Here is a 288358-nt window from a genome sequence, read left to right on the forward strand (position 1 = left end):
CAAAATTTACATTTGTTTTACCACATCAGCTTGTTGGTTAAGTCTACTGTCTCAGTTTAAGTTTTGTACTCCCTGTACATAGAGCATTTTATTAGATGAAATATGGCACAGAAAACTCTTGTGGGATTTGGGCTGAGGTTGATGGGGTTGCATGTGCTTTCACAGATGGGGAACTGAGATGATAGGCTCAGAGAATGGTTGTGACAGAGGGAAGGAACATACAGAGTGAGAAAGAACTATGGAGCCCAGTGGGTGGACTGTAACGTAATAGTTCACAGTTTAATGTGCACTAGGATCATCCATGCTTTAAAAACACTACTCAAAATGCTATAAATAAACTCAAGTCATGATGAAGTGATTTTGAATACAAACACTTACCAAAGAGGACATACTGTGCGTTATGTATATGTTCTTCAAGTAGCATATTTTAAACCTGCGGTCTTGTGAGAGTGATGGATCTCATCTCAGAGCTGCAGTTTTTCATGGTGAGGCCAGTGATTGATGCAGTATTACGGCAGCGGCACCTCTCTGGCGATTGTCTATTCAAGCTCCGAGGTATGTGGTTAAAAAAACATGCAGGTACCCTGCAGTGCAGTGAGTGTGCTTGCCGTCTCTTTGTCTCTCCCCCCCCCCCTTCAGATGTATGTAGGTGTTAGGACTACAGTCCGTGTGTCAAGATAACCAAGCCTGACAGGTGCTTCTCCTCATTATTCAAATAGATTCTCACCAGTGTGCGAGGGAGCGATAGAAGAAGTGGCTTTGTGTGTTATGCTTTATAAGTTGCTGTGTCTACATTATACATCCTTATATAGTGTGTAGGCATAGTCCCCCACCCTGGGCATTGATGGTTACATTACACTGACATTTACAATGAAATATCACCTTCTTATCATCAGTATACCATCACATTTTTCCCCATAAGCTGGACCTATTGATCTAAATATCACATCCATCCTGCTTAGCACCAAAGCTGCGGACCTCACACGCAACAGCTCCCAAACAACAGGAGATAAATGAATGTCCATTAAGGAGGTTAGCTGGGCCTGTTTGAGGACCCAACCTGGCCAAATTGGATTCTAATAGATGTCCTTGATAGTGTAATCACTTTGACCCGCTAATGACCTCTTTAGTGACCAGCCGGCCAGACAGGCAGGCGTTCAGGCAGCTGGGATTTGAGGTAAAATAGGTAGAATTAGGATCAATCAGCATCATAGTGCGTATGTGTGAGTTTCTGTGTGTGTGAGAGAGAAAACACATGTGACCTTCAGTGTGGAGGTGGTAAACCATGATACAGCATTATTAGGACCCTCATGGATTATTGATAACACCATAGCAGGTGGTGCCCGCTGGCAGCCGGCTTGTTGAAATGTATTGTTCGCGCTTACAGTAGGGGAAATGATACACATCTACACATATTAATCAGGTAATGTTAGCATTCACACCTTTAGGGGGGGCTGTTAGCATACTCATAGTCATAAAAGTGTGTGTCAAGATTTTTGTTACAAATGAGAATTACAGGAATTATTTGAAGTTTTGGGAAATACTTTTTTTCTGTCTTGCCAAGACTAAGATGAGAAGATCAACAGCACTCTCAAATCTGTCCGAAAATATGATGCTACAACCAGGATATGCTTAGCTTAGCGTGAAAACTGAAAGCAGGAGGAAACAGCTAACCTGGCTCTCTCCAGAGCAAAACAAACCTAACCTAGTGCACAACTTGTCATTTTGACACTATAGTATGAATATAATTAAATATAGGTTATATTATGTGTTAATTAGCTTTGGAAGGCAGATTATGTTACCTTCAGACAGAGCCAGGCTAACTGTTTCCCCCTGCTTAGAGTCTTTTGCTAAAGCTAAGCTAACTGTCTCCTGGCTGTAACTTCATTTCTTGAAGTAGCAACATAATTTTAAATAATAACTTTCTAGACTTTGTACATCTTTATGATTTATAAGCAGCACACTGTCCCATTCACATCACAGTACACTCTGTGATTCGTCATCATTTGCCCATAGAGATGGTATGATAGGTGTTTTTGCATTTACAAAGCCATATTGGTCAATCTCCATTTAGCATTGATAGTATTATCTCTCTCATTTGACTTGATGGCTGGTTTTATGGGTACCGGGGATTTGCTTGGAATATCACCAACAACCAAAAAACAGCCTTTTTCTTATTTTGCACCCTGATCATGGAAAAATCTTTAGAACAATCTGAAGCTTTCTGAGCTTCCCTTTGAGAGCAGGTTCAAAGACTGTAACTGAAAAGCACAATTGCTTCCCGTGTGCTGTGTTTTGCAGTGTGTGCCTGCTGTGCCTTACGCCTCTTCTTTGACATGCTTTATTTTACAGCTTTTGTAATGACCAGGTCTTCCCCAATAAAATATATCTGTGCATACACTGCACCTCTCAGAGATATGTGATAGTTTGTAAAAGCAGTGCCACTGCGATTAACTGAGTGATAATACAAAGGGAACAATCAGAGCAGATAATGAATATTTGCAGTGTGCATAGAGTGAGCACACACACATTTGGACAATGGTGGCAGAGTGTCATATATCTGTGGTTTAAGTATAAGCCTTGTTCAAACTGAAGGCTAATAGGTTAGTAGCTCAGCTACATCTGTAGTAAGTGGGGGCTTAGCACACTCCTTTGTACAGGACTGCAGTTTGTAACATGCAGAGAGATGTCAGCGGAGGACCAAACTCCACTCCAAACTCCCACTATCAGAGCAGATAGTGGAGCCACGAGGCCACTGATTTAGAGAGAGTGCTGGACAGTAAAAGCCCTGAAGGTGTCCCTGGTTTCTTTAGAAGTGAGTGTGTGTTGGGAAAGAGGGCCCTTTTTTGTAAAGGATATCAAATAAACCAGGTTGATAATAGAGATAGAGAAGTTTGATTACAGAAACATGGAAGGACCCTTCCCTAACATTTCAAACTGGGTTGTTTTAAAATAAGAATCTTGTAAAAGGGTCACAAACTTCTCAAAATCCAATACAGAGCAGAACAGAGCCGCTACCTTTAAGTTAGATTTTGACAGTGTCCATGAATGGCGTGCACACAGTGAGAATCAGTGGATGTATTAGTGAACATTTTCTTTCTTTATTTATTTATTTCAATTTTTTGATGTTGTTTAATGTAACATGTAACCCTACATATTAATGTAATTAGTTGATAACAACTCTTGGCCATGGAATTAATGCTAGGTTACTGTGACATCAAGCTAGTTAGCCAGGCATGCTTTGCAGACTATGTTAGAGCACATAAACAATTTTTTGTGCTTGTCTTTGGAAAGGCCAAAAAGAAAAAAAGCAACCACTACACACCACTTCAGTAGGTGGAGAAAGCCAAGCTTGACAGGCCTGCAATAAAATCATACAGAACAGGTTGAATAAACTAAAAGAAGAAGCCACTGAGGGATAAAGCCAATATGTAAAGGTGACATGTCGCTAGACATGACTAAGCATGGTCATTCTACATGCTGTAGGAAAATGTTGCACCCATGGTTGATGCATTATTTGCATCACGGCATATATAATACATTGTAAATAATACAACAGTTGTTGTGGCAGCTGGAAATTCATTTCGTGATTACAGCACAAGTAGCTGGGATTTATTAAAGTAAACCAGAAGTGCGTGCTAAATTCAGTTTGAAGACATTATCAAAGGGTTATAATTCATTTATTATGCCTTTTAGTACAGACGAAAGGAGGGCAGAAAACGTTGTGTGAGAAACTAAGTGTGCTTGAGGCATTATTGTCTTTGAATTTAGTGATATATTTGTGGAGGAAATTCTTTTGTTTGTCTTCGCGTTTGCATACATCTTTGTCTGGGTTGTGAGGGTCAGGCAAAGCAGAGTTTAGCAGCTCATGAATGCTTGTGTGCATGTCTTGTAACACATTTTCATTTTTATCTCTGGGGATGGAGCTCTCTTCCTCTCTGCTGTCTCTCTCTCTCTGCTGTTGCTCATTAGAGGGAGCTCTCATCACCATTCCGTTTTCATTAGCCCCTAAGACCTAGTTAATATGTCACTGGATCAGCTTTAATATCAAAGGATGGTCCAGGTGATGCATTGACAATCTGAAATAGTCAGCTGATGTGTGATGTACATTCAAACAAAGAAAAATACATTGTTTTATGTTGTAACAGGTGTGTTGAAAAAAAGATGTGATCAACATTCTGCAGACTATAGAAAAGTCCTTAAAATTAGATTATATTCTGCAATGTCTGCAAAGAATCATTAGTATTCAGTTTCTAAGTTGACTCATCAGCAGTCACCACTTAGCCCTACAGAATCCTGACTGAGTGTGTTTGCATTTATTAATATCATCAGTATTATAATTTTAATGTTTTTTGTATTTATTTTTGTGAGTATTCATTTGTTTCGCCTTTTAATGTATTGGCGTAAATTGTCTCCTTAGCAGCATTAATGTTAGGATTTAATAAAGCTGAATTTAATAAAGTCAATCTGTCAGGACTAATGATACTGATCTCAGTAGAGAGAATGTGACTGTAACAATTATGTATTACAAAATAGATATTTTTGAGAAATTACAGTGATTTATTAAAGTTAAACAATAGCATGGAGACATGAATCTATCATTCCTGGAACCATTAGTCCAGTGATCCTTTCATTTCTTCTGCATTTTATCCAGGTCAGGGCTGCAGTGGCAACAGGGCAACCAGAGCAGCACAGATGTTGTTTTAGCCTTGCAGCCCTATTCAAAGTAACAAATGGCCTCAATTTTACAGCAGATGCAGAAGATTGTTTCATTTGAGTCCTATTAGACCTTAGTGCCTCATTTAACATGGTTCATCATGCTGCTTGTAATTCAGCTCCTGTAGCAGTGGGTTAATATCGCTGGATTTTCACTGTCTTGGCTCAGAATCTTTGTCTACAATAGAAATATATTTTGTTACTACAACCAACCAATCATCTGTGAGATCACCATGGCCACATTTTAGGCCCAATTAGCCCAGTTTGGATGACCTAAGGAAAAGATCTGCATAGGATTAATTCTAAATACATATAATGAAGATAATGATAAGAGTCCAAGACTAGCCCTAATAGATGCATTAAAGTTAAGGTGTAGTCATTTGTCCTGAAAATACTGTCTCATCAGTTAAAATACCTGAAAATACATTTGCCAGTACAGAGCCTTTTGGAATTGCCTTGCATAAAGGGGGTGGGGTGGGGGATCTGTATTACCTCCAGGAATCTCCAGTTCTTGATGATCTGTCTAAGTTCTTTTATTCTTCACAGAACAAGAGAAGGTTGTTGATGCTTTTCTTCTCATCTCCTTCTAGTCCTGCCTCAGTCAAAAGTCACTCTCATGCCTCAAGCTATTTCTCAAAGCATCAGCCAGGATTTGGACTGGTGCCAAAGAAGAAGAATCCGTGTGTCAGATTTAGCATTCTGCCATTGGTTGCAAGTACTTACCATGTTTGGTCTTGGCCTGATGCCCTGATATATGAAGACCTCTTTGGTTTTTTTTAAGTCAGGTCTAGACAGTCAGGCAGGACCTTGCTGACTGATCCAGTCTGGAAAGCCGTTCATTACACCTTCAAGACCCTGCATATGGAATTTAGATATGCTAAATAAGTATAATCTTGTGCATGGGTTTTGCTTTGATGCAGTTGTTTTTCCAACTCTATGCTGTTTTCATCCTGTCAAATATGTGCTTGTGTATTACAAATCCATTTATTACTATGATTATTTTTTCTTGTCACTTTAATCTTCTCATTGTGCATTTTCTTCTTTCTTCTTTCTTCTTCCTGTAGCACTTTGTAAACTCTGTTTTTAGATTAGTTTTATGTAAAAGCAAGAACAGTCATCATCACAGCAGAAAGCTACCTGTAGAAAAAGTGGTAGGATAAAAATAATGCTATAATTCTATGCAGTAATACACTTTTACTCCCTTACATTTTATTGCAAAATATTAATTGTCAACTTAAACATGGGTGGCATGGTGGTGCAGTGGTTAACACTGTTGCTTCACAGCAAGAAGGTTCCGGGTTTGAGCCTCAGTTCACCTGGGAATTTTCTCTCTGTGTACTATGCCTTCCTCCCACAGTCCAAACACATACAGGTTAGGTTAGCTGGTGACTCTAAATTGGAGTTGTGTTGTGTGTCTATAAGTGTTGGCCCTGGACTGGCGATCTGCCTCTGTACCTGCCTCACGCCCAATGTCAGTTGGGATTGCCCCCCCCCCCCAATATGTTAGCCTTCTGTGCACTAACATAAACCTCCTTCATTTGTATGGTATATGCAGAAAACAAGCAGACTGTTATATGATATGCACTAGAATACAACATGTTCAAGTGCTGTGGTATTTTATGTAGGGACTGAACCATTCTCTGCACCTTTCCTCTCTCTGTGCATAATCCTCCTGGTTGTCCTTTGTTGTCTGACGGGAGTTCAGAACCTTGGACAGCTCCCTGGCACTGGAACCACTCGGACATTTAAAAACCCAGGGTGCTGTCCAAGGTACTGAACCCAGGACTGAGTTGGAATTAAGCCTGTTGCCCCAGCAGTACTAACGCCAGGAGTGCTGTCCAAGGTGCTGGAACCCCCGATGCAGCCTCGATGCTAACATATTCCACACTAAAACAAATCACATTTTCACTCTACTGTCGTTTTGCACTCTTATTTTCTAATTTTCTTTGCACTAAAATTCCAGGTTTAACCAGAGGTAGCATTACGGTAATCAAAGCCTTATAACCTTCAGATTCCCAGATTGTCAGTGGTTACCTTTAAAACCTGTCAGCCACTCAGCAAAACAGACAGAGGAGACAGCCCATCTAAAATTATAAGACACCAGGCACGTGTATGGTAAAAATAAAAATTCACTGCCATACTGTGGCCACTCAGTGTGCATGCGGTCTGCACGTCCTGTGCTTCTTGTCCTGTTATTAATTCCAGCGCGCAAATAGCACAATTTTACCGCAAACAGCATACAAAAGCCTGTCTACGAATGAGGAATAAAGAGTTTTTATTATTGGTATTTTGTCCTGAGGGGCTATTTTCCCCATTTTCTCTACAAATGGAATGATTGCCCCCCCTCCCCCCCACTGTTGAGAGTGCTGTGTAGAAGGCGGGTCAGAGCGTCAGTGTGGGAGAAATCCAGGGGCCCATCATCAGTTGCGCTGAGTGAGCCGAGCTGAGAGATGCGCGTTCACTGAGCCGGGGGAAGGAGGACCGCTGCCTTTCCCTCCACCGCTCCTCACTTATAATAACCTCCTCATCATCACCAGCATCAGCATCTCACCGCCCCGGGCAGACTGTAATTAAAAATACAACGGTTTCTGGATGGAATTTTGCTTTGGATTATTATAATTTGATATAGCCTACTTATAAATAGGCTTTATCCGTCGGAACAGTCTGCAAGAAAAGGTAGGAGCAGATTAAAACTGGGCTATTCGTCTTCTTCTTTTTTTTTTATACCCGTGCCCTCATGCAGTAGGTGTTCTGTGAAGGTATTTATGTTGTAGGATCCTGAAGTTTTTCTGCAAGGATCTTCCTTTTCTGTGTATTTGATGTGGAATTGAAGTGGTGAGTTTGGGCTGAGATGGGGATTTAAGCGCAATAGGATGGTTTGGATGATTAGTTTAAAAGCACTCACCCGCAGTTTATCCACAGAGGAGGGGGTGATTTGTAGGCGAACCGCACCTCAAGAGACCGGGCTGACTTGTTAAAAACTGAATTTGTGACAAAAATATCTGTGGTGAATGAGTGATGCGCGTTGAGACGGAAAGTTTCAGCTCAGTGATTCGCGTCTCTCGGTGGGGACAGCTCCGTATACTACACCTTAAACGCTTAAGCAGGAGCTGCCAGAACCTGCTCACGATTTACAGATGATTTCTTACAAATATAATCCCGACCTCCTGTTCAAATTTCGCTTGGTAATTTTTTTTTTCTTAAGGAAGGGCTTATAAAACCCTTGAGCAACAGTCAGACTGCCACCGTGCGAGAAGCGGAGGGAGCGCTGGAGCGCTGCTGAAAGAAAAAAAAAAAAAAAAATGGTGTCCGCTGTTTTATTCAGTGGTGCAGGGCTGCGGGTCGGGTTTCTAATCAGTTTGAAGCGTTTTACTTTCAGCAGAAGACTTCAAATATTCCATTAACGCATCAAAATTACTCATCTGATCTCTATGAACGCCGGTTATTGCACTTATTATGTGGAAGCATGTCTGTGTGGAGTTGACAAACCCAACGGGGCTTGCAGTAGTAACATTACTATGATTTAATATTCCTGCAGGAACTTATGTCTCTGTGCTTACAGTCACCTCATGACCACACTTTCCTCTGTTCTCAATATTAAATGTAGGCAGTATAGAATTATATCATGTTGATGTTATACTGTGAGCTATTTTCTCACCTAAAGCATGTGGTTAAATACGATACTATCTTTTAATACTAACATCTGGAGTTTTGCACAGATGTTCACTGGGTGACAGAAGGAGCCGTCCTGTCATGTCTACTCATTCTATGGCAGCAGTGGCCAGTTTGTGCAGTTAAACCTACATTTACTGGACAGAGCATTCTTGTCTGAAACAAGTCTTTATTTGTCCCGAGGAACCACCTGGGTTGGATCTGTGTGGTAAAATGGTGTAGAGATACAGTTACACGTGATCGATACAGAAATCGTGCATCATTTCCTCATTTTCTAGTGAATGAATACGCTGAAATTCTCACCATTTTTTGCTTGTGACCGCTCAGTGCCCCCCCCCCCCCCAAAAAAAAAAGCCCACCGTGGTGGTTCTTGTACCCCACTTTGTCTAACCAGTGGACTGGCAGGTCCGCACACACTTTCCTAATGCAGGATACCCTTGTCTGCTGTGACTGATGTCAGATTAAATCGTTCCTCCAGGCTGAGGCTTGTGATAGACAGGGAGCACAGCAGGGGATCGAGGGGTCTTCAGTGCGTGATGGGGGCTAGGCTATATTACAAAACATGTCAATAAATCTGCGGCACTGGAGCTGGATGCATCAATGCATCATTTATGGCCAGTCAGTGACGGTATCCCGTGCAGGTCATCTCATATCCTGCACTCTTTAATAATTCAACGTGTATATATCCCGGAAAATATGTGTTTATTCTAGCATACCAATAACTCTATCAAGAACAGGAGCTAGCTAACAATACTGCTCAGGGTCAAGGTAGCCATCTCTTTACATTTTGACATGTGAGATGTGGCCTTACTGTTTTCATTTTACAGACAAAAAAAATTCTATTCATGCTAATTAGTAGTAGCTACATAGTCTTAAGTAACCAAAAATAGCTTCTTAATTTGCGTTTTTTGCCCTCCAAAGTGAGGCCTACAAAGTATGCTGTCAGGCGTGAGGTTAGCTGAAGGCCGTCTTTCATAACAAGCCTGTGAGGTAAAGTGTCAGTAAAATCTTCTGTGTGAAATTTGACTTGTCACCACATTAGCTTCATTTAGCTTAGCCTTCGGGCTAGCTAGCAGGAGGACAGTTTAGACACAAAATTAGATATTAGAGGTTATGGACATGTGATAGGGCATTCAGTTTGTCAAATGTCAAAAAACTGATCATGAACTGGCGTCATAGTCTCATTTATAATGCTGTATTTAGGGGTTAAATGTCAGTGACGTTGTTTTAAAAAGGCATTTCCTACACTGGAGGAAAGAAAAATCTCTATTAGCACTTTAGTTAACGGAAAGGGAACATGTTAGCATTGTTAGCATCTACGGTCACATCTATGGCTCAAAGGGACACCTGATGCCTCAGTTAGGCAATACACACAATAAGTCATGTTAACTGAATAGAGGCCAAGGCCAATTTTCAAAGAGACTGGCATCTCAGGTTTCATGGGCACATCAAGCTTTGCTTATTGAAGGAACACACGCAGCACATAGGACATCACTGTTGCTCGTGGGGTAAGATTGACACAGCTGTATTCAGGTTTTCTTTCGCCACACAGAACCTTTAAACCTCTCTGCTGTCTCATGAAGTCACCTTTAAGACAAAGACAACGACTGAACCAGGCAACACAGTGTTGTCAGAAACACACACACACGCTCACTCGTGCACAGGGACACACATGCGTGCACACAGTGCATTAGCATAGGTATCAGTTACTAGAATTCAATAGCTCGCCTGCTGCAGCAAGATTAACTATTCAGGGCAGGTGGTTAAAGGGCCTATTGTGTTGCAAGGTTCTGTGCTACTGTCATGATTGGACAATGCGTTTGTCTGGTGGGCTGCCCACTGCCAAAACAATTGCAAAGGCAAAGGGCTGGAAGAGTACACACACATATAAGGTTTCGCCATGTGAATCATTTCTAGCTCTGCAGAGCAAATTTAAACAGAGCTGAGTAAGTACAGGTGTAGCAGGCAAGGACTAGTCAGTTAGTTAATATTCCACACAAGCATCATCTGGGTTTCGGTGATGGAAATAATTTGAATGTACATTCACCAAGAGAAAATTAAAAAAATGTTAATAGTGGTGGGATTCAAATATGATGTGGTACCACCATAACATCTCTCTGAATAGCTGTTTATGATTGTAATCCCCCAAAGACATGCAAATGAGAGAAAGAGTGGCGGTGGATAATTAGTCATATTTATCAGGATCCCAGCAGGCCCTTACAGATAGCAGGCTAACGTTTGAGGCTAAACACATGTTCTGGCTCACCTCAATGGATTTCCACTCATCACAGAATCAGCAACAACAGTCTTCTTGATGTTACTTTTTTCCTCACAAAATTTCTGTGTTGCGCTACCACTGTTTGGGAACTTAACTCTCAATTTAAGGCTGTAAAACACTGAACGATTATTTGAGTTGATCTTCAAATAAAATGGGTAATTGGTAGAAATGGAACCCTGCATAAAATGCTCGTAAACCTTTAATGGATGTTATTAGTGGTTATTTAGTGGTATTTAATGGCCACATGGAGAGTCAAATCCGCATTGAATGGTGCTCTTAATATTCTCTTTCAGTTTGATCTGAACTCATAGGCATGATTTTGTTTATATGCAAGTCGTTTCTGTATATTTTACTTAACTTGTTGACACAAAAGCTGGTGGTGCTTCTTCCATTCTGCTTCTTCTGAATAACATTTTGAACTGGACCCAATATAATGTAACAACACTACAAAATGCAGCTTAAAAATTACCTTGCAGTTGAACTTCTCATGTAGTGTTAATTAAAATGCAACATTTAAACTTTAACAAATAATAAATTTTTTGCAGAGCAAAGTACTGGACAGTATTTGATTACATGTATTGTATTCATCTTTAGTAACTTATAAGTTTATAGTGAACCACCACAATCTATTATATTTGCAGGTGGTTCCTTTGTCGTGTTTACATTAAAAACCACAATTTTTTGCTTGAAGTGATGTTTCTTTTTTTTCATATTTTTTCTGTAGTTCTGTAAAGGTGTGTCCGAAGCTGGAGATCAAACCATGGGGCACGGAACTGGACCGGCGATGAAGGTCATATGCTTCAATCCAGGAAGTCGCCTCAAAGAGAAATCGCAAGATGCAGCTCTGAATCACTGACACAACACATCAAGGATCACCTTCATCCTAGCACTTTCACCTGTCCACTTTGTGTGGAAATTTGATATTTTGCCCATATATCTCTGCATAGACTTGGCTGAGAGATTAGATTCTGTCCATTATCAACATTAGATCTGCCTCAAAAAAAGAATATTTCATTCTCTGCTTGACTGTAAAATTGTCTATGTGGAATATAACATTCAGCAGATAAATCCTGGAACACAGCCATAATCAGATGTTATTATCACTTTGAGGATCTATCCCCAGTTCCAACCCTCTACTGGTGCACCGTGTTATTCTCTACAATGAATCCCAACAGCCTACCTGGGCATGTCCTCTTGCTGCTAAGTACTGTGCTGGGCCTGAGTGTAGGCTTGGAGTTTACTGGCTCTGATGGTCAGTGGGCTCGCTACCTGCGCTGGGACGCCAGCACCAGAAGTGACCTGACATTTCAATTCAAGACTTCAGAATCGGAAGGCCTGCTGCTCTACTTCGACGACGGAGGATACTGCGACTTTCTGCTTCTCACAGTCTCTGAGGGTAAGCTGCAGCTTCGTGTCAGCATCGACTGCGCTGAAACCACCATAACCTCTGATAAAATGGTCAACGACAGCCGCTGGCACTTTGCTGCCATCAACAGGCACAACTTGCGGACTGGCTTGGCCGTAGATGGCCAGACCAAGACAGAGGAGGTGCGGCCCCAGCGTCAGTTCATGAAGATTGTTAGCGACCTCTTCCTTGGGGGGCTCCCGGGGGACATCCGTACATCTGCCATAACCCTGCCCTCTGTCCGTGAGCTACCACCATTCAAGGGAATTATTACAGGACTTCAGTTATGGGAGTAAGCTGCCCACACTCATCAATAGTCAGAAGGTACGCTTGGAGATGATGGGCCTTTGCACAGAGAACCCCTGTGAGAATGGTGGGATCTGCTCCCTGGCAGATGGAGAAACCTACTGTGACTGCTCCAAAACTGGATATGTAGGTCGATACTGCACTGAAGGTAAGAGGGCTGGCTCCAGAGCTTTCTGTGTCAAGCGCTGAATATTGATTAAAATCTTTGTAAAAAATTCAGAGGGATTCCTTACAAATTTAGAACTGACCTAACAGTAGGTTTTCTGTCTGCCTCCAGGTATACAGTAAAAAAATGTTATATTAACGTCTCACATTTGGTTTTTGCATCAGATATACGGTATATTTCTTAAAGTGGTCTTGTGTGTGGCTTAAAACTCTGTGTATGTATTTTGCTACACAATAAATCTCACTACAGACTGCTGAAATTAGATTCAATTTCCATAACTGCGTTGCTATTCCCGCTACACCTAATGTGATTTGTGCCACCCCAAACTTCATTTATGAAAATGCCTTGAAAAATGTGCATTGATTGCAATGTAGCATTTACACAACAGTGTAATTTATACGAAGCACAGGCAGGTATACTCCCATGTGTTCGAAAGATTTAACACAATTCACACAGGACTTAGAATCAGAATATTTCTTTGTAGGTTGTTGGTCTTGCAGCTTCTTTTACAAAGTCGTCATATTTCATGTGGGAGTTAAATTGGAGGTGATGTGCTCAGCATTTCCTCTCCCTTCACAGTTATTACTTTTGATGAGGAAGCGGTGGATACGGTATTAGCTGATATGACTAAAATTACAACACTCAGTTCTCTTTTCTCCGTTAAATGTATTCAGCTCTTGCAAGGTGGCGCAGGGACCTGAAGGTACACACAAGTGTTTGGATGAGAAACAACTTCATCTATTTTTTCTCTGCTTCTGTGCCAAGGCCATCTCTTTTTTGGGGAGTGTAATGAGATGCAGCACTTTGACAATATTCTACCCTATTCTATCTCCACACCTTCATAGATATAGGCATACGAAGCTCTTTTTTCAGCTAATACTTATGTATGCTCTCAAATGCCCCAGTGACAGTGGTATAATGCATGGTTCTTCCCTTTCACTCCAGGAAATGCTAGGAAAAAATAATTTTTCCTTGTACTGTACACTGAACTACTTTCAATTTTTTATTGCCCTGCTTGTGCTGGTTCAGGGCTGCTTAATGTTAAACCTACATCTTTCAAAACACACCACTGCTTGTAGCCTTGATATCAATGCCAGCCGATGCCAATAATAATTTGCTTCATTTCCTCTTTTTTGGGACTGCATCTCTCACATAATAAAAATATTCTACCTTTCATATTTAGATCAGTAATCCAGAGAATAAACAATTTCACTATAATTTTACACGCTTAACACTTTTCTTCATGTGTATGGATTGTGAAGGATAACTTTGTGTGAAAAGACCCATGTCAAATTTCCTCCACTGCTGACCCACTTCCTGCCTGCCCATATCAGACTGACATGGCTGAGGGATGACTCCATTTTGCCAAAAATCAGGGGAATGCTCACTGAATACTATGGCACTGATTGCAAGTTAATGTGTCTAATAAAGTTAAGATGTTATTATTTGTCACCATTATAGCATGCATTTAAAATATGCATTTTCAGATTTCTGTGGCTGCACTTGGTTTCATAATATGTCCGATCATTTGCTGCTCAAACAAAGCTGTTTGGAGCTTAAATCCCAAGCGCTAGCCTGTGGCATTGTTCAGGACAGCACGCGATGTGCTGGTTGCAGAGCAGTCAAGCGGACGGGCTGGACTTGCCCCGTTTTCACTTCATCCCATTTGCTCATTGCCTGTGTTGAGCAGTCGATGGAGGAGAAGGAGGAGGAGGAGAAGGAGGTGGTCCATTTGTTTGAGAGCTTCCTGAGAGCTGACAGGGGAACTATGACATCCTCGTGTTAAAACAACCAAGGCTCTAAGAGGGCGCTTGCGACTCAGCCAGACAGTTTGGACAGGAAAAGAGATGGTCATATCTCAGCCGCAGGGCAGAGCAAGTATGACGAGTGAATTCACCACGGGCCTGTTGTACCCCAATTTGTCCCAGGAGGTCAGCTGTTGGACATGAACTACCCCCCCCTCCTTCACACACATACACACACACACACACACATCTATTCACACACCTATTCTCCGTTTTCTTCCATTTGAAGGCAATAAAAGAGCGAGGCAGGGAGGGTAGTCATGTTAACTTCCCAGCTGATCTGACTGCTGCTCTTTTCTGCCTTCCCATTAACTGATGTGGCTGATTGTTGATTATGCCACAGAGACTGGGAACTATAATTAGGAGGATAATGAGAACAGAGATGGCTAATTTGCCCGGAAAATGCTTGCACAAACACCACTGTCAGTTCAAAATGTCTGTCGGCAAACTAGCACAGGATTTTTTTTTTATTGTTAAGCCCCCGTGTCCACAGGTGGCAAAATACTTGTTGTTCCAGCAGCCCTGGGGCACAGGACATTTTTGGGAATGGATACTCAGTGTGATCAAAGCATCACCATTTGGTTGCAGTAAGATGTGAGCAACTGCTTAGCACACCTGTCTTTGTTGGCATACTGTTGATAATGCCGTACATTAATGAGCAATGAAAGCAATCTGTCAAACTTGTGAATATTTATATGTTACATTATCAGGCTGCATGACCAGGGTCTTGCACGCATGCACTCAGACACATTTGCATTTACAGTCGAGCACACAAACACACACATACATGCGGAGCAATGAGGCCCCGGAGCTACTCGTTAAAGCAGGCAGATGGTTGACTGACTGAGTGGACTGGGCCTTTGAATCATTTTGCCAGCCGTATTCCTAATGGTAGCCTGCTAGCCCACTGGCCTAGAAGGGAAATAGGAGAAGTGGGCAGAATTAACATGTGAGATAAGAAATGACAAAATGGCATGGGAAAATGGAGTAGAGCCTGTTTGTGCCACTTTTGTGCTGAAAAACATGCATTCCCACGCTGTTTGCCCATTTTTGGGTGTGCATTTCTTGCACATCATGGGGTGGCTGGGTTACCCTGCTGCTGCTGAAGCATTATTATTTCACCGCAGTGATAATCACGAGACGGTTCTGTCTCCATGTGAGCTTCTGCAGCTCTTCCCAAACTGTCCAGCTCGGGTAGCAGCTTAGCACCATAAACAGTTGGCCATAAAACACATGTTCAGTCTCTGTTCCCATGTGGATCAGGATGTATCAGTGTGACTAACTGCGTCAGGGCAATGAGCTGAAATTAGACACCACTCACCACTCGCTCTCCACACGTGTTGACTTTGGCAGGCAAATCCGCTGCTGTAGTGTCGGACTTTTGTCTTGTGCCGTGTTGATAACTCTTAAACCGTTTATTTCTGCAGAGTCATCTTTAATATGAACTTGATTCTGCTCCCGTTATTAGCTGTGCAAATATCAGTACCTTTTATGGAAATGATCTGCATATTGTCCCTCATTCTGTTCAATTAAATTAATGGGGGTGACATTATGAAGTCTCTTGAATACCTTGGGGTTTTTTCAGTCACAATGAGATATGCATAAGGTCAAGGTTATTAAGAGCTACACTGGATTGTTTAATGAATATGTAAAATGATCCCTTATTTCCTCTGTTGGAATCCAACGTCCTGCATTTGTAATGAACAGTTTAAGGCCCCTTTTGCTAAAAAAAATATTCACTGGCTTGATGGAAGGCTAGTAATTGAAGGCTAGGGCAAGCAAACTGTTAAGCAAGTGCTGAAATGGTGCCTTCAGGCTTAGCTTTGGGGATTAATAAACAGACATGGAAAAAATGACAGTTACAATAATCTTACTATAAAAAGTAGGTCATGGGGAAAAAAAAGAAAAAAATGGTGCAGGGACTTGCCTGATTCCAGTGCAGAGGGCATTTGTGTCTAGTGCCCAAGCTGAAAATTATGTTAGGATTTGAGTGGTGAAGCTGCTGGTAAAATAGAGCAGGGGATTATGCTCGGACCACATGTCCTCCACAGCACATTGGCTTGTTCTGGATGTTGTCGCATCAAGAGAAAGGGTTTTATCTACATGGGAAAGTGAGCGTTTAACACACAGACACGCACACACAGTATAGGCGCACTTACTAAGCGCAAGCATCTGCACATTCACGAAAAAACGTTTGTACATTCTGGGGTCCTAAGTCTCCCAGTTCTGCAGAGCTGGTGCTGCACTGCTGTCCGTCAGCTGGCCACTATCTCCCTTCCCCCCACTTCCATGCTTCGTCCTTCCTTTTCCTCTGCCAATGTCATCCCTTCTCATGTGGGAGGAGAAGTAGCAGCCATTTTGGACTCCCTAAAGGAGAAAGGAGAAAATCTCACGGGTGGCTTCAACAGAATTTTGTCTCCCTGCACCTCCCCTCAAATGATATTTCTGTCTTGTGTCAAGTTTCTTAAACTGAACATTTAATGCAGTCAGAGAGAAGAAAATAAAGCATGAAAATCATGAAAATTATATCTGGTGGTGGGAAACAGATCAGGCCTCTGTGCAGCCTGGGCAGAGATCAAGACAGTCAAATTAACATTTGAAATTGTGGAGACACTTAATTAATATTTGTTTAATTTCCTCGTGTCAGTACTTGATGCACTTTAGAGGCTCTCATTACAGAAATTTCCAAAAATCACACCTAAAAGCACCAAGTTTGAGACTAATAAAGTGGAATCATTTATCACAGTGTAACATATAACCACATATACAACTGAAACTGACTTCACTCAGTGATCTCTCATGTGCCCTAATTTAGACTGGCATGTTTGATACCCACAAGGTGTCATCCATGGGTGAGATCCTGGTGAGGATGTTTGCCCCAAGTGTCAAAGCTTAATGTGTGCCTTCTAGCTTTTTTTTTTGCCTTGCCATACTGTGAACTACAGGGTTCCCACAGTGAGCATTCCCCAGGGAAACCACAAGGGGGGTGTTGAATTTGGGTCAGCAGTGAAGATAACACTTGGTGGGTGGGTTAAAGGGGCAAAAAGGGGAAGTGGAGGAGAAAGATATGGGTCTGAGAAGGAGCGTCCTGAGATCCACAAACCTCACAACACCATAAATCCTCAGGGGGTGTGGATTTATGTCTCTTTTTATGTGTGTGAGGCACTCTGTGTGATACAAGATGCTGAATATATGTTACTGTAACAATATTCAAATTGTAAGAGTTGATTGCCAAAGGTGTCATGTCAATCTGGTTCCCTGAGAGGATGGGACAGATGAAACTTTATGTGTTTTTTCTCCACAGGGATTTAATACTGAAGTAGTTATTTTAATCAGGCATGTCAAGGGGCAGCTCTTTGCTCCTTACATGGCAGAGCACAGCTTTAGAGGTGTGGTATGTTTTGCATGTTAGAACCACATGCAAAAGTGGCTGTAGTGTGTCACTAATGCAGGACTTCTCTTTGCTTTCTCTCCTTACTTCTGACACCTCCACAGCAGTCCAGAGAAAACCAGGTGAGTCTCAAGATGGACAACTCACAGTTTCAGTTAAAATGTAGCAACAGTTTATTTTATATGAAGTTATGTCATCTATTTGAGAATTATTTAGGCATTCAGTTTCAAGCAGCAAACAAAAATGTACCCTAATCCTATTTATAACTGACATTTATTCAGTAAACAACCAGCAGAGCTACTTTATATTCACATACTGTGTTGCTCTCTTTATTAGTCATTTGTCTGTTTCAACAGAAAGCTTTCAAATGCACTTGGGAAAGCTTTGCTTTTAGCGTGATAGCCATGGTTTGCCATCATGCAAAGCATGCATAATGACAATACAAGTGTAGTATTGGTGTGCTGTTGTTCCTCAAATTTTCTCTCTGTTCCTGTCTGTCTGATTTTTCTCTTCAAGGCCTCGCACACCTGAAGGCAGAGCAAGGTACTCTCTTCTTTTTCTGCGTAGATCTCTATTGTTTTTTTTTGTTTTTTTTTTTTCACTCACCGCCTGGCTTGGTTTTGGGGCGTAATTTTGTGCTGTGTGCCTCGGCTACCTGTCCATGTGCATTTGTGTGTTGCAGTGCTCCCATTGTTGCTACAGAGAAGTGGAAGGGTTTCTCTGTGTGTGTGTGTGTGTGTGTTGGTGGGGAAGGGTGCATGGCGGCATGTTCCCCATCTCATCTCTCTCTCTCTTTCTTCTATGCTTCTGTGTCTCTTCACCCTCGTTTCACCCAGGTTTCTGTGTATTACATAATTGTGGACTGTTCTCAGTTCCACAGCTAACATGCAGTGACACACTCCACTGTTCCTGCTCGACCTCTGCAGTGACCGGGTAGTGGAGGGAGGGGGGAGGATTAAAGGCAGGGTGGATAAGGAAATCACTACAATTTGGGGAGACAGCTTAGAGGAAGAAGACAGGAGATAAAAAGTGGAAAGGAGAAAAATAAGGAACATAAACTGTCATGGTTAGATAATGTACAACTGTGTTAGCTGCCTAACCTTGACTGCACTTTAAACTTAGTTTATTTGCCCTTACCACAATCTTGGTCTGACCTAAACCATAACATGGTTATGCAGTCATAAGAATAATCTAAGTTGATTTATGTCCATGGAAACAGCAGTAGTGAAAATCAACTCATTTTGAACTACTTTTCAATCATAGCACAACAGAGTTTGCTCAGTTAGGTTTTTCAGGGCATTTCAGGGACTTCTTGTTCATGTTGACATTAAAAGTTGAAATCAGCGGTTCATTCTCGACCTTGGAACAACAGTTGACAGAACAGCCTTAACTTAAAGTTTATTCATCAGTTCTGTATGTTCCTAAGCTTTCAGTCATATCACATGATTCCAATAACATCAGCATTAGTTAAAATGCTAAACATCTGTGGATGTGATTTGAAATTTTGTAGAATCAAGTGGTTTATTCAGGCAATATGGTTCAGAAGAGAAGAAGATCAGCAAGGATCACAGGCAAGGTGTGTGTTAGGTTTCTGTCACACCAGCATTTAGAACAATGAAATTTAATACAGAAATATTTTTTCACTTCCTTGGAGCCAAGATCTTTGGATTTCTCTTTTTGCTTTTGCATACAGTTCAACTCTGAACTTGCCAACCAATTACAAACCGTCTTGACATAGCTGACCTTTAAGGTTATGGAGATAACTGAGAAAGCGATTTTATTAGCTGTCCTGTAAACCTTTTCCTCATAGCCTCCTTTTTCCTCCCTTGAATAACAAGTGAGGTCAATAGAGTGTTCCTCCACAGCAAATGATAGCCACTGCATGACCCTCAAGTCAGAGACCTTGCAGTACCGCTTATTTTCTGAGGGACGTGCAGATAAATTGTGATCTGCCTCTTTCTGGTGTGACCTTAGCGTAGACATGCAATTTACCAGAAGATGAAGGAAAAAGGAAACAGAGTGCTAAAATTATAAAGTGTCAGTTGTCTGCTGCCCACGTCCGCTTCTCTCATTTGCTTTCTCCACCATTTGCATGATTGTCAACATTTTGCATGAAAAGTGTCAGTTGGCAGTGCACAGGCTTACAGTAGACTAACAATAGCTTATCCCCACTTTCTGCTGTCTTTCTCTGGTGCTCTGCGCGGGATGACACTCTTCCCTCTTTTATCTCTACGGATCCTTTCTCCTCTCCAAAAACTGTAGGTAGAAACAAAGGTACAGCAATCCCTTTTTCCTTACTTTACACTTATCTGCACTGTAAGAACTGTGTGTGTGTGTTGAATTTGCGCTTGTGCTGTCACTGGTTAATCATTCATTACGTGTGTTCATTAAATGTGTGCATATGCTCATCTGTGGGTTTGAGAGAGAAAGCGAAAAGCAGGGGACTCAGTGCTTTCAGGCTAACGAGCACTTGTATTTACTGTTGCATGACGGACGAGTGATTGAGTGGAGAGATGAGCAGAGATGGAGAGAAATATGGCGTCAGAACTGGAGACTGGAGATTTCCACCTGATTATCACCCTTACATTTAAAGTGATGATAGTTGCCGTTTTCTCTACGATGGATTATTCAGTGTCTTTGCAAACAGTTAATATTAATGATGGACTATCAGTGTGAAAATGAGGCATGCATGTATTTGTGTGCGTTATGTGTAAGCACTTAATTGGATGTGACAGCCCTGTGTCTGTTGAAAAGGAGCTGATTGGTGAATTTGACCTAACCTTTGGCTTCATCTGACTGAGGTCGTGGCAGTGGCCTTTGTGTATTGCAATCGTGCAGAGAATATCCTCATTATTCATTTATCAAAGCCATGCGATACTCTGTGTAGTTGTGTGTGGTCATGCGTGTTGTATGTGTGTCTGTGCCTCCTTTCGCTAGATAAAGGAAAACAGTGAATTATGATCCTGATTGATATCAGTTTAAGGAAAACGTGGCTACAGTGAGACTGACTACAGTGGTATGTGTGAGTCACCTGTGTTCACTATCCTGAACTACTGAATGTGCTCTAACCCTGTCCCTCTTAGTTACTGTTGCTATGTCTATCAGGTTTATTGTTTGCAGTGGGGTAGCTTTGTCACTCAAAATTGTTAGTCAGGTTTGCAACAATGGGTCCATAATTTTAAGAAAGAGGTAGACAAAAACCGGTTTCTCATTTTTAGCTGGCAGTTGTTGATTTTACTGGCTAGTCCCTGGCAGATTTTATCACCTTTAGCTAGTTAATTAAGCTGCTGTTGACTGTTTGCATTGGTTGAAAAGTTCTCTCAACTCATATTTTGCCATTAAAACAAGAATATTATAAAAGGGTCTTATGTGCATACACATTTGATGGCTACATACAGTACATGCTATCTTGCTAAATGATTAAGGCTAAAACTGGGGCTAGTCATGGTCCTAATCCATTGATGATATATGTGAAAAGACATGGAAATACATAACTTTTGAAGTTACTAGAGAACAGGCTGGTAGGATGAGAACTAACTAAATATGTTTTGCAACTGTAATGCTGTCTTGGGAAATGTCACTGGATTTGCCAGAGTGTAAACTTCCCCAAATCTAATAAAGACGAAGTCACAGCCACTAACCGTAACTCTGATAGCATTCAGAATCTGCTCCCACATAGTGAGGAAATACTACACAATTTATACAGTTTACTACTCTAGGTGGTGTGTTACCTATAGTCAGACATGCTAACATTTGCAGCTTTTGTTAGAGCAGGAAAACAGACTATTTAATCCATTCTTTACTCTTGTCCTTTGTGTTTTTGATGTAAATGCTAAAAAAGATTGCACCCACCCAACCCTTTGGTTGCTGAATATAAATTTTACTACAGGCCTCATGCACCCTGTGTCTTCATGTGAAATCCAGAGCTTGACAGGCTTGTCATGCCTAGTTACATTTGCTTAGCTATTGGACAGTTGCTGTTTTGGGGAAGGATTAAGACAGTGGTTACTGTATGATCATCCATCTCAATTGATCTCAGGTAAAGGAAAGCTCTGTATTTTCTGACTTTTGACTCACGTGTGATTATAATGAAACTTAAATGTGTAATAGTTGCCTGTGTTCACTATTCTAAACAGTTGCCACTGTATCAGGCCCTGCACTGTTTTCTCCCTGTTGATGGGGTAAACCAAAAACAGAATTCCCTTACTATTGTGTCACATCAGTACACTAGGTAGCAGTGGGCTGATCAGTGTGCAGTGAGAGGTCCCACAGTGGTTCAGTTGTTAGCGCCATTGCGTAACGGAACAAGAAGGACCCAGGTTTGATGCATAGCTCTGACCCTTTCTATGTGGAATCTGTGGGGGTTTCCTCTGGGTGTTCCAGTTTCCTCCAACATGCAAATCAGATGGACTGGGGACTTTAAATTACCCATAGGTGTAAGTGTGAATGATTGTCTCTATATCTGTTTTAACCCTGCAGTGATCCCTGGGTAGGCTTCAGACATGTGTGGAAAGGAATAACTAGCTTAACAAAATGAATTAATAATGGTGTTAAAATTGTGGCTACTTAGCAAAAGAGTCGCTTAACTATCATTAGAGATATAAATGGAGATAATTCTAAAGCATGCAGACAAGGCAATGTTCACTTTATGTAACTTATTACATGACTTTTTATTGTGAAATACTGAGATCACGATGTGTAAAATGAGGATGTGCCTTACAGCAGGTCCCTGTGCTATTAGATTCATGTCTCTGCAGTTGTTTGTGTGTACTGTAAATGGCACAGTGGTCAGAGGGCACAGTAAGTGGGAGGCTGGGGAGAACAGACTAGAGAACAAGAGGAGAGAGGAGAGACTGGAGTGGGGGAAGGGGCTGAAGGCGAAAGACGGAGAGAAAGAAAGAAGGATAGAGTGCTGCAGATGAAGGGACCTGGGGAGCATATCAGTGTTGCAAGGCCACATATTTCTAATGAAAAATATGGAGCACCTTGTCATCCCTGTACTCAAATCTGGGGCTGATGCCGCATGAAACCCGAGGCATCTATCCAGAAAGTTTTAGTCCCTTGCAGTCAGAGAAGCCCCGATTGTTCCTGGCTCAGAGATGCAACTTTTTTGATGCATGGCTTTGACGACGTAGCAAACTTTTTAGAGGCAATGGCAGTGGACCAGGGACTGTGCTCCAGTTAGCAGCATTGCTCTAGTTAGCAACATACTGCACTTCAACCCGCAGATATACTATGTGAAGGTTTAATGGACTGCACAGTATCTCTATTTTCAGATTTTAGTGGTTTAAATGTCCTGTTTTTTAAACATTATATTTCTAAAATGTTTTTCAGATCAGTGTTGTTTATTTGGTTGCAAATTAAATGATTTAATTAGCTGAATTCTATCTGTTCTGTCCTTAGTGGAAGAATAATACAGGTGCTGAAAGGACAGGAAACAATGCTCTATTCTTCCTGAAAAAAATTAAAAGCTCTTTTTTATGCATACCTACAGGCTTTTGGTTTACAATAGATTTTTAAAAAGAAACTGTGGAGAGTGCTTAATTCTTGTTTATTCTGCAAAGATCTTCTAAAATGGCCTGGACAAAATTATTGCTACCCCTCAGGAAGTGGTGATAAATAATAAAGAGTGAAAAGGTGTACTTTTCTCTTCAATTAGTATCACGTTTTTTTTAAAATCCTGTAATCAATCAGTAAGTCTATTTAAGTGAAGGAAAGTGCTCATTGTTCTTTTTGGTATCATTGTGTGTACCACACTGAATATAGACGAGAGATATATTAATAATATAAGTTTAAGCTCTAAAGGGTCATAGCCAATTTCCTTGGATGTGGCCGCAAGAGGAAAATTGTCCCCAGATTGAAAAGAAGGATATAGTATGGATATAGTAGAAAGAACTAAAGACAACTTCAAAACAGATACAAACTGACTCTCAAGAGCGTCCAGTTGCACCATACATTGTTTCTGAGTGAAAGTGGCTCCGTGTAGAAGCCTGATTAGAGCTTGCTAAATTCATGTTTACACGCTACAGTCTTTTGGACAGATGAAGAAATTAGAGCTTTTGGGTTAGTCACATCAGCTCTACATTTTATGTAAAACATGGAGGAAGCTCAATTATGGGGTTGTCCTGCTGCATCTGTCACAAAGTGCTGGGAATCTGTGCATGGCTCAGTTAAGTCAGCAGATTATCAAGACAAATATTCTGGAGCAAAATATACGGCACAGTGTTAGAGAGCTCTGTCTCAATCACAGGCCATGGCTCCTCCAGCTGGATAATGACCCAAAACATACATCTAAAGACACCCAAGAACAGATAAGAAGAAAATATTGGATCATTCTGAAGTGGCCTGCTGTGAATCCTGATCTTAATCCAATTGAAGATCTATGAAAAGAGCTGAAACTCGCAGTTGGGAGAGGGCACCCATCAAAGCTGAGAGAACTGGAGCAGTTTGCTCCAGAAGAGTATAGCCAAACCACCAGCTGAGAGATGCAGAAGTCTCATTAAGAGCTAAAAAGAGCTTGATTCCAGTGATTGCCTCAAAGGGATGTGCTACAAAATATTAAGTTGTGAGTCCCAGTATTTTCGTCCATGCCATTTTAATTAGCTTTATTATTTAAAATAATATATTACATTGAAACTAAAATGCGACTTGCATGTTCTCTTAGATATGGGAAAAATAACAGTGGATAAAAATTTGTCAGTTGTGTTTTTTTCGTTTTTAAGTGGAGGGGTACCAATAATTTAGGCCACATGTGTACTCATTAGTTTGATTATATTTTGATCGGAAAGCTGTGGTTTAATTAGCACATTCAAAATTACTTCCTACCGACAACCTTCCCACATCCAACTTAAATCTACCATTAGGACCTGCTTGCAAGGCACCAATCAAAGGTACTTCTTTAGCATTTTTTGAGATAGCGTAGAACAAACAGAAAAGGTGACACACATTTGGATCCTGTGCATGAAGACCTATTTTGCAAATGCTTGTCAATGATGTGCTTTCACTGGATGCCTGGATGGAGCTCATCGGGATTTGATAGTGTAGCCTAAGGTCAGAGATGAAGCTCCAAGCCACAGCCTGCAGGTCTTGCTGCCAGCATTACCTAATGGCTTTCCTCTCAGCACGCACACACTCACACACACACACACACACACACACACACACACACACACACAAAATCTGTACACTGTAAAATGTTTCCATTTTATAACTTAGTGTTCTTTCCAACAGCTATGATAATAAACCCTCTGAAAATTTCACTTGAATGCACACACAGAATGAGACTCAGAATATATGTTACATTTTGAAATAATGCATTCCAAAGTTAATTTAAAACCTGCTTGACATCGTCTCATCCAAATATTAGTATCATGATTATATATAAAGTACACGATAATAATATATTGCACATTACTGCAGGGTAATGCTGAGAATTGTTTTTTATAACTGTACTTGCTCCCTAAGCTGTCAGTGATACAGAAATGGTGAATATCTCATTCTGTAATGAAACTGTTTGGTCTCCAGGGGTGGACAGAGAAGGAGCACTGCTGTAGTTGCTTTGGACATAACTTGGCAATGGGGGCGAGTCCACTTTAGGGAGCAGTGAGAGTGCTGGGGGGGAGGGTGGGAGAGGAGGAGGAGTGAGTGAGTTCAGCCTGAGTCTAATCCCCCGGCATGAAGGCTTAGGACTGAGAACTTATTCTCCACTTCTGGAGTCACTCTCCCTAATTATCGCCTCAAAGTCCTGGCGCAAAGTTCACACAGACAAGATTTTTGCTTTCTGCCTCTGTCACACACACTGTTTCTTTTTCTCTCCCTCCCTCCCTCTCTCTGTATATATATATTCTCTCCCTGCCTGTCACCTCTCCTCTGACTCTGACTCCATCTCTCTCACTCTCCCTCTCCCTCTCTTGCCTTTGTCCTACCCTACTTATCTCTGTCGGTCTCAGTATTCTAGTTAGCCTTTCTCACTTTCTCTCTCCTCCTCCCTCCTTTTTTGTGTTTCTCCAGTTCAAAGTACTGTGGACATTCATGAGCCTCACATCACAGTCAGGCTCAAGATAGGAGTACTATGCTGGTGCTTACTGCTTGTCCACAGATGCTACCAGGCTTCAGTGGGATTTATGTACAGACCTGTCCATTCCCTTCAGAGTTTTTTTGTTTAGTGCACTGGACTTTGCTTCTACTAAACCAGCAGTTTGTACGGTGTGTACAGTGTTACACAGTAGTTCAGGCAATAATCTACCAATATACTGCCCCCCTTAGATATACTGATCATATATAATGAACAACCAACAGAAAAGTTAGGTTTTGGTGCAGGAAAGATACTGCAATGCATTTAATTTGTTCTGTTGCAAGTGTATCTGTTAAGTGCATCACACACATCACATACTTTAGTGTTACATTATTTGATATTCTGTTCTGCGGAGCAAATATAACTAAACTGCTGCTTTTTGTGTTGATGCTTGGAAATCTGCCTGTGGCGTATAATGACGCATTGACGCCTGTCAGCCAGTAATGACGTGTCACAATGCTGTCAGTTTGTGAGCTTACACATGAAATAATAGGTGCTGTTGTATTGAAGCAAGCCACGTGCTGCCAGTGTGCATAGCACTCAAGTGACTCATTCACTAACCTGAGATCTTTTGACTGAACGGAACAGAGTGCTTTATTGTTGTACACAGTGCCACAGATTGGACAAAAATTACATTACAGGTTACAGATATTGATTTTGGTCATTCATTGTGTACAGTGGTACATGTGCAGTGCCCCTTTTGTTGTTTTGTTGATAGAGGAGCTGTGCAGTATTTACACATTCAAGTCTTTTAAGAACTGTTACTGTATAAAAGAGCTGTACAAAACCCTTTGTGGCACCAGAGGAAGCTGCTCAAAGTCTGATAAACTGACTCAAGTGATGTCATTTGAGTCAGTTTCTCATGTGATGTCACTTGAGTCAGTATCAGTTGGGGTTAAGGGAAATGAGGAAAAACTGGAGTGTGGAACCTCTGTAACTGTTCCTCATCTCTGCTTGCTTCTGGCAGCTTGAGGCTACATTAGCCACTACTAGGATAACACACCCAAACCTTTGATCAAGTTGCCCAGTCTGCAAGTTGCAGTGTAGGTACTGTAGGTGCTAGGTTTTGACAAGGAAGAGGAATGCGTGGCATATAAAAGACTGGAAATATCTGATTCAGCTGCATCAATTTTAATCTTTTCTAAACAGACTAAATAGGTGCAGTACTCTGAAAAGTACACTGTAGTTTTCTTGCAGACAAAGAAAGTTATCTTTACATTCATTTTTTCTTTAAAAAAAATATAAAACCATAGCAAAGTAGATTTTTAAAATATTATAAATCCTATATTTTATGTCTGTCTTACGGTCGTCTGCTTCCTATCGTGTTGTTGCAACTCATGGGTGTGTGTTCATCCTCATCTCATGTACAACATACAAACAAAACTGCTGCCATCACATTAAACCATTGCTACCTCATGCACAGGGTACCTTTAATTCACCAATTCTGTTTTGCTATCTTGTTGAGTTCATTTAGATGACAGCAAGTGAAGAATCAGTTAAGATAGCTGAAGTGCTGACAGCTGGGAAGGATATTACTGCACACATCAGAACTTGTTGGGAAAACCCTCCTGAGAGCTAGTAGACAACTTTAAGGGTAGCCAAAATGCTTTGTTCCCACAGAGGCCCATTGTTGCTGAATTGATTCACTGCTGTTGTGCTGCCCAAAAGAATAAAACAAGGTAGAAAATTTGCTCAGCAACTCTGTCCTCCAAACATGGTCTTTGACCTACTGACACATGATGGAAAAATGAGGCATTTTTCCCCTTCCATGTCCTTTGTATTGCATCAGATAGAGACAGGCAGCCTGTGTCATCAGAGGTTTGGTCTGTTTGCATCCACGCAGTGTCACAGAGGCAACGAAACTGGGTTTTCCTGTTATGCTTCAGACGTTGGGATTCAGAGCACCAGCTGGCGCTTATTGGCCTTGGCACATGTTGGCTGTACTGTTGATAAACGGCTATTAATGGCCAGACGCTCACCCTGAAATTGAGTTTAACTTTGCCTCTCCTCATTACTCAGTCCAAAACTACACCACAATCCTCGAGGTGGATTTCAAAGTTGCTAAAAAATTGAGGGCATCGGTCAAATTGATTTCAGCAATGACCGGCTGCTACTCAAATAGTCAGAAAATATGAGCTGTAAATACAGACCTCCCCCTCTACACCCACGGGTTTCCTCATGCAGTCCCCCTTTTCTGTTCAGAGAAGCCAAAACCTACATTGTTCGGAATTGTGCCTGGAAGGTAGAGGCAACAAGCTGTTTGTGTTTCAGAGCTTTATTATCAAGGAACAGAGATTTTGCACTGGTTTCATTACTTTTGTCACCAGAATCTCAGAGAGGTATCGATTGTCTCTTGTAATTTCCTTTACATGTTTCCCCCCCATTTCTCTGCTACTGTCTATGTTTTGTTTCTTTGCTGTATCATTTCCTATGCTTGTGCTTTTTCCACCCTCTTGTTCCTTTCTGTTATTTAGCTTTTTGTTTTCCATTTGTTCTGTTCTCCATCTTACATTATATTCTGTCATGTTATGTTCTGCTCTGTTTTATCCCCTTTGTCTGAGCCATTTCCTGCATCTCCGGTTGCCGAGACAAGGGGCAGAGGTTCACAAAACATTGTCAGCTACATTGCACAATTCTTACCTAGGCACCAACTCTCTGATGCCAGCCTGACAATTGGTTGTCTCTCCTTCCTTCACTTTCTTACGCACTCTCTTTTGGCCTTGTGCTCTCTTTACTCCTCTCCCTCTGTTCTCTCTCTCTCTTTCTGTCTCTCTCTCTCTCTTTCTCTGCTGCTGACCTCTGGGATCAACCGAGCAAAACTGATTCCCACTTTTTCACGGATCACGAGTGCGTCAGTGGTTACGCAACAGTGAGAGAGAAATGGAGAGAAAGAGAAAGAGAGAGAGAAAGCCTTGTGAATATGTAACTGACATATTTGTCCATTTTTATTTGCATTTCTGCTTATCACCAAAAAAAATACCGCTCTTAGTTAAGCCACATTCTCAACAAAATATTTAATATGTTTGCATGAAATATTTGAACTATCATTATCGGCTTTGCTGCTGGGCAAACATAGAATGTGCACTGTTCACTCACAGCAACAAACAGAAAATCTGTTGACACATTACATAAATGTACATCTGCATTGTCACAGATATGGATACAAGTTGTAGTGGTCTTACTCTGTCTCCAGAGTCTGTTAATTTTTAATGACCACACAGTGTTGCAATTAAAAAAATGTTCTCATGACTCACTAGTCAGGAGACCGAAGCATATATGTGCCAAATACACCCTCATTTCAAGTGAAAAATGAGTAAAATACAGCCGAAAGAGACAACAAGGTTTTCTTGCGGGAGTAGTAGTACATTGAGTGAACACACTTGGCTGAAAACTCAGGAATGCTGTGTATTGTTTGTGAAGTGCCTGAGACCTTATGAGTAGGATTTATGCAAAGAACTAGGTTAAGATGTGGCTTGAAGGGCTGTATTGTGAGAGTCTAAGTATGAGCGCAGAAAGGCTTAGGAATATCTGGAAGTGTGTGTGTGTTTGTGCTGAGTGTGTGTGTGATTGTGCAGAGGGGTGACATGTGTAGATGTGATGGCTGCAGCCATGCATAGATGTTCACACCAGGGAGAAAGTAAACAAACATGGCAGCAGAATGGTATGAAATGCAGAAACCACTGTTAGACCGCACTGCCTGTTTCTCTCTTCCTCCTCTCTGTGTATCTTGTTTATTTAATTCAGCCTCTTTGCCTCTGTTTGTTACCACTGCCAAGGACGTTATGTTTTCAGTCCATTTGTCTCTCTATTTTTTGTCTGTTAGTTAGCCTGATACCTTAGAAACTACTTAAAAGATACCAGTAATATTTGCCAGAACATTTTTCTTTGCAATTGACAAAAAAGATGTGAAAAGGGCCATTATGTTGCCATTTACAAAATAACATTTTTCTGTCAACTCTTCAATTGTAAAGCACAGAAACAAATTTCTTCATTTGATTTGTTAGTTTTGATTCCTTGGTCCAACAGCTGTTTTGACTTTGCATATGATTTTCCTGTAACTGTTTAGCAAAGTGTGGCCTATTTGACATTTAAATTGGTGTGACACTTTGATTGTGCAACCAAATTAAGGTTTTGTGCACATGTTAACTCTGAGCAATCTTACAAAGTGTGATGACATTTGATATAGCAACATTAAATATTTAAATGGCCTTAACTCAGTGATCAGGAGACTGACTGACTTTACATTCATGTGATCTGGACCTCTGTTCTCCCAAAACCTGCATGATCATCATGAATACTTTTGGTGGAGGGTTACACCTGAGTGCTTCTCTACCTCTCTGTTTTTTCTGTTAATACTTACAGAGTTTCTTGTGCTTCAAGGTTTTGTAGTGATGGGAATGGTGGAACAAAATATGCTGAGCTCCAACATGGTGAGGGCCCTCAGAAACCTGGAAAATAAAAGTTTTATCTACAGTAGTGCTTCTACATAAAAACTATTGCTGTTCAAGTCAAGTCAAAATTTATTTATATAGCACCAATTCACAACAGAACTTATCTCGAGGCACTGTACATATAGAGCTGTTGACTGAATTGATAGTTTGAGAGACAGTTTCTTAAAAGTAAAAGTATATAACCAGTTCTGTGTACAGGTGTGATAATGGATGTAATAAAAATGTGTGTGTGTGTGTGTGTGGGGGGGGGGGGACTGCATACACTGTGGCCCAGACATATGTGTGATGCCACTGCTGTGCTTGATAAGCGTTTGTTTTATGGTTTTATCTTCCTCTACCTTTTTATGCTTCTCTTTCTTTCCCATCAATGACATAGCAACCTTCTAAGCTTTTATATCTGTGGAGTATAACATTGCGTGGCAGCGCTCTTGACTGACAGGATGGCTTTTTTTTTTCTGATTTTGAAGTTATTCCTACACTTGTCTACATGAGCGCTTATGTCTGTTGAAGTGTCGTGCTCACGCAGCATGTCTGGTATTCCAACATTCTGACACTGAGGAGTACAATAAGGTGCTGTTTTCATTTTAAAAAAAAAAAAAAAAAAAAAAAAAGATTTCATCTAAGTTGTTGAAATTTTGACCTGTGAGCCATGATGAAGGCAGAAAGTACTTATAAAATGAAAAAGTGATATGAAATGTTAAAAGAGGTGAAAAGAAAGAGCCATTCTTTAAACAGAGACCAAGGGCAGACTTTTGTGAGGTGAGGAATTGAAACCTTTCATGGTCCATCATTTGAAAGGAATAAATATTCTAAGAGCCTTGATAATATTGCATGGCTTTTGTCCTTAGAAGAACTGAAGAGAAAAATATGAGAGGGGTGACGACTTGGCAGTCTTTTGTGTGATCAGACTAGTATGACAGAATTTATATTGGTCATTTCATAAAAAGGTCATAAAGGCTTTTAGATTATTATTATTATTACTTATGTTATTTATATAAGCTATTTATTTAACTAAACATTTCCCAGGTCATGTGCAAAAGAGAAGTGTTCAGAATGCTAAAATAGAAATATTCATGCAATTAATATTCACTGAACAAACATCCATGCCCACGTGTTCGTACTTTAATTTGCAGCAGAAAGGCTTATAATTGGATATATCAGCGAGGAAACTCCAGCAATTGTGCACAATATAGAGAAATTATCTTCAGTTGAATATTTTCTCCTTTTTTTTTTTTTTTTTTTTTTTTTTTTTTTTTTTTTTTACTGCGCCCTCAATTAACTGGTCAGTTGAGATGTTTAAGGCAGGCATGACTTCAGAGAGGCCTAGCTTTTGGTTAGTTATAATCAAAATTAAAGAGACTCTCTAACCCTAACCCCCCCTCTTTAGAATGAGACATGGTAGATACCACGTAGCAGGCAAATGCCCTTGCTCTGGCAGAGCCATTATGCAGATGATATGCTAATGAAGTCATCCGATTTGGTTCTGCTTAGGGTGCGTTGCATTGAGGGGAGATAATCAAGCACTGATCAGCTCCCAACGCTGCACTTGCTGTGTGCTTGTATGTATGTGTGTGTATTGAACGTGTAGCCTTGTGCTGCTTTTCTTTGGAGGGAGAAAATACAGTATGTTTGAGTTCATGTGTACCGTATGTTTGGGTCTGTAATTATTTTTGGTTGTTTTTTGCACTTCTAAACACACCATCTTACTTTTCTCACTAGTAACACAGATGTAGCTGCTGCAAAGATTCTGATTTCCTTCAATGAGGTGCACAGGGCAATAGCTAGGATTTTAGAAATACTGCACCCCTCAAGGCGCTCCCCAGTTCCCATTTTTTAAATTCTGAAAGTAACTCTTGAATTATATTTTCTACAAATTTTGTTTAAAGTTGTTTCAAAGCCTTCTTTAAACTTCTTTAAGACTGGGGTTTGAACCTTGAGCCTTTTGTGTGCAGATCAAAATGCATCTGTGGCATAACTGTAGGAAATGTGTCAAGAGTCAAAGGTAAGCATTGTTCGGCCTGTAAGCATAACTAGAAACTGCAGTGTTCATTTAGAAATAGTGTAACCATTACAGTACCATTCTTTTTTTTCCCACCTGATCCATAAGTCAATTTTTAATCTATTATTTATGCTGAGCTAGTATAATAACAAGCTAGCAGTTAGCCCAGCTCAGGACCTAGAGTCAGATAGCCCTGGTGCATGAACCGGAGTTGTTAGTTTGTTCAAATGGCGCCCTGAAGTTGCTGGTTTCCTGCTCACAGTGAATAAATCCACATGTTCAATGTAAAGTCTTACTTTCTGCCAACTGGCAACAGCTAACTGTTGTTGTCCAAATGTCTGAAAGCTTCAAGTCACAGCAACTACATAAATACTTGTGGCCCAAAATAGGCCATGTGCTTCAGAATAAAAACACCACTGGTTCTGCTTTGATTCATTTTATTATAACATTACTTTATTTAACAAGTACACTTCTATATTGGCCTATGGTCTACTGACCTCTTAAGTGGTTTTAATGACAGATTTTTTTTTTTTGTTTTTTTTGCTAACATGGCTTTGAGAAAGAGCCTGTTGAAATAAAACTGACTGACGTGATGTGCATTGTTTTTGCAAATAGAACTCATGATTTACATAGTCTATAGAAGTGTATAATTCAACTTTTTCCCATGGTACACTGTTAAAAGAATAAACAAAAATCATAATAAACCTTAAAAAAAAAAAGTACAGAAGACATGACCTCAACGTCCTCATTGTTAGCCATGTCCCTGGTGCTGTCACAACAAATGTACCAGGACTTTGCTACAAGACCCTGGTATTTATTAATTTTTTAGACTTCAGTTGTTGGAGATGCTTTAGCTACTCCTATCTCTTATGTTCTCACCTTGTACTGACTGGCTTTCCCTTGATTACTTTTGTACTTGTTGTTGCTATCTCTCCAGATTTTGCTCCTCCTCTCCGCCCTGTGCTCCCCAAACTCACTCCTTCTATCTCAGCCTCTCTGTCCTCCTTTTCATCCCTCTGTCCTTTTTCTCCCTTTCATTCTGCTGCCACTCTGTCCCCCTTACCCATTAGTCACACACCCACCTCCCCCATTCGTCTTATTGGCTATCAGTCATCAGTTCATTTTTCTTTGTCTCCTCCCCATCTCTCTTTCAACCCCCTCTTTCACTTTATTTGCTGCCTTGTAAAACGTGAAAATAGTACTTCTGCTCTCATGATTAAATCATCTGTCCCGCCTTTTTCATCTCTTTCTTGATCTTACTCTCACTTCCATTTTTCTCCAGTTCAGTTGAAGTTCAGTGCCGTTTTGTAATACTCCCCTTCCCCACCCTACACCCGTCCCTTGGTCCTCTCTTCCAGTGCACTACCTGTTCCCAATCCACTTTAGTCCCAGCCCTGACTCTCCCTGAAGCCTTAAGTAAACAAAACATCATTTCACTCTTTTATCTCCCCCTTTTTTTTCTCCTTTTTTGAAAATATCACTGTGGCTGAGAAGATAATGATTCAACTTGCGTGTTCTTGTAGGCGAATCTCAAAGCATTGCAGCACACCCATTAACCCCCATTGCCTCAGCGCCTGACTGGGGGTCCTCTGAGAGACTCACAAAGGCATTTGATAGCGTTTGATCATCTTTTTCCCTTTCAGCGGTGTGCACGCGTGTATGTGTGTGTTGTTCGGATTAACACATCCCATTGATCTCCGCTAGCCTGCGCCTGCACTGTCTGACAGATCTGCAAGTGGCAATAATTAGTCTGGTAATTGGCTGATCAGCTGCACAGAAATATGCTGACTTAACACACTCTGCTGCTGGAACGTTTGGACCCTACTGTAGATTTTGACAGGTGTGAGTCTCTATGAGTGTCTTCTCCTAATGTATCATGTTTCATGACACACTGGGAATTCTTTGTGGCTATAATAATAATGTCTGATAACGCACTATTAGATTCATTAACGCTCAGTGAGAGGGAGTCATTAATTTAAATCTTTATTTGTGCACTTTGAAGGACATTACATGTTTCACATACAGTCATAATATGTCATTTTCTTTCTCTTTCTGAATTAGTGATGCCATGTATTTACTGATTTTGGTATTTACTGACTATTTTTTGCTAGTGGATAAAAAGATATGGTAATGTAATTTTATCTCCTAGATATCACTTTTCATGCAACTATAGGGTTAAATGCTTTGCTCAAGGGAATGTTGACTGCAACTGTTGAGAGCACACACATGCGTGACATGTTTCTTCATTTCGACCAACTTGGCAAAATGTACTTTATTTTTGTTGCTATATACCCAACATTTATGTAAGTAATAACAATGTACTCACCTACTTGGAAGATGGTTGAATATTTACAACAAAAGACATGTGAAACCAAAGGCAGGTACACCCAGAATGTGTGAAATAGTTCCTCAACGCAGTGTGTGAGGGTAACTATGGCAACTAGGTCCAGGTTTAACAATGAACATTTTAAACGCAATAATTTTACTATTTGCCTCAGTTTTGTCATCCAAATAAGTTTGGCTTGTGAGTTGGTTCGTTTACAACCTGTCTGATTGTCTGAGTGCTCGTGTTTGTTGCCCTATTGGATCTAATTTTAGCAGTGTTGGCCATTTTGAAACATTTCAGCAATTAACGTGGTGAGTACAGTACTTTTGTTACTGATCCAAATGATGGCTAAGAACTGCATAGATAAGATTCAAGGTGTAATAAATCTTAATAAACTTCTAACAACACTCCGATAACAGCAACAAAGAAGAAGTGCCTCCATACTAGTCACTTTTCAAATGCACCACTTTATTCTTCTGGATGCTTCTATGTCCATACATTTGATGATACCTGTGTAGGAAACTGAGTTTATGAGTGAGTGTGTAAAGCAGAGCCACTGAAAGCTCGCACTTGCAAGTAATCAATATTCCTTTCAAGCATGACACCATCACTATGCGCACAAGCATCAAGTGAGGCAGTGGAGAGGTATAATGGGGGTCGTGGGGCGTGTACTTTGTTAAGGGGTAAGATCTGTCTCTGTGTGTGTGTGTCTGTGTGTCTGTGTGTGTGTGTGTGTGTGACCAGAGAGAGATGAGAGGCTAAAAGTAGGTGGTGGACTCGTGAGGGGAATACTTCCCCTCTCTCAGAACCTAACACACCCACTGGGTGAGAGATTGGAGAACAGCTCTGACCTTCTGCTGACCTGTGCCGTGAAATGCTCCCACCAGCCAGCCAATGACGAGTCCGTGTGCACAGACGTGTTAAGTCGTCAATGCATGATCATCTGTGCCCTTGAACAGGTTTGGCAGGGAGATGTATGTGTGCCTCTGTGTGTGTGTATGACTGAGTGAGTGCCTCACTGAATTATAGAGTATGTTTGCTTTTTAACAGATCAGCAGAAGAGGTGATGCCACAGTCAATGTCACAGCCTTCATGCATAATTGCTCCACTTTGTCATTGCCACGGGCTGGGCAGAGCCACATCTGATTGCTTCCCCCCTTTCTCCTTCCCTCTCTATCTTTTTCCTCTCTCCCCTTTCAGTCTTTATTCTCATTAGACTCATTAACTTATCCTGCAGAGACAGATAGAGCAAGATAGACAAAGAGTGAGCATACTGTGAATACTGAAGGCAAATGGAGTGGTCTAAAGAAGATTTGTGTTAAAGGTTTCTATCTCCACAGTACAGTTGATGAGCTACAGATAGAGATACATCACAGTGTAAACCAAGAATAGCTTCTTCTTAAGCTAAGTGAGGCTTCCCGTAAAGGGTAATGTATGACACCATGTCTGGTTACAACAGACCTGACGCGTGTCTTTGTGTGTAGAGTGTGTGTTTGAGAGAGCACAAGCTTACCTGTTGGCGTGTGTGTGTGTGTGTGAGAGTCGTGGTAAGAAGACACTGAGCCGTAGAAAGCTTACCCTATCTGTGGTGCTGAGAGGTCACTCTGTTAGCCGCTGACTCACTGTCCAACACTGGTTAAAAATTAATTGGAAAATACAGTTTAGAGAGTTCTGGTCTGACATCTTTTGGCAAGTGTGTCTATATATAGTATAATTTCATGAAGAATAATGTGCCCTGCTTTCCCTTTCTTGGTAGGTTACTGTTGATGTTGCTGATATTTTTGTGTTTTGTAAAAACATAAATGCTCTGGGTATCGTAGTTTAGACGCTTGGTACCAGTCAAAAATAGCTGCTTATTTCTCTGTTGTATTTTTAAGTGATGAATTGCATTAACAACATTCAAAGTAAGTCTCTCTCTCCTTGCACTAATTTTAACTTTCATGTCTATTTTGATGCTGAGAGTGTCTGTATGATTTTTAGGTGTGCGTGCATGTGTATTTGTGTGTTGGCGTGACCCAGTGCTGAAAGGCCGGCAGTGAGTGAAGTTGGAGTGTCTCATGGTTAAATGATGGGCCCCTTTCGGGCACTCAGAGGGCTTTGAAACACTAAGTAATTGGTTTTCCTGGCAGAATGGGGCCATGGCTATAGCTTAGGGCCAATGTGAACTCCACTGTAGCTCAGGTCTTGTCAGGGACACTAGCTTGCTAAACCTGGGGTAGAGGCTCACTGAACTAGGCATGGAAAATGTTAGAAAATATACAAAATGTTCAGCACACAGATTTCAGGTCACTGAGTATAGAGAGACTCAAGAGATTCAAGCATCGATTTATTTATCAAAGTTGAGGCATAATGGCCTCCGCTAACTCAAATTGGTATTTTAAATCTGCAGTTTTCAGTCTGAGATCTACAACTTTTCTGATTCTGATAGAACTAATACTCCCTCCTCAAGGTCAAACAGAAAAACCAAATTAAAGCTCCAGAATCAAGGTGACAATATGAGTCATGCCTCTGTCACTTTCCAAAATCTTGTTTGTTTGTTTTTTTCACTTGTCCAGTTTCAGTTTGATTTACTCACATTAAAAATCTCTTTAAACAGTTCAATTAAGGTCATGTATTTATTTAACATTCTCAAAAAATGGTCTTTGTTGTACAGATGAAAATAGTCTTATCATAGAGTCGCAGGTCACTGTCAAGAAAACAGTGCATCCTTGGCCTAGCATTTCAAAATATTTTCTTTATCTACCATTATTATGAGATTATTATTATCATGAAAACATTCATTTTTTTCCTGATTTTTTTTTTTTTTTTTTTGAAAAACGCTTGACTACATCTTGTCCCCCTCCTTATACTCAGCCTTACCTTTGATGTCAACATGTGGATGATGAGTGGCGTCCAGTGTCTTGTGTGCCTCACCACTGCACAAGAATTAGACTGTAACATGATAAATGTGTTTGTACAGCATGAATGAATGTCAAGAATATCATTCAGACTTTCATGCATGTGCACACACACACACACACACACACACACACACATGCACGCACATAAGTTTAGTCTGCTCAATCACTCATGCGTTTGTCCCTGAGAAGTCTTGGTCCAGCAGTCCTCTCTATCTTTCACTGTGATAAACACAGGCATGTACTGTACTTACATCTTGATGGCTTCCAGCTGGTAAATATCCCACTGTATGTGTGTGTGTGTGTGTGTGTGTGTGTGTGTGTGTGTGTGTGTGTGTGCGTGTGCGTGTGTGTGTAAATACAGTATATGTACATATCCGTGCATTCGCATGCAGCCACAGAGGAACTGGCTGGTTGCTGCGAACACTTGGCCGGCCCCAGGCACTGGAAAAGCTTTATATATATTTTGGCCTACATGCTGCCTCTGACTCTTCTGGGAGCCTGTCAGGAGCTAATTTTTGAGAGTGATAGAGCTGTGGAGAAAGGCTGTAGCTGTGACTGGGCAATGCACCATATGCACTTCTCTCTTTTTTTTAATGTAATCATCTTTATTGTTTTCTTTTCCATATGCCTCTTCTCCTCCCACATCTGTGCATTTCTATTTCACTGTAATGAATCCTTTATCTTTTATTCAGTCATATTGAATAGTCTTATTCAGCATCAGGCCTTGATTATTCCCCACGTGTTGCAAAAGGCGCCGCTATGGATTCTCTATCAAAGGTTGAACAAAGTTGCAACAAAAAAGCTGAAATATCTTTTCCTAGTGCAACTCCCTTTTTCATTCTTTGTACCATCTGGTGCCCATAAAAAGATAAAATGTGACTTTTTGTTCCCGAGCAGCTCCTTCCAGCACAGTGCTGCTGTGCAATACAGGTGCAACACCTCCACACTGGCAAGATCAGTATGAAGAAGTTAAATGATTTGAATTGGTAACACTCAGGGGTCTGTTATTAAGGATGAGTAGCCTACAGGTACAGGTACACATCCGCTGTATACGTAATGCTAAGAATAACCAGACAATGAATGTACTATTCTAAAGGTATATTACAATCATTTTAATACATTAGCATATAAAAATTAATTATAATGTCCTTGGAAAATAAATGGCAGGATTAATAATATTCTAATAGTCCTGACCTTACAATAAGTTATTTATCTTATTAAATTTAACTCATTTAATTTAATTATCTTAATTTGGTATAATGTGGCACTGGAGACTCTACCAGAGAAAATGTGTTAAACCCCTCTTGATGAAGCAGACTATTCATTGTGGTTGACATTAATTTGCATCCTATACATTAATTCAACACAAATCCTCCAAATACTCTTTCAACAAAGCAGTGAATATGGCCAGATTTTGTTTAGTTTCTCAGCCCGTTGCTGCAAGTCACTGTCAGATCTTTGACGGCACAGTGAGCTGTGAGGAGTGACCTGACTGACCACAGGCACTGGGAAAGCTGGATGTGCCTACTTTCTCAACCAAGTATTGGGTGGTCTTCTCTCTGAAGGGCTCCACTACCTTTAAAAAAGTTCTGTCAGGCCTCTTGTGCTGATGGGAGCTCTGTCAACATCTCGCTTTGAAGCATTCTTTCAGGACGTTAGAGGTCTTTTCAGAGTGCAGCAGCCTTTTGCATCAGTGGAGGCTGTTGTTTGATCCACAGCATCGCAGACCACAGGTGTGAAGTTTCCTAGTGAAGTTTGTTATTTAATCTGCAACATCTGTTTCCTCCACTTCTCCTGCTTCACTTTCAGTACCATTCAATAGAGGTAAAAAGGTGAATGTCCATCTGAGAGTCCATGATGGGACCTGATTGAAAGAGAATTTGTTATATAAAGTGATCCAAGGACATTTAGAGCTTTATATACTGTATATAAGTAGCAGTGCAGCCTATGCTAGAACTGACTCCTCTTTATATATCTGGTAGGCTATCTAGCAGCAGATTTCGGAATCAGCTGAGACTTCTCAATAGAGTGTTTTGGAAGGCTTGTGAATAATGCATTACAATAGTCTAGTCTAGTCTATTTGAAATTGGTGTTTAGTTTTTCTGCATCATTCCAGGTCAAAAAGGTCGAACTTTGGCAATGTCTCTCAAATGGAAATGAAACTCAAGGCTTTCCTTATAAGCTCAATGTACTCAGCTGTATCTTCCCCCTTTAAAGTGCAACCTAACACACTTTCAAGCAAATATTTACAGTATGTGTGTCCTGCAAAGTCAAACACTGATGTCATGAATCTATTTGACCGCCAGACAGATATTACAGGCACTTCCATTCTGACTCCTCAGGTTGTTATTATCATTTTGTTTTATTTTTTGAGCTCCTGGCTCAGGGCGTGTTCTGGTGGGAATGTTTAAACTGTGTCATGCCAGGCTCTGAATTTTGTGAAAAAAACCTTGCTTTCCACTGTGGATAGAAACAGGAGGCCACTGGCAATGTATGGCACAATGCTGTCACTTCAGCTTGACACATGTCAGATGTCACCCATTTAGAGCTTGAGGAAAAGGAGGTGGAGTTCCTACAACAAGCTTGGTATTAAAACAGCAATGGTAGTGGAGAATACCATTTGTAACAATTTAGTGAATTGTCACAACCAGTATGTGCAGGGACGTCTTTACAAATTATTGATAAAGTATTGAATTCAAACATATGGTACAAAGGATAACAAGGTCTTTAACATACCTATTTATTATCTCCCAAATTACAGCTAGGACACCAAACATGGCTTTCAAGAGTCCAAGGTCATATACATCTTGCATGAATTGAAATTAAAGTCAGACTACATTACCTACTGACATCATGCCTCTGCCAAACACTTTGTTTTTTGTCTGTGTTCCTTTCAAAGGACGTTTTATGGTCAAACAAATTGATTGTGGGAAGTGTTATTTTTCCCGTTGCAGCAAAATTAATTGTCTATCAAAATATGTCATTTAATTTTACCCTCCTTAAACAGACAGTGCACTTTTTTTCCCCAAAAAATTATTGTTTGAATTCAGGTGAGGAGTTGAGCTGGAATTTATGAGGTGTTTACAATTAAATCCTGAGCTGAGCACAATCCAGGAATTTGGTTTATAGATTTTTCTCAGCAGTGCAGCACAGCATGTGTATAATCAAATGTGGGAGCTTAACAAATGCTCCATCTTTATTTTTCGTTATTTTCCCTCTTTCTCTCTGTCTGTATCCCTCTATCTTTGCCCCCTTTTCCCAGTCCACCGCTGTGTGCCTGGTTGTAATTGAGTCATTTTCTCCTCGTTCGAGCACTGTCTCCGGCAGGCAGCTGTATCAAGGTGACCTCCCGCTATTGTTTGGGCCTCTGTGTTTTTGTCTCGCTAGCTCGCCAACATAATCACTGCCTTTCAAGCAATGTAATGGGTCAGCTGTGGCAGTGAGACATAATTTCTGACCCTGGATACCTTGCTTCACAGTTGGAAATGTCAGCGAAGAGGCAAGGAGGCACGGCAATGAATGTAGTGATGTAATACTGCAGTCCCTTTCTTATGTGTCGCTCTCCCTCAGTGCGCTCTCTCTGTCTGATTCTAGACTGTTTTTACTCAGCGTTTCCCTGTTGAAAACAGCCAAAGGGGAAACTGGGATCTGTTGGGAGTTGGATCTTCTCCTCTCCTCTCCTCTCCTCTCCTAGGAGTGTAGTTACTCAGATGAATAATCTTTCTGTCTGTTTAAAGCACTAATCGATCTGTCAATCCTAGTCTATTAATTGTAGCATTAGTGTCTTATAGGCAAGCTGGACAGGCAGGGTAATTACATTGATTTTTCCTGCTATTAAATGTTTATTTAGCCACATGACACATGACAACAAAGTTTCAAGGAGTTTTGATGCCTTAAAAACCTTAACCTGCACTAGATGGTACTTGGCATGTTTCTAGGACAGGGACAGAGATGTAAGCAGTAGTGACTAAGTAAGTCTACGTCCCCCCGTCCTCAATGTCAAACCAGTATCTCTGGGAATCAATAACATCAGAAGACTAAAGAGGAACCTATAGACTGCTGTAAGTTTGAAGATTAGGAGCGGGTTGTGAGGAGGGCAGATCTTTACCCTTAAATCCTCTGAGATCTTCTTGATACAGTGTCGATCAGCATGATCTTAAGGAGCTTTGAGATCAAGCTGTGAAAACAGCTGACATGTCAATCCAAAGCAGAAGGTAGAGAGGACATTTTGTTACCATTATATCACAGACTTCTATTACTCTAAAATGTTAATATACAAATTTACACTTACAACATGTAAATTAACATTTACACATAACATGTAAAATGTTATGTAATGTTCTCTTTTGGATCTGTATGTTGACATGGCTCAAATGGCAATCCCAAGCAATAAGCAATTTTAAATAAAGTATAGCTACAGAGCTGCTCATCTTCTTCTGCTGTATTTCTGACAGCTACTTGAGTGACTTCAGTGCCCCTGTTGGTCAAAAAAACCTGACATTTCAAATGGAATTCTTGGACTTGTATTAATATGATGTTCTTAGCATTACCACCAGTGATAATATGTGCTGCAGTCAGTCAGAACAAAGGGTAATGTAAAGATTATAACTTGAATTTTAAACTTTTTGTGAGCTTGAGATGTTTCAGTGCTAAACCTTTTCTATCACTACATTATACAAAATGTAAGTTTTACAGGCAGTTTAATAAGGCTGCTCTCTGTATTTTTACTCAAAAAGTCACACTAAATTGAACCAATTTTTGCTTAAGTGCTAGATGCCTCTGAATATTGAGAGTAATCATTTTACACAACTGTAGCTTGTTTGAAGCTTGGTCTTCCTGATTAACTGGTTGGTGCATCATTTGTATGCACAAAATTGCACTTTGTGCTGAATTTGCACATCAGTGGAAGAGTCTCAGCAGACCTGACCTGCAGTCGGGGTTGTGCTCTGATCAGAAATGAAACAGCCTCCATTTTACTGACTGTAAGCTGTCAGCTACATCAAATTAGCTTCAGTAAAACAATGTGGTTTGGACCACAGAGAGACCACACTGCCCCTGGCTATATAAACTCGGTTCTGACCTGGAAAGTCATTCATGGCTTCTGGCTTTGAAAAGGGTTGCCAGGTAAAGAGTCACAGTTACTGTTGTTGAACTGGAGATGGTGATTTAATGGCAGTGGTGAGGATGTAGGAATGTATGGATCTTTGTGGTAAAATGTCCACTGACACTGTCACTCACATGGTGGAGCTGAGATATCTGATGTTTAGGATGCAAGCAGAGGCAGCTTTGATATGTTTCTGATATGGTGGTATAAAAACAGCTAGTTTGTTAATAATACTTCTATACTAAACTATACCAAAACTCATCAGTTAATGAGGTGATGAAGGGGGAAAATAGAATGAGAGAGGAATAAACAGTAGTTTTTAGTCACATTGAAGTGTTGTCTTTAAATAGCTTGAGAAGAGACAGAGATAACTCATTACCTGGAAAACAAAAGTCAGAGGTTGAGAGCGTGATTCGTGGGTGGAAAAGAGAAAACTATTCCACTGTTTGAAATCATCTACACTGAAGTATCATCAATCAGATTCAGCTTCACAGTGATATCTGATCGCCAGGTTGAGTACAAGTAAGCTGGTGGTTGAAAGAGTGTGAGGGATGCCTTGTGAGCGAAGCTGAGCCGCGGGTGGCTGTCAGAGCTGCATTTACAGGCATTAAGGATGAGAGGCACTTGTCTCATTCCCTCACTCCTTCATCCCCCCCCCCCCCCCCTCTCTCTTTTTCTGGCTCGTGACTGATTTGGCTCATTAAGATCGAGAGAAGGAGAATTACTTATTGTCATTAAATGAAGCATGCTGCTCCCCCTCTCTCGAGCACTCCAGCGGCAGGGCAGTGAAGTGTGGACAGTAGGGAATGAGAAAGACAATGGAAAGAGAGTGTGTGTGTGTGTGTGTGTGTGTGTGTGTGTGTGTGTGTGTGTGTGTGTGTGTGTGTGTGTGTGTTGGGTGGGTGGGGAGTCGGGGGCGCACAAAGAATTTAAGCCAAATAAAAAGGAGAGGATGAAGATAGATGGAAGCCTTGTGGATAAAGAGAAGGCAGCAGAAATGGAGAATGACCACAAAGCAGACATGAGATTCACAGAGTGTAAGATGGAGGGCTGAGGCCACGCGGAGGAAGAGGAGAGGAAGAGGGGCAGACACAGAGAGGAGGGGCCTGAACAGGATTTCTGTTTTTTGGCTGGGCTGCATGCTAATACACCAGAGCGTATTGTTCAGCCAGGGAGCTGAAAAAAAAAAAAAAAGTATAATCCAGGTCAGAGGGATGGGAGAGGAGGGAGGGAGAGGGAGGGAGGGAAAGTGCTGGAGAAAGGGATGAGGGCAGAGCACACACACAAAAAAAGAGAGGAGGTCAGAGATTGAAGCATTAAGAGCCAAGAATGCAGGGACCAGAGAGGAAAAGCATGAGAGAGAACATTAGCACTTCCATAAAGATTAAATCACCATGGCTACGGTTTCTACTTTGCTCTGTATACATTAAAATATTCAATGAAGACAAAAGGACCAAAAAACAGGAGAGAAGATTTAGTTTGTGCTGGTTCTTGCTTGTCACCTGCACAAAAATGCATACAGATTTTTACACATGTAGCCTGCAGTGGCTAGTGCACTGCCTGCATTTGTGTTTGTTTGTGTGTGTGTGTTTGGTGTGTGTGGTAGAGCTAATATTATCGACTCTTGAGGAGGAAGCTTGAATGCACAAGGCCCGGGGGCAAAGCCACTCAAGAACATCCCCTGCAATTCAAGTGACCTGCTTTCCTAACGCCGGCTCTTTCCCATTACCCAGAGTGGCATTTCATTTAGCTTCCGTCATTCATCTTTCCTTTTCCAGATGGGTTACGAACTCTTATGTTGCTGACACCTCGGTCTGCTGTCTTTTTTATATTTTTTTTTTTTTTATTTTGCTGTCACTGTTGTTTTTTTTCTTTGCTTCTTGTTGCTGCTTCATCTTTGTGTTGCGTTACCTTTGTTCATCCATGTCTTTTGGTCTTTCTCTCTCCCTTGTTTTTTTTTTTTTTTTTTTAATTAAGAGCTTTACTTATTGCTACAAGTTCCTGTGCATGCAAGTTGTTCCTCCAAAAAAGTAGGAACATATTGCTTTGGGCACACATATGTGGTCAAATTCGTTCTGCCACGGACTGTGCACCTTGGAGGGAGTGATATTTGAGGTCATGTTCTATTGAATGACTCAGCTGACAAATATCCCTGAGCCATAAGCTGTGCTGCCCTTAAAAGTGTTTGTGCTTCAAGACCAACTGATGTTGACAACCATACATTCAGACAGTTTATTTGGTTGAAACACTTGCTGCGACAGAATGTTTGGAGCTTATTTTGTGTTTACTCAGTCTGAGCCAGACACAGGTGAGTTAATAAATTAACTTGTTTAAATTTAATACCACAGCAGGGTTGAGAACGTGATTGCTGTGAGCTTAGCTGACATCCAAACGGATGATGAGATCACAAGGACGTACTGTAAGGTGTCAGTGATTGCTGATGTCATTGATGCAACTAAACCTGGCACAGCCAGTGTCATTTAGTTGCATGGCTGCCGTGCCAGCAGTTTCAGGTTTGCAATTCATGTTCAGCAATGTGCCACCTACAGGCAAGGAAAGTAATAGCTCCTGCAGTTTTGACACTAGTGGCACCTGCAGGCAGGAGGTGTTACATGGTTTTGTTTATTTGTTCAGTGATTAGCTCTGCTCTGCTCTGTATGGTCTATGTTAGTAATTAATAGTAAAGGTCCCTTGTTTGATGGCCTAGCGCCTTATACAGTTTATTGTTATTACTGAGTCAAATATAATCTTCAGATGGTAGCATTTAGTATTTTAGCTGCTGAATTATATTTTTGTTGTAGTTAGCATGAAACAGTAATGTTTCTGTTTTAGCCAAGCTAGCAACATATGTTGCCCAGTCAGCTGATGAGGTTTTAAGTGAAATGTCTCACCAATGACTGGATTGGTTGCCATGAAATTTAGTACAGACACTTATATATTATATAGATATATAGTATATTTATCAAATGTTAGCATGCTGACACACTAGACTGAGATAGTGAACATGGTAAACATAACATTTGCAAACAGTAATGTGTTAGCATTGCTGTTATGAGCATTTTATCATGCTGATGTTAGCATTTGGTACTACTTTAAAATATGAAACCTTAAAACACAAACAAAAAAATGGCAGCGAGTAAAAAAAAAAAGTGGAAAAGTCAGGGGGAAAAATTACTGCAATCATTATAGCAGGTATTATTTTCTTTGCCTGTAGGTGGAAATATTAACAAGTTTACACACGTAAGTCATAAACCACTACTACTTTCCTTTCCTATAGATGGCACAGGTTATATGTAGAACTGTTCTGACAATGATCTAACACCTCCCCCAACAGGGTAGCTGTGGTTAATCTGAATGAGTGAATTTTTCATAATTTAGTGTGTTACAAGCCAGTTAGGTGCTTCACATTTGAAATTAAACCAAAATTAACAACTGTATTAGTTTTAAATGTGGCACACTAGGGTTAATCAGGGGACGCTCAAATAATATTTTGAAGCTTCTTAAAGGGTTTCCACAGTGGATCTGCATTAAAACTTCTTAATATGTTCAGTTTCCCTCTATTGGTATTGGTGTTAACCTGCGCTGGGAATACTCCACTCAATACTACATGATCTATCATGCAGACTACAGTCTTCATACAAGGAAATACTTTTTGTGTTTTGAGATATTCACAGGTCTTTTAACCAGTGCTGCAATACAAGTTGTAGTTCTTCTGCATAAAGCAAACCACGTTCATAGACTAGAAACTGAAAAACTTTCAAGTTAAGGACTTCTGAGGGATGTAACTTCGCATGCTGTTTGTTCAGTGTTTGTTTTAAGCTGTATAGATTTTTTGACAACTGGATATATTGTGGAGAGTTTGACTGAGGTTTTTCTTTTTACTATTTAACATACTAGTTGACCAGAGTGGAGACGGGATGTAGAGCTATGAAGGTACATGAATACACCAGCAGCTGCAAAAATATTATCTAATTCTATATATACCTACAGCAGTTCAAAATCATCACTGTGCAGAAGAAATATCAACAGTTTCCAGACCATTACACAGCAATAAATGGCAAACCATTAACATCTTATTTTCTGGAAACAGCAAGCCATTAACATTTTACATTTTGTGTATTCATCTGAAATATTACATACTCACACACTGAAGCAGAAGTCCATCTACTTTTTCCTCATCCCTCATTTATAGTCCTCTCAGCCATTATTCTCTGCAGTCAATATCCATCAGCATCTAAGCTTTCAGGCAAAACTTCCTTCAAACTTCAAACATTGACTCAGCATTGAACAGTCAAAGTCGATATTTTTTTTCTCACCTTCAGACTCCCCTTCCCCTCCTCTCCCATCTGTCTTTCAGTCACTCTTCTCACTCTTTAGTTATTCAGAAAGACAGCAGTTTTACTGTGTGGCTTTACTTTTTTATCTTCTATATCTTATAAGAGTGCAGTTGTGCACACAGTCACCACAGGTGTCTGTTTGACCAGCATAAAGCAGAGATAGATATGTAGAGGAAGAAAGTGAGAGAGAGAGAGAAATAAAACAAGAGAGATGGAAAGAAACTGTGAGATGGGAAGAGCATAATTGAGAGGAGCAACCAGAGGAAAAAAATAATAATGGGAGGCAGGAGAGGAGGGGAGCAAAAGCAAACAGTGAGAGTAAAGATCAAGAGAGAAGAGAGATGGCGGGGAACTAGAGAGAAGATATGAGTTGCATTTTAGCAGCTCCAGGGCTTTGTTTGCTATGTAGATGCTCATATACTGTATGCCGAAGGTGCGCTCAAAGTCATGCTAATAGGTGGAGAGTATACGAGGATGAAGCTGTGAGAGAACAAACACTCATAGCTTTAGATCGTTCTGTGCCAACATCTGGGAGAGAGATGAAGACTTGGATATGAATGCAAATTATTGCTGCTGTCCTCCCCTGCAGTCTCTCTGTGCAGAGGAAGCTGATATATAGAGTTGGACTGTCTGAGGTGTCTCAGGATTCTCTTTATTTTCTGGGCACAGCCTCTATGGTAGAGTTGTGTATTTCTGAGTGTTGAGGCCAAACAAGAACATAGTAGAATTAATTAAATGCACCAGAGAAAGGACACGCGCTCGTACATTTTCTGCCAGCCACTCCTTGAAACATGTTTCATATTACTGCACACATTCTACCGGTCTCACCCACCGTCCTCCACATATACATGAACACATAAAATTACTGTTTCCCCACACACACACACACAGTCGCACGCAGAGACACACACTCACACTCCGGGGTGGAACTTAATGGAGTGTGATCTGGTCTGACGTCTCGGCGTCGGGGCCCTCATCTGCATGCAGGCAGTATTCAACAGCATTCCACAGCCCATAATAATAATAAATCCAGACTGAGGAATTGGCACACCTAATCTGACAGGCCTTTATGGATACCCTCATTCATGTAAGACCGGCGCCACACTGTATTATATTCCCTAACTCTCTTATATACCCTGCACGTCACTGATTGTTAAAAACCAAAGATTAATGATTTGAAGGAACATTATTTCTCTCAGAGATTTTATAAATCATCTTTGACACATATAGATCACACTGAGAGATCAGGGGCAGGAGAGGGGAAAAATGGAGTCGATAGAGAACAAATGGGACTGAGGGACCAAATGAAACTGAAGATTTGATGAGAACACACCTCAGTAGATCAAACAAAATCCTTAGAAAACATGGCATTGTATTTGACTTATCAGAATTAACACAGAGGGAATTTGCACTCTGACGAAAGTCTGTCTGGACTGAAACATGTGACTAATATTCTGAATTTAATAAATGTCTTAATTTAATAAATGTCTGCCCTTACATTTATAAATGTAAGAGCAGGGTGCAGAAATCTCTATTTTTTAAGATACTGACCTGCTCACTGTTAACTGGATTTATTCATAATAATTTTCATAATAAATGTTTTTAAATGATAACTATTATTATTATTATTAAAAAAACAGTAAAAACACCTCAGTTTTTTAAGTGGTTTGTGGAAGTTAAAAGCTAAACAAAAAAGTTAGATCATGAATTATATTTATTTGTAGGCATCCAGATTCACAGGCTTATCCAGCTTGTTTTACAATAACAGCATCTGAATATACATGAATTATCAGATTAAAGGGCCACCCTTATGATTTAGTATTGTCCTTCCATATGGTCGGGGGGGCTTGCAAGAGACAGATTTTAAAACGAATGGTCAAAGTCAGTACAGCAGAGGTTGTGATGTCCTGACTCTTAGTCCTTAATGTAGAACGTTATCCCCTTCATTTCCCATAATGCAACTCAGAATCATCTTTTAGTCTGGTAAATACCCGCATGGCACCTATTTTTATTTTTATTTTTTTGGTAACAGTCTTGACTGTTAAAAATTGTGCTGTCCCCAAGTCCAAATAGTTTTTACCCTGATGACATCACCATAACATCATCAGGGGACTTTAGTGGTGAATTGATGATTGATTGTGGTATTTATACACTACATTGTTGTGCTAAATGCATTTTGCAGAAAATATTATGGTCTGCTGCTAAATATTTTCCAGTGACGGATGTTTTTGTACCACAAGCATGTCGTCATGCATTTAAGTTTAGGCAACACTTTGGTTAAAAAAAAGTCAGTGCTTTGTGCTCAAAGTCACTGTTAACTTGTTCTACAACTGACCATGACCACGACCTTTCTCTGACCCAAAACTTAAACTTTGCCATAAAAACATTAATCATGCTTTAGTTGGTGTAAGCGAATATTGTAGTGCAAGCGAAACTGTTGTCAGAACAACAGATTAACATTGTTATCAGAAAATGTTTCGGGTGAAACCTTTGTGACTTGGCTCATTAACACTGTGTAGACTCAAATACCAGTGGTGTGACAGGCTACAATTTGTTGTGAACAGCGCAGATTCAGATACAAATCCTGATCCCAGAGCCTGCAATTCAAGACTCAAAAGTCAGCCAGTGAGGCAACATGAATAAGTGGAGGAAAGTTCAGCTTTATTTCCTGTAAAGATGTGGGAGTGACAACTTGGAGTCGAGCCAATTGAGCTTGTTTTTATTCCCTTGAGAAACCGAGGTACAGCTATTTTCTAATCCAACACATCTATGTAAAAACACCTCAAACAAATTCTGAAAAGCAGATGGTTGCGGTCGATGGCTCCCCCAATTTGGTCGAACTTTAATGGGCTAAAAGTACTTGAAAGCAGTGTGTGCAAAAGCATAGCTTGGCAAACCAGCTACTTTTTTGTGTGCCAGTATAATGGTAAAGAAGGAGCCTGAAATGTTGAATCTGAAAGTGTGAACAGGCCATAAGTGCTGTTATTTTGAGGGGGAAAAAAAGTAATTCAGTTGGGATTATGTTTCTCTTTTATGTGTTTGCTCCTGCAAATTAGTGATACAGAAATGTCATTTCTAGGAGTCAGGGCTGTTCTCAAAGACACAGACTTATTCTCACTCTTTGGCTGTCACTTACACTGTATGAGACAAATACAGAGAGATTCAATTTCGCACCTGGGTGGTGTGTTAAGTAATAGTGTGTGTGGGTAATGAGATATGAAACATCTCTCTATATGTGCGCCATTTTTGTCACTGGCCATTGACTCAGTATGTTCGTGCCTGTGTTCTGTTACAATGGGAAATACACGGCATAGAGCAGGAAAAGGATATAAATATCTGTGCATCATCTATCATCGTTGTCACCATCAGCTTCGTCATTATCATCTCCATTTCCCTTGTTAAAGTCGCTGACCCCTGGGATGAGCTGTGACCTTGGAGCGACAGCCTCAGCCGTCTCCGTTCGCTCCGGGTCTGGTTTGTAACGAAGTCCCTCCACAACAGACCCGCTGCTTAATGAACTTCACCCAGATGCTAAGGGGAGCCACAGCCTCCCAGTAGCCCACAGTCCCTCTCCAATCTCAACTTCACCTCCCAGTCCTGCCTTTTCGAGCTGTCTTCCAGCGTTTCTCTCCCTCACTCTCTCTCTCTCCCTGTCTCGACTGGAGTTCGTTGTCATTTTGATTATAAATGAGTTCCATTACTCGTTTCCCTCTCTCCCTTTTGCACAATTTTCCCATGAACAGTCCTCTTTCCTCTTGGCAAGCGTAGGGAGGTGATGTGAAGAAATAATCAAAGCTTTTTTTTTTTCTACATCCATCCATATGTGCACTGTCATGGCATACATGCTGTAATGAAAGCTGCCCCCCCCATGTTTGTATTTTAGGGGGGGAAAGGTAAATATTAAACAGGTTTTGTACTGCCGCGAGTCTGTAAAGAACAAAGCGATTTATCTTTTCACATCTTCCCCATCTCCACCAGCAGCCAAACATCGAGCGAGTTTGCGTTTCCACTTGCCTCGCCTCACCTCGCCTCATCTCCCCCGCAGCAAAAATAGCTGAGCCTCCTCTTAGCTCCCATGAAGAGGGAATGGGGGGTGGGGGTCTGGGGTTGGGGGTACTGTGAAACGTTTGTTGTTGAAATTTTTCCCACACACTAAAGCACAAAATGGATTCATATCCTTTTAGCACAGGGGAGAAAAAAGAAAAAAAAACAGAGAAGCAAATAAACAAACAGACACAGCAGAGTAGGCCAACTAAGAATAAAAAAAAAAAAGGATGATGACAAATGGCTCCTCTGAAAGCTGCATAATTCTCCCATTCCTCTTTGCCTGGAAGTGTTAAAGCTATTATGTCACTCATATAAAACATCTTCCAGCACCTTGACCCTTGTGCATAATGGACTCTAAATGCCTATGGTGACATAAATAATGGAGAGATGGTGATAGCCCAGAGTACAAGAGAAGGTGTAAGTACATTACCTCGGCATGTATTACCTGCTTTTCTCTCTGAGCTGACATACATGATAGTCATTAACTCATTTGTCAGAGGCAAAATGTGCATCTCTGAGGACAACATATTTGCCTCGAGGTCATACAATTGTGACTCAAAGCAGCTGAGTGAGTCACAATCGCAAAACCCATAATGGCATTTGCAGAGGAACTCTTTGACATATTAACTGCGGCATGTACCCGAGCACTTCTTGTGTTCTTTTTCTGCTCTGGTGAAGCGATTTGACTTTTCTGAGGCTGTGCAACGTGTTTATTTTCACTGACCCGATGACAACTCATCAAACACTGGGCAAATCTGTACCTCTTTAAACGGACGTGAAGGATCTCGCGCTGTGCTAATTAATAACCTCCTGCTCTCTTGCTGTTTTGGATATGCTGCAGAGTGTGTCTGCTGAGTAGGAGTGCCAGCGACATGAAGTGTTGGTTTATTGAAAAAGGGAGTCCAAGCCTCTTTGCTATCAATAGGGGTTGGCGCGGCATGTGTTCCTCCCTTCCTCTCTCTGGTGTTCTCTTTGTGTTCTGGTGTGTGTGTGTGTGTGTGTGTGTGTCACAGCTTATTTGTGACTTTTTTGTTTGTGTGCATACATACAGTACATGCAAGTATACAGGCATGTCCACGCTCCTCCCCTGTGTACATATCTGTATGTACAGGCACAGATGGACCTGGAATGCACCATCCATTCCATTCCAGGGTGTTAGCATGGCACCCGCCCACCACAGATGGCGTTAATCATCAGCCATTTTGAGCGTGACGTAGCACTGAGAGCGTAGGTACGTGGGAAATCAGTGAGCGAATGGAGGGTGGATACATGGGACAGCACCAGTGATGGGAACTGCATCAATGCACGTGTCGCAACTTAAGGCGATCGTAAGAAAACCAATTAATCCTTCCTCAGCACCCCCTCTTGGAGATGTCATTTTCTTTCAAGGGCAGCTGGTGGGTTGGGCAGTAGGATGGGATGAGAGCGTTTACATAACTGACCAGAGAGCCTTCCTTGTTGGCAGGCCTTCAAAGAGGAGATGAGACTGTCTCTCTGGGGGAACCCAGTCTGCCAGCCCTCACCTCTTACAGCCACACTGGCTGCCAGGAAAAACGTTTGTCTATACTGTACAACCTGCATATGACATATACACAGATACAGTACATGTGGTTGTGTTTCCAGGCTTTTGTGCTTGGTCTTCACACTTTTTATTTATAGGCTTAGGTGAGCATGCCATATATTTTTCAGAATAAATGGGGCTACATAATTTTCAGGTGAGATTTACTATACATGTTTTAGGTCAGTTTTTATGAAAAAATGTAAGCCCATAGCAATTTAAATATGATTAACGTGTTTATAGTTATGTTTAGACACTCATAGTTCTTTGATAAGGCTGGGAACTGACTGTGGCTGTGGTCTAATATTAGAAAAGTTGGTGACTTGAAGCATGACATAGAACAATCCTCAGAATCAGAATCCTTTATTCATCCCTCACGGGACATTGTTGAAAGTTCTGTCACTAAGCCTCCCTAGCAGTGAGGCACTTTAAGTGGGTCCAATACTTTGATTCAAACTGAAATATCTTAACAACTATTTGTTGGCTGGTCATAAAATCTTCTATAGACATTCATGGTCCCCAGATGTCTTGACAAATATTAAATGGACTGTCCTAAAAGTTGGACATTCATGTTTCCCTCAGGATAAGTTGTAATAACTTTAATGTAGCACCATCATCAGATGACATTTTATTTTTTCTTCCAGTACTTTGGTTTATGACCAAATATCTAAAAAGATTCCCATCAGCCTAAGCTGCACTTTGCATTTAGTGCCAATTAGCATGCTAACACCATAAACTAAAATAATGGACATTATACACATTTTGCCTTCTCTCACTAGAAAGATATTGCAAGACAGAAAACATAACTGGCAAAGCAAATTAGCTGTGTGTAAATGTAATTTCTAGGAGACAGGTTTACAGATGAACAAAAGAACGAGTGTTAGCAGGCTGCTTCTGCCAGTCATCAAATGAATCAACTAATTTTTTACGTAAAATGTGAGAAAATCCAAATTTTGGACTCATTTTTCATTTCATCGTGAATTTAATTCAAGGTTGTTGCAACCGCAGTGGATCCTGTACAGTCCAGCTGGTGCAGGCTGAGCGTGGCCTTATCCATGGTGCTGAAATGTTCACTAGTTCTCAGTTATTCCAGACAGTGGTCACCTCTGGCGCTGACCGTGGTGCTGAAATGACACATTCAGCACTCTGCAAGATATCTTAACAATAGACGCAACAAGAGACTGCAGTCCAGGGCCAAATATCTGGCAATATATGTCTGGGCTGCTTTAGGTTTACTTGAAGAAAAAATGAACAATTTAAAGAAAACAGTAATAAAGTCCCAAGTTTGTAAATTCCTGCAAAACAAACTATAAGACGTTTCATCAACAAAAGACAAACCTGCACAGCAGGAGGCTCGTATCAATATTCTTCAATAGTGTATGTTTATTGAATAACACATGCAACTGTGAGAACAAATTTTGCCAGAGGCTTTTTCTGGTTCACCAAGCAGAGAAGATCTGTCAGCAGCCTTCTGCAAACATTATGTGTCGTCCATGTTCCTTATGGACCCTTTGTAGAAAACATTGTTGGTGCTGAGAGCGTGTTGAAATGTTGATTTAAGGTGAGCAATTTCACATCATTTACTGTTCAAAGCGGCTCGGTGGATGTGTTAGCTTAATGTGTCTACTGCAGTGAAGCTAACCCAAGAAAATTTACTGTTGGAAAAGTTGTCAGATTCTGTCACAAGCAACGAGCAGCAATGCAGAAGGTACAAATTATGTAAACAGTGAGGCAGCTTTGACGCTTTTAGATTTTAATGTAAAGTCACGCACACTAGTCATCACTTTGCTGGGGGCTAATAATCATGCTGTAGTTCTCAGTGAAAATCAAATGTCAGGTATGGGCTGAAAGCACTCTCTAGGTCTCTGCTCTAACATTTCCATCACATGCAGCCTTTCCCTCCTCCACACACAAGCATGAACAGATAGTACATTTCAGCCTTTTGCAACTTAGTAATACATACACAGCCTTTGCCCTATTGCCTAGAAATCCCCTCACAGCTTTCCTGCACAATCACCCTTTACAATTTATCTTGACGTACTCTCAATCGCCCTTTCTTGTAGAATCCCCTGCGCTTAATTTAAACTGTCTCCTCTGTCCATTCCCTCTCAGCAGTAGTTTACTATCTAGAGTGAGAGAGAGAGAGAGGAGAGAGAGAAAGAGAAAGAGAGAGGAAGATTGTGGACCTTAAATTATCCCAGCTCTACATTGGCTCTGAAGCCTCTGAAGCAGTGTGGGTGGACTGATTTTATGAGTGCGATGATGGTTTGACGTGGCGTAATCCTCTTTTGCTGATCTCCCCTCGTCCATCTGCTCTATCTCCATCCCTCTCTCCTCTCCTCCCCTCTCTCACCCCTCCATCCACACACACACACACACACACGCATGTGGACACACTTACAAAAATATAAGCACATAGATACACACGTACTGTACATATGCGCAGCATTCATCAGATTAGGTTTAGATGTTCTCGGCTGTCCTGTGGTGTCTCTGCAAAGTAATCGCAGGTCAGCAGACCAGATTTCCACCCCTCTCTCTTTGTCCCTCCATCAGCACCCCTGTATCTTCTGATGTCTCCCCTCCATCTCTCCTACTGCAGTATAATGGACTAAACAATACAAAGAGCTGGTATGAGAACATAGACTTGATTTGTCATTACAGTAGTGTGCTGCATTTTTTAACATCTGCACAGAGATTGTATCACTTTGCCTTTTTTGGAGGGGATAATCCTATCCACCGCTGAACAACACAAGCAGTCTCAGAAGAAGACCAGTATGGCGAGAACATGTAATTTGTTTGACAAGTGGAACACTTGGTTTTCTGGTTATATTTCTGGTGGTGTGGCGGGGACTCTTTTCTTTCCAAAAGACAGCCGAGCATATCCTCTTTCACCCCTGCTTAAATTGGACCTCAGACTGTGTTGTAATTTGACTTGTTCTGTTGAAATGAATATAAACTGAGGGCCACATTTTCCAGAATGCCATGTTTTAAAATTTTAGCTGAGAGTCAGTTTTATAGATGTGATTTTCTTTTGAAGTTATAATTTTGCAGTCGCTCAGGAGATTCATTTCCCCTTGAACAGACATATGTACATTAATGATGAATTAATATTTCATGCATCGCCTCTGTTTGCTCTGATTTTCTTCTGACCTGGATAGGATTTGAAATGACAAAAATATGTATGTGCTGGCAGAAGCTTCTTCTTCTTTTTTTTCTTTTTTTTTTAACATGCCAGTGTTGCCTCTCTCAATTTAACACTGCCTCCACTTTCTCACCTTTGATTAGTTCCTTTGGCAATCTTTCCCTTTGTCTCTCATCTCTTTCCTTCTCTTAATCTTTCCTCCTAGCTTTTATCTTTCCTCTGTTTCTCTTCATCTTTCTTTCTCTTAGCCTCCCGTCTCACCATTTTCAGTCCACACTCCCCCTCCTCTCCTCTCTTTCTCCCTCCCTCCTTCTCTCTCTCCTTGCCATAGCAGTGGGTGTACTAAGCAGGGATTAGGCGTGATTGAAGTGCTGACGTGAGAGTTCTTCCGCCGGGGCCTCTTATCCTCTGCAGTCCCCCAGAGAGACCTCTCATTGCTGGGCTTCACTGGCAGGTTGGGCCGGGCCTCTCCAAGGACTCCCCATGGAAATAGCCTCTCTTCATGCCTCCATGCCTTATCCCCAATAGCCTTAGTGCCTTTCCCTGATAGATGTGTGGCTTGGCCCTGATAGAGCTCTCTGCCTGCCAGACTCAAGCCTGGCTATTTTAAATTTATTTTTTTTATTTTTTATATAAAAAAGAGAGTGAGGTCCTTCCTGCTACTGTATATCAAAGCCTGAGCTCTTTTTGAGAGGACGTGCCTTGGTCTTTCCCCCCTCTGCCCCCCCATCTTCCTCCTCTCTCCTAAGTGACACTTCATAGGCACCACAGGCTTTAGTATCTGCTTTGCTTTATGATTTAGATTGGGGCCACATCCATGAGGGCTAATGAACTTACTCAGCCTGCTTAGCTATCCCCCTCAGATGTTTAAAAGAATCACCAGTTGAGTTTTCGGGGAGGCGCCCAGTTCACCGCCGTCGTCACATTTTATGATCGAGCCTGAAAGGTCAGAATGTTTTCCTTTCATGTGGCATATGCCCGCGACACTCAGCAACAGTAACAGATGTGAATACAATTATGAAGCGAGCAGATGTCAAGGAGTCTTGTTGGGGTGGGGGTCGAGATGGGCTGTGCTAGTCACTTCCCACAACCTAAATCTTCATTACATTCTCGTTCATCTTCCATCCTCTGCTGCACCGGTGGTGATTAACACATAAAAGAGGAAGAGATGTGAGATATGGCGTGCACTCGGCATATTGTGTGCTTTATTTCCAACACCACCTGACTTGGATTCTGCAAGAGAGTTAGTCTTTGAAGTCAAGCCGTAGAAAAGAAAAGAGGGTAGCAGGAGAAAAAGACTACTATATGCAGAATGTAGTGTTGCCCTCAGGACATTTGGGAATATTCATGGCACCGCTTGTTTCAAGTTTGTTGATTTAGCCACTATTTGATTTTTCCTCTTTGCTTTTCTTTTCTCGGCAGTGTTTTTACACTGCTTGTGTTTGCTCAAGAAAATGCTGTGATTACCTCTTTAGCCCCAAATACGACCCTCTTCTTCATCTCCACACCGCGCTAGAATCTGTGCAAATTACAACACAGGGTTTTTGACATTTTCAGCAGCAGCCATTTTACTTCTGAACCTTGCTGTTGCCAGGTAATCATTCTCTGGGAACAGATGTTAAGTATTTGGCAGTGACAGGTTTTTGAGAGAAAGGGCAGTAACGCTGTGGCTGTCTCATCATGCAGTGACATATTTGCATCACATGATGACAAGAAAAGGCACTGATGCACTCAACACTAGTATGTGTGCACACACACACACATATGTTTGCATACATCCTTAAACATACATACACTAATCCTCTCTCCAGATTGCATGTTTACGCTCCATATGCATGTGAATGCTGGCAATATCCTCCCTCAATGTACTGTATTTTCATATTTGAATTATTCCACTGTAACAAAGGGATGAGCAAAAGGCAGATGTACTGTAAATATTAATGCACTCAAGGATTTCAACTTGGTGTACATCTATTACATGTTCACAGATCTCACATCTATTACATCCACTGAAACTCTTGGAGAATAAAGAATCGTAAGAAATGCATTTTTTTCCCTATTCTGCTCTGGGATCCAGGTTCAAGTTAAATTTGACACAGACAGTCTTCTTTTGGCTCAGCCACTTATCTCAACACACTGACTGTTGCATGCATGTGCCCAGCCAGTTTTGATAACCCTATACAAACCTGTAAAAGACTGTTAACCCATTGCTCTTAAGCAGCTCTGCCTTTCTTAGTACGTCAACCTTTTGAACCTGCTTGATGCAGTCTGCATCAGAAATTCTTCTCAGAGTAATAACTTGATTCTGAACACATAGACATGCTGTTAGAATCACTGTGACATACTCTTTACATGCATATCAGTATGTCCAAGATGCTCCTTGTTACTCTAGAGTTTGCCTCATAATCATTCAATCAACTTTTCTTCAATATCCGCTAGAGTTCAATGACATTTCATGATACTTCCATGGCTGCACTGCAAACAGGAGTTAATCCAGCAAGACTTTTCACAGTGCAAATTTGCCAAAATAATTATTGGCAAAAAAAAAAAAAAACTACTGCTCACTAACTCCATGGCAACATTATACTCCCTGCTTGCATCCTCCAGAGCATTATGGGAGGGGTACTTCTGAAAATAAAGACACAATTATTCCAAGTACAAGTCAGTAAGAGATTTACCACAGGACTAGCAAAATCCAATACTATGATTTGGTTGACACTATCAGTACACTATGGCATACCTGGCTGTGACATGCAGTGACTCGTATACCACTGATACATTCATAGTTAATAGAGTATTGCAATTTTTGCAAAACATTTTTTGCATCGCACAACACAATGCAGCTGACCAGGCTGCTGTTTCTGCATCAGACTCTTCGTGTTCACAGGGAAAAAACTGAAAAAAGAAATAACAACAAAAGAATGGTCAAACAGCTACCTGCTTTGTGCAAGTGTTCCACATAAAAGAGACTTTTAAGGAGCAGATCAGGCAGTATTCTTTCAGGCATTTTGCCTCAACAGACAGGGTGTTGAGAGCAATAAGGCTGCTGAAAAGCCTCTCTGGTTGGTGCAAGGGGGTTGACTACAGGCCCATCCTGGAGGACAGCTTCTCAATTAGCCTCATTGATGAGCAGGGAGGAGGTGAAGGGCAGGGACACTGCAGGAATAGTTATGTCTGGGATCTTAGAGATAGGGTTACTAACAAGCAACCCTGCTGCTCCATGAGTCAATGAAGACTCAGTGGATTAGGAGATGGTTGTTGCTCCTACCTTTTTTGTAAAAAAAAACAAACAAACAAAAAAAAAAACAAACTGACCCCCAGGATTTAAATGACTTCATTCTGATTGGGCTAACACATTCTTACACATTCTTACTTACCATGAATCCTGCATCATGTGACTGCTGGATGAACCTCCTTGGCTCTATGCTTATGTGGGCGTCCGTTAAATGCCACATCATGGACTAGAACTGAACTAATCGTCACATTGTGTAGCTGTGTGGCCGACTTCTAAATGCCCTTTCCCTTCTCCTTCTTACTCCTCTCGCTGTTGATTCTCAGGGCAGGGGGGGAACGTATGGCACTTATTACAAGTTAATGGATCATAAATTGAAACTGAAAGTTCTATAAAGGAGCTCCAATCATATGCACACACACTTGCAAACACACACACACACACACACCGCTCGTACAGAGATTTCTTTGGAAAGCCTCCGACCTCGGTATTCCTCATTCGTTATGCCTCGCCATTGCCTGGTTTGAGGTCATCTTTTATGAATTACTGGTCTAAATTTACGGTCTAATAAGTTTTTGAGCGTTTATGTGGTGTTCTGCCCTGCATGTCCTCCACTGTGAAGTGCAAAAAATAGGAGTCACCCTCTAGAGTTTTTACTTAATGGACTACTGCTATCTACCAGTTATACTCTGCTGGTGAGGTCATCCTCGCTGTGGTTTGTGAGAGTGTTCAAGTATGTTTTTGTGTGTGCATGAATGACATATTTCGTCTGTTTGTATCCAAACCTCTAGAGATAGTTGAAAGCATGGAGTCTGAACACACACTGCTTGGCTCATTTTTATATATATTTATATACATCTATATTTTTTGCTATCGTTGGGATTTGATTATTTCATCATGGCACAGGCTAAAAGATTTGATATACAGTACAATATTTCAGCCTTGTGAGTTTGCAGATTGTTTATCTCAGTCAAGTTCAGGGTAAAATTAAAAGCTGAAGGAGAGATAGCCAGCCTTACTTGGGTAACTGTAGCTTCCATTGTGGAGCTGCAGCCTCCTGATTCCTCAACCACATCAGATTAAATGTGTCACCATGAATAATTACAAATCAAGCGTGTTCATCATGGCAATTCAGCAAATTTCCCTCTTCTCATCTCACCACTGCTCATTAATGTTTCAGATGTAGCACACAGTGGACAAAGTGTTTGACTAAATACCAAGGAACACACAGATACACAAATGTGCAATAAACATGCGTCACTAAGCTCAGCGCTCCTCTAATGGCAACTTCATGAGCTGACTGTAGTACTCTAAATGGCCCCTTCTGAGGTTTAGCAATGGCACTTGATTGTTTTGCCTCTTTTTGCCTCCTTTTTGTGTTTCATCTTTGTCCTCCTCTTTGGCCGGTATCCTTGGTGTAAATTAGCTCCTCTTCACTGGCTCCCTCACCCAGTTCCACAGAGACACTTAAACAAACCATCATGATCACCATCACCATCATCATCATCTCCATCGTTATCCACTCATCCAGATAATGAAACGATGTATGTGTGTGTGTGGTTATTTACTCAGCGTTCTCCCACCGCATGGCCTTTACGGCACAAGAGCCAATTAAAAATTAGTGGCGGGAGGGAGAAGGTCAGGAATAATGCAGCAGAGGTAGCTCATATCCTTACTAAACGATGACCATTTTTAAAGTTCGGATTTAATACAGTCTTTATTTCTTGTTCTGCCGTAATGCGCACACACACACATGCACACCCCCCCCCTTGTGCTCAAACCCCACCTGGGCTCCAGCCCCTTGTCCATCTGGAGCAGCCTCTGGTGTAGTAGCGCAACAGTCACACTCCTCACCAGCTCTGACTGGTCAAACACATATGCACAGACACACGCACACACACTGACACAAGCTCCAGAAATAGACATTTGGAGTGATACCCTGCAGGTTGGAGCTGACCACTCTACCATACAGCCAGCTGTCCCACAGGAATTGGCATTTACTTAGATTGGTCCTCACACACACACACACACACACACACACACACACACACACACACACACACACACACGCATATGACTATTGCACAAGTTTAACTTTTTCATCTCACAGATGTGTTTCCTCCTTCTTTATTTGAGTTTGGGAAGTGAGATGACCAAAAAGACATTTTGTGAGAGGAAATATAAAAGGTAATGACACTGCAGCTATTGTGCATAGTTTTCTAAAAGAGGATAAAGCATCTTTTTGGATATATTATGTGTGGGAATAGCAAGTTTTCTTCAGTCCTCTCGTTGGCCACTGACTTTAGCACATTGTAGTCCTGTACAGCCTACTCCAGCCAGCCCATATCATTTCTTTACCAACCATTTGACATTTAATATGTCTTGCAAGCAAGGCTAACTAGCTTCTACTTGGAATGTGGAAGCTTACTTTTGTTTTATTTCAACACCTGCTCAGTCAGTCAACAGCTTCTGCACATTCATTGCTGTATTTTTCCTGCATTACTAAAAACCAGGAGACTCTGGTTGGGTAAAGATAAGATAAGTCAGTCCATAGCCTGTTTCAGTTGAAAAGTACTTTGCCCATACAGTGCTGTAGATAATGATGGGTTTCATTAGTACTGGTACTGTAGCAGATGGGAGTTCTCTACTGCTGGAGACATAAGCTACAGCACAAAGGAGAACTTTTTTTCTCTCTTTTTTTTCTCTTGTCTTCCAGAACACACAGATCAACTTCTGCTCACAAAAGATATTGAGACAGTGAACAGTGGACGTTAAAGTACACTTTTGTTTAATTATTCTCATACACACAGAACACTGAAAATATGCAGCTTTCTGTTTTACAAATCAGGTTAACTGCATTCACTCTCAAACGTGTTACAAACTGTTTTATTTACTTTTTGCAGTTTGTAAGTCTAACCAAGACCAGTTTGCTTAACTTCCAGTTATATCCCATCTTCACAATAAAATGACTCATCACTTGCTTAAATTTCTGGAACCAGCCTGAATTTGTTGATGCAATGTCCTTAGCACGATGAAAATAGGGCACACAAGTCCATGAGGTGTTCACTTGTGTTTTTATCCAACCAGCAGTAAGCCTCCTGGCGTTTGTTCCTCTCTCCTTGTATTTTGAAGGGTCCCGTGGGAGAGAGAGCAGGGTGAAATGGAGAGGGGAGTTGGTGGCAGCGGTGGGGGGGGGTGAGGAGTGTAGGAGGGGAGACAAAGGGGATGCTTTTAGAGTACCAGACTTAATAAAGCACCTTTTCTCTATTTGATAAAGCTAAAGGGAGGGAGATGGAGAGTGAATGTGACAGGGGGGAAGAAAAGGGAGGGGGAGAGAGAGAAAAAGAGAGAGACTCAGGGGTACGGCGCTCAGAAAGAGGCAGATTTGCGAAGCTGAACATCAGTCCTTGCATTTGGAAAGACCTGTCCTCAAATCATCTGTACTTTACAAAAAAATAACAAGTCATACCACCCTGACTTAATTGTCTCTACATCTGACTGTGTGCTGGAGAGTATTTGTCTTTCCTCCTCTCCCTTTGTGATTCTTATTCTCATTCCTATTCTCTCGCACTTCTGCGCACATACTCATCCTTTCAGAGTGGTGATTTATCCCTTCATCTCCAGAGTGTCATTGAAGAGAGCCGTTTGGCTCTCCAGACTAATAACCGTCGCAGAGATGGAGAGGGGATAATGTTATTGACTTCCAAGCTAGGCAGTGGTTTGCCTGTGTGTGTGTGTGTGTTAATGTGTATTATTTCACATGAATGTACAGTCATTCTTGGCTGCATATACCTGTGCAACTTTTTGATTTTCAGCATGCATTTTCTTATTTTTTGTGCATGCGTCTCACACATCTTTAATGTCTGCATCCACACATACTTTCACCTTTAGAACATTCCTCTGACAATTAGAAAGGTCAAAGGTTCTTTGCTGAAGACACCCTTGCTAAGTGGATGCTCACAGTGTCATGATATTTATCCTGAGCATCAACCTACATCTTGTGTGTAGGTGCATGCTGCAAGGAAAAACCCTTGCATTCCCATTCACCAGACAACCAAACAGTCGGTGGTGCTGCTCTAACAGGCTTGGATTAGCATAGTTATAGAAGGTGTGGGCAGACCTTGCTCCACAAATTGTAAATACCACTTTCCTCAATGACAGTAATTCTGTATTTACCTCAGCATGTCAGGATCAGTGGATTTGATTGCAGAAAAAAGGATTTAGGAAGCAGCTGGCATTTGTTTTTCATAAAACACACACCCACACAAATTCAGTTATTTTGAACGTGCACATGCATGATCCCGGCATGCACATAGCGGCTCAGTGTATGCAGGGGGATGGGGGGTAAAACCTTACACAGATGACATATGCGCTACAAATCGAACTTCATGCGGGGGAAGCGTGATGTTTCTGATGATTCCATGAGACTGCAGACATGTCAGTCAGGCCCAGCTTTCTCTCTGGAGAGGCAGCGGATCCTCTCTGCTAATTTTAGAAAGCTGTGAGGAGGCTGGGGAATGCTACCGAGTTTGGTTTAACCAAACCGAGCTTGGGGAGCGAGGCGGCATAACCCCTCCCCCCGTCGCCTGAGGCTCGGTGAACACTTTTCAAGTAAACATATGTGGTGTAGGAACAGAAGAGGAAAGGCACAGGATGAAAGAGAGAGGTGGAGAGAGTGGAAAAAGTAGAGAAAAAAATGCACCCAGGTACATGGTGGCCTGGCCTGAGGAATCAGTGTTTCTGCCACGTGAAGGAGGATGTGCATGTGTGCTTGTTTGAATTGTGTGATTAGTGTGGCTGTTTGTCGCCAGCATATGCCAAGATTACCATTCACCCACTGACGTTTGTGTTTATGTGAATCCTCTTATTTATGTGTTTGTGTGCTGAGGCATATACTGTGTGTATAGCCTTTTATGATCAGCGCATCATACCTGGTTTATTTGCATGTGTAAAGTTTGCAATCAGCCCTGCAGTTAAAGGTTAAAAGGAGAAAGCGAGAGAAAGGTGAGAGTAATCCATCGTTACCCTTATCTTCTGAAGGAGCACATCGTTGCAAATGCCTGCACACACTCTAACACACGCGTGTGCACACTCTTACACGCACAGAGTGAGAGTCACATATTGTTTTGGCTACAGGCTACAACTGGTTCTAGCTGGATTTAAAGCTACAGCAGTGTTTTTTTTTTCTCCTTCATTTTGCTAAGCTCAGTGTTGAATATGTTTCCCTGAGTCGTCTGCTGCTTTATCCCCGACTCTTGCTTGCTATCCAAGAAATAATTATTGCTCACAGTTCCTACATACATTTGAATTAGAGAGGGGACACTCTCTCTTCTTTTTGTCATCTTTCATCCCTGTACCATAAACTGATTTACACAGAATCAAAGTCAATGATAATGTAGCCAAACTGCCATTCACCTCCATCTTAAAACAGCACTCGATGCGAATTGGCTATTGAGATGAGGTCACAGTTCAAGCCTGAGGGGGGTGCTTGTCGTTAACAGCCTTTGGCACTCGGCTCTTCCCCCTCCGCCATCTAGATTATATTGGCTTTAAGGGCTCTTTCACCGTGAGTCATGTTTATTTCATTGTCCCTTTTATGGCACCGCTGTTCCCCTTTTAACCCCTCGCCTCCCTGCACGCAGCTAAATGTTCTGCCAGTACACAGGAGAGTAAGTTATAGAGGTAATAAATATTAGATGGCCTCAGCTTCAACTAGGAATGTGTGCTAATCTGTTTCAAGTGCAGGAGAGGGACTTTGACTCTTTCAAGCTGTCATTAGTTTATGATTTCTGTTTATTGTAAACAAAGTTCAAAAAAGGCATAATGATGTTATTTTATTTTAAAAATGTTTTTTTTTTTTTTTTTTTTTTTTTTTTTTAAAGAGAGAGAAAAATGTCCTCTGGTAGCTCAGAGGCTAAAACCCACAACATGTAACTGTTCTAGACACAGATCTTTGAAGCATGTCATTTTTACGATAAAGGTCAAAATTAAAAAAAGAAAGCTCAGTGTGTATTTTCCACAAATATATTGAGAAACATGTTAAATTATTTTGGGGCAGTGATAGCTTTTCCCATCATATATCTACTCATACATACATATACACTTCCACAGTATTGAAGTATAGAAAAATAAAAAAGCTAGTATTATTTTCCTAATTTTTTAATATATAATATATTTGTTATATTAACAGGCATTTAACATGTCATTTTTATCTTGGCTGCACATGTTAACTTCAATACTGGATATTCTGTATGTGGGAAATGATGAAAAACCTCCACATCAACCTCACAGTGGTAATTACAAATGTGAATTTTATATTGGCTCTCATATCTCTCATGTGGCATTACAAATTTAGAAACCATGTCAGCATAAGCAGTAAACAAACCAGGGAATCCATGAAATCCATGACATTAAATGTGCAATTAATCTCTTACACAGTCAATCTTACATAACAGAATAAAAAAAACATGCTTGATGTGATTTTAATTTGAAATTTGCATAGAAGTTTGGGAGTGGTCATTCTCTCAAATAGAAACATGTCTTTATATGTGGAGAAGACTCACTGAGCAAATGTGAATGGGCAGATGATAAAAATGTATGCTTACAGTATATAATGAAAGTGTGATATGTGTTACTGCAGTGAGATTTGACTTAAAAGGATGTGTTAATTGCTTTTTTGCAGTTGTTCCTTCTCCATGTGTGGGTGGAGAGCAGGAACATAACACACTGCAGCTACATCAAGCTCAGCAGTTGAGTAGGTGATAAATTACTGGACACATCAATTGTGAAAAATAAGCCAGAACTTGAAATAACTTGAAACATCCTTCAGCGTAATTAAGCAAATTAAAGTTTTTTTTATCAGCTGTAGTTGCAAAATAAGAGGTGACGTTTGTTGATGGACTCGTGGGACGAAAAACAGCATGTCACTATAAAGTAATGATAACAGTAGCATGCAGCTTCATCCTCCATGTCTCTATCCACAGGCAGTGTGGGAACTGACAGAGACTGATGTGGTGGGGTAGAGGCACGGCTGGGCTTCTGACAGGAGAGATAATAGCCAATAAGGCAACGCCACTTTGGATGACTGACAGGCTCCAGGGAAGGCCTCGCCTGCCTGTAACCCTGTTCCATGAAGCAAGCCTCCACTCAAATACAAATACCGTAGCAAACTTGCACACGTGCATAAACAAATGCACAAAGATGCTTGTTTAAACATGCACGCTTGCACACACATACAAGCCATTCAGACTATTGACAGGTTGTTTACTGTTCAGTGAATACTCACAGCAAATTACGTAGGCAGTCCAATACAGTACATAAACACTTCCATTCTCTTTAGCTTCAAGTAATTAGATGATTTGGATCGCAAACAGAGAAGCAAATTTTATGGTCAAACATATAATGTGTCAGACAGACAGATGAAAACAAATAACTCTCAATCCCACACAGATGCTGAGTGATGCAAGTCTGTCAAGACACCGTTCTGCAGAAAGGATTTGAAACCGATACAATGCTTACTGCCGTCACTTCCCATTTTGGCTCAGGATGGCAGCTGTCAGGTTGATGCAATAGCCAGCGTTCAGGAGACACACTGTCAAAGATCGTTTGATTGCTGATGGAAATAATATAGACTGTGGGTGACTCCATAATATTGTAATCCATAGTTACATTTACATCCATTTAAAAAAGGGAAACCACTCAAGGATTTGTGTATGCTGTGCCTGCAGTGTATAGTAACTGAGTCAATATGTGATAGTATAAACTCACAAGCTAAAAACCAGACAACTACAGAACCAGTATCATCAAAATGTAAAATCTGGAGCTAGGTCAGGATGCTTCCTCAAACTGGGCAACATTTTTATTTTAAATGCATATTTCACATTTGCCCATGGACATGTCTCAGATCTTTCTTCTTCTTGCAGCACTGATGGATTCTGCCTTTTGGCTTCCCATAAGCAGCTATGAGACAAGTATTTCAGTGTTTTAAATTTTAATCATTACACTTGGCCATTTACCCCCTGTTGCCAAGCAAACTAAACGATCTGCATGAAAAATATGAACTTGATCATTTCCTCATTACTCCTCGTACATCACAGATAGGGCTTTCTAAAGCCGACATTAAGCCAGCCAAATAATGAGAGCAGATATAACTGAATGTTCTGCTGGTTTTACACAACTTCTCACAATTGGTAAGGGTCAAGGGGATTAATACATGTCTTCCAACCACTACAGTTATGTGAATGTTGGTGTTTGTCCATGGAGACAAACACATGGTAATTTTAATTCTTTAGTCAGGTTCCATGAAAGCCATTGCAGAAAAAGAAGGCACGACAACATGATGTAACTGAAAAAGTCAAACCTCAAAAGGTGAAAAACGATGAAGAAAACATGATGCCAGCACAGTATGGCATTTATGTTAACATTTTTTATTTGAGGAATGTTACAGTGTCGTCATCGCTCCACACAGATCTGATGTTTTTGTCTGGTGCTAGTTTTCATCTTTTTGTGAAGAGAAAGCTTCAGTGGATGTTTAAGTCACAAGCTTCATGTTCATCGTGATTTTCTTTAAGTCTCGTTTCCCATTGCAGCCGTAGTAGTCACATTTTGCTTTCATCCACACAACAACTTTTCAGTTTCAGCCAAGCATAAAAACATTTTTGCAATATTTAGAATGTGTGTCTCCATTTGGGGGCTATCCCTAATAAATGCCTGTCCCAAATAAAGAAATTATTCTCTTTGCCACTGAGGTATATAAAGGCTATAGCCACTATTTGAGACTTAATGGTGTGTAATTTCTGTATCATTTCTGTAGATGTTATTTTACTCCTACTGCATTAGTTTTAAATTATATATTTACTGAATGGATTGGCTTCATACGTTATGAATGGACAAAAAAATCATTTTTTCCAGTATTTCTTTACATCTATATTCTACACTTTATATGCTAAAACTTAATTATACTTATTTAATACTATATTACATACTTTTCTAAATCTTAAATTTGTGTACATTTTCTTTTCTGCTTCTCATTTTACAGTTATTTTCTTTAGTATTCTTTATTGCACTCCTAGCATTTTAGCGCAGCGTCCAGAGCATGCCACCCTGCATTTCACTGCACATAGTGGATCAGCATGTGACAAGCAAACCAGCGAATCTTCAAATCTAATGAATCTTTTAATTGCAGCTTCACTATGAGTTTTGAAGGGTCTTGAGCATTTCTTTTTCAACATCGCTGTTTTTTCAGTTCTTCTCTTGGCTTGGTGATCTTTCGCGATTCCCATCACTGAACCTTTTGAGCTTTCCTTCACTCAGAATGCATGTAGACAGCAGTCCCAGTCGCTGATTGCATAATTGGCTGCTGCTTTTGGAAATCAGATGATAATTACATGCAGATTACGGGAGCAAACAGAAAGGTTTCATGGAGAAATTTGGTCTTATGGATTGCATACTGTATGCTCCCCTTACTTTACTTTGCACGTAATGCATTGAGAGGATCAGTAAAAGACCAGTCTTAGATGTCCTGCGTCAGTCCCTCTCTCTCCTCTGTGCTTTCAAACATCACTTCCACTTAATTGTCCAGTATTAGTAATAGGAGTGCAGCCACCACATCTCTGTCTTACTCCATCTCCCTCCTTTGCAAACTCATCCTCAACCCCCACCTCCTCGCTCCAGTATTCGCTCCGCACAATTGCCTCAGTTGATGGGATTGGACCTCAGGCGCCTGCCCCCATTCTTCAGACACCCTCCATCCCTCCATCGTTCACTCCCGCCAATCCCCCCCAACCCCCCCCGTCACTCCAAACCTCATCACTCACTCCATGGACACTCCACCATCAGCAGCCAATAAGGGATTTCAGTGACACACATACACACACGTACAAACATGCTGAAAAACACACTGAAGGTGACAGTGACTAGCTTGTCACAGCCAGTAGCCAGAGGGGAGCCTCAGGCAATGTCCACATTAATGCAGATAAATTTGAAAATTACACTTACCTGTCCATTTACCTGTTTTTTTGAAGGTTCAATGTCCAATTAAAATTATAATGCAGGGCTGGCATTTCCAACTGACCATATACAAACATGACATATTATTATCATATAAAGTTGTTACAGCCTACATGTTAGCAGACAGTTACCTAAGAATAAATCCAGCAGGCACAAAACAAATTTGGCATTCTTATCAAGTTGTGTTTCTACCATGAATGTCCAGTCCAAAAGTTCCAATTTTCCATTTATAGATGTGGTGTAATTTCCATCAACTTCTTCAGGCAAATATCTGTCTCTTTAGCTACTGAATGCTCCATCAGCTAGTCACTGGTCACTTTGTGTGTCTCTTTGTGTTTGGTGCTGGTGAGATCGAGCCAAAACAGTAAAGCTGCACACTGTAAAACCAAAACAATGAACTGAAAGATGCTGACATGTTCCACAGAACTGAAGGAAACTAAAAACATGAGCTAAACATGTTTTGGTGTGGAGGTGCTGCTAAAGGATTTGTGACTAAAGGACCCCGTTATCCAAAAGGCATTGTCAGTCCACCCTGTATATTATAGATACCTTGTGTAAAATGTTGACAGTCTGATTAGGGTACTGTTAAAGGAAAGGTCAGGTGATCTCTGAAGATTACGAATATGCAAAGTAAATTTTATGCCAATCCAGTGATTATTTTTACATGATCTAATCAAGAAGTGTCTGACAGAAACTGTGATCTCATATTGACAAATAGGTGGCACGAAGGGAAAAAAAAGGCATGACTGGAGCTCATCCTCTGGAGATCTTGAAAATCTAAAAACTTTTAAGACTATCTATCATATGTAGTAATTTTTCAGATATTTTACCCAGGATAGCATTGCCATCCCTAGAGCCAAACAAGTGAGTGGCTAAAAACATAGACATAGACTTAATTCTTCCCTCCAACAAGGTCACAGGGTTTAGCCCATGCACATCACCAGCCAATAAGAAGGCTCATCAACTCCTTGACCTGCTGTCTGTGCAGGTCTATGAATAAAATTACTGATCCATTGAGGATAATCAAAATGAAGACTAATTATCTCATATATTGCAGAAGCTGACCACCCTGCTTCCCATCCATTTACAGTACAAGCCCATCTACTGTAATGAGTCATACTCTGTTGCAGTCAAGATGCTGCATTCTTCTAAGTCTGCCTCATTTCTCCCTGCAGCAGTTTGTACAGCTTGAAAAGTTTTGAAGTTGAGAAGGGTTTACTTTATTTATGTACTTTGTAAATATTGCAAGAAAATGAGCCAGGATTTTATGGAATATGAACATCTCAATGCAATGCGTATTTCAGCATGGGGTCTTTTAAGAATCTTTGAAATCATGATTCTTAGATACTAAATTAAAAAGTCTTTCACTGGGGATTTTACATCTGCAGAAATGATCCTGAGTGTGAAAATACTATGAGAGAGTGTTGGATTTGCAATGGTATGTGTGTGCTTTTAGGGAGAAACCGAGAACACGATTTGGTGAGTGTGTTATCAGGTGCAGTAATAAGGTTTATTAATGCCACGAGCCACAGGGACTGCTCCTCACTGCTTGTCTTAACACACAGTGTCACTTTGTTTCTCTGGAGAGCCATTGGAAGTGCCTCTGTCTCTCTTTCCCTCCATCTGCCACTCTCACTCTCCTGCTCTGGCTCTTGCCACCTCTCTGTCACCCCCCCCCTTTTTTTTGTCTCTCTTTTTCCCTCTCTGTCTCTGCCTCCATCTCTTGCTTCCTTTTGTTCTAGACTCTTTTGCTTCCTCCGTGTCACTTCTGTTTATGTTCACCTCTCTCTTTGTCTCTGTCTTTGTCGCTCTTCCCTCCTCTGTCTGTGTGTGTGTGCAGACATCTAAGGCAGCCTCAGACAGGTTGTCCGCCACGGCTTCCCAAGGTTACGTGAAACACGAGATGAGAAAAGTGTCAGGGGTGACAATTCTCTTCAACCTTTTAGATATGTCATGCGACATCTTGAAAGTTGTCATGAAGAGGACAAATTCAGCTCTGTTTGTATACATATTTTTGACAGGAAAATAAATTCCTGAGAGACCCTGCGTACACAACTTTCTCACTGCTAATGTTTGTACTTTTGTATCCTGGGGTGAATTTAATTGCTGCAACAGTACACTGGTAGTAACTGGCCAGTTAAATATTGCCATGCAACGCATTCTACCAAATCTCCCTCCAACACAAGCCTGTCTGACAGTGCGGCCTGCCTTTGAAGAGAGACATCACCCACGATGCTCCAGATTCATTTGACGCGTGATGGCAGCACCATTGAGCTTTAAGCCGCACAGTAGCATGGTTAGCATTAGCCTCATGTCGGGAAACAGTGGGGCACATTGTTCATGTTTAGCTGTGTCAGGCTGACTGTGCTGCTTTAACTGTTACCAGCAAACGATGCTGATTTCTCACTTTGGGGGAAAGAGGAAAAGAGAGAATGGAAAAGACATAAAGTGAGTGAAGGGAGGGTGTGATGGAGCATGGATTTTGTTAAATGCATTGTGTTGGGTGACACCACAACCTTGAATGACTTTGGTTCCCGAGGGTGTCCACACAGACAACAATAGCTAAAAGCACAACTTAGCTTTCTATGTTTAGGTCTGGGAACTTCAGGCTTGTTTATCTGTAAAAGTAGTGCAAACATGCACTTGATGTGTTGGATGTCAGCACAGATTGAGTTCACTTCACCAGAGAAAAGTCTCCCTGGGACTAGCACCAGTGCTAGTTGCCCAGCTAGCCTCTGTGTGCAGTGAGGCTTATGGGCTTGGCAGCCTTAACAGCTGTAGCATCTCCAATTAAAGTCAGTATTTTTGCCATGATAATCACAATGCCTCCTGCCTCTTATCCAATCATTAAACTCATCTGATTTCCTTTTTGTGTTTTAAGTCTTTTACCACCCGAGGTGATTAGGGACAGTTTGATGTTTGCCGTGATCTTAAGGAGGTTGAGGGTTATGGACCGGAGCTCTGTAAGGTGACAACACTCCCTGCTTGAGGGCCTCATGGGGTCAGACCGAGGAGTGAGCTCTGGCGGCACGGGTGTGTGTGAGTAGCAGGGTGGGGGTGTGGGGGGCGGCGGAAGAGAATGGGAGATGGTAATGAAGGAGCTAATTGCTTCCAGTGGATTTTGAAATCGAACCCTAGCCCCCAGTGTATGGACCAGGCAGCACGCAGATGGAATATTGATGACTATGGCGAAAATAAGGGAAAATGACCCTGCTATATGATCGATATGAAAGCCACAGATCTGTGCAGAACATGTCTCAACAGGCAATACATTTCCCCTGGTTTTTATGGATCCGTATACACTTACCACAGCCTTAATATTGCTGAGGTGCACAAATATTCCATTATATCAATTTGCTTTCTCTATTATTCATAGGGACAGTGTTATATTGATAGTCTTTACAGCTCCACAGCAACTTTACATCATTATAATTAATACACATATGAAGAGCCAAACATGCCATACCTTTTATGGGTAAAAGATAATATAGGATACATCATTCAACATAAAAATTGGACATTTCAAGTTATGTAGGAAAGAGGGATTTTATTTAAAAAGGTTTATTGATCTTCAATAAGATCAAGCGTTTTTTTTTAGCTATAAAAGGTGAAATCCCTCAATTAATAAAAATGTTAAAAGTCAGAATTATTCATCCTCTGGGAACCATTAATGTCTATACAGAATTTTAATGGTAATCCATTCATGAGCTGAGATTAACGAAGACCACAGAGGTAGACTGACCGACATTACCATCCCTATAGCTGCAGTGCTAGCGTGGCTAAAAAATAAACTATGAACGTTTTACATGCCTATCACACTGGTCAACAAGTCACTGCTCTTTAATTCTTACTTAATTACTTCACACATCATCCAGCACTAGTAAACAGCACCTAATGATTACATTTGCTCTCTGCACCTTTGATAATAATGTGATCAGGAACCCTTTTGAATTCAGTAATCTTGTCTTGCAATTTGAGCAGCAATCCTCAGATAGACAACCTAATTAGAGTATGTTGGTTAGATGAGGGGAGTTGCCATGACAATAACCTCTCTACCATGGGACGGGTGAGAGCAGACATGATCAGGTGTCTGGAGCAGATCTGGAGGATTACTATTCTGCATGCCCACACATAGACAAAGAGTTCTTTTGTGGTGTTTTTTTTTTTTTTTTTTTTTTTTTTTTTTTTAGCATTTTAAATCAGTAGTCTGTTTTTTAACTCATGCAGGTATGTTTAAGAAGCAGGTTTAAATTATTTGTTGGCACTTGGATCCGTGCTTGGAAAAGAAATTGATTTTTTAAGCAAGAATGATTCTTGCAAAGACAGTCGGCCTTATAGCCTGTCATTTGCCATCAGGCATATGCATTGGGCTTCTGGGCAAAATGTGACAGAGGGCCCACCGGTGTCTGTATAGCATCTACAGTTTCTACAGAACATGGTTCACTGCCAACTGTTTAAAGGATTCTCTCTGGCTTGAGGACCCCAGAGGGCTTTTGCCCATACTAGTCCAGATGCACAATAAAGCCAACTGGAGCAAGGAGCTAGAAACACATTTCATTATAAACACTTATGAAAATGTAATCACACTGTGAATATACAAATCAATATGTTATTAATCATCTGAAATAGTTTTTCTTTGGAAAAATGATGCTGGTAGAATTGATGGATCTGCCATTCAATTTTCTTCAGTACTTACAGAGCTATCATTTTACTTTTGATGTCTGAGGCAATTGTTGTTCAAGAACAATATTATATGGATATACAATCTACAGGCTTCTCTACGCAGTGAATGCCTGTGTAATTTCTTAGATTAGATGCATGAAATCAGTCGAGATGGAGAGAGGGCTTTTTGATACTCCAGTGTATATTCTGCTGCCTCTCTGTGTTGCTCTGTCTCAGTGGTAATAATGGGTTTCTATTTATTCCCCTGGCACATGGATGAGGGCTTTCACAGGGCCTTTGTTGCCTTCCGTACTATTTCCTCATGTCTCTGTGTTGCGCAAAGACATGAGTTCGACGCCGAGGGGAGAATTTCTCTATGACCGGAATCAGCACCCCATCATTCCGCAACTCCACTTTCTTTTTCTTTCTCTTTCAGTATTCTCATTTTTTCCCCTCCTCCTGCAGCTTTCTGCCAGCTCCACAACACTGCTCCCTCATGTTTACATATAGCCTGATCCAAAACAACAATCTGAAGCTTTACAGCCTGCAGCCCTAATGTGTTTTCTCTTTCTCTTTCTCATCTCTCTCTTCTGTCTTTCCGCTTGTGCTTTTTCTCCTTTCACTTCGTGGCCCTCATGACTTCTCTGGGGGTACAGAGAAGAAAATGCAGGACGCAGAGAAAATGAAATGACACATTGAAAATGGTATTGTTGGCAGGTAATGACATAGCTGCTGTTACCAAGTGCCACAGCAGTTTGTTGGTTTGGTATGTTCGTAGTGCGTTTTTCTGAAGGTTGTGATTTCTGTAAGGTTCTGCCTTGAACACTGTGCTCTTGGAGGCTGAATGTTCGAGTCGTACAGCCTTGAGTCAGTTTTGCTATGGCCAACTTGACACATAACTGAAAGCAAGTCTGACCTTGTGTCTAATAGATTCACCCACACCTGATCAGACCGGATTGTGTCAAACCACACACACACACACACACACACACACACACAGAGCAGGGAAAGTGTCAATTATTTCATCGCGGATCATAGGGAAACACAACTCCTCTGATCCACTCCTTTCTTATGGAGTCTTCACTTTCTCTCAGCCCAGCAAATTTTATTTTTACTTTCCATTCATCCTTGAGCACCACCACCCCTACCCCACCCCTCACTTTCTGTCTGGAGCTGTCTCACCTTACTCTCCGTGTTTATCTAAAAAATGGGCCCAGGAAGTCACTTTGCAACAGCGGAGTGATATAAAACTGTAAAATCAGGCTAAGTTTGATTTATGCGCACCATTAGCGGGGAATAGTGTTCCATCATAAGTAGTCTGTCTGTCTAGAGGCTGTATGTGAAACCTAAACCCACGGTCGTAGAGATAGGATTTTATGATCTGAACTGAATGATGGGATTATCATTGCTGTAATTATGGTGAGCAGTGCATTGTGTGTGTGTGTGTGTGTGTGTGTGTGTGAGTGTTTGCTTGATGTAACCTTCTCTGCAGCATACAGCAGTTCTCATATTTACTGAGGCTGGTTTGTGATTGATGCACGCACCAATATGGATGCTGTGCTTGTTTTGTGTATAAAACATTCCACAATGAAAATGTAAGAATAACTGTTATCATGATGCACAAAGTTCTATATTTCGAGAGACATATTGTGAATCATTAGTGTAGCGCTGCAACAGCAAGCTTACTTGATAAATATAAATGTTGAAAACATATCTCCTAACATACAGTACTTATCAGACCTTTTATACTAACAGTCTGGGTTCTTCTCTCTTGTCATTTCAGCGAGAGAGGAGAACGTGGCAACCTTCCGTGGCTCGGAGTACTTCTGCTACGACCTGTCGCAGAACCCCATCCAGAGCAGCAGCGACGAGATCACGCTGTCCTTCAAGACCTGGCAACGCAACGGCCTCCTCCTCCACACAGGGAAATCTGCAGACTATGTCAACCTGGCGCTGAAAGACGGGGCAGTATCGCTCGTCATCAATCTGGGTTCCGGGGCCTTTGAGGCCATCGTGGAGCCAGTCAATGGAAAATTCAATGACAACGCCTGGCACGACATCAAAGTGACACGCAACCTGAGACAGGTAATCGGGGGTAGCAGTGATGGACGGAGTTTGGAGACAGCTGGATTTTTTTTCTCTTCTTTTTTTTTTTTTTTTTTTTGCTTTAGATTAGCTGCTTCCAAGAGCTTTTGAGAGAGAGCTGGCGTTAAGAATGTCACCTTGTTCTGATCGGTTGTCATTCCATCGCCACAGTTCAGAAACATTATTGAAATAGTTGTCATTGATTTTTCAGTTGTCTTTATACTTACATGGAATTCTTTTTCATTTAATGTCATTGTTTAATTTTTCTCTGCTAAATGAACAGGTTAAAAAAACAGGCCAAAGCCAGTTCTTAAGCATGTGATTAATAGCTTAGTAAAGGTATTACTATGCTAGGTATTTTCTTCTCTCCTGCTTATCAGCATATTGAACTTGAGTTCCCTGTGTCCTCAAATTAAAGTTATCTGATAATCCTGTTTTGCTTCACACTCGCCTAAGCTGACACTTCTATCAGGCGCTGTTGCTATCTCCTTGCTTTCATAAACTGTTTTTATGCTTGTGTAGAATATAGACTTTCACTTTAAAGCCAGGCAGAGAGTATTTGCCTTTGAGCCGTCCATTAATGCAGTATTTATAGCTCGGATGATCATGATGCTTTTTAAAGACAGAGATACATTTCCATCAAAGATGTGCATTGGTTGCAGAATTTGTTATTTGACAGATACAGTTTACCATTTTCTTAATGTAATTTAAAATTAGCTTGCATTGCCATCAGGTGGAGCTAGTATGAATTAGAGGCTGTACAAAAAAGGCTGACAAAAACAATGAACCCAGTGCTGATGAGGAAGTAGTGCTAGCTGCAAAATGTGGAGTTGTTCATTGTCTTGGTCGACCTTTAGTTTGTCTGCAAGGTGAGACAGCACTTAGTGTTGCTTTCAGAGCAGCACAACAAGTAAGTGCCGATTTCCTGACCCTCCCTGACAGTAAGCTTTTGCCCCACAGGTTAGTAAACAGTTGTAGCTGGAAATCCCAACAGGATAACACACAGTTTAGGGGGTTAGAAGCTAAGAGGCAAGGGCTTGCCTGGTTTCTCCTTTCTTTCTTTCCTTCAACAGATCTGTCTTTCTTTCACTATCATTTTCTTTCCTCTTCGAAAGGCACACTTTGTTAGACTGAGGGTGAAAAAAACACTACAAGTTTTGTTGGGTTTTAAAGCCATCCTACACAAATTTTTATCTGAAAGTCCCACATCTTACAGTACTTGTCTTTCTTTTTTTTTCTTGCAGGGCTCTGATGTAGAAAATTTGGCTAGGATGGCACCAAGGCTCATATTTACCGCAGCGAATCTCTGACAAATCATGTAGTGTTTATTCACCGCAACACTAACTCATCCATGACAAAAGTCATTTTTTACTACTAACCAATATCTAACCAACTAATGTACTAACTAACATCCTAATTCTTCATCGTTGCTTTTGGTTTTTGTTTTCTGTCCATCCTTATTAACAACCTTTTTTGTTCACTATTCTTTTGATTTCCTTTCTTCCCCTTTTTCTGGAAAGCAATCAGGCATTGGACACGCTATGGTAAACAAACTACATTGTCTGGTAGATATCATTCTTATTGTCTTTTTTTTGGGTTTGCCGTGTGTCCCCTCCCCCTCTCTTCTTTTATTCGTTCTCTTTGAGTTCCATCCTAGACACTCTTATCAAAAAATGAGGAGATGGGTTTGTATTACCAGGCAATTCTTTCTTCGCTTCTTCTCAATTTCCTCCCTGACCTGCCAACAACCTCCTTCTTTACCCCACAATCCCCCATCCTGTTTTTTTCACTTTGGCTTTTACTTTTTTCTCTTTGTTTCTTCCACCTTACTGCAGATTTCCAACAAGTAAAAAAAAAAAATTGACTTCTTTGCCTTTGTCAGGGCAACTTACTTTTTCTTTTCTTTTTTCGCACAAAAAGTCCCCATTTTTTGTGAGGACTGTCGTCCAGAACTGACAGAAGCTTACCACAATCCCAAAGATGGTGACCTCGACACCGAGCCCTAAAAGAGAAACTACCAATAAATGGCAACCCTTAAGTTTCATTGCGGGAGCTCTGACAGTTGTTTCCAACTCACTATGGCGCATGGCATGCCCACACATCATTGACCTCTCACCTCCCAAACTCATATAACCTCAACCTCTGTCACCCAAAATAACCACTAACACTCTAATTCACTCACTCACCTTCCAACTATCACTGTATCACTCACTCTGCCCTCCCTGTGTGTGTTTTTGTAGCATGCTGGTGAAAGTGGTGTTTGTGTGTTTTGGCTAACCTCGATCACCCTTACACCTGGGCCCATATGCATAACATGTCTAAGAATAAGCGCACTGATCTAGGATTATCGGTCTGGTCCAGTGACATTGAAAATATAACCATGACACCTGAGCTAAACCTGATCAGAGATCAGCATCAGCTATTCTGAGAATGTATTTGAATATGGGCTCTGGTCTTGATTGTGCATGAGCCTCTGCACCCTTGTGTGGCCTGCTCCAGCTTTGTATGCTACCATTGATCCACTTACTCCCTTACATGTTCAATTAAGTGTGTTTAATTTGCCTTCTAACAGTGATGACCTTGGTTTGCACATTGATGTGGTGTGAAAAGCCTCCCTTTGTTTTGCATGCATGTGGATATATAGATGTAGATGTGTGCAAGAGAGGAGAGAATGTGAGACTGATGTTGCGAGAACGAATGTGTGTGCGAGTGTAAGGCGTGCGTGCGCACGTCTGCGTGCTTGTGTGTATTCACATACGTGTGTACTGTATATGTGTGTGTCTGCAGTTACCAGATAAATCCCGAAACCTAAGACAAGTGCAATCAATTTGTCCTTGGTTTGAACATTGTACTAACCCTCCCCCAACCTGAAGTTTCAAAACCAAACCTAGGATCCATTCTCTTACCCCCATCAAAGATAAAGAAAATATGCCTGTGCCATATTTTCTTTACCTGTCCTGTGAATCCTATGGCAAAAATTCCATTAACAAAATCCAAACGCTGTCTGGTCCAAAACAATCGCTTCAAGGTACCAAATGATTCTGTAAAAAAAGGTTAAATGAGAAACCAACCTACAGTGTGGAACCTAAATAAAAGTTCAAATAGCTCATTTCGAATGCAGACCAAGGAAGGAGGTGTGTTTTAAACACAGCACGGGATCAAATACCAGAATGTAATGGCTCGGCTTTGGCTATGTGTTACCCCTCAACAGGTCACAATCTCCGTTGATGGGATCCTCACCACCACTGGCTACACCCAGGAAGACTACACCATGCTGGGTTCTGATGATTTCTTCTACGTGGGCGGGAGCCCCAGCACTGCCGACCTGCCCGGATCTCCAGTTAGCAACAATTTCATGGGCTGCCTCAGAGAGGTAGGAGGAACTCAAATGAGTGCAGACAGAGAGCAGGTGCATGACTAAGTGGGCTGTTCACTCCTAGTATTATATCTGCATTTGCATCAAATTTCGATGTTTTACGACTGTTGTTGTCATACATGCAACTGTTTTCTTGGTATTTATTCAGCCCGAGCAGCTGTTTTTAGATATGGACACAAAAAATAATCAGTGCACTTTCCCTGGAAGGCAGGGGGAGAGGAAGAAAATAAAATTGCATTATCAATTAAAGCTGCTGAGTTGGCAGAGGAGGTATCAGACTTTCAATATTCCCTTGCTTAATCTAATTCATAACACTTACTGCAGTTTGTGTGTGAGAAAATCTCCCAAAATTGCTTCTGTCACATGTAATTTGCAGCATCAGCTTGAGAGTGCCGCTAAAACACCTCCCAATGGGCAGCAATCTGAAAGAAATATTTGCCTATGATGAAATACGAAAAAGCGTTGTTGTTTCGGGACATTTATAATGCAGTTGCTGGCTCTTTGAGCTTGTGTGCAGAGCCAAAAAAATATATTAAGTGCCCTGTTATTTACATTTTGCTCAGCATTACTTATTCTGCAGCAAGTAATGATAATAAAGGGAGGAGTAGTGACTCTTCAGAGCTGTAAAAAGAAGTCTGCATTGATTTTTTCAGTTTAACAGCTGTCTCAGAAATAGCATTATGTTTTTCCTTTTCACTGGGTCTGAATTTGTGTCGTTGTGCAGGGACTACACTATGGAACGCAGCTTTAATTTGAAACTACATGTTGTCATTATCAGTGATTTTATCTGAGCATACACACGGTCTTCTGTGCCTTGTGGCCAATATACCTTAACTTAGAAGTCTGTTTTCACATCGTGTTTCTTGCATGGTAACATTAAAAGCTGTGGTCTTGGACTGTGTTAAAAGGAAGGCCTGTTCTTGTGAAATTACATGACTAATGTACCTCAGATAATTGCAGTGCTGCCACACACATGCTGCTTGATTTTTCTGTTGTGGCAGATAGAATTATATTTTGTGAAATGGCAAAGCTGCTCCTCTGCTCTAACAGAAAGTCATCTCATATTGGGCAGGGAGAAACAGCCTTGGCAACCTTGGCCAGCAGACACAGGCACACAGCCCCAGCAGTGGCTGATTGCAGCTTTGCAGAATGAAAATATGAATTGTAGCAGTAGCAATGACATGTAGTTGCAACAGTTATATCAGCAAGATGTAAGGATGACATAAGGTGAAAACTTATATCTTGATACTGCTGTCCATGTGGCTCCTTGCTTCAGCTTTTCTTAGTACTCAACAGTCAGATCGTATGAAATGAGAACATTTGACACTGTGACGATTAATTGATCCACCATGTGAAGAAACTGGTGGAAGTTTCTAGCTGGGATCAGATGTCAACCAAAGAAACGCCTTCTGTTTCATCTGTCAGTACTTGTACAGACACGTAAGCACAGAGCCGACTGTAGCTCTATTTTCATCACCCCCCTCTCACCAACCAGCCACAAAAGTTTGATGGCATTTCGACTAAAATCAATGACAAGTACACTGTGACTTCTGCCACAGGCTAGTAGCAAAATGTGTCTTAGTTTTCATCTTAGTTCACATTTTAATTTGTCATCTCAAACAGTGGTGTAAAGTCTGTGACACAAGGTCACAGGGATGAATCACTTACCAACAGAAGCATATATAAGTATTACAGTTCATTCTTGACCTTTGAAACAACAGTTGATAAAACAAACTTGTAATACACAGTTTGCTACTTCCTCATTTCAGAAAAGTGACAAATGGAAAAGAACAGTTTAAGCCACTACACTACCACTAAATACTGTCTCATGGTTTGCCTGAGGCATGCACTAAACCTGCACCAATATTTTGTTTACCTTAGTACACAATCAAAACAATATTGTACTTTCAGAGAGTTTACTTTAACCCAGGAAATGGAAACATGGCCACAAAAATTAAGATTTTATTATTGTGGCATTTTGAAAGCCTTCATAATGTTAAGTTTACTATAGGGACTTTAATATGCCCCCTCGTCTCAGGCTGGCCGTACTCCACCCTCTCATCCTGGTTGTTATTTTTTTACTTTCATCACAGTCCTCTCAATTTTGCCAAGAGCCAGTAAAGTCTAGTGATATGCTGCCAGCCTCAGTCTAGCACCCTCCAACTTTCATTTAGCCAAGCTAGCTTCCAACAAACCACAATACGCTCTTACTTCATCCTGTTCTGAGGGTGTGCACATACGCACACGCGCGCGCACACACACACACACACACAGAAGCACATTTGGGTGTTAGCTTAGACAAAGTCACCTTGTCCGCATTGTTTTATGTTTCGACTGAGTGGCTCAGGCTCTTGTTCCTCCAGTCATTACCACATTGGCTAATGCATCCCCTCATCCATCCTCAAACTGCCATGACACTTTGTCTTTTTCTCTCTCACACACTCACAGACACATACTGTATATACAGACATACATTTTTTAACACTGACCCAGCCATTCCTGTACTTTTACCTGAGGCTTCATAAATAGTTAACGTTATCCTGAGCTTTGACTTCTCTCAAATGTACAGGTGATTGTTATTAACACTCAGCCTTGGCTTCATTTAATTGTTTGCTTTCAGTCTGTGGTTGCCAGTGTACAATTTAGCACAATAAGTGCCAAAAATGATACACAATAGAAAGGAGAAAAAATGGATAAGAACTGCCTCATGCTCCTTGTTTGTATCATCAAAGTATTATAGCTGATACACTGATGGTCCACCCGGCGTGTAGCAAAAAGGAATAATCACATTCACCACATCATATGCGCTGTGATGGAAATACTCCTATTGCTTGTGTTGTATATCATGCCATTTGTGTATTTATGATTGTGCTTTTGCAACATGGGAGGATTTGTTGATTTGTAGTTCTTGACAGCAGTGGTAGTCAGTCCAGCACAAAGCATGAAACATAAATGAGCAGCTGGGCCAGTACTGCAGGCAGGCCTGCCAGATGTATATACAGTAGCTTTATATGTACTATAAATACTGCTTACACATCTATAGCATCAAAGTAATGTGAGGTTCTTACCATTCTTACTTCACATGATTTCTAGTTGTCAGGGAAACATTCCTTTGTTCAACATGTTTAAGTGAGGTGGAATCATTTTTCTTGCTGAAAGATTTTTCCCAAAGCTGGTAGTTTCCCAATGTGTTGTAGTTGATGTTGTATATGTTGATACACATGGTGATGCACTAAATGCCCACACACAGGCTAAACAAAGCCTGAGCCTCCTCACTCATCCTCCAGTGTAGGCAAATGTGATGCACCCTATGTGGTTTTAAGGAGAATGAATCTAATAGACAGCTTTTGTTTCCCAGCCAGGTTAGCTATAAGTATAACATAATATGAAAGCTGTTAGTGACTGCACACACTTCACATTTACTAGACTAACTCTTTTAACTTAAACTTAACCTCCATGCTCCATTTGCACAGTACTAAGAAGAATGGAGAAGAATGGTCAACAATATTTAAAGAATTATTTCAATTGGCATCATGTTCATATTTGCACATTTTAAATGTGATGGCCTTGTGAAATGGTCCTGAAGTATCACATTGTAGCTTAAGGACTGAAGGTCACAGAGTTTTTTTTTATTATGGTATCTACACGTTCTTTCAAACATCTTTAATATATCAGCACATATGAGTAACACTATATACTATACTGTTGGGGACAGACTCCATAGGAAACTGAAAATCACATATTACATTAAAGGATGTATTTTGACGTATAATAGCATTTTGAAGTTATGATGTTAGACAGTCAGACAGACAGTCTCCTTTTCACACACCCAGCCAACATGGAGCAATATTAGCATTTAATTGGAGTCAGGTTTCTCGTGACCAAATGAATGAAAGTGTAATATTCCCTCTCCTTCAGACTGATTCAGAACAGTAAGTTCACTGGCCCTAAAACTATCAGCTGAAAGCTACTAACAGGCTCTGTAGAACTGACGGGAAAAGCAGTGTCGGGTTGTAATTCTATTTTAGTTTGTCACTAGGAGCTACCCTGTCTACTTTCCCATATTACTTGATTCACTGTTCTTATGAAATATTGATAACTACAGCTTTAAAGAGGCAAATGCATTAATGTAAAGCCATATTTTAGCATGGACGGTGATGCCGAGGCAATTGTATCCTCCATGTGTTTCCAATATTATCCAAATGAGTGTGACTCAGCATGAGTGGCCTTTGAGAGAGAGAGTTGGGTGGACAGAATCATGGAGGTGATTCAGCATGTGGTTTGGGTAGTGGTAGTATTGTCTGATCCTCAACTGTTCATCATACTTTGCTCCATTAGGCAGGCATGATGCCATCTGCTACACACGACCATGGAAACAACTGGCCGTGTGATCTCCTTTCATTCACAATATCTCTTTGATCTTTCCATTAAGCCCAGGTTGTGTATTGTCTGTGGACAGTGTGTGTATTTGCATGCACACTCTCACCCACATGTACTCTCTATGCATCATCTCTTTATCTCTCTGCCTCTCTCTTGCTCTCATACACCATATTTATTCCTTCCTGCCCCCTCCACCTCTTTCTTTGGATTCAATATCCCCAGGTAATGACGGAGATGATTCAGTAGAGTTTGGCCCATTGCTTGGATCAGAGTGCGTCAGTGTTTTTGTTCGACTGTGTGTGTATGTAATGTCTGGCTAGAGCACTTCAAATGTTAGGGAAGCACGAACGTTGGTGCATGTTGGTCTCTGTTCACTATGAGATTAAAAAAAAGCAAAAGTGCATCACTTTAAGCTGATGAATAAGATGATGGAGGCATGCGTTGCCTCTGTGAGAGAGTACCTCCCATTCTCTTCTGTCCGACAACAAAAGAGATGCTGCGTGCTGCCATTCCAGCCCTTCTCTCATTCAGCCTTCACTGCACTCATCTGCCACCTTAGGCTACATGGGATGTCATCCATACACAACACACACCATACACACACACATGTCCCGCCCACTCTCGTGTTGTGCCATGTGGTCTGCAGTGTGTTACAAAACCGAGTGGCCATTGGGCAGCCGCCCGTCTGACTCTCCGGTCAGCCTGATGTTTGCGGGGGCCATGCAGTCAGTGCCTTCTGCTATGCAGTCAGTCCCCCACCCCCAACGCCCCCACCCTCTCCTCCCATCATCAGCTCTCACGCCACGCAGCCCCTCCTTCTGGGCATCACAGGGCACCCGTGGCGGCACTGGAGCTGTGTAGTGGCAACTCGTATCAGGCTGCGGGGGCGGCGGGGGCATGTGCTGTCATCTCTGCTGAGAGAGGGGAGGAGCTACACGCAGGAGGTAGAAGGATGTGAAGGTGGTGATGAGTAACTAGCAGGGAAGCAAGTACGAGAGGATAGAAGGTGTGAACGTTGAAACAAAAAATGGGGGGGTGAGGTGCAGGTGAGGTGAAGGTCAGTGGGTGAGTGACAGAAGCAGAAAAACACTGATATGGACGGAGATCAAGAGACTGATGAGTAAGTGAGAAGAAGCGGAGAGAGGGCAAGAGACCAATATTTGGCATTTGAGAGGAACATTGTCGTCATCAGTTTTGTGTTAGTCACCGCAGTATTTTCAGGCAATGCTTGTTTTCCCCTCCAAAACAAATGCAAATGTCACCCTGTCCTTTTAATTATTTTACTGTTTTTTTTAATGTCCCTTTAGAAGGCCAAACAGTGATGGATGACTTTAAACCTCAGACTTTAATGGAATGCCTTCACCTTTCACCCCCACCCCCCTGTAGGCTAAGCTGTGACACTGATAAACATGGTTGTTTACAGGAGTTCGCTCTAGGTGACACTTAATGCACAAGTTTGTACCCCGAATTCTGGGTAACTGTAAACCGAGCATTATGTAATAGTACGAAAATAAATTTGCTGAAAGATATTTTTAAATTGTGGAGTTACTGTCCCAGGGAGCACAATTACACCTATGATAACTGATAGCACATGAAAAGAATGTTTTTTTTTACTGTTGACAAAATTAGAACATTTTTGTAAATCATGCTGTTTTGGGAGAGCGCAGCTAAAAAGAAAGACCATAACTCATTGTCTTGCATTTATTTAGGCCGTTTTTGAAACCATTACCCCTATTTGCTTCCGACTTTCAGTAAATGCTACCTCTGTGCCATCAGCACTCTACTTAAGAGATGATCTCACTCTAACTTTCCACAGGAAATTAAATGCATATTGTGCTACAGCTAATTTCCCATCACATACTGATGATCTAATCATACAATCTAATGTTTTGCTAGAAAATCAGGACACATTATTCCTGTAACAGTGTTGGCTTGCATTCTAAGTGTGTTAAGTTTAAAGGAATAGTTTGACCTTTTGGAAATACATTGTTCTTTCTTTCTGAGAATTGCATGAGAAGATTGATACCATTAATCCTAACTTAGCAACTGGAACTGGAAACAGTGAGAAACAGCTAGTCTGGCTCTGTCCAAAGGTTTTTATTTTGTTGTTGAAATATGCCCCCCCCTCCGCCAAAACAAAAAAAAAAAAAGGAAAAAACATATCTTAATGCAGAGTGATGCTGCCAAAGACTTCTGTGACCCAGACTCATTGAACAACCTTGCAGCAGTACTGAAATATTCCCCTCTTTTTGAAGTTTTTTAGCGAGCCTCACCCTGCTAACCGATCAGCAAAGGCCAAAGTCAGGGGTTGGAGCTCACACCTGTCAATCAATATGTGAGTGTGCTTCTGGTCTACTATTCCTCTCATGCTTCAAGCTAGTATTTACTGCTGGAAGACATCACTGCGGCTGTTTCCCAGCAGGGGCGAGGCATAACGAAACACAGATTGATTTGCAGAACTTGTATATTTATAGCTTAAACTGTACCAAAAACTGTAAAATAGGGAATTAGCGGTTTTGAGAAAACACTGATTTCATATAAAACTCGTATTCTTTCTTCTTTTTTGGGGGTTGTGGTTGAGGGTGTATCACAGTGATTTTATCATTTACCATTTTACAGCCATCTCTTTAAAATCAAATGCCAGGTGTAAGAATTAAGCAATATTAACTGAGAGGGTGTGCTTTAACGTCATTTGAGCACAACAGTCGGTCAGGACCGAGGTGCTTGTCCCAATTGAGTGAACGCGGAGCTGACGTTAATGCTTTATCAAGGTCTCGGAATTTACTGAACTAAATCAATAGCCTACTGCACAAATAAATGCTTACTTTTATCAACCACGTTATAACAAAGATGCTGCATTTTTTTACTCACACAGACGTAGCTTCTGCAACCGCAAACTTTTACATGAATTTTAAATTCACCGTCACAGCTGATGGTCTGCAAGCATCACTGAAGTGCTCAAATGACACTAAAGCACACCCTCAAGTTTAATATTGTGATTATACAACTATTACCAACAATCTAAAATGTATATGTGGAGTGATATTTTTAGTGATGAGTAAGGCGTGCTATCATGCTGATTTCAGCCCATTCTAAATGTCTTGTTGACCAATCAGATTGCTTGGTCAGAACTACTTGTTGTATAATCATAATTTTTCTATTATATAGTTTCAGTTCATACATAAGGAGTAACTGAAGTACATCATTCATTATCTATACTGCTTATCCGTTAAGGGTCACAGGGAGGTTGGAGCCAATTCCAGCTGATACTGGGCGAGAGGGAGAGACGCCTACGGGCAATTTAGAGTCACCAGTTAACCTAGCCTGCATGTGTTTGGACTGTGGGAGGAAGCTGGAAGTACCTGGAGAGAACCCACTTAGGCACAGGCAGAACATGCAAACTCCACACAGAAAAGCCCTAGGCGAACTGTGGCTCGAACCCGTAACCTTCTTGCACTGCTAACCACTGCACCACCATGCCACCAACTGAAGTGCTTAAGAACCTAAAAGCAAAACTATAAAGAAAAGATACAAATCTAAAAGTCTCCAAGGCATTTTAACACCTGAGGAAAATTCCTACTCTGCAATATGTCACAAGATTTTCTTTCAAACAGCTGAGGTCTGAGATCAAAGAAACACATTGTTTCTTTTCTCATGCTTTCATCATTTGAAAGATGAAAGACTATATAACCGAATTACAGCTGCATGATGGAATTCAGGCTAATGCTACCAGCACCAATTGCACATCGAGCAAATAGTACTAGTCACTTATGAATGCAGTAGAGGTGATGATCAGATGTCAATAGAATGTCAACAGAAAACCTTGCTACAATTTCATGTGCACTTAGCAAAACCTCTGAATCTCAGCCAGGACCAATGTGAGATTAAAATTAATTCCCAGTTTTGATGCAAACCTTGGCACCAGGTGTAACGTTTTGGATCTTGTATTTGAGCAGTAGTTCAGGAGAGTTGTCCTGTCCATTGCTGAGAAGGTCAAGGTCCAGAATGATAGACATGGAGGAGAGAAGAAGGAGTGCTGTGGTGTACTCAAGGTTAGAAAGAGGTAGTAGCACGTAACAGCACATGTAGATGCATGAGTATATGACAGGGATGTGTGCTTTAGTATCTCAAAAAAGGGGGGAAATTAACTAATTGGTTTCAGAATAAACATATCTCTAGTCTTGATTAGTATTGATTGAACTAAAGCACCTGCTGATGAGCACTGAATCTAAGTGCAACAGTTAATCTTATAGCTGCTGTGCATATACTGCCACGTCTGACTGCTCTATTTCAGCCTGACAACTTATGAGACAGATTTATTGAGAAGAAAAACATGAGAGCAGAGAGCAGGAAGTGACAGCCGTGGAAACCTAGAACTAGATGCTACATGTATGCTGTGGTAGAGGTGGAGGTGGGACTGTAACTGTAGAGGTAGAGGCAATGAATAGTGTATCATGACACACAGATGACATTGCCTGCCTGAACACGTTTTGTTGCATTCCCTCTGTTTTGCCATATTAAAATCATTTCACCTATATCGAAAGAAGAAAAGTCTCCCACTTGCCTCTCTAGTGGTATCTAGTGATATAGGGTGTTTTGATTTTATGTGCCAGGATAGGCTGGGCTTTAAAACATCCTGTACTGAAACTGCAATGTAATACAGTGGAAGTGGGTGGAATTGAATTCCTTGCGCTTACAATACTGTAATATTACATTTGTGAAACTAAAAGTATCTTAATCTTTCCAAAAACAATATCATGGTTACTCCTGGAGAAACAATGAAATATACTTCTTCAATATTTTCGGAAACACAAACTCAGATTCCATTCACCTCCATTATGCTGGGTTATTATACTGGTAATTCTCAGCACTGGATATCTAACCCAGGCACTAAAGCTAAACCAAGTGGGAAAAATATTTTGCTTGTGATTTGGGTGAACTAACTCTCATATTGAAGCACTGTGATATCCCACTTATCATAATATAGTAATCAGGTGCATACTGACCACCAGTAATAATATTCTGAATATACTGAATATTCTGGTGAATGATTCATCAAATCTACCACTCATCCAGTTCTAATATTTACTGTACATTGATTTGCTCCTGTGTGTACTGCATGAGTTTCTTTCTGTGGAGTTGTGTTTGTGTGTTTACACATACAACTGAATGTATTTACATGGCTTTTTTTCTGTGCACATGTGAGCAAACAGAGATTGCTGCAAAGCTTCACAAGCACCTTGTATGTGTGTGTGTGTGTGTGTGTGTATCTGTATCTTCATTCCATTTCAGTGGAATTACCCTGCTTCTTCATTAATACTGGGGCTAAATCAGCAGCTGACAGCAGCTGTGGCCGGGGCCATGAGCACTGATCTCAAGTAGATTAGGGAGGAGATTGTATGTGTGTCTGTGCATGCACACTCTGCTCCTCCACCCACCTGCCCTTCCCTCGCCCTGCTCCTTGTAGCCTTACCAGGGCCCGATCAATACACGATCCTGGAGCAAGAAATGGAGGATCTCGGCTTTATGAAGTCGTTACAGTCCCCTGTGCGTGCATTATGAATGGGCCCCATAAGGCTGTTGATAGACCAAAGGATACCAAAGCATGGCCATAACAAAGGAGAAGATGAGGTACACATTGCCGCAGTAGTCAGTTCCTCTTTTATAACATCATTTCGATTACCTTATTGATCAGCCTGCAGCACAACAGACAAAATCATAATCCCAAAACAGATCAGGGATAGTTGATTGTAAGATTAGTACGTCCCAGAATAACATTGCAGTGCCTGGGAGAGTTTGTAGAGACTTTCCACTGTCAAGAAAACTAAGATAGAGAGCAAAGGTTTTCATGAGTCTGGCTGAGAAACTGTGGTGGAGTATAGAAACTTGTTGTTGCTCTGATGGAGACCTTGTGTAGTAAGGCACAGAGCTTAATTATTCTGTCCATGCCTAGAAAAGTCTATTTAATGTGTCTCAAAGACAGAGGCTGACTGCCTTGGAACTTTGGCTGCTTTGAGAGATTTACATCTAAAACCGCATAGTGGCCATCACAGTACTGTTAAAAAAAAGTTCTCCATTGCAAATGAGCAGCATTAAAGCATCTTCTCTTTTTCTCTTTTCATGTAATATTCAGTTTGTTCTCTTGCCCAAGAGTAATGTAAAAGCTTGCTAAAAAGTGGAATGCAAGGTATTTGGCTTCAGAAGAAAACATAAAAACATCAGTGTTTGAAAAAGATCAGTATTGGTGGTTAAAGCTGGAAGAACTTTGAGCTAGAGGGCAGCTCTAACATTTCTGTGAAATGTAATTTTCAAAATCATCCCTGATTTTCATTTGATGTCTATCACAATCTCAGAAAGTGCATTGAGTGTGACAGTTGTTTGGGTAACATCAGCTCTAAATGTTGCTGCTACTGGTATCAATCAGAGAGCTTGATCATACCTAAACTTTCTCTCAAATCTAGAGTTTGTCTGATAATCACACGTGAATACAAAGAACAAACTGAAATTATCCCTCAAACCATGAATCCTGTTAGTATCTGTAGCGTAGCCAAACACTGTGCCACTGTAGCTTTTTTCTAGCTCAGTTTATTACCAGACATGTCCGTGTGCACATGATAAGTTAATTAAATTGTTAATTGTTAATAAACTAGTTGAGCTACAGAAAATTAATTTGCAACAATTTTGATATTCCGTTAATTGTTAATTTTTAAAACAAGAATACCAGAAATGGAACTGTAGATGTGTGACAGGGTGTCTCTCTGTAATATACTTAAAATATCACAGTATCACACGACCAACTGTGGACTGGTAAAGGAGGAGTGAGCTGCCTATACAGGACTGTCACTCTGCATATTTCTTGCTAGCTGGACACCCTCTGTGCTTACAGTTGTTTTTAAAAGATGCATTTCTTCTAATTACAATGCAAGAAATCATGGAGTTTAATGATTTAATCATAAGCTTATTCCCTTGGATTTAATTACTAACTAATTACTGGGTCAGACAAATACAGTACATTAATGTTATTTCTTTTCCCAAAGGCTGTGTCATAATTATATTAGACAAGTGCTTTGAGACTGAATAATGCTCACATTTACACAGACTACCTTCATCTGTTGGAGGAGGTGATTAATCAAGAAAACAGATTTTAGCAATAATCAAAATAATAATTAGTAGCAACCCTAGTTTTAAGCACCTCTAATGTAGCTTTCTGTGTTGCAGGTAAACAATAGAAAAAAATAAAATAAACTTCATTAGTATTTTGTGGTGCATTACCAGTAGATCAAGTGCTTGACAAAGCATGTGGTAAGTATTTTGTTGTGTGTCATGTTCAGGAGATTAAGTTTGGTCGTTAACCGCATTGACAGCTACATCGCTGTGTTTGCACTGTACATAGCTGTGCACATGCACACAAACATGCACACAAGTTTATTTTGAAAGCCAGTGGCACTTTTAATTTTCGAGATCTCTCCGTTTTTTGTTTTTTTTTTTGCCTCCTCACGTATTTTCTTTCTCATGCAGTTTCTTTCCCTTCTGCTGCCCTTATTCCCACCAGCTCGTCTGTCTCTCTCTCCCTGTTTTCTCTCTCTCTCTCTCTCTCTCTCTCTCTCTCCCCCCTCTCGTCAGTCCTCCTCAGCGCTCGGGTCACCTGTGTTGATTTACTGTCAAATCTTCCAGGATTATCGGTAATCCCACAGCAGTAAAATCTGTTTGCTGACAGCTGTGCTCCCTCTAACAGTGTTTCTGTTTCCTGCACACACACTGCCCTATATACCAAAAAAGGCCTGTCTATCCCCCCCCCCCGAAAGGAAAAAACAAAGAAAAAACATTAATTTTCTGCCTCAATGGATTCCAATTGACAATATTCTGCTCTCCTTTTCTGTGGTATTTTGTTGTATTTGACTGTAATGTGGGACTGCTTTCTGCTTTTATGGATTAGGGGGGTTGAACTGAATTTATTGGTGGTAAATAGGTATGATATTGGGTATATTCTCACAGGGTCACAGATTCTCCTGTGGGGGTTCACCCACAATTCATGAAGCCTGCTCTTTTTGAACATTACAGAGGATGACTCACCAGTAATTTAGCTATTTCTTTTCCAACTTCACCCAGTCGGCAGGTGTTCAATCAAATGAAAATATAGTCATGGATTTGTGTACGATCTCCTTTTCATTGCTGATAAATTGAAGTTGAAATAGAAAATAAGTGAGAAACAAATTGGGCCACACACACCTTAAGATATTAGTTTTATTGATCCTGCTGTCCCCAAACAGGCAATATGTAATATTACCAGAGTATGATGCTATAATATTACAGTTTTGCAGTGGAGTGCTATTTATTCACTTATAAATAAATATTTTTCAACCATTATTACACTGGAAAATGATCCGCTATGGTGGCACATTGTGAACAACCTAAAAAAATGAAAACTCTGCAAGACACGTGATAAAATAGTCATTTTTGCACTTGCATGCATGTCACGTATTTGTTGCATGTATATGAGAAACCTCCAACCCCTGTATTTCTTCCCTAGGTGGTGTACAAGAACAATGATATCCGCTTGGAACTGTCCCGTCTTGCTCGCATTGTGGACCCCAAGATGAAGCTCCAGGGTGACATTGTTTTCAAGTGCGAAAATGTCCCCACCCTCGACCCCATCAACTTTGAGACCCCCAACTCCTACCTGGCCTTGCCGAAATGGAACACCAAACGCGTGGGATCCATCTCCTTCGACTTCCGCACCTCGGAACCCAACGGACTGATACTTTTCACCCACGGTAAGCCCCAGGACCGACGAGATGCAAAGGGCCAGAAGAACAACAAGGTGGACTTCTTTGCGGTGGAGCTGCTGGATGGAGGGCTGTACCTGCTGCTGGACATGGGCTCTGGGACCATCAAGGTCAAAGCCACGCAAGCTAAGGTCAATGACGGCGCCTGGCACCATGTGGACATCCAGAGAGACGGTCGCTCAGGTAAGGTTGGGGTGTTGGATTCAAAGAAATTTCAGATTTCAGTTTTCTTCACAGATGTTTTGCAATTACATACTTGTAGTTCCACAGTTTACCAACATTAAGAATTTGATTTCTGTCACAGTTTGTTAAAGTGTTAAAGAGCTGTGATAGCTCTGTGTTTGGAAAAGGCACTGGGGTCTTGTTATGTCACTGTTTTTCATTTTCTCTCTCTTTCACACACAAACACAAACACATAATCAAGAATGGCTTCAATCAGAAAACTGAACTCCTAGCTTAATTAAAAATATGTTGCCTTTGGCCATGCAGTATATGAATTTATAGGCAGAGAGCTGACAAGGCAAATAACAAACTGCTAGAGAACAGAGTAATCAAGCTGTGAGAAATAAAGGTACACTACTGTGCAATATATCCTAAAATACTGAAAGAAGAATGACTAATATTTTCTGCAGTATTGCTCTAGGGACTTGGCGTATATCATTTTGAAGGAACTGTGTGTCATCATTTATCATTCCAAATGGGAAATCTGCATTTTTGGGAATTCATTTATAAAAAAGATCCACAGTTGTTTTCATTATTACAATAATTAAGCTACTGATTATTTTGTCAGTTCACCAGTGGTTGCTAGTCTCTAAAATGGTAAAAATAATGACAAATGCCCATCCTCAATGCCCGTCATTACTAAAGTCTAAAGTGCTGTTTTTGGTGAGCCTGTAACTTTCCAAATATTGCCATCACCACATCATTTTGTCCAATACTTGTTTGTTTTCACACTTTACGGCCAAGTAACAAATAACAGCATGATAACATGCTAACAGATAGTGAAGACAGTTACATCACTCATGCAAAATGTTAGCACTGTCACACCTAACATGTGGACCTTATTTTATCTAGCATTTAGCTCAAAGCATGCAGCATGGGTGTGGACTTATTACTTAAAAGTTACTCAGTGGCTTGAAAGATAAATATTTATCTTATTTATCTATATTTTTATTTTTATTAAAATGTAAAAACTAACTGAATAATGAATCAACTAATTGTTATCAAAACTATACCAAAGAGGTGTTTTTGAAACAATATTTGAGTAGGAACTAAAAACAAGAATCATGAAAATGATTGTAACTGATACCATTCTGCAATAATTATTATTGTGCAACTACTTTAAAAGAAATGGTTTAGGTTTATGGAAATTACAATACAATAATTACTACAGTGTGTAGACTCACACTAGCTGCTTCAATAAAACTGCACCAGCAGAGAGAATCAAAGTTGTAATCGTGTTACTGCTTATTTCAGCTTTTTCCTTTATCACATCCACGGAATGATGTAAATCTCCTCAATATATTAATTTCAGCAATGATTTATTGCCAGGATAAAGTCATACCTCTCTCTAGATAGCTACCGAATGTGTTTCCCCTTGCCTCCTTCCATCTGTATGTCCTCTGACCTCAAAACATGGCCAAATACACAGAAAGTATTAGAAGAAGATTATATTACAGAAAAGGGTTAGAAACTTCTGTTGCCTTGAGCTCCAAACCCAACACAATCTCTGCATTAGGTGGGATCCTCCAGAGGACTCGGATGTGTTAGTCGGTGCTACAGCCTGTGTTATATATCAGGTTAGAGCAGCCAATTTAGCCGTGTGTCAGAGCTCACTGCTTTGATTAATCACCGGCACAGCCCCCAGTGCGATAGCAGAGTAGAAAGTAGGATTTTCACAGGGAAAAAGAGGAATGAGACAGATATATGGATACCAGACTGAGCGATGGTTAAGAACAGGCATAATCACACTTGTGGCTTGAGTGAAATGTTAATAGGAGTTGCAAGTGAATTAAATTTCTTGTCCACAAAGAGCTCTTGCCAAGATCTCTCTGTCTGGCTGCAAGGTGAATGTAACACAAGTAAAATGTGAGAACTCATATTACAGCGTTTACAGATGAGCTAAATTTGGGCTTTATGGAAAAAATGATGTTTTCATGCTTGACCTCAGTAAGGGCTGATGAAGAGGTGCAGAGAGAGGCAACATTTTACAAGGAGAGATAAGCTGATGTTAAACCATCTTTCTTTATTTAAGTATATATTTTTCATGGTCCAATCTGCAGTTATTAGATCACATTAAAGGTATACGCATTTGTAATTGAAAAGTGTCACATAATGAAAATTTTGTTAATGTTTTGAATTCTAGACCTGTTTTCCTCCTGTGTTCACAGATGTTAAACTAAATCTTTTCTCCTCTTGGCTCCCAGTGGAAAAGAAAGAGAAGAATTTAACCTCGTAAATACGTGAAATAAACTGCACTATAAAGAAATGTTGATATAGTCTAGCTGAGATCACACACAATGTCTGAAATGATTTGATCTGATGGTGTAATTGTATCCTTTTGGAATATAAATGAGGGAATCAGATGTCACTGCACCTTTGCTTTACAAATGCAGTTCTGGAATTGGATCTGCTCTGTTATGTTGTTCTGACAATGCATGTGTACAAGAGTAAGTATGTGTCTTTGTTTTGCTAATGATCTGGCGGATTTACATTCATAAACCTTGTGAAATCAGCTTTGTGCTGATGCATTTGAGGTTTAGGGTTCGACTGATATACAATATAAATCTGTCTCGGGGAAAAGAGACTGTAGAGACACTGGGCTCTTTGTGCTGGTGTGTTGACCGTACACAGTGACCTTGTGACAGTAGGCTGGTTATTTTGTTGGATGCAAGGTTGTTTTTGTCTCTGCTCCCTATTCTGTAATTTTGTGACTCAAATAGAGTTCCCATGAAGAGAGTGTTACAAAGTAAGTGATCAGTGCAATTTTGCCTGCCAAACTTAGGTTTGCACCTCCACCTACTCAGACCTCATCTTAGCACAGACACAGGCGTGTTGTGCTATTTTTGTCGGCCTCTTTCACGACTCTGCTGCCGGTGTGCCTCAGCCCCGCGTACACTGCCACTTTGTCAGAGCCTTTGGTTGCAAAATTACTAAAACTCTACCCTGTCATTTTTAACCTTTTTTCACATTGATGAATAAAAATGGGGCCACCAGTCTCCCATGTAGCTTGAAAATATAACTTTTAGCCAGTCTTAAAATATCAGTTTTGTGGAAGTGCCAAATACTGTAAATTCAGGGCAGTAGATGTCACTTGTTTTCAGTGGAGTTGCTGTTATTTCAGCAATTTAACAGAAGCCTGGGCTGTTTTCTGGCAGCAAGCAAGATATGGAAAATCACTTAACTAGGAGAACAGGACACTTAATTTCTAAAAATCCAACAAGAAACCACTGACATTATCTTACTCCAATTTTTTATATGTATTAATAGGGGTAGATTACATGGCATGTTGACATGTACATGTACGTTGCATTTGTGTAGTATTTAATAATGGATTTTTCTTCCCTCCAGGCATCATCTCAGTAAACAGCCGCCGGACACCTTTCACAGCCAGCGGGGAGAATGAGATCTTGGACCTGGAGGGGGACCTTTACCTAGGTGGTCTACCTGATAACCGGGCGGGTTTGGTGCTCCCAACTGAGCTCTGGACCGCTATGCTCAACTACGGCTACGTGGGCTGCGTCCGGGATCTGTTCATCGACGGACGAAGCAAGGACATCCGGCAGATAGCTCAGTCCCAGAACGTGACCGGCATCAAGCCCTCCTGTAATAAGATGACCGGGAAACAGTGCGACAGCAACCCCTGCAAGAACAATGGGGTGTGTAAGGAAGGATGGAACCGCTTCGTCTGTGACTGTACCGGGACTGGCTTCTGGGACAGTACCTGTGATAAAGGTGAGCCTTCTTTACAATCACTTTCCTCCATGTGCTGAGTGTGTTTTCTCTCTTATAGTGATAACTTTTAAGTGTTATTTGGTGTGTCAGAGGGCTTATTGATTTGATACAGAAAGGATTTTTAGAAGAGGTTTCAGCAGCTGTGTAAGAAATGTGTTTGTCAGTGTGCTTATGGAACAGTGGTGTGATGTGTTCGTGTAGATGACAAGACTCAGATACGAAGTAGTCTTACAGAGCCAAAATATCTTTTGTACCCTCCTAAATATGGTTGTAAAGTGGCAATGAAGTAGCCACTGTCTGCTAACAATAGCTTTTCTAAGTAAGTGGACAGTGCTCTGTTTCAGCAGACAGGCAGAAGTGTGACTTGGGACACTTCCCTTATAATATTTATGGAAGCTTTGCTGAAAGATTTAATAGGATTTCACTTTTCTGCCAAGTGGCTTCGGAAAAGCAATGTTTTTTTTTCTCTCTTGCTGGGGATGGTTCTGGAGTGAAATTGAACTTCTCTCTGGTGGTGAAATGGGTTCTCCTTGTCTGGGTTTTAAGAGCTTGGACGCATTAAGTTTTTATGAGACGGCAGAGATAGGGACACTCCTAGCTGTGGGAGAGTATGTTATCTGACTATTGTTCAGATTGTTCTTGACTTTTTCACTATTTTGCAGAGCTTTTCAGGGGTTCAGTAGAGGGCTTTGAGTACTTTCCTAAGAACCTGAGGTGTGTAACGAAACATACTTGGAGGAATAATGAGCATCTGGAGAGAAGGTTGCTACAACCAGCAGTAAATGTGTCTATAGGGGGGTGGCTACATGATAATGTGTTGTTAACATTTAAAGAAAAACAAAGGAGAATAAGGATCAACATGTTTCTTCCACTGAAAAAGGTCTGTTGTATAGACTATTATATGGAGACTTGATTTTTTATGTTACCAACACTGTAACATTAAGAATTAAAAATCTGAGCAACCTACAGTAAAAGTTCATAAAGTAGCTCCTCTTGGAAGCAGATGAAATTCAGAGGAAGCAAAACTTAGACACACGTGTTCAAAATATACAATCATAAATAATAAAAATAAAAGTTAATTTTATATTGCAGTAATGTAGAGTACATGTCCTGTCCCATCCTGAAAGAGCTAAACTTCCAGTGGGAGCTGAGTTTGGGAGTTGTGGCTGTCTGATGGAGTTAACCTCGTCTTAGCCTGACTGCTGTGTCTATTTTAGTAGCAGTCCCATGATGTTGTATCTGCACAAAAGGGGAAAAGAGGCAGCTGTGAAGGCAGCAGTGTACTGGCTAGGAAACACTCAAAACAGAGCCAGTGTGCCTCACTGACCTTCCACCCACAGGAAGAAAACATTATGTCCCTAACACTCCATACAGTCCTCCCTCACTTCTTCTCCCATCCTGATCTGTTCCCTCCCACACGGTGGCCTCTGAATGGTTGTATCTCTGCATTCAGTGAGGGCTGTTGCCGTTGGGTGATAACCCACGGGACTGGGGGTCGGCCCTCCAGTTCAGGAACTGTAGAACAGAGCTTCAGTCTGTTCAGCAGTTGTTTTTTACTCCGCACAATGAGACTTGAGATATAATGAAATGTGCTGATGGTGGTAATGCTGTCATGACTGAAATATTTCCTCTGGATTTTAGTTTCTTGGTTCAAATGGGGGTTGAATCTCCTCCTAGTCAATTTGTAGTTGTGTAGCTAAAAACTGAGATAACAAGTTGACAAACAGGAAATTAACCCACAACAATTTTAATAATCTTTTTTATCTTTGTGAAGGGGCACACCACCAATTCTACACAGAAAAGTCAGTTTATTAGTCATGCAGAGTTATATAGAGCCTGTGAAAACAAGTGTATAACATCTGGTAGCTCTGGAGGAGCTTTCCAAAGTTTGAAAATTTTAAACAAATTTTTAACAAAAAGCCTGCATTACATCATATTCCCATTATACAACAAATCATGCTATTTGCTCTGTTTGTGGGGATTGGCCCATACTAAGAACCAAATATCAGGATATCTCAGCCCCTAGTGCCTCAACTCTGGCAAATCTTTTTTTTTTTTTTTTTTTTTTTTTCAATAATTTGACTCTTGTGAGTCCCCCAACCTTATGGAAATTTAACAATAAAATAACTAGAATACATTACATATACAACTATTCCCAAATACACGTACATTTCAAATACCCCAATATTAGAAATTTTAGAAATGTTGTGCACACAAAATTTGGGGAATGGCACCTCGGCCTCTGGAAGCGTTAGATGAGCATTTGTTGTTTGTTTCTTCCATTTTAAAGATTTGATAATTAAGTGAAATGAGGGCCTATCAATTTATCAATCGTAAAAATAATTAGTTGCAGTGAGTGAGATCTAAGTTACAGATGGCACTGCTAAAAATAAATTTTCTTTTAGATTTAGGAAACATATAAGTGTAAACAGTGATATTATCTGTATCATATCAATGAGAAATTTTAGTACAGAGGATTTCTTATGAAAACTTTTCCTACCATCTGACTTCTTTAGAGCATCCTCTGGGTCTTACCTGCCTTGATGTCCATCCATCCATCCATCCATCCATCCATCGACTCTTGCCTTTCTAGACAATAATGAAGGTCAGGGTCAGTGTGGTCAGACAAAGCAGCCTAGATTGTCTTTCCCTCTTCAGCTTCCTCCACCTCTTTCTGGGGGATCTGGTAATCCCTCTGGTGTGTTCTGGGTCTGCTCTGTGGTCAGGCCTGAGCAGCCTGAACTACCTCAGCTAGAGCTCCTGTCAGTGCAAAGGCACAGCAGCTCGATACCGAAGGCCTCTCAGTTTGCTGAACTGCTCACTTTCTCATGCACAGCCAGGTCGGCCACCCTGTAGAGGAATCTCATCTCGAGCTGCTTGTGTCAGCGATCTTATTTTTTTCGGTCACTACCCAAAGCATGTGTCACCACAGGTAAAGGGTTGGAAAGAAGACTGAGCAGTAAATTGAGAGCTTTGATTTGTAGCTCCCTCTTCAGCACTGCAGCGAAGACAGTCCTCAGTGCTGCTCCCCTTCTGGTAAAATGAAAATTCACTTCCACCATCTTCACCATCTCTTGTATATAAGAGCTCACTTATATTAGGCAGTCCACCTTTTTTCTGCTGTCAGACTCAGATGTTGGGCTTCATTCCTGACTGTTTGACCCTAAGCTGTAATCTGCACATGGGAGGTCACAGTCTGATAAAACCGAGAAGACAACATCATCTGTAAATAGCACAAGGTCTGGATGTTGGCAAACTAAATTTACAAATTAGTCTGATCTCATTAGCTTCTATATTCTCTAATAATTGCTTGTATCACAGTTCACAGTAGAATATTACTTACAGCAGCCCCTCAGATGATGAAATCACTTTGATTTGAAATGTTAGGTTTGAAATGACGTGGTATTTTCTTTCTTTCAAAATAAATGTGCAGCACTTTGGAACGAATGGAATTGCATTAGTCATGCTGGTAGAATAGTTTATTTTCCTTCTCCTCCATGCTTTTAAGCAGCCCCTGGAGCTCCCTGGTGACAATATCAAACAACCACTGAGATGTATTCACACATGGCGCTTGCTATTGATCTCAAGCAAGCTATATGGTACAACAGAGGATTGTACTTGTATGATGAGACAAAGGGTGAAATGATAGAAATCAGAGCTCTCCTGGGGAGTGTAACAAAGGTTATACATTTACATTACAATGATTGGCCTTTGCTGGCGACTTTCTGCTGGAATTTAAATAAACTCTTTTGTCTGTATTTGTTCAAAAACAGTTGCTAAGATCAGCCTACCCTTTTTTGTAATATTATTTAATTCAAATGGATTTCCTTGGCAGGCATTGGAAGTATTTGTCATGTTGCATCAGCATTTCCATTTATAAATTCTTGAAGTCAAAGACCTCTCATGTCAGCAAAACCAAAGTCAATATACATAGGTTTCTCTATAATAGGTGTGACTGGCTAGTCTCTTATGTGTCAGTACTGCTGGTGTGAGCTACTTATACTAATACTAACTAATTCTACTACTACAGCAAAAGCAGGATGCAAGGTTTTATACTTATTTTAGAGCTTGTAGCTCTCAAGCATGGAAGAGAAATCATGTCATCTGACTTTGTTTAACTGTAGGCTCCTCAGAACTATGTTTCGTCCTTGAGTGAATGAATTGTTTTGTAAAATATGTGATGTGTAAAGTGTTGAGGAACTGGCTAACTCCAGTGTTTGATTTAGACTACTATGACTATAGACATTTAACTATGTGTGTTTTGAAATGCTTGTGTTTCAGCTACCAGAGGGCAGTTTGTGTTCCAGAATTAAAGTTGGCCTATCCCAGTGTAAACTCAATTTATTTATTTATTTTTTTGTGGGGTGGGGGGTGGCTGTATTTGGATAGGACGGTGGAGAGGAGACAGGAAACAGGGAGAGAGAGTAGGGGAATGACACGCAGTTAGGGTCCAGCCAGACCGGGGCTCAATCCAGGGACCAGCTGCTCAGGGCACTTTGGCCCATGTGGTACATGCCCCAACTATTCAGCTATGGCGGCACCCCCTAACCTCAATGTATGTTGACCCTAGCAGTTCTAAAGTTCTGGCTTTGGCCTTCACTTTGCGTACACAGCCATCTATCCATTGCTGCACTCCCTCCATCTTTTGCCTTCTTTTAGTACCAGTTAAGTACTGAGTACAGTACCCTGTAGAATGAGTGCGTGATATGACACATCTTTTTAACTAATCTTTTTAGCCAGACATAATCTCTGCACAAACCATGCTCATATGTGACTGTTTATTTCATTTGTTGGACCAACACCATGGCACTTTTAACACTCATCATTTTGAATCAGTGCTAATATAATGTGGCAGTGAGGAATTTGTTCTACTTGCATTCCAACAGCATTCTGCCTTCAATGTGAATCCTACCTCACTTTTGGCACATTTAAATAGAGATTTAAAGGTTGCTATAAGTACTTTTTTGCTATTGCTAGCCATAGCCAAGTTAGCCATTACAGTGGTTTACTTACCAGTCTAGATCACACGTTGCAAGGTCAGCATCAAACACCAACTCTATGTCTTGTTTTGCTTCTATTCTATCACTTCTTTTCTTTGTCACCAACATGCTTTCTTGCAAGGAGTAGGTGGTGGTGGTGATATTCACTTGCCAAGAGCTTCAGCCATCATTGTGTTCACAGTTCCATTCACTGACTACCTTTCCATCAAAGAAGAAAAACTCCTTCTAATGTACTATTGTTGGTTTTTCTTACTAGTAGAAAACCCAGACCACATGGAAGTAGTCTCAGCACATTTTGCACAAGTGATATTTTTGGAACTCAAATAATGGAATGATAAGAACTGAAACTCTCAAGATAATTTCATCATATTTGTACTGAACGGAGCACACTGCTCTGTGTAATTTCTTCTCTTCCACTAGGGGATAAAAAGCTAACAATTTTCTTGCTCTGTTTACCAGAATGAAAATACAACCTGACAGATATTTTAGTCTGTTTGAGGAGATCAAAGATCGTACTAGGCGATAACTAAAAGACAACAGCGCTCCTGTCTGTTCTCTGTTTTCTAGCTGGTATCTGTGCCACGTTTGGTATACAGATGATTTCTGTCTCTTATCTCTTTTGCCTCTTGTTTTTCTTCTGCTCTTTGTCTCTTTTTCATTGTCTGTCTTCAAATCTTCCCCTCTCTTTGACTTTCAGTAATACACACACACACACACACACACACACACACACACACCATCCCACTGCTTGGCATGTCTTCTTTAACCAAGCCCATGAGACATGACAGCACCTGTGATCAGAGGTCTGCCACGGTATCAGAGAAGCAGATGTAGCGTCAGCATGGGAGCCAGCCACTGTGTGTGTGTGTGTGTGTGTGTGTGTGTGTGTGTATGTGTGTGTGTGTGTATGTGTATGTTTGTGTGAGTGTGCATGTGTATGTTATGAATATGTGCACACACTGAATATGATATATAAAAAGCAATGAATATCATCATTCGCTTTTTCTATGCGACCATATGTTTCTGTGTCTGCGCTCTATATATGTTTGCATCCTTTGACATGATTAAGAATGTTTTTTTTTTTATTACTGCCAATGCTTGTGAGTATGTGTGTCAGTATGTGTGTGTACCAGCCAGACAGTGTCAAAACCCCATGCAGGAGTGCGATACTAGGTCCTGGCCCTGATAGACCCCTCTCGTCTGGGTTGCGACTGGAAGCGTAGCCCTGCCAAAAACCAATCTGTCTGTGATCTGAATTCAAATAGGGCAGCGCGGCTCAGTGCGGCCCCAGCAGGCACACATGGCGAAGAGAAAAGAGAAGCCGCTTACTTAAAATACAACACTATGCACACATCTTAACACAGTTTGAGAGAAAGTTATTGCCTCCACACACTGTTACGGTTAGAATGATAGAACTTGTGGAATTGATGTGTTATTTATATATTTTTGTAACCTGTTGTTATTGTTTTTAAATGTGTCAGCTTTAATCATTTGATTGTCTTAAAAGGTTGTATATGTAACTTTGCACTCCATCTGCATGGAATATGTCTAATTGGGTTGATTCAGTACGTACGGCTGTAGTTCGGTGTAGTACTTTAAAAATTGATGCTGAAAAATGATTTTCTTCTCAAATAGCCTGCAGTCAGATCCACAGAAAGCAAAGAGAAAGGAAATCATTACGCTGCTGTAATGATAATGTTTCAAGGTGGGCTTTGTCCTCTCTCTCTCGTCTTTGGGAGGCAGCTCCAGGCTTTCTTCCTTTTTGATTGTTACATTCCATTACATGAAAAGGTTACCCAAATGTTATTCCCCATAAGGAAAACTCAAGTACAACAGATTATTCAGGTCGTATTTGAGTCGAACTTGTAAGAGGTGACATTAATTCAAGACTACAGGGAAGTATATTTGATGTCATCCACCGACTCCGCAGAGAGATGAGGAATCGTGCACACTCCCTCAACTCAGCAAGCTAGTCAGTCATTCAAACAGTCAGCCAGTAAGTGAAGCTTTGTGTTTATAAACTATTTGTGGGTCTATTTGCGTGGGTGTGGAAGGGGAGCTTTTAGGAAGCCGGGGTGTTGCTGACAGTCGTTCATTGCAGAGTGCTGTGCAGCTGATAAAGTAGCCCAGTTAATCAGGTAAATAGGCCTGTAATGAAGTGTGTTTGTCTGACGATGTGCCAGCCCAGCGCCAAGCAATCCCACTGAGACTCTCCTCTTTCTGTCTTTCCACCGCATCTGTGCACACAGACATCATCAGACTCAGATACACAGTCGCGCAAACACACATACACACACACACACACACACACACACACATACCAATCCACTGGAGACAGATTGGATTGTGTCTAATGCATATTGCATTTTCCCTGACAAGATGCCACCGCCCACATACAGTAAGTGCCTGTGTTTTCCCTACTGTCAGTGGAGAAGAGTGGTGATGGCTCCAGGCCTGAGCTGATGGCTGGAAGTGTGTCCACCACAGCTCAGTGGTGACATCACTCATTATAGCGCTGGCTTCCTCTTTCTTAATGTTTGCGCTGGAGGCAATACACAGCTTAAACTACCATTTGTTGACACACTGTTTTATTCATTGAATTTTATTCAATTTAATTTGAAGTTACATTTATTTATATGATTGATTGATTAATTCCAAGGATTTTGGGTGAAATTGGTCAAGCTCCTCCTGTTAGCATTTAGACTTTTTTTTTTCTTCTTGTCATTACATTCCTGCCCAAATTCATACACGTCTTAATCGCATCAATCACACTGGTTCTCATAAAGATAGAAACACCAGAATACACACACTATGCAATTACCTGCTCATTTTGCTCAATGTTCATTCATAGTGGCGGTAAAATAATAGGTTGCCATATGGCTTTTACAGTTTAATCATAGGTAGTAATTGCAGAACAGCGATTGAATGACACTGATGCTTGTCACCTTCCCACATGGAACCTTGTAACCTGGGCTTCACATTATACTGCTTTACATTTAGGTTGTGCTTGAAGAGTGAGAAACGGTTTGTTTTCTCAAGAAAATACTTTGTTTTGCAGATGATCTCTTAATTATCTAGTGGATTGTCTTTTCCTACTGCAAATAACAAGAGAAATAAATACACTTTAAAGATACATTTCAGCAATTCTGCAATATCTCCTTCACATAGATAGTTTATTGTTAATTCAGTTTGGTTGGCATAATTATTGTGCAACACGTTGTTTACAATGATTAGTCTATTCTTAACGTAACTGGAAAGTATGAGGGCATTATGGGAATAAGGGCAGTTCCAAATGTCTGGGTTCTCCCACTGTACCTTCTCTGCACCCTAGTTGATAACCTATTAATCATTTAAAAAATCTTCCCCAAACTCATTTGTATTCAGCTGAAGTCAGTTCGTCAGATATGCCTAAAAGCCAGCTCTAACAGTGTTAGAGTGGCATAATTTAAATGCTTGTCAAAATGCCTTTCCCACCCACAGAGGGAGAAGAAAAAAAAAGTCATCTTTCTGAAAGTCTCCTTTAATCCTCGAGCCCTATAATAGCCCTTTCTCGTAATTGCGAGGCTGCCTTTGTTTGAATAATTTCTTATGGTCAGGTACTAATTACTGCCACACATGATTTTGATTCTCCATGTCAACCTGTTGTACATAGATCTTATTCCGAACACAGATGCGAGCTTCATTACACTTTCTCCATAATAATTGATTTAAAACATCCACTTTTTCAAGAGACTTCTTAACAACAACATCAAATACAAGAAACTCCACCTTAGTCCACTGAAGTCTAGTTTTCCTTGCAATTTGCACGTGCCTCGAATTTAACTACTTTATGTAAATTGGCAATTAAATGTTTGTTTAAAACCACAAAAGGATCAAACATAAAGGAGGTTGTTGTCTCACACACAGAGACTAAGTATGCGTTTAATATAAAAAGTGATAATGTAATGAAAAATAGGTCAGTCTGATTCCAATGTTTTTCTTATTTTGGAGTAAGTACATTTTTGTGTGTTTAGTTTAATTGTAACAAAAATTCTAAATCCAAGGTTTACTGAGTCATGAACTTTTTGGCCATATTCCATGGCCGCCTTCTTCAGCTACACTTCAGTCACAAGATAACGCTTGAGCAAATTTCACCTGCTAACAAAGTAGTATAGGATCTTATTGAAAACCTTTGAGAAGTGAGTGAACTTCGAGTGTAGAATTTTCATTGCATTTCCCCAGAGTCAAAAACAAACCTCCACACTTTAACTAAATTAATTGTTTTGAATTGGTTTAGTTGCCTAATCTCAACCAGTAGTTAGCCTTACCCTGTTATAAACATTAGAAAATGTCATGGGGTCGTCACATATTCTAATTTGTGGTGAATGAATGTAACACAGTGTATATATATATATATATATATATATATATATATATATATATATATATATATATATGTGTGTGTGTGTGTGTGTGTGTGTGTGGGTGTGTTTCATGCACTTAAGCTCCTCCATTGCCATGGAAGACATTATACATATTTTACAAGTAGTACTCCCTGACTGCTAAACTGAACCTACTGTGTAAAATCAGTGAAATTCAACATTTCAAAAAACTGTGTTGAATAACTGTCATTATTTTTTATAATTAAAGGCAGCTGATCATTTTTTATGTTTTGGTGTTTACCTTTGATGCTTGCTGTAATTTATCCTTCACTATCCTTTACTTTTTGTGTCTCCTGTTTCAATGAACCTGAGGTGAAATGGCTGACATCAAATAGATAATATACACTTGGTTTTGACCTGACAAAGTGTGTTATTTATGGTAAGACAGAGCTTGAGAGCCAATAGTGGTTGTATGATTTTAAGAATTACAGGGAGTGTATAGCTGTGTCTCTAAGGTTATATTTCTGTTTGGCAGGATGAGTTGATTTGTGCAGTATAAAGCTCCCACGGTTGACAATCTGGTTTGAATAGAAGAACATCACTTCAAGGTTGATAAGCGAGCAGCTGTATGAGTATGTGCTGCACAGACACTCACCTTTCAGCAGTTTTCCTTTTTTTTTCAGCTCAGCTGGCATTTGGAGAAAGCCATTATCGCTGAGTGCGATAGAATGAGATGTACAACTGGAGCCTTCTAGATACTTTTCCACTTGTTATCATAAAGCACATATCCACCAGAGAAGGTGTGTGTGTGTGTGTGGTGGTGTGTGGTGTGTTTAAAAGCTGACAGTGAATCGTTTGACACTGCCCATAGCTTTGTCACCTGAAGTGAAGATAGTTTCATCTTCCTCTTCTCTCACTACCAGACAGCTGGATTTGTAGAAAACAACTGAGTTCTGTTTGTGTCTCTCCCTTGGGTTGTCTTTCTTTTTAATGAAAGGATCATAGAAGAAATTCACCACACATCTACGACCCCTCCCTGTCTTTCCCCACCCACTTTATTGTAACTCCCTTTTCACCGTCGCCTTTCTCTTGCCTTAGTCTTTTCCCAGCCCCACTCTTCAGTGTAAACGGGTGATAAGCACCTCTGCCGGGACATTTATCTCAGCAGACAGAGAAAATGACACTTCAAGGTCTGCCCTGACTAACAGGCCAGTGCTCACATACATACACAGGACAAAGGGGGGGAGGGAGGGATGTAAAATGGAGGATGGCAAAGAGGAGGAAAATGGAGAAAAGAGGATGAGGTTCAAAATACAAAAGGAGGAGGGTTATAGAAAGGGGCAGCAAATTAAGAATGGAGACAGATGAAGGCAAAAAATAAGCTAGAGAAGAATAGTGGAGCAATCAGCTTTTTAAAGCAGGACGTTGGACTTCCAAGGCATGTGATATGGTGATTTCTAACCCAGGATCTGACAGCAACATGTTTCAAATATTGTTTTATCCATGGCTTTATGTGTGCGTATTAGATTACCTAAACTGTATTTCTTTATTTATTTTCCGACAGTAAAGGCTCACTGGCCCTGGATGTGGTAACTGATTCGCATCATTTAGCACATGATGCCTCTGTGGTGCACTGCAGGTGGTAGATTCGAAGCATCAGCAGCAGCTGCACCTGCAGTTTCCCCATTTCAACTAATGTTACTATATCACGCTCACTTTAGAGTGATAACACGTCTAGTAGCGTTAGTGACCAGTGTGACTGTAATACTTCATATTTTATCTATTCGACCTGTCTTTATGCCACAAGATAAATCACCTGTCTTATTTTCTCAACACTGGAAATATCTGTTTCTCTTTTGCGGTGCAGCTAACAAGCATGTATGATTGACAGTCAAAAAACAAAAACAAAAAACAAGAACACGTCACCATATATCAAGCTGAATGATGAATATAGTATATTCCCATATGGGAAAAAATGCTATATTTTTAAATCCTTACATCTTGAAAGGTGTCAGCAGTCACAGTGATGCCAAGAATTGTTTGACTAAGTTTAGAATAAATATGTCAATGTGTCTGACACTGCTTGAATTTTTCAGTGCATGCTGAGCTACTGGAAACAATAGGTGCATGTCAAAACATATATATCTGATCCTTCCTGAGGATTCTGTCTTGAATAGAAAGCTGCTCGTTTTCAAAGGATTTCTACAATAGCCGATGTCAAAAGGAAGCCATAAGTGCACCATAGATTGTTATAATATTGCAATCTGGGCATGCACAGTACATGAATGTGTCACCTGCGAAGGGTTCTGGCTCTTGAATGACTGCAATTTGCTTCTTTTTTTATTATTTAGTTTTTTCTCCAGCTTACAATACATGACAGTACATACACATATCTCAACTCTGTTGAGATTTTGTGTGCTTGTATAGTTTATGTGTGTGAGTTTGTATGTCTGCAGTGTTGCAGCCCAGGGATGCATGCTAAATTAATCCTATTTCATCTGAAGCTGAAATGTTCTTGTATTGTGCTGGGTGTAGAAAATGCCTGGGCCTGCATTTTTTAAAGAAAATATCTCTCAGTCCCAACAACGCGAAACAGGCCCTTCTATTCAATTCTCATCTCAGCTTTGTTCCACTTGTCTTTTAACACTTATCTGCTTCCCACACTGTTGAATAATCGTTGAACTGAGCAGAATAATGAGTTTGGTATCTTCTGCATTATCAAGCGTGTCACATGTTTTTTTTTTTTTTTGGTTTGTTTTTTTTTCCCCAAGCCGAATTCTGTGGTTCGGCTACGGGCAGAATAGTGCGCTGTGACTTGGCAAAGGATTTATTTTTTTTCCTCCCTGAAATGGATTCATCCTAATTTCACTATCCTCTTATTCTTTCCCTCTCCATTTGCTGAGATGATGGTTTTTGCAGAGAGACGGTCCTAAGTGATTGGAGGTCACGTCGATTGAATTTTAATTCTCGTGGATGCCAGCTGTGGTAATTTCCCTGAGCACATGCAGAAGAAATGCAGAGTGAAATGTCCTCTCCTCTTCTCCTCCTCTCCGACTGAGATTCGAGATTCGAGTCGTCTGCCATTAAAGATGGTGTTTCCTGCCTCCGGCGCCAGAAGACAAGACCCATGGCGAGCTGACAGTCGGCCTCCTGTGCTGGAAGAGTACGCCAGTGGTGTCTGATGCAGCTCAGCCCCACCGATTCATACAATGCATGAAAAAGAAAGGAGGAAGAAAAGGCTGAGGTAGTAGTGGATAGATGGAAATAGAGAGTGAGAGAGAAGTACAAACTGTTGATTTGTTGAAAATGCCAGTGAGGCAGTGGTAGATACGTAGAGATTTGTTTGACAATGTTTACCCGGGAGAAGAACAGATCCTCCTGCACTTTAAAAAGGATCTGTTCATTTCTGTTTTTTCACTGCTTGGAACATTATGCCGTTGCTCCCTAATCCCCATTTGTAATTAAATGTGTGCTTAGGAACTGTGCTGGGTTACGTAAACCCTGACTCTCAGTGTAGCACACTATGCTGAATAGGGAGAATGGGAATGTGCTGCATCCATCTTCCCCTGCTTTCTGTGTCTTGTTCCTCGTTTCATTCTTTTTTTTTTTTGTCCTTCCCTTTCTTCCAAATACACACTCGCACGCGATCTCTCCCTCCCTCCTCCTGTGTGGTTTCCCACTTACTCTCTCTCTGTCTCTCGCACATGGAGCAAGAGAGAGACAGAGAACACACAGAGGAAATCAAGCCTTCAGTGTTCGGCCATCTGAGAAATTGACAAGTCTCCAAACCTCTCATGGCAGCGGGGAGGAGGGTTCCCAGAGAGAGTAACTGATTTTTACGAATAAAAAAAGGGGGAAAAAAAATACATCATGCTACTTTGCTGGATATAGTGCCTCACTCTCTCTGGGTTTACAGGAGTACTTATGCTTGCATGTTTTATAAAACAGCATGAATTAGCATTTTCATGCTTCAAGAGACACTCTGGTAACTTGACTCATTTGTTTTGCAGTCTACCATGGTTATTATAATGTCAGTTATCTTTATGGTCACATTGACATAATTTGCTTTCCCCATAGTTCCACCTTTACCTACTACTAATCCATTCCTCTCCTTTCATTTCTTCATTTTTGGTCTTTTCATTTGCTCTTTCCTCGTTGCAGTTTCCCATTTTGTTGTTTCATTTTGTCACCTTCCTCTGTGTTTTTCTATCCCTGGCTCATGTTTCCACCCTTCTCATCTCCACCTTCTCAACAACTCACATGAGAAGCTAGTGTTAACAGCAGCAACCGGCTGTCTTTGACTTTGCTGCCCCCTGATGGAGCTGTGTTTCACTGATTGTATGTACATAACTACATATTTGTCTCTCTGTCTGTTTGAGTGTTAGTTTTCTTTGTAGTGTCGAGTGATGTGTCAAGGATAGTTGCCGGGTTTGTTGAAAGTTTGAGGTAAAGCTTGTTACAGCTAAACATACACTGGTGCCCACCCACTGAGTCAGACTAAGCACCAGGCTTTTTTTTTTTTTTTTTTTTTTCCCCTCCGGAGTCCTATAAAGATTGCTGCTGTAAATTTCATTTGCATACTCAGTGGTTTAAACTCGCACGCAGGAGTCACAACTCAGTATACCAGACGTGGAGGAGTTCTACAGCAATACAAGCCTGTTCCATTTGTTGAACATGCTGCTGCAAATGAAGCAGATCAAAGTTCTCCTGGAGTGCAAGTCAGATTTTCCTGAAATTTAAAAAGGCTGAAAAAAAAGAAAACCCACAGGAAAACTATCTGCTCTTCCCCCATACTAACCTTACAATTTACAATGATACTGTGTACTGAGCCACACAAACATTCATTCGCTCCACCCACAACCTGCTTGTCAGATGATCTCTTTAATCTTAAGTACTTGCAAAATTGCCGTTCGCATTTTTCCTTATTCGCAAGACACATCATAAAACGCTAACATCAAATACATTTACTAATGTAGCCTATCTTTATCGACCCTTGGCAGATGCAACAGCAGAATGCACAGTCAAGTTGGGAAAACTCAGCAAGGGCAAAACCATAAATCAAACTTACTTTATCAACAAATTCACCCAGCAGAGAATCCCAAGAAGTTGCAGAAGAAATAGTCTTATTTTCACAAAGTTCATAGTCACTGGCCTTAATTATAAAAGTTGGGAGGGATGGCTATCCTGCCATTTTTACTGTGTTAACTGAAGTGTTCCTCTATTACAACATTTTCTGATTGGACACATTAATTCTTCATTTTTGCCCTTAAGTCACCACCTGTCTGACCCCCAGATTCTCCTTTTGGCCTTAGTGAGCCTCAGGTCAGTCTGTTTGACCCCTCTTGTTTAGGTTAAGTGACCTTTCTGGTTGGCTCAAGCGAGATTCTAGGTGCTCTAAACCTATTAACTTCAATGCTAAAGCTAACCCTGTGCATCAAAGAGGTGACACCCTTTTGTTTTTTCTCCTCTGCCTTTTAGAGAGTCTGTTCACACCACTGGTTAAGGTCAATGAGCAGGCATTTAGGGTTTGCAAATTGCTGTATATGTGTCAATGTTTGCTCTTGCACACAGTGACCTGTGTGTGCCCATCTGTGCGGCTACCCACTAAGCAGGAGTTTTACACCCATAAATCATCACAAACTGTCATTAATCATAACTTCAGCATCCTTCAGGTCAAATACAGCTGCTTGGCTTTGTATAATCCATCTTATAGCAGAATAAGCTACCAGAACGACTGTTGAGGAATGCCACTCCATGACTTTTACCAGCAGAGAGGTTAAGCCAACTACACCGTGGAAATGATTCAGTCGATGCGATATTCCCTGGCCTAGAATACAGCAGTATGACGTTCATTACAAACTTAATGTGCAGAGGTTTGCTTCAGATACTGATTGTATCTGTCACATGTTCATAAAGCTCTACGGATTTACCTTATCCCTGTGTAAAGCCTGTTCAATATGTCTGATGCACAAAACCGCTTACTGTTTCATATTGATGCTACACCACCCCTTGTGATTTTTGATATCCTGATAAATTCATCTCAGTCTGCTTAGGTTGAGCACGGCAAAAAATTTGGTAATCCCCCTGAGTGTACTGACCTCTTCCTGAGTTTTACTGTCTGAAGGGGATGACGTTCTTCAAAATGCTTAGTATGTACTATTCCCTAAATCTGGGCTGAGATAGAATAGGGAAATATAGCAAGAGAAGGAGATTAAAAAGAAATTTGGTTCGTGACCTTGTTATCAAACCACATGGACAATGGACTTGGGAAAGCTGTACAATATTTTACTTGTCATAGCTCAGTCTCTCAATATTTTAACAATAGATCAAGTGACTGGGTATAATAGAGGTCAGTAGTAGAGATGAACCGAAAGAGAATCATACATTTCTGTATAGTTCCCCATCACTGCAGAGCTTTTTAGCCTCTTGTCCGGAATAGAACTGATCTTTATTATATACTGTAGGTATTTTAAAACTGAACACTAAACACAGCAATTTATCTGAGAGCTTAAACGGTAATAAAATAATGAGTAGATGTCAAAAACAGATCACAGCAATCACTGAAAGGTATAGGCTGAAGCCATAGCTCATAACTCCTACCACTGTCACCAAGTTTCTGTAATAGCTGCATAGTCATTTAGTTCTCTAGTGTCACATTGTTACCTGCACATTCAGTTATCACTAACAACATAAATGGCCTGTGTGCTAGCTAGCGCTGTTTGTACCAAGCACCAAACAGAATACAAAGTTAGCGGCTAGTTAGTGAAGAAAGAGACGAAGATGTCACTAGCAAGCTAATGAAGCAGATATTTCCCTCAGGAGTTGGAAGAGACCAAAACAGAAGTAAGAAGAAAATGAGTTGTAGATTTACATTCCCCATGTGGCTAGAAACAAGACCCTAAATGAATGCTAATGTTGCCATTTCTGTTAAATGTGTAAACATGGAGTTTGCTAAAACACATTAGCCTTAACAGGTTAGAAGGACTGTTTATTTTTTTGTTTGTTTTTTTTTAGCTAGGTTTGTTCTTCTGCCCCTAAATGGTAAAAAACCTAATTTCATGTAACCCTGTCATACAAAATAACACATGAAACTTACATTTTGACATTGAAAACGACCTGTAAAATTCATTAATGTCAGCACTAGGTTGAGTAATTATTGACTCAGCAGTCCAAACAACAGCCCTGTTAAAACCTTCAGATTTTTTTTCTTTTTTTAAAAAGTCATTTTGTGCTTTGGGCATACAAATATTAGAAACCACGCTGTCAGGCATACTTGAAGAGCAAATTTAAACAGGACTGGGGGGAATTGAAGTCTCTCTGCTTTACATAAATTTTACCATTTACTGTAAAAACAGACTAAGAGCTGCACAATCACAACTTCATCAGACTGAAACCACTGTAAAGACAGAATGAAGCTTTGTGGAGGTGTGAGCACTAATAATTCCTTTTGAATCTATAGAATTGATAAATTAGATTTTTTGTCCCAGTATTTAAATCCATTGCTCTGTATCTTACTGAAGTGATTTTCTTTCACAAGGGGTTTGGATTGTTTGACTGGAGTATGCCTTTAAAAAGTACAGTGAAGTCTGTTGGGATATTTTTGGTTGGTCTGATGTTCATGCGTTGTAGCAGTGATTTGTTTTTGTGTATTAGTGTGTGTGTGTGTGTGTGTGTGTGTGTGTGTGTGTGTGTGTGTGTGTGTGTGAGCGCGCGTGCATGTGCATGTGTCTCCAGAGTGAACCACATGGTGAGGATTACTGTGAATAACATCCACAGCCAACAGCCTCTTCTGTTGAGTGCAGGCATTTCCTACTGCCTCAGTGTGTATACACATAGTACACAAACACTGTACAAACACACACATGCACACATACTGTAAATATACACATGAAAAGGAGACGAAGACACACTAAGTGCCTGTAAGATTCTTTATCGATGTCCTTATCCTTGCTGTCAGGATGAGGATATGATTTTTGAACTTCAAGGTTGTTGACAGCAGACTCAAAAATGTGTGTGTTTGTGTGTGTATGTGTGGGAGAATGGTTGACAGGCATTCACATGAAACACCACAATGACAGTCAAGGCCCTTGTTGGTTTGTTTATCAAAACAAAGACTTGTCACTCTGTTAGGGGAAAAAAGATTAGATAATCCTACACAGTTACAGCCAAGGCAAGTAAATAATGGGAACACTGAGAGAGGAAAAATGGAGAGGAAGAAAACAGATTTCAGAGTTTGAACAAGACTTAAGTGTGTGTGTGTGTGTGTGTGTATGTGTGTGTGTGTGTGTGTGTGCTGAGGAGGTTTGACTACTCCCCCCTCTATACCCTGAATATTTGTGAAGCTTCTCACTTAATAGCTTCCCTCCTCCTCCATCTTCTGCTTCAATTGGACTGCTAATTATGTAAAGTGCAGGGCTTGCTGGAAAATACACGCATACACACATGCACTCACATGCACAGACTGACAAGTAGCAGCTTAATTACCATCTGAAATGACATCCTCATTGCTGCTGATATCTCTCTTAAGAAATACCAAGTTACAGAGCAGCACATCACTGTAGATGCAACTGTGCCACTGCGGACACACACGCACACACACACACACACACATACACACACACACTGTGGTTACATAGAGTGCAATCACCTGCAGTATCTTGCTGAAGCCTGTTATTAGCTTTACATTGGGTATGAATGACTATAATCACAGCAGCAGTTTTCACTTTTTGCAGAGATTGATGTTGAATTTTCTACAAATGTAAAGTGATATTGGGCTCAGATGCTTCCACTTCTTTATAGCACTCACATTTCTATGGGAAGCTTTGCATGATACTATAACTTACTTACCTGACTTAAGGCTAGCTTAGGTTTCATACAAGATGGAATAATTTTTGTACTTCAGGCAAATGCTCCTGTTGGCAATGTTAACATTATACTTAGAAAGTTAATTACTGAGATCTTAGATTATAGCAACACTGCAGAAAAGACATCCACTACAGCAAAGGATACCAGACTATCAAGCATAATACATAATACACTGGCCAAAACTACTGACTAAGATCCCAGTTGTAATGAACTGAACTTTCCTTTAAAACTTCTCACACTTTTAAAGGTACTGACATCTAGTAGAGTAAGCTCAGCGTGGCCAAGCCAAGTTGTTTATTGTAAACCATGGAGGTGTGTCACTTTGAATTTTTCCTGTGAGAACAGGAGGGTGTGCTCAGCACTTCAGGGCTGTAGACAGGCCCATCATATAAACCTGGAAAAGAGGACACTGCTGAGGGGAATTACTCACAGCTACAGCTGGTGTGTTTGTGCACCATAGTGCACGCTAACTCTGATCCTTAACTTTTTCTTATTTTGGTCAAATAATCACTACTAATAAATTAACATTTTTGGTGGACAAAGAGTAGCAAAATGAAATGCCAACATCTTTTTGTTAATGACTCTTGTCTGCTCTTCTTTTTGCTCTTTGTCTTCTTGTTGTTAGTTAATATTTTATAATTGTTTATGGACTACTAGTCTCATTTCAAAGTTAATTGTACTGAAATACTGCAAGTCTGACAAATGAGGTGAGCTGTCCCATCAAATAACTCCTTGTCAGTTGATTTTTTAGAGATTTCTGTTTTACTCTCCTCTTGAACCTAACCTCAGTGGGTCTAAATGAACCTAGTGGACATCTTCAAAATACACTCAGCCTTTCCTCTGGTCTGGTTTTCTGCCACTCAAACCAGAGCGGGTCGTGCAGTGGGAATAAAATACATCGAACAGCAGTCAACCAAACACATCCCTCTCCTTTCCAAGACAATAAAAAGCCATTTGACTACAACACAGCTGATCCCTTCTGAGATTGATCGATGACAGTCAGACATGATTGGGACTATTTGGCCCCACAAAGGGATGCTGTGCATCAAAGCAGATGCTGTGTGGCTTATTTAAAAAGCAATAGCACAGCATTGACTGTGGAGCAGTAAAGCATATTGTTAAATCATGCTGATTCTTGAGGGTATTTTGCCACCATAGATAGCTAAAACCATTTAATAGGGTGAATCGCTCCGGCTTTGTTTGATTTGTCTTCATTTAGGCTGTTTAAATATTTCATAGCACATAGCAAATGCTACAAATAATGATCCATCAAATTGTGAACATGGTAAACATTAAACATTATAGCATTTAGCTCAAGGCCATAAGTACAGCCATTAGCCACTACTGTGGCTGTACAGTATTGTCTTATTATTATTGTCACATAGTGACTATAGTGTATTTCTGCCACCCTTTGGGTTGCACTGGTTTATTATTCCAATCTGTGGGACAATAAAGACATTATAAATTTCAATAACCAATATTGCTCTTGAGGAGGTGACACATCCACTTTCAAGAAATGTTCAAACTGAGTTCCAATGTCAAATTCTCATAGCTAAAAACATCCCAACCAATTTTCTGAAAATGGTTTACCCAGGGCTCTGTGCCAAGTCTGCTTAAACTCCTGAGTGGACATCACAGTTAGCTTTATAGGGTGCTTTTCACGTCCTTCCTTGTCTCTTTGAGTTTTCTGAGCTGCAGATTGACTCTCACTACTTTTTTTAATCCTCTTCTAGTGTGAGCCTGGGACCTGACCTGGCTCACCAATCAATATATGCCTCTGTCAGTTAGGGGATACGTCTGTGAACTGGCTGGGGTGCGTGCATGTGTGGATATTTGATTGTGCTTACATCTACGTGTGTGTTAGTATGAGAGAGAGAGAGAGAGAGAGAGAGAGAGAGAGAGTGAGAGCAAAGGAGACATGAAGAGGGAGGGAGCCTGTGCAATTTAAAATTGAGTAGAACAATAGTGAGCCAAGGTTTCATTATCCTCCAGGCTACTGTACCCACACAGTCGACAGCTTGTTCATAGAATGGATTTTACAACAGCCCTAAAAGCAACACAGAAAAATGTGGGATTTTTACAGCAGGGCACTTCTTCCTGAGATGAATGGTTCGTTGATCTCACACTGCTTATACATGAATTTCGCAACATACCACATGAATTCTGATATTTAAGTGGAGCAAAATCCAATAGTACTTCTAATGCATTAACTGTCACATACGCAAACATTTTTCTCTATAAATCGACCCAAAAATGGCACTTTATTCAGTAGACTCCATGTAGGAAAGAAAAAGAAAAAGCAGCAGTGTGCAGTGTGTGTCATGCAGCATCGCATCGTTTACAGGTACAACCGCTCTCTCATATGATGCTCACCTACAGTCTCAGCATTTCCCTGGATGCAGCCAAATGCTGGTGCATTTCAGAGGCCACAGGGCTATTTTTTCTTTAAAAGCTGAGGTGTCAAAACAGGTATTTCATGGTTGGATACCCTTTTTAATCTGTCTTTCTCTCCCCAAGAGGCTTCCAGTCTGCTGACAGCCCTCCGCTTTTTTTTTTTTTTTTTTTTTTTTTTTTTTGGCCACGCTCGCTCCAGCTCTCTCCTCCCTTTCCAACACATAACAAGGGGAAAGACTCCAGTCCAGCCCAGCAGTCTTCGAATTGTCAAATTTAACTACAGGAGAGCTGGTGTTGTTCAGTATGTAAAAGGCATTTTTTTTGTATGGTGGTAGATCACAGTACCTACATATTCTATACTGATTTTACATTACAACAGGATCTCACAATTAAAGAAACCATGCAACATCTATAGAGGGGAGTTGCCAGAGATAAAGGGAAATAGCATGATGATTTAATTTTCTGCACACTGAACAGCGTGTGTGCACCTCAGCAGCCTGAGCTTCGAGACACTCGCCTGTCACTCGATGGATGATGAATACAGCTGCAACCGGGCATGTGGGACATATGTGTTTGTGTGTGTTTCCCATTGATAAAATATAAAAGGACACGCATGCACGCATGTTCCAACTTTAAATGAGGTTCCCCTTTCTTCACCAGGCATGTGTATGTGTGTGTGTTTGCTTTCACAGCACACATTTTCTTTTATCTTATCAGAAGCCTTGGTAGAATAAACAAAGCTGTCAGAAAGAGGTGAAGCATATGCAATATATTGCTGTATTTTATGCTGTTACGATGGTATCTGTTGTTTTGTGCACACACATACACACACACACACACATTGACACAACCCACACTGTATTTGCTGGTACATGTTCACAAGAGATATTTGCGCTTAAATCATCATCAATATTTAAACACTCTTGTCCCTTCTTTTCACAGAGGCTTCGATCCTGTCTTTCGATGGCAGCATGTACATGAAGGTCGTGATACCAAGTGTCATGCATACAGAGGCCGAGGACGTCTCTCTCCGCTTTATGTCCCAGAGGGCGTTCGGCCTGCTCATGGCCGCCACGTCCCGTGAGTCGGCTGACACACTGAGGCTCGAGTTGGACAGTGGGAGGGTCAAACTGACGGTCAACCTAGGTATCGTATAAACCGTCCCTGTTGGCTTACCCCCTCCCCCCCTCAAATTCAAGAGGAGGCCTTACTGTTTTTGTGTTTTCATTCTTTTGTACATTTTCTTTATGGTCCAGACTTGATATCAGACCTAACACATACTAAAACCATTTTTTCTAGTTTGTCTTTGTAGTTGCATGAACTGTTTTTGACATGCCTGAACTGTAAGTTTTTCTGCCTTGATGCTTAGTTGTCTTTGTAAATTTTTATATCCATCAGTCTAACACTTAACAAAGTTATCCATGCTCTGCAGCACATCTTTTGAACAGATCATAGATCATTGTAGTCATGCTCATTATTGTGTACAACTAGATTTTTCCAAAGGCACAGCATTTTGCTTTTTGAATTACTTTAATAGATGGCACTGTCCTCAGACATGCATTAATTCGGGTAGCAACATTTCAGATTATATTCTGCCATCTATTCAGAACTGCAGGTAAGCATTTATACATGTTAGTGCTGCACTGATTGTATGCATTCTTATCATGTGGGTCTGTTCCTGTGGTCTTTTTTTTTTTTTATTGTTATCCTCATGATAGCAGGTTCATGTTTCTCTCTGTCCATCAGTAACCCTTGGTCTAGCTGGCATCTCCCATGCCTTGTTCAAAGATGGCACTCACCCCTTCAAAGGCCCTGAGCCTGCGGCCCGTCTGGCAAACAGCTCGATGCCACAGCACCCAGCGCGCCTGCAGATGGTGGCATGAGTGGTACATTTAAGAAGAGTGCAGGCCCTTACACCAGTGGTCCTAGAAAGCTTGATATAAAGCCTAAGGGCACATACAAAATATCTGAGTGTAATTCATATATTACATAATGCAATATACATAGTTACCACAGCTGCTAAAAACATGGAACAAATGTAGTCCATATTTCATGTTTACCCCATGTTTACCCCAAAAATCCAAATGAATTTCAAATTACAACCTAATACATTTAAATTCATAGAGCCCTTTCTTCTAGAACTTCCACAGGATCCTCTAAGAGGGGGTCTTTAGGCCTCTGTATGGTGTTGGTGCTGTGTGGCTCGAGGCTGTTTGCTCCCACTTTTCTGTTGCGGTTGACGGCACATGACCAGCCTGGTCACATGGATTTCAACCTGCACCTGCCAAACACAGGTTCGGTGCTCTCCTATGGATTGAGATTTTAACAAAGAGCCTCAGTTTTAATGACATATGATTTAAAATTGCTTAATTTCATATTTCACAGTGGGCTACTAGTACAGTATTTTGGCTCCAGTTGCTGGGTTGCAGAATCGATGTGGCCATTGAATTGCAAGCGACCATTTTGATATTGAACAATTCAACATGTAGCCAAACTCCATTATGTCTTTTTGGAAAGTAATATTCAGACCTCTAATGACATGCAAGTTTGATCAAATGAAACCAAACAAATTAGATAAATTTAATCTATACAATATTATTTAGAAAGATTTGAATTGGGACTAAATTGGATTTCCAGTATCAGTGTAGTAATATTGACCATTAGTAGCCAACCAGGCTAAAATGGTCGCCGGCGTCATGTGACCGTCCCCGGAAGGTGGCTTTTCTTGCTCTTGGATGTCTGCAGCTATAACCTTGAAGGATGCGATTTCATCTGTCACTTATTCTCCCCTCCCCATCTAGACTGTGTCAGGATAAACTGTAACACCAGTAAGTCAACATTCTTCTTCTGCAGCCTTCTTCCTTCAATCAATGTTTGATTATAGCCTGTGTGCTAGATGTAAGGGCAGGAATGTGTGAATGCAGGGGACTGATAAGAGGATTTTTCAGATAAGAGGGAAAAAAGTAATAGCCAGAGATCAAAGTTATGCAAATCTGACTTAATGTACTCTATATATTTTAAATGGGCCATTTTTTCAAATTAATTCAGGCAACTAGTTCTTAATCTTTCCCTGTGTGCCTATAGCTACCCACTGAACATGAGCACTTTCCGACTCTATGGGCTATATTGTTTTCCCAATTATACTATAATATATTGCTGTGTGTCTCACTTGCTTTGTTTACTTGCAAACCTTATTCCAACACACACTGCAATATATAGGCCCATAATGTGATAAACAGAAGATGTTAGCAGACATGCTCTTACTCATGAGAAGGACTCTTATTTTTCACAGTCTTGTAGAGAGAGGAAAATGAAAAAAGAGAGAAAGAGTGAACAAAGTGTTGAGAGGTTTCAGGGCAGTTTCTTTACTGAGGTGGCAAATTGTAGATGCATGTCGAGGTTTGCATAGTGTCACTGTAAATGAATATTTTTCAAATCAGCTGTTTATATCTCATTCTTGAATAAATTTTAGACACTCAAGTTTAGTGCTAATAATAATTTAGACATATTAAATATACTACTGAGCCCAGCATTAAACAGTGGCCTGGATAGTAATCACAATGTAGAAATAACAACAAGCTGATAAAAAGTTTCTCAGTGCATTTTGAATTCTCGAAAATTACAAGTTTTCTTCAACTTGTAAACCAATCTGTCCTCATCAGTCACATCCAAAACATCAAAGATTTGAAATGTTAGCTTCTGGCACAGCTTAAAGCAAACACTGAGAATTCATATCATCTTCCTCACATGCATACCATACACTAGCATGTGTCTACAGGACTGGGCCCAGCAATGGACAACATTAGTTTAGTCACCAAATTACAACCCTAAATCTGTTCAACAAATCACTAGGTGCCTAAACAATATTGCTTCTTAAAATTTAAAACCTGGGTTCAATATTACTCAGTAGATTCAGGACTCTGAATTATCTCTGGCCTTTTGGTAAAAATAGTGGGGCTGGATTGCCCTCTAGTGGTTGGTTACATGTATTACCAGATTAACAGATGAAATCTCCTGAGGCTCTACCTACTGTATTAAAAGCTTCAATAAAACTACATCTTGTGGTAATCTATTGCCTGTAATTAAACTGAAATTTATTAAGCCTGAATGAAGTGAAAGCGTAACTTGAAAATATCCTTCAAAATTATCAGCCAACAGGATATGAGCAAGGCAGAGAGACACAGTTAAGCTATACTTACATTCTCTGGGTTGAGTCCTTGTATGAGTAACAGCAAGTATTTTCTTTTATTTCACAGTGAGCTATGATTTGTATTGTTTTCCTCTGTTGTCTAATCCAAACCAAATGTTTGTTGGATGAGTCATCTTTCTATCTCCAAATGAGAAAGATCTTATTTTAATCTTAGAGACTGTATTGGATAGTACATACTGTTAAAGAGTCTTTGCCTGGTTAGTTTTTTCCAGTCTGTTGCCTTTTGTTGTGTGAAAACAAAGATTTGGTTTGTGCTCGTGCTTCCCCCATCCCTTGACTAACTAACCCTCCTCTTCAGGCAAGGGCCCTGAGGTTCTTTATGCCGGACAAAAGCTCAACGACAATGAGTGGCACTCAGTACGAGTGATCCGCCGCGGTAAAAACTTCAAACTCACTGTGGATGACGACGTGGCCGAAGGTATTTCTCTGTTCTGTTTTTGCTGTTTTGCAGTATCCATAATATGCATGTTTTTTTTTCTTTTTTTCTTTTTTAAATTGTGTCCTAATGATGCCATTTCAGGATTCATCCAAATTAGATTTCATGATTGAGATACCAAAAGTGGGTTAGGGTTAGTATGTAGGTAGGTATGAATTTTTCTGGGGCAAAAGATGTAAAACAGCTCTTTGACCATGAGATTGTGAAACCTTCTCATAGAAATGCCTCTGTGGGACATATGGAATTAACATTTGTTCATATTATAAGTTTTATTTTTATTTTATATTTGTATTTTTTATTATTTTTAATTTAACTAATCTACAGTATTGTATTGTACTGACATCAGATTAGATCAGGATGACACAAAAGTGAGTTAATGGTGAGTTAGGGTTAGGGTTGCATTATCCTTCCTCCTCTTCGACCCCCTTATCCCTTGGTTTCTTCTCCTCTCTCTTCCCTCCTCCATCTCAGGCCAGATGGCGGGTGACCACACCCGTCTGGAGTTCAACAACGTGGAGACCGGCATATTGACTGAGAGGCGCTTTGTCTCTTCCGCTCCCTCCTCCTTCATAGGGCATCTTCAGGTATGAAGTGTGGTGGATTCGTGGCACAGCAGATATATAATTACTGTAGTCCTGATGAGGAGGATTTCTTTGTCATCATTAATCATCTTTCAAATCAAAGATCACAAACCCATATTCAGCATGCATGTATGTGTGAGAAGTGTTTGTGAGGGTTTTTACAGTATATACACAGATTATTATCTAATTCTCTGTGTGATTATTATGAGTTTCCTTTGATTGGGTATGACTGTTCAAAACAAAGAAATTCTAGGTTTGTAATTTGGCAACTTTGTGCACTATGTTACCATGAAAATCTGGGTCCAATGAAGTTAAAGCATGCTTCACATTTTATTTATAACACCATCTCTCACTAACTCTCCCTGCAGAGCCTGAAGTTCAACGGCATGCAGTACATCGACATGTGCAAGAACGGGGACATCGACTACTGCGAGCTCAATGCCCGTTTAGGCTTGCGCTTCATCATCGCCGACCCTGTGACCTTCAAGACCAAGGGCAGCTACCTGGGCTTGGCCACTCTGCAGGCCTATACCACAATGCACCTCTTCTTTCAGTTCAAAACCACCTCGCCCGACGGTTTCATCATCTTCAACAGCGGAGACGGGAATGACTTCATTGCTGTTGAACTGGTCAAAGGGTGAGTGGGATGGTAGTGATGGTGACATGTTGATGTTTTATTCCATGACTGTAGTCCAGAAGCTGTTATTACATTCAAAATGGCAGCACTGAGGCATGGTTTCTTAAAGCATGATTAATTTAACAGTGCTGACCCAACTACTGATCCCAAATCTCTGTTGCACCTTTTGTAAACTTGTAAAGACATAAAAATCATTGTGTTGCAGTGAGGATTGTTTTCTTTATCAGTTTAACTCCCATTTGTGTCAGAGCAACGTGAAGTGACTGTGAGAGTTTTTCTATAAAAATTAATCAGCCTGGGGAGATAAAAAAGAGGTGAGCGTGCACACAAACACACACACACACACACACTCTAACAAACTCTTAATCTCCTGCTTCTTCCCTGCCAGGTTTATCCACTATGTGTTTGACCTGGGCAATGGGCCGAGTCTGTTGAAGGGCAACAGTGACAACCCACTGAACGACAACCAGTGGCATAACGTGGTCATCATACGGGATGTCTCCAACACGCACACGCTCAAGGTGGACTCAAAGTCAGTCACCCAGAATGTCAACGGAGCCAAGAACCTCGACCTTAAAGGTATCGCATTGTTGCTTTTGGAGAAATTCAAATGATCGTCTTCATGATGGAGGCCAAAGAATATCATACAACCCCGGCAGCATCTCCACACACATGACTTGGATTTCACTCAGACCCGAGTCATAAATCTGAAATCTTCCGACTCGACAAAGTGAAGCCTTACAGCTCGACTTTGACACTAAAGGCTTGTGACTCACTGACTGGAACTGACTGCATATCCTCCCCTTAGATGAGAAATTATATTATTAAAAAGTGTTAGAGTATATCAACTTTTAAATTTCCTCAGAGCGGATATACTTTAACTCAGAGGTACTTAAATGTTTTAATTAAATGTCCACATTTGAGTTTTACATGAAGTCAGAGGTCTGGAACACTGCCATCAAACTGCACTGACAGTCGTTTCAAGTCCCCTAGCACCATTTCTGACACAGCTGAAAGTGTTATATTTTCATCTGATGATTTCTAACAGCAGGTCTGCAGTGTGAAGATCTTCTTTTTAATCTTTGGTAACATTTTAATGAATAGAGTGGAACAGTTGGCTTTATATGGTGATTTAGGAGCGTAGATTGTGCTGATGATCAAATCTCACGTGTCTTCTTATGAACATGTGATATTCTTCAGGCTGAAATGAGTGATTTGCATCAGGATTGTGCAGTTACGGGAATTTGAAGAATCCAGCTTGGAATACTCGTACAAGTAAACCTTGCAGAAAAAAAATGAAAATGTTCTTGCATGAGGCCCATTAATTTTCTAAGCACAGTGTGTATCTAGTGTGAGAAAAAAACAATCTCAGTTGGTAAATGTGTCTATAATATTAAAGATTCCATTCTATCGCATTAAAATATCTTTGTTATTTGTATTATAAGGAAAAGAGATTATTATTAAAAGGTGATTTTAATCTGAATTTCATTTCAAACTAATATTGTTCCCTTTTGAAAGAAAAATTGGTGACTTTAATTGAATAGTCCCTGAATAAGCCTACTATCTGCTGACTTCCCTATCTTACAGTTCATTTACACACTCATTCGCCTCTCCCTCTCTCCTCATCTGCCTCCAGGTGACCTGTTCATCGGAGGTCTGGGACCCAACATGTACCAAAACCTCCCTAAGCTGGTGGTTTCGCGGGAGGGCTTCCAGGGCTGCTTGGCCTCAGTTGACCTCAATGGCCGCCTGCCAGACCTCATCAACGACGCCCTTTTCCGCAGCGGGCAGATTGAGCGTGGCTGTGAAGGTACAGATGGCCTGTAGCGTATAAGAATCATGACCTGCCGTATGAGATTTATTAGTCTAATTAGGCAGCTCCTCAACAGCCTTTAAAAGCCATTCACTGGTGTTTTTAATCTGACTTATTTTCTTTTTCTTCACCAGGCATTTGTCACATTATAGGATAAAATTTGTCATCAAGTTTCTTATAATGGCTTTTGTTGTTGTTGTTGCATCAGTATAATTTAAGATAACTGGAAGTATTAAAACCTAAAAAACAAGTAGAAAAACATAAACAATGCTTGTGTTTAATTTCAGTTTAATCACAGTTCTCACCATCATGACTTCTTCCCCTCTCCAGCCTCTGAGAATATCATCTTAAGGCAAACTAGCTCGCAGCTGAAACAGAATACAAATAAGATGCTGACATGGTATTCATATAGCAGTACAGTAATTCATTTTGTCTCTTCACTGTCGTTGTTTATTTTTTAATCAGATTTGACTTTAGGATCATCCATATTAGCTATTCTGTCAACAGTCATGCCAAAACTATTTGGATAACTTTAGTGCTTAATAGATTATTACTTTGTCCCATTTTAAAAAACATAATGATTTTTTCCTGTGTATGGTGCAGGCCTCAGCATTTTCCCTCTAGAGGGCAGCAGAAGATTAAGATAAGTTCAAACAAACACAGCAGCTTTCCTGAGGAGAACACTTGCCCATTATATTTAAAGCCAAACCCACAAACAAACTAAAACAAACTATATTATGAAAAAGATACCACTATGTAGGAGCCTTCATAGGAACCCAGGCAACAAATAAGCAGCTCATGCTGCACTCTGCAAACTTGTACAAGTTTTAAGAACTCTAACAATGCTGGTCCCTCACTAACCTTTACTCTTGTTTCCGCTCTGCTCTGTTCTGTTTGTTATTTTTCTTTCTGCGCTAACAAAGTTGGTTTCACCAAAGCCGACCTGCAAGGTAGAGGGTTAAACTCCGCCTCTCGGAGGCCTGCTTGCCTGAAAGTCCGCTGTGTGCAATGCATCGTGGGTGTCGCCATGGCAATAATGTCCCCCCTGTTGCCACAGAGGTGACTTGCTCTCTGAAAAGAAAAACAAATACAAGGAGAAAAAGAGAGAAAGACGACTGGCAGGCAAAAAAAAAAAACAAAAAACAAGCGATTAAACAAGCAGAGGAAAATAAGTGTATGATTGTTGCATGGTTTGTGACATTTTCATACCACAGCACTGCTGCAGTGTGAAAGTAGACGTCCATGTATTAGATTCTACTGTATATCACAATTATATGAATGTAATTATAGCATGTTTATGTCCCTGCTAACCACCAGGCTAGCTGGAGGGACATACTTGATTAAGTTCTGAAGAATGTGAGTACGCAGTATAATTAAAGAGAGTAAACAGATCAGCTCAGGTAAATTACGTTCAAATGAATACATGGCTGTTATGATTGTCTAAAAGCAGTGGCTAAAAGCAGAGGCTGAAAATTAGAATAGTGCATTCTTGTTATGAAAATACTGGTGGAAACAGCAGAAAGAGGCTGTCACTGCACATCCAAACACTGTCAGTGTGCTGCTGATGTATCAGGCCTCTCTCTCTGTTTTTTTCAAAAACCCATCACATTTGCTACCACACCCAGATGAGTGTTTTTCAGAGAGCAAGTGGCCTCCTGCTGCAACACTCGCACACACTGAAATACTCCAATGCTCGCACTAACAAATGAGCACCACTGTGTGCAAGCAGACATGACATTCACACTGATACAGTACAGAAATACATGTATGCACACATAACGGGGACGCCTGGTGGACTACCATTACTGTACATTACACAGTAAATGCACTTTCAGCCGGCAAACTTCAAGTGTCTTCTTCTCTTCTCACATTGTCTTGCACAAGACAATTGCTCTTAAACACTGTTTACTTGCATTTGTCTGCCATTTATATGGACTGTTTATTTAATTTTACTCTTTTTTTTTTTTACTTTGGTTTGTTTCCTATGTGGTTATCAGAAGGGTTTCTGTCAAGGTTTTCCCCTCATGTCTGTCTAGACTCCGACGGGGGATTGTTTATCTTGTTATCTATGCTGTGCGCTTGTCCTTATCTGCATTCCCTCTCGGTAAAAGTATTCAAAACTAAGAGCTATGTGTGGTGTAGAGGAATAGCAAACACACATCCAGTTTGACTTTGAATACCCTCCTCAACTCCTGTCTGACTGAAGTGCATACACGAGGATATGCACTACGTGTTCTCAAGTGCTCTTTGTGTTTCTTTTCTCCTCTGCTCTTCATGAATTCTGTCTGTCTAGTGTGTCTAGTGTTCGCCATCTTCACAGTGAAGCAGATGTTTGGAAAGAAAATTAATGCCAGGGCCACTTTTATGCCATTTTTTAGACTGGGTATTGTTTAATGGAGTTTTATCCGTGAGTCATTTGTTAAAAGGTTATTTTTGTATTATGTCTTGTCTTGCTTGTTCATAGAGGGAATGCAGCGTTCTAAGTTTTACTATGCTAAAACTTTTTTGAAACATGTCGGAATGATAAAAATTGCATGCAAGTCCACCCGCACACACTCTCAAAAAGAAGGAAATTAAGGGATGTTGACAGTGTCATCACATCAGTCGAGTTGGGGTCCAATTCATCCGCAAAGGCAGATTAGGAGTAAAAAACAACAATCCTGTACAGCAGTTCCACAGTACTTAATTCAGAGTATATGCTCGTGTTCCCACTCCTCGAGAAGCGTGCTGTTGATCCTGTGAAAACCTGTTGCCTCCTCTTCGGCTTGCTCGACCCAGCATGTAACAGGATTCCCCAGAATGTTTTTAAGTATGTTGTACTCCAGGTCAGACTTCCTGTGGTGACACTGTTTGCTCCTTATTCTTTCTTATAGGCCCACATGCTGTACATCTATCTCTAGAGTGCATTTCCTCTGCATGGGTCCTGCATTGTTAAGGCTCAGCAGCAGCTCTTATTGTTGCCTGACTGTGCACCTGTGGTATCTCTTTCTCTCTCTCTCTCTCCCCTCTCGCATTTTTCCAGGCCCAAGCACGACCTGCCAGGAGGATTCGTGCGCCAACATGGGTGTGTGCATGCAGCAGTGGGAGAACTTCACATGTGACTGCTCTATGACGTCTTACACAGGGACTCACTGCAATCGACCGTGAGTACCGCCTGGTTTATGACTTACCTGCACTTGATTGCACGTACATTAAAGGAGCACTTATTTTTACACCTTAAAGTCAGTTTATTGTTCACAGGAAGCACCAAAAAGAAATTTGAAAACTGTTACTTGTTAAATGTCTCCTGGGGCTCTGAGAGGGAGCTTTGTGAAGTCTGAGAAAATTGAGCAATCTCTTAAGCAATCTTGACTTCAATTTAGAGACTAGACTAGAGAATTTTTTTTTTTTTTTTAACTCACAGCCAGTGTCACATTTGCCACTCAGGGAGGATCTAACAAGTTGCATTGCATAATTGAGTTGCATTATGGAAAATGTCTTTGTAGTATGGGCCACACTAGGGAGCAAAAGCCAGGATATCTTGGCTTCTGATGGAAATCCACCCTTAATGGAAGTGCAATACTAAATTGTTGGAGTGCTCTTTAACACATGTGCATTTGCTCAACACCAGATACGCACAACTGAAATGTTATGCTTACATTACAAAACCATATCCTGTATACAGAAACACATATCATGCTGAAAATGTGCATCAAATTCACACACACAGATGTATACAAAGTCATGCCCACCTAATTTGGATGCAACCATCCAACAGTGAGTCCTTGACTGCTGAGGCTGTTTCACTCGTGTGTTTCACTTGTGTGTCTATTAAGCCTTTCTCAGATTTGCTGCATGAAAGTTGTGCTGAAAGCTTCATGTGATCTTTAAATGAAGCAGCTGAAGAGATGCTGAATTGTTGAGGGTGTTTTTTTTTCTTCTGCAGCCATGCAAGCAATTTGTCGTAACAGGTTTGCTTGATGTCTCGAGCTTTCACGTTTTGGGCTTCGGAGTGAATGGCTGTGACTGACGATGTGTAAAATATCCACTTCTGCCTCAATCGTCTTTTCATAAATGCCCTTCAAATAGCTATCATACAAGTTGAAGTGTGAGTTTGTGTGTGTGTGTATGTGTGTGTGCGTGTGTGTGTGTCTGTGTGTAGGGATCTCGTATCCCCATGACGACAGGGGACTTCCCCTCAGTAATCACGGTTGGCAGTCTTTCATTTAGCGGTTAATAGTGGGGGCATACTGCTGCTGGGCCAGACTAATGAGGTGGTAGAGGCTGTTAGGAGAGCTGCTCTCTGTGAGCCCTGGCATCCCCTAATCATCCAGACCTTTCTGATGTTAGACCCGGTCGCTCTGTATGACTTCATATCTCTCAAAACCAGATTTTCTTTTTTTCTCTCTCTCCCTTTTTTTTTTTTTTTTTTGCTTTTCCTTCTCATGCTCCTCTTTTTCTTCCTCTGCAAAAGATCATCTGATGCAGTCGTTTCCATGCAGGGCGAGTAATCGACTCCAGTTCTCACTTGGTGATGTAAGCTGTGTGTTTATGTGTTAATTAGTGATCAGAAGCCCTCATTAATTCAGCTCCCGGTGCTGCCTGGGATGACTTAAAGCGAGGCTTCATTGATTTCATATCGACACTGACATATTTCTTCTTGAAACACAAGAGCCTTGGATAGTAACTTATTTCACATCTTCATGACATTGCAGGTTTCACCCTTGGTTCTTCTGTTGCTGGTTTTGGAGATAGATGTTCACTAATATTGACTGGACTGTCCAAGCGTATAATAGCATTCTTAACTGAGCAGTATTGCCCTTAATGGGAATTTTGTAGTTGATTTTCTTTTTCTTCTGGTACTCTTTCAAGCAATTTCTTTTCATTTCATGTGCTAGAGGCAGGAAAATAAATAATAAAGAGAAGTGAAAGGGGATAAAGAGGCAAAGTCGGGCACACAGGCAGTTTGGTTTGGGAGTTCTCTGGAGTTTGCCTTTCAGAAAGTGCACACACAAGTCTACATGACACCGTCTGCCCAAGATAAGAGGTCTAGTTTACTTCTCTTGGATTGACCCAATCTTCTTATGTTGACTCTGATGACAGCCTGTGTCCCCTGTGAGGTTTCATGAGCTCTGCAGTGCAGTCTCACACCACCAGGTGGCAGTAAATCCATAAGCAGGACCGCACACTGTCCCTGCGAGCTGTGAGAAAATGAGATGCAATCCCCCGAGCATGAAATCAGCTTTCCTGTTATTTTCCTCCACTGCTTTGCTTCTTGTACTTCTCTCTCTCTCTTTATCTGCCCCCCCAATACAAAACCACAACCCATCCAATTTCTATAGTTATGAATCATAGAGAGAATATTGTGCGATCTCCTAAACAATGCAAAATCCAGTGTAGTGCAATACAGTCATATTACCAACAGTTTTGTTGTTCAATTGAGGTAGCTTGATGAAAATGAAATCGGTGAACACAGTCTTTGTCTTGTGCTTGCATGTGTGTTCCGACTGCCTTTTATTCAGTGAGAACAGCTCTGAGAGAGAGATTCTAATTAACAATGTGGGAGTGGAGCTTCTCCCTCTTTCGGTCTCTCCCTCCTCTGATAGCTGCCAGCAAATATCAGTAATTGTCTCCCTCTGACTCCGTCTCTACACATTGTCCAAATGAAGAAACTTGAGCAAAGTAAAGTGAACATTTCTGCCAGTAAAGCCCCTCGCAGTCTCATCTGCGCCAGTTGTTAGCGTCGAGACTCCGTGCCCTCTCTGCACTTCTCCATTTTAGCCAACAGGACTCTGGGTGGCGGAGAAGGGAAAAAAAAAAAGAAAAAGAAAAAGAACCTCAGCAGGCAAGAACTATCTAGGCTCCTTCCATTTATTCTTGTGTACCCCTGCAGCTTGCACTTTGTGACTGCACACCTTTACTTATGGGAACAAGACACAAAGAAAGAATTTGCAGGGCTCTTTGCACCATACATGCCTTTCTTAGAGCCACTTGGGCGATCTGGAAGTACATGTCATGCCCAGCGCTGCTTAAAAAAAAGGGGGGGTGGGAGGACTCTTTTTATAGCATTTTCATCCTGCTTGGTTCTGGCTCACTGCTTTTGTCATGCTCATCTCCATCTCCCTGTCGTCTCTGATCTATCCCTCTTTCTGTTCATCTTTTTTTTTTTTTTTTTTAACTCCTCTCCTCTCTCCTCCTCTCTCTTCTCCTCTCCTTGCGCCTCTGTTTTCTGCGCAGACCTCTCCCTGTCAGCTTCTATGAATACCGCAGAGTTTCATTTAAATCCAAGGACATAGGAGCTGTGGGCCAAGCAAGAAGAGCAGCGGACACTCCTCTTCCACATCCAGAGCAATTATTCAACTTACGTAATAGAATTATTTCTTCAAAGGTCGCTGCATTGTTCCACCGTCAGGAACACGGTAAACAAACAGAAAGAATGGAGAAGGGAGAAGAAGGCTTAAAACAGGCAACAGAAAACTGTTCGTCAGTTTGATGCTGACATCAGCAATTGCTTAGATACTGTAGATTTAGTGATGATTTTCCCTGTCAGTGCAATGATCCCAACAAACCCTCTGCTCCTGCTTAACCCAATGTCCTTAATTTACTTTTCAAGGCATGTTCAGAGGGCTGTAATCATATCTGGCTAACTGCTTACATAAATGACAACACAGCAGCAGCATTGCTTCCTTCACAATTTAAAAGAAAATAATTGCGGCATTCGCCTCATAGTCATTTCTCCTCTGCTCGCTGGAGAGAGGAGCGAGGAGAAAAAAAGAAAAGGACCAAAGAGGTGGGGGTAGAGGAACTAGCTGTGTTTCCTCTGGTCCACAATGTTCTCCTGAGTAGAAAATCAACAATAATAAGACCATTTTCCCTCTATTGACTAATGTGTCTGCTCGACAGGATTAAACCTGGAGGAAAAAAAAAAAGGCAGCCACACAATGGCGCTATTCACTTTGACATGACGTCAAGGATGAGTGAAGGTTTTAGAATAAACAAACAAATGAGGACCGCACATACAGAACACACACACACACACACACACACACACACACACTGCTGGTAGATATGAGAGGATATCTATAGAACTCCTCATGCATACTGGAGGAGTTTTCATTTGAGCGTTGAATAATTTAACCTGCTGTCTCTGTAAATGGGATTAAGCTGCTCGAGCTGGCTGGAACTGGCAAACAGGTGTGGAGCAGAGGTTAGTTGGCTATAAAGCACACCCCGGGAACCATGGAGCTTGGCATAGTTTCAGCTGGCCACAGATGTAGTGGTGGCAACTTTAGATCATAATACATGGACAACTTTTTCAGCCTGTGAAGGCAAGTGATATTAAGATTAATCTGGAGAGGAGAGCGAAACAAACAGAGAAAAATCTTGGTTTTCTTCTTGCAAAAGCTTATAGAAAGTTTTCATACAGTATATGAAAGTACCTTTTGGCTAAAGAGGGCTTATAAGTGGAGCATAGAAATATGAGAATGTTTTCCTATAAATACCACAGGTAGATCAGAAATGGGCCAAAGGAGTCCCGTAGAGAATGATTTGTCCTCAGGGCACAACCTATCCCAAAAGCACACTTTGAAATGATCTCACTGTCTTTGTTGTAGTAGCTGAGGTAATCAACTTAGCTAGAAAAGCCCATATGACTGAGGGATCGCATGATCTGGGTGCTTGAACACTTCAACAGCCGCTTAAAAATTTGACAGCTGCCTGCAGTACTGTCACACGGCTACATGTTTTGGATGATGGAGGTTTTCTGCTTTAAGGAAACTGCTCTTGTTGTTTTGCAGCTGTGGCTTGACGAAACGTGTAATTACCCAACATCAGCCCGGTGGAGTTGCCATAAACACATACATACACAAGAGCGCACAAACATAAAGCTGTCCCTCCGAGGTTTATAATCGCTCTCCATCACTTTATCACTCCTCCTCCTTGTTTTTTGATATCTGTATTAAGGGCAGAGCTGCATGTCCAGCCCTTGGGGGTGGGGGTGGGGTGGGTCAACAAGCTGCCCAGCTATTGGCTGATCAGGCTAACGATGCTTGCCCAGCACTGTATCTTGTCACTGTGATAAGACTGGATGTCGCTTGTGTCAAGCGATGTGTCACTGCCGTGCTCAGAGTCGTGGTATAATTGGATGTATGCAGTGCTGTGGAGCCTAAATGCCTCAGGGCCAGAAGAAAGAGAATGTAAGAATGGGTGAAAAGATGGAGGAGAAGAGTGGGAGATTACTCCTCATGAGTGTCAATACATGGATGTGTTGAAGAAAGGTTTGTCTATGTTTTAGATCATGGAATGTTATTTTCATATGTTAATGTCTTGCTGTATGTCTGAGCCATTAGTCTTATTGCAGGATTATTTCTTTGTATTTGACTTAAAGCTACACTATGTGATGTTTGTGTTTCTCACCAATACTCATTGTATTTATCCTTGAAATAGGGAGTTGTTAATTGTGTATCTTTAACTTTCTTTCGAGCTTCAGCAGGTACCTGTTATTAAAGTAATAATAATAAAAATGCCCTGATAATCTCACTGTACACTACATGCCCAACACCAAATGGCACACAGCCATAGCTAGTGAACATATTGGAACATTTAGCAGCTAACAGGGCAGATATTTCCCTTAGAAGTCAGTGGAGAACAAAAAGACTAAAAGACATGAATATTGGACCTTGTCAGGTGGCCAGAAATAGGAAATTGCTTGCAAATACATAAGCCATAACAACATTATAAAATATAACAAAAAATAAAAAATAACTCCAGGGTTTGTGTTTTCAGCTTGTTTTGCCAAGTATAACTTTAAAGTAATATTTAACAATATTTATTTGGTTTCTTTATGAGAATGAGATAAGGAGATGAGTGTCAATCTCATGTATGTGTGTTACAGGTATTGAATCTGGATGTGTTTAGCCTAGTTTAGCATAAACACTGTTGGCAGGGGGAAACAGCTGCAGCCAATAACTCCTCATTAAACCACAAATTGTCACTTTACATTTTATTTTTGTGAGTGAAACAAACCAGATGTAGGCCCATTTTCACTTTAGATGGAGCCAGGTTAGTTTTTCCCCCTGTTCCTCCACAGTTTATGCTAAGCTAGACGAGGCACGTCCTGACTCTATACTTTTCACACAGACATCAGATTGATATTGAGCATCTCATCTCATTCTCAGAGGAAAAAGTAAATGAACTTACTTTTCAAAAGCTACAGAAAAAGACCAGGCATGTAATAGTTAACAACCTCATAGTGTAGTTGTTATACCCAGGAGAAGGTGTGGAAGTTCTCCCAGTGTGATAAATAAAATCATGACTTCGACTGCCGTCTCTGGATACATGCTGTACAACTCCTCTCAGACTTTCAGCAAACTGCCTCCATGAGCGATGGAGAGAGATGTTGTATGGGAAGAGAGAAGGAGAGGGAGGAAATGATTGAGTTGAACACATTACAGACAGTTACGATGAGGGGCATCCATCTGTTTTGGTGCCAGGCGGGTAACCTTGAGGCTGTCAGAGCGTTCCTAGCACCCACCCTGGCCCTCACAGGCTGAGAGCCCAGCCACAGACACATCCATCAACACATGTTCCTAGACACATTTCAGGAGCACTGGCAACACATACAAATCACCCAATCAATACCCTCGAACACCTTGCCTGAACGTTAGGCTTTTGGGCAGGAACATGCTTTGAGTAAATGGAGCTCACACCAATGTTTTCTTTTGGAGACAATATATTTCTTTTTTCTCCAGTCTGTCTTTTGTACATCTCTCTTTTGTCATCATTTGTCTCACTGCTTACTGTTGTTTTTACTCTGGTATTTTAGTAAAGATCAAGTCCTTATATATATATATATATACACATAAATATATATATATATATATATATATATTATATATATATATATACACATACAATATATATATACACACCTCTTTTTTCTATATAAAAAGTACAGTCTATTGGCAATGTCTATTACGATATTCTCTTAATTGGCCTCACTATTCAGGCTTGTAGTGTGTGTTTGACCTTTGAATTATAGAATGAGTGCATTTTTTTCCTCTTTGTTGCATCTGTGCATTTCAAGGCGCTTTTGCGCATTTCCCTTTTATGTGCTCATGTACAAACTACTAGTGAATTTCAGTTTGGTGAGTCGCTTTTCATGTCGCATTTGCTTACCTGGTCGGAACAATGGGTGAAATCAATAGGCAGCTTCTCATCAGCTTCTCTCATGGCTACTCTGAATTGCTGTACTTGTGCAGTGTGGTGGATGGTTTTGAAAGGCCACACAAACACAAGTAATTTGTCATTGGTAGACAGCATTCCCACTCTGCACTCAATTGTGCCAGCGAGTACATACAATAACTACCCCCACCCCCTGCAGCTTCACAACACCAATTTAGATGTGCATGGATCAAAGAGGAAGGTGAGGTGGTCTCATTCTATTGGTCTATTGTTCTTGTTGCACTCCTCTCTCTCTTTTGTCTCTCAGCAGTGAGGCTGACAGGTAGTCATCACTGGTAGGGAGCTAAACCACACTGATCAGCACTTACAGGAGGGTACTTGATCAGAAACAAGGAGCACTGGATCTACCAGCACCTGTTTGTGTTCATCTTACATCAGAAGTCAATAGAACTGAGTCTCTGTCACTTTTAACAAGTGCCAGCTTTGGATAGGTCTGATAAAAAGCCATACTGTATGTCTGATGTCCACTGACAGACACCTACCTACAGTAACACAGGCTTTTACATGGGTCACACTGTTTATCTTAAGGTAATTGCCAACATTTTGGTCTTATAGTTAGAAGCTATACGTTTACCCACAGGGCAGTCATGTCATTCACTGAGTTCAGTTGCCATAGTGAGTTCAGCCATTGGAAGGTTGTGAGATGAAGCAGTTCAACCCTTCGAGAGAAAAAAAAAAATCTGACTTGCGCTGTTTGATAGCTTACAGCCACTAATTTTAACCATTAAAGGGCTCTCAGCAGAAGAACCCTGCGGTGCGTCTGAAGGACACTGATGGGGGGGGATATGGTCCTGTGAGAATCAGGACAAAACGTTCAGTTTCCATCAGATGTAACTGATGGTTTTCATCAGGTGAAGGCGTTTTAAAAGCCATTACCTCTGACATTTTTATTTCCAAAAAGAACAGGCAGCCCACTCTCACTCATTAGATGGAGATGCGTTCAACCAGTGGGAGGAGTAGGATGTCCGATCCTGCCCACCTGAACATTTAAGGGTCCTGCCTCCCTCTGTTTTTTGACCCTGAAATAACAAAGACTGTGGTGTCCTTGAAATAAGAAATGGTTAATTCTTCTTTTTTTTTTTTTTTTTTTTGAGCACCTTAATGGCTTGCCATCCATGCCATGTTGTTGAAAGTTCATTCTTGACCTTGGAAACAGAGGTTGACAAAACAAACTCTACATTTTTTGGCTGTTGTGGAGGCTTTTATGCTTGCGTGAATTGCTCAGACACACTCATCATAAAATATGGGAACAATAATTTCTTGTGAAAGCAGACATTTGTTGCTCTGTAACATTTTAACCAATTGCCTGCTCAAAGTTTGGTAGACGCAATCATGTTGCCACAACATGTGCGTTGTATTTGTTATTAATGGAAATTTAACCCTTGAAAATGCATGCTACTAATCTTACATCTCGCAGTTGGCCTAACTGGGAAGCTATGTACCTCAACTGCCCATAAAGAGTGTCTGACTTCCTGCTGGCTCCCAGTATTGTAAAAAAAAATAATTTTTTTCAACACTGGCTCATTGAGACTTTTCAGATTTTACTATCTTGAGCACTTGGTTATGCTCTCTGTTTTCCAAGAGGCTCAGACTTAGGACTTAAACCCATTACTTTGACATGACTGTATGCTCATTACATAATTTTCTGTTACTCACTTTACTGAGAGTGAATATTCTGACTTGGTAGCTCAGACACATACAGAAGCTGGGAATGACGTGTGTCCTAACACTTACGTCCACCCAAACGCTGTGTTAGTACAGTGTTAAGAGCTGAGAAAGACCACATGCTCAGTCAGTGCTTAATATTCACCCCCTGATAATTATCAACCTCTCACTCAAAGTTTCTGTCTCTCTTTCTCTCTGACCATCCAAGCACTTTGCTTCACACTCCTTTTTTAATTCTCTTTTCTCAGCCTTATTGCTAGATGCCTGCAATTATTGTGTCAGCAGCTTCCTAGTTCATCACTTAGCCCCCACAGATGGTGTTCACAGACTTTCACGGTAGATTGTACTAACTTGCTCTCAGAGTTTACAGCCACAGCCCACAGACTTCCCACCTGCCTCTATAGGAGCCATCAAGGCAACAATTCTGATCAGCTTACTGCTGTGTGAAGTGCAGACAGGTGCAACACATCATAAACAATCTAGACTGCTTGATCTGTATGGACTATGGATCACAGATGGCAGCATTTTTCTAGTGTTGGCAGGATGTTATACGATGCTAAATGACAGTTTTAGTCATCAGTGTTGAGGATAATTGGACTATTGATCCTGAATAGATCCTTTCTAGAAACACGGCATATATGTCTTCAAATGTATCAATGAAACTTATTTTGTAATTGTTAGAATATTAGCTGATTTTCAAGAAAAATACTCACTGCAGTGCACCCTGCGATGGCAGTGGTTACACAGTGTTAATGTTAACCATGTATATATACTCTATCCTCTGTATTGCAGTGTCCTGTGTGGAGCTTTACTTATGTTAGTAATGTGCATTTACAACTTATGTTGTAATGTGCATTTACAACTTATGTTGTAAATGCACATTACCTTTTAAAAAATACAATCTACTAGCTTCATATTTTAGTGGCATTTCCACCAAAGTGGCTCATCCTCAACCTACTTGAGGAAACAGGACATGAAAAAAGCTAGCTCTCAAAAGGTCATTTATATTCATTACACAATGGCCTGGATGAATATGTAATCCTGATTTGCTGAAGGGCTGTTGATTAATTTCACATTACAGCACTCTGACATAGTAAGTCCTTTCCCTTTTATTCTTTTCTCCAAATGTATACACCTTATTCATACACTCCACTTGGGAATGGCCGTTGGCGCATAGAAAGAGCACTGTGGGCCTGATTATAAAGCTCACACTGGTTGGCTTCTGTATTGGTGTGGCAAGAAGGTTTACAACCACCAACTTGTAAACATTTTGCCTTTCTACATCTCCCCACCATTAAAACATGCAAGCCTGACCACAGTGAGATTTGGATGTTGAAAACTATCTGGGTGTGTTTAAGCCTGTTACCTACTGCATCTGAGCACGAACTGAGCTGATAAGTTGCACAGCAAAACAGGAAAACACAAAACATATTTTATTACTCACACTGAGTTTGAAACAAGACTGTTTAGCTTTTGTTTTCTCAGTGACGTCTCATCACTCCTTGGCAGCTCCACAGGTTATATTAAATTGTCCTTGTACACACATTTAGATTTTTTTTTTAATACATTGCCTGTGCGGCATGGTGACTCACAGCAAAGGGTTCTGGGTTTGACTTTCTCTGGGTTCAAAAGGCTGGGGCCAGCTCTGTGATAAACTGGTGGCCTGTCCAGGGTGTACCCCATCTTTCACCCAGTCTCAGCTGCAATTGGCTTCTGCCCTCCTGCAACCATAAAAAAAGAAACAGATGAGCAGTAGAGCTAATAGATTGATGGATAATGTTGCCTGCTTTCCTCCTTGGCTGTGTAGAGTTCCCATTTTTAAAAACCCCGATTGATTTGAAGTTTCAAATGTTGCCCAGTTGTTAAACAGTGTGAAGACAATGAACAAAATCAATAACGGGAAATTGTTTGTGTATGTCCATTGATACTCTATATTTACTTCTTAGAAACTAAAGCAAACAAACTGAACCAGACTGCATGTTCAGTTCTTATATTCACAATTGGAATACAGCTCTGTTGCAGTGGAGCCCACTGACAGCCCTGGACATAATTTACAAGCAGCCTCTCGCTTTGCTGCTCAAAGTTACCACACCTTTTTTGCTTTCCATACCTCTCTCTCTCTCTCTCTCTCACACACACACACACACACACACACACACTAAGTAGGACACTGATGCCATTTAGATTAGTATCCCATGTGACCGATGCTGACATGAATTTGCTGGGTGACAAGGGACCCAATTACAGCAGAGGGCTGATCGTCCACGGACCCACCGTTTCAAATTGTCTCCCAAGCGTCAAGCAGGGAACAGGAAAATGTGTAATAGTGAGTGAGTGTGTGTGCATGTGTGTGTGTATTGTATGTGTGTGACTCTGAGTCTGCGTATGAGGCTGTAACTGTGTCACTGTCTGTTCACGTCTGCGGGGGAGAGGCTAGGATAAACACCGGGGTCAAATACATCACTGTAACTGTAAAAGTAATGCAAACTGACTGCTGTCAGTCTTGAGATGCCTGGTACAAGTTAGAAGCTGACACAAGCACACACACCTACATGCACACACAAATACACAGACTTTAGGTGTTACTGTGGTGCCAGCATGCCCCCTCAGCCTCGGTTAGTGTCTTGGCAGCTTTAAAAGGGTTCAAAACCTTTGTCCTGCTCCCAGTTTCTATTTGTCATTACAACAGTTTATCTTTACCTCTACAACAAAAAGAAACACAGTGCCACCTTAAACAGCATTGGTGTGTCTTAGTCGGTGCATTTATAACAGCTGAATCTCATAAACTAAAAATGTGCACCCTTGGTTAAAATGTTAATCGTTGTACCTAAAAAGCACAGCCTCAATATAATGAGCAATTTCCAAAGGTCACGATGATGCAGTGTAGTGAACAAGTAATGCATCACATCAGACACAACATCACACAGCAGAGACCCTTTGTGTATATTATTTTATTTAACATCTCCCATGCTGTAAGTCTTTCCTCAGCCTGACAGCTGTCTTAACCAAATCAGGCTCAGTGGATTGATCCGTAGGCTTTAAAAGGGGAGACAGATAAAGACTTACCACTTCCTGTGGTGACATAATCGATTGTAATCAATCTTCCTTGGCTGAAACTGTCCAGCATGCTGCTGATTTAGACTCAAGATTGCATTCTGTTTGGGCAAGCAAGCGTGTGTCAGGCATATATTTATTTGTGCGTTTTTTTTTTTTTTGTTTGTTTGTGCATGTCTGCTTTTCCCCCCGTTGTCATGTGCATTTTTGCAGCGTCCAGTGCGTGCGCACATTAGCAGCCGTGCTGTCTCTGTTTTATCCCAGGCTATTTTCAAACCTTGTTCGCTTCAGCGTGCACTCTCTCCTCTGCCCCACTTCTTGAAATGTCTCTGCGGCAACGTGAACCCCACACTCTGCAAGTACCGTTTGTTTTCCCTCCTCTACGCCCTCGCTTTGGTGAATCGAACCTCCCTCTCACTGAAACGTCTGCCACAATAAAAGTATCTCCCATCGGCGGGGTAATGCTTTTGAAAGGCTTTGCGTGCATATTAGAGGCAGGCTTGGGGAACATACTGGGATGTCATATGTGCTGTCCTGCCATGAGACAGAACAACTGAGAGTGCCAGAAAATCCTTTTTCCCCCGTTTCCCTTACTGTAGCTGCATACTGAGCTGATTCACCTGAGCCAGGCTGGGTATTTGTTTGCTTTAAATGAACATTTTACAAAAATGGTGTGGGTAATATACTTTTGGCTGGTTTTATTCTGCTCGGTGAGTGGTCGACAGTGATGATGGTGGTTTCCCTCTTCATTATTCACCATGTAGTGTGCCGTGTATGTGTGTGTGTGCATGTGTGTGTCAGTGAGACTGGCCCCGGGCCTTTGCCAGCCCATTACTCCCTTGCTGTTCTGTGTGTGTGTGCGCGTGCGAGTGGGCTGAGTGTTCAGGCCTTACTGATTGTTTCTCCGTAGTAGGGACCCTCATTACTGCCCCCACATTGTCACAAGCATCTGCCTCCCTCCCTCCCCTCTATTTCCTCTCCTGGCATGCACTGCAGACAGCTCCAAGCTTGCCCTGCACTGGTCCGACATGGAGCAAGGAGGGAGGAAAAAGATTGGAAAACACAAAGACACATGGTACACGGAAGGTGGGAACATACGAACGTGTCCGAGCCGGCAGTTTCGGCGGGCTCATGACGGGGATGCAGACATCTGATCAGGTTCAGGGTTAGCCGATTGGTCTGCGGCCCTGGTTCAACCCTTCACCCCTGGCACGCCTCGAGGGAGAGAGAGGCAGCTTTTACAGTGATGTATTGCACAGCCCAGTGTGCAGCATCTGGGGACGGAGGAAGGTCAGGGCTTAAAGAGAGAGAAAGTCTGTGCGAGGGAGAGGAAAGGGAGACAGAGAGAGAGAGAGACGGCATAATGAGTGTGTCAAAATTAGCCTGGCTCACCCAGAGAAAAACAGCAGTATGTGTTACTAATGATTTGTTCCAGTAAAGCCCAGTGAGAGGGAAAAAACAGGAAAGGGCACAAGAGACGGAAAATGAAGAAGAGGATGGAAGAGAAGCAGCACAAATTGGAAACATGGCTCTTTCGTTTGGTGTCTCTTATTTGGGATTACAGAGACAGGCAGACATTTGGAAGGGCTCAGTATTGTTGACGCTTAATGGCTTGGAGGCCTATAGATCCAAGATGAGGATGAGTAATACCCGTATTAGATCAAGTATTGATTTAGACATTAGGAAAATGATCAGCTACATATCAGCCTAATATCTTAATTAATGTCCTTATAATCCTACAAGTCCTTATAATCCTTTACCAGGACACACATGCTACATATACGATATGCTTTACCCTGCTTTCAAAGACACAAACAAACTTGTGAATAATAGATCTGACACGGCATGATGTTTGTTCACACATACAGAACCCACAGTGTACATATTTTAATAGTCCTATCCATATGAACAGCTGTAGACCAGAGTGATGGAACATCCTATTTTAAACATGAGCTCTTAAACCTACGACAAGATAATTATTTAATGACCTCGGGGTGAAAGTCATCCATTATCATATCTCCAGCTAGGCATCACTTTCTGCTGCTGACGTGGTGGTGTTGCTCTGTTTAACTTGGTCTAATTCTTCAGAGATGCAAAATGAAAGTGATTAGGCTTCCCCAGGGACTTCTTTTTTCCTTCATTTGAAAAGATACAAACCCTCCAGCTTTTTTTTTTTTTTTTTTTTGGCTCACATTTTTAACATCTACTTCAGTCCACATCCACTCACACCCTCTAAATCTGAGAAAGAATAATTAAGAATGTGGGGGGTGTTGTGTCTTAAAAAAAAAAAAAAATCTTTTCATAGCTGTTAAATCACAGTTTATTATAGCAGTCACTGTACAGTAGCCAATTATCACAGGTCAGAGGGGATGTTGAGATCAGACGTCATCGCTGGTCGTGACAAAATTATGTCACCAAAGTGCTGTGAGTAACCTTGAAATGAATCAAATATTGAACATTAATGATTTGATAAGTGGCCTAAATCATAGCTTTGTGTTTGTTTTAATAACTGTAGTGATAGAAAAAAGGTAGAGTTATGTATCTAGTACTGAGTGAAAGTGTCTTGTTCCTTCTAAATCATTTTTACAGCTATAGAGGCTCTGATATTTGTCTGATCTTTATGCCTAAGTATACGCCAGCCTGAGCACGATAAAACTCTCTGCAGACAGATTAATGTGGCAGAATAGATAATTCCCCTTCTTTTATGATGGTGGTTGGATATTTTAGAGCAAGGTATTTTTTGCCAACAATGCAACCTCAGATCTCACATCATTTATGTAAAACGCTACATTTAAAGTTCCAAGAGTGGTGAGAAATTTGGTTTTAAGTTCCTGCTAAATCCTGAAGATTGGCATCGCAATTACACACCCCTGCAATCATGTAAAAATAACTTCCTCCACCAGCGTATTTTGGCCTTTCACCGTGTAAACTAATGGATTCCATCAGCTCCTCTCTACCTCACCTTAATTTCGTCTGACACATTTTCAGTATGTTAGCACAATTCAGCGATAAGTGGTTGACTGAAAATCCACAAATATCTGTCAGATTTCAGGATAGTGCCATGCAAAGACTTGCACCAATTTTTAATGGTTAGGAGTTTGATTCCAACTGGGGCAACCAGTGTTAAAATGATATTCCTGCATAGTACTGTAAGTCACTTTGAATGAAATCTCCCAGTGAATAGCATAAAAAGTGATGATTTGGTATCTCCACTGGCAGTGCTGCCATCTAAGCCTCTCTAATCACAGAGGACATCCCTGGCTGTTGGAGCATTCCAGCGATTCCTTAATCTCCATCTCAGTGATCCTGTGGTTTGAGAAAAGCCACCTGGCTTCTCCAGGCACATGTTCGGAGACTCCCTGACAAGAGGCGGAAAGTTTCTTTTCTGGCAGCTGACTACAGTCTTTTTATTGTGGGAACTTTCCCTTCATCCACTTTCTCTCTTTTTTTTTTCACTTTTGGTTTCCCCTCTTCATTTTCGCTTCACAGGCGGCAGACAGCAGAGGCTGCCACCTTAAGGTGTCACAGAAGGTGGATTGACATAAGCAGATGATTCTCACTTTGCTCTGCCTGCAGATGCACCCGAAAGCATGCGCACAACTGTTCAAAAATTATCTGGTGTAGCCTTAATGTGTGGTTCATTATTTCCACATTTTACAGAAGTGTTTTTAAAGGCTTAAGTTTGGAAACTGTGGCGTGAATGTTGGCAGTCAGGGTTGGAAGCATAGGGCTGATTATTTAAATTACATTTTTACAGCTGCTACTGATGTAAAGATAATTGAATTGAAGAGAAACACTTGTATCCTTTGTTGGTGCCACAGTGTCACAGTGCTGACCGCCCGAGCTTACATCATGATGCTGACCTTCTGTTAACTGCCCCACTGTACATTTGGGGACATAATTCATGGGACACTCAACAGAGTCAATATGCTCTTTTTCTGCTCCATTTCTGCTCGCCTCCTCTGTGAATCATCGGCGTCGTTATATAAATGACTTTAAAACACGTTGAGACACCATCAAGAGAAATTACGCACGATTCCTGAGTCACGCCTCATTTAATGGGCTGGCTGATTTTGTTTGGGCTCAGCAGTGTTGCTATCCTTCGGATGTTCTGTATCCTCAGGACACGTTAGCCCAGCACGTGACAGCTGTATGTGTGTGTGTGCACTTTTCATGCAGGGAATTCTAGTAAGAGAGGCTTGATGTGTGTCTGCATGCACATCCAAGTAGGGTATGTAAATCTCTGTGTATAGGGATTAAATGGTTGAGGGGGCTGCTGTGAATTATTGCTAAATTTCAGTACCTAAAGGTTAAGTCTATCCTATTACTTCAGGATACTTCAATTTATATTAGTGAATAGCTCTGGCCTCTTTGCCCAGAAATAAATACTGATGTGTGGCTTTGTTAAGAAAGAATTTCAAGATGTGAAAAGGTGCAACCCCTTTTGGGGATTTCATGGAGATATAAATGGATCCAATGAAACTGCTAGGGTATAAAAGTTCAACTCTTGTTTCTTGGCAATAAAGCTAGTGAGGGATTTTAATGCAGGTAAAAATGTTAAGTGGAATATCACTACCCATATAAATTATACTTCAGGTTTCTCACTGAAATTTATATGTGTCTGTTTCCTGTTTCTCATTCTGTACATCATGAAACAGTAGAACGATTTGTTCTCCTGTTGTAGTCAAAAACATATTTAAACACTTAAGCATTATCACTAAACACTGAGGGTAATCTGGAAGGACTACAAAACTACACAAAAAGTGTCAATTTTTATTCTATAAGCAATTATGGCTTCAGTCTTGAAAACATTTTATTTAAAAGTATATTTACCTTTAAAAGGTTCTCTGATTGAATGCAGTCTCAAGCCTATCATATTCAGCTGTGGAGGTTGCTGCTTTCTTAGTGCTCTTCAAAGGCACCCAGGAACCAGACTTTTCTAGTACTAGTTTGATGTCAATAAGCAGCAAGTGGTAAATACAATCCAGGTTTCAGATCCTGCTATCATATACCTGTAGATGGTGTCACAGATGTCACATGCAATTTTCTATTCATGCCTATGGTGGAGCCCTAAAGACAGCTAGCTGGTTCTTCGTTTGCTTGGTCCACCACTTCAGTTTCAGTGTGAAATATCAAAACAAGGGTTTGCCATGAAGTTTTGTACTTTACATTACACAACAAGTGCAGTCTAGTGATCACTTAGGCAGGTGCAATTTATCCACATCTGCTGGATGGATTAGCACAAAATGCTACATACATTCATGGTTCCCAGATGATGGATATTGATGGTTTTGGGACTCTGCTTCTTTCTAGAGCCCCATTAAGGTAGCAGTTTAGCAATGAATATAGCAGTGAAATATCTCCACATTTACTGAACTAGAGTGACATTTGGGACATACAATATATTCATTTTCGCCTCAGGATGAATTCTAATAATTTTGGTTATCCACTGTCTTTACATCTAGCACCACCACCACATCAGTTCTTTTGGAATGACAGAAGTCAATGACATTACGATCATACTCAACTATGCTGTGTTAGGCGCTAAGTAGAAAAGGTTAGCATGCTAACACACGCAATTAAGATATTAAACATGGTCTCACAGAGCTGGTAGCATGGCAGTAGAGTTAGTTGTGTTACACAGTATAAGGGACAATACTAAGTCGAAGACTTGGAAATGTTCAGGTGATTAATATTGCATTTGTGAATTCTTTCTGTATCTTACTTTCAAACACAGATGATAGCTCACAAATGTTAAACTAGGTCCTGATTTTTTTTTTATTTCCAATATGAACTCTGAAGTTACTTTTGAGATGTCAATAAGGATTCAGCAGGGAGAAACTCAATGAAGCCTTTCAAACAGCAGCCTTGCTATTAATTTTAGCTACACCATGTTCCTCCCCTATCTTTTCAGCCTTCCCACATCTACTACAGCACATTCCCCCTCGCTGGGATCTGTTGTGATATCAGATGAAAGAAACGATTCTCCTTTTTTTTTTCCTCTCATGTCCGCTGCTGACTCTGGAAGCCTCTTATCATCATGTAGTTCTTGGTGAAACCATATCTGCTTCATTTGTGTGTGTGCGGGGATACTCGTGCACATGTGTGTTCAGCATTCCAGAGACGTTACATGCACATGTAAACTCCAGCAGGGAAGATTGACAGCTGAGATAGATAATCGCACAGGGATGCAAGTCAGAGTGAGGCCATAAGGAGGGAAATGATATGTTTAATACATGGAGATTTGACAGATTCAAAGCGCAGCGACACATTATTTGCCATCTCTATTTCCCTGCATAATGATGCTAGCAGAATATGTTATGATCTAACACCATATAGCTGCAGTTTGCTTTATGTAATTTATATGGATTATCCTGACATTAACACAATGTACCATCCTATTAGTTGCAATGCATTTCCTCTCAAAGAGCTTACTGTAAATGCAATGAGCTGTGACATTTTCACAATAATAATTTACATTGCGCAGAAATGTACCTCCGGATCATATCACTGTCATCTACTGTGCACTGAGAGTCACACTCTCTGGGAATGGCTCCAAAATTGATCCACTCCTCTCATGTGTGAACAAACCTCCACCTTTTTAAGCTTAACTTCCTAACAAAATGTTGCCAGTCAACACTTTGCAACATGGTAATAATAGAGAACATTTGCAGAACAAAAAGTATGTGTGTTCCTTTGAATCTGAACATGCTCAGGCTGAAGTGGGAGATCATATTCCAGGTTTCTATTTAAGGAAGAAGGCGAGGTGAGTGCCTTTTGCAAAGTATATATTTCCCTCTGTAGTCACAGTACACCTTTATGATTCTTTTCTGAACCTAGAGTTGTACTGATTGGGCCTGAACACTGTGTAATGAGTCTGTGTGTACCTGCACGTAACAGGCAGAGCCTGCGCGCTCCGAGGGGTCTGCAATCAGGAGGGCAAACCTGTAATTCTAACTTCTGACTTCTCTGGACTGCAGTGCAGCCAATTCTGTGTACGTTTGTGTGTTTTGTGCGAGGGCACATAAGTGGCAGTTATTACAGGCTGTGCCCCTGCCATTCACTGTCAGGGCAGAGGGGCGTATACCATCTCATTTTGGTCAGCACCCCAATCAGACCATTCAGGCCATCTCCTGCAGGGTGAGCCACCCAGGAGGCGCATCTGTGTATGTGTGTGACTTTGTGCTCTCGCTGTGTTTGCTTGTGTGTGTGTCTGACCTCCAGCTCAACCCCCCTTTGGTATTACACACACCTCTAGGAACCACATTGCCAATCTGGATGACCATTCATCATTTTCATATTGTGGCCTTGATGAGAAAGGGTTTAATAACACATGTGCGAGGAGATAAAATCAGGGGAGAGAAAATTAATATTCTCTTGGCTTGTCAGGCTCATTTAAGCAAGCCCTGTGTTTCGTTGTGTGGCCTCTGACACAGATGATTGCGTGGGCAGCTATGCAGTTTTTCCTCATAATTACTTTTCGCCATGCCGCTCTTGTCCATTGTCAACCTCAATAAGGCAGAGGTCTGGAGAAGAAAGAAAGGGGAAGTGAGACAGAGGGTCAGAGATACGTACGCTTTGTACGCTTTTGGATGGCTTTTTTTTTTTTTTTTTAGCCCCGAACATTCAACACAATCCACTTCCTTAAAAAATATTTCACTGTGCTTTTTGCCATCTCTCATCTACAAATCCTTATGCCGCAGTGGGACCCAGTTATATGTCCAGTGGCTATAACTAAGGCTTGATCTGCTGAGAGATTTGTGCAACTAATTAAACAAATTCAGATTTACCAAACTTATTAAGCAAGTACAGTCAAAATATGAGGATTAGGATGCTGAGAGAAGCTCACTGTAAAGTAACTCGTCAGAATTTTTGCTTGGTTTTGCCTTTTTGGTAAATTTCTGCCAGGAACACAAAATACCATCAGTTGACTTTTGCTGTCGGAAACATTTGCATACAGCCTCATGCATACTGATGCATCAGGTTTTCCACAGCACCAGCATCATGGCAACAGACCAGTGCTTTAATTCAGATGATTCCAAGGTGATCATACACAGGAGTGCATGCACTGATGCACCCACAAGCATTAATCAATGCATAAATATGCAATAACTCTTGGGAATACAGCATATATGAGAGTATAAATATACAACACTCACATGCCTCGCCTCTCTGGGCTTTAGCGCGTGCACAGTGATCAAGCAAAAAAAATAATACAACGATAATTTACTTACTTCCGTGACAAATGCCCTCTTCTCCACGCTTATCTGTTTCGCTTCATCTCAGGCTTTCTCTGCTGCACCCCAACTGCAGACTAAAAGTACACACACACGCACACACAAATGTTGGCTAGGAAGCATATCCGTGCACAAGGCAGAGAGTCATTTTAATTGAGTGTGCTGAGCGATGAGCCTGCTTCGAGGTGCTTTAATTTGCAGGGATGGCTAAACAGATGTAGCATCATAAAGTAATGTAATGGATTTCCCCACCCCCCCACCCCGCCCCCTGTCGTGAAGGCACGCGAATAAGGCTGGCTAAGTGATGGCGAACTGGGACAATGGATGGGAAAGAAGATTTTTACACTAAAAATACTTCTTTTTGGATGACTCAGTTGGTAAATACTGCAAGCTTAAAAAGTGATGATTGGCAGCCTTCATTGTGGCTAGAAGATACCATATGTATATGGAGAGATTTGAGTGTGTGTATACGTGCTGCGTGTATGCATGATGCATCTGTGCATAATGTAGAGAGGAGTGCATTCCTTTGAAGTGTATTTTCATGCATGTTTCTCTACGAATGCATGAAAACTGTACAGTGGGGCTTTGAAGTATGCTGTTATGCACGTATGTTTGTATGTATGTGTGTGTGTGTGTATGTGTGTGTGTGTGTGTGTGTGCATGTATGTTTCTGTGCTTGTGAGCTAGGCAGTGGGCTAGATAAATCCAAGGTTAACTGTTGTCAAACTAGCCTTCAGGCCATGGCAGTGTAGTAGATGCAAGAGCCATGATGTGCTCCCATAAGAGAGGCTGCTGAGCCCAGCTCCAGCTGTCGAGCTGCAAAGACGCACACCCACCCCACATTCCTGACAACACAGACATATGTCACACTCCCTGTCCGAGCCACATTGGGAGAACTGTGGCACGGAGGCAGTGGCACGCTTTCTCCTGGCCAAAAACACTCAGCTGGCCGAGTGCAAGAGGCCATGTTGCACAGTAGTGTTATAACAGGGATTTCACAGCATGCAAAAAAAGACACATGCACGCCCACGCAGGGTAAGGTCGAACGTGATCCCCTCTGTCAGCAAATGAGAGCTTGCAAGGTGAATGCTGCGCGTGTCTGCACTGGCTTGCCAATGACAGATGGAGCCCAGGTGCCATTAGGCAGACAAACGACGGCTTCATTAGGACGTGCCACTGGCAAGTGATGAATGCTGCCCTCTCCAAGCCATATTTGGAACGAGATAAAAACTGAAAAAGAGGTGGGAGATGCTATGTAGGTTGTTCAGAAGGCAGCTTTGTTTTCATTTCAAGTCTGTGCTTTTAGGCCATGTTAAAAAGGAGAAAAAAACTCAAATTGAAAGCATATCAAATGTGGTAAATTACATCAAATAGCTGAGAGGAAGTCAAAGACATTTTTAGGCAATCAACCTCAGTAAGTATAATTTTTTCTGTTTGTAATTTTTTGATGCAATTACTGAAATTGTTCTGGAGCCAAAAGCAACATATTACTAGTGATTTTATTTTTATTTTCCTCTGTTTTTCAAAGTTACGGCTTATATGAATGCCAGTTTATTGTATTGTATCCATAAAATGTCAGTCAACTACTTTAATCAGTGTTGTTAGGAAAGTAAACCATATGGCAGGGAACTGTAGCATAATAAGCGGAGATACTTTTTCATTTTCTCTTCCCATGCAAGTCCATTGTTCCCTCAACCAGTTCACATCCAACGGAACATCATCATCATCATCATCATCCTGCCTCACTCATAGGGGACAGTGGCAGAGAGAAGGGCAAAGAAAAGTTAAAGGGGATGGGAGGACAGGGAATGAGCTTGAGAGAGATCATGAGAGACAGAAGCGGAGGGAGAGACTGAGAGAGGGGGGAGGGAGCTGTGCCACGGGCCACAGCGGCTCTCCGTCCCCACTCACATCCATGTGTCACCTCACCGTGTTGCAAATTAGGCTACACATGCTCCCTGGAGATGTCAGAACATATATCTTGACAGTTGGCTTGAATTTGCATAGGTGCGCTGTGGTCATTTAAAAAAAAAAAAAAAAAAAAAAAAACAAGATTATTCCCCATCACAGCCTAGAATCTGTGTATTTTAATAATCATCATCTGTATTTAAAAAATCATCAAGATATATTGACTGGAAACACTTTTAGAAGCATAGCTCTGTTAGTTTTCATAGCAACAATAAAGGAATACTTTGACATTTTGGAAAATATGTTCCTTCACTTTCTTGCTGAGAGTTAGCTAAGAAAATTGATAGCATTTCATGGTAAACATGTAGCTGGAGCCAACAACCAGTTATCTTAACTTAGAGCCTGGCTTTGTCAAAAGGTAACAAACTCCACCACCTCTACAGCTCACTATTTAACACAAAAACAAAGTCTTAAAACAATAAATGGCTCTTTTAGTGGGGGTTATGTGCTAGACTGTTTCTTTGCCAGGACCAGTTACTACCTGCAGTCTCTTTTCTTGCTCCAGCAACTGGTCTAGAATAAATAGTCCAGCAGAAACAGTAAACATACTGTTCTATATAGGTATTAGCTGTCAGCTAGCTAGCAACAGATACACGATCAGAGTGTGCCATTTTTTGTGTGGTAGCTCAGCTTCTGACTGAACTCACCAGAAGTTCCATATGTTATTTCCCACCAGTCTGTCTCTTTCTCTTCTGTTATGTCTGTGAGGTAGATCCATGAAGCCCTGGGGTACAGAATTTCCTATCAAATGGAAACATTATAAAACTTGTGCTGGCACATGTTTGTGCCAATTGCACCACTCTGGGTGGATTCATATGTAATTGCATCTTTCCATCAAATTCATATGCAATCACACTGCCAATTTCCCCTTTTGATTTGTCTGAACACACAGTTGGACGGGGCTACAGACAGACATTGTTACCTTTAAACAGAGCCAGGGTAACCCCTTTAAGCCTAAAAGCTGCTTGGTTTACCATAGACACATTTGAACAATATTCAAACAGTGAATATTTGACTGTACAACAATTCAAATTTGACTTCCATAAAACTAGTTAAAAGAAAGAGTGAATGAGAAGTAATAGTAGTAGTATTTGGCATATGGTAGTAGTCTTGTAATATGATATTTAGAGCTTTCATTGCAAATAACTGCCATTAGTAATAAACATATCACTCAGTCTTTGGCTCCTGTTATTTCGGTAATAAATGATGTTTCAGTCACAGTTTCCCCTTGGAAACCCCGCTGTAATTTGACTTCATTAAATCTGTAATGTTAGGGGAGAACTCATGAAAGGCAGCCAGAGAGCTGAGTCTGCCTTGTGATTTCACCCCCCTGCTGTTTAAGAGAATGTGGTCTTTGATGTGCCTGAAAGAGACAGCATTCCACGTTTTCTTTATAAATTCTTTCATTTGTTATCTATCTTTTTTTAACAATTTGAAACTAAAGTCACCTCAAGCTGCATTCGGGGATGACGAGCACATGAATTGCGATTTATAATTGTTTGTTTCTCCTCCCTGCTCCTCTCTCTCGGTTTCTTTCTCAGCCCTGCTCCCTCCTCACACAGTTCCATCCTGGGAGGCAGGTGCTTGGGTTATGGTTAGCGTTCTGCAATGTGGGCTTTGATGGGACTGGTGATGCATTATATTGTGAGCCAGATATTGCCATCCCTTGGCTGCAGTCAGACAAGCAAATGGATACTTCCGTGCACCCTGCTCAGGGATAAAGAGAAAGGCAAACCAGCAGAGTGAGGGGTCAGCCATCACATTATGATTGTACCTGACACTTAACCCCTGAAGCCAACTAACCTTCCACAAATTTGGTCTAAAAACACAACAATAATAATCATCATTATCATCATCATCATTACTGTCATCACATGAGATATTCTGAGTAAATAAAAAAGAAAAGAGGCTAGGCGGCAACCAGCTGGAAAATCACACACATTCATTCTGATGCTGAAAAGACTTGTTTGCACATATCATTATGTGGCATCGCCAGTCATTTAATATGCTGTATTACAAAGGCAGCCTCTTGAAAGTGGATGGCGGTGTTGATCAGTGGCATTTGTTTCCATTACAGAGAGCCATTACAGAAGTCTGACATGTTGTTTGGACGGCAGGTCTGGGCTCACTGGCACAGACAATTTGATTTGGATGGACAAAAGCCAGCCAGTGTGGCGGCAGGGCGGCGCTGTTTGTTTTGTTTTTTTAATTTAACACCTCATGCATATTTAGGTCACACGCACACAAGGAAACGTGCAGTCAGCTGAGCACACACATTTTATCAGTTTGAGGTTGGATATTAAGAAGCGCTGCAAACATGAGAGAAGAGTGGCAGTCGTGGGAATACCATCACTGAATAATCATAAAGCCAAATCCTACAGTGTGATATATAGATTTCTTTAAATGTAATTTTTATCTAATACGGAATGACTACGAGAGTATGAAGCATACTTGAGCAGATGACAGCGGGAATTAAGGTAATGGACTTGTACAGTATGTCCTACACCAAGGGCTAAATTTTACATTTTTAAATGTTAAAAAAATGTTGTTTTAACATTTGTTAGAGTTTGTTAGACCATGAACTGCTATTGGAAATACAATTAGTCAACTTGTTAAACACTTGTTAAAACAATAGCACACAATTCAGCTGTGTGGCAAAATATCTTACATATGTGCCAACAAGTGGCTTAAGCAGCCAAGCCGGCCTTCATCCCCAAATCAGAGCGAAGATCAACATTCAACAGGTAGAACATCAAGAGCATAAAATGGTTCCAGTGTGACAAATCCAAGAACAATACTCCTGTACCATGTCGATTTCATGTCAGCACTGTAAAGATGTTCATACACTTACATATAATCACTCACATGAATTAAAAACCATGCCTTAACTGTAGCTAATTTGCCTTAACTACATGGTAATTTGAAAATTGCTAGCATTGGACATAATTTTTTTTAAAGGGGGCCAAAAAAAAGACATAAATCCCTGCTCTTGCAGGATCATCCAATACTGACATTCTTGTCTAGCAACTGACTTGCAAAGATACTGAACTTCTGAGAGGAATCATTGTTCAACTAAAATAATATTAGCAGTAACCACTATGACAGCTTATCACCAAAATGAGAGGAAATTTGAAAGATTTGATTTATTGTCCACAGTTATGTGATTAAAATCAGACTTATATTTGTGGGGCGAGAAACCCACTTCTCCCAGGAAAAGATATATATGCAGGAGGTAATAATTTAAAAAGTCGACCCTAGTGGCATTCCTCTTGCCGCTGCACTGCCAGACCCCCACTGTTCCTGTGGATAAGAGTGTTCATCACTGACATGCCATGTAAAATGAGGATTATAAATTCTTTAAGGTGTTACATTACCCTCCTTCTCCCCAGGCAGCAATAATACATCGAAATTCCACTCTGAGAAACAGCAAAGGGAAAAATGTTCAAAGATTCGACATGCTGATCTGTGTGACTTACAGTATATGTGTCCTACTTTTCCATGCAGTTCAACAGGATGTAACTGCACCGCCAGTCGCCAACAATTTTCAGCTTGTGTCTTATTTGTCTCCAGTTCTATAGAGATCACAGCCATAGCAAAACCTGCTTTGGTCTGCTTTGTGCTCTCTGTGACAATCACAAGTCTTTCAGCCACCACATCATTGCAGTTGAGATTACAAAGCCGAAGGTTGCCCTAGCTGGCTAATACGTGTGTGTGTGCACGCTTGTGTTTGTGCATGTGTGGCACTCCAAAGGAAGCACCCATGCAGTGTCTGGGCCCGGCCAGGTGTTGTGGGGTGACGGTGGACCTATTTTCCAGCTGGCTGCTCCTGTTAGAAGTCTGCCGGGCACACAAATCGCAGGGATTGATTTTGCTCAACCACAGTAAAAAGGAGGGCTGTGATTACAATGAGCACTTCAGCCAAACTTTAACAACTTTCAAAGTCTCTTCTCCTCCGTTCTGCTGTCCACTCCCTTCCTCTCTCCCCTGCCCTAAATAAACATTTTTAATTCTCAGAAAATAAACAATTATTTTCCCACGGCAAGAGAAACGCTTAAGAAGCAGAATTTCTACTCTTTTTTAATATGGCTGAAGAGTTCTGGTTATTTTAGGATTAGCATTTTTCGTGACTAGTTGGTCTTATTGTCCTGTATAATCTGGTTGAATCTTAGCATGGAGATTTGAGACTCTTAAAGATGCATGCGTCTAAGTAATAGTCAATGTATTTCCATGTCTTTGGAGGTTAGTCCAGATGACCATTTTCTCAGACCACACTGTGCATCTGTGAGATACTGAGCAAAAAGAGAAAAAAGAAAAACACTCTGGTAATGTTGGGGTTGGTGCTCCTTCAGGCTGTCAGTATACTCAAAACACAATCGAATTTGGCGTCCTCTCAAACGCTGTCGAACTGCTGTCTAATACGGCTCAGCGAGCAAATGCCAATACACTCAATGCAACTGGAGGTCTGTTCATTTAATGACATCCACACCGGATAGAGCTTGTGAGCTGCAGTTGGAGGAGACACAGTCAAAGACGGCTCCCTGGAGGAAGACACACAGCTTTCTTATCTTTTTGCTGCTGAATAAGAAAGTAAAGAGATGTGTTTTCTTCCCAAGGAAACGTTTTTGACATGAGGGGGAAACCTTGAAACATGTGGCCTGGAGGGCTTAAAGAAAACACAAACAATGATATGACATATTGGAGAATTTTTTTTATTTATTTTTTTATTTTGCTGGTGAAAGTGTGTTTGGGAGCAGCAAATCATGCTCTGTGAAAATCAAATCCAGACATTTGGTTGTGAACCCTCCATTTCTGCCTGTGCGATCATGCCAGATTTGATTTTATTTGGACCTTTCAGCCCAGCCTACTGTAAGTTACCACCACTTTTTCTCCATTCCACTCCAAAACCCTTGGTTGCTTTCACACCACATGAAAAGGGTTCACCTGTAGAGGCCAGTCACTGAGCGTAAAGCCTTTACACCTTGCTACTTGAGTGGCACGGTACACACGGGTGCCCTGCAGTGTTGGATTTCACCCTCCTTTCAGTTTGGTCAACTTGATTTCTTCCTGGAGATCCAGTGAACACGTGCCTTTAAATGCAGCTCCTTGAAGTTTCTCCTACAGTACGACAGGTGTTTGGCTATCACAAAATCTCTCCATACGTATATGCGTATCATTTCCATATTAATGGAAAAAGCTGTCCCTTGATACTTAGGTGTTTTCTCATTTCTGGGGGCAGTGCAGCCTCTCATTTCTGCTTAGTGGCACTATAAAAGGCGGTCCCTACTCACCCTTGAATAACATGTATCTCCTCGGCCTTCTGCCAGAGCCCTGTTATTTAGTCTTCAAAGCAAGCTAGCGTTGGTGTTGAAATAACTGTTATCAATATGCCAAGGACATCTGTTTCTACATTTAAACATTTTTTTTGTATGCCTGTGTTTGTGTTCATGTCTTTTTTTTGTCTCTTCCTACACTGCAGTGGTGTAGCAACAGAGCAAGAACTCATAATTAATCCAGCACGTATAATTGCATTTCAATCCATCTGGGCGCTCTCATGACACCGTTGATTCTCTTGCGTCCAGATGTGTATATTCCATCACAGCCTAATAAGCCTCCAAAAAAAGCCTTGGTTAAATGCAACCTGAAGATGATAACAATGGAAAAACAAAAATGAAGGCTAACTAGAAGGGAAGCTGAAATCAATGTGAGCTGCTAAATGGTTGATTAGATAAGAAGCAAACATCAGAAATGATTTTCCTCTCAGGCAGGCCTCAGTTGAGATGCTGAAATGTTGTTTTGACTCGCTGCCATTTGAAGCTGTTGTTCCTCACTTGTACATTTACACGTGTACTTTACAGCTCGCGCTTTCTAAACCTTGACTCCATTAAACTGTGAACTGTGACCAACATGGCACCCGCCTCTTAACACTTCAAATAACCGCGAGGTGGAGAGTGAGGCCAGAAAGGCTAAACAGAGCACAAGTGGGAGAAGGAGAGAGAGGGAGAGAAACAGGAGTGTGAAGACGCCGAGGTTTGAGGTTCACCCAGGGTAGCACTTTATCAGCCGAGAGCAGCTTCCCTCCACCAGATTGGCCCTGTGTGTTTACGTGTGGGGAAAAAGGGGCCTATCTCAGGGCTACGGCTCGAGCTCAGGAGGGCTACGCCTGCCCGCTCTGCTCGCGTGCTCACTCAGCACGGAGTTGAAGAGTTCACCCAGCGGGCTGAGAGTTTGCCTCTGATCCAGTAATATGGAGAGTCAACCCCAGGCTGGCCTACCGAGAGCTCGGCAACAAACAGTGCTGAGCATAGCTCCCAGTGTAGCACTCCCCCCGCCACCCTTTTCGCTCGCCTGCCACGCACAAACACACATCTATAATAAAGATATTCTGCACTCTGTTTACTCTTTCACTCTGTGCTCGCAAGGTGAAAAAACTTGAGCCATGAAATCAGTGGAGTGGAGCAAGGCTTGGAAGTTGGGATGGGGGGTTAATTATTTATACTTTCTCAGAGTGTGAAGTGATGTGCACTTATGTGATCACAGGTGTCTTCAGTGACAGATTAACTCCAGTCTTTTGAGTGTTCTATACATTAGTTTGCATGCATCTAGACAGCCTCTGCAGCATGAGATCCAATGTGTCAACATGACTGCCTAATATATTCTTTTTTTTTTTCTTTATTTTGTTTTCCTCGAGATTTTTTTTCAGTGTTGCAACTCTTACAAGGGAGAGAGTCTTGTTGAAAATGGAGAGAAAATGAGCTCTCATTCTCTGGTCGCCCCTGGCAATGCTTTGGCATCATTGTCCCTAAGTGCCCAGAGCCTGGTGTGAATGTGAAGGAACAGGCAAGAGAGAAAGCGAGACAGAGATCTGACTGCATGGAAGACAGGGGGTGGGGACAACGAGGCTGGGAGTGAGTAATACAGGACACATTGTTCCAAAAATAATATTAATAAATGGTAATGGCAGACATGAGACCCAGACAAAGTAGAGGAGGGATGAACCGTAACACACCCTGCCATAACCATACCATGTCACTTGTGTGTCTGAGTGTTTTCATGCACAGACACAACATAGCACTGATTATAATTGCAGAACGTGTTTGGGCCTTCAGCTTTAAAATACGAACACACTGTACAAACCTCTTGTGTCAGTTCGAGTCTATCAGCGTTTCATGTGATGTTTCCTTTTTGTTCCAGCAGCTGTGTGTGTGTGTGGTGTGTGTGTGTGTGTGTGTGTGTTCTCTGCACCAGGATTTTGTTTTTTTGGGGGGGGATTCTCACTTATGCTTGTTCTGCAGTCTAATGGTGATTGCACTCCTTTGGCCAGTCCTTTCATTTGTACCAGAGGACCTTGCCTCATCAATGATTGAGCATGGGCTCGCACAGAAAGACGAGCAGCAAACCGACAGGCGGTGGAGCCCGGGTGGGAATGCCGGTTTTATTCTCAGCGATGGTTGTGTGTATGTGTGGGTTTGTGGGCGGAACAGAGGCCATTTTCCAGCTGAGGAGACACCGGTTTATGTTTTGACCAGAGAGACTGGGCAGAAAATCTGGCTGAAGCCGGTAAACAAGAAATTGAGGTGTGTGTGTGTGTGTGTGTGCTCCTCAGTGAGACCTGCTGTTATCCTGTACAAAATACCTCAGAATCCCAGATGTGTTTATCTGCCTCCATCAGGCCTGTGTGTCAAAGCACATGCTATTGCTATTTTTATGACCTCATCAAGACGAGACGGGCTATATTGGCAGGCTCCGGCAATGAAGCGTTGCCAGCTCTCCTTTTTCTGATGGGCCCTGTGTGGCCTTGCCAGGAGGGATGCTTGTGTCGATGGATGCAGATGGCCTTATAATGAGAGACAGGGGAGGATGGATACAGTCATTGGTCTTAATGGAGCCTCGCCTTTATTTATGAGACAAGACGCTGTGGTTTCCTAACAAAAGAGGGGCAGGGATAATGTCATCACTGTCAATGTTATACCCTCCCCCACGCAGAGTGCCATAACTCCTCCTGTCAGCTGCACAAGGATATACCGTGGGCAGACATAGTGGTGTGTGCTGATGGGGGTTGAAGTGTTTGTGAAGAGTGTGTGTTTACATTCATGTGAGAGGAGTTTAAGTATGTAATGTGGGGTGCAGTTCTGTGTGTGAGTCCGCTCGACGGGAGCCACTTTATTGGCCCTGCTGGCCTTTTTTTCATTTCATGGACTGGGAAATCTTTAATTTGAGTCTCGGATGCTGTCACCCAACGTCCCCTTCGCCATCGCTCTGCTCTGCACAGGCCCCCCCCCCCTCCAATTGAAAATCAATAGATGATCACCTACCCGGGTGTGGACAACCTTTACGGCGACACATTTCATTTTTAATCTTCACTGATGTGGCTCTGGTCTAGTGTTATGAGTCAGGGCCCATAAGAGTGAAATAATGAGAATACTGTACCTACGTGTATCTGAGTTCACTCAGTTCAGTAGGTTTTTCCCTCAAACACAGTCAGTTCATTTTTCTTTAATACGTCACCTCTGAATTAGTTCAAGAGATTTTGAACTCTCGAATACTTGAATGTTGTACATTATTGGCAATCCTGGGTGCTTAACTTTCTGGCATTAGGTAAATACATTTCATAGTGTTTAAGTGCTTAAAACAATAATCAAATCAGTTTCTTGCCCAGTTATGCTTCGCCATTATTGATATACTCTACAATGAATAGAAAATGTAGTGTTTGATGTATCAGTGTAGAGTAGGTAGTGTGTGAGGCTCTGACACACTTCTGATGTAGACCTTGCTTGACTAGTTATTAGTCCCTCACATTTTTATTCTTTCTCTGGCGGGATTAGAGGCACATGTGAGCGAGCGAGAGGCAGAGATGTGCAGGGAGAGACACAGCGAGCGAGTGAAGCAGAGAGCGAGAGTTCAAGGAGGCTGACCTCACTCGATACGCTATTGATTTGCTCGTTTGGGTTCACAGCAAGAGTCTGACATTGGAACTTAACAGCTGAAGGCTCCATCTTGAGTAGCAGATGTGAATAAGATCACCTCAGATCACCTTATTTTCTCTGTCATGTCCAAAAAGTAGGAGTAAAACATTTTACCGTCACTTCCTTCTGACTGTATCCATGCCATTTGTCAGTGTTTGTTTATACTGTACATAATTTATGTTTACTGTGTATTTGTGTATATCTGTCGATGTGGACGCCCGCAGTGCATTTGAGCATGAACTGTGCTTTTATTTATGTTTGTCTCAAATCCATCTACCGTGGCTTACAAACTGTTTCACCCTGCTGATATTTTATTGTAAGTGATGGTTTGCTCTGCCACTATTCTTTGTAATCTCTCTCTCTCTCTCCATGTCTCTCTTTTTGTTATTTTCCATCTTTTTCTGTGTGTCATTTCTTGTGCGCAAACTGGATATTCAACATTTATGGTTTACAGAAGCTGTCATGTATAATTCAGGCGTGATAACTTCTCTGATGAATTGACCTTGAGGCGGACCGAGGCTTTTGATTACACTTCAGTAGCCTGATGCCACAGCTGCTTGAAGGTATAGCGTGGGCTATTTAGGAGCTGTTGGTCTCTCTTTCTGCTGATGTGCACATCTCATTGCTATTTAAGATGCTGCGTGTGTGTGTGTGTGTGTGTGCGCGCGCATAAGCAAATGCAAAACTTCACCTTACTGTAACAAGAGTCATATACTATGTGTGCCCGCATATACAGGTTTTGAATGTGTTAGATTCAAGTTGTCTACATCAGGCAGTCGGACAAGATTATAAACAGCCAGTTATAATCCAGAAGAAATCAGAGCCAGAGCACAAAATCTCTACCTCTCATTTAGTCTGTGCAAGGGAACAGTGGAGCAAGATTTAAATAGAGGAGCAGGGATTGGTGAGGATCCAGCTAACTCCTGTTGACAGTGCTGTGTTCCCCATAGTTTTGCAGCCCCACTTTGAAGACAGATTACTGTGGATTAATGCAGTCAGCAGATGAAACGTCTATGATGGATGGCCTTTGGCTTAAAATGGGACAAAATGCACTTGAGGTGAAAAGGGTATATGTTGAGTCACTTTGGTTATACTGTAGATGTCTTGAAATTTAGTCTCAGCAAGTCACTATATAAATGGAGACATCTGGAAGTAAAAAATTGTTATAAGAAGCATCGGAAACATTAACATGGTCAAGCTATCATTGATGAAATGGTTTGGCAACTTCATTATTGTACATGTCTTAACTCAAGCTATGAGATTATGACTGATTAAAATAGGAAGAGTTTGAAATAAAACGAAAAATGTAATCTAAAATAATAAAACAAAAACCAATTGCTACTGGTATTTTTTTGAGTGTAGGAGAATACAATCAATAGATAATGTAAACAAAGGAAAAAAATGTGCCTCCAGCATTGTACTCTAAGATTGGAAGCCCTTGGGTTTGAGATGTATTTTGTTTCTTCATAGATATAGTATAAATGTATCTGGCTTTGTTTTTTTAATGAATTTGGTGATAGGTGAAAATCTCATGGCGATGTGCTGCATGGGATCACTGCACATATCCGGTAAAGGTTGCCTTTAAGCTAAGTTGTGACTTCAGCTGTTATTTTAGCTCCAAACGATTTTGGTTTCCCAAAGAGATTCACTTGTCAGAGTCAGAGTGATGATTTCCATTTACTGGTGATTTCTAACTTTGCATTCATCTGTTGTTCAGTCTGTTGATCTCCTGAATTAATTTACTCCCAATTGCCCGCTGATGTGAGCCACGTGTTGCAGAGCCTGGAGCACCCGTTTAGAGTCACGTCAAGCTGTACCGTTATTCGTCTGCCTAGATCCTCCATTTGCTGCATCTTCTGTCCAATAGTGTGCATTCATGTAGATGACACAAGATCACACAGTCAGCCATGGCATTCCTCTGGCAGCATCTGACATGAGAGAAGAGGTGACAGGAAATATTCTGTTCAAAGTTTGCTCTTTTGAGACATGACATTTTTTTTTACTCTACTTTCCCAAGCCTCAATATAACTGGAGGACAAAAAAGATCATTTGTTTCATTGTATGGACAAAATTAAGGGGGAAAATGGGAACATTGGAGGGAGGTTGAGTTAAATCCCAATATGAAATAATTAAACTGTGCCATTTGGCAGTTTTTTCCTTAAGTAAAACTGTTGTATGTTTTCTCTCATCTAAAAACGAACTGGCAGCTGTTCTTGAAAGTTGACACCCTGAAACGTTCTCTGAACTCTCTGAGCATCAGCCCTGGTTCTCCTCAGCATGTATATATTTTTGAACAGACTTTCAAATAGATAATCACTCAATAACACACGCGGGCGTCATCTTTTACGGTTTGTGCTTGGGCTTTAAATGCCATGTGATTACTCCTTACAGCTCCTATAGTACAGAGCAGATTTAGACGGGAGGCTTTAACGGCATATCAAGTGCTGCGTGGTAGTTTGTTACGCCTGCTGCACATGTGCAAACATCTGCATATCATCGCCGTAGCTTCATTTATCCTCGCAACATTAAATCCATTTACCTCTTGCATGCCACGAGTCTAAATCTGGGGCCGAGTAATTAAATGCCATTCTCTTCCTCCATTAGAGAGATAATTAAGTAGGAAACCGGCACTCGTCTCATTGCTCTTTTGTACGGAAGTAAATGGGGTTTGGGATGGGGGTAAAATAGATGCTACCTTGACTGAAAATCTCCTGATTAGTGGAGCCATCTGTAATTTCTTCATTATTCGATGTCCATTTATTTGTCTATTTCACTCTGGTTTTCTCTGTAATCATCTCAATCTCCTTATTTTTGCTTTTGTACTGACAAGCTTAACAGGTATGAATAAAATATTCACATTTGTATATCAAATGTTAAAAGAGTTCCAGGTTTTATTGCACCTCTCTGTTGCATGAAACATGTAGTTTCAGTGGTGTCTTCAGGTTTCTGTCCTTGATGAAACACAATCTGCTCAGTGCCCTGGAGAGGAAAGCAAAAATTCACAGTTCGTCACAATCAGTGACGTTTTCACAGATGGGTGCCAGGGTTTCCATTTTCAGGGAGAGTTGCAAATCAGTGCTGGAAAGTGGAGGAAAAAAAATGCTAATAAAATTGAGGAAACTCTCACAATTGGTGTGAAATCCAAATAAACCCTCTTATTTTAGCACAAGGGTGCTATTCCATTGGGGATTATTGAAGATTAGAGAGCCAGTGAATGTCTAAACATTGCAGTAGAATCCTGTTAGCAATCTAAAGAGGCATGAAGGTAGTGTAAGATGAGATGAGATCAAGTGATACCAGTTTCCAAGATAAATATTCTTTGAACATTCATCCAGCCCAACTTGAAAAAAGAATGTAATACTTTTAATCTTTTTCAAAGCTAACTTTAGAATTTAGGTTAATGAAAGTAATTGACGATGTGAGACTACTTTTCTTATAGGGCATCTTTTAACATGTGTTCTTTCATTAATTTTGTTTCATTTTTAATGATTCATGTAATTTTCTCTTAACAAAATAGGTTATATGTTACATTTAAGTAAATGCTCAGCCTTTGATCAGTACATGCTGTGCTAAGTCCCTAAAAGTCCCTATTTAAAATGAAACCTTTAGAATTATTTGGATGCAGCAAAGAGAATGGCTTGCTCCCCTCGTAGGTTTTCCAAAATGTATCTACAATGACATTAAGGCAGGCGGCTTCCCTATCTCCTCTGAAGGGCGAAAACAATAGCAGGACGTAGCATAACCTAGGCATGAAGCACGCTAACATGCAAGTATATGGAAGTCAGTGTCTTTTTAAAAGCCTAAAGCTGTCGTCAGCATGCACAATGTTCAGAGACATTCAGGCAGATGTTCCTGCTCAGGCTTGATTGCTTTCGCCAAGGCCCATCAGGGATTGCACTTAGCTAGCTAGAGCCGGCAAAAAAAGACACAGAGTCCTGAGTTATTTTAGCTATGCTCAGTTCCTCCATTAGTTGCAGCTGAAATATTGACGTTGCTTGCTCTATTCACTGCTTTCCTCCATGTATCTTGCATACCTAAGGTCAAGAATTAGTTGTACTAGATTTCTGTGCCAGTGAATAATGGCTTTTGTCTTTCTCCAAGCTGCTCAGTCACAAATCTGGCATTGCCTGATTGATTCCTGTTTGAGCAAAAAGTTTTGACTGGCATAATGCTTTTGTCATATCAAGGTTCATTTTCTGGCTGTCTCCTGCTGAGGTATGTGCTTATTTTAACCCACTAAATTTCACACTGGTTGGTCCATGTTTCTAAACTCATGTTGTACCAAAAAGCCTGAAGACGTGTTTAAGCAAGAATTCTAAATGTGGGTTTTTTTCTTCAATCATTATATATATATATATATATATATATATATATATATATATATATATATATATATATATAACCATATGCCAAGAACCCAACCTGATAATTAGAGCTTTTTTTAGCATCTGATCTTTGTGCAAACATATAACTCCTCTGTGGGGAAGAATGAGTTGTTTGATTATAATTGTTTCTCTACTTAAGATGATTCTGCCTGAAGTTTGTGTGTATGTGTATGTGCTCATATCTTGTTTATCTGCCTATCAACAAAGGCATGTTTTTTATCTTTTATCTGCTCACATCGGATGCCTAGTCACCTGCCTTCTGGGAAGCTAACGTGCTGCGGGCCTTAAAGGTTAAGATTGAGAAAATGATGCCCTTATCTTGATATTTCAGATGTAAAACATGATGAAAAATATTGACATTTAACAGGTGTACACTATGGTAGGAGAAGGCCGGTCATACTGTCTTAGTAATACTTGATCAAGCTGAAGACTGACTCTTGCACAATCATGCTTTCGTGTACCTTGTATTTATATTCTCATTATTTACTTAAAATGCAGAGAGAGCCAGACCACCCCCCCCCCCAATTTTATATGTATATTTCATCATATTTGAGCAAATATACTACCTGTTTTCTGCTCTGCATTTAATGTAGGATAATGTACATTTTCAAATCATCATACCACCAGTATCACACCAGGTGTTACATAAATAGTTCTCTTGCTCACTTTACACTTCCTGTAAAAGCCTTTGAACAGCTCAAATTGCGTCCTTACCCATTTTAATAGGCTTTTAACATGAGATATCCTCAGGAGGAGACAATAGCTAAATACTGAAAGAAAGAAAAACAAAGTAGAATCAATCTGAAATTAAGTAGTGAAAATGCTGTGCAAATGGCATTATATTATATTGAATTTACAATTTGAATCATTACTTTAGAGGTAATTCCCCGTCTCCCCCACTGATTTGAGGATGGGAGCAGTTAAGTCCTGTTTGAAATTTGTTGATGACACTAAGAAGGAAGGAAAATCTTGGAAACCATGCACAGACTTACAAGATATAATGCTTATTTTCCATGTAGCATTGAATATTTAGCGAACTGCGTGCCATTATAAGTCACTTCCAGTATCCTTCCTGCCTATTGTCATATCATTCACCTCTCCTGAAAGTGACCTAAAATCTGTGCATCTACTCATGGGGAAAGGAAAGACTGCTTTACAGCCATAATTACTCTGCTCCATATTCATGAGAGAGCGCCCAGTGTGAAATGTCAGTGTTTCCCACCATGCTTTGTACTATCCTCAGCCAACTCTAATTGGACGAGCACAGGTAGCCTAAGCAAAGGGGAAGATAGAAGCCAGCTTGGATTGTAGTCAAAGGGGCCTGTGGTTGAATTTTATCACCCCACCGCAGTATTAGCATAGAGTCTCACCAGGGCAGGATGGCCAATATTCAGCTACCCTGGGGTAATTAAAAATGTCTTCCGTTTAATTTACACCCGGCTGGTGAAGCATGATATCATTATTGGAATCCATTATAATTCAAGGTTATTATGGGTCTGCTGTGTTTTAGAACAGGCAATCGTAAGATGGTCGAAACCTATTACAGTGCTGTGATACTTAACACTGGTTTATTCCAGCCAAAAGAAAAGGTGCAGTAGTCCTGCATTATGTCATCCTTTTCACCCCCCGTGGGATGTGACCCAAAACATCGCTACACATCATGAGTTCCAGGGCGCTGACAATTTTGCAGTGACAGCAGTGTTGTGGAGGCACACCTGGCGGAGAGCTTTGCATACCTGCTGTACACTAGCATCTGTTATGCGGGCCCGATTAAGTGTGTTTTGATGCAAAAGCGCAGATGCCAGCACATGCATACACACTAACAGGGCATGGAGACAGCTCTGCAGTTGAGTATCGACGCTTCTGTCACTTTGGCAAGTGAAGTGAGGCAGGAAAGGATCGAAAGAGAGAGGGGAGAGGGTTGAGGTATGTGAACATGTGTGGGTGTGAGTGTGCATTTGTTTACGTGTGTGTGTATGTATGTAAGAGCAGAGGGTAGCAGGTGATTGTCTATTGTTCTACAAATTAGCTGCCAGTCAACCTCCAGCTGGCCTGTGGGTGACACACGTGGGCTGAGTGGCAGGTGCGAGTGCTTCAAGAGCTCTGTAGCTGCTCCATGTTGCTTTTGTCAAAAACAAGCAAAATTGAGGTTTTGAACGATAGAGCAGAGGCGTGGGGGTTGCTTGTGAATAGTCACTTGGCGCCACACTTGTGCTCACAATGATGCTGTTTTCAAACTAGACTGGTCTGTATTGTTGTCCTCTCACAAGTGGAATCTTGGACAACATCATGAAGGCTTTTAAAGGAGGCGTTGAATTGAATTTCCGACTCTTCCTCGTTAAGTGTTATGTAGCCAGTTTTCTTTATTCTCTCCTCCTGTAAAGGATGTTTTAGTCACAAAATCGACTATTAGGCTGCGTTTCAACAAACAACAGAATGTGTCAAAAAAACTAAGGCTACATTCTGTTGTGCAGCAGGAGTGCTGGCATAGAGGCTTCCAGCATAAAAAGAATCATCATCTGGCAAAAAAATTGATCATGACTCAGTGTTATTGTACAATGCATGGTCATATAGCAATATGCTGCACTTGCCAATCACATATTGCACCAGATATAATACCTTGTAGCATGTGCATTGTAGTTAGGTGCTAATACTGTGCTTCCCTTAAAGGCAACAAAAATAAAAAATATATATTGCTGCAGTGGTGGCTTCCCAGAATTCCACCATAGGAAAAATTAACTGTTGTATGTGATAAGTCTATTAAGCTGACTTTGTGGTTGGCATTTCACCTTCTCATGGATGCTACTTAATACGACCTGTCTTGATGCCGTCCTGACAAGCAACTTCTTGTGGTCTCTTTGCTGTCCACAGTGAATCCACTGTTTACTTACATTTCACCAAACCCATGATCTTTCCCTAATCTTTACCAAAGTGCTTTTGTTGCCTAAACCTTAATACAGGCTGGACAGTGGATGCAAACCCTATGTCATAGCCATGCATTTTATACGCCCGCCATCTACTCCAACCGCCTCCTAGTGATTCCAATGCCATTAATAAATGCAGCGCTTCACTTATTTATAGAAAATAAAATTTAAAAAATTGGCACCACAACTATAATTGGGAAGGCAGTTTAATGGTATATGAATGTAATTTCTAAGAGACAGGATTGCTTTGGGGTGAGGCTAAGATGGATAGTTGAGTCAACAAGCTTTGACACAGGAGACGGTAGTTCACATCCAATCTCATTCCCACAGTCAACAGTAGTTTTAGTTGCATTAACATGAGATTTTAGACGTTAGACCTGGCAGATCAGAAAAAGCTCATCTTAATCATTTCACTAGTGGTCGTACTGGTCATTCTTTTTGAAGGTACTGACATGTAGAGGACTTTTTCGTCCTTTGGATGCAGTGGTTGAACAAAATGTTAAAGCTACACATTTTTTTAGTGCATATGGAAGCAAATGTGCCCTTGTTTGTGTCTGTATGTGCACGTGTATACTACCTGTACTCAGGCATGTGAGTGTGCAGATGAGCACAGGCAGCATGAACATATTACTATTGTGATGGTTTCTCATTCCAGCACCATCCCATAAGCAATCATCTCTGTCTCTCACCCACTCAGCCATCACATGTATCACACACACAGCAAAAAAATCCCCGGGCACTTTCTCCCTCAACGAGGTATGATCCATATTTCATATATTGCCTGTAAATCGCTTGGCCAGAACTGTTTTGACGAAGCCCGGGAAGTGGCAGGGGGCAGATTGGCTCTGTGCCTGACTCTTACTGTACCCAGAATACAAACAAGCCATCCACAGAAACTGTAAAATGCTGTATATGAGTATTTTTAGTGTCCGTTTTCAAGGTTGAAATGTTCTCTATTACCATTTCTTAGCAATCTAGTGTGTTTATCATCATACTGGCAAACCAGTGTGTATTCATTGGAACCAATTTGCTAGAGTGCATTAAGACAGGGATTAAATGTTGAGAAATGGGAAATGGCATCACCAGGCTTCAGGAAATAGAGCAATCAAATTCCCATTTTGCTGTAAAGTAGTGCCAGTTCCATAAGCCCTCTCCTCCCTCTGTCTTACATCAAATAACACATCCTCTGTACAGTAAGCATAAAGAGAGACTAATGCAGAATTTTTGTAGCGTGTCTGTAGATTGTACTGAATTTATAAAATGCAGAATTATTATGTCAAGTCATCTGAATCGTCTGAGCTTCCCGAATCTTTTAAGTTTGATCCTTCGGAGTCAAAGTTTATCACTCCTTCTCCATTGATGGAGCTACTCGGCTCTGTGTTTGTGCATGTGTGAGCTTATGTGAGCCTGTGTGTTTATACATGCTGATCCTTTGATCCTGGATCACCTTGAGGACAGTGGTTCAGGCAACGCCATGTGGGAGACAAAATAGATGTGTACTCATCCCCGCAAAGTCTGCAGAAGGTTAATGTCAAGGGAACAGGAGAAAGCAGGAGTTCAGTTGGGTGAGAGATTTTGTTATGTGTCTGTGATTGTGGGATTTGCAAATACCAAAGAGAATTTTCACCTGTGAAGATGAAAGATTTATATTTTAATTTTTTTTACTGTGTATAAAAGATTGATACAGTTTATGGAATATTTCAAAATTTTGGGGATTCACTTTCTTTCCAAGATGTAGATAAGAAGATTGCTACCACCCTCATACCAGTCCATCAATATGAAGTTACAGGAAGCAGTTGGTTAGCTTATCTTAGCTTTGCAAAAATACTGGAAACAGAGAGAAACAGCCATCCTAGTTCTGTCACAATACTTTGGTTTTTGTACTTAGTACACAAATGAGATGCGTGGTAATTGTTGAGTTTCAAAGGTGCTGGTAAGTAAAATTTGTTACCTTTGAGCTAACTACACTAACTTATCTTTGGTTCTAGGCTTAATGTTGAGCAATGCTAAGCTAACCAGCTGCTGGCTTCAACTACATAGGGAACAGCCAGATATGAGTAGTGTGTCAAGTGGAACTTTAACAATATGCTTCATTATCCTCCCAAAATATTAAACTGGCTACATAAAACTTATTAAATCAATAAGTGTTTTTACTAAACTTTGTGAGAATTGTGTTGATGCTATGTGTGTTTATTTACAGTAAATCATCTACCAACTTGTTGGTATGTTGTATTATGACAGCAGCAGAAATAAAAAAATAACCTAGACATGACAAAAGTGCTTCAGTCGAAATGTAAAACAATTATTAACAGTGACATGCACTAAGAGATGTGTAACTTGACCAAACTGCAGCAGTGAGTCTGCATGCAGCAGGAATCAGGAATAATTTCCACAGGCTGAGGAGCACTGAGTCTACTGTCTGACTCTGGTACATGAATGAATCCTGCAAGCTCTCAAGTGGTCTCTTTGGCATTTTTTGGCGTCCAGGCTGCAGCTCAGCATGTGCAGGAACTGTCGAGAGCAGCGAGTCTGTACAAGAATTTGTATCAGCAGTAGCCCAGTCAAGTACAGTATATGGCTTTGTATAGGTTTGTAGTGCTGAATGGTCCCAGCAGTAAAGGTGAGAGGAGGAGAAAGTTTTTGTCTGTGTTGGACTTCAGAGTTGTGAGCATGGCTATTTCCTGGAGGCAGTATGCACCAGTGTAAAGTCGATTTGTATTGAACAATCAAAAATACCAGTAGAAAATATTAGGTTGTTTGGACCAGCACTAGATATGAGAGTGGTATCGATCTCCTTATCTAACTCTCAGCAAGAAAGTGAATAAGTGTATTCCGAAATGTCGAACTAAGATAAGATTTTATTAATTCCCAGAGGGGAAATTCAACAGTAAAAGAAACAGCAGGAATAAAGAGCTATTTATAATAATAAATACGACATAATGAGAAAATTAAGTAAATTGCATTTGAAAACTATGTACATTATATACATTATAATACTTAGGCCATATACATGACATGACTTGCATTATGTATTCCTATAAAGAAATCCCTGTACGCTGTAATGCAACCCAACACAATAATAATCCTGTTATAAATACAACCTGTGTGAAGGTTTAGTGTTGAGTTTTTGTGTCAATCAACTGCTGATTCGGCTCTGGTGTGTATGTAATGGTGTTGTCTGTGTTTAGTATCTATTGCATGAATATTGTGCTACTTCGTTTTTTTTTCTTTCTCTTTTCCTTTTTTTCATTAGAGTTTATATTTACCTCTGGGACCTTTCATTGGATACCTTCAGAGACATCCCATCACACAAAATGCCACCTGATAATATCACCTTGTCACTTATCTCTGTGTTGGCTAAATGCATGACAGCGTGTAGGCTCAAGGTGTGATATCTCGACGATCTGTGTTTTCCAGTAAAATAACTACAGAGCCAGCAGTATATTCATAGGTTTTACTCAAGAATAGTTTTTGTCAAGAATGTCTGCCAGCTTTAAACCTTTTGCAAGGTCATTTGAAAGCAGTTATATGAACTGTTTTGTTAGTATTACAGTAAATCCAGTGTTTTCCTTTCATATACAGAATGTTGGATGAGAGACTGTAGCAGGGACTGGTCCAAATCAGTGCAACCCCATGGAGAACAGTTATCTACTCTTTGGGGGGGCTTTATTTTCACAAGAGCACACTTAGAGCTCTGTTTGATAGCTTTGATGCACAAAAATGGAGATAGTCTCCCTCTTGAGGTAATTTATTCCTTTTTTTGCCAAGGCAGGCCAATCAATTTACATCTGATATTTTTCAAAGTAATATCTATAGGCGAGGCGAGGCCTTGTGCTGAGCTTAGCTGTGTGTCCAAAATGGTGTCTGCTTTTTTCTGCTGATTGACTGTGTGGAAAGTTAGGCCAAAGAATCAGCCATTATGAAAGCGAATGCCAAAAAAAGTTTAGGTGACATGCTATTCTTTGGTTCTTTAATCCCTTATATAGCAGTGGGGCACTCTGTACTTGTTTGCTATCTGGCTGGCAGATGTCATATAGTGCTCATCCTGGAGGCTGCAGCTATTTCACACCAAGGAAGGTTTTTCTTTGTGTGTGTGATAACTTCATTGGTCCCTGTGGGGAAATTTTCCTTTCACTTTCTCCCATGCAGTGAGGAAAGCTTTCCCAGCGCTGGTATAGATTCAGAATTTTAATTGCTCAATGACACTTCAGCAGTGGTAGGGCTTGCCAACATGAGTTGAATCCAGGTTATCCAGCTAGGTGATCTCTCTAACCACAAGGCAGCCATATATTGCTAATAATTGTGTTTTGGCTTGTGGTCTGCTTTTTTTATACAGCAGGCAGCTCTCATTTAGTCATGCTCTGACATTAGGTGGATTCAGTTTACAGACTTCTGATCAGGCTGGAACAAGGCTCTCTTACACCAGCACATTGCTACTTTTTGTCTGAGAAGCCACCTACTTGAGGCACCATATATTGTATTTTATCATTGCTTTCATTTCTGTTTAAAGACTACAGGTAGCATAGTAAACTCTCTGAATGTCCTCTCCAAATGCGCTCTAAAAATGTAGGCCACAATTTCAATATCTGATGAATGTTCCTGCATGGAACGCATTTGAAATAAAAGCCTAATCCCTTACACTGATCTTTATTTGTGACAAATAAAAGGTGAGACAGAAATCCGTATGTGTGCAGAATAATTGTCTGCTCTGTAGAAACTAGGTCTTTGGGGATTGTATTGTTCCCGGTACCGCACCCAAGGGAACATGCCGTGATGTGGGTCTTATCTTGATTCACGTTTTATACAAAAACAAAAATAAATTTGTGCAGTTTAGTCATTCATTTTTAATGACTCAACCAGTAGCTGGTAGCTGACGACTTGATATGTTAATTCCTGGTATAAATGTTCCAGTCATGTATATGTCTCCTTGTGTGTATACCTTTCTGTCTTTGTTGGCATTTGTGATTTTTGGCTTGGCTTGGCTTGGCTCACTTTAGCTCAGCTCGCCCTGAGTTGTTGTCCTCCAATTGAGGTTTCAGGCTTCATTCATAAGTCATACGGGTGTTAGTGCATTTTTAATCTTTCAAACAAACGGCCACGTTTCAATTGCTGCTTGTCAGTTTTGATTTTATGATTCATTCATTATTAAGTGTGTTAGGCTGCAGTGCAGTGCAATGGATGGATTACTGCACTTTAGCCATGGGCGGGGTATGACTCTACTGTATGTGCGTGTGGGAGGAGAGGGCGAACGAGTGCTCGCACATGGTGTGCAAGTTTGCATCTCATCGGGGATAACTTTGTCTTGTCATGTCAGAGCAGATGTGAGTTGAACCAAAACATATGCACAGTTTTTGTCTGTTGGTTTTTAAGCAGTCCTACATCAGACTACATGAAATTTGTATGTTGAAATAATTTCTTGACCTCAGTTTTGGAAACTGAATGATCTAAAATGATCTGCTGTTTTTGGTGACCTCATGGTGATCCTACTTACTTGGTGTATTCATGTTACCTAGAGAATTAAACCTGCAGTGACTGATTTTAACTTGATGTAACTCACATGTTCACAAACAGTTGTTTATATAACAGTTTAACTGTTATTTTCCATTGTCATTTGATAGATTGTGATAGTAAGAATATCAATTGTAGCCACTTCAACCACTTTGAGTACTCCATGAGGTATTGTATGGCTCTAAATTTAGGCCATGAAGGTTAACTTTGCACACTAGATATCTTATTATATAATTAAGATATTGCCATGAAAATTAAATTCCCAAGGGGATACTAATGACCCTTCTTGTCCTTCTTCTGTCTCCATCCTCAGGTATCCCACTACTTAATGATCAGGTTTTAACAGATACAAAGTATGATGCATGTTCCCTCAAATACTCACGTTGTGGTTTGTAACAAACAGTGCAGCCTCCAGGGGGCTGCTAGTGGGGCTATAGATTTTTTTTAATGTTATTCTCTCTCATAGTCTGTTCCCCAAATATGTCTGTGTGTTAGGCATATTTTTTAAAAATAAAGGTTTGATGCTTGTGTTAGAAATGAAGCAGCTGAATGCCTCTGACTTGGAAGTACAAAGGATTAACAGCGGCGGCGCATATGAACTGGCGAGTAGCAGATAAAAAACAGCTCTCCAAGTACACAGACGAACACACATGCGTATGTGGTTTGGAGAGGAGGCGCGAAGCTGACTTGAAAGACAGCTTCAAATACTGTTTACGGTATTGCTGTCGATATTGTTGTCGCCGTTCACATGGGAGCGCGTCATGTGTCTCCTGTGCTGGGTTGTGATGCTCCAAATACCCAGTAACACTCTTTGTCCTCTGCCAATCCTCCTTTAAAGCCAGTCACTTCAAACAAGTAAAAGTTTGGAGCTGTTTGCGCATGTGTGCGTGGATGTTGAAACATCACACTCCAGCAGTTATTTTAGACTTAATGGAGGAAACTAAGAACAAACCTAGAGAACACTGAATTAACCTTGAAAGCAGCCCAATGGATTTGCCTTCCTCTTGACAATCATAATGCAGGTGCCACAACAAAAACAAGCTTTTATTTGACTTTTATAGAGAACTTTAAAGAAAGTCAAATTTATATAAGATTGACATTTAACCATCAAGTGTGTGTTTTATAAGCATATGTGCTCTCATTCTAAAATGGTGGCAGCTTTAGTTGTTAGTAAAACAGAAAAAGTAAACAGCAGCCAAATTTGTTGGGTCTAGTCTCTAAAATATAAGGATTTACTTATTTTCTCTGTAGTATATCATCACAAATTGAATATTGTTGCGTTTTGTACTGTTGGTTAGACAAACCTTGGACACTTGATGGGAATTTTCCACAATTTTCTGATGTTATACAGATTCATGGATTCTTTAAAAAAAAAAAAAAAAATCCTAATGAAAATGATTGTTGGTTTCAGTCCTGCTAATGACTAATGACTGAGTTTCACATTCTGCGATTGCATCAGTGATCATTGTGTCAGTTTAGGTCGCCATTTGAATGTCCTGTTTTGGACTGATTCTTTTTAATTATGAATGAGGAGTCGAGGTTAATAGAGTTAAAGAGTTTTCATCCTCCTTTCCTCTCTGTCCCCACTCTTCTGTGACATTAAGATGTTTTGCTCTCCATTTGCCTGTGTGCAGGGCAGGCAGAACAGACCTCATCTGTCACAGAGAGACATCACAGAGAAATCAGAATGTAAAACACTAATTAGCCCTGATCCTGACGAGGGTTCATTACCAAGCCAGCGTGAGACTCCACGCTCCCAAGGTTCTTATTGGTTGACTAGTTTGGAGGATAAGACACAACATTTCAGACTCTAGCATCGGGTGTGGCTCAGCACTAGAGTATCAGGTTGTGTGGTGGCTACAGTATGTGTGTGTGTACTGTACAGGTGGGTGGTTTGCTTATACCTGAGTGGATGTATGCAAATGAAGGAGCCCAGTTGCCGAGTGGCCGTTGTGGCTTGCATATAGAAAAGCAAGAGCCTACATCTGCAACATAAAAGCCCCTGAATTCCCTGCTGAAAGGTCGAACACCCCGATGGGTCATTTGAACAAGATTGCAGACCAACTGCTCATTCGCTTATACTGTGCTATAAAGAGAATAACCACTTTCTAGATTGTCCACTTAGCTAGAGGGGAGGGAGGGTAATGATCAAGGTGACTTATTGCTTTCTTCCTTTTTATACACCAACACGGCACATGTGCCTGTAAAGTGTAGAAAGAAAAAGAAATGTTTCCCACAGCCAGGTTTATTTTATTCATAAGCTAATCATGGAAATTGATATTAATGGTCATTTAAACCTATTTGTGGTACAACTGATAATCTTCAGTTCTGGAATGCTCTTCACTCATTTCCTGTTTATTCTAGACTATAGTCTTCACTGAAGAGAAATAGAGATAAAAATTCTCCTAAAGGAGCTATTTATAACTTTTGCTATCACAATGTAGCCAATGTTAGCATTTACAGCTGTCTACTTACCAGTCTAGAAGAAACATTGCGAGTTCAGCATCAAACATCATTGCTTTACTCTCTAAGAGCTGTCTCCAGCAGTGGAGGGCAATGCCAATGCTTAGTTTCCGTACTATAACTTTTCTTCTACTGGAAGGTAGCATACTAATCAGTTAGACCCAGCCCAGGTGGCCTGTCTCTTCCCTTTCCGATTGCGACTCATGGAAACTTTCAGACTGCCCTGAAGAAGTAACACTGCTCAGAGTGTATTTTACCCTCTTGTGTCATAAACACAACAATGTCTTCAGCTCTTAGTGAGTGACCATCACTACCCTGAAACCTTACAAATAGACCCTCTAAAGCAGTGCAGCTTATTACTCAGCCTTAAGCATCGAGGGCATTTCTGATTAGAATATATGAGTGCTACACTATGCAAAGACAAAAGCCATTTAGATAACTCATGCAATGGCATTGAGATGGAATGCACTAGATAAAAGTTGCAATTAAACTAAAGTATCACATTTTTAGCCATTCATATTCTAAATTTGTAAGACTGTAATTTCATTAGAGAAGCAGACCATTTGCAGGTATTAATTGTAAGGATGGATATGTTCTTAAATTGACAAGATCTCAGCTTCTGATTAAGGTGCAAGCAACAAATTAAAAATGTGTAACCATGGGCTGAAAGACATAAAAATAAAATAGTTTTAATTTGGATGAAATGTCAGAGATGACGTACCTCTTTGTTGGCTTGTCAGCTTCTGTTATGTTTTCTTCATAGAGGATCAGACTCTCAGCATGAGAAAGACTACAACCTGCCCTGAGAGCAGACAAGCAAACAGACTTACAGCACAGCTTTAACTCAAGCAGTGTCTTCAGAGTAAAAATAAAAGAATCCACTCACCAAAAAGTAGCTGGATGATGAACCTCAGTAAAATTGCATGCAAAGTCAATTTTCATTGTGATGATATATTTAGCCCAGTTAGTTCTCTCATGGTAATATACACTATTTAACAAGGACTGTGGTCTTGTTAAATTTCAATCTGCTCTGCACCACTAGTTCACATTTTACTTAGAGAGTGTTCTACCAAGCCAGCAATTATTTCACATGGAGAAGTACAATGAAGCTATGCTCAAGAAGAATATGACCATGATAGGTAAAGATGCATAAAACAAAATAGCTGAAATTCTGTTGTAGAAGACTATTAAATCTGCTGCTCATCCTCCATGACAAATGTAATGTTAAAGGCAGCTTCTTGTTTTGAGTGATAGCGTACTGTAGTACATAAACACATTATTTTCTGTCAAAGTTAGTTTTGGTTCTTTCACATGAGAGATTTTTGTATTTATGTTTTTCTCTGTGCTTCTCACACTGGTTTGATGTGGGCAGGGCTCAGCTGGAAAAAGGTAATGTCACATACTTCCCGGTAAAATCCAATGATAGTTTGCAGCACAGTCAGTCAGATACTGGAACCACTGTTTACCAAAGAAATAGTCCCCATGAAAACCTGACAACAAGATTTCTGGAAGGCTTTTTCAGTTTCATTGAGGGGAAATTCTCAGAGATATCTGAAAACCTGGGCACATAAAACTAAAACTATGGTGTATGCCTATACACCATAGAGGAAAGTGAGAAATCATGTCTTTTATCATTTGGTGAAATAACTCTTTAAATGTATGTATTATTTTAAGTAGTATTGCACCACATTCATTTACAGTGGTAGAGATATTTATTCTGTGGCATGAAAACACTCTGATCCCAACTGCTGCCTCCCTTTTACACGGATCAATGGATGTCAGAATGTCCTCTCTCCTCTGTCGTTCATTTGCCCATGAAACATTATCTCTGTGTTCTGTGCTCACAACAAGCTGAGCAATAATTGCGCCCGCAGGTGTCTCAGATAAGGACTCCTCCTAAATGAAAAAAAAAAAAAAAAAACATACGAAGGGACATCTTGACAAACGCAAAGAAACGCAGCAAAGCTGGAGCTGTGAAGGTGCTGTGCACAGTGCCTCCTCAAAACTAACAATGAGTCACACATTTGGGAAGTTTGGCCTCACTTTCAGCACATCAGTGGCATCACTGCACCACTCGATCGTACATGCATCTCTCTTGTCATTTTGGAATATCTCAGTGTAATTCAGAAGGTCAGCAGCAAAATACTGAAAGCTTGTGTCAAATCAAATTATGTTTGGAGACGCAACATGATTAAATTGCAATTTGACTTTGAGTGTTTATTTCTCCTAAGGCCTAGAGACAGTTCCCCACTCAGAAAACTCAAAGATTGACAGAACACTGACTGGAAGCCTTTCTTCTCTGTCATTTCTATTTGAGTGTGGAGAGATTTCACCCTTTTGAAATTCACTAAATCTGTTGCCGTGTGCATAATGCATGGATCCTTTTTTTTAGTTCAGTGGTTTGGCTTCAATAGGCTTTCAGAACCATCAAAACATAGAGGGAGAGGAGGTCGCATGCTGTTGCGGGGAAAGTGACACCACGTTACTCCGGGCTGGGTTCGAAAATGTGATACCAGGAATACCAGGCTCGCTTAGTAGCACTACTATTATACATCCCTTTCAATTTTTCCCTCACTCTCTCATTTCTCTCTCCCGTACTTCTCCTTCTCTGCTGTTCGTTCCCCCACTCTCTCTTCCCTCCCTCACACCTCTTCTCCCTGTGACTAAAGGCAGCCCACTCCTCTGCAGTGGCTGCCTGCCTCCCTGATTTGCTCGCTGCTCTGGGAGGATTTGCATAGGCTGGCCCACTTGCTGCCTCTCCCCTCCCCCTTCCCCTCCCCATCCTCTCCCTCTCTTCCTCTGCCCCATCATCTTCGCTTAGTTTCACCTGAGACCTCGTCCTCTCCTCCTAACTCTCTCTCTCTCCTCCTCTCTCTCTCTCTCTCTCTTTCTTTCTCCCACTCTCCCCTTCTCGTTCACCCAACCCCCCCACCCCCCAACACCTTCTCCCTCACCACCCCCTCCATCTCGCTCCCTCCCAGCAGTTTCTCATTTTCTCATCCGATTCTTTCTCCCTGGCTTTTCTCTTTCTTTATCTGTCTGCAAATCTGTCTCTTTCTCCTGTGGAGTAATACAAAGAGCTATCAGTCTGGGTCTCCCTGGGTTAACAAGCCAGACCACTTCACTTCTCTAAGGACATAAAAAAAAAGAAAAAGAAGAAAGAGCTGGAGAAAGAGGGGGGAAAAAAGTCAGACAAATATTGGATCCAAACTTAAAGATGGAGGAGATAAAGCACAAGTGGGGATCTTCACCTTGCGTTGAGATTCTGTAGCCGAACTGTGAGGAAGAAGGGAGTGTGTTACTGCCGAGACGATAGAGAGGCAGAAATCTGACAGTTTGCCCGTGCTGGAGTGTGTGGAGCTCCTCGTCTCTCTGTCGTTCCCTCCCTCCATCTCTCCCTCCTCCTCGGTCTCATAGCCGAGGCTGTGTATTATCTGTGGCTTGACAGAGCGGAGCTGTGCAGAGCAGAACGAGGCAGAGCGCGCGGACAGAAGGCTGCGGCGCAGGTTGTTCCCTGTCCTGTCATTCACTCTGTGCCTGCAGGTGAAGAGGGGCGCACAGGGACGTATTCCAGGTGTCTCCCGCGAAAGAGTGCATGCACAGTCTCGCGGGTTGCTTGCATGCGCGCACACACAAGCAGGCTACATGGTCATCAAAGGAAAAGCCACAGGGTGATCCTGCCGAGAACAGAAAGTAAAGACATATTGGATTCTGGTTCAAAGAGCCAGCAAGCAAACGAAGAACAGCGGGATATCTGCTGCCTTCCAACGAGTGGAGTCCAAGAGACAAGCCTGAGCTGCATTTTGTTTGGAGGGAACTGCTGGATCTTACATTAACAAGGAGCTTGTGTTCATTTCTCTCTGCTATGGAGTTTGCTGCTGTACCCTGGTTACGGGAAGGTCACTTTTTCTGAGATCCTTGCACATCTGCTTTACTCTCTTTTAAATATCCAGTAGGGGGGGGGCGTGAACCATGCTCCCCAAAAGAAAGCCCCAAGAGGGCCAGCTGTTTTGGATGTTGCCTCTGGCAGTGGGATGGATGGTGCTGGGCTCTGCTTGGGGCTCCTCCTCCTCCTCATCTTCAGACCTCCATCTCCTTTCCCCTACCCCCGGAGCCCCCCTGCCCCCTGCCTTGCCCCGGCCTGATCACCTGCAGGGCCCTCAGGGGCCCAGGCACCACCAGCCACCTGTGTCCATATACCGCTCCCCGGCCTCACTACGAGCCGGCCATGGTGAGTCCTGTCACCACCTTTCGCCTCCTGCTCTTTGCTCTCCCTCCTCTCTGTCTTTCCCTGCTTCTGTCCATTTATCATCATGACTGATCAGAGTCAAAGGGAGCCATCTGTAGCCACCTCTCTATCATTTTCTTCTCTCTATAACTGACTCACTCACTTCCTCCCTCCCACTGTCCCTCTGTCTTTGTCTTTCTTTCTCGCTCTCACTCTTCCCTCCACCACAGCACGAAGCACTAACGATAGTTGACAGCAGTGCTGCATCATGGATCTGTATATCGTTTATGAGATTATAGGTTTAATTGTCAGTGAAAGGCACTGACAAGCAAAACACCCACAGTGACTCTATCAACTAAGGAGCAAGCAGCAACTCTGAATTACCATGATCCCACTGTGTAACTGATGATTGATGAGCGAAAAACTAGACGATGGTTTTCCTCATCTTTTAATAAGAGTCCTACTATTCTCCGCTTTTGTCAAGGGGGTTGTCCTCTTACGTGTTAGGTCTCTGTTAGACAAAATGCACTGTGACATCTGGCTTTTTGAAGTTGACTTAAAATTTAACAACTCTGTTTAAAAATGTCCATGTAGGATTTCACGCATCTGTTATCTCTTCTAACAGCAGCACAAGCTTTTCTTCTCTGCAACTGAATGTACACACCCAGGAGGGAGAATTAGCACCAGTGGTCAAATGCATTTCTCAATATTGACTTTTGTTTTATAGCTACTTAATGTGATCTATTTGCACCATTAGCACCTAGACAGACATCAGTTGAATCTTCAGTTTCTCTGAACGTACATGCTTTATTGTATTACCATGGCATCATAAGGTGACTTTTATTTGAAGAATTTATTTATCCTATTTTTTGTTTGTCTGTTTTGTCAGTTTTTTTTACTCCTGCGGTAATTACTGGTCCTTTCATGAATGACTACACTGTAAATAGAGAATAAGAAGTTAATCACGTATAGAAGTATGTAGATATTAAGTGATGAGGTCTAACCGTGTCAATATATGTATTTGAAATTGGAGTAAAGAGATTCACTAAGATTACACTCAAAGGTGGTGCAGGCATTTAAAACACAGTTATTTTTACACATATTGTTATGGTTTGTATGTTGTCATTATGATAAAAAGTGACAGCAAAATCATTTTTAACAAAATTGAATTATCAACAGAATACAGCATGGTAACTGTGGTGACCTTGCAAGATGCTGGATTATAATGTTTAGACAGAAATACCACTGAAGTATTTTTTTAACATAATGCAAAAGATGCAGACTGGGACAATCCAGTCTGTGCCTTTGTGTCATACCAGATCAATCAGTCCCTGCAGGGGGATCGAATCTGTTTGAAAAATAAATTTGAGCCAGGTCTATGCTTGACTCCTTTTAACACACCGAGGGCTCATTTTTAGCACGTTGAGGGCTATTGGAGCAGATGAGCCTGACAGGCAGAGAGGGAGGGAGAGAGAGAGAGGATCTGCATTACTAATGTGGAATGTGCAAACCATACAAAGTATGAGAGTCTGGGCAGGGACTGGGTGGCAGCCATTTAAAAAAGCCGCAGGTAAGATGCACGTTCCTGTGCATCAGACGGCTGCACAATGATTGATTTACACTGCTCTCAATTTCTTTATTTTATCCTGAACTTAAAATTTTCATTACAGTTGAAGGTGCAACATTAGGAAGTTACTGTATGTTATGTTTGTCTGTTTGCCACACCAATAGCATTATTTCTATTCATTTGAATCATCATACCTAACTGATTTAAAACATTTGTTTTTACATATGGATTCTAGTTTGTGGATGAAATAGTTTCTTGCCCAAACTATATTTTATCCACATGCTTTAAGCACTAGAAGCTCCTGTTATCAGCCACACTATTGAATGCATCATAAGTCACAGAGGTTTATAACTGTTTATTAGTTAGTTGGGATTGGTTCTGGTTGACTTTTGTGTAAATTTGCATGCAGAATGTGGTGACTCAGTACAGAGCGAGATAAGAGAGAGGATAAAATCAGGAGATTAGGAAGCTTGTTACTGTGCATATGTGTGTGTGTTTGTGTTAGTGTGTGTGTCTGTGTGTTTGTGTTTGTGCAATGCCTATTTACAATTCAGCAGCAACAGACTGACCCTGGTTATTGGCGTGATTGTAATTACAGATTCAGAGGAGACCTTGGAAGAAAACATACAGACACAACAAATACATGCTACAATTTATACTATCTATATTCTCACATACTGCACAGTACGTGCACAGACACCTCAACACTAGCATGCGTGATACATGTGTACATATTCTATGCATACATTCACACACCTTAACACACACACACACACACACACACAACACACCCTGAGGTGTTATGCCCTCTGCGTATGTAAACTCTTAATTAGAGCCAGTGACTAGGAGTGATCCTCTCTGTCAGGGCAAAACAGTGCAGAGGTATTCATAAATAAGGGAGTATGTTTAGGGTGCCATAGGCATGAATATCCAATAACAATTTATTTTTGCTTTTTTCATTTATTTATGTATCACCACACTGAAAAAAACTCTCTCTCAATAGGCATTAATCCATTAGTTGTTCTCAGGAAGGTGCAGGAACAGTAATAAGTTACTGAGAGCATAATATGTTTTATTTCATTAGACACTATTTCCATAAGTTCTTAGATACTGGAAAGATGTTTGAAGGTTTCTGTTTTTTTCTTCTTCTTTTTGACACATGCAAATTCTCTGGTGATTTCTCCATCTTACCAAAAGTGTCAGTGTCAGTGCTTAAGGATGTGTACTTTTAGTTGTGTGTTTATGAACTGAACTGACGCAAACCACATTTATATTACATTGCATATATATTCCTAGTAGCAGCTTGAAGTCAATGTTAAGATGCAAACAACTGACCTACTGTATCAATTATTCAGTATTTAGACAAAAATATCTCTGCTCTATTGTTTAGACCATAACGTACTGTATGTATTAATTCACCCACAGAGTATTTCCACAATATATTATTATCTGCTGCTTTAGCAGACATATGTATATGAATAATCAAAAGGATTTATTGGTCAAATTCAGATCATGTGAATTCTGCTTAATGCAATACCATACATTGAATATATGGACAGAGGGAACACTTCAGGTGATAGTAAAAGCATCACCGCTTCACTATAAATTGAGCAGACATTGTTTAAAAGTGAATGAGTCAACCGAATAACAACTGTGAGAGTGGTTTGACCTGCTTTGAAGCTTTGCCCTTAGCACTTAAGGAGACTAAAAGAGAAAGTGTGTGTGCGGTTTGCCTCTGTGTGCGTATACATGTGTAGCAGTCGTTTGATGCAGGATCACCTTGTAGAGGGTGGCTTTGGAAACACCATCTTCCACATAGAGTCAGTGGACCTGTGCTGTACTGTAAGTCGTGAGAAGGGTGAAATGGAGGGAGGAAGGGAGGCTGAGATAGTGTCGTATTTTCCTCTGAGGTAAGCTTCGGTTCTGTGATTTGAATAAAGGCTGCATCAAATCCTTCCTTTCTTTCACAAATTATCAAAGGATTGACATTTTTAGTTTGAGTCTGCTGTTTTTCTTCCCCGGGCCCTTAACACTGTAAGGGAAAAGTGGCAGCATTGGCACTTAGTTTAACTGAAGAATGGCTTTTTCTCACTGCTGGAAGAGTAATTGAAGAGAAAGTGAAGAAAGTCTAATGCAAAAAAGATTCTATTGAAACTTTGGATCAAAGTGTATTCAAGACCATTGTGTGATAAATATTTCTATAAATATATTATGTGCTCACTTCAGGTGTCTCATGTAGAACGGGAGCTCTACTTCACTATCAGTAAAGCACATTGAAGACATGTTGACATATTTATGTTCTAGCTATATTCTCTGTTCCATTCTGTTTTGTTTAGATGTTTGGCCATGCTGGTGGAACAGCTGTCTGTTGGTCATCAGTCACTTGGTTGGTTGGTCAGTTGGTTGGTCATTTGGTTAGTCGGTCTACTACTCCGGTCCAGACTGAAAAATCTCAACAACTGCTGAATGTATCGCCATGGAATTGGGTACAGACAATCTTAAAATGGATCAGAATGATTTTGGTTAGCACTGACGAACCTATCATCTAGCACCATCATCCGGTCACAATTTCAGTTTGCAAATGTAATGACTTTCCTCAGGTGTACTTTGCTTTTAGTGCTAAATAGCAAATGTTAGTATTCTAATGTGCCAAACAGATATGGTAATCATGGTAAGCATTTTACCTGCTAAAAATCCATATGCTAGCATTGTCATTGTGAGCGTTTCACCATCCTAACATTAGCTTCTATCTTAAAGCCCCATTTGCCCAAATGCAGCCTCACAGAGTCACTAGCATGATTGTAAATTCTCAGATTAGTTTCCTCTCCTTGCCTTTTTCTATTAATTTCATCCCTGTGGAAGTTCTCCCATTGAAACCAGAGTTAAAAATGTAAACCATTAGCCACAGGTGACTGCACTAAACCTCTCTGGCTCTCATGGTAACATGATTCCAGTGAAAAATGCTAACCATGACATTGTCGCTATTACCCCAGAGTATACAAAGGGTAATAGTTGAAAATTATTTTTCAAATTGTGGCAAGGGCAAAGAAATAACCGCAAATACCAAATGGCAAAGCATTTGTTTTCCCTCTCAGTTGGTTCAGTAGCTTGTGGACATAGGCATGGCAACATACTAGAACGGTTTGTGTTGTCACAGCTGAAGTTATGAAAAATGTATTTGACCCCTCAGTCTCCTGTAAAATGTATTAGTCCAGGTGCGGAGGCTGCATAATAACTCCCGCATGTAGCACATATATGAATTATTCCCATGAACCCAGAGCATTGCATGCTTTGTGTTGCTGTCTACCTTGATGAGGTGTGCGTTTGTGTGTGTAGGGGGGAGTGTGTGTAGGCATAATACAGGACATTGTATAGACTTAAATGATATTGCCCTCTGGCAATTCATTATGGGTGCTGTACTAAAAAATAGAGAATGAAGAACAGGGGAGTTAGATGGTTGAGGGATAGAGGAGAGGAATAGGAGATTCCTGTGGACTTACTGTTTTTCACCATCTCTCAAAGACACAGCAAGCTGGATTCTCATTTGAAAACATTTCTTCTCTCCCTCTTCATCTTGCTCCTCTTTTCTCGAATCCTCGCCCAGTTTTTTTTTTCACTTTTCTTGCTGCTCCCTGCTTATGCTCAGGACAGCAAATCAATAAGAAGAGCAGTTTTAGGAGCTTAATTATGTGGTTATTTTAGTTTTTTGCCATCTCGGCCCCTCTTTTTGCCCTCACAAGCCTGGGCATTTTATCTTAGTGAAGACAGGGCTGTTTTTCAGGGCTGCCAGAGAGGAGGGAAAGAAGGTGAGGAAAGGAAAGGAAAGGAAAGGAAAGTGGAAGCAGGGGAGAGAATGAAATAAAACAAAGGTGCAAAAACAAAGTTGAAAGCGTTAATGAGGTGACAGTGACATCGCAGTGGCTCCTCTCCTGCATTTTCCCTCTCATCCTGACCTTTATCTCACTTTTATGCCTGCTCAGCTCACAGCCTCACTTTTTACCTTCCACTCCTTTCTCTCCCTGACTTTCTCTCTTTGCTCATAGTTCTTTCCTTTCACAACATATAGATAAACATCTTTTTTTTCCTCCAAAACTCTTTGCTTCACTGTATTTTTTTTTACCCCCGTAAATCTGCTTGCTCTGCAAATTAACCAGGAAAATCTGTCCTCGCAAACTCATCCTCTAGAAACTCAGTGCTTGCTTTTTTCCCCCCTGCTCGGTCACTCCAGCTTTGGGTTATTAATTATATTTATGCTCTCTAACTTTACTAATTATGGCTATGGCTCCAACAGGAAGTAGTTGAAGACATTTCATAATTATCCATCAAATGATTATTCGTTTGAACAAACCCCCACTGATTGGAGCTCCATCCTTGATGCAAATGAATAAGCGGATGAGCATGACTTGAACCAAGCCTATAGATTTTTAATATTTCATCCTTTTTTATATGTCTCTTAATATTCATTTTTGAATTAATTCATTTCTTTTTTGCAAGGACTTTATCTGTGTGGATATAGAAAAGTAGTTACACTTTCTAGTGTTGATCCCAAAGCCAATTAGTTTGAATGGCTGTGCCCCTTGTGTCACGTCTGTCTCCATGGAGACAGTGACAGAGCCTCCAGAGATTAGACAGTACAAGGATTTCCAGCAGAGGTCATGAGACATGGTGGATGTGACCCATGATGACATCATATATATTAGGTTGCTTGCCAGCTCCATGTTGAGCTCATTATGGTCTCCATCAAACAAACAGCTTTCAGATACTCCATTTTCCCCGCCACTCACCAAGTGACACCAGAAGACTGAATCGGTCACCTGGGCCCCGCTCTCTTCGTTGAAGTCATTGGGATATTATTACACATATTTGAAATGAAGAATGTGACCTTGAGGGGACCAGATTAATGATTTATATAGAGTGTAGAAAGGGCCTCCCACCCTCACACTCATACCTCCCCTCAGGATGTGTCTCTTGGCAGTAATTAGCACTTCAATGATTGATTTTTGATTCTCTGAGAAAGGCTGTTGGTGCTATTGACAGCAAGATGGAGTACTTTTATAGACAGTGAAATGTAATGTCAGCTATTTTCATATTTCATATTCATATTCACCTTAGGGTTAATGGGCTGTCTTAACACTGTATAGGTATAGAGGGGTTGTCAAAGTACAAATTAAGTATTTTAAAAGAAATAAAATTAATGTTTTGTTTTTTTTTTTCAATATGAGGTTACCTAAGTAGTAATTAACCTAAATTTGCCCTGTGTTTGCATGTATAATGCACTGGATGACTAAATGAATGCGTTCTGTGTTTTTGTAAGCTTAGACAGTAGCACCATGTCAAAGGTGATTTTTGTTATTGCTCAGCACTCCAGAGATGAGGCCGAGCATCTAGACAAACATGTTTTTGCAGACACATACGCAACCAACAGATAATTCATCCCCTGATAAATATGTTTACAGTCAAGCAAATATAATATTTGTAATCCCCTCCATCTCGCCCTGCAAGGACTGGATAAATATCTCTTGCTCCGCCAGGTTTCCAATGCAGTATTTCTCTTTCATTGTGGTTTATCATGGCAGAAGAGAGAGAGAAAAAAATGCAGAGGGAGAACGAAGCATAGCGGTGTAAAGAGTGAATAAGCAACACAGAGATAGAGAACTATTTAGGAAGAAAGAGAGATAGCAGAGGTGGCAGATAAAGTGGGAGGGAGATGGAGAGAGTGTACACGTGCAAAAGAAAAAGAGGTGCAGCAGAGAGGCAGGCAGAGAAAGAGAGATTGGGATAGCCTCTCCAACCCACTCTAGTCCAGGCTAAAGTAGCTAATGGGCTTGCCCAGACTCACTGAGTGGATATTGCGTTGGGACTTCCTGCAGTCCCTTAGCAAACAGACAGCCAGGGTTGGCTAAGAGGCTTGCTGGCCAGCCGGAAACATGATATCATCTTGCTAGCACCACTAATATGAACATACCGCCAGCCAGAAAGAGAGACAGACAGATAGGCAGGCAGGCAAGGCGAGCCGGCATGGACCCAATTTTGACACAGTCTATGAAGGAACACCTGTCGGGAGAATTGATTGGGCAGGCTGATGGGTCAGTGAAGGTGTTTCGACATGCATGTGCTGTGTCCTGACACACACAGCCTGTATAATAACTTGTAGGAGGATGGGCACACGTCTGAAGAACGACAGACCAGTAACAGAAAACACACTTGTGTGTCCACACATCACACAGGAAACATAAGATACAAGGGCATGAGGGAGATGCTTTTTCCCCATTCTGACATCCTTCCCTCCTCTTTTAGAATGAGTCGTACTGCTTGTGCTGCTGTAGAAGACATTGGATTCACGGTCATGCACACTGTTTAGACATTGAAAATCCTCAGTGAAACCTAAACTTTTGTTCCTGTTTTCTACTAATGGTTGTGCGTATAGAGGCATCATTGAAGACCAAATTATTCTCATTTTGTGCACATAAAAACAATTCTAGATTGGTAATGCAGGAAATTAAAAGAAAACACTGGAGGACACACTTCTGTAGTATTCATGTCATGCTACGTGTTACATGTCTCCACTCTACCAGAAAGCTCAAAAATTAAACAGTAGAAACAGCCAGTGTCTTGGGGGCTGTGCATAACCACAATGTCCCTGTTTTGAGTCCAGATGGGGATCCTTGTAGCATGTCACCCCTCTTTAATCACCATACTGGCTGATTAAAAACACCAGCTACTGATGCTCAATTAATTATGTAATCTTGTCACATCGTCCTAATTGTTTTCACATAAAAAAAAAAAAGTTGAGAGAAACACGCAGATTTACATGATATTTTGCCAAAATTTAGAGAAATTTGCTTAGAACTCGCACATTTACAAAAATGTGTTTAAGTCATATACTGACGCCATTAGGGAGGGCGTGCGCATACTTCAAATCTTTGCCACCCAGCCGCACTTCCTCAGTACACAGCGCTCCTCCCCACTGCACACATCCCAAACACAGCACTAGGACTCCCTTGGGAATCATTAGCACTCTCTGATGGGCAATATTGTGCCATGGTCAGTCATAAGTTTAAGAGTGGGTCAGAGGGCATGAGTGTTTTTCTCCCCCCTCCTTGACCTCTTGTTTATTGTACAGCAAACTGCCTCCGCGTATCTGCCTCTCTCTATGTGTAAAGCTTAGAATCATAAGTAGTGCTTTGTGTGTTCACAGTAAGCAATACATGTTTTTATTTTGCTGCAATCCTGAGTGTAAAATAAACTGGCAGAATTAACATAAAAGGGAGAAGGTAAGAGAGATAGGAAAAAGGAAGTAGACCTCTCCTTTACTGGAGTCTTACATAAGCGTTTGAGACTTTAAAGCAAGCCTTAACCTGTGATTCATCCTGTTTTACAGGGCACTTAGTGGATATGGATAATTCATATGGATCCCAAAAGCCCCCCAGGGCACTGTAGATGTAAACAATATATGTCCCATATTTGTTAGAATGAAGAGAGCAAGGAGCAATTCAGCCTCACTAGCAGGATGAAACTGCAAGCGCGCCGCCTGAGCAAGATTGATTAGACGCTCATTACTCCACATGCGCCTGTGTCAGTGTGTGTGGGGGTGGGAGTGGGTGTTTCCTTGATTTGATTTATCAAGTGCTCAAAAGCAGGCCGAAGGATTAATCACAGAAATGATACCATGCCAAGCTATTATCTACATTGCTTTATCTGAAGATGCTGACTCTAACTTGATACTGACTGTGTGTATCTATGTGTGTGTGACTGTACATCTGCTTATAAGAGGCAGTTTGAATTGAAGAGATTATTATGGTTCATGTGTCATGCTCTTCTTCATGTCTGTTTTTTGTTTGCAATGTGCTGGTACTACTTTCTTTGGAAGAGCATATTGAATTGTAGACAAAAGAGATGTCTTATTTCTAATACAGTATATACATGTGCCTGTAATCTGCTTACAAGATTCAAGCTCAAGTGTGGATCAATGAATAAAGGTCTTTTGTGAGGTCTACACTCTAGATGCAAACAAAGACACTGCTGCTGGTGCTACTGTATCTATACCAAGAGATGAGTCACCCCTCTTCCACCTTTCTCCTCTCTTCTCCATCACTTATATAAAATCACTCAACTCTACTCAGTTCTGTGAACTTGAAGATACTACGACACACACACACACACACACACACACACACACGCACACGTAAAACCCCCCTCCCCACTCTCTTTCTCCCTCCCTCTTTCCCTCTAATTGATTTTCTCCTCTCTGTGGCTGTCCTCTAGCCAACACATTTGATCCTTATTCCACTCTTACCTCTGCCTGCCCTTATCAGTGCTGACTGTAAACTAAGCAGATTTCTCCAACAAAAGGCTTGCTTTTCCATTCTTTCAGCATTGCAAAATCAATCTATTTATCTGTCTCATCAAGCTATTTTACCATCTCCCCTGCTATATATCTTGCTGCCATAAATTCTCAAATAAAAGCTGGCATTCAGTAGCTGAGCCTCTCATAATAGTGGATGACACAAACAAATAAAGTTAATAAAGGTCAGCTAAAAATATGGACAGGGAGTGGAATTATCTGTACTAAGCACATGGTAAATTCATTATGATGTAAAATTCCAAACAGTAATTTCATAGTGCAACAGTATAGTCCTGTCATTTACCAGAACTATTTTCTTCAGATATTTAACATGAAAAGCCTCACCTGCCCATTAGTCTGTCAGAAGGCATTTAATATTAGGAGTATCCGTGATCAAAAAAAATGTCAAAGTGGAAATGCCTTAAAATCAGTAGTGAATGACAATAAAGAAAGTTAGCAGCAGAGTGATGCGCATGACGTGTTATCTGTTGTTTTACTGATTAGTTGTACTAATTATTAAGACTGTCACTGTCACTGTAATAGGAGGAGGGAGTTTTGAGTTTGCATTAACAGCAAACAGCATCAGCAGCAAATTAATAGAAAAAAAAAAACTGAAAAAAAAAGAATAAAATCAGAAAGTGGGGACAAATCGTACTACAATATGATAAATTTATACTGAAAAAGTAGGAGGGAATTAGAAATACAGGTCTGACTCTAATATAAGCTGTGTTCAGACACATAAAGACCTGGTTTTCTCTGCACTGTGGCATTTTCAGTCCTAGGATTTTATGCTAATCCATTCTAAATATTCAAAGGCTAAGTGATAATTATATAAAATAAATGATAAATTAAAAATATCATGGTATCTAGCTATCTATGGAGCTATCCACCTACCTTGCAATTGGCTACCTAGATGCCCAGGTATGAAGGCAGCTGCCAATGAAAAAACTGCATTGTGTTTCTGTATTTCAAACCCTGTTCTTTTTCTCCATTGAAGTGACTTGCATGAAAAGGACTAGGCCTTAGAATAGGCAGCATACAGTACAGATTACATCTTTGAATGCAACAGAGAGAGACAGGCTTATCCTGATACAGTATCACTCTCCCAGATCCATAGGCATGAGCATGCGGCCACGTGTCGCCTGAATGGAATTCAACACTGATGCCCACGCATGATTTGTCACCGATGTTAATTCCACAAACCAACATCCCAAGCCATTCATTTTCATAAATAGCCCGTGTTCCGTTTTTATCTCTATCCCTTGTCTATCCATGGTGTTGTCTTTTCCTCTTTATCTCTTGGTTAATTCTCTTGTTTTATCTTTGCTTTTCTTTCTATCCAGCCCTCTGTCCAAGCTGTCTCCCACTCTCTCTTTCTCCCTCTCTCTCTCTCTTCTCTCTCTCTCCCTTTCTCTCTCTCTCCTTTATACTCTCATGCCAAGTTGCAGGCTCGGGCTACGTTGAGCCGCATTCGTGACAGCGTCTGAGCGAATTAACGCAGCGCTGCCACTGTGTGCAGACATCTAGGACACACAGCAGAGGAAAAAAAAAATAAAAATATTCAGCCCCCGTTCTGTCTATCTGGCCAAGCCGGAGCAGGGCTTATCAGGCTATACTAGAGGAGAGGAAAGAGAAGCGGATATTCACCCCATTCCAATGCCATAGTGTACATATCAGTGCCAGTCCAGACAACATAGTTGCAGTTTTCAAATGTCAAATGCTTATGTATGTGTGTGTGTGTGTGTGTGTGTGTGAGAGAGAGTTTAGGGCTAGAATAACTTATGCAGCTGAGTGAATTAATGTTTGAGCTGACCTTAATGTTCTCAGTGTAGAAGGCTGCTCTGCTTCACTAACGTACAGAAAGCAAAATGTATCTTCTCTAACACCAGGACAAACAGTGGAAACTTTCTCGCCTCATAACACAATAACTGATTGTGATATATGGTCCTGTATGACACCCCCTTGAGACAGTATTTCTACTTGACAGAATATTTTCAGCTTTTTCATATGTCACACTTTAACATAGCAGCCATCATTTTTAGCTGTTCATCATCACCAATTAGGATTTGTTAGAAAAGTGCAGTCGTAATGAGTCAGACATTAATAGACAACACATGCTCTAACTTCATTACCTTCCTCTTTAGGATCCATTTAGTTATTGTTACTGGTTCTGGGCAGTGATCCTTAGTGAAAAAACAAACATCTTATCTAACCTTTAGTGGTAGAACTGGTGTAATTGATGAGCGAACAGAGGTGATTATTGGAGCTGGCATTGACCACAGAATGCAGAATCAATACTGAAGTGCTGTATTGATCCTTATGGTGGTGGTTGATGAAGTGAAGAGGCTCATTGTGCCAACTGGGAGATGAGCGCAGGACGAAGATTCAGTGAGCAGATGGGTTATTATTGAGGGGTTAAGACTGTTGTCCAGCTGGCTTTGTTAAAGTTCAGACCTTAGGTGTTGGTCTGGCTTAACATTATGGCCCAAATCCCTGTCTGGAATTATGGTATTGACCTTTGTGTGAGCATGTGCTAATGTAGTGTGTCTTACTTGTAAGGACTGTTTGTGGTATGACTGTTGTTCTGTCTGAATCTTACAACACAAATATAAGTGTGTACGTGTAGCTCTTGCAGCAGCCTCTTACAAATGGAAAACGTGGCACTCTTGCTGCAGATGATCAAACAAGCCTATAATGTCAGTACTGATGGCTGTAATATTTCAAAATTTAAAAGGAAGGCCAACCAGAGAAATGAGCGTGCGTGTGCCGAATTTTAAATCACATGCTTTTTAACCGACCAAACTTGGCGAGTCTGGTTAGGTCTGCTTTCCAGAAGGCTGTCGACTAGATGGGAGCTGGCAGGTATGGTGCTTTGCAGCCCACTCTCCTGTCTCATGGAATACCGTCGCTCCTCGGTCTCAAACTGCCTCCAACTGTGTGTGTCCACATGTATACTGTATGTGTCTGTACGCATGTGTCCTGTGTGTGCACGTTTTCGCTGTGCTGCGTAGCCGTGGTATCGCCAGGAGTGATTTTTCTGCCATGTGGAATGCACCCCAGCATGGATCCACTTCAAAGCCTCCCAGATGCACACAGACTCAGGCAGTATGGATGCGTCCTTAAAAAAATGTTTTACACATACAGACATGTTCATATGCACCCTCCCCTACTTGCTCAACACTCACACGTGCATAGAAGACAAAGAGGGACTTTTGTGCATTCAGTGATATTTAGACAATACACTCATGTAAACCTCAGTGCCAAAGCAAAGTAGAGGTCGTAACCCATATCTCTGTACTGACATTGATTTGGGAAATGAGCGCAAACAAGTCATGAGGTCTATTGTGGAGTGAGTATTTTCCAGCAGAATAAGCCTGTATAAAGCACCAGCCAGGGCAAGAGGATGCTTATTTATTCTGATACCTGTCGAGGATTCATCAGAAGCCATAACATCACAGGCAAATAAAAAATAGAATCAAAAAAAGAGATAAGAGGCTATTGATTAGAACTGTCATTTAGCTCTCACAAGAAAACAGCAAATACATTTTATACACTGGACACATCCCACTCTAAGAGAAGCAAGCTTCACTAATCAGTCAGGAGACATCAGCGCCGCGCAGCTTACCACTTTGATGCTACACACAACTGAAGTGCGTGGGTGAGTTAATTGACGAGTATATACAGTATTTGTGTATTTGTGTGGGGATGTACCATATGTGTCAGTGTTTTTGGTTCAAGCTGAAGGATACATCGAAGCAACGCGCATTACCCCAGGCATGGCCCTTTGGTTTCCAGTTGTGGCACAAACAACCTTTCAGAGGTGCACAAATAAAGAAGTAGTTTATGTACAGTATTCACAGTAAAGATACTCTACTCTAGATCCATGCACAGGTCTTAATGATCATGAAGTGGCATACACTGTAATAGATGGCAAGAGTTTGTTGCTTTAACCCTGCTCTGCTCTTGATAACAGCATATAGTGAAGGGAGACAGCTAAATGAAAAGTAACAAAGCACACACAAAATAAAACTTTTCTGGCACAGTGCAGGACTCACAAAATGCACCAGTCTTTGAGATAGCAGGACATCCCCCATTTCTTTGGTTTTTGGATTCTCTGTTGGCAGCCTTGCATCGTCAGAAATGTTTGGATGAGATATGAGTCAGAGAGACGAGAAATAAGGAGAATGGACAGACAATATTTCAGCCAAAACCATCAGACTCAAATCTCAAAGGAGCCGTTTCATTCTCAGTGCTCTTCCGTGTACTGGTACCCACACATCACCGTGCATATGAGTTGGCACGCACCAGACAATTACCCATTATACAGGGATTGCAGATTCAACTGGTATTCATTTATATTGAATATGATGCAAAGCAATGACCATTAAAGTGTCTCCAGTTGTCTAGTTAGAGCTCTATGAGCAGGAGGCAAAGAGTCTATCACTTTGCCCTTTTATCTTCGTGCAGCTCTCAAATGGAGTGGAGACATTCAATTTAAAGTCTAAGGTCTGGTAGAAGCTGGTGACTTCCATTAACTCCATCCCTGTGAAGTAGTTGGAGAGGTAGAGCATCAAAGAACTTTAATTATCCTGCCCTGAAATGGCAGAGACAAAGTGATAGAATGGAGGCAGAAAAAAAGGAAACATATACAGCAAGAGAGATGGACAAAGAGACAACGACCAAGGGAAAGAAGAGGTGCAAAGTGTATGGATTATCTGCCATAATATTAGCTGATCTGCTTGATTCTCTTGCTCTATTTTTTTTTTTTTTTTTTTTGCTTTTGAAGGACCCTCAAGGTTTTAAATTGCTTCCTTGCTTTCATTATCTGCCGTTTGATTGGATTGTGGAGCCCTGCTGTGGTATGCCATCAGGAAGTAATGGGCAGATATAGTTGCATTATTATTTTATTTTCATTTGGTCCTCGCCCTAGCTAGAAATTCACCACAAAACCAGAATATATTCACAGCCATTAATGGCCTTGATCACAGCGACAAAATGGTAGACAGTAGTGCAGACAAAGCAAGTATGGACAAGTGCATCGAGATAGAGCAAATAATTCTAAAACTTGGCAAGTATGGAAAGACTGAGAAAAGAGGAGATTTTTAGGAGGGTGGATTGCACGCATTGCACCCTGTGAAATGAAGAAAAAAGAAAACACATTTCTCCTCTCTTTTTCTTTAGTGGGCCAGCGAAGAGCGATAGTGGGACAGACATTCAGACAAAGTGGTGGAGTGGAGGGCGGTCTGTTGGGAGCCGGGCGGTAAAGGTCAGGGACAGGGAGATGGCTCTAGCACAAGGACATAATTGGCTAGGCAGAGAGCCAGTTTAACACACACACACACACACATACAAAGGTAGGGGGATAGTGGCCTGTTGTAGCTAGAGGGGGAATTGGAGCCTACTGAGGGAATCAGAGCCACTGGAGAGAAATGTGTAAAAGTCTTGACAAAGATTGTTTGGCTCTTTGTACGTCACCCTTGTTTTTTTTACTCCTCTGCAAATCCTGAAGATCCCTGCTGCAAGCTCTTTGGTATTACTTTTCTTTTTTTGTCGCTCTTGTCGCTTTCTCTCCCTCCCCTCCTGCACTCTTCCGTTGCTTTTCATATCCAAATCAATTTTTGAGGTTTCTCTCTCAGCAATATTTCACTGTCGTCATCGAAACTTTAATGCAGTTGACTCTCTTCTCCCTTTCTCTTTTTCTCTTCGCTCCTCCTCTTCCCTGGAGTGGCCAGACATCCAGAAAACTACAGTTCCAACAGAATACCAATGCTTTCAAATGGCGCAATAACCACCCAGCAAAACCCAAATCTGCAGTATGAGCGCACTTTGAGATAGAATCAAAAAGTGTCTCCAAGAAGGGGGAGGGCAGTAAATCATCACTTATGGAGTTATTCTTTTTCATACATTACACAATTGTTTTATCAAGGACTTGCAGGAATGTGCCGGTGCCCGCTGTCCCTTCTGGCGCCGCTCAGGTGGCATTGATAGCTTTAGCTGTGCTCATTTGCATCGACAATGAGCGGTAATAAAAGCTGGATCGGGAGTTACGTGACTGAAGCCATGACTACCACCACAGCCAGCGCACTCCTATCTCAGATGTGTTGCCAAATAATGGCTTTCGTAGCTTCAGGGACATGTGCGTAACTTTACATCTCTCACATACAAGCACACCCACATATATAGAAACACTCACATAGGAAGACATTCAACTACAGCCGCAATCATGTCATGCATAATAATGATCGTCTCAGTGCCACAGCTAAGAGGAAAAGAGGAGAGAGATTAGGGTTAAGGGCACTGTGTTAGATGCCTATCATCAAAGAGAATTAAAATCTTGTAATAGAAGTAAAAAGCACCCTTGGGCAGTGAAGAGTAGAAGTGGATTGGTGGAAGGCAATGCAAAGGAATAAGTGTGCTCAGGATATATAGTATGAGACAGGCTTTGCTTTGGGGAGGGTAGGGAGGATGGCCCAATCAAACTATCCACAGGCATTGATTCAATGTGACTGCTGTAAGTGGTTGTAAGTGAGGAAATAGTCAAACTCTCATTGGCTGGGACTCGGAGATAGCTCTCTTAGGCTTGCACAAGTTGATACACTGTCAGCAGTAGGGCTCAGTACAGGTTCATTTCCTCACCCAAGGGTGCATTAATGGGTCCTTCCTTCTTCCAAGTGTGGTGTTGGCTGGATAATGGCGGCAGCGTGGTATAGCAAGCCTCTTTCCTCTACGTCTGACAAGTCTCCATTCACTGCGCAGCATTCGATCAACCATAGAAAGTTTTAATTGGTCTTTAGGATGATTCACTGATCTGAGTGTCACAAATGATTTTATGTTTTAGTTGAGATGAAACCGTCCGTCATATAGACGGAACAAAGATGAAATTGAAAACGTCTCTCTTTCTTTCATGTCTTTATTCCGTCCCATCCTCTGTCAGACGCCTCCTCCCCTGGTGAGAGTGAGAAAGATGAAAAAGACAAATAGGCGAAGCATTCACAGTCATTCCCTGCCTGTCACCTTTCTCGAGGGAACTCTTTTTGCATCAGCGTAATGTTTTATTGATTTATTGGCAGCGTGAGAATGATTCATTTATACCCATCTCAGAGAGAAATATGAGTGTTGTTGATGCGTTCTGGCTGAATAATCCTGGTATTAATCGAAGCCAAGGAGTGTCAAGATGAGGCGACTGGGCTGTTTGAGGTCTGTAGTAGAGGCGGCGTCCGAATGAGGCTATTTGGTGTGGGGGGGTGGCGAGACGGGCTTAGCACAGAAGCCCCGATGCATCACACTGGGACAGCCAGAGCACAGAATAAAATCATCACTTTGTAACCTCGAAACACAAGCTTTAAATTGTTTACAGTGCTGTAAAAGAATTGTTTATGTCATTTATAAACACTCAGCAATACAAAATGATTCTTTTGGGGTCGGTGGGTTGCATCACCTCCCTGTGGCGCTGTGGTTGAGGATGAGTTAAATGTGGCATTTCAAGGAGCCCTAAGTGAAATCTAATATGTTTGTTTAATTAAAACCCAGGCAGTGTTTTGGGGGCAGCAGATTAGTGCTTAAAAGATCCAATTAAAGTGTTTGGTGAGAGAGGTGCTCTGGAGCCTGTTGGGTTTCCTCTCAGATAAGTGAAATACCTTGCAGCCAAACCTGATAGTGCTGATAGCATATAATGAGAAAGGACCCTTAGTGCTACACAGGGCTGCAGCCAGCCACTGACTGTGGCTCCCTGCTCCTGACGCACCCCGGCTCTCTCACCCCTCCCTTCAACTACATAAACCAGACACACATACTTGTTGTGCTATCTGATAGCACAATCAGCAAGTCTCTGGGAGAAAGAGAAATATTTAGAAGCACTGTAGCGTCCCTCATTTTCAATGAAGCCTGATTATCATCACATTCTGTGCAAAGATGCTGAAAAAACAAACTGAGATAAAGGGAGAGAAGAGTTTTCTTTGGAGTTTGTTTGTTAGTCTAATCTCTCCCGCTTGGTTTTGCAAGCTCAGATAACTGTCTAAATCTTTTATTAGATTCTGAAGAGATTAGAACAACCGCAGTCTTGATGGGATAAAATGGGGATATTTAGCATTCAACTAATGGTTTTTTGTACAAGTAATGCGGGCGCAAATTACTCCCCATGAGTAATAGTTCTTTTTCACCCATTTTTACGTACAAACGCAGCTGGCCGGAATGAGCAGGACAGTTAGTCATAGGAGGCCTGTGCAGAGAACATTTGTGTGTGAGAATATTGCGGTGGGTAATGGGATGTGAGGCTTCATATATTCCCATTTCTCTTATGTTTTTTCCCCTGTCAGCCAGCCACATTAACAGTTTGTTTCCCAACACTACGCCTTTCACTCCTGCCACCTTTAGTTACTATGCTAGAGCTGTGTATCTCGCTTCACTGGCCCCTTCATCTCACCACAATAGAGCACTCTGCGCTGGCCATTAGTGAAGCAATCAGCATACTGTAATGTAAATATTTGCCCGGGGCTATTTTAGAAGGACCCACAGCCAACTGAATAAGTATGAGAGTCTGCGGATGAAATTTATACTTGCAGTCTGCATATGCAAACATGCACCTGTGCACGTGCACACAGATGCACCTGCGTATCCAGGCGCAGACGTACACACACAATGCGGAGGCACTGGCACTCACCCACACAAGCCTTTTCCTTTCTCTATCTCAACAACAGTTCCCTTTTCCACAACGGTGAATGCCTCTCTGCCTGGATAGAAATGCCATCAGTCTGAAGAACTTCTATTGTGCTCGCTGGCAGGGTGCTTGTGGTGCACTTGATGGAACAAAATAAAAGTTTAAACTGATCAAGGTAATGTGAAATTTGACAGAGCAAAACGTTCTCCCCAAGACAGCTTTGATGTTTTCACTTTGTTTCAGTGTTTGATGTCAGGGTTGCTCGTTGAGTAGATGTATACATGTTCTGTTATGGCAGAAAGATGCCTTCCAGTCCTATCTTTTCATCCCAGCTCGCTTCCTTGACATGTCTTTCATTTAAAATTCCATTATTGTCATATCCTGGTTTTTCGAACAGAATATGTTATCCCATGTTGTGAAATAATGAGAAGAATTTGAGGGTTTTGAGTGTGCATTGTATCAGTTCTGTGGTCAATGTTGCAACCAGCCTGTTCCCAAATCTGTGCAGTGCCTCAGTGGCCTATTTATGTAAAAAAAAAAAAAAATACAGCTACCAGTAAAGAGATACAGATATACATATTAAATGAAAGTTGAACAAAAGCGTGACAAACCAGCAGCTGTGCAGGGTGGGTAGTCCTGCCATAGCTGTCCTGGTGCCCTTTCCACTGCTGGCCTGACCACAGTGCCTTACCTAAACTACATATCACACCACTGAGGCTGCTTTTCTGCCATTCGGTTTTTTATACCTAATTTCAGCCTCAGACCTCTCACCGAGGATCTACAATCTCCTTGATAAAGCTTAGGGTCAAGTGCGAAGATGGTAGTGGGTGTTGTGCACAGGAAATGCTTTGATAAGCGTGAAGAAGAATGCAGACGGTATAGCTGTAGACAGAGATTTTGGAGAAGAGGGGATTAGTTTTTCATATTGTGCTGTGTTGTCTGTGTTGGTATGTGGTGCTCAGGGTTCCAGTGGGGACAAATGATGGACTTGAAAGAGCTGCAGTGTAGTTTTCTCACCTTTTCTGGATTTTCCACAAGTAAAGGGTTTGGTTGCAGATCACATTCAGTTTATTATTATTCTACTCCTGCAGTCTGCTGTTACTTCAAGGTGAACAGCCCTACCACTGTATGTAATACAGAGCATGTCCATAACACCAGACAGGAGACTATTACTGTAATATTGAACCTCCTGTTAAAAGGCTTCAGGCACCTACCCACGGAGCAATGCAAATAATGCTGCATCCATACATAAAGCTGGAGCATAAAAGTTCAAAGATATTTATTGCTTGTTTTGCATAGTCTGTGCTGATATTTATGCCTCCCATGGCACAGTCACATACATCCCTATCAGTATTCATATCCAACACCGCAGTAAAATGAAGTCAGATTTTGACTCTGTGTTACGGTGACACCTGTTGGCCCTATTGGCTCAGCCCACGGATTGATGTCTTCCCTTTGATGAAGCAAGAGCTCATGTCTAGACTATGCAATGGGCCCTGTCACCTTGCCTTTCTACTGCAACATATTTAAAACTGTGTAGGTCACTGAGCACCCACGTGTTTTGTTTTTTTTTAAATGGAAATTGATTGTGTGCCTATAGGTAGGTCTCCATATGACAGGGGTAGTAATATGTTTTAATGAGCTTGACTCCCCAGGGCAGAAAAATAAATTTCTCAATTTACCGTTGGACACACTGGATAAAAATTTTGAGAGCCCGTGCTTTGTGCCAATGTATTGTCCCAGGGCAAGGAGAGGGAGAAAAAACCTGCTGCACGAAGACATGACAAAATATATTTGAATGATGCATTTTTGGTTCCTGTTTTGTCAAAGGTAGCTCAGGGGTTCAGCGGGCTGAGACTTTCTTTGTCTTTCCTGTGCGTTTGCTCATTTTCATGCGTGCCATATGAGCTAAGATGTGTGCGAGCTTGGGCTGAGGGATTGAAGTAAGCTTTGTACAGAGGTTTTGCCTATAGTCCCTGTCCCCGCTACCCATACCACTGCAACAATTCCCCTGTCCATTTGACTCACACAGAGTGGCAGATTTCTTTTGCCTTTCATGAGCTGTTGAAAGCCGCCGTCACTCGCTTTAAATTTCTCGTCAGTTCAGTTAAGTACATCTTCAAAGGCAGGAACTGGGGGTTGACTACTATGGGTGAGGTTGAGGTATATGAATGGAAGACTGAGGAAAGAGCGTAGAAGAAGAGAGAGAAACACTTGGTAGTTTAGCTTCTAGGTATATATTTACTTACTTAAATCAAAATCTGCACACTGTAAAAGAAATCATATACACACCTTAATCCATACATACATAGAGCAGTTTCTCAGCTTTGGAGTCAGTACCCAAGTGTGATAATTTATTGGGTGTATATAATCACAAGTAATTTGTAGAACTGTCCTTGGAGATATCACATTTCACTGAACTAACAGAAAGTTCAGGAGGACAATTTGATTTCCTCAATACATTTGGCTCTGTGGTGACTCTAAATTGCCAATAGGTATGAATGTGAGTGTGAATGGTTGTTTGTCTATATGTCCTGGCCCTGCGATGGACTACCAATCCATACATGGTGTACCCCGCCTCTCGCCCAATGTCAGCTGGGACAGGCTTCAGCCCCCCCATGACCCTTCCTGGATAAGCGGTATAGATAATGAATGAATGACTGAATGATTTGGCTCTGTCAACAAGCTCTAGAGAACTGTCTCCTTCCGCAGGGCATGATATCTAATAGTCTATACCCAGAGTCACATGACAACTTAACAACTCTTGTGTCTGGCATTGTGAGATTTTTGAGGCATAAAACTGGGGTCACAGAGCAGACGAGGTTGTGAAAGTCATCACAGAGTATTTAGGAATACACAAAAATGTAAGCACAGGTTTTCACTGTGAGCACATCTACGTGCCCACACACACAGAACAGCAGCAACAACAACATGGAGAGCTTTTTGGCCTAGCCTTTAATTAGGCCGACACTAAGACACACTGAGAGGCCAGCATGTTCCATCCCGCTGCACTCCAAGCTCCCCTGGGCCCTCTCAACCTCACCCCAGGCAAATTCAGCTAAGCCTCGGTCGCTGATCAGCATACACATCCGCACGCACTTCCACACTAGCTCACTTCATATTCCCCGGCACATGCAGATGTGCGCAATCTCCTTCAAACACATGCTTGCTTGGGGTGTTTGTCTCGTCCTCAGTGAGACTGGCATGCACCCTTCTACCTATCGCCAATCCATAACTCCTGCTTAAGGATTTCGTTAATTACAGCTTTCAAGAAGAGCCCTTTACCCCACATTGTTCCCTTCCTCCCCCTTCTCATCGATTGCAAGTCCTCCTGTTTATTTGTAGATAGACTGTGTGTCAGTGGCCTTTTAAGCATATATCTCCGTTGCCCCCCCCTCCCCTTTCCTAAACCCATTCTCCTCCTTTTGATAAAGGATTGGATATAGATAACAGAGGAGGTGGTTCAGGACTGACCTCTCTATGGCTTTGTGGCTGAATCACTGCAAAGAGATGGATCACGGCTCTGCCGCCAAATTTTCTCCATAGCTTGAGTCACTGCCGTGTTTTGTCTTGAGCTCAATGTCCTTGGAACAGGGGTAGAACTAACGGCTAGACTTGGTCAAGGTAGCTAGTCAATGGCAAAGAAAGAAGAGTGAGGACGAGAAGAATGGAGAGGAGAAAGTGGAGGTGAATTGAACAGAGGGAGAGCATTAATTATAAAGTTGACACATTCAATAGAGGGCTGAAGTCAAACCACCTGCCGGGGGGAATTGGAAAACAGAAACTCCAGAGTACCATTCCAATATCGGAACCCAGTTGCTGTGATAAAGACTGTCTCAGTTGGAGTGCACTATCTATCTTGTAGTGTGTTCTTGTGTGTGTGTCTGTGTGTGTCTGTGTGATTTTAAGACCAAGAAAAGGAGTAAAAGAAAAGGATTACTGTGCATCTGTGATTAAATATTGTTGTTATTTGACAAATTAAAGGAAAAACCGACATAAAATGTCTTACATCGCATGCACAATTTACCCCACTACTTTAGTGGATCATTTTTGTTGCCACAATCCTTGCCTGAAAAAATAGATCTCTTGTTTGACAGAATTGGATAGAGCTGCCAAAGCCCAGCCCTTGAGTCCTGTATCTTGGTACCCTTGCCTCAATGATCCAACAACAGACAGTTAATGTGACCAAAATGCAAAGCTTGTTTTGTGTAATTACCGAAATGGTCAAACGATGGCAAATGTTAAGTATTTGTGTGTTCATGAGTACCATAGCCCCCAATAATGATCCAAAAGTATCCATCATCTGATGGCCTGCAGGTCCAGTGGTTGGCTGGAATGAATGACTTCTATCTCCATTAATTTGACAACATGCAAAGTTATGCACATGATGTTAGCAAGACTTTAATGCTCCTTGGCATTGATTTGACAAGTCTGTAGAGTTCTGCTGGAGGGATGAACACCATTCTTCCAAAAGATACTCCCTCATTTGGCACATTATAACAGTGGTGAATTGTTGTTCTGTTGGGTTCACATTGGTGACCGCATGGGTAAGGTATGGTAACATTATTATTCCCATCAAACCACTCAAGGATATCTTTTGCCCCATATGGAAGCATCATTCATATCTTATTCCATTTCTATCCTCTAAGTATGAACCTGTCTAACTTGTGTCTTTACAGAATCAAACTCTCACAAACATTAACTTTCATGAGTTCTCAGTGATTGCCACCTGAAGTTTCACCTATTGTTACCAACAGCTAATCAAGGCTCAAAGTGTCACTCAGCTTATCAAAGACCTTTACATAGAAAGTCTCACCTCCCGCTGCATGAAATAATACCATAGAAGCACCATCAAGGTTAGCGAGGAGGTGGTGGCGCACACAGGTGAAGTCCAACACAGATACGGATTCTGACTCACTTTGATGAATGACCATTATCATGTACTGATTGCTTCCATATGAGAATGGCAGCCTGGTGCACTTAACTGCGTACCTTGTGCACCTAACAGGTTGCAGTGCATGTCACACTGAAATAAGAGCTACCTGTCAAAACCAATCACTTCATTGAGGCTGCCACTGATGGCATGCCTCAGCTTAAATTGGAGAGTTGTTTTGTGAGAAAGGCAGGGCCACAGCGAGCAGCGCCTTAAATGTTACTGTGGAATTGGAGTCCTTGGCTCAGAGGGAGGTTGCTGAGTAAACTTCTGAAAAGTACAAACTTGATTGAATTTTTTTTCTGTCTAACACTCCAGCCTACATTTTTGTATGTGTCTGGTGGTTTGTGTGTGATGGAGAGAGCACAAGAGGTGTGGGAGGTGGCATTGCAATACACATTTAAGTATTTCTCTTCATCATTGCTGGGGAGGAGCTACTTGTGAGATAATTAGTGAGATGTAAAGGTGTTTGATGTCAGCAGGGTTTGACACGATATCAGGTTTGTCACAGACACCGGTGGCTAGGATATGGGGTTGCTATGCCAACCGCAGGCACAGCTGGTCTAGCTTTAGAGAAGACAATGAGGCTGTGTTTCAGTGGGCAATCATCAAATTCAGACAAAAGGGAGACGTTGAGCAAACAAAAAAAGGTCATCAGGCATGTTTATTCACAGTTTGATTTTGATCTCAGAAACAGAGATCTGTATTGTCGGCTTGATTACATTGTTTGTTATCCCCTGCAAGGACGAGCCATCGCTGTCTATAACATTTTAGGTTCAAGTACTTTTCTATTTGATGTTGCCAGTATCAAAGGAAAGATTAGCCCTGCTTCATACAAGACGCTGATTCCTTTTAGCATCCGTCCGTCCAGCTCTCTAAACCATATTCTTCAAAGGCAGGTGGGCATCTGAGATGTAGTTTCTCAAGTTGTTTGATAAATAGAATCTACCCGTAATAGTAATACACAGCCTGCATGTCAGAGGAGCAGATTTGAACGGATTCAACAGGGTTGGCAAAGGAAGCATTGCTCTCTCCTCAAGTTTGCAACATTTTGTTGTAGCTTTCTGCTCCTGCAAACTGCAATTACTGTATGTGCAGGGAGACTATATGCAGAAGTGCCACCTTAATTATCACTTCCCACATTTTCAGACACTCTGTTGAAACCAGCTGAGAGGGAGAGAGGGCAAATAAGTGAGGTGACTTTCTTTATCAGTGCTTGAAATTATCACCAGCTACCAGCCAGCAAATACTGGAGCTGGTTGCTTGCTGAGGCAAAGGTGGCAGCCACTTTGACACATAGCCAATAAGTCTTGACTTATTGCAGTCTGTACACAACTAGTTTGAGGCAAACAAACAGAAGTAGCAAAATACATTTGCTGCTGTGGTTTGTTGACACCATGTGAAAAATAACCAACATGTTTCAACACAGTGCTGTCATCATTAAAAAAAACAGCCTATATATATATATATATATATATATATATATACACATACACATGCACACTGTATGGTGACTGAACAGACAAGTACATTTTAGAATGAAAGTACAGTTTTATTACAGATATAACTCAAACTACCACAGTTAGAAAATATAATCATAGAAATAAGGATAATATTTGAGATCTACAAAATAATATTATTCTTGTAAGCAAAGTTACATTTATTTAAGTGTTACTTACCAAAGAAAGATGCATTTGAGTGCATTTCCTTTATCATAAAACATGTGCAAAGCCAGTTTTTTTAGTATGTCAAACTGTGAAATGTTTACATCCATGTTTGCTAGTTTGTAGTCTTTGTGTAGCATATTACTATGTTTCTTCAAGTGTCATGGACCCATGGCCCTATGTAACTACCAGTGGTAAAAACTCCATTGGGTACTGTTTTAAAAACTGCTGCTAAAGTACAAAATGCTAATGCTTTGCAGTTGACTCAATTCCTACATTTGTTGACATCATGTCCTGATCCTAATCTTTATAGCCATGTGCTGTGAAGGACAATGCACAAGCAATTGTCTGTCAGTGTTTGTAAAAACTTTTCCCAGTCCCTGGCCCCAAAAAAGGCAAGTTTGTAAAAAGTTGAGAATGAGTAAATGTGTCCAACTGGGGTTTGAGTCATAAAGGCCTTGGGATAAGATCTGTGGCTGAGGTTGCTGTGTTGTATTTGTGTATGAGGGCCTTTCAGTTATTGCAGAAAGAAGGAGGGAGAGACAGACAGAGACAGACTGGGAGAGAGGAATTCTGGGCTCTCCGTGAAGCCTTGGCAAAGGCAGACAGGCTGCACTATCCCCTGGGGAAGATTCAATTATAAATGATGCTTCCACTCGGAGCCATCTTGGAATCCCTTATTCTTTAGGAGATCTTCTTCACCTAATCCTCAGCAGGGTTTGGTGTGGCCTGCCTCTGAAGTGATATGCCTCACACACATTGTGTGTCATGCATTATGAATGATGGGAAGGAGACACTCATGTCCTAATTTTGCTTAGAGCAGTGTGAGCATCAACACTAGAGCTGACAGAATGCTAATTTTCACCATAGAAAGGAGCAGGATTGAGTCAGGTTTTACAGAGCTTTGGTGTGGAAGTGTCGTAGCTATTTATTTGCCATCCATGTGTGTTTACACTGTCTCATACTGACTTTGCTCCACCTCTGCTGCCCATCTTTCTCTGTCTGGCTTTTCTTCTTTTACCCAGCATCCTTCTGCGTCTCTCCTACCTTGTACCTCTTTTTCTTTCATCTCTGTGCAACGTCTCTCTCCACTCTCTAAAAATTCTACTGGTGGCAGCATGCAGCATTAAAGTCAGCAGACAGGTCTTCTTTGTAGCCTAGAGTACTGTGTGGATCTCAGCTGCATACCACCACCACCACCCCTTCTTCCCCCAGTCTCTGAAATCTTCCTCAGACTCCCCTTCCCTCTTCCTCACCCTCTTCCTTTTCCAACCAGAGAGAATAGGAGCTGACATCTCCAGAGAACCGAGAAAAAAATCATTTAAAGCTCTTCCTCTCTGTCCGCTTGCCGCTGCAACAGAGAAGAGTGTCAGTAATGCAGCAGGAGGGGAGACAGAGAGGAGGGAGAAGCAGAGAAGAGGGCGTGAGGGTGAGACTGGCTACCCAACTTTCACAGTAATGAGGGGGAAGTTGTTATGGATCACCTTCTGCTGTTGGAGTCTGTGTGTGTGTGTGTGTGGGGGGGGGGGGATATTTTCACGTCTGTGTACTCACATTTGTGCCTTTGCAGTGTTACATGAAGCTGAAGTGAGGATACATGACTGCTTCGTTAATGGGTATCTGTGAGTCGATGTTCCTGTTCTTCTATAGCGATCTGAGGATGATTTGACATGCCTGTGAGTAAGGAGCCAATGTTACATAGCCTCTTCCTGTTGCTCTGAGAAAAGGGGGGGGGGGGGGGACTCACGTCTACGCCACTTGACTCTCTCTCCATCTGTGTTTTCTCTATTCTCCGTGTCTTTGCACTCCCTCTCTGCAAAAAGTGACTCTTTTGCCACTCTCCCCTGTTCTCTGTTCTCTCCCTTCTCCACATTTCCCCGCCTCTGCCTCAGTAACATGATACAGATGGCAAATCAAGCTGTTCATCATGGAAATATGTCAAGTGTGTCCCCCGCCAATGAAGGGTGGCGAAAAAGATAAGAACTTTATGATTTAGCCATCTCATCGTGTGTTGCTTCGCTGGAAGTCATTGCACCTCAAGTGTTTTTGAGCACAAACCAATTACATATTTTACACATTAATTTCAAGCTACAGGGGGGAATTAGCAGTTGTGAAAGACATACAGTACAATAATCCTTCAACAGTTGGCTAGTTCATTATGCTAGCTAGGTTAGTCCCAGGAGTAATGTTCAGTCAAGTGGAAAAGGTTGGCAAACAGCAACCCGTGGTGCATTGAGTTTAGTGACCTCATAACTCCCAGCAAAGCCTGCCCAACTGATTAATCAGAGTGAATTAAAATGCCTGTGTGGGTGTGCATGGTCTTCAAAATATCATACTATATGCAGTACCACTCTATGAGCAGTTAGACTAAATGTTACACACCTCTCAGTAATGCAGCTGCACTTTATAACCTCCATGAAGGTAGGATTTATTGCACGATTGTGTATAAAACTGCATTAGTTTTAGCTGTGTGCACAGTACGTTAAGCCATAAGAGCTGCAATGCTTATTTGAATGATCGATTCGATTCATTGGTCAATCAAATCAACTGGAGACTTCAAGATTGGATATCCATGACCTGAATGACTAAGAATCTCCACAGACTACTTAAGTAGAAATTGTTTAGATAATAGATGAATCACAAAACAATATGCTGGATCCAGCTTCTCAAATGTGAGGGTTTGTTCCTCTTTTTTTGTTATGTATGATAGTGAACTGATTTTTTTTTTTTTTTTTTTTTAAGTTTTGGACTATTGTTCAGACAAAATAAGTAATGTGAAGGCACAGCCTTGGGCTTTAAGAAGTGAACAAAGCCTTTACCTTTTTTTTTTTTTTTGACAGTTCATTCAATAAAATGAATCCTTAGTTTCATCCCAGTACAGGGACTGTGCAGCAGGGAACACAATATGTTGTTGTGCCATCTGTTGACATTGGTTGTTTCCTGTCACTCACCTGCGCTTCCTCTGCACTGGCACCAACAACTGACACTTACTGTCAACACTAAATCTCAATGCAGCAGAGAGGTCTTAGCTTGTTTTGGCATTGTTGGGCAACTGTAGCACAAATACAGCCACTGTAGTATTTGACTGTTCAATCCCAGCGAGTGGAGCTGCTGCCCAGCGGCTCAGACTTTATTATCCTGGCTACTAGAGCTGCTGTGCAGCCCAAGCAGCAGCAGAAGCTGCCTGAGCCTCTGCCTCGCTTTGTTGCATTTGCTAGTGGGCTCTGGCTCATAAAGTTAGAATATGACTCTGACAAAATGTTACACAATGTAGAGTAATCCATACAATCCTCTGTATGCAATTTGTAGACTGGGAAATAACTTTCTAAGCCATAATTGCAGACTGTGTCGTGTTATCACCCAGCAATGTTTCTGCCACCTTTCAAAATTGCTTTAGCTTTTCTTCAGGTTTACACACAAGAGCTCCCTCCGATAACCATACTTGACACAACATAATTACATACATATTAAGTTTAATTATACTGAAAACATGAGCATTTGAAATAGCAGTCTTACTAAAGGTAAATCTTGGTGAGAAACCATAAAAAATGTGTCTTAATCCTGATTTTGTATGTATTTTACAGTCTGTTGTCTGCCCATATATCATAATACAGCTGTGGCTGTCTGAACACAACCTTCCACTTTTCACTACATACTGTCTGTCCATTTTGTCTCTCTCTTCCGTTTTTCTCCCACTTCTATTACCCCTGGTTTTTGGCGCGTGAATCCATATAGTGTGGTAATGCTACCGCTTATTATAGCGGGGAAACAGACAGTGTAAATCATTCAAGGCTGGCTGTTTTCTTTACACAGCCATTCTTCACAACACACTGCCTTTCATCAATCAAATTCTGCATTTTTTTTTTTCAACATTGCCAATGAAAGATGGGACACATGGCTGCCATGTGTGGTGACAATGTAGAGACACTGCATTTTGAGTGTACATGCCATAGAAATACATTAAAAGTTCCAACAGCTCATGTGTACACACACATGGTCATATACAGTGTTTTAGCTATTTGTTGTAAACTTGCTTCTGGCAGCTGATTGAGGATAGAGCAACAGGGAGAGAGAGAGAGCATTCAGTCATCAGTCCCGTCCTTCATTCTATCCCAGAGGGGAGAGGCAACAGTTGGAAATATGAATTATGAAATGATAAGAGGTTGTAAAATGGAGATAAATCCCAGTGATTACACAGCTCAGTATCTCACAATTCGATTCCTCTGTCAATGATTCTTTATTGTAGTTGTGTGAAGGACAGCAAGCCTAATAATTTCCCATGTATGAAGCACGGCAGGGGAAAGCATTGTGATGATAGAGTTCTTTTGAACATGATTGAGGAAGCAATTACATTTTGCATCTCACTTTCAGAATTTTTTTAGTGCTCCTCTTTCTTTTCCTCATTCTCCGATGGCAGAAAATTCGACCACATCAAACCGTGTTTGTCTTCTATTTCCATCCCCTGGGGTGCCAGCGCTGCAGAAAGCCCAAGAGATAACAAGGGGAAAGACATAAAAGCACATAAACAACACACACACACACACACACACACACACACACACACAGACACATGGCAAGGAGAAAGGAGAGGAAGTGTGTGTGCTTTTGGATGTGTGTGTGTGTGTGTAAAAGTTTAGACTCATTCATGTCTATGCAGATGACTCTGAATGTGTGTATGTGCGTGCATATTTACACAGAGAGTTTAAGTTTAGTGCATTTACTCACTGCACTTCTGTGCCTTGTGGGTAGCTGGTAGAGCCACCTTTTTTCTATGTAGCTAGAATACACACATGCACACACGCCCTTCCCGCCCAACTTGCCCAAAGAGAAACGAAAAAAGAAAAAAAAAAACTCTTGACCACCGCCTCCCTGCAGCCTTTGCAGTTGGACAGCGAGTACCAGTCTTTTCTCTAGGTCTTCCACCAGCTGCCTCTAAACAGAGGGTTTTTTATCACAGGATGGTGTGAAGCCTGAATACAACCAATTACCCAGTTATAACAGACGTGCGCTATGGCAGCTGCTCTGCTCTTTTTGCACTTGTATAGATAGCATTGTTGCCTGGTACAGTTTAAATGTGAGTGTGAAAGATAGAGAGGGAGGAGAGCATTCACACATGCCTGTAAAGAAAGTATGTTAAAAGGTTTTTGGTATGTTTTATTTTATTTATTTATTTTAAATCTCTGTACGCCGACTAAGATTGAGCAGCAGCTTGATGGGCAAAATGTGATCCACCCAGATTTTTCCCACTGGTTAAGTGGATTGAAACCAATGACCTTCCGCCATTTCTGCCCCTGCGTGAAAACGCTGTATCCTCCTGTTTGTTTTTTTTTTGGGGCGTTGTTGTTTTGTTTTTTGTTTTTTTTCTTCTTTTCGCTAGTTGGTAATGTCACGTGGGGGCCTGAAGGACAGGACATAGTTCTGTTCTGCAGACAGGTGTCCTGACCTTCTGTCTGCTCTCCCACGCCTCAGGGGACCTCTGCAAAATAGAGGCCAAGGCTTTGACCTAGTCTTTCATCTACAGTTTGTCTCTAAATGGAGGCACACTGCAGATGCAATGAATCAAAGTACTGGTGAAAAATGCACTAGTACCGTCCCTTCATTTCAAAATAAAACCAATAAAAATACATTTTTATGGCTCATTTGGGGTATTTTATTTTATCTGTGTAAGAATAATAAATTAAAATCAGCGTTGGTCATTATTTTCCTCAGAGGGTTTCCACTCACAAGTCAATGGAGCACCCATATGTTACAATTAGATTTCAAATGGCCTCCCTCCAATACCCACTGGCCATGGCAAGATTGCATTATACAAAGATGGAGATGAAAGTCCCCTCTGATCCACCAAAATAACATCTTGTGCAGTAATCTGTTTGTAGATTTGATTCCTTTGATGATATTTTCCCTGCAGTTGGCTTTTCACCAGGTCCTCGAAGCTGTGAGAGCCATGTGTACATCGAACATCATTTCTGCTGTCTACTAGCATAACGCTTCAGCCTTGTAATGAACAATGGCACCAAGCTATCTCTGCCCACCTCTCATAGTGACCGCGGTAGGGTAGCAGATGAAAAGTCTTCCATAATTACAAGAGAGAAAAGAAAGGGACACAGGAATGGTTACAGAGCAGAGCAAACTCTGAAGAGGAGCCATTTTCCAAGAATAAAGTGGACTGCTTTTACCTTATTGCTTTAATGTGTTTTACTGGATCAAAGTCTTGATTGCACTGTTAGCAAGCAAATCAAGGAAAGCAAAATTAAAAATCTACAAGCCCATCACTTTGGCACACTTTGTTACAGAGTATCCCCTTTAATAGGTTGTCCTATTAATGAACCAAGTTATTTTCCAGTCAATAAATGACAGTTAGTTTTTGTTGCACTCTTGCACTTTTAATTAGATGCACATCTTAAAAGGTTTTTTGCTAGAGTACTAATGTGAGGCGCTAATGTAGAGTCCATATTGCTGCAAAACAATGAAAGCAATAGGTACATGTTGATTTATTTAATTTCAGTAAAGAAAAGGTGCATTTCCATTTTGACATTCTGCCTTCAGTGTAGCTAATTTTTAATACTGGTTAAACAAACCTTGAAAACAGTATTGTTTATTAAAGTTTTGGAGGCAGGTTAATGTCCAAGGAGTTATTAGTTGAAGTAATTGGGAGCATGCATGCTAAGATATGCTAGAAATTGTTAAAATATGCCATTGCTTATCCTCACTTTGATGTAATTAGTGTCCTTGCGAAATCACTGAAATTCAGTTATATTGACTCTCTGTAGGAGCACACTTGAGTGAAAAATCCCTGTCACTTGGAAAAGCCCTCTTGATCTGTATTGAAATTATTTTAATGAAACTCTTGACCTTGGGACTTTAGCCTAGCTGCTACATTTCAACAGTCCTTGCTCAGTAGCTAACCATCTGTGCATTTTCTTTTTCTCTGTTGAAATCTTCAGATGAATATCAGAAATGATGCCACACACCAGCTCTGCACATTGTATGAATTGGTATGCAGTGGACTTCCTCTCTGTGTGGAAATACTGCCGATGCAGTCTGGGCCCAGCAGGTTGTTAGGGAAATGTGCTACATTTCGGCGATCTCGGGTTCTCTTTCTTCTCTGTACTTGTGCAGATAATCACCCACTTGTGTGATTGTATGTGAGAAGCCATCATCTTTTGAGTGTTTGTGTGTATGCACATGTGTTTGCACACTTTTATATAGTTGAGCATCACATTGTGCATTTGTGCCTCCGTCAGCCCTCCTGTTCGTGTGTGTGTATGTGTGTGTGTGAGTGTGTGCGTGCGTCAGTCGGTGTGCATGTTGCTTCCTGTGTGTGTTTCATTCCAAACATTGTATTCTTGAAACACTAAGCAAATCTCCTCAATGTGATAATTGGCTCCCCGGGGTGCTTGTATCTTTGCTGCTCATCATCGTCATCCCCTCCAGAAAAAAAAAAGGAGTGTGTGTGTGTGTGTTAGATGAGATAGGCGAAGTTTGCTCATTTGCCGGGGAAACTGATCCCAAGTCTGCCTGAACTCTTTTGGCAAGAAGAAACTTTGAGGCAATGAGACAGCGGGGCCAGATCCGGTGCAACCTGGCTGCAGGCTGCTATCTGCTGCCGTGGCATCACTGCTTTGTTTTCAGACAGACACAATGCCACGGAGGAAATGAGCTATTTGAGGCAGGTGATATGTGATGCAAAACATCAGCTTCAGTCATTGCAATGTCACTGAGAGCAGTCACACAATAGAAAACAATAGAAGTCTATGTTAAACCAGCCATGTACGGTTATTAGTTACAAAATGAGCGTGTTGGCTCGGTGCTTCACTTGTTTAGATATTTTTTAATGTCACATAGACGACCTTAGTTGGTGGTTTGCAGTGCTGACACCTGAGGAGTGTAAAAAGCAGACCTGCTTGTGCGCCTGAAGGCAAATAGAGACACTCATCTGGTCGATAGAGTCTCTCCCACTCTCTCACTCCCATCCCATCCATATGTTCTTGCGATCCCTGGGGTATTATGGACCACAGAGCAGATTGTTGGCCGCTTCATAGGGGAAACAGTGAGACAGCTGGGCACCCATCACAAGGCCAAACAGATGTTCAGGTGACTTGGAGAGGAAGTGAATGGAAACGAGAGGAATGGCGGGGGTGGGGGGGTGAGATGGAAGAAAGGGATGCAGACGGATGATGGAGGCAGAAAAAATGAATTAAAACATTGATGCAAGAACTCAGAGACTTCATTAGCAATCCCCTGTCAGCTTCTGAGGTGAGGCAAATGCTTTCCACTATCCTTAGGCCACAGGAGTCTGTTTCGTCGCCCATATTGATTCAACCACCAGTCTATCTGCTGTAGGTCTAATGCCTTTGATCTCTTGATTATCTTTGCCTAAATGTGGACAAGATGGCTAAGCGGCTCAAGGACTCAGTGCTTTAATTCTGACGCACCTAAGGGAACATTCAGAAGTTGGAACTGAATCTAACCCTGCAACCAAATAATGAAACTTTTCTCTCCCTCTCCCTCTCTCTCTCTCTCTCTCTCTCTTTTTTTGGCCCCACGTGATGATAAAAAAGGAAAATCCACAAACAACTTCCACATATTCTGTGGCTCAGGGCCAAGCCTTATCCAATCAGAGCCTCTAATCTGACACAAATCTGCATAGTGGCTGATGTAATAATGAAAATTCTCATTCTGGTGAAATCTTCCCCCCACTGGTACCGAGGGCCTTTTTTCTACACTGCATTTGTCAAATTAAATCCAATGAAGGTTCTTCGATTTTTTTCTCCCTCCTCTTCTTTCCTTTCTTGTGCCAGTCTTTGTTCTTTGGTTGCAGGTCTCATATATATTACATGAGGATTGGGAGACTTATCCGGTTCTGGCCATACTGGCTGTTATTCCCTGGAAAGGGGCTATATTTAAGAGCTGGATAGGTCATAGATGGTGGCAGGGGAGCCGCTGACTTCTACCCAAAAGGTGGCGGTGGCTGAATACCATTAAAAACCTTAAATAGAGCTCAACACAATTACACTGGAACAGTTTCAAGGTAGCTGTAAAGGGATTACAGTAGATTTAGCTCCTAATAGAGGTAGTTTGAATCTAGTTTTGTCAGAAAAGTGTCTCATGACTTCACTGTGCTCCCTAGTGTCTAGTTAGACTATGTTTGCACATCGCAGAGTTGAATCTCTTTTCATCTGATTCTATTTCCCCAAAAACAAATCTAATTTCCTCTCTTTTTCTTTACTCCTTGTGTTTCCACAGCTGGCACCACCTACATCTTTGGTAAAGGAGGGGGCTTGATCACATACACGTGGCCCAACAATGAGCGGCCGAGCACACGGACGGACCGGCTGGCAGTGGGCTTCAGCACCACCATCAAGGACGGCATCCTTGTCCGCATCGACAGTGCCCCGCGTCTGGGTGACTACATCATGCTCCACATTGTAAGTAGTAATGTTTTCCTTTGAACAGCTTAATATCAGTATCACTCACTCTTATGAAGTTACACATGTAATTAATTTGAGGTCAAACATCTGGTTTAAGCTACTTATGAACAGTATCTAATACATTCTGTTAATCTAAGCTTGTTCCTTGCTGCCCATTAATACTCCTATATTTCCACAACCACAAGCATACAGGAGCTTGCCAAGATGATGACCACAAACAAACCTCAGAATCATTCCTCAAGGTTTACTTATTGCAGTCTCCAGGCCAAATTCAGTCCATCATGTACAAACTGAATTATACAAATAGTGCAGATCTATAAAAGAAAAAAAAAAAAAAAACCAGATAACTCACTCCCATACTCTAGCCTCCCAAGTCTCTGCTCACTTCTCCACCATATTCAAACTGACTCCCAGCATGAATAATGAATGCGGCTCTCCATACATATGCAGTGTGTTCCCACATGTTGGCGAAACATGATAGAAACTGGAAGGAGGGGGGGGCGAGTTGGAATTCTTGGCTGGTCAATTGTGCATCCGTACAGCATCTTAATAATCTCACTTTGCGACCGTGTGTTTAACTTGTTTACATAAGCATTAAGTATTTACATTATCATCAACAGCAGCAAGATGAATGCGGGGCGTCAAATCGCTGCGGTGGAGGTATATGTAGAAGTGGTGGTGGAGGTGATTGGGGGTGGGGGGGTGAGTTGCTGCTGACGCCATGCAAAAAAGATGTGATGGTGGGGAGGAGCTACAGTTGCTAAAGCAGATTGAAAGTCTTTTTCTTCTTAAAGAGCTCTCCTCATCTCCTGAGTGCTGGCCATGTGGTGCCGAAAAGCAGCCATCTGCTCTGCAAAGATGAGGGCCAACAACAAGCAGTTTTGAGCTGCCTTTACAGTATAGAGAGATAAAGGGAATGTGTGTGTGTGCGTGTTTGCATGTGCATATAGGTGAGAGAGGAAGTGAAGTGGCATTGATAGAGAGAACATGATAAAGATGTGCTGTAGCTTGTGAGAGCAATGATGGGAAACACCTCCCTGCGTGTTTCTAACCAACTGAGTAATTGCAGGAACCTCTAAAGGACTACTACTCTACTTTTTAGATATCACAACATGGCCAGCCAAGCAGGGTATCTCTCATAATTTGGCTGTAAGTTGATGGCAGCGAATGTCTTCATTCATCCTGTCTCGTGGCTGTAATGAATTTATTAATAGACAAAAGCAACTGGAGATTTCACCAGTTCATTCAGAGAAGCTGCATGTTCTGAACACAGTGTAGGGGTGTGGGCTTTTTTTTTTCTTTCTTTCCTGCGTGGTTAACATTGTGCCGCTAATATTTCAAATGGTTTATTGACAGCCAAGAGTGTACAAACAAAGTGGGTTTCATTTAATATTAACAATGATTATAGCCTTCAACCATTAAATACTTGGCAAAAGTCACAGGCTCTGCAAGGCCCCCTTTTTCCACAATTACACTCGTATTGACCAGAAAGCAAATGAAGAGAGCCAGACTTTTTGCCACAGGTAAAGAGTAAATAATTAAACAGACCTTGAGTGAATATTTAGCTGTGAGACTGGTGGATTTGGTTACAACTTTGGGCGGATAAACCACTGTTTGACCTCACTTCCATTGTTTGTTGTTGTCTGGATAATTCTCATTTGCCCCGCATTAGACATTGTTCCTCTCCAGTTTTGCAGTTGTAGGAATATTGGCTCGCTAGGATGGTTATCACAATATGGATATGGTCTAATTTTCAGGTAAAACAACTTTGCTGCCTCTACAAGTTTTATGTGTGGTCTTATTGCTGTTAAATTAGCAGAGATTCCAGACTTCACTGAAATGCCATTAGATAATAACTCCTAATGACAGATGTCGGGTCTTGGCTGTCAGCGTTTTCCGTTTAGTGAAGAATCTGGAGGAAAAGGTTAAAGGCGTTACGCCTGTCAATTCTAGATATATGTCTAACCAAAGGTCTTATCAGGCCCAGGGCCATTACCTTAGCCTTTGCAATTATTAGGTCACTACTTGCGAAGCAGCACGCTAAATTCTAGATAGGCACACTATAATGTCTTAAACAGCTGAATATATGAGGTGGTAGAGTCAACAAAGAAGAAAATAACCTCTGCAGTTTTACACTCTGATTTTCGTTGCACACCAAATGCAGAGAAAAACAGACATTTCGAGGCAAGCCCTAATCACTGACTCCCTCCTTATTCCTCTCTCTTTTGCTTTCTTCATTATCTGCTCTCCCTCCTCTCTGTGATTAGCTTACGGCTTGTTTGGCAATCATGAATTAAAATGCTGATTGTAGTGTTTACATTTTAACTGCTAAGAACAACTGCATGCTTGGTTTGAAAACTGAGGGGCAATTTGAGATAATTTGCGGAGGTGAGCACAACATTCTGCCATTGCTGGTATTTCATTTACAAGTTCATTTGATTTCTGAGTGCAGAATGAAAATCAGGAGTTGATCCCTCAGGTGACACCTTGTGTTTCATGTTGCAGACAGGAAAAAAATTATGTGAATCTAATGCAAAGATATGAACCTAAAGCTGCCTGGAAAACAAATATCAGAGATGCCTGTATCACAGGTGACTTTTTAGTGAAAGATGAGTCACAAGGGGGTTTTTTGGCAGCACCACAGTGATTAGTAGAAATGTGTGTGTGTCTGTGGGGTATGTACACGTTAAAGTGTGTGTGTGTGTAAGCTTAAATCCATGACAGAAAAACTCTAAGCCGTGGGCTAGATGTGCCGGTCGTGACTCACACAGTCTCTCGCCAGGGACTGCACTTGACTGCAGGTGAAGATTACCCAAGATGTAACACACACCATAACGCACACACACAGCAAGAGAAATCCTTCAGAATCTCATCTCTACCACATCATTTAGGCAGAATTTTTTTTCTTGTAATTACAAGAGCAGTTGTCACAAACAGACGAGACGGGACAATTAACGCAAACTTAAAGAAACTGCTCAAAAGGAATAAACTTAGTGATAAATCTGCTGGTGATGGTAAATTATTATTAAAAGCTGAACTTTCAGAACTGTCAAAATACTGTCTGGATGTTAAAGGAAAGCACTGTCTGTGTCTTTGAAGACACAACCTTGTGACTGGATTTTAATCACCAGTTGCTGAGAGAATCTGAAGGTAAATAAGAGATATTATGGATGCAGCATACACATATACATTAGCCAGTATGTAATCTGTATTGGCACAAGTTATAGTCTGTTGTGTAAGAGATGAAATACAGAACAGTCTTTGAAATGGTTACAGGCGAGGATGAAGACATGCGACAAAAGTCCAGGAATACTTTATCTTTGAGCACATCACTTACACTGTGTGTGCCTCAGCCACCAGACCCCATCTTTTCTCGTCTACACTGTTTGAATTCTACAGCACAGAGCGTACGTGTGCGATTGTGAACGAGGTTCGGCTCAGTTCATCACAGCTACAGTGAGCCCAGACAGCCTCACTTTTTGGGGAGACGTCGTAGGTGACAAGTCAGCGTCAGGCGAGGCAGAAATTGAGAACGCTCCATCAAGTTTCAATGTCTGGCAGCTTTTTTGGTTTCCAATTAAGGTGGAAAATCACGGCAAGACACCTGACAAGATAAAGACTCTGCAAGTATTGCAACATGTTCTCTGTAACAGGCACCTTAAAAATCTGCTGCGCTCTACACATCATAACAATTGGCAGAATTTGGATAAATATGGCATTTAGGTCTTGAATATAATTTCAAAGCTCTTAAAAACTGAGCTGCTTTTTTTGAACTATAAACCTTTCTTGTTATAATGTTATTACTTAGTTTATTACTTGTTTGCTTTTAACATTTCAAGTGTAACAGGGATTATTTCTTTTTCATTTGAAATTATGTTAGAACAATGTTAAATAGCTTTAAAATTCCACTCATAAACCACATTAGTGCTCACATTTTTATGATTTGCACTTGTGTCTTACATGGAAATAAAAGAAAACTTCTTGGTAATAATATTAAGTCTTCATAAAAACTCTCCCGGCTGGATGGACAGATGTTCCAGATGTCTAAAAAACATGCAGATTTTTCGTGTGATTTCACAGTACAAGTACAATACACCTTTTTTTTTTTTTTTTTTTACACTTTCATTTCTATCCCTGGAGATATTTGAAATCTTAACTCGCTCTCAAAAACGTACATTGACAACCAATCAGGCTCGTGTTTTTGACGGCAGGGAGCGACGGCACGCATACTTCCATTACCCACTCAAGTTTCCCCCTCATGCTAATTCATGGGGAGAAAAGGTGCGGCTGCTGGATAATTGAAAAGCCTAGTGCAGACACTAAGGCATAAGATGTGGAATGAGATGAGTGGCTGTGGATGGTAAATGCTGTATTACACACAGACCGTGTTTTATCCATTTTTCCATCACCCTTGTGTTACGTTACATACATACATACACTAGCACATGTATATTTTAATGTATTAAGTACAGATGCATTATTCACTCACTCTTTTCTGTCTTTTATCATCCATCCATCAGTTTCTTTTCTGTCTCTCTTCTGTGTTTATGTCTAACAGTGTCTGTTTCCCCATCCAACCTCCCACTCTCACTCCCTCTCCTTGTGACAGACCTAATATAAGATGTTTGATGTGTACCTGTGTGCATCAGCGCGTATATGGCCGGCAATGTATTGCCTCTATCAAGTTACCCTACCTCGGCAGGGAAAGATAGATATTATCACGGTTATGGCTCATGGCCTCTGATAACATTACAGCTTCTTATTTGACTTTGTATTTCCTTACCTCCCACATTTGATTCCCCCCACGGAAATAAAGAGCTGGCAAAATACGCCCGCAGCTGTTTTCACAACTAGTTGCATGCAGTACATGCAGTCAGCGTTATTGTGACTTTGTTGATAAATAAGTATTTCTCTGAAGGCTGAACAGCAGAGTCATTTTTTATGTCCACTGCTTTCTTATTCAGATTTTCCAGGTGATGCGGCAGACTTTATTATTATCACCTTACGACTAACAAACAGCCAAATGTTATCTTTACAAGAATATTATCAGGACCAGCACAGGTTGCTTCTCATGAGGTCAATATATAATACCAGATTACTGGCGCTATATCTTCCCTGGGGGTGACTCTTAACAGGAGGCTGAGCTTAACTGGCATACTAGCTACCAGATGGTGAGTGCACACATGTGTGAAAGGTAAACCTTTGCCACACTACTTGCATGAGAATCTGGGAAACACTATGTGATCACAAAGGATCATACATGTATTTGTAACTTTAAGGCTGTGTTTGGTCCTGTGAGTGGTTTAAGAATCACACAAGTTAGACTTCACAGACAATACAGAATTAGCTCGACAATTAAGCTGTCTTTCATGGATGTCTTTTTGATTTGGGAACATTTAAAACTAAACTCTATTTCTCCTAATCAGTGGTGGCAAATGTTGCTGATGTTTTCATAGTCATGGCTGGATTAACATGTTAGGGGGCCTCGGGGCAAAAAATGTTCTGTTTGAGACTCCCACTCCGAACCCTCCACATTTCCATTATGTAAAGTTCACACAGCAGACAATACTTGGTGGTTTCATTTTTGTCCAGACAACCAAGCAGTACTCCTTGTAAGGATACACAAATCCAACTTTTTCTCTCTCAATACAGATTCCATGACCTCATCTCTTGGTATCAGCCCATGACAAGTACCAATCTGTTACCACTGCTCTGTTTCCTGAATTTAAAATCTATATACTATACTGATACTTGCTGAAATTACTGATGCTGTCGCTCTTCTTGGGTGGATAGTCTCAAAAGAGGCCATATCCTAATCATTTTTATGTATGTGGTAATGAGTCATGGGATTGACTATGGCACTAAAAATAAATGAATGTAACTAATTACAGACACACTGTGTTTTATAATGACACTGACAAAGAAACTTGATCAGTCACATCTGACACCCAGTCTGCTTAATTAGGCGAGTATTTTTCAGGATCAGTGCATCCCTAACTTGTGTGCTGCGATAATGCTACTTGGCCCCAACTTTTCTGTGTGTCAGTTACTTTGTGACGGTTTTATTAAATACTATTTTATTTAGGAATATGCACCATGTGTAGTTCTAAAGCTAGAGTCTGACACCATTCAACAAGACAGAGCCACAAAATAAAGCTATTAATGTAAGACCCACTTCAGCTGATTTTACACCTCTAAAATTTACAACTAATCAATAGATTTGCAATTAATTAATTAATTACCACCAACTGACATACAGTGAATCTGAGACTTAAAAGTACCCTGGGAGCATGCTTTTAAATTTTTGAAAATCAGCTTTTGATTGTTGATAAACTTATTTGCTCCTCTGGTCAAGTCCTGTCGCTGGCATTCATGAGATGACACAGAATAATTAAGGAAGAGGTTGAGAGTTTGGCTCCTGTGGTTATTAATAATTAACAACTCCAGCAGGCACCTTTACTTGATGCACAGACACACTTAAATGCACATTACAGCGAAAACCTTTTTGTGTCTTGTATTTTCTCAAACAGCACATGCATGGATACACACAAACATATGTAACACAAGCACAAGCTCTCATACACACCCACCCACACACACACTCATTCTGACTTATTCTGTCACTCTGCGCTACAGCCATGTACATATGTAAACACAAGCACATTCCCATAGGCTCCTTCAACAGATTCTCACTATGGTACACTGGCACTGACACCCCAATGTACATGATATGAGACCTCTTCAGGGACATCTGCCTGTCACTCAGTCATGTCAGCCAAAGGCACTTCGGGGGTGAACAGTTTATGTAGCAGACCCTCTGACACACACACACACACACACACCACATCACCCTCGCACCCCTATTTTAGGAGAGCAGCAGCAAGTAATAACTGCTCAAGCTGGACAAACAGAGCAACATTATTACAATGTGCCCATGTGGTCCCTGGCCTTAGCCTTGGCCTCAGCGATGTATATTTCATGGATTAAGATGAAAAATTCAATGAGAAACAACAAACAGTGTGCCTCCCTCTCCCTACTTTGCTCTCTGACAAGCCACTCCCCTGGGGGATGCTCGTGTTTTCACAGCTTCATGATAGGACATGAATCCCATTCTCAGAGTGATGAAGAGACAGAAGGAGAAGATGAAAGAGACAGAGAGTAGAGCATCGTGTACATCCAAAAGTAGAATAAATAAAAGAGGATGAATGAAAAAGTGGGAAAAAAAAGAGTAAGAAGAGGAGGTGGGAGGAAAGGAGTCGAGGAGAGAGATAGAGAGATGTGGGTATTTTAGAATTCAGAGCAGGATCAGAGACAAACTTGGCTCAGATAGGTCTCAGCACACAAGCACATTGGCTGTGAATTCCAAATTATGTGTTGCCTTTCCATCTCACTCTGACGCCACCTGCCCCCCACCCCCTGCCACCCGCTTTCTCCCTCTTATCTCTCGCTCCTTTTTATCTCTTCTTTCTTTTTCTTCTACAGTGCCACAGTACTATTGTTTTCATACTAACAGTGAGATTGGGCGATGGTAGCCGGCCAGTCAGATGGTCTGAATTCAGCTGCAGTGGGAAAAACTGCTCTACTAAAGCTCCTGGTTGAGGCCAAGGTTATATTGACAGAGGACAGAATGTGGCTAGGTCTGTGGTGGCCATTTTATCTTTAAAACTCTACTCCATCGTAAAACATTGTATAGAAAAATTCAATTAGTTACTCATTCCCCATATTAATTTTAAAACTGTAATTACATTAGTAACAGCAGAAATGATTAGTTGAAAGTCTGAATTTACATTAGAACACTGGTAGATATGATGGAATATCATGAATATCAAAGAAACTGTTAAATAGTGACACTGCCGGTAAGTTTTCACAGGAGCTGTAGTGTTTTTGTTGTATGCTGACAAACTGCTAATGATTGCTGTTAACTTTGTTAAAGCTGCTCTCATCAATATTTTTACATTAACACTGGATCAAATGTGAAAAAAAAAGAATAAGAATATATGGACAAACTATGAGAAAATGGGCCCCTGGGCAGAGACAAGTAAAAGGCCCCTGCCCCTCTGTTGTAGGACCCTCAAGCTTAAAGACATTAAGACATCATTTGTAGTCATTTTGTGTCTCTTTGTTGTCATTTATTGTCTCTCTTTAGTGGTTTTGTGGCCTCTTTGTGGTCGTATTGTGTATATTTGGGGTTGTTTCGCATTTCTTTGTTGTCATTTTGAGTCTTTTAAATGAGCTCTGTGATTTTCAAGCAACATATTACCAGTCACTTCATCCAGATGCTCTTGCCTCCCCCTCAGGCCTGTGGGTATTTGCATATAGGCCTAGAACTCAGCCATGTAGTAATGTGAAGGAGTCACTCTAGTGACATAAAGACAGAATTATCACCTGACTGCAGAAATGTTTTAGCATCTTTCAGCTCATTCTTTTGGTTGTACAGACAGTAACTTTACTATTTTGGTTCACTCTCATCATTTCCATCAGTGACCAAACACAAAGCTAAATGAGAGTGAATATGGGGCTGTTTGCTAACATGTTCACCACATCAGCTTCAGTATCTGCTCACCACTGGTCCAGACTACACATAACTCTGTCTTTAAGTAGCTGCACTGTCCTAGATGGAGACAGATGCTCTGTTAGATCAAAGCACCTCACTTCAGTCAGCAGCAGCATCATTTTATAATTTCCTCTATTTACCCAGCTCCACACGCTATGCTATGTGTGCTTGAGTGACGAGCGGGACAGCTTGTGACGAGCACCTAATGAAAGATCAGAGGGATTTGAAATCGATTGAGGTGTATCTCACACAGAAGGCTAGGTGCCATCTCAGCTGCAAAGACACTCCTAAATCCTCCCGCAAAGGCTCGACGTTACCCTGTTACAGCCACTCTCTGCTCCTCTGCCATCTCTCACCTGAGCCGCCACAGGACAAAGAGACAGATAGAAAGACAGAGATGGAGAGAGAGTGAGCGGGGGGTAAAACCAAATAAAAGAAAGAGATTCACATTTTAGCAAATTGACTCCCTTTCGGATTATCGACAAGAAGGGGGGATGATGAATTGCGGGACTGCTGAAGTGATAAACGTCAACATTAGAAAATAAATCTAGCGGAAAGAAGGCAAGAAAAAAATCTTCTGCCTTCAATATCAGCGACGGTGTGGCAGATTGGCTCACTCACAAACACACACGTACATACACATATGTACACACTGCAAATGTATTCATGGAGGATTAAGCGCCTGCTGGTTAAAAAAAAAAAAAAAAAAAAGCAGCAAGAAGTTGTTCCTCTCTCTCTCTCTGTCTCTCTCCTCTCCTCGCTGATAAAAAAGAGAGGGGATCAAATTTGAGTGTGAGGCTCCTTCACAGATGGAGTGAAAATGTGAAAGTGAGTACCTGTGCATTTTACTGAGTGCAGTTTGTATTTATTTAATCCTCCCATTATTGACTCACCATGACAAAGCTCTATTGACAAGGAGACAAAAAAGACTATATCACTTTTTTATGAAGCTGGGATCATCAGAAAACCAATCTATAGGGATAGAAGATATTTCCTACTGGCTGGCTCTTATATAGAATTATTATAAGCACTGAATCACTGAAGGTTATAGAGTGTATCTCGGAGTTTTATTGATCCTCAAACGTTCTGGGCAGGCAGTGGGGCAGATGGCCAAGGACGTGACAGCCAAGTCTTCCATCTCCACATCTCTTGTTCTGCTCCTCCATTGCCCTCAGCCATTTCCTCTGTCTCTCTATTGTGGAGAAAAAAAACATATTTCCTATTTATAGTGTGAGCTCCAGTTCTGCAAAGCACTCCTTCTGTGCTCCAGTACCAGCACACACACACACACACACACACACACGGGCACACAGGCACACAGGCACGCACCACATTTCCTGTCAGGTCAAAGCTGGCTCCAATGAGGCTGCAGACCCCTATAGAATCCAGTCTGATTGGGCGCCCGTGTCGACCAATAAGGTTATGACCTTTTGATCCTGATGACATACTCAGTGTCCCTCTGAGATGTGTATGCATGTGTGTCGATTGGTTAGATAGTTTGTGCAGGGGGTCATTTAAAGGTTAAGGATCAGGGGTTAAATCAAAAGAAAATGGAAGGAACTACCCAACCCTTTACTTTGAACTGCCTAGTTTAATCAATACGTGATCCTCACTGCATTCTGATAATTATTTTCTGGTGGAGTATTCACCTTAAATTTTCTCCTGTTTAACTCCAGTGTACCTGCACTGGAACTACCTCAAAGTTTTCAGGTGTCTGAAAAAAGAAGGTTAATGCTTTATTTTACAGGTCCCATAATTTCCTTCTAATCAGAAAGCAACTGATTTACAACTGTAATTTTTTAGGGCGATCCTTGGAAAGGACACTTGCAGGGATAATGGACACAGTTTTACTCCTGTCACTGCAGCAATGCAGTTTAAATCAACAATCACTTATAAACTAACAGCATTACTATTATATAATGTCCTCATCTATGTATAATCTGTCTTAAACTTAAGTTAAAGAAATGAGTGGGTGTTTGTGGTGTGTACTGTAGTAAAACATTGTGTATGATTTCTCTACAATTAGTATCAAAGTTCTTTCCAAGTGACTTCCAAGGAAATTGTTAAAGGGGAACTCCAATCATGTAGAGTATGATGAAGCCTCTGAAAACAATTTTATAATGTCATCTGCGGCTTTGGAGTGGCTTTTGTCCAGTCTGAGAAAACAACTCTGATGGTGTCATAGTGATGTTGTTAGGGTTGTGTCAAATTCACAATAGAAATACTGCTGTAACAACCTAGGATTGTGGTGTTGGAGTGGGTGTCTACAAGGCAGTAGGGTCTAAACTGAAAAATACTATTTGTTCCTTTTTTGGGAAATGCAACAATTGATATGCCGGCCTTTGCTGCTTCGATTTGAGTCCCTTATGAGCCTCACTTTTACAGATGTGCAATGCTAAATCACTGGTTTTAAGAAATTACAGAGCCCATGAAATAGAATTTTACTAAAACCATACCAGAGCATATGTAAACCAGAAATGCAGGAAAACAGTCAGTAAGGTCAAATTTTCCTTTAAGATTCTGATGATGTATAATGTTCTGTGTAGTATATACACATTGAGTATATAAATTAAACAAAGGACCAGGGCTTACTATGCAAAAACAGTTGTGTGTTATTAAAATCGGTCCTTGCCTGATGACCCCCTCCGTCCTACCCTCTGGAAGATCTAAGCCTCTGGCCATGACAGCATGAGTCAGCACAAAGATGACATGTTGAGACGATGGACATGGGTGAAAGCGCAGCTCTCTCGAGCCACCAGAGCCTCCCCTCCCTCCCCACCTCTGAATTTCACAAGACCCCTTTGATTAAGTTGGTTTGAAGGCTGAAGAGCACATTGTTAATTCATTCTTCCCACATTATCTTTAATTCATTCACATCTTGCTGGAACACACCAGACAGGCCAAAGACGAGAAGTAAAGGCATACTTTCCCTGACTTCTTTGATGGTTTAACCAGCTCATTCACTTGGCAGATTCGCTTAGAAATACAGTATTCATCATATTTTCTCTCTTCCAGATAAGAAACATGTTCTTGACAAACACATGATGCAATGACACACATGTTTTTAGAAAAAAAAATTGATCTGGCTGTTTCGCAGTGTTCCTGGTGTTTAATTGCCCTAACCTGTGCCTGTGTTGGCTGTTTTCCAGCAGGCTTCTGCCTGGACAGCAATTAATGTCATTTGGAGCGAAGAGGGACCTCATGACTCATTACATATGCCTTTTGCTCGGAGAAGCCTCCGAGGGGCCCTCTCCTCTTGTGTGCCAATGCTGCCACTCGGGGGTTGGCACCAGTTGGATAACACTCTAATTATAAAATTCACTATGAAAAATGTCTTCTGCAGCACTGGCAGGAATGAGATTAAACCTTGTTTTGGCTTTAGTTTATTTGAGCTTCTTGTGCCCCCCAGACTCTATAGCTACTGTATAGATACTGCAGGTTTTTGCCATTTGTTATTGTCTCACCTTCTGCTGTATAAGTTATCTGGCAAGTTTAAAATTCTTAAATGGTTACATTTTGCAAAAGTTTTGAGAAATCTGTCCCGCAACTCACCGGCAACTGAAGAGGAAAAAAAAGGATGGATGTTGACAGTGGCAGCCATGTATTTTTGACATGATACAGAGCATTATCTGACATTATTGCTCTATCGTAGCTGTCAACTCCAGCGGAAAGCAGGGATTGAAATACATCGTGCATTTTTATGCTATAACCTGTGTCAACAGTCTTGCTGAATGGACAAGGAGGCCCATCTGTGCCTCGCATGGCTGATCCTGGTGGACCTCCCCTCACGACTACTGTAACCTGTTCACAGTCCTGGCTCAGTGGAGCGCACACTGACAAATAGCGGGAGGGAAGAGGAAGGAGGAGGTAGAGAGAATGAGATAGAGGATGGAGACAGTGACGGCTAGAGAAAGGGAATTTTGATGGGGCGAGAGAGAGCAAGAGACAAGGGCTGGAGATATAGAGAGAGAGGGAAAACAGATAGAGGCAGAGAGAGTCAGCGCAGTGTTTCTAATCTCCCTTCAGGGACAACAGTGTAAGGACGCCTTCTATGACAGATAAACTCACCCAACAGCGAGCCCGAAATGACAGACACCCACTGTGTCCGACTTGGCCCAGAGTTTCCACAGCATCTGGCAGAGGGAAGGAGGCAGCATCTAGTTTCCTCACAGCTTTGGTAGAAGAAGAATATGGTGGTGGGTGGGCGGTTTTGTTAGTGGGGCAGGGGAGCAGGGAGGTGAAAAGAGAGAGTGAGTAATGTTTGCTCTACTGTGGCAAACACAGATGGGGAAGGAAGCAGCAGGAGGTGTTGTCTTTATTTTCTTCCTCTCAGTCTCTCCTTCCTTCACTGTGTTGAAGATTGTTTAGGTTTTAAGGTAGGGCTGTGCTAGCCATATGAACTATTCGTTGCCTGTTTGTTTTTTGGCTTTTGCCTGAGATTATGCACACCGCAGTCCATGCATGAACAAGCTTTCCATCTATCTCCCCTGATTCCTTTGGAGTACGGCGCACTCACTCGACATTAGCGAAGGGAAAATTGCCTTTGAAAGCCACTGCAGTTATATGTGTTTTTGTCAGGCTGCACCGCTCTTTGTCTCTTTTTCTGCAGCTTAGTCAAAAAAAAAAACAAGCAAACATTGGTCAAATTGTGAAGGCAGCTGGAAGTAAGGCCTGAGGAAAATTCGACTTTGTATCTAAAAGGAGACTTATTCCAGATGAGGGTAGCCCTTTTGCTTGAGTCTCACACATGTCAAAACTGACACATCAGAGTGTGTGTGCTTGTCTCCACCTCTCCCAGCCTTCAGTATGTCTCTGAATGCTTTCAAGCAGTCAAGGTGGCAGAGCCTGATTATGTGGGCTCGAGTGTGTGTGCGTGTGCGTGTCTAAGTGTGTGTGCCTTTCTGTCTGTGTGTGACGCCGCAATGAGTCTTCTGCAGTCTTGCTCAGGAGCAGCGACACAGGCGACCTGGGACAGACCCTGAGAGTCGCTGTGACATTTAAAAACAACCTCCCACCATCTCGAAAGATAGACAATATATTTGTCACTTTTTGTGGCTCACTATTCCATGCCCTCTCCAAACCTCTATGTAGTTATCTCTGAATAAAAAAAGATAAAGATATATATGTGCCAACATACCTATCTATATCTGTATGTCTCTCTTTGACATAGTCATACTGTTAGTACGCAGGAAAATGCATGCAAGCGCACACAGGATTTGGCATCACATCACTCAGGCTTGCACCACACGCTGCCGTTGCATTTATCAGCGACCATCACAATTTCCCCACCCGTGCAATTAGAATCGTAAAAAGCCAGATAAAAGCGCCATGATAAACGCATCAGCCTCTTTGATCGTGCTCTCTGACATGCTTACAACAGGCGACACGCATCAGCATGCATGCACGGCTCCCAACATGCAAGAAAGGCGTCAGTATAATCAATCATTTGGAGCCCCTGATTAACGTTAATGGCGTTTCTCAGAATTACACTGGCATCTCCTTGCATTCCAATCACCTAGATTTCATGCCTCCTCTCTGCAGGCAGCCCCGTTAATTGTGAGAGAGGAGAGCAGCAATGAGTACTATCTGCTGAGCCTTTGATATGCACTTATCTGTTAGCAGTTTCATATTATGGAAAAGAAAATTGCCTTTAAAAATGACTGGTGCCTTATTACTTTTGGGCCAATTAATTTCGTGAAAAATAATGCCTTTTCGAAATAGCAAGGAAAAAATAATTATGAAGAATAATTGACAAGGAAGGACAAGCAAGCAGGGAGGGTGTAAGTATACATGGGTGGAAATTTGCTATTATTTGGTGGCTCATAAATAATACTTCATGATCTTTTTCAGACAGGCCTCATAGCTTGAACATATACAGAAGTGTAGGGGAGACTTGATTTGACAACAGCTTGCTCTGAAAGTGTCCAAAGCATTCAAGAAGTAGGGCACTTGCCTCAACGTTCCTTGAAGTGGGAGAGACAGACCGACCTAGATTTCCTCCTGTTTATTCAGCCATTTTAGGTGCTGGCTATTCACGTCTCCATTTCAGTGCTCCCCTTTCTCTGTCTCCGTGTTTTCTATTCCTGAACATGATTACTCGTGTTTGTTTGTTTGTTCATTCTTGCCGTCTTTCTTCCTCCCCTGTGCCCTCTGTCCATATCACCTCTCAGTCTCAAAGCATACATGAAAGTAGCTCTAAATGGCAGTGACATGTTGAGACAGATGCTGCGATACCCCATGCTGCTTAGCAGCAGGGGGTCTGATAGTTTGCCTTATCTCAAAAAACCCTGGTGCAACCTGCTCCCAAATTTTGCTTTTCACTGAAAACAGTCCTCTTATCTCATTTTTACAACGCTGTATTCATCACCTGCTCCTAACTACAATATCACTCCATAATTCAGGATAAACCCTAACAAGTAGTCAAACACTTGCCTCAAAAACATCTTTAATCAATCATCAGAGCTCATCATCTTTTTATGCATTCCAGGGAGTTTGGAGTCCTGGTTGATTTAACACAGCTCTAATGCACCGGATGTGGTCATGAATTGGAAATGAATGAATGCAAAGTGAGACTTGGACTGTTGACCAGTATCAAGCTGATATGACAGCTATGCACACAGAGATGGCATATGTTGCCCAGTGTGGCTTCTGAGCCATCACTGCGGGAGAGTTTTGACTCCACTGCGGCATTATCTCCATTCAGGTATTCATTCATACATTAGATTAGATCTGTCTGAGGTCACAGTGAAGTGGAGGTTCAGGTATTCAGTATTCAGAAAGGTATTCAGATCCTTTACTTATATTGAAATACCAATATATTATTTTACAGTTTACTGTTAAATACTGTGTCTTGCTTTCAAAATCATACTAAAATACTGAAGTATTACTTGCAAAATGTACTTAAAATATTAAAAGGAAAAATTCTGGTTCTGCAAAAAATGTCCATCATAAAAGATATATAATAATTATAATTAATAATTTGACACTGCTAGATTGTTCATACTGATGCATCACTTCATAAGTAGCATTTTTCATTTGTAGCTAGTAAACGTGGTGCTTGCTTTAACTTCTGTATTCAGTTTGGAAAATTAGTCTCCAAGGACTCACAGAGTGAATCTGAGAGGCTGTGATATGATTAACTGAGTAGAAAGGAAAAAAAAAAACACAAGGTTCTTTGACACAAATTTGTATTAATTTTATGGCCTGCTCTCTAATCTTTCTTGTGAAATATTGGATAATTTGACCTCTGCGCCTCAATAAGATACTAAATGAAACCATCTGAGAAGTTTAGGAAGTAATTGTTTCTCTGGTAAAGCTGCTAATAGCTCATAGACGTCTAAATGGTGAAAGGGGTCCAAACTAGACACACAAGCCAAAATGACAATAATAATAATGCATTATATTATTATAAGCTTTATGTTTTTGTGTAAAATCTTAATCTAAATCACTGCAATTGTCAAATAAATGTAATGCATTAAAATATACAGTAAGTGCCTCCCATCACTGCTGAAAGGAATGACAAATTGTTGTGGTGAAAATGTGATCTGTTTACTGTGTTAGTCATATAGGTAAGTTTCACAAGCTCCACTGATATATCTCCATAACAACAGTGTTTATAGCAACTGCAGATACGCTATCTTTATACAAAATCCTAATCTCTCCAAGTTGAAGCAATTACACCGCAAATGGTGTGAATTTAAACAGCAGCAATCGGTGTCTTCAGTGCTTAGTGGGAAGGAGCAACCCACGAATTGATATTATCATAGAGACTTGGAGGATTTGGAACTAAATGAATCTCAAATCAAAATAAAATGAATCTCCTCTTCAGAAGACTATCAAAGACAGAGAAATGGAAAGAGGGGGGAAAAAAGGAACGCCTGATGTACTCTATTCTCAGTTAATCATTTTTCTGCAGCTCTCCCTCTCTCCTCCCCACCTCATAGCCTCTCTCCTCTCATGTGTGTTTTTTTTCTACACGTCCACTTTCATCCTGCAAGTCTTTTCTCTCTCTTTTCATTCCCTCCCCTCCGCCTTCATCCCTGACACCTCAGCAGGCAAGGTGGAGGGGTAGAGTCTTGATCCTAGGCAGGTTACCCTTGGCAACAGACCACCCACCCCATCCACTGCCAGTGTGTTTCGGGGCGATCCAGCAAGCTTTGGCGCCAGTGTTGGCAACTATCTCCCCCCCGGCGGAGAACAGAGAGGGCTCTTTTTTTCTGCCCCATCATCTCTTGTGATTGGGGAACAAGCACCCCTCCCCTCTTTTCCTTCACTTCACCCTCCACAATCTAGACCTGACATAGCCGGCGAGGGATCAGAGCGCTGTCTGCTGTAGATGCCAGCCATTAACATTAGCATTTTAACACCTGTTCCTGGACACGTGGGTGTTAACACCTCTAATTTTAATGCAGCTTGCAGAGACCACATTGGACAAACAAGAGCTGTGACAAAATAAAAAAAAAAAAACTGTTTCTATTTGTGTGTGCTCACATGCACATTTGTGTGTTTACAGTCATCAGGCCGTCTGTTTGTGCCTGGAAGTGCTTGCCCAGAAAAGTATGTTTATATAAACAGATGGATGAGGAGCTGCGTCTTTCCGTCTTTTGCCGTGTCTTTGTCTGTCTATTTTTTTCTCACTCAATGAACTGTGGTCCAAGCTTTGCTCGGCGTTCAAAGACCTGTTTATGGCTGCCACACACAAGACAAGCCCAGCCTATTTTATTAGAAAGAGTCTCTGTTCAGCTTCCCCCCCGCCTTATTTTGAATTTGTATCTCTTGCTCCAATTATTACCATCCGTTTTGTTAATTGGGATGATGTGCAGCTATCTGAAATAGCTACTGCTTTTTCCACTGTGCTTTTTTTCCCTCTCCCTTTCTCCCAATGTGGTTTTGTTTTGCATATTAGCCCAGACATGGTAAGGAGAGCGTGCAAAGTACAAAGGGCAGCTCTTCAAACAAGCTGAAATCTTTTGTGTGTCTATTCAAATAATTTCACCCCGTGACTCTTTACCAAGCAGCTGCAGCGATGCATGTGATTGTGACTCAAGGTATTCTCCATGGAAAAACACACCAAAAGGTCAAAGATAAAGTTTCTTTGTTATTTTTGCTACACTGATATCTCTTTACTTTTTTCCATCTGTCTTTTTTTTAACTTAAACATTTTAGTCTCAGAAAATGTAGCAGATAGAGTAAAGGCTTTTTTGCAAATACAGACATTGGACAGTTTCATTTCAGTAAAATGAGGGGAGGAGAGATTGTAGGATGAATTGTGTCCCTGCTTGATTTATTGTGCGCTAGTTTCATTCTGGGGCTACCAAATAGAAAGTGCTCGAATTCAGCAGCACATTAAATTAAATATCTGCCGAACAGATTCTAATTTGATCACCAAGCTGTTTCAATTTCATTAGCCTAGTCCCTAATGGACTTTCACAGCATATTATTCCATCTAGCACAAATCCCATTCATTGGCTCTTTTTTTTCTAAATGAGCCCCCTGGCGTGCGAGGACCATGTGGCCCAACACAGCACAGTGTGAGGTCACACAAAACCTCCTTTTTCTTTAATGGACCCTGGAGTTGAGCTACAGTGGGCAAATGGAATCAAATCTGAAGCAACAGTGAAGACATGAAGTCAAACCTAAAATTTATGGCCAGCACCTACTTAACAGCTGCTGCAAAACATCAGTCTAAACAGAGCATTAACACAGTCAGGGGAATAACGAGAGTGTGTGCATGAATGTGCAGGCGGCTGAGGCCCGTTGCTTTTGCATACGGCCCGATTACATGTTGGTGGTGGTCAGCGCACCCTGCATTGTAATGCAAGTGCAAATAAAGCAAGCAGGAGCAGCAGGTCAGGCAAATAAACAGTCATGGCTGAAGTTTTACCACGCCTCTTCAAGCTTGTAATTATGTAGGATACATTATAATTACCTCAGTGGTGAAATACTATGACCATACACAGGGATGGTACAACACTCAACAACCTTGAAAATCTGTAATAACATGTTGTAACAAAGTGATTTGTGGTTATGTATTTATTTTATACATAGGAAATATCCATAACTATACAGAAGGTGAAAAATTGATTGGTAGTTTTTCATCAGCCATACTGTTTGTGTCAAAGCTTCCAATAATGTGAATGAATAGTTTAAACTGCCTGATGCAAAAGCACAGTTCTTTTGAAGTTGTGCTAAAAAGGCCATATTGAAATGAATAATAATTAGAACATTTAAAAATAAGCATTTAAAAAGAAATGATTAAAAAAACAAAGATAAAGGTTCACCTATAAAATTTATTAAGTACATTTAATGCATGTGTATGGTATGGCAAAGATGAGGACAGAGTTCACCATCCTGATAGCCTGATAGAAGAAGCTTTTTCAGAGTAAATATTTTATGAGATGAAAATGTATTAAACACTGGTCTATAGTGCTTAAAATTAGATACAGATTTGATGGCAGTGCAGGATGCAGCAACCAAAGGTTCTTTCAGGGACAGTGACTTTACTGAGACAATGCAGCCAAGACACATGCAGTAAAGTATCTAAAGTACTAAGGTAGTGATGATTAGGATCAGTGCAGTGTCAGTACTCTAAGTTCCAAAAGGTTGAAAGTGATAGTATAGAGCTGAAGAGGACTCTGCGGTAACATTGATAAATGTTTTCACCAGGCCGTCCGCCATTAGTGTCAGGGCAAGTTACAGCCACAAGAGCGGACAAACAGGAAATAGAGAAAGAGTGGGTGTAAATAATTGATAAGGCTGACCCTGCGCGATTCATATTCTGCGGCAGAGGATCAAAGAGCGGGGCTCAGAGTTTGACATTGAGCCCGAGCGCAGGAGTCAAAGCCATTACCTTCCCCAGCATAGCTGCTGCTTGTGTTTATATTAAAAATGCAATGACTCTTCCCTTTCAGTCTGGGCTAACACTAGCTGGCACTCCTGGGCATTAACCAACTGGCTAATGGACTCACTGGTGTTACCACAGCAATTACCTACAGTAGCGTTAAGTAAAGCGAGGTGGAGGCCATTTTGTTCCTGTCCATTCGATGAAGCTGTTCCTGGCTCTCTCAGGTGTGAAATATAGCCTGTGTTAGACCTCTGGGTTCTTTTAGGTGTGATCAATATTTCAGAGGCACCAGGCCTCTGTGTCTTGTATCCTCCCACATCACCTCTCATAACAGCTCTGCAGCCGATTATGTGTGTCTGAATGAACGTTTGAGCCAATTAATGATTAATGGAGTTTCACAGTTTTCAGAGAAATGTTTATTTTAATAGTGCATTAAGACTGTACAAAGCCAGAACTCTGCAGCATCTGCTTCTATTATGAGAAAGTAAAACTATGTCTGCACTCTTTTATTATGTCCCACTGAGGAGCATATCTTCACAAAATTAGTACCTTTTTGTGGTCCTTGTCTGTCAGCAGCACTACATATACATCACAACTATGAGATGCTGCATGTATGTCAAATTGTGCTTTATTAATATATATCTTTAGAATATATTCCTCCCTGCTCCTTTTCAGGATATCAGCTCCCTTTTATAAAGAACCAGACTAAGCCAATGATTACCCATGAGTTACAGTACATGTCTAATTCATCTGTTCTGTTCATTATTTAAAAAAAGAGTATGCTTATACTAAACTTTTGATATATCTAGTCATGCAGATAGTTTTGATTTAATCCGCCACTTTTTGAGATATCTGTCTCTGACATTTTTTCTGCCACACCAATACAATGGAGGTAAATAGGATTTACTTTGTGCCCACAACACTGAAAAATTCCATTTAAAAATCATAACGTATCTTTTCAGAGTTACTGGCCTTGTTCCATCTGCAGAACATTCTGTGCCAGTCTTTCAACGAAACTACTTTCTAGCAAAGAAATAACCCTATGAGACCTAGTGACAGTGTGTTCTGTAGATTATTCAGAGGACATTGTTTTCAGCAAGACACATTCCTGTTCAAGTTTGTAAATGGACTTATTCAGTGCTGTGATGACCGCAAATTAGAGGATAATGCTGGTGTGATATATACTTTTCTTGTGGTCAACAAATGAAAACACCAACATCAGCAACCCATTAGTCTATTTCTCAATACGTTTCGGTTTCCTCATCCTATCTGTGGCAGTCAGCCTGAGGCACAGTGGTTCCACTGACGTTTATATTTAAAAATAGGGCACAAATTTATAGTTTCATATTAGTTTGAGTGATTTCTGAAAACAGCTGAGTATGAGCATTTGTACAGAACTATTTTCAGTTTTAGCTTAAGTGAGTAGTGAGTTACAGGCAGCAGCACGGTGGTGCAGTGGTTAGCACTGTCTCCTCACAGCAAGAAGGTTGTGGAGTTTGCATGTTCTCCCTGTGCCTGCTTGGGTTCACTCCAGGTACCCCGGCTTCCTCCCACAGTCCAAAGACATGCAGCTTAGGTTAATTGGTGACTCAAAATTTCGTGTAGGTGTGAATGTGAGTGTGAATGGTTGTTTGTCTATATATGTTCGCCCTGTGATGGACTGGCGATCCATACAGGGTGTACACCGCCTCTCGTCCAATGTCAGCTGGGATAGGCTCCATCCATGGCATCACTGATGTGTTTTAATTTTGGGGGGTGCAAAGAGGAATCAGTTATATCCGGATTTGGATACACAGAAAATACTTGCTGAAAAGATCAATCCACTGTTAGTTTTGTGGATGAATTTTCACCCTTGCTCAGTTGTATGTGTTGTATATTTGCTTTGCAGGGCTGATCCATTTAATTCAATTTGTAAATAGAGACATTCTTTTTGTAAGTAGGGTTTTCTGTGTCACCAATAGTGTTTTCAATTTCATTTTCGAGTCCACTGAAAAATTTGCCGGGCCTTTGTCTAGCCCCAGGGCCTGTCGAGTTGTCAGTACATTCCATACATGAGGAAATGACTTGCACTAAAGGCCATCACACACACAAACCCTCTCCTCAACAGCCTCTAACATCCTACCCTTTAGCAAATTTCTGACTTCAGAGCCTGATGCGCACAAGAACAGACAGCTACAAATCACTGCGCCGTCTATGAGTTATCTCTGTCAATTACTGACGATAAATGGCTTTGGCACTATGAAGGCCAGGTGCATCAATCCAGCGTGTCTCACGTTGTCCTAGCTTCTCCACTCTATTGATTCTACTTCCACTGCTTCCCTGATCCAGTTTTGATGGCCCCTGACCGCAAAAGCTAACTTGAGCGCTGATGTCAGATGAAAGGGTGGATATGTAACCCAAACTCCCACCTTGGGACATGTTCACATTCTTGATATCAGATCTTCCTCCCTCTCAACTGAGACTTAATATAGATCCACTGGAGTCATCCCACTACAACTACTCTGTGCCCGTACCAGATTTCAATCAAGGTTTGATTGCAATGCAATACCTTTTGTGGGGGCAAAAACTCCCACTTTAATAACATTCTTTGACCTTAAAGTGTCTTCAGTGCACATCTTCTTATATAACATACATCTGCCACATGTCTACATACATTTATTCATTTCTCCATCTGTCTCCATGCCTCTTTTGTCAGCTTTTTTCCTCCCCAGCAGAGCTAAATGAGCTAATTCTACTCATCTTACCTCAATAAAATGGCTTCCAAATGTATGTATCTGTATGTAGCCCGTGGCTCAACAGAATGACCATCCAGCGAGCTGGGGATGGGGTCTATTGTGAGCGGCTCGTGCACCGTACAGCAGCTGTCTGCTAAGGGCCTGTGATGGCTGTCTGCAGGATCGCCCACCACTGCTTTGAGTGATTCTCTCTCTTTCACTCTGCCTGGGGCGCTCCATGTGTTGGAGGCATTGATCGGCCCTGAATTGGATTGCGGCGGGCCTGATTACTGATGTCAGTGTGTGCCGGGTCACGTGGGACCCACTGGAGCTCCTCGTGCCAAGCCCAGGCCAGCTCGCAGCGGAGGAGGAGGAGGGGGTTGGAGGGGAGGGGGTAGTTGCGTTGCTCACTGGAATTACATTTATCAGTCTTAGTTACACAGAGCGTGAACACAACATGCCTACACATACTGTACACTTAAGTGACGCACAAACAAACAGCCAGCATAATCTCATTCTATTCCTGTAGCAGTCAGTGTTCGTGATTGGCATTAAATAGAGAGTGTGGGGGCATGCTAGACTGAGAGAAGGCTTCAGCAGTTCATTCCAGCAAATTACCACTTTCCCTACTGTAGTTTTATATTTAGAGTGTTTGTTTAGAGAGTTAGTGAGGGTTACTGATTGAATGTTTGGACACCTTTTTATTTATTTATTTGTCATTTGACGTTACTGAAACAAAGATTCTTTACTGCAAGGTTACACTCTATGACATTGTGTTTGTGTTGTGTGTGTGTGCGTTTCAGTGTCTGTTTGCATTCAAGTGTGTGTAAGTTTGGAAGTGATTCTCCGTGCATCATTTGTTTACGCCTGGAATAGTGGCCATCATCTTTTCCACTAAGAGAACAATAGCCATTTTTCCCCTTTGCTCAGGAGACAATGAAGTGCCTTCCCGCCTCGCAAGCGACAGGCCAATAAAAAACGTAATTGGATCTGTCAATCAAACATTGCTGCAGCGTGGGGGTGGGCAGGCAGGCAGGCAGGTGGGTGGCGGTGGCGAAGGCGGAGGCGGAGCAGGGAGGGTGACCGGACAACAGGAGTAGTGCAGAGGAGGAAGGAAAGAGAGAGAGAGAGAGAGATGGAGAGGGAGAGGTTTGCTGTTGCAAAGCACTGCCACACACAGTCCCCTCTCTGCGCACTGCCCGGGGGCACTCAGCAACGGTTACAGAGGTGTACAATTGTTGTGTTTTGTTGTTTGTTTGTACCAGGGCCAGGGGGGTGACGATCTGTCTTTGTTTGTAGGTATTAGTGGGTCCGTGATGTGGCTTTGATGCGACTACACAGGAGAGCCAGGGCTGCCAGAGCCTCTGAAGGTCACAGTGGATGTACTAGTGCTGATGTGTCTGTCTGTGCTTTCTATGCGCTCAGGCCGTCAGACATGTTGTTTTTTCGTACCAGGGTTAGGTCCTGTCATTAGTCAGGAGAGCCAGGATGCTTTAGTAGTATTTTTTACGGTACAACACACACACCGAACATCACCTTGTCACATTAAATCATCAACATATTCGTGTGTGTGCTTACCATAGCCTGTCTAGGTGCATGGATTATGAGTATTTGCTGCTACGTAAGCAACATGCACGTCTGTACACTTGCGCACACACACTTTTATTGTATGCATTTGTCTGTTGCTCTAAGTTTTAATGACAACTACTTAAATTAAGAGCCCATTTACAGCAGCTCTGACAGAGATGTTAAGTGCGCATTCGGATATTGTGCTCGTCTGACTCCCACTCTGAGCTCCACCTCGGCTTTTAGGAGATGGCTTTCTCATGTCTTTAGTGACATTCTTTTTCCATTATTAGGTGAGCTGGAGATTGTTAGAGGAGAGGTACCCTGTCATTTCTTGCATTATAGTCTGCAGAATGTAATGTCATGTTGTATGTCTTTTTATGAACAGACAAAGGATGTTTGAACTGTAAGTCTGAGTGAGGTAATGAATACAGCGCAGGTGCATGTCCGACCACCTTGGCAGTAAAAAGGACTTAAGGAAACTACAGTATGCACGGTCACTGCAGGGTTTCACACAAAGTCATTTAATGCATACTTTGGGCAACTTCCTACTTCCTAAAAAACTTGAAGAAATATTACCTGTGGTGGATGCACTGCACCTTAAATCAAGACAAAAATATACTCCTGCCCCATTGCACTTTAAAAAAATGCAAAGAAATAAAAAACGGGATCCTAATTTAGAGGAGTGAAGAGAGACCTGTCTTCTTTCTTCCAAGGTTTTCTAGGTGCTCTACTTAAAAGGTAGAAATGTAGGAACAAACTTGATTTAAAAGTTAATATTTGTTCCTTATTGATCTCCTATATTTTTTCTTCTTATAAGAGAGCAAAAATACAGTATAAACTAACTCAGCAAAATGTGTTGCTGGAGAACAAAACTAAAAGTCTAAGGGCAGGCCAGCACCAGTAAAATGACACATTTCGTTTATAAGCACTGCAGCTAGCTATAATAATTTGGTGGTATTGTATTCTAATATTATATTCTTCAACTTGGAGTGTATTTGAGAATGCGTGAGGAATGGTGTTATGTATAGACTAGCCCTATTAAGTGTCTTTCTATAGCATTAAGAGCCTGTAAAATTAAATAGAGGTCAGCAGGTTTAAGTGTTGTGTCATATAAGTTGTAGCAATCTTGCGATGCTGTCGTACCGACGAGGACTGTTAAATTCAGCTTGACATTATCAAGGCCTGTATTGTAACAGTCAGCCATGCAGGGCCAGTGTCTCAGTTGATCAATTAACAATATGTGTCTGCCCCCTGTGCGAGCCTTCCTAATTTTGGTTTTGTTATGAGAAACTGTCCCTCTGCTCTGGGCTTCTAAAGTAGGTAATTACACTGAGAGATTCCCTGTGGGGGATTAAAACAAATGACACAGAAAACACAGCCCTTCCCCATCCCATCGCCACTCACTCAAGCCCGGCCTCCGCTCTAAAACCTTTTGCTTGAAACGCCTACATGGCCATGAATACGCAAGCAGTCACAATAAAACACGCTGGCAGCTCGTGAAAATTAGTGGGGTCGAGGGGAGAGGATTCAGGAAATGATGGGGAGGCATCACAATTTACGGACATGGTATAACTGGTTTAGCATTAGGAGCTAAACAAAACATATGGTATTCATATAGTTTGTAAGGAGCAGCAGAAAAGGCATCTGTCCTGCCAGTTTTGCAGTGACAGGCTGCAGGGAGCATTACTCATCATTACAATCTCTGCTGGCAGCCTATTTTCATCACATTACAGTGGTATAATGAAGCGTAGCACGCTAGCGTCCTCAGGTTCTCTGAGTAGTTCACCATTAGCACCAGCCGAGGGCACTCATCCAAGTAGCTTTATTGAACTTTTTACAGTTAGTTTATTGTATAATTATTTCATTACTTCACAACAATATATGTAGGTGGAATCTTGGTACAGTAGCAGTTCAAATGTTCAGATTTGTCTTGCTTTGAAAGCATTTGATGGCAGTTACTAGTTCAGTAATATACTGTGTTGAAACATTTGGATTCATTCAGTGCTAAAATCAGACCACCAACTGTTTCTGCTCTTCTTCCCTTTCTCTTTCTTCCAGGAGCAAGGAAAAGTAGGTGTGACTTTCAACATTGGAACAGTGGACATCAGTGTTAAGGAGACAACCACAGCGGTAAACGATGGCAAATACCACTTGGTCCGATTCACCAGGAATGGGGGCAACGCCACCTTGCAGGTGGACAACTGGCCTGTCAATGAGCACTTTCCCACAGGTAATGCCCCTCTTAATCTTAATTTGTCTGATGGCGTTTTACAAAAATTAGAACAACATCATAGTCTTAAAACCACTGGACACCACCTATTTTTTGTCAAAGCAAGGGGCGTCACCAAGAAGAAAAAACAACCATTACAAAACAGTTCACTTTATCCTGTTGATCTGAGTAAAACATCTCAGAAGGCTAAGAGGCATGCAGTCGCATTAGTTGCACTCACTATGCTTCTATGGCAAAACCATTCCTCAAAACAACGTCTCTCACGCCCTCAAACCTGACACCACAGGAGACGAGCACATCAAGCTAGAATCTTTTGTCTTGCAAGAGGCATTAACTGTGCAACATCTGGCCAGTTCATTTCAGAAAAAGGGATTCAAAGGCACCAAGAGGCATTTGGTCGGTGGACAAGCAAGGAGAGGATAGAGGCAGAAACCAAGGGTGGCCTGCTGGCCAGATAAAGCTGCTGCCTGCCTGTATCTCTCATTCCCAGGTCAGCAGAAGCAGCACAGCAGCAGAATACAAATAGGGTCATCAAACAGGAGCCCGCTCCATTTGGAGGCTCAGGCACTCCCTCCATTTGGAACAGAGATGTGCCGCTCAGCTAGCTAGGTGAGAGAGTGAGAGAAAGAGTGAGAAAGAGAAGTAAGAAAGGAAGGGGAGAATCCTCTCCTGCTTATATTTAACAGTCCATTAAATTGAGTTGGCTCTCCTCGTCTTTGATATCTATGTCTCCATGTTATACAGCTTAGAAAAGGCCACCTTTGTTTCCTCGTTCGTTATTACCCACTCTTCAATTTCACTTAGTCAAACACAGCAGATGCACAGGGAAGCAACATGGGCACAAAGTGGCAGTTGAGGCAAGGAGATGTTACGGTGACAAAAGATAATATGAAACTTCATTGATCTCTGAGGTACAATTGTGCCATAGCAGCAAGACATAATTGGACAGAAACAGATGTAGAATAAATAGACGATGTTGAAGATTAAATAGTGTTACATTACCAGATGTGGAGGTAACATGAACAGAAACGTGTCCAGAAATACAACTGTGCATCACTCGCTAAAATAAAACACTGGGGAGTAAAAGGGAAAAAAAAAAGACAAACGTACAAAAATGCTGATGCTACCCAATGGTACAAAGCAAACAAATAGGAGTTGATCCCTTTCACTTCTCAGCCCTATGTCTCAGCAGCCCTACAGCTCCTAGTAGCATGCCTTCACAGAGGACAGGGTCGCATCCTCTCCTGGCGTGACCTGGCACGCTGTTTTGGTTTGGTTCAGTGCCAGCGCAGGTGATGTTAATCTTTTCTGTCTCTGGCTTTCTTTTGCCGTTGGCTGTCTTTCGGTTTTCTTTGACCAGATAAAGTCAGACGGGTTTCATAACCGCATTTCAGCCACAGTAATGCAGGAAAATACTGAGGAACTCCGTAACATGTGGTACTCACATATACAAGAGTGACGTCTCCGTCGCGTACACATTCAAGCGTGCAAACACTATAATCAGACTGAATTGTCTGCACAGAGATAGTTTTGTCATTTTCCTTTAGGTCTCTGCCCATATTACATAAGAATGGCAAGTCATTTTGGATTGCTGCCACCTTAATAATTATCTCAAAGTGCCTTCTGCATCAACTTTGAATGGTTGTTTTCTAAACCTTCTATCATTAAGCTTGTCAATATCTATGATCCAAGGCCAGCGTCCTTTCAGCAATCACTGCTAAATGGCCTTTCAGCTTAAGCAATGCACAGCAGAGAGAGCTCTGGTTTTTTAGCTTTGGAATCTGTCCAAGTGATCCCATTGAGGTTTGTTCCCCTTTCTGTCCGCCTTCCATTGTCTTGGAATGTAGTTGAGGTCGGGGGATCGAATGCGTGGTAATTTCTTTTTCTCTTCTGCACAGGTAATTTGCAGGACACTCAGTGATAGTAATTCAACGATGATTGATTTTTTTCCCCCCCCCGCCTTCCCTCCCTTGTAAAGGCGTTGTCATCTCATGAGTAATTACATGTCAGGGGTGCAGACTCATCGACTGCTTTCTCACACTCCTAATGCTTAACTTGAAGGCAGCGGCCGCCACAAGGCTCTCAGGTCGTTCAATAAACAGTTACCGGATCTGGGCATGCCCTCTCTCTCTGGTAGGGAATAGGTGAGGACAAAGGTGTTGGTGGATTGCTTGTCAGTCAGAGCTGCTTGCAAAATAGCCAGTGGCATGTAAATTGGACATCTTAAGAGTGGTGTTTGCAAAGTTGGCCCACTAAAGTATTGAGGTGTTAAGATCTGCTTTAAATGGCCGCAGGAGGTTTTTACACCCTAACCTGCTTTTCATTATTACTTGAGCAATTTTTTTCATTGTTTGTCTATAAATGACCTCCTAATGGATAACTCCTTAGATGTTCTTAGTTATTGGTCCTAACAGTCTTAATAATAATGTGCTCACCAAGTAAACTGCTGACATCTGGGAATGTTTAGAAGCAATTTTGCTAAAAAATGTGGAGACATGAGGCAAGACACACAAGCAGTCAGACAGTCACATAGGTTTTGAATAAACCTTCAAGTTAGCTAAAATGATTTGGAAGAGTGAACAGTAAAGTTAGTACCAAACTGCTCATTTAAACATCATCGTAGTTTAATAAACAACTGTCTTGTTCAACCTTAACCTACTGTGCTTGCTGTGCGCTTGCTTGCAGTAGTTATGCAGACACAGTGTCCTTGTGCAATAAGAGACTATTACTGACATTGCAAGTGTGTTCAATTTTAGTATTACTTTCAAATGCTGTGGTTTAAATAATCTAGCTAAACCCTATTCTTGTTTTCTCTGTTACAAGAACAAGTAGGTCATTCTGAAAAACACACACTCACAGCCAAACAGGTCTGAGGCAGTAATGCTGTCAAGTGTGTCACCATCACTAATGTGGTGTGATACATTGAGCCAAGAAAAGTCCTAGTCTTCTCCCAAATTTATTCTGTGTGTAGGGGTTGAGTAGACGTTGTCTTTCAGTTTGTGCTATGAGTAACATCTCCTTGAGCCAACGTGCAAAGCAGGATGGTGTGGTAGACTTCCAGGTCAGAAATCGCACCTCAGAAATTGTATAATGTTAGGTGAAACCTTAGAAGATGCAACAGCAACCCTTTAGCAAAGGTAAACTTGTTGCATACAACACTGCATGTATCTTAAACCTTATACATGAAATATCTACAACCAGTCACTTTATTAGGTAACTAAACTATATGTTTAGGGTTAGGGTTGGTTAAATTCTGGCCATTCTAAGCTTTGTAGAGGTATAGTAGAATATGTGTAGCAGGGCTGTTGAACTGGGTTGCATTAGACTGTATTGGTGTACTTGATAAAGTGGCCCAGGAGTGTGTAGCACACAACTAGGAAGCTGAGACAGAGCTTTCAGTACCTCTGCATTCCTGGTGTTTACCTCTGTAGTTAGGTGAAACAGAGGTAGTGAAGCTAATTTACTTGTTCTTGAGCTTGATAGGATTTATTACATAACTGATGGAATGATGCAAACTGGTTACTTGTTTGCAAGCTCTCTGATTGTCTGACTACTTTTGTAACCCAGTCGGACTTTGTTGTAGTAATGTCGCTGTGTTCCCAGATCTCAGCAATTACCTTGAGTTCAGTGTCATTATAGCTGACAGAATGATGCCAAAACAAGGGCAACATTGTAATAAACCCTACTGATCATTTTCTATACATTTTTCTGTTTTGGTTTTATTGACAGTTGAATATGACATTTGATTAAGATCATAGGAACAGGGCTTTAATTCCAACTGAGCAGGTAAAACAGTACAGGTTTACAAAATAAAAATTGTGCATTTTGATGCCTGGAAATACTGAGAAATAAGACAGAAGAAGACTTCTGTGCTTCACAGTCCCATTGTTCCATATAACAATATACCCACACTGATCCCATACAGCAGTGTTTCCGTCAGGCTCCTGCAGCTTACACGTGTTTGGTGTGTGTTTGTGTGTGGGCGTTGGGCGAGTGTATCTGTGTGTTCACTGCTTTGTCTCTCTGTTTCTCTAATTATTCTCCCCCTCTAACAGTGCCCTCTCAGATCTCCATTCTTTTTTTGTCCCCAAATTCCTTTTTCATCTGCATTTCTCATCCTTTCCAGTCTGTGTTCATCAGGACTGTGCATCTCTCCTGCAATGCTGTGTACTTTTGTGACAACCCACATTACTGCAGGGGCTTGTCTTTGTTTAGTGAGAGGGTTCCAATTTCCTTATATAACACTCTGAATCCCTGTACTCTTTGATTTTGGATTACATGATCTTTTTGCGTGAGTTTGAATCTTTGAATCAAAGAATTATTAGACCGAGCTGGGCAGAAATTGTGCATCACACTTTGCCGGAGCTGGCTGAGGTTCAGGCGTTGTCTCAGATGAATGACCATTGGCCCAACTACTCTGCCCGGGCCTCGGGGAAAGTGTGTCTGTGTGTGTGTTCCATCCTTTGTAGTGGGCACAAGAGGGTTGGTCATAACAAGGACAGCCTTGTGTTCGTTTTCAGGCTCACACATGCACTCAAACATACAAAGACCTTCATCTAAGCACTGATCCGAACAATGTTACGAATCCCACAACCTGAAACAGGCACACCGAAAATATCTGCCAATCTTTGTCTTGAAATACAGACAAAACAATTCCTCGGGAACGAGATAAATCCCCACGCGTCCCCGGGGCCAAACATGATTAGCCCTATCTGAGACACAATCTCTGTCGCTCTCAGAACTCAGACTAAGCTGAGAGTAGAAGCCGCCAGTCTAATTCATCCTTTCAACACCATAAATTTCAGAGCGACCTGATAAATGATGAATTTACTCCCTGGCTTTGTCTGACGTCTTAGAGAGAATGGAAGGAGGATAGAGGGAAAGCAAGCAGGAGAAACAGAGGGACATGGGTGAATAGAAAGGAATGCAGCCACTGAGGGAATACAGACACATTTAATGGAGTAGATGACGGGAATAAGTTGACAAAAGGGAGAAAGAGCTGACATATAGACAGATAGATTGGTGGAAAAGAAAAGAAAGGGAATGGATAGTGAGAGGAAAGTAGATAAATGATACCAGAATTGTGGCTATAGCTGAAGAGGCCTGATTCAGCCAAGAAGAGCAAGGAGGGCTGATTGCACTGGAGAGAGACAGAGAGAAAGAGAATGGCAGAGAGCAGATGAAGGAGCAGAGTATAACTGGATGGATGGTGGGCTGAAGAGAAAGAGAGAACAGAGAGAAACTTGAGTAGATGGCTGAATAGCCAGAGAGAGAGGAGGAGAGACAGAGATGAAAGTCAGGTGTAGATTGGAAAGGAGGTGGGTGGTGCTGGATATTCATAACCAGGGGCTGCAGCAGAGTTGAGCTGCGGAATGATGATTTTTGGACAGGGCCGCAGTATATCAAATGTACTTATCATCCCCAAATGGAGAGAATGCCAGGAGTATGTCATGGTAGCCATTTTCCAGTTTTGATGCGCTCTCAGCAGCGGCCCTGTGATGGAACCCCTGTGAGATTAGTCTGGCAAGCAAATGGAATAGAACGCAGGGACCAACCAGCAGATGACTGTCACAGTGCCAGTGTTTGTGTTGACTGATTAGCTGCCACCAAAAGGGAAACATTTAGACATTGTTTTGGCTGGGAGAGAAAATGGTGAAGGCATGTATTAGGGTTTAAAGACACACAAGCAAACTGTATATAAACAAAAAAATGAGCTGCATCATTCATTAATATACAATAAACAATATTTTTTAGTGTTAAATAGGTTTGCATTAAACCACTTAACCGTACCAATGCAGGGTTCAAAAAGTGCAATGCATCAGAACATATTCTTAAACAGTATGTTGCAGAATAAAAAGGTTGTACATACATAATGTTTACTAGAAAAAAAACAGCACAGTCTGTTTCATCAGGACTGCGTGGGTGAGGTTTTATCAGATTCAACTGACAGTCAAAATAAGCAAACATCTCACATATCAAATATGTCACATAATCAAACATATCATTTTCATATCACAACTGTCAACACATTTTGATTTAAATGTTGCTGAATTCTGATTAGTGGACAAATCTACATGGCATTGCTTTTCTCTGTTTGAACCCTGTTGACAGTGAAAAAAGGCCACAGACAAAAATGTATTTCTCAATCAAAATACTTCAAACTGCCAACCAAAAGTTATCAAGTTTTATTATCAAGTTACCTGTTTATACTTAAAGCCATCCTATGTAACAGTACAGTACAGTATATGTACACCAATATATTATAACACTGCTAAGACAAGCCAGACTGTCAGACTGTAGCTGCCAAAACCCTGAGTGTATTGGAATGAGCAAGGGTTAGTTTCATTGTTTATGCAGTCAACTTTTTATTTGTGCAAAGAAAAATGTGTTAATTCTTATTTCAAAAGTTACAACGACTCACATTCAGATTGATCCTTTACTGTATAATGTCCTGCCTCAACAAAGTGTTTGAAAATGTACTTTAGTTTAAGGCAGCAAAAATTTCATGGGACCTGTAGGTCAACTTTGGTGCAAGTTGATTCCTATGGGTCTGATTTATATTCTGTTTAAGCATAATATTAAGAAAAAGAGAAATCAGGTTGTCCATGATTAATGTCCATAGCCAGACCTTTATAAAAACAAAACAGAAATAAATAAATAAACACACTCAAACACTCAAATTAGACTTGTGCTTATGGAAATCTAGGTTGAGCAGTGTGTGTGACCCAAAAACCGAAATATAGATTTTAGTGCCAGTAAAATGGGTCATATGACAGTGACAAAACATCAAACCTATAATGGCACTAAATTGCACTTACCTCCAAACTGAGAGGTTGATGAAAAATCTTTTAGGGAATATCTGCCCCCTCTGCTTTGGAGGGAAAAAAAACTCAAAAACCTTAAAGGCAGAGTGGTTTTATAATAAACAATAGTGCTTTTATTGGCAAGGTCATCTATTCTGAAGTCACCTTTAGAAATTTAATATCAAATTGACAAACTGGAGAGATTTTTCTCATTAGTTGGACAATTAGCTTGTGGTGTATTCATTACAGGGGGGACTGTCACCTCATTAATCACCCAGAACAATGTAAGAAACATACCTGAGACCACGCCATTAGTAAGGCACGGCAAGCTTATACCCCCTGCTCTCACTTTCAGACGTGATTTCATCCCAGCTAAATAACAATATGCATTTGGAGCATATAGCAAAAGAAAGGTGTTGGAGAGATCACGTGCTCTGTAGATGCTGCTCTCTTCCCTCTCCTGTTATTCCTGCCCCAGTCCTCAACCCATTCCCTCAAACTCCTAACCTTTCTGTCTGTCCTCTGGTTTCACATACAACCATCATGCCTCCCTCTGTGGCCCTTGTCCAGAGCAGAGTGTATTTGGCTGCCACCCGAAACCTGCTTGAGATCAAAGGAATGGGGAGGGAGTCCTGCTAGTTGCTGATTAACCTGCTGGCACGCAGCAGACACAGTCCTTTAGCTCCTTGAGCTCCCTTGCAGCCATATCCACACTCCTTCCCAGCTGGCTGTAAACTGAGCACTTGGCTGGTTTCTCCCCTGAATACGAAAAAAGTAGAAAGGGACGATGGACAGATAGGCAAATGGAGAGGAAACTGATGATGAATTACCTAACTACTTGGCATAAGTGACTTAATGAATGGTCTTAATCAGCAGGTGAAAACAGTGCAGTTCAAATGTACTGTAGGTGTGCAGCAAATAACTGAGCAGTGACACTAGACAACATACATATGATGCTGTAAAAGACTTGTGGGTGTAGGGGTGAGTGTGATATCAAAGCTCAGTCAGGTGGGGCTCCATGAGTGTGTGTGTGTGTGTGTGTGTGTCCGTCTCTGTGTGTGTGCATGATGTCAATACATCAATCACCTCAGAGAATTCTCACAGCTAAACTGGACACATTTCCAGAGGGTCTTTTGAAGCCTTGCCCTTTCAGTTGTGTTATAAACGATGCCATACAGGTTCATTTTTTTCCTCCAAATATCTTCCCACCTGGGTACTGAGTGACATCATGATGACATTCATAATTCTATTCAGGCTTTCACACTCTTTTTATACCTCAAAGTGTTTGAAGACAGAGTTGTACGTCTCAAGTTCTCAGTGTTGACAGACTCACTGTGGCTTTCAGAGGGAATGCTCCTGTGATTGTCATCCTGGCGCATACGCAACGACAAAATCCTATCATGCCAGATATAATACACACACAACATTGCCTGTAAAAGCTAGTCTGTTATGTTTAATTCCCATATAGCTGAAAGACGTTAGCTATGGTCTCCAAAGAGGGGACTGAAGCAGCTGGGGTGTAGCGGTTCTTTTTTACCCAAAAGGCCTCCCACCATGTCAGTAATGATCTCATTTGTATGCATTGTCCTCTTCAAATCTGTGTCACTATGGGACTTCCCTCCCAATAGGTCTGCAGTACCTCAAATTACCACCTCCTCCTCTGACATTGTCCTCCTTTTCCCCTACAAACCTGCTGCACAGCTCCTTTCCTCCAAATGAGCTACTAAACCGAATCATTCCTTGGCCCTTGAAATGTAAAAGCGGGTGGTGTCCAGTGGGAAGAATTAGTGCACATAAATTACCACCAATTTGCTTCAGAGAAAGGCAGTTAATACATGTCTACCTTTTTTAACCACTTGATAACCTTCCTTTTGTCTTTCCAATGAAATATGATGAATGTATTATAGGACTTGTTATGTAGACTGTTGATGACCCATGATGTTTTTACCTTTTGTTTGCAGGTTTTTTATGCAGTTTGTTGTTATCTTGACTGCTATGGATATGTGCTGTGCTTTTAATCCATAGATATTTTGTTAAATATTGGTGTGGAGTGTGCTTTATAAATATGAATTTAAAAATTTAAACTAAAGCTACTTTGGGGAAAAAAATCATCATAAAGCTTCTATAAATATTTCTAAACAAAGATAAAACTCATTATAAACCACTGTATAAATGTGTGATGTCTGTTGCTGTTGCCAACTGTTTCAAGCTGTTTGTTAAACTTTCAAACTTTAAAGGCAACAGCGACATTGAGCGCTATCAAATGGCAAATAAGAAAATCCCGTTCAAATATACCCGGCCAGTAGAAGATTGGCTTCAGGAGAAAGGTAAATCTTTATCAAACTTCTAGAATGTTTTTCTTTTGATTTTCTGTCATGTCATCGGCTTGTTCCCTTCCAACCTCTGAGAATGAATAACCATCCCTTAAACCATTTAAAAAAACCAAGTAAAATAGTAAACCGTTTTTTTGTTACTTTTTGTACTTTCCTTTATTTTTTCTTATTTTCTTTTTATTCCTTTCCCCCTTTTTGTCATCGTCATCTTTTTAAATTTGGTTGACTCATGGTGTCCAGTTAAAGGGACTGGGAAAGAGATTTTCTAAGCAGTGCAGCAACAAGAATTTAAGTATCAAGTGCTCCTAATCTTTTGTGCAAAATTGACTAGGAGAAGGCATTATCTATGCTGCAACAGTAGGCCGATTGTTTTGAGAGGAGAATTAGCTCCCTTGGCTCAAATCCTCTGCAATGTTTGAGAACAAACTAATCAGTGGGCATATCCCCCTGAAAACTTTCCAAACAGCAGGTGCTTTTCCCTGCTGTAATTTATCTGATCGTAGTTATACACATCACACACTATCAAATCCTCACTTGTTTGGTGATGGAGAGCTAATTGGAGTCTTTTTGACGGCAAAGCGTCACAGTGAGCCTGCCAAGGTGCACTGCGCCCTGATAGACTTGTGCCTTTCAATCACTGAGATTATCAAGTCAGCACCTCATTTATGTTTATACATTTTTGGGGGTTGAAAAAGTCTGCTCCCCCTCTTTTTTCTTGGTGCGTATTAAATTTTCTTACTCAACATAATATCATTATAAACTGCATTTAAAGTCCATTGCACATAAACATCTTAACCTGATTATAAAGTCCCTTTAACAACCGCTAAAACACAGACAGGTCTGAAGAATCCCATTACTGCTGCATGCATGACTCCACACATGCTATTTCATTTTCGCTTCTGTGATATGAACGTCCTGTCCCTGTCATTCCATGCCCAATGTATTATGTATTATAATTGTGCAGATGCCGCAAATACAACACGCTTGCAGTGCTGTGTGTCTGTAAATTATACAATGAGATTTTTAATTATGATTCCTGTATTGTGAGAGTTTGGTGTATTTTCATTTCATAATTAATGCATGAGCAGTGTGTTTTGACAATGATATTTAGGCTTCTCCTAATGAAATCCACCATGACATGTAGTGAGTGTGTATTGCTCATACTTTATCATAATATGCCACTGCCGGTATACATATTTATTAATCATTTTTACCACACGAGTCCACTGTTTTGTCCAGAGAATATTAAGAGTTTCTGTGGAATGTGTTCCAGCTCATTTTTCAAATATTTTTTCACACCTGCATGTGTTTGCTCTGTTACAATAATGCTGCTATAGCTGCATAGTGTCTGTTATTTCCAGCATTACTAGTCTCTTTCAGAGGTGCTTTTTCTTGTATATCAAAAGAAAAAGCCTTCCTACAGTAGATAACAAAGTGCATATAGCTGCAGTCTTTTAAAGAGAACAGAAAGATGGAGTTGTTGAGAACTGATAGCTACCTTTTTGAGTGTAAAAGCATGCTGCATTACCATTACAGTTTTAACCATTTTAACTTCATCCACACTCATTTAATCAAACAGTTAAGCAGTATATAAAATGTCAACACATATGTTTGATCATTCATTACTGCATCTATTTTGCAGTCAGAGTAGTCCCTTATAAAGGTGGTGCATGTCAAAATGTGGAGCTTTCATATGACAGCTTTATCTGTCTGTCACATCACATTATTCCTTCATCCTGCCTCATACACATATTAATATTCTTTCCTCCCTCCTGTACCAGGTCGGCAGCTGACAATCTTCAACACCCAGGCCACTATCTCCATCGGCGGGAATGACCGGAAGCGGCCCTACCAGGGCCAGCTCTCCGGCCTCTACTATAATGGCCTCAAAGTCCTCAACATGGCCGCTGAGGGCCACCCCAACATCAAGGTGAACGGCAGCGTGCGGCTGGTGGGTGACGTGCCGGCCAGTAGGGGCGCAGCCCGCACCACCACCTCAGTACCACCGGAGATGTCCACCACTTTTATCGAGACCACCACCACCCTGTCCACCACGACCACCAGGAAACAGCGCTCGCCACCTACTATTCAGGTACGGCAGCAGACATGGAGAGATGCAGAGTGCATGTGTATGAGTACTAGTAGGGGGGTTTGGGGTGAAAATGTCTTATTGATGTCTTCTTAAATGATCTTTAAGGAGCTGTGTTACATTTTGGCAAATACACTTTTTTGTTTTCTGGCCAAGCCTTAGATGAAGTACTGCTCTCATATCTGTCCGTTCAATATGAAACTAAAGGCAGCAGGTGATTAGCTTAGCTTACCACAAGGACTGGAAACAGGAGAAAGGAGAGCTTAAGTTTTCTCAGTTGTGTGGAACACATCTATCTGTGGGCTAAATGTTTTGTTGTCTTGATAATCAGCTTTAGAATGTGACAAAGTGAAATGTCAAAACAAAGCAAAAAGTCCTCTTGTCCCTCCTCCAGTATTTTATGTGTTTTTGTGGCTGAGCGTGGGTGGATTGTAGCCGCACTGCTTTTTTCCCTGCTAAATTACTCAAGGTCAGGATACTGTATTTCTCATTCTGCTGAGGATTGAAGTGCTGCTGTTCACTGAGGTGTGCAAAGCCGGCCTCGCCACTGCTCTCTTTCTCTACATTTCGTTCTGTTTGTCTGTCTCCTCTCTCTTTCTGTCTCTGTCTGTCTCTATCTGTCACTCACCCAATCCGGCTCTAACAGAGGCCTTTCTCCAATACGTCCTGAGTCCAAGCCAATGAATGTCACTGCCGTGCCAAGAAAGTAATCACGCCGAGCAGTCCTTTGACACCCAGAGGACAAATTGAACCATTCGTTGTTCATATTAAAGCAATAACTCTCCCTCAGGGGTGAGACAGGGCTGGGGGAGAGCTTGGTTGGTGGACGACAGACAGGGGCCACTGTTATCAGCCTCTTCACCTCAACGACAGATTGCCTGATGTGCGGTGATGATGGCCCTTCATGTCAGGGCTGACACTTGTATGTCTCTATCAGTACAGGTGGGGGGAGGCCAGAGTCAGGGCTTTTAGAGAGTCACTAAATACCCTGTGATTTAGACAGAACTGACACAAAAAGACCTGGTGTCAAGCTTTCATGTGTAGGGTTTGAAGGTCTGGAGCAAAAGTAAAGCAGTTCCCATCCACTCTGTCTACGCAGCATCAGTAATCTGCGATGATGATGATGATGACTGAGCTGAGATACATTACACTGCCGTCTCCGGCACCATCAACAAGGTCACATCAGATAAGGAAAAACGTGGCATCTCTGGGAAAATGGCATTTAGTGTCATAGGCTATTAATATCAAAGGAAGTCAATAAAGTTCTGTGTGCTATGAAAGAGCTTTTTATGTAAAGCACTCTCCTTTTCAAGGTGAAATGATGAAGCGATACCTCTTTTGTCGATACTTTAGGATGCGGCTGTTAGATGCGAGATGATGCACTTTCGCAACTTCGCAATAAAAATTTAGTTTTTTGCCCTCACTAACTTTTCACTTTACTTTTGTGTTCCTTCTGAGAGCATGCCTTGTTCATTCTTCTTCCACATGCTCCCATGGCAGTGTCTGCCTTGATTCACACCGCAGTGTCACAGAATTTCATTTGCCAAGGCCTTTAATTTTACAGTTCCCTGGTTGGCTGTCAAATACCGTGGTGTGAGAGGTAAGGAGAGGACCTGCACCAGTTTGGCAGATTTCTCCACCCCTCAGGGTAGGGGAGTAGAGGGAGTTGAGCTATCATTAGTGATGTATTGCAGTGCTGAAAGAGAGCTATAGGCATCTGACACTGTGCTGGACTGGAGCATGTGCAGCTGTTTAAGGACTAGTGTGTGTGTGTGTGTGTGTGTACACACTTGTAGGCTAAAATGTGTGTGCTTTCGGATCTTCTCACACATCTATTTTTGGTCCACTTCACCAACACTAGCTGTTTCTTTTTGGGGGTGAGAAGTGGTGAATCCCTCGACATCTCAGGATCAACAGAATGAGAGACAGAGGTGGGAAGTGGAGAGAACCAATCTCACGCTTAATTAATGATAGCTCCGCAGGGATGTACCAACATGACAGACACGTTTCGCATTCTTTTACTCTCCCCCGCACTCTCTGTTACTTAGCCACTCTGTGGGTCAGCCGGTCAACTAGGGACTAAAGATTAGCGTAGACAAGAGAAAGATTGTTATGTTAATTTCAGCTCAACTCACAGACTAAGTATAATAATTTTACACATGCTGTACACATACAATGGTGATTATTGATGTTTTATCATCAACAAATTGAAAATAATCACCATTTCAAGTGTTAAAAAAAATATATATAAACATATACAACATGTGAAAACATACTTGGAATCTAACTTTATGATTTGAAGTTCAAATACTGATAGAATTTAGACCTGCACATGTACATGTAAGGACAATGTGGGATTTGAAAGCGTTAGTTGAATATGTACAGCTACATGTACATGTATGTACACCACCTCTAGTCTTTACATTAATTCTAAAGGTACTGAAAAGCATCATCTTTTTACTTTGAGCAGTGTGATCCTTCATGAACACCATGTTTTCTGCCACAGTCACAACAGTTTTGTTATTCCACATAACAGAATTCAGCACTCTTCTCACTGGGTTTGAGGTGGGTGGTGTTCTGTTGGAAAATTACAGTGTCACATACACTGTACCAATCAAAATTTGAATCAGTGAAACTGTGATGACAGGTAGTGGGTAAATTTGGTCACTGTCAATCAAATGTGATAAAACTATATCCACAGTCTTGATAAATTAGATAAGCTTAGTTAGTTTGAGAGTTGTTTTTTTAAGTTGAATTCTTAATAATTAATGACTAAAGATGTTTTATTTAACTTTGAATGTTTTTTTTTAGTCTTGAATATTTTATACAGAAACACTTAAGGTCTGAAGCCAAGTTTTCAGGTCTTCAGTTTTCAATTTATATATCTTAAAATTCCACTAAAAGAGTCAAATATGTCAGTCTTTAAAAAGCGAGTATTGAGAAGTCTTCAGTTAGCCACACAGAATATTTTGTTATCTGGTTTTCCATTAAGTCTGCTGCTGTCTGAGAGTCATGGAATGATTTTCAAAACCACTGTACCAGCAAATGTAATGAGGTGCCGGGTCATATGCGTTTCTTTATAAATATTATAAATGGTCCGAGACCTTCAATTAAATATGTCAACAAGCTGCCTCCTTCTGAACATCATGCCCACCGCCCACCCACACTCTTGCTGTCACAGCCTGCACATCTTCTGAAGATTCAACCCGAGTCATCATTCTCTGTTTTCATCCATTTAGCAGCTGGAACATTTCTTTGATCATGTACCTCAGAGGGGGGTGACTAATGCTAACCATGTCAACAACTGCCCCCGACTCTTCCCCATACACTGTATATAGCCATAATAATGTATGCACACAGAAAACATGGGAAGTTAATGTTACTTGTTGCTCTGTTGTATGTGAGTTTTGCACACTGAATTTCTTCTTTTTATCATGCAGAAGTAAAACTGAGAGGTTCAATGTGAACAAATCTCACACTCTTCAAAAAAAAAACCCTACTCTTCTCCATTCCATCATCATAAATATTAATTAGTTCTTTATTGACTTGGCAAAACAAGTAAATAAGGTTTAGAAAAGGAGTAATGCAGCGGCCAATATATATAAACAAGAGTAATGGAATAAATATTGTCCTGTTATAAACCTATTTACTTTAAGAGGTGTTTTAGTCTCACACGGACCCCTGCCTGCTTCTATCAAGCAACTTGTACTCACACAAGAAAAAAGAGTTTGACATCAGCTCTGTTGGCTGTCTGAGCGCCAGTGTTTACAAGTGGTTTGTGTTTAAATTTAAATGGCTTGACAATTATTTCTGAAGTTACACAACACTTGATTAAAATTCTACAAGTGACTTGCAGCATGAAAAGCAAGTAAAGAAGATAAGAGATGATCTCCCGTTAAAGGGGAACTCCACCAATTTTACACATCAAAGCATATTTGCAAGTCTTGTGGACTACTACTACAAATGTGAAAAAGAACATTATATAAAGCCTTTTGTGGCTCAAGAGGGAGCTGCATAAAATCGTTTAAATTGCCCAAAGTACATGAAAAGTACTTCCTACTTTAAGATTTTGCTAGTAGCCCTAGAGGCCAACCCCTCTAACCATGCTACTAGATGCCTTTGAGTACTGAGTGCTGATGAATAGCCAAAATTCTTTAAGGCAAATTCATTCACAAATCCTGCTGATCATCAATCTATTTGAGAGGTGATAGAAAAGCCTGTTTTACATTTGCTTATATTGGTAACCTGGAACATTTGGAAGCATACAACAACACAGACTTCATTTAGGGAAGGGTAAAAACTCAAATCATAAACTAAAACAGGTACAGCTCATAAAGTAGCTACCTCAGTCCTTCAGCGCTGCAGAATTCTGGTTGAACCAAAGAATGGATTTTACGCTTGCTGGTTTGATGCGGATAGTCATTTTGGGAATGCTCATTTATGCAAGGCTCTCATAGGAGATCAGCGTCTCTGGTTCTCAATTAACTCGCGCTGCTGGCCTGAGATGTTTGGGAACAATTAGGACGGGAGGCTGCAATCTAGAGTACCGTGGGGGAAAACAGCTGAGGGAGAGACACTGAAAGTGATTTGCATGGCTGCCGTGTTAAAGAAATTGCTCGCGTCCATCATCTTCAACTGGCCCAGTGCTCAGGAGACGGGAAAATGAGAGGTAAATTGTTTGTAGTTTAATTGGTCTTTTTTTCTGCTGAGAAGCGGGAAATAATACCATATCTGTGCACTTGGATACACAATCCATGATGACAATAATTTTACATTGAATGGACATGGATTTTTCTCTGGCACAGAGTGATTTCTGTATTTTCGTATTTCAAGGTGATTCTGATAGAATGAGGTGGATGTGAGGCACTTTTTCATTTTTTTTTTCATACTTTCCTTCATTATTATTATTAGGCCTTTAAGTAGTATTTGGCAATAAAGCCCACAAGTAACTTAGAAGTAGGCCCCCAATGTTATAGTGCTTCTTTTCTCTTAAGTATAACTTTGAAGTTACATCCACTTAATACCCATTGGCAGTTGCCATAGCGACCAAGGTCGAGCACCTCGTACAGATGCGATAAACAGAGACCTCAGCTAAGAGTGTAAACAGTCATAACATTACATCCCCCAGGGTCATTATTTGCACTCATCTCTTTCAAGAAAGATACAAGTCTTACAGAGAATATGCAGTCAACGTGACTTAGTTCAAACTTGATTTAATGTTTACAATTAGGTATCAAATTGAATCTTCACATACATATGAATGTGATGTGGTTCCAACAACCTTATTAAGTATGACATGGCACAATGGTTAAATACGGTTAACCAGGAAGGAATTCCTCTGAAGTGGATGCATTACACACTTTTGTTCCTCATCTTTTTCTTCCTTGACTGATTGAGCTTCAGTAAATGTTTCTGTCTAAGACATCTGGGTCTCTTAAACCTTCTTCCATCATCTCATATGAGTCCCATCACAGTGGATGGTTACGTGATTTAGAGAGGTGTGGTAATGTGCCACAAAGGTCATAAACCAAACCTGCTTGCTCTGTTGCTGGATGTGGTTTTGGATATTAAGCTACCATGATGCCCCTTCCCCCTCCTTTATTTTCCTTGACTTGCCTCTTTTACGCTGTCTGTCTTAAGTACATCAGGGATGTTGCTTAATGCCTGGGGATATATGATAATCACTGATTTATTCTCTCTTCAAGAGGTAGCGAGGAAGGTACTGTGCAGCATGCTGTGTCTCCACGTGGTAGTCTGCTAGATGATGTTTGATGAGCGTGTTCATCTGTCTGTTTGTCTGCTCGTATGTGTGAGCACACAGGTGTGTGTGAACGCGAGTGTGCGTAGGCAGCTGCGCTCCATTCGTCCACCTGCTGTCAGTCATCTTTTCTTTTCATTTAGTTAGTCTCTGTGATCACCCTCCCTCACAACCAGCGGCAAGACCTGCCAGGAATTGTGTAAAGGTCAAACTAGTGGACAGATGTTCCTTGGGATTGTTTTCTATTTTCATTTCTTTCATTTCCTTCTTTTTTTTCTTTCTTCATCAGCATCCCTCTTCCTACCTGTTTTTCTGGCTGCTCTGCTCAGCACCCTAGCTCCCAGTGAATTGTGGGAGATGAATGCTGGCAATCCGCTAGTTGCTCAGTAGGTCCAATTAGCAGACAGCAGAGTGATGGGGACCCTGCTGTTGTGTGTGGCTCATTAGAGGATACACACACGCACACACATCCATGCACACAGTTTGTCTCTTAATCTTTGTTTTACCAATCTGCATACATGCACAACCAATTTAAGCTACTGTAACGTGCATATATATGCGCACACACACACACACACACACACACTCAAAAATCAGTCAGCCATGTTGCAGCTACATACACTCACAATGTCAGAAAAAAACAGAAGTATCAGGAACTTCAGTATGTGCTGCCAAATACTCCCCCCTGCCATCAACATGACAAACTCATTCCAACACTGTCATGGATTGTCTGTCTTCTCTATTGCAGAGTGTGTATGCAACACTGTGATTCTCTTTATGAATTTTTCATGTCACTTGGTGTGCAAGAGAATATGTACATAGAGCTATTTCCATTAAACTTCTCTGTGTGAACATGTTTGTAGATGTTTGCAATTTCATGTCTGTAGATCATGTGTTCCTTGTGTATGTATGTGTGTGTGTGTGTGTTTGTGTGTGGGCTCAGGGGTAGTTTGTCTCTCAGTGTGTAAGAACCAGCAGCTAGCTCCAGGGGTTTTGAACCACAGGGGTTTCTGTAATGGATGTCCCCCATGCTTCACAACACAGCTTATATAGATCCCCAGGGAATGCTTGTGTGTGTGTATGCGTAAACCTGCTGTCTTGTCAGCCGCCACTGTCACGGCGGGGCACTCACACACAAAGGGGCAAGCAAACAGCACACATCGGTTACAGACACACACAGTGCGGTCTGTTTCTGAGCTGGCCGGCAGGACATCAGGACATGTTTCTGGGTGGTATACAGGCTCACCTCATGCTGTGCTGCTTCCAGAGATGGCTGACTGGTTATGACACAACTCAAGCAACAAAGTGACACCACCAGTTAAAAAACTCTGACAGTGTTTATGAAAGCCAGTTCCAACTATGCAAACTATTAAATGCAATGAACTTTCACTTTAACTTTAGTAAAGAGAATTTAAATGCCTTCTAATTATTCTGCATATCTGTCTTTGAGTTTAACAGAACAATTACAGATTAAAAAACATCCCAAATGTTATTCAAAGCCTTAAATATCAAATCCAGATTCTTCGTCTTTTGGTACAGATGTCATCTCTCCCTGAGCACATGCCAGTAGACTTACATGGATTATCAAAGTGGAACAGTCAGTATTAAATCCTGTGCCAAGCCATTTTAAAAAGTTGCGAGGTTGCTGTGAGATCCCACACTCATGGTGGTGTTTAATTAACTTTTTTCCAGCACAACGGTTCTGGGAACAAAACTATTAGAAAAGTTAAACTTCTACCGCCAGCATTTTTTTTCTTGAGCACTTTCTTGAAGTTACTCTATATGAGACTTGCTGCTTTTCCATTCAAAACCTGCACCAGTTATGTGCTTCTGCATCCCTCTGGCTTGGCACACAAGATTATGCTAGTTGTTTCTTCTTGTGTTTGGTTAGTTTACTTTTTTATGGGTACATGAATATTCCAACATTTTAGGAAATGTTCTTATTAAGGTTGCATGAGAAGATCAATATTAATATCATCTCTGTCTTCAACACAGAAATAGCTCAGTGATGTCATTAGCTTAGCTGTACACAAAGTCTAAAAGCAGGGGGAGACGGCTAACTTAGCTCTGTCTAATGAGTATTCCCACAATTCCACAGCTGTCATATTTATGTGTATTTAATTTATAGAAAATGAGACATAGTGGTTTACTTAAAACCAACAAAATTTGCATGATGTGGCATTTTTCTGCTTATTGCATTGCAGATCTCCTGTCCTCTTTAAGTAGCTAGCTCAAACATCACATAACTCTTAAATCTAGTTGACTCTTGCATGTGGCGATCACAAGCTTAATAGCTAACATGGCACAACATGCAAATGAAATGTTTTTGGAGTTGCTGAGAGACATATTTCTGTTTTTCTTTTTGATTTCCACTGCCTCGTCTTTGTACCAAGCTAGGCCAAACATATTTCAGTGATCTTGTTTATTGAACATGAAATATATATATATATATATATATATATATATATATATATATATATATATAAAAAACATTGGTTACTTCAACTAACTCTCTGTAAGACATCAAATTTCCCACAATCTTGAAGCACACCAGGAAGCATAGCAAGAGAAGCTGTCTGAGCTATGTAGTGTATATGATAATAAACTGTAACTTCGAGGTTCGACTTACAGCCGTGCTCACAGAGCTGGTGACTTATTCCGCCATGGGGGCAATGAATCTCTACACACCGCTGTACTGTGAATATATTTGCTGCCACCCTATGATATACACTTTCAGTGTGTGAATTTATGTCGGTCTGTGGGAGAGAAAGAGAGAGAGAGACTACATCTGTGCGAGGGTATTCAGGGATCTATATATGCAGTACTGTATCTGTGTGCACAGAATACACCATGTCTCTTCTAGAGTCAATAGGATTTAATTAAATATGTATCACACAACTACAGCCTTTGATGTTCCACAGCAATAATGTCTTCTGTTTCATTGCTCATCTGAGCTGTAAGCAAGGCCCAGTAATGTTTCTCCTTTGTGCCCGCAGAGAGTCGGTACAATCTACAATGAAACCTGTTGCTCTTAATTGCAAGGAGTGAAGAGTCATTGTAAAGATTCATATGTCTGTGTGCATGTGCATGCATGAGTAGTCATCCCTACATTTGTAAGCATGTGGAGGTGCTGCGGGAGGGCTCAGACATACAATATATTTTAAATAATTTCTCTGTTGGTTAGTGATTACGTTTCAACTTTCATCTTCTAAAAAGAGACTAAATCGAATGCTTAATTTGGTTTGTGCTCATTAGGAACTGAACCCAAATGGGACCTCCGGCTAATTTGGGAGACGTAAAGCTGCCAGCATCAGCCATTACATAACGCCTACATTGATTTGGTATTACAGCCTTGAAGTCATAATAGCCTTTGACTGTGAGAAATACAACAATATTGAAATGGATTGAAAAGGGAGCTCAAAATGTAGTCCACAAGGAGAGAGTGCAGTGTCCAATATCAGTTACTTGATTCAGACTTCACACATTCTCAATAGAAAGCCAATAGCTCTCCCAATTGAACATATTGTCTTACTTATTGATTGTATTGTTTCAATTAGTGAGGTCAACTGAGGTCTATTTATAAAGCCCATTGGCTCAAAAGCATGCCCCAAACAACAGTGCAAACACAACCCTTCCTAGATTTAGCTAATGAGCAAGCACTCAAACTGTGGATAATGCATTATTATAACAAGATACTATTACAACAACATTGTGTCAGATGTATTAAGTTATTGAATTCACTGGTGTCTTGAATTGGAAAGCAAATTAAAGCGCAATTATAGTGAAATGCCTGGATTAAGCGAGCCTAACAAACTAATCCAAAATTAAATTGGTCCATGAACTCAGAACTAATGTGATCGGACCCATTCAAGTCTCGTATATGTATATGTAATTATGTATATTCATGACTGCAACAGAAAATTCCTGAGGACATCAAGTGCAGATCATATCAATTCACAATGACAACAGAGATGTTAGAAGAATCTGATATAAACTTCAAACATATTGATTATTTATTATATTGATCATTTGTCTTTTCTACATTTTAGGGTGCAATAAGTGCATTGTATGTCAAGCTGTGATACCTGTAACTTGTAGTGTTTTATTGTGACTAAGCGGACTAACCTGCTTTATGAAACTGAATTTTGTCAAAATAAGCCTGATTTACTCTACTAATCCTGGTTCACCTCATAACTGTGATTCATGAAACACCCCCTCTGCTGGTCTTCAAGCTGGAATACTGTTACATTATTTTCATTTAGAGGACCAGTCTTGGCCAATGTCTTTTGATCCTCAGTAAAATTGAGCCCTTTCAATTCCTGTCCTGTCCTGACACCCCCCACCCCCACTCTTCCTCCCCAGTGCTCTCATCTTCTCTCTGCGTCCTCTTTGGTCACGGCTTTCAGTGTAGCTTGCCACCACATCCACATAAATTCCTCACTTCCTCTTTGAAGGGGAGAACCACAAACGGTAACACAAACCATAACTCAAGGCTGCTCCAATTTCACCTGAGGATGTCACGGACTTGCATAGAGAGAAGAAATTTCCTTCCGTCTCATGTCTGCTCGCCACGCATGTTCACCTCTTCCTGTCTCTCTCCCTGTGACCACCGCATACACCTTGCTCGATCTCACAGTTATTCTGTTGTTGTGTGTACATACGTGAGTGTTTGTCACAAGGCTTCCCTGATGACCTTGTACACTGCGGCAGGGGGGTGATTAAGGATCAGGGCCAAAGACCATTTCCTTTTCCATGGGAAGATGAATGACCCTGTTTGAAAGTGGCTGCCTATGGCCTCAGGGCAATTAGAGTTTGCTGTGAGCCAGCAACCCTCACTGCTCTGTGTGCAAAGGCAGGTCCTTGAGAAAAAGAGAAATACTGGCACATAACCCATTCTGCTGAAACCAACACACCACTGTGATGGTGAACAAATTAAATGCATTTTCTTTTTTCTTTTTTTTTCCCCTTTCCAGCTGTTTTCCCTCCTGCTCTCCTCACCCACCTCTCCCGCCCTCTTTCAATTTCTCCATAAACCTGGAAAGAAATAAAATGTGCTGACTACAGGAGGCTACTAAGAAAGGCCCACCGAGGGTGCTCATTCAAAATATCAATATTTGATCTTGGAAATCATTTAGCATGTGCGGCTTAGGCCCTACAAGTTGGTCTGGTGCTCATTATGTTGTAATTTATCCAGTACATTGAGGGAGAAGGTTAACAGCAGCACTTCCAGCCTATTTGCACAGCTTGTGTGTGCTTGCATCTTTCAACAATATCATTACTAATGAAGATTAAACATCATGATCAAATGTTTGATTAGACTCACGTCTGTGTGTTATTTTTAACATGAGTCTCCACTGCTACGTTCCACCCCCACATCATCATTCTCTTCTATTTTTTTTCTGATAAAGTGTCTTATCTGTCACAGAATGGGGAGCATGAGCAAAAAGAGTTGTGGCAGCCTATTGATAGGGATATGGCCTAGCGCCATTGATTCCCCTTGTAATACAAGCCTCTCCCTTGTCGGCCTGTCAAAGCCCAGATCAGACATGATAACGCGCACATCAGACAGCCGTCAATAGAAAGGCGAAGCTTCCGCCATGGAGATGACTATCTTATTTTGGTTCGAGGGCTGGTGGAGTGGGCGGAATGGAAACTGGCGAGATAGCGAGAAAGAGGAGATGGGAGTGGGAGTCAGTCTGACCTCTGATTTCTGTCACTTTTCTGGGCCATTTCTCAACCTGAAAAATAGTCTGCCGTATGTATCCCCCATCTAACGTGTGAAAAATATGTCCAAGGTGACCAAAGAGCACCTTGGGGAAGATGAAGTTGCTTTGAATTGTGTGTCTTTGATTTGCCCTTTCCTTCACGTCATCACTTTGATCTCTGAACATGCAACCACATTGGATATCCATGGCAACTGACTGCCAGGATAAGGCGCTTGAGGAAAATTGATTTGTTTGGGGTTTATTCCCATCAGTACTAAAAAAACTCAGCTTTAGCCATTGGGCACTGTGGCATTGTAAATAAACCAAATTGGGTTTGATAGCAGGGCTGTAATGTGGATCTATAATGTTGTGTCTCTTCTCTTATTCTCAATAGGCTTCGTTTCTCAGTGTTTCCTTCACCCTCCAGCCACAAAAACATGTGAAGGTCATTTGTTATGATAAGACCATGGTGCATTCAGGAGCAACCTCCCATGCCCTCCCTGATGATATGAGTCAGTGTACTGTACTTAAGCATGTGATGGCCCCCACCCCCACCCCCCTGCCTCTCGAAGACACAGCACTGTTCACACTCATATTTCATGTCATGTTTGCAACCCGGGGGCCATGGCTGCGTTTTAGCCTTTACACTGTTTTTACTGACCCAGGGGAGAACTATAGACAGTGGTCGAGTACATTATGTCTTTCTTTCACCCTGCCGAGCACAAGCTGTTGCTTTGATGTGACCGATCAAATCACCGTCATGCTCAGCAGAATATTCAACTGCAGCCAGAGCCGCAGATGCAGCAGCTGCTCCTGTTACCATCCATGTATTTGAAGAGTTTTACTCCAAGTTGAAACAACCCCTGTTTAATTCATATGATCCTTAGTTGACGGCTGTCAGCACACAATTAAATTATGGTCTGTCTTAAGAGATAGCTGTCAAAATTGCTCATTAGTTGTTAAAATTTAAACAGCTGTAGAAAAATAATAACATTTTCACAAAACTGTCAGATGAGTTCATGTCTTCTTTAAATTTAACAGTTAAGTCTGCAGTGGCTTCTTGTACAGCTCTTTGCATATGCTGTAAATGGCAAGTAGTGTTGGTTTAGCACACAGATGAGTTCATGTTTATTATTAGGCATAGGTGTGAAGACAGGGTGTGAATTTACTCTTGCTCCTACAGTATAGAATGTCTCAGTAGTTATACACTGTGTGAAAAATAATTAGAAATAATGAACAAATATTAGAAAATGGATTTTTTTTCTCAGTTCCTGTTTGAATCAGGTGGACTGTTCTATGCTGGAAAAGCTCGGCTGTATTAAACAGTAGCTTTTATTAGGCTGTGGAAGAAATCTTTTAGACAGGTTGCATTTATCTGCTTGATGTAGCGGAGTGTGGCGGCCTGCAGTGCTAATGCTGCGGCTTCTACCAGTACAGTGTTTCCTTGTTTCCTTCCCATCAGCACAGACCAGAGGAATGATTATCTCAACCAAAAGCATTTTGAATCTCCACATGAATATGTTTTTAAGACAGACTTTAAAAAAAATTTAGCATACCTGTTAGCAAATGAAACACAGCATTCACACACTTTAATTCAAGTTTTTACTTTACACTGTTTCATCACTTTGCAAATTGTAGTAAAATTAAACTCTGTGTACTAAAATATGGATGTCCTCTGGACGGACATGTCCTCTTTTTCCTGTGGCTTTTTAATAAAAGCAGTGTTGTTTCCCAGGCTTCAAGTTTATTGTTAATCAATCTTGCAGCCTCTTTGTTCACTCTGAGGTCAGGCCTGACTGGTGATGTAGCATGCACTTCATTCACTTGCAGAGGTAATTGCAGCTTCGCCTGTTAATGGTCTCTGCATTGCTGCTGGCTGATTCACAGTAGTCAGTCCAGAATTCCTGATTAAACACCACAGAAGCTTTGTCGAGACAGAGGCACCCCAGCATCTTTGAGCATTCTCCATTTTGTTTGTGTCAACACCGTCAGCTGCGAAACTAAAAGCTGTGTATTTTGAGACTTGTCTCCCAAGGAGGCTGTCTATCTTTATTGATCGCCCGTGTGATCCTTTTAGTTGATGTGCTGAAGTGGGCAGAGGTAAATGCTGTTTTAATGAAGTCTGGCTATTGATTTGGCTGTGGTGTTTGTTTGTGGGGTTAGGAATTTGAGCATCTCTTGAAGGCGGGGTAATCAGGATAATCAGGCATGATGCACATAGCCTGTGAGTTTTTATGTACTGAAATCATCGTGTATGATACACTGTCTTCACACACAGGAAGTCGAAGGCATACGCGCACATATTAAAGCTTCCCACACACAACAAACAGGCCTGTAAATCCCACCACCCAGACTCTCTTAAAAATGACGATGAGAGCGTTTGTTGAGAATAATTACACCAAAAAAGAAATCACTTTGCTGCCAAAATATATCCCACTCTGTGTTATGGAGATTTAGACAGAGAATTGGATTTCCCCAGCTGTGAAATCAGTTTCTGTAGTCCCGCTGGCCAACCGCATCATTATGCTATACCCCGCTGTAGGCTCCCATCACTGCACAAATGCAGCCTATGCCTTTTCCGCTCCATGAGCTCCCTTTGCATTTACAACATCTAGCCTCATGCCATATGTTATTATCGACGTCTCTCTGGTCGACTGAGAGAAGACTGTGAGCGCTGTGTGTCACTTCATTGGTTCTGCATTAGCCTAAATGCGGAAAAATGGCACCCTAAGCCCCTCATGAGAAGCGCTTCAATCTGAACCATTGTGACGGGCAGAGATACATCATGTGTTTATGAAAATGAATCAGGCACACATCTAGCAAATCTACAAATGTCAAACATCACACTTCAAAAGCTCTTTCAATTTCTCTGAGTGGAATCAAAGTTGGTTAGATGAGAGGGTCTCTTACTCCAAGTCTGTAGATGATTTTCAGTGAAATGGAAAGTGAATACATCATCGACTGGAGTATGTCCGTCTATCATTTAAATGCAACTTTTACAATACGTGAGCTGAGCTAGTCAGTCCTCCTCTTTAATGTGGATAGGCTCAAAGATGAAGTGCTTAATGATTTTCTCGCTGCAGGAGTTCTGCAGTGCCATTCAGGGCTTTGGCCTCTGTGTGCCAACAAGTCAAGAGAGGGCAGAGATTATAAACGTTTGTGATGAGGCTTACCTTGGGGGTAAAAGCCATGCTATTTGACCGTCATTACATTGATTAGCCTGACGCACCTTTTCTGACCCAGTTACAGCAATGTTAGTCCTTGTTGAACTGTTACTAAAGCTCCTTTCAGATTTGAAAGTTTGGGGGGGGTGTATGCCGTGGGATGTGCTGGCAAGCTGTTATCATGCACATGGAAAGATTGTGTAATAGCTAAACTAATTTGAAAAAATGTAAATTACGATTTAGGGGAAAAAAAGGCTGGGAACCACTGCCCTAATAAATGTTCTCATCATTTATTAGAATTCAAATTCTCATGTCTGTTTTTAGCCTATAATCTGGCAGAGCCCAGACATGGTTAATACAAAATAATATGTTGTGACTGTCATAAAACTCCTTTTTTCCCCACATTTTGTGAATTGCTGTACTGATACTGTCCGCATCTGAAAATTTAGGAAGAGTGATGGTCTGATGATTATAGTGATTTTCCAAGGGTTTTCTCTTCTTTATCCCAGCACATCCAAGGGAATCTAAATGAAAGCACATTTTTACAGCCTGATTTGACATGAGAAGAATCTTCCCTACAACTTAAACATGTCTCATTGCCACGTTTCATGGTTTATTCAACAGATTTTATTTCCTCTATGCATAAGAAATGAAAGAAATTACAAATGTATTACAGTGCTCTTAAGATGGTAGAACAAGATGCCTTTTAATATCGCTCTCCTCATATTTGATGTTTGTGTGTATGCACTTAAGTTACCAGTTTTTTGTTGTTGTTTTTTTTTTTTTTAAAGAGAAACCAGTTTACACTGGAAATCAGGGAGATTAATGTGTAAGGCTATGTGAAGCTGCTGCATCCAAGGCAAGGCAGTGAAAATGTTTGCTCTGTGCTCAGATGCTGTCGGCATCAGGTGCAGAGAAATGCAGCATGAATGGACAAGAGAAAGGCAGTGTTTTAAGTTGATCCTGGGTTATGGTGTGATGGTCTCAGGCTGAAATTGCTGGAACAGACTTTGAAGTGGCTTGAGTTTTTCATCTCTCTCTCTGTCTGTGTCCCTGCCTCCCACATCTGCCGCTATCATAATAACAAGCAATAACCCTCTTTCAGCAATAACCAAGACTTTTACGCCCATAATGTGGCTTCAATAAATAATGTCATGTTTACCGAGGGGCCATATTTTACAGCAATTTAGTTTACAGCCTCCCCTCTTGCTTCGTTTTTTGCCTCCTCGTGCTGGAGTACAGTACATAATGTGGTGCATAATGCACACTAGCACCAACACGCATTAACACATTATCAAATGTTCTGATACAGAAAATAGCACAGCCCATCATGCATAATCATAGAACACATTAGGAATATGCTTTGAAAAATCAACTTTTTCCCTAGGAGGTTTGGTAGACATGGATGTTGAACACGAGAATGTGGGCGGGTGGGTGTGTGTGCACATGGTAGAGGTGGACAGATTTCTCTGGGCCCTGTTGAAAGCAGCAGCACAAGCATGGGGGCGCGTTTCATTAGCCTGTCAAACTCAATGATATTTAGAGCCCCACACCCTCAGCCAGGACTGGAAAACTCAATCAGCGCTCTGATTTCATAACCCTGCTTGGTGACAGGGCTTATTTTATCGCCCCGCTGATTCATTCTAATAAACGCCGGCTGCCCAGCGCACCACCACTGAAATACAACCACCACCACCACACCACCCCCCGTCCTCCATGGGTCGACCCGAAAAAGGGAAGGGGTGGAGGGGGGCGTGAGGGGATAAATCAGAATTGTGGGAACTGGAGGGTGCAGATAATCCATCGCTGGTCCGGCTGTAGCTAGCAAGTCTGCCGCCCCATCCCTCCCTCCTTCTGCACCCTTTAGCACAAATCAGAAGTCGGGACGGTGTTGATCTGTGAGGGCTTGGTGGGGCCATTGATTGTGGACGACGGAGGAGGAGAGGGGCGATAAATAATCGGAGGCAGAGCGCGGAGGGTGAAGGAAAACAATTATCTGCGGAGGTGGAAAGCACATAAAGTGAAGAATGATAAACACTGTGAAATATGATTGACTCCAAGTGATATATGGAAGTCGAAGGACAGGCAGAGAGGTCTGTGTGTGCAGAGATATCCTTGAATGGAATGACTGTGTGCAAGTTGAGGACTCACTACACCGCCCCAGGCCTAACCACATTTTTCTGTGCGTGTGTCTGTGTGCGTGTGTGTTTGAATGTGTCTCTTTCTCCGCAGACGACAGATGACATTGTTTCGTCGGCGGAGTGCTCCAGCGATGACGAGGACCTGGAAGAGTGTGACTCCGGACATGCAGGTGGGATGGGTGTGTCGAGTTGTGCTTGCTCTGAACCTGGTCTATTTCTCCTTATCTTTTCTTTGATTTGCTACCGAGGAGCCTTTCCTCTTAGCATCATGTCCCATGGGAGCTTCAAGTGTAACTTCAAAAAGCCCTCCGAAAAGTAGCCACTGCGAGTAACATACACTAGTGTGAGGGGTATATCTAAGTGTATATCTAAAGTTGAAAGAATTCTTTGGAGATGGATGAAAGCAGTAAGAATTGAGTTTCTCTATCCTTAGCATGCTCTCTGCAGAAAGTCACATCTTTAACTTTAACTGTAAATAAGTAAATGCATACATCTTACAGTCAGCCACTGTAGTTAAAGCTCACACCTTTCATCTCTAAAACAAGTTACACTTAGCTATGGGGCCACTGGTTGCAGACATGACGAAGCGTTGATACTAATTTTGTTCTCTCAGCATTCGGTCGAGAGCAAAACTTTACTCAACAAAGTACGAAATTAGTATCAAGCCCCATGTCGCCCGCACTGATGCTTCAAAATGTATCTGTCCTGTACATGACGTTGATTTCCTCTTGCTGTGCGTGTGTGTGCGTCTCTCTTGACAGAGGATACATTTTGAGATTCTTTCGAGAACAAAGATGCTTTCAGCATAGATACTGTGATATGTAGCAGACTAACTGCAACAGAGCCTTTTCCTTCCTTCTCCTTCTTCTTCTCTTGTTTGTACCTCTGTTTCCTTCGTCGGAGGCTTGCCTTACCTGAAACATTCTAATAGAGAACAGATATCCTCGAATTTCTGTGCGCATCGTCTCTCTTCCCTCCTCCCTTTACTCACACAAACACACACATACACAAGAACACACACAGATCACTTTGTGATTAGATCAAAGTGATAAGACATTCACTCAGTGGAGTTTGGAAATAAAAGCAGAGCTGGAAATAAAACTGCAGTTTTAAAAGGAGTGGTTATTTTGAGGCAACTTGGGTTTGGACGACTTTTGAACAAGCGGCTGTCAATCATATTTGTGCCCAGGAGCAGTTGGCTTGTGTCCTAATAGTATGGAGTAAACTAGGAGAGTGTGAGCTGTTGAAACTGGCTCAGTGTGTGAAAATCGTCCCCCCTTAGGCACTCTGGCAATCATTAACAGCTCAGGCTATTTGATTGTTTCACTGTCCTTCAAAACGCCATCACAGCAGACTAATTGATGCTGCGTTAATCTGGCTAAATATGGCTCAGTTTAGCACCAAGCATATGTCCACTTTTCACAGCTAATGATAAGCCTAAACTAAAACAATGCGTTGCCCTTTCACTTTGTTACGTGCGCTCGCAGAACATAACAGATAATCGAGCATTTATTTATTTCTCTCGGAAATGAGGTCTTTCCGTGTAATTTAGTAGATATTCTGCTAGTAATTTTACCATTTTCCTCCAATCTGTGAAAGGAACTCATTTACTATGAGGCCTTATCACACTGTAATAGCGTTTGTTTCCTTGAAATTATGACCACATTTAGGTCCTTGTGCTTATGGCTTTTTGATGTGAAGAGAAAGCCATTTTCTCCGTGCCTTCATGCAGTATTTAGGTGCTTTATCTATAAGCATGAGTTGCTTTCTTAAGTCAGAGATTATTGAAATTGAATGGGCAATTTTTTTACGGCTCATGTGTTTCGCCTTACGTGTCTTGACTATTAAAACCTCAAACCCAAGTATTCTCAAAAGTGGAAGTGCAACAAAAGTTTTTACTAAGAGAACATGGTACCCTCCCCTCATATAGTGGCAACATATGTAGTCATACACACTCATACATACTGTACATTTCACCATGTTGACACAGAAATTCATATCCTCATTCCTTGCCCCGCTTCCAGTCGTATGAACAGTTGCATGACATGATGTTGATTTCTTTTCTGTTGCATTTTGTTTGGTTTTTTCTCCTGTGATGCACATATGAACATCTCTCTTCTGTATCGATTTGGACCCAGCTGCTGGGTTGCTTAAGATTTGAGCTTTTTGTTTTTGCTTTACTTTGGGGCCGGGGTGGGTTGAGTGGGGTGATTTTTATTTTCTTGTTTTGTTGTGGTTGTTTTTATTATTTTTTTTCTTTGGTGTCCTCCTCATCATCCGTCGTCCATCCTCCAAGCAAGGATAGAGCCGCTCCTCCCGTTTTTGCCTCATCTTGTGCCGCATGAACTTTTGGTGGTTGGAAAATTCAAAGTTCTCCTCCTCATCAAGTTTGTGTTTATTTTTTTGTGCCATATGGCTTCTAAAGAAACATCCTCCCCCCATTTTCGATACAACATAGGGAAATGAACGGCAACAAAATCTTTTCTTGCCATCATCCTTTTTTTGGCCTTGTGCAGGCAACCCCATTCTGTCTCAAGAAAGTTGTGTGTGAAAGAATGACTCCCTGTCTCCCCTCCCGAGCGTTAAACCCCCCACCCCTCCCCCTTCCATCCCGACTCACCCACCTTCTTTCTTTTAGCCTTTCTGCATATACATGTCTGTTTGAATGCAGATGGCATAAAAAGACTTTTATTGCCACAAAGTATATCTGTTTTTCTATTCTATCTGTTGCTCCAAGTAGAAGGCATTTGTGGCATGCACACTGTACTGGACTGTACCGCAGCTCTATAGACTAACTAATAATCCTCTCCCCCCACTCCCCTGCTTTTGCATGAATATGATTGGCATCCATTTTGTGTGCTGCTTCTTCTCCACCCATAAGTCTCAGGCTAACCCCCAGCTGGCTTCTAATACATGTTCAGTGTATGTTCGGGGCTACAGCGGTGGGCCTGCACCGCCGCTGTTCCCCGCCGCAGCTCCTCCCTCAGAGGCGTGTTGTGCGTGTGCTTGTGCCTGCTGTCTCTGTCTGTGCTCCGTCTGTGTCTGCTAAACAGCCTGTCTTGTCTGCTGTACGTGGTAGTCTCGTGGTTGTGTTGTCTGTGTGTTTAATAAAACTGTTAAACCTTACCTTTTCCCTTTATCCCATGTGAGTTCCACAAGAGAGCAAATAAGGAGTGTGCAGTGATTCTTGACAGTCCTCTAAATACGAACTAACTATACACAGAAATGCACTAGCCAGTAAAAAACTGCTACCTGGAAATGACTGATGCAATATAAAAGATGCTCAGTTTAGACAGCGGCAAAGTCAATTTATGATTTAATTTCACAGCGATTAACAGTGTTGCAGCTTGTCATTACCATGTAATCAGAGCAATTTTGCAATTAATATGTAATTATATTGTAGTAATTGATGCAAATTATCTTTATAAATCCACAAGTACAAATCAGAATGTTTGATTTGTACATACAGTACCTACGAGTTGCTAAAATAAGACATTAACATTGGTTAGACCTGATAAAAATAATTTGTTCTGACTTTAGAGTCATAACATGTAAAAACTTTAACTAGCACTAACCAATGTTAAAAATGGACAAGTGCGTGATGAGAGATCTTTGTCACAGCAGACAGTTTGACCTGTTACAGCAGGAAAAGCACAGAGCTGTTACTAATAACATTTGGCTTTGTTCCATTTTACTCTTGTGGTGCCAGTAAACTGTCTCAGGGAGACCGTATGCACAATCCCCAGGAGAAACACACAAGTGGAATGGAGGCATCATTATTGTTACTACTTACACCTGTGTTATTTTCTGCCACAGCAGTTCAATATGTCTGCCATGAGAAAGGTATACTGCAGTGGCGCCACTGCAAATTGAGAAGTGTTGTATGAAAAGTACCTGTAATATGCACAAAGAAGTGCTCAAAACCAAATGATAAAAATAGTCCTGGTCAAGGCCTTCCAAAATGACCCATAAAAACATTTTTTAACCTGAATCATCTTTGTATAGAAGTTTGGTTAAATTTGCAGAATTACAGCCATGTGGCTAAAGGCGCTGTGACTGATATTCTTGTAATAACAAGTGACCATATTTAAAATGAAAGAGTTGCTCATGGTGACAAACCTATAGAGAATTATTATCCTACTCTGAACTTCACTTCAGCTGTATGGAGCATTTTAGCTTCTTTCAGCTCATTGTTTTAGTTTTACTCCCAGCAACCTGTTTTGGTTCATTCTCACAGCTCTCATCAGCATTTTTCTCCAGATGCAGCTGTTTTCAGATAAACCCACTGCACACCACCCAACTAATGCAAAAAACAAAGCAGCATGGCAGCTTGTTGACTAGCTTTAAAACATAGTTAAGCATATAGCAGCTAAAGAGCCAGATGGTTTTCTCCAGAGTTGGCGGAGACCAAATCAGAGCTAAAAGGAGAGTGAGTACTGGACTTACATTCAGCAGGTGGCCAGAAAATATGACTCTAAATAAATGAAAATGTTGCTCCCTGTTTTTTTCTGGATTAGTAAGTTGGCAGCTGTTAACACATTTTCTATATCTACTTTAGAAGATGATAATATGTCAGTGTTGTGTTTACAGCTTGTTTTGTTGCCCCTGAGTGGCCAAATAAATCAAGTTGAGAATTAGGGGAAGGTTGTTGTCATCGATAAAGGGAACAGACACTGACTGTTGGGAAAAGGGACACAAACCCTGGTGGATGGGTGTATGCTTTGTATGCCCATCCATCACCCCAGCTTCCACACCCTTACTTTTTGCTATGCTATAAAAACATCAGACTACTTCCTGCATTGCTACTGAGCATTAATATACAGGTAGGTTGCTTCAGTCTGTTTGAACAAACAACCAGCACTGTCATTTTTCCAGGGAAGACAACCCTTCCACAAATCTCTGCCAACAGGGTAACTGTTGCACTGTTCGTGGCAGTCAAATAGATTGTAAAATGATTGTGTATTTAATAAAAGGGCCATAAATGGTCTGGCATGCACCATTACCCTGTCAGCCTTTGATGAAGTGGAACACAGATCAAACAGATGTAACATATTTATAGGTGTCTCCCTCATCTCGTTGGCCTTGGGTGGCTCAAATGGAGAGTCAGAGACTCAAATTAATGTTAGACCGGAAGCATGGCTGTAATATTGTGTGATTTCTTCATTGCTGTATATGAAGAGCCACATGTAGGGTACAGAATGAAGTACGATAGGAATGGATCACTGAGTTTCCTTGTGGCGTCAGCTATGGCTTCCGTCAAGCCCCATCGGGCCAGCTGTCACTTCAACACAGGCCTCAGATCAGTTTAAAGGTTATTCAGCTGACACATGTCCACCGAGTGCAGAGGTGCAGCTAATGGCTGTACAGCAAATCGACCGGCTGACAGGGGCGAGTCGCCATGCCTGCTGGAGATGCCAGTTTAATACGCCAGACTGCCCTCGGCCACATGATGACGGATTAAGAGCTATCTGCCATGCGCTGTGGCTTCAGGACACCCCGGAAGAGAGCTCTTCCCCCAGCCCAGCCAGAGGTGGTTTGTGCATCCTTACAGGACAGTCCTCTATGCTCACTGGAGCTGTGAGTGGGACATCGTTCAACCTTTTGGACAGAAATGAATGTCCATCAGTGAGAAATTAGCCTTCTCTTGGCAGGGGTGTGCACAGGCAAGATAAGATAATTTAATGGTATGGTAAAGTGCTTGGCTTTTTCAGGTACATGTTTCTAGAGTACTCAGCCATTGCACAGTGCACCAATATAATCCCTGGCATGTCCCTTTAAGTGTGTCCACACTGAGATTCTGTGTGTTGCTGGCTCTCTGGTAATCAGCTCCCTACCTGTAGTGGGTAGAGGTGAATGAATCTGCTACAGCAGGTCTCTGGGTACAATACATGCAGCTACAATGGGATTTCAGGGCCCCAAACCACTGACTCACCTGCAATTTGCAGCGTCGAAATCCCATTGACTCAGTTCATCCATGGTTGGTGCTGGTGCGCCGGCTTTCCGCTTTTATGGTGTAGCGTCGTCAAATCCCTGACACACCGTCGGGATTCATCTCCATTTGGAAGCCTCAGCAAACGTTGGATGGACACGGGGATCAGGCCAGGAGAGAGAAGAGAGAGGGAGGGGAGGAAAGTGAAGAGAAAGTGCTGCTCTGAGATTTCTGCATCTGTAGCCTCCAAGCTGCTGAGGTAGTCAGTCAATCAGCCATTTAGTAGTAACTATATTTACTTTAATTCTGCTTCAAAAGCCAGCGCAGCCATACATGGTAGGATGAAAAGGGGGATGGCTTTAAAATTCACTTTCTTTCATGCTCTAATTTTGTAGATCAGGTTTTTTTTATTGAATCAAAGGCTAGTAAGTCAGCACAAGAAACACTTATTAATCAGAAGTCTTCCCGTTTTGTCTGAAAAGAAAGAAAACTAGAAAACTGTCTAACTGGCTGTAGGTCTAGCAGAGTGGAGAATTATTTGCCAGGGAGGAAGGGGCTTAGAATAAAATCCCCCATCCATCTTGACTATGGCAGAAAACAAATGCAATCTGGTTAAGCAAACCCATTAGAAACCACATTGTTTGTCCACTTCAGAAAATGCAGCAAGATGTGCAGCGCTTGTGCAAGAGCTTACATAGGATTAAAGTGTTTACCAAAACATCAAGGTCCTCTGCACTGACTTTACTGGAGACCCTTAACTGCAGCAGTTACCCTCCCATCCGAGTGTTTTGTTGATATAGCGCAAAGCTAACAGTCGCCGAAAGCTGTTAGCCAAGAATGGAGCAAAAGGATGCAAACAAGGCCAAGACAACAAGGGCAGAGCTAGATAAATAGAGCCTCGGTGAAATCACTTACTCTGTGCTGCCCTTGTTTATTTAACAAGGCAAGGAGTTTTGCTCAGTCATTGGAATATTATCACAGCCATGCAACAAGAGCATTTGATGTTAGTCAAAGAGAAGATCACACACTACATTCACACAGTAAAAAGTCACTCTATATCATGTCAGACATTACCGCATTCTCTGGAGCATGGTTAGATAGTCAGGAAATTCACATTTAACACGTCAGTGTTGATAATACACAGTCTGTGCAGCGTGACAGATGCCATATTTCCTCAATAATGCTTAACTCATAGAACCGGTTTTGCTAAATGAATGAGTTTTCTGTAAGCAGTCTGCAGAGGAGGAACCAAAACCTGATAAATGTGCCTCTCACATCTCCTTAAACTCACCAGAGGCACAAATAAAGCTGCCACCCTGTGCCCTCTTGTGGAACTCCTTCCCAACACAGTGCTTATCTGTCAAACGAAGGCTGTTGGTTATGCACATAACACCAAGCATCTAAACATTTGATTAAAAAGTAGCTCATTAATTATCAATCTACTCCTCCTTTTGATTAATTAGCGAATGCGGTGGAGCTAAATGCCACATAATGTTGGTTATATATCACCCACGGTGCACCTTCTCCCCCTGTTAACTGCTGATGAATGGTTTCTTTGCCTGAGAGAATATCCTACAGCCCTTTGGTGGCAGTGACCTTCTACTGACCTTTGACCCCCTTCTTAAGCCCCCTTCCCCTACCTGACCCCTGGCTTGCTGTATTGTTATTGTATATTACTCTCCCTAAATGCAACTTACTTAAGCATGCATTAACCCAACTTCTTATAGTGGAACTAAAATCCAAAATAAAACCATGTCTGATTTACCTCTCTTTCTCTGACGTACATCCAGATTGCACGCCCTGTCCTGTCTTTTAAAATACTAACAAGAGAAATGTATTGAAGTAACTAATAATAAAGAGTTTATTATTAGTTAAGTGAAGGTGGTGACACTTTGCCTATAAACTGTCCCCCTCTCTTTGTCTGCCTCAGTGTGTGCTTTCTGGTTGTTCATCTTTGATAGTGTGAGAAATTTAATGCCTTTCTTTCTTGCTTGCCAATCTGTTTTATTTTTTATTTTTGTCTTTTTTTTTTGTACATATATGTTAATATACATATATGTGTATCTCTCTGTTTCTTTTCTGAAAATGTTCAAATTTTAACTATCTGCTAATTTGCTAAGAACTATTGCCAATGTTTTGATGATTTTCTCCCTAATTAGAATGATGCTTCCTCTTTTCTCTATGAAGTAATTGCCATTTAATAAACAGCAGGAGGTTATTAAGATTGGGTATCAAAACAACACAGTTGTATTGGAATTTCAAATTTGTGTCTTCATAGAGAAAAAAGAGAAGCCACCTCCAAAGTAGACCCTCACCACTATCTGTGAAAACTGTTCCAAACTGTTTCTATGCTGATCTTTAATATTCTCCTGTTATTTAATAGCTATCTCTGATTGAAATTTGGATTTAATCAATGAATGAGTCGATTAATTTTTGTGCATGGCAAAGAAGTTGCAGCTTAGGGTTTGTAAAACTGTCAGTGTTGAGAGTGCTGTTCTCTTTTGTAGATGGGCATGTATATGCTCATTGTTTGTATATCCCCATCCCTTCCTTACAGCCAAAAGCTCTAATGCCGCCCGACCGCTTCGTGCCGCCTTTACATGGACATGGCAACTGATGTACACGTTCACCCCCATCTATGTCATTTCCTTCCTAGTATGTTCATAGGTCCCACCCCGTCTCACACTCCCTGCTCCCAAACCCTTTACGTAAAGATTCTAAGATATGTACAGTCATCCATTTGTTCATTACTGATGAACATGTTAAAGTCGAGCAAAAAAAAAAAAAAAAAAAGAGTCATCTAATCAGGCTGTAGATATTTATGGAGAGACTTATCTATCAAAGCAAGAATTATAGGCATACAGTTTTCTTTTTTATACAAAACTAAAAGATTATCAAAAAAAAGAGATATCCTGAACAGAATGGTGAAGATTATTTTTCATGTCATGATGTGTGGATGTATGTGTTGTTGCCTCCCTGTACCATCCTGTCTAAAAAGAGAAATATATACTAATTAATCAGAAATTGTTAAAACGAAACTAACCTAACTTGTCCAAAGGCATTCTTACACAACTTTCTTTTGTAAATTTTTTTTTTCTTCCTGCCAAAATCATGCGGGCAATTTGTTGATGTAAGTTGACAAAACTGATGGTATGCTTTCTTCCTTTGAAAACTGTTATTTTTTTCTTTTTTGTAGGCTTTTATGATTTTCCAAGCTGACTTTGGTTTTGTTTTTTTTACCTGTTTTTTCTACTTACTTATTACTAATCCCTTTCTGGATAGCTCTATCTGTGGCTTTACTTTGTGAATGTTTTTTACAATGTTTGCTCTAACTCTGAACTCTTTTTGCAATGCCTTAATTATTATTTCAGTTTCCTTCATTTCTGTTGTGTTCTCTTTCTTTATTGTTCCAAAAGGTTTGCATCTCTTTATAGTGCCCTGTTTGTGAGCCTTTGCAATGTACAAGCAAGCCACTTTGGCAAGAGGATAAGCAGCTTCAATAGACATCTGAATGTTTCAGATTCTTTGTCGTTCTCAAACAATGGGTTCAGCCAATAAAACACATAGCATCAAGTTTTCCAAAACTGATTTATTATAAATGGGTGGATGTAGAAATGTTTTTAGATCTGACTCTGACTCTTAAGTCTGACTCTGTCAAATAATATTGTATTATCACAATTACATGTAAGATTCTGCCATCAAATGGTACAGATCAGCAAACATTCAGGTGTCATTGAACTGCCCGGTGACTTTGTGCCATTGTGGTAACTGTAGGGGTCAAAAGGCAAGAGGCTAGGGCAAATAGGGGAGCCCACTAATGCTGAGAGAGAACAGTCCCCTCAGTTTTTTCAGGACAACTTGTGAGTGGTGACTTTTTACTGGTACAGTTTTCCTTTTTAGATCAGTGTGTGACCCTCTAATGGACCTAAAGTACCAGTCAGGTTTTTAAGAGGCTCAAAGCACCGTTTTTTGGACTAAGGGCACACCCAGTCCATGAACATTACCTTTTGCTTACTATTTTTCTGTCATTTTTCAGCTTTATGATGCAGTAGTTGTTAGTATTTGTTGGCTCATGTAGGTCAGCAAGGTTAAAAAGTGCCTCTTTTAGCAGCTATATGAAATACACTTACAAACAGTTTCTCATTTCAGACTTAGTTAACTTGCTTTCAGGCCCACTGGCTTGGACTTGAATTGCAAACAAATGCTAATACCCTCTGCTCCTTTTTATCCACAGAGCGCATCTTTTGGTGCTCATAGTTTTTTAATGGACTAAAAAGGATTTACACTTGAAGATAAATGAAACAAGCCTCTTAAAAGCCTCAGTTTATGTAGAGAAATATGCAGCAGTATCAGACAGAATTAAATATGGGGCCAAAACTGTGTGACATGTAGACATACAGTAATACATATTTTTTATATACAGTCATGACCAATTCTGAATATACATGCAGCACATAGAACATATAATAACCATGACCAGTTCATAGTGCAGTATAAATGGAGCTCTGATAAAGCATACTGCTATCTGAGAAGGTGTAGGATACTGTATGTATGAGGAGTCAGTTTACTGTGGCTCACCCTTGTGCATCCCTCAAAGCCTTTTGATGCAATGTATACTTTATTTATGGCTGTTGTTTTCTTTCAGTTTGGGTCTTGTTTGGTTCTGAGTTTCATTGTTTTTGCACTGGTACAGTATTTTCTGTTCTTTCTTTCTTTGTTTCTCTTCAGTTCATTTCCTCCCTATGTTGAGCTTTGCTTTTTACGTTCTTTGGTTACCGATTCTTTTGGTGTTTGCTTCTTGGCTTTCTGCCGAAAGACTTTCTGCCCTTTCACTGGTGTCTGTTTCTCTCTTTCACCTTCCAGGAGGGGAGCTAGTCATCCCCGTGCTAGTCGAGGACCCCATAGACATCCCTTCTGTATCCACCCGTTCTCCTTTCATCCCCCTCCCCCCAACCCTCCGCCCTGTCCTCACCATTATTGAGACCACCAAAGAATCCTTGGCCATGGCCACTGAGGCGGGGGTACCTTGCTTGTCGGACCGAGGCAGCGATGATTGTGATGATGGTGATGGTGGTGATGATGGTGATGATGATGATGATGATGGCATGGTGATTTCGGGGTTTGGCTCTGGCGAAGCTTTCGACTCTAGCCTGCCCCCGACTGACGATGAAGATTTTTACACCACCTTCTCCCTGGTAACAGATAAGATCTTGACCACATCGGCCTATGAAGGTGGCTACAAAGCCCTCGCACCCAAGTGGGAGGCCAAGGACTTGAGGCCTAGCAAAGCCTCTGAGGCAGGTAGGACTACACCCACCTCGCCATTGCCCGACCTCCGGGGCACGCCACCGGCGGCAGTCCCCTCGGACACGCCACCCAAGCTGCCCGCCGGGAAAATGAACAACCGCGAGGTAAAACCCCCGCAGCCAGACATAGTCCTGCTGCCCCTGCCCACGTCCTTCGATCTGGACGGCACCAAGCCACGGGGACCCTTCATCACCTCGCCCATGCTGCGCACTGTGCCTGCGGCCTTGCCCACGGTGCCCGGCGTGGTGCGGCGGGTGCCCCCAGGGGCCTCAGAGGTGATCCGAGAATCCAGCAGTACCACGGGCATGGTGGTGGGCATTGTCTCAGCCGCTGCCCTCTGCATCCTCATCCTCCTCTACGCCATGTACAAGTACAGGAACAGGGACGAGGGTTCCTACCAGGTGGACGAGACGCGCAACTACATCAGCAACTCGGCGCAAACCAATGGTGCTGTGGTGAAGGATAAAACACCCAGCGGCAGCGCCAAAGGCAGCGCCAGTAGCAAGAGACCGAAAGACAAGGACAAGGAATATTATGTATAGAAATCAAGTCATTTCCCAACACATAAAAAATAGACTGTTTGGAACAAAGTTATAAACATTTTGACAGTACCATATTGGCAACTGTGATTTAAAAAGGATGAAATCTCCTGAGAACTCAAGACTTATTGAGTCACTGAAACATTAACAAAAGAACTTTGGCTTATGGAAGCACACTTACTATTGTAAGCATTTTGGAGAGACAATGCAGTACAACTTCGCCAGGACTCAACGTGGACCTTTTTAAGGAGTCCCTGCTGGAGACATCTGGCAGTGTGAATAACATCATTCTAACATCCACACGACCCCAAGTGACTGTCAAGAGGTGTGTGATCCTAGGAGTTCTAATGACCTTGTCCATTGTAACCCTGTAAAATACGATCACTGTCATTTCAGCCATTCTGAGCATGCATGTGAGGTGTATGTGACGTGGTGCTGGCATCTGTGTAAGTGAGGGACCTCAAGAAACAATGATTGTTGGGAAAGTTGGAAGTCAAAAACATGATTTCGCATCACAAACCGTTTCATTAAATGTAGCTTTCATGGATGCGATATGAGGTAAAGTATATGTGTACTTAAAGATGTCTTTTTATTTCTCTTTTTCCATTTGTTTTTTTTTATTTATTCATTCAGTAATTTATTTATTGACTTTAGGTCTTTTGTTTTTTTGAAGGATGATGTCCAGTCAGGGTTGACTAGGCAGTGCTCAGTAACCGCTCAGCAGGATGTGATACAGTAATGTATCTCAATATTTTTCTCTCCCTCCCTCACGCCTCAGCTAAGGCTTGGAACTGCTATGCATGGCATCCAAATTCTAGATGGTGTTCAAGCGTGCAAAAGTGGATCCACCAGGCAAATTGCACAATACAATGTTATTTCTCTGAATTTTAAATCTCTGATAGCATTTTCCTTTTCTTTCATTTCATTTTTTTTTTTTTCAGTTTTGTCCAGTTTTTTCTTTACTCTTACTGAGACGCTGTGGCAAAATGCAGTATCATAATTTGTGTCTGGCGGAGATTTAATTGTTGCAATCTAGAAAAAAAAAAGGAAAAAAAATCCAGGCTAAAGACTTAACTCCAGTGTGAACAAGTGTGATTCTATCTGTTGTCACAGACGACTGTGTCAAAAACAGCAAATATGTTTACATATTTTATTACATCATAGCCGTTGTGCTTTGCAGGTCAATATTGTACAGAAAATTCAAGTTTCTGTTCAGTTTTTTTAAACCCTCTTCTTGTATAGACAGACCATTTGATTTGATTTTTCTGCTGTAGCAACATGACAAAAAAATCATTTTTATTCTTTTGCCAGGGACGCCTGGAGATAAAAAAAAAAAAAAAAAATGATGTGCACAGGAACATTTGTTTAGGCAGGAGCAACTGTTGTTAGATTAGAAGTCTAGTCTTTCTGGATGGTGTTTCTCTTCAGTCGCATGAATATTTGACCATTGGAAGCTGTCAAGTCAAATAGAAAACACCTCCCTCAGATCTTGTATTAGGGACTCCTCTCCCTATTTTGAAATTACTTTCATCATGTTATTTATTTTTTTATTGGAAATTTAAAAAAACAGAACAAGAGAATAAAGACAGATTATTATGGATTTGGAGATCTATTGCTAGCACCTTACTGACTTACAGGTGTTTTTTTGTTTTGTTTCTTTTCTTCCTTTATTTATTTTTTTTAACTGTGTCAATGTTCTTGTCTGCTCAATTTGTCTTTTTGCATTTTGATTTTTTTCTGTTACTGTGTAGCTTATTTATGTCTCATTTTTACTACATTATCTTCTGGCAATATGTTGTTTTTTATGTCATTATTTATTGCTGAAATTATTTGTTCTCATTCATTTTCATGCAGAATCAGTCAGTGTGTATGTTCACTTTGATTTTTTGTGTTGGTACTTGGCTTTTTCGACCAGTTAATTATTCTTGTCTTATGCTCCTTTGACTCCAAACAATTCCCGGAAATAAAAAAAAAAATGTTGTTCCCAAACTTTTTTTGGATGTTAGACTCCGGGTGTCTGTCACTCACTCATCCATGTTGTGGTGTGAGAGCAGGAGACGACACAGCGAGGAGATGGAGATAGATAACATCCACACAGAAGACTATTCACTGAAACCACAATTTCTCATCCATTTGCTATCACTTCAGTGATTTTCTTTTATACCAAAAAGTGGTATCATTTCTATTCAAATGAAGTCCGGAGCAGAGTAGCTCAACACTATCATTTACCTATAGATGATTATGCAAATTCATACACTGTTCATTGATGCAACAAGAGGAAAAAGAAACGAGGGGAGAAAACGGTTATTGGAAGGTCCAGAGTCTTCACAACAGCAGAGGAATGGTTTTTGGGTTTCTTTAGAGTCAGGTCTTTGTGAGAGTGCACACTCAAATGAGATTCTCCACAACCATATGGTCGGGTTATGAGCTACTCAATGGCAGCAGCACCTGCTTTCCAAGCTCGTTTTTACACTGTCCATATTTCGTGCAAATGGGCCTTCACAGAGCTGGTCATTAACTTGCAATAGCCCATTGATGTAGGATATCAGAGCGGCGTGTGTGAGTATATCCAGCTCACACAATGACTACATATTAACTCATTCATCCTGCCACAGGCAGTGAGAACAAGGAGGCCAGCAGGGATTCGTACCGCTGAGGGACTGACATTTCAAGATTTGTTTTTTTTTTTTTTTTTCCTTCACCAAAAATGTGTGGAAATCTGTTCTGCGTAAGTCAATACAATAAAAAGTTAATGTGTAAGAAAACAACATTCATTCTAGCAAGCAATGACATTCAATCCACACTTCATTTTACTAGAAAGTAGTAACTACAGGAGCAGTGGAAATGAGCAAAAATCACTGTTTCTCACGGTGTTTTGCACCAACAGCAGACCAACCTGGCACCTAGCTGCTGAGCATACTGCATTTAGTCACTCAACCTTTTAAGGTGAGAGTATCATAGTGGTCAGTGTTGTGCTCACATCTTGTTTCTGCAGTTAATACAGGTTTAGAGTTTCCAGGCTGTGCGGCAAACTGCTTAACAGATATAAAAGTTGTAATGCCTTCATTTTATACCTTTAATACCCAAAACAATCATTGTTATGAAACCTATATAATAAAAAATCAAGCAAAGAAAGAGATTGCAGATAACAGATAAATATGTTCTGCCAATACACTTTCATAGACTGTTATGATTAAATGTCGTATCTATCAACAAAAAGCTTTCTAAGCTTTCTTTTTCATTTTGTCAGTGTGTTTGAGAAAATCTGCTTTATTATACAGCCCATTTAGGAAGGAATTTTATCTGTTTTGCTGGGTGTCCATCCTTACTATTATATACCACATCAAAATTCACTCACTAGCTTTTATTTAGCTTAGCTTATACTTGCTTTAGCTGCACAGTTTGTGGCAGAGTCAGTTTGACCTGATGTTCAGCTCTGATTTGCTCCTAGAGCAAGTTTTATTTTCACAGGACTTACAATTTTTTATGGTAGGCCTACAACTTTTTTTCTTTGTTAAAATGTAAGCATGAGTCAGATTCAGTTTGGAGAACATGTCACTGCTGTGTTTTACAGGGCAGAACACTGATGTCACATACTCTCATTTGAAAGTATTTTAGAGCTTGAGGAATGTAAAGCTCTGAGGCCGTTTGCCATCTCAGATTAGTTTCTTTCTGAGCTGACTGCTCTTTTTGAAATCACTCAGTATTTATCTGGTCTTTTGTAAATTGAGCCTCAAGCTGCAGGACACTGTGCATCAGGGTAGAACTTCTCTACCTTTATCTCTCAACTGTCAGAGCTGATTTGCGATCAGGAGCATCTGCCAGAGACACTTAGCTTCATTTACAACATTACACTGCAGAATATGAATCTCAGTCTAATTGTGAACTTGTAGAGAGGTGGTCAGATGGCAGCCAGAAACCAGAAAACCCCCTAAATCCAGAAACATGAGTGTCTTCTGTAGATTTTCACTACATCCTGTTAAAAAGTAAATGGCCTTTTCCACTGTGCCGAGGACAGAGATTAAAACTACAGGTAAAATCTAAGAGGCAGGAGAACAGAGAAGTAACAACAACACCAGAGATGGTAATTACAGCATAAAACATCACAGAAAGAGAAAAATAAATAAAAGGCATTATAGTTGAGCCAAATATATTTCCAAATAGCAAATAAATACATGTTTGCAATTAATATTATGATCATAATGAATTTAATTCCCAGAATAAGAGCTATTAATGCTGAAAAAGTTACAAGTCTACATTTAGCTCCTATAAAGCTTCCTGGCACAAACCTTGAAAAAGAGAGGTATTGCTGTTTTCACTACCATTTGTCACTTTCGAATTTACACCAGCAGGGTGCCAGCGGAGGAAACGTATCCATTTGATATTCACAACCCATTTGCCTACACAGTTGTTGGCTGACAAAGTTTATTGATTAGATTTTATGTGTAGCAACTACTTTTCCTTTTAGTCAAATTAGTAGAAGTAGATTACATCAATCCCACTGATGCTGGCTGGATAATTCATATCTTAATTGACAGAAAAACAATTTACATTTGCTAATGGCTTTTCCAAATGGATTTCTGTGTGCCTTTGACTGCATTAGCTCTGCCTTCGCCCTGTATATGGTCTCTGGAACGCCAACAAGGGAGCAGCTCGGCTCCCCTTCATGCATTTAAAGGCTGACAGCTGACCTGTCATGAAATTTTACTTCAACTAATGAACTGGTTAATTCCACTTAAATGCTTTATGGCATGTTTTTCCTTTCAAATAAACAGCAGCTTTACAAGAGCGATACATCAACTATGTCACTGATCACAGATGAAATCTGTTTTTGTTGCTTCCTACACTGAGGCACAATGCTGTAAAACACTTTGAGCACTGGGGATGTCTGCAGCTGTAGCATTTTATGGCTCCCCTGTATAGATTGTAGACATGCAGCTTTTTTTTTATCCCCCCAGTAAGGCTTCAGGAGAGATGCTATATCCTCCACGGAGTGAAGCAAAGCGGCTGTGAAGGCGATGGTGATCAATCCTGACAGGTAAAATATGAGCCTGCTGACCTCAACTCCAGCATTATGAAGGGCACACACATACACACATGTGCGAACCTCAGGAAGAAGTGTGGAGGCGTGTGTATGCATTTGACACGCTTAAGCCGCATCAACGTTCACGGGAAAAAAAACAAGCTCAGGGGCTGCACATGTGTGGGTTAAGCATTCATATTCTTACATCTCAGTGGGTGTACACAGTGATACATTAGCAGGATAGTCAGGTGTATATATGTGCACTTAATTCACTTTTGTGTCTCTCTGCGAGGAGCACACCTCCTCCTATTCTTCCGCTCCATCACTCAGCAGCCAAAGCTTTCAGTTAGCTCCTCAGCCCTAATTAACTGCCAAGATATGAATGCACTAATCTGGGCTCTAAATCTTCAGTTCCACTGACAAAAGCTTTTACAGGCTGTCACAGCTGCATGATAAACAGCAGGGCTGCTCTCTGGTCTAGTGGACACAGTGCCATCTAGGGACCAGGGCTGGCAGCTCAAGAGTTTTAGACTTGGGGGTATTTATTGCCGTGCATACATAATGCATGTCAGAGCACATTCGCTAAAAGTCATATTTTTGTAGAGAACCCCACAAACACCAACATCTACTACAATTTTGAACAATTTGGCAAAGAGAATTTGCTAGGTGTTTTAATTTTACTGACATCAGAGTAATATTACCATATATTTGAATGGATTATCACTGAAGTGGAACAAAAAAAAAAACACAGGTTAGTTTCCACAGATGAGACTAGGCTGCAAATTACAGGAGTGAGCCTGAGCTGCACACACAACACTGCCTCACTGTTGCTCTGCAGGCGAGAGCATCAACAGGCCTGTGAGGGGGGGGGGGTGAAGTGCGCATGATGCCTTTTGCAGGGTGCACAAGTACGTGGGTGCACATTTATACTGTACTGTCTCTGTCTCCATCTGTATGTGTCAGTGAGTGATGTTCAAAACTCTGTCTGAGTGAGCGAGTGTATGTGTGTGTGTGTGTGTGTGTGTGTGTGTGTGTGTGTGTGTGTGTGTGGCTGTATCCACTGCCTAGGGAGACAGGCCTCCAATCCAAGCTTGACAGTGTGATTGGATCCAGTGAGAATCCCAATGAAGCAATGAGTATCTCAGCAGCAGCTCCGTTCCCCCAGGAGCCGCCACGCAGCCCCAGAGGCCGACTCCAGCCCTGCCTGTTTAGACCAGATGGAAAGTGAGGCGGGACGGATCGGGGAGGGGGAAGGCAAGTGAACTCTAAAATGTTTCAACTGCTGTGAAGGTGACTGCGGCAAAACCAGCGGGAAATATGATCTGATCATAACTGATGGTGGCAGATAATTGTTGAGGCTGTCTAATGGGGGGGTTCTGTATGCAGCTCAAATCAGATGTGCAGTGTTTGAATTCATAAAATCACACAGTGAAACGTAAACGGATAATGATTCCAGCCATAAGTCAGATATTTTCATCAAGATTAAAATCTATTTTGGCTCTTTTTTTTTTCCCTTTTTTGTTTTTTTTTTTTTTACTGCAGCAAAAGATAACTGTTGATTGTAAAGGTGACTTTCCTCCTAATTCAATACTAAATTCCACATGAGGCCCTTTGTCCCTTGCCAGCCAGTCACAGCAAATAACAATCTGTTTTTAACTGAGTTGCCAGGTTATATAAAACTTTGAAAACATCCATCTGGTTTACTTGGATGGCTGTTAGTTTGGTCCTGGCAGGTGAAACAGGATTTATATTAGGTGTACAGAAACACACCAAAAGGAGTAGGTTGCACCAGCTATTCATAAATCTGTTACTAACTTTGTGTTTGAAGTCCGTCCAAAGTTCTTAACAGCCAGCTAGTTTCAAACGTGTGATTTACTGAATTGTTTCGCACCATGAAAACTTAGCTAGTGAAGATTTTAACAATGTGAGAATCAGTTGCTAACGTCTGTAGTGCCATCTGCTTAAACAGAGTCACTGTAGCATCATGAGGTGCAACATAACTTGCAAAAATAACAGTTTTAGGTCCCAAGATACATATTAAACTTAGCTGACAATCATTTGTGAATGTAGGTATAACTTTTTAAATTTGTAAATGTATGCTACATTCAGACAGCTAGTTTATGGGCTCTGACTCTTTGCCCCCTTTCTCTCAGACTCCCTTTTCATCCTAACATTCATGTCTACCCACAATTTCCATCAAGTACAGACCTTCCCATCAATTAGTGACCCAGTCTAATTAAAATTTGGTGGTTCTGGCTCTGCCTTCATGATGTTAAACTCCTCACCGCAGCAGTTTGTACCATAATTTTCCCACAGCTGTTCAAACCTGTCTCGGCTGGCCAAATTTTATTCCTGCCGGTTCCAGTTGGTCACAGCAGCTGCACAGAGCAGGTTTCATTTCATTTGTTTTGTAGATTTCATCCAAACCCTGTTTCAAAAATCAGTGCAGTATGAAATAAAAGTATAATCAGCTAATTAGAATTGTACACAAGAGAATTATGAAGAGATATTTAGACCGGACTCTGCCCAGGGATCTGAGCAGTACCCTTTTCCACCTCTGCAGGCTGATCACATATTCATGTGATACAGTGAGTGATAAGTGATAAACTAATGACACTGACTATTTCAGCCACGTCACTCGAGTCACTTCACTACTGGGTTGTAGCTGTCACCGCCCGGTTGCTGTGAGACCATGTCGAGCTGCGCCGCATTGATTTAGCACAGGTCCTCAAAAGTGATGACACTCGAGCGTGGCATAAAGGATGTGAAGAGCCTCCCGCTCACAGTGCCAGAAGAGGTCATTCTGGCAGCATGGCTGGCTGGCTGAATGGCTTCTCTTACACACCTGTCTGCCATCAAACATGGAAATAGCCCTACTCACCCGTGACTGTTGCATATTCCACGAGAAAACACAGTGTATAGTACTTTGTTTTATTTTAAAGTGGGTTATAAATACAAATTGTTGCACAACAATTGCACAAAAAACATGTTTTTTTTGTTAGTTTTTTTGAATTCTAAGCCCAGGAGAAAATGAGGTTGATACGGAGACTCAGCTGCAATAACCCATTCACTTATTGAAGGACAGCGGCTGGATACACTCTCAGCCTCCGGGCTTAAACGAAAAAGCAGAGCACGGTTGCTTGATTGAATGGGTTTGTAATGCAAGCCAAATAGGTTTGTTCTAATGGGAATCAGCCTCGGTGACGGCTGCAGAGGCTTACGCCAGCACTATAACAGCAGTAAGCGGCAGTGGCAAACACCCTGTCGCTGTTTGATTGGCTATGAGAGGCATAGGCAACACTAAGGGGTTGCTGTGTTTACTAATGGCCATTTTAGTGGGGTAATATTCAATGAGCCTTAACTTTAGGAGTCGACGTGTTTCTGAGGAAGCGTTTACGTTTATGTTTAAACGAGTATGTGTGCATTGTGTGACAGGCCGTGCTTGCTCAGGCGTTTTTACTACTTCATAAAGGTATAAAGTGTTTCCACTGTGCCAGGGCTTTAAAATTAGACATGTAGTCGTTGAGCCCCCCTCTTTTTTAAACTTAAAATATAGCCACAGGGATTTGTTTTATTGTGTGTCTGCTGCAACAACAATACAATGGAGGCAAATGGAATTTCATTTGTGGCGCTTGAGGCTTTGAAAAATTACATTTAAGAAATTCAACAGCAGCATGTCATTCAAAAAACAATGTACCAATTTGGAAAAACAATTCTCAACACAAAGTCTGCTTATTTGGTACACCCAATGTTTTTATCCACATTTCGTGGCATTTCCTAGCAGATGGCATTGTTTAGTTGTCATGGAGATGGTCACAGCATCAACAAGGACAGGGTCAAAGTCATGGACCAGGAGTCAGTGGGTGGCCAGTAAAGGATCAAGATTCGCATTCAGCACCAGAGACCAACAAACCTTGAACAGAGACAGGAATTACAGTCTCCCCCCATATATGACTTCCTGTTATCACATGACCAAAATTCCATACATAGGTAACTTGATAACAACTAGACCATGTCCATGACAGCTGAGCCAGGGGATGTGGCCGAGAGCTTTGAAAACACCACAGAAATTGACTTTTTGTTGAGAATTGTTCTGCTAAACTGATATTTCCAAGGTCAACACTGAACCTTCAAACTCAGTGTTCTTGTTACGCTGAATAATCCATAAAACACATTGTACTCCCACTAAAATAATACTGTTTTCTTTGGGTTTCTTTGGATCCAAGGTGATTTTTTAAAATGTCATTTTTCAATACTGTGAGCGCAACAAAGTAAATTCTATCAGCTTCCATTGTATTGAGGTGGAGGCAGAAACAAGGCTGAAACAACCAACTTGTAATTAGTCACTGATGCGACACAGCTGAGGGACACCGGGGGTGCAGAGGTGGAGAGCTGAGCAGAGAGTCACTGAAGGTGCAGGGTAGGCAATATGTTCACATTTTCTGCAGTGGACTTATGTTAGTCACATAACAATACATGTATTTAGTGTCTGAGGGAGAATGTTTGTGTGTCTGAATATGTTTTGGCACATATTTGTGTGTTGATTGTCAGCTCTGAACATGCATCGCCCTGCTAATGACCTGATTTCTCAGCCTCTCTGTGTCAGGCAGGCAGGGAAAGAATCATTCTGTCTTTCTCTATAGATCTGAAATCAACCAGCACATTTTAAATAACTTTGACTGTCATGCTGCCATTTATTCTGACAAGCTCAGACAGAGGTGTGTTAAGTTTCTCATGCATGTGCAAATGCAGATTACAGACTCTACTTTTTTTGTTTTTAATATAGGTGCTGTGTTTTCCTCTTCTGGAAAACACACACACACACACAAACCAGTGGAAAGCTCTGAATTTATTCATTACCATCTCTCAACCTGACAAAGTGGAGTAAAGCTGGACTAATGATGGGGCAGAATGTAAATGGGAAAACTAGTCTGCTGGGAGCAGCAGGGCTGATCTATGAGTTTGCATGTGTTTTGCAACCTAATA

The 288358-nt window shown here is 41.2% G+C and overlaps 2 protein-coding genes across 3 annotated transcripts; both read left to right on the forward strand.

Annotated features, from left to right (window-relative positions):
* The first annotated feature begins 7126 nt into the window (after positions 1–7126).
* Positions 7127–127640, forward strand: nrxn3b (neurexin 3b). Its single transcript, XM_051071983.1, is given in 19 exon segments — positions 7127–7392; positions 11391–12343; positions 12345–12525; positions 17844–17861; positions 18256–18282; positions 75366–75667; positions 77188–77211; positions 78879–79040; positions 91954–92392; positions 95780–96163; positions 117726–117929; positions 119585–119611; positions 121292–121411; positions 121901–122013; positions 122379–122647; positions 123036–123226; positions 124284–124457; positions 125384–125410; positions 127483–127640. Coding segments are annotated over 18 exon segments (3303 nt in total). The 5' UTR covers positions 7127–7392; positions 11391–11827; the 3' UTR covers positions 127608–127640.
* A 49088-nt stretch (positions 127641–176728) lies between these two features.
* Positions 176729–279949, forward strand: LOC108895816 (neurexin-3b-beta). 2 transcript variants are annotated; one of them, XM_018694751.2, is made up of 7 exons: positions 176729–178079; positions 212487–212668; positions 238410–238581; positions 247622–247711; positions 249499–249809; positions 266666–266744; positions 277367–279949. In XM_018694751.2, the coding sequence occupies exons 1-7, from the start codon at positions 177821–177823 to the stop codon at positions 278350–278352; spliced, it is 2079 nt and encodes a 692-aa protein (XP_018550267.1). In that variant the 5' UTR covers positions 176729–177820; the 3' UTR covers positions 278353–279949. The 2 variants fall into 2 exon arrangements, with proteins under 2 accessions (XP_018550267.1, XP_018550268.1); XM_018694752.2 differs by having other exon boundaries at positions 277706–279949.
* The last annotated feature ends 8409 nt before the right edge of the window (positions 279950–288358 follow it).

The sequence above is a fragment of the Lates calcarifer genome, linkage group LG7_1 (assembly GCF_001640805.2).
Source record: "Lates calcarifer isolate ASB-BC8 linkage group LG7_1, TLL_Latcal_v3, whole genome shotgun sequence".
Taxonomy (NCBI): domain Eukaryota; kingdom Metazoa; phylum Chordata; class Actinopteri; family Centropomidae; genus Lates; species Lates calcarifer.

Bases quoted from the DNA above. Each gene is read 5' to 3' on its own strand.
- LOC108895816 (XM_018694751.2), top strand. From the start codon at position 177,821: ATGCTCCCCAAAAGAAAGCCCCAAGAGGGCCAGCTGTTTTGGATGTTG. The intron at 238,582-247,621 runs GTAATGCCCCTC...CAAACTTTAAAG, and splicing joins CAATGAGCACTTTCCCACAG to GCAACAGCGACATTGAGCGC. The intron at 249,810-266,665 runs GTACGGCAGCAG...CTTTCTCCGCAG, and splicing joins GCTCGCCACCTACTATTCAG to ACGACAGATGACATTGTTTC.